General features: G+C 44.0%; 1 protein-coding gene and 1 long non-coding RNA gene across 4 annotated transcripts; both read left to right on the top strand.

Moving 5' to 3' along the window:
- The first annotated feature begins 1,144 nt into the window (after positions 1-1,144).
- Positions 1,145-236,368, top strand: HDAC8 (histone deacetylase 8). Of its 3 annotated transcripts, XM_030210243.1 has the most exons (11): positions 1,145-1,333; positions 18,645-18,697; positions 21,684-21,814; positions 41,458-41,599; positions 51,766-51,878; positions 64,728-64,805; positions 104,542-104,650; positions 149,290-149,462; positions 157,195-157,289; positions 199,921-200,026; positions 235,619-236,368. In XM_030210243.1, the coding sequence occupies exons 1-11, from the start codon at positions 1,235-1,237 to the stop codon at positions 235,639-235,641; spliced, it is 1,122 nt and encodes a 373-aa protein (XP_030066103.1). In that variant the 5' UTR covers positions 1,145-1,234; the 3' UTR covers positions 235,642-236,368. The 3 variants fall into 3 exon arrangements, 2 of the variants coding, with proteins under 2 accessions (XP_030066103.1, XP_030066104.1); XR_003942884.1 differs by lacking the exons at positions 199,921-200,026; positions 235,619-236,368 and adding an exon at positions 158,691-158,701 and having other exon boundaries at positions 157,191-157,289; XM_030210244.1 differs by lacking the exon at positions 64,728-64,805.
- Positions 66,296-87,026, top strand: LOC115474655. The gene is made up of 3 exons (XR_003942885.1): positions 66,296-66,616; positions 66,798-66,938; positions 86,767-87,026. It is a non-coding gene; the product is annotated as an uncharacterized LOC115474655 (long non-coding RNA).
- Positions 236,369-270,043: the final 33,675 nt, after the last annotated feature.

A 270,043-nucleotide genomic window follows, 5' to 3' on the forward strand; every position in this document is an offset into this window, starting at 1 on the left:
ATAGTGAGCCTAGTAACGAGTCTCAAGTGTGAAAATATTATGCCTGTTTGTCCTCAGAGAAAGCTAAGCTACTTACATATTGCAGATGTTCTCCAAGGACAGCAGCTGGAAGTTTTATAAGGCTGCCGCTTGAAGTCTTGGCAGCCATTTTGAAGTGGCGCCAGCAGTGAGAGGGAGTGGCGTTGCTGGGAAGGAAATAGTGGGGTCCTTTCCTGCCCCAAAGAGGCCACTAGACCACCAGGACACGATAAGGTAGGGAAGGGGAGGACACCTTGAGGCCCCCCAGCGCTAGCCAGCCTGCCCACTTGCCCACAAACCCAGACAAATGGGCAGGCTGGAAAAACCCACCTGGATGTCCTGTGGTGTCTCCAAAAAGAGGACATGTCTGGGTAAAACCGGACATATGGTAACCCTAGTACTGTTGGTCCTGCGCTCAAGATTTGGGCAGAAAGATAGCCGTGCATGTGTGTTGGGTGCATTGCCTAAGAAGTTTTAAAGAGACAGTGCACTGTCCACACTGGGCTCCGTGACTGACATCACCCACATGTGAAACTGTATGCCTGTTGTCTTCTGAGAGCACCTGCTAAGGGTAAGAAAATTAGCCTTACATCATTGCACAAAATTGAACTAACCCTTCTATATTTCTTCTGCGGTAGCGTTAAAACTCCTGCCTTGTCCACTCTTATTTGCAAAGTGGTGGGATAGCTAATAACTTAATTAAAAATCATTTAATATGCTATGTGCCAGTGCCCTACCTGTAGATTTGTGCAGAAATATCTTCTGCAGACAACAACTCTTTCCATTTGTGTGCTTATAGAGACATGCAGGCAGATGTCACACTAATATACCACGAAGTAAGACTCTGCCTTTTGAACTACACTTCCCATGATGCTCTGCAAGCGCACGGCCATCAATGAAATGGGCTATGACTGAAATCACCTTTTCTATTCTTTTCGGTTGATGAAAGAAGCGCTCCGTATACAATAAATCGTAATGCTTTGTATCAGTCATTTAATAAAGGTTCCTGCATACCAAGAAATGTTGGGAATAGGATAATGAGCATGGCTGGTGTAAATCCGAGGCCGGAAGCTTTGATGTGGTGCTGGCGTTGTGCGGGGGACTGTTGACAGACAGGCACCGTGCACGCCTGGCCGAACCCGGAAGCGGCGGGGGGAGCCGGTTTACCGTTTCTAGGCTTTGGGTGGCTGTGCTGTGGTCTGTAGGCGGGAGGAGCATGGAGTGCGAAGATAATCCGGCGCAGCCCCCAGTGTACGTTTACAGCCCGGAGTATGTCTCGCTGTGTGACTCCATCATGTCCAAAGTGTCTAAGAGGGTAAGACGAAGTGGAGGGAACGTTTTGGGCGAGTGTGTGAGAGTGGTGCTCGTCATCCTCCTGGGATGCTTTATTATAGTACAATCCTTACTCTTACTGCGTGATGTTCTAATGTATTCCTCTCACTGGGGTAAAAACGGACAGCTGGTGAAAAACGTGGGAGAGGGCTCTTAAACGTGAAGATCTGAAAATATTTGAAATCCAAATCTGATCCCCGCACCTTCGTTTCCCTTTTAAAACCAAGCTTGGGTGATTGGTTCTTTGTCTTTTTCTTTTTGGAGGTTGTTGTGTTTTAATACGTTGGCTCACATTTTTTTTACTTTTTTTTATTTTTTTTATTTTAGGATTTGCTATGTTGGTACTTTTTTTCTAGTTTCAAGGTGTGGTGGTGTTTTGCGTTGACAATATCCCCATTTAGGTTTCTTAGTTTAAATAAATGCACAAGAAAATGGAGTAATTGGAGCAGAAAATACAGTATAGGCCTGGTATGCAGAAGAACTGCCAAGGGGTCCCAATTTTTGAGAGGGAGATTTTAGTACACGTCCCCCCAGCCCGCATTTTGCATTGGCTCCACCCACTCTACATGGCCTGCCTCTTACTCCTCAAACCCACAGAAAATATTTTATTTAATAGTCTAATACCTTACCTTTTTTGTAGCTGTCAGAGGCGAAAACCTCAGGTCAGTATAATGCTGTTATGGTATCCTCTCCTGACCTGAGAAAGGAAGTGTTGGTCTCTGGAAGCTAATCAAAAATGTTTTAAAATCAGTGAAGGTATCACCTTATTTTATATTTTGTGTTTTACATGCATTTACTAAACATTATTAACACAGCTACCACATTACTTTATCTGTCTGGTAGCACTAAACAAATGTTAATAATAATAAAATTTTCTTTACCTTTGTTGTCTGGCCATTTACTTTTTCTAATTGTGTTGCTCCCAGTCTCTTGATTCTGCTTTCCTTCGTCTTCTCTTAATTCTCTTGCCAGGGTTTCTTTTCCATTTGCCATTTTTCTCTCCTTTTTCTTTGTTTTCTTCAATATTTTTCTGCCTCTCTCTCTCTCTCTCTCTCTGTCCAGATTTGATTCATTCTTGTTATCCATTCTTTAATTTCCTTCTTTTTACTTCATCTACCTTTGGCTTTTTATCTTTTCCTCACCCTGTTCAGAAGGAATGGATCCTCAGAAGCTTAGCCGAGATTGGGTGGCAGAGCCGGTGGTGGGAGGCGGGGCTGGTGGTTGGGAGACGGGGCTGGTGCTGGGCAAGACTTCTATGGTCTGTGCCCTGAAAATGGCAGATACAAATCAAGGTAAGTATACACAAAAAGTAGCACATATGAGTTTATCTTGTTGGGCAGACTAGATGGACTGTGCAGGTCTTTTTCTGCCGTCATCTACTATGTTACTATGAGGCTCATGTTCAAAGCACTTACCCTTACAAAGTTCCATTGCAACCTGTGGAACTTTGTAAGGCTAAGTGCTTTGAAAATACGCCTCTATGTATCCCACATTTCCCCACCTTTTTGTAGGCTGTGTGGCTTCCGGAGAGGAGGTTACAGACTCCGGTGTGAACAGTACAGGTTGGTTTGTACAAGTAAATTAGAATTGGGGTGATTCAGCCCATGCAGAATGCAAGGGTGGGAACCGCGGCAAGGGATAGGGTATTGTCTGTTTCCTAGTTTGATTATTGTGCTTCATATTCGATGTTTATATCTGTCCTGTGGTATATGCCTTTTTGAAAAGGTGAGTTTTTAGATTTTTTTGGAAGTTTAGATGGTTAATCGTAATTTTCAGATCTTTTGGTAATGTGTTCCAGAGCTGCGTGCATATGTAGGGAAAGCTGGACACGTATGTTGATTTATACTTCAAACCCTTGCAACTTGGGAAGTGAAGGTTTAGGTATGTTCTTGTTGATTCAATTGTGTTTCTGACTGGTAAGTCGATTAAATCAGTCATGTAGCCTGGAGCTAAGCCATGGATTATTTTGTGAACGAAAGTACAAATCTTGAAGACAATGAGGCATATTTTCAAAGCACTTTGGGAGGCTAAGTTCCATAGGTTTCTATGGAACTTTGGGAGGCTAAGTGCTTTGAAAATAAGCCTCAATGTGTTCTTTGATAGGTAGCCAGTGCAGTTTTTCGCGAAGGGGTCTTGCGCTTTCAAATCGTGTTTTTCCATAAATGAGCCTGGCCGCTGTGTTCTGAGCGGTTTGGAGTTTCCTTAAGATCTGTTCCTTGCATCCCGCGTAAATTCCATTGCAATAGTACATTAGTAGTAATATCTATCTACTATAATAAAACTCACCCTCAACGTTCTGAAGACAACATTCTGAAGTCACTCAGTCAGTCACTGAAGCGTTCATGGATTCATGGTGGTGAAGCCTCAACACTGACCATGTCTCACTGCCCCGCCCTCACATGACGACCAATCAGAAAAAACACCCTCAACATTCTGAAACACAAAGGACCATCACAACACCGTTCCCAGGCAACACTAGGCAACGTAAGACGGACCAATCAGAGGAAACTACGTGACAATAAGGGAGGAGCATTCCCCAGCAGAATGGCTCATTATCTGTGCAGCACGGAGAGCACAGAACCACCGCTGGAATGAGAGAAGAATATTCCTGCTGTGGGTATGTGCAAAAATTTACATTTACATTTCACCAACAGAAAGACCCCCCTCCACAAACTTCCTTGACAGACAAAACCACACACACACAATACAACAGAAACACACCCTCAAAGCCACACACCAATCCAACCCACTTTGCCAGCACAGCACAGCACATCCCCCAAGCAAAAAACAAAACAAAAAAAGAAACACATCAACAACCTGCACACACACCGCACCCTCACACACTCACACACACACACACACACACACACACAAAATAACTCTGTGACACATACACACACACACAAAAAAAACCACATGCTAGCACCCGTTTCATTGGTTTTGGAAACGGGCCTTTTTTACTAGTATATATATAAAACTCACCCTCAACATTCTATTTTGACTGACGTCACTGAAGCCAGGTTCGTAAGTTCGAAGCTCTGAAGCCACGAAAATCACAGTCTCTGAGCCCCGCCCTCGCGTCAAATGTTATGACGTTGAGGGCGGAGCACATTCTCACCTCCAACGTTCTACTGCACTGTAGCTCTGCTCCGCTCTCGCGTCAAAACGCGATGACGGCGAGGGCGGGGCAGACGTTACTCTATGGGTTCGTACTGCAGGGGCATTGACATCACGCTAAAATCTTCTGTTTATGTTTCGCCAGGTCAGTGGGGTGGGGGCCTTCGGAGAGGGGGGAGCACCGGCAGCGACGACATGGGTGGGGGTGGAAGGGGGTGCACTGGCAACAGAGACATCGGGGGGAAGGGAACGGTGACGGACGCTGGGGGGGCGTGGAAAAACGGGCAGGGTGAGAGGACATTCGCAGGGAAGCTGCAGGGGGACAGGGCCACAATATAATCGCTGGCTGGCTGCACGGGGGGGGGGGGGGGCAGGAGACACACCAAAATCGCAGGGGGGCAGGGGACACAGGAAAATCACTGGCTGGCAGAACGGGGGGGGGGGGCAGGGGAGACAGCACAATCGCTGGGTGCCTGGAGGGGGGCAGGGGACACAGGACAATCGCTGTGTGGCTGCAGGGGGGACAGGGGACACAGGACAATAGCAGGGTGGCTACAGGGAGGGCAGGGGAGATAGGATAATCACTGGGTGGCTGGAGGTGGGGCAGGAGACAGACAACAAATGCAGGGTGGCTGGAGGGGGGGGGCAGGGAATATAGAAGACTCACTGGGTGCCTGGAAGGGGGCGCAGGGAACACAGGAAACTGGCTGCGTGGCTGCAGGGGGGCAAGGGACAGAGGAGACTCGCAGGTTGGCTGGAGAGGGGGCAAGGGAGAGAACGCCATCGGTGGGTGGCTGCAGGGGGGCAAGGGAAAAAGTATAATCGCTGGGTGGCTGAAGGGGGAGCAGGGGAGAGAGGAGAATCGCACGGTGGCTGCAAGGGGGGCAAGAGGAGACACACTCGCACCCAGCACTCTCGCTCTCTCTCACATACACACACTCACACATTCACTCTCACTGTCTCACACACAGTCAATCTCACACATACTGTCTCAAACATACACGCTACAAGGAAAACCTTGCTAGCGCCCGTTTCATTTGTGCCAGAAACGGGCCTTTTTTTACTAGTATAGTAATAATATAATTACCAATTATAATGTTCTCGTACATGTGTTGTCATTGCAAGTAGTATACCATGCCATACTATGTATTGTTGTTTGAATATTTTTACTGCTCTAATTGCCTATTGCTCATGTTTGATCTATTCTTACTGTACACCGCCTTGAGTGAATTCCTTCAAAAAGGCAGTAAATAAATCCTAATAATAGTCAACGTGGGTTAGTACAATTGTTTGAATCATATTACAAAATGTTTCCCTTGGGAAGAATTGTTTTACCTGTTTGTTTCCACATTGTGTGGAACATTTTGTTTGTGGTGGCAGTTGCTTGTTTTGCTAGAGTTAATTTGCTATCTATGGTAATGCTGAGGATTTTCAGGTTATGTGCGATTGGGAGTGTGTAGTCCTGGGTGTGTGTGTATGGCTGTGGTTCTGGGGTGGATTGTGCCGTGTTGGGATGAAAGAATGAGACAGTGTGTCTTTTCATTGTTGAGTTTTAATTTGAAAGCCGATGCCCAGGAATCCATTATGCTTTTGCTGTTCTCTATGTTGATAATTTCTGAAAGGGTCAATTTGAAAGGTATGTACACGGAGTGGAGGAGTGGCCTAGTGGTTAGAGCACCGGTCTTGCAATCCAGAGGTGGCCACTCAAATCCCACTGCTGCTTCTTGTGATTTTGGGCAGGTCACTTAACCCTCTATTGCCTCAGGTACAAACTTAGATTGTGAGCCCTCCTGGGACGGAGAAATATCCAGTGTACCTGAATGTAACTCACCTTGAGCTACTACTGACAAAAACTGTGAGCAAAATCTAAATAAATAGATAAGTTGTGAAATCGTCTGCATACAGAAATGGGTTAAGGCCTTGGTTGGCAAGTGATTTGGCTAATGGGATCATCATTAAGTTGAACAGAATGGGAGAGAGGGGCAATCCCTGTGCTACTCCACAATCGGTTTTCCAGGGTGGTGAAATGCTTGAGTTTGACTTGACTTGATTTGACCTTGCAGTTAGGAATTCCTCGATCCATTTGAGTATCTTCCCTCCTCGTCCTATCTTGTCTAGTATTCTTAGCAGTATATATTGGTCTATCATATCAAATGCACTCGACATGTTGAATTGGAGTAGAAGGATGTTTTTACCTAATGCAATTTCCTGCTTGAATTTGGCCATAAGAGTAATTAGTACAGTTTCTGTACTATGGAGGGACCTGAAGCCCGATTGTGATTCATGTAGTTTTGAGAATTTGTCGATATATTCTGTGAGCTGTATGGTTATGATGCCTTCCATCAATTTGGTTGTTAATGGGATGGATGCTACAGATCGGTAGTTGGTGATGTCATTTGTTTTCTTCTTGGTGTCTTTCGGTAACGGTGTGAGTAAGATGTTCCCTTTGTCTTTGGGGAATAAACCTTGTTGGAACATGTAATTTAGGTGGGATGTGAGATCTGCATTAAATAGTTGGGTCAAACATCTAGTTGATAGTAGGCAGTAGACAGCTTGTTGGTCGTTTGTGCAACTATGTCATCCGTGATCTGGTTGGAGCTTGACCAGATTTGATCTGTCGGGTATTCTCCTGAGTGTGGATCTAGCTCATCGAGGAAGGTATCCAGGTTGGTGTTCTTCTGAGGCATGCTGTTGTGTAGGTTGACAATTTTTTCTTTGAAGTATTTGGCAAGTTCGTCTGCTGGTGGAATGTCTGTGTTTGATGCAGTAATTGGTTTGGTGTCTAATAGTTTGTTCAGTAGTTTGTATAGAGGCATATTTTCAAAGCACTTAGCCTTCCAAAGATCCATAGAAACCAATGGAACTTTGGAAGGTTAAGTGCTTTGAAAATATGCCTCATAGTCTCTTTATGTTGTAGTCTGTTCCTAATTGTGCTTTATAGTAGTTCCATTTGGATTTTTTTATTTCCTGTTTGTATTTTCTTTTGTGATTCTCTCCTTGTGTTTAGAGTTTGAGCGCTTTTGTTTTTCCTTCGTGCTCATTCGAGTCATCTGGACGTTGTTTTTAGTTTCTTCAGATTGTCGTTGAACCATGAGGTTTTATCGAGTTTGTGCGAGGTTTTTGTTTGTATGAGGGCTATTTTGTTTAGAATGGAAGTGCATCTTTTTTTCCCATTCTGTTAGGTAGTTTGTAGAATCAGTTGGAGCTGACCAATTGTTGTCATATATCAATTTCCAAAATGTTTCAGCGTCCACGTGACCTCTTGTAGCGTATGATGTGTTTTCATCTGCTTGGTGATATCCTTTCTTCGGTCATTGTAGGGTCAGATTTAGTTTGAAGTTGTCTGACCAAGGAGTTTCTGACCATTTATGTTCTGTTATTTTGAAGCTTCAGTCTGTTGTAAATTTATTTGTGAGCAAGTCTAGTGTGTGACCTTTTATGTGGGTAGCGTTCGATTGTGGCCATTTGAAGTCCCAGAGTTGAAAGAAATTCCTTGCATTCTTGTACACTGTTTGAGTTTGAGTCTTCTAAGTGAAGGTTAATATCTCCTATGACTAGTATGTTTGAGTTATATGTACAAGTGGCTGATATGAAGTCCATGAAATTTGTCTGGGCTTCATTCCAGTTACCTGGTGGTCTGTAGAATATGACACAATTCAGATGGTCAGTTAGGATTTTGTGTTGTATCCTGATTGATGCAATTTCGAGTTGAGGTGTTAGTGACTCGGCTGTAGTTTCGGTGGTGAAGTGAGATCTGTATATTAGTGCAGTGCCTCCTCCTCTTTTTCCCTTTCTTGCCAGTGTTTGATTTTGTATCCTGGGGGGCATAGGTCGAGGATTATGGGATCATTTTGGTTGTGAATCAGTGTTTCGCTGATGAACAGTAAGTCAAGGGCTTCTGTTGTGATCCAATCAGTTAGCATTTCTGTTTTGTTTACTTTGGATCTGGCGTTAATGTAGCCCACTTTAATTGTGTGATATGGTTCTTCTGTGTTCGAGCTTGTGAGGACTTTTATTAGTTGCCCTTTATTTATTGATTTGGATTTGTTTTGGCCTTTTTTTGCCTTTTGTACGGTTTGATCATAGAGTGATGATATTCCAGTATAGGCTCTGTTGTCAGTTTGGTGGTGGTTGGTGTGTCTGATTGATCGGAATTGGTTGTGTAGTAGGGGTATGATGTTATTTTCGTCACGTGGTGTGGCTATTATTGCTTGCATCAATGTTAGGGAGTAAATTCCTAAGAGTAGTTTTATGGTGTTCATTTTGAGTCCTTTAGAATTACGGTGAGTGTCTTTGGTTGAGTTTTTACCTGCGGACTCTGCAGAGATCGAGGGTGTGGATTTACTGCAGCCTGGTTCTGGCCAGGTTTGATGTAGAGTGCACTGAGGGAATTTTTTTTTTGAGTGTGTGTGACTGTAAGAATGTGTGGTTGTGTGCAAGAGTGGTACTGTGACTATCTTGCTTCGCTTTCACTAGGTGTAGTAGGGCCTTTTACAAGTTGTGCTGATAAATTTTCTTTCTGCACTTTCTTGTTTTGTCTGGTTAACAGCTTCCTGAACAATTTGTGCTGTGTTGGGGAGATTTTGTTTAATGTAGTTTTGTATGGTGTTTAGTCTGTGAGACCTTGTTCATTGATTTCAGATTCAAAAAGGTTTACTTACAGACTTGGGCTGAAGCACATGATGACCGGCTGCAGGCAGTGTTGTTTTAGAAGCGGTGCTGTTGTTGTGGTCCGATCTTTCCTGCTGTCTCCTGCTGTGAGTGACTGCCCTGGGTTCTTGTTCTTTTGCTGCCCTGCTATGTTATTGGGTGTGTCTTTTGGTTCTTGGAACAAGCTACTCCCGTTCAGGTGTTGTGTCCCGATGTAGTGCAGTTCTCTGCCTGAGTCCCGCAGAGTTGTTGTTCCATTCCCAATTGTTTTCTGGTGTGTTGCTCTGTTGGAGTGGCAATTCTCTTCCTCTCTCAGTCTAGTTGTTCGGACTGGGTTTCCGCCTCAGCCACGAGGGGAGATGTTAACGCTGCCGGGCCCAATCTTCCGAGAGTGCTTGGTAACGGCGCAGCGGCTCTCGGGTCGCCATCCGCCATGTCTTGCAGTCGCGTTGTGATCCCAGCCATTTCATTTAATCCGTCGCAGCAGTGGCGTCCGTCCCGCTCACCGGTCCGTCATTCCTGCCTCGTGAGAGTCGTTTTGCTTGCTCAGTTGCAGCAGTGGTGCCACACTCACCAGGTTCACCGGTCCGATGCGTCTGCCATGTGGAGGTGCGGGCTCGCTCGCCTGGTCTTCCCCGCTCCCAAAGCCTGACTTGTTCTCCCCATGCCCCTTCCTCTTATTCTCCAGTCTTTCACTACTCTGTCCTCCCCCCTTTCCATCCAGCAGCTCCCCTCTTTCTCTCCTTATCCTTAGTGTCTCCCCTCTTTCTTCCTGCATCCTTCCATCCAGCGTCTCCTCTCTTTCTTCCTGCATCCTTCCATCCAGCGTCTCCTCTCTTTTTCTCCCTACCCTTCCATCCAACGTCTTCCCTCTTTCTCGCCCTGTCCGTCCACCTATCTACCCTCTCTCCTGATCCTTCCATCTAGTGTCTCTCTCTCTCTCTCTGTCCCCCTCCTTCTATCCAGTGTCTCTCTAGCTCTTTACCCTTTTTTGTTTAGTGTCTCCTCTCTCTCTTTTTCACTTCACATCCTTCCAGTCTCTCCCCTTTCTCTCTGCATCCTTTCATCTATCTCCCCTCTTTCTCTCCCTATCCTTCTATCCAGCGTCTTCCCTCTTTCTCTCCCTATCCTTCCATCCAGCGTCTTTCTCTCCCCATCTTTCCATCCGTCTACCCCCTCTCCCGATCCTTCCATCCAGTGTCTCTCTCTCTCTCTACCCTTTTCCATTCATCATGTCCCCTTCCCTCTCCCCATCCTTCCAGCGTCTTTCCTCTTTCTGCTGTCAGCCAGGATCCCCCTCCTTTCTCCCCATCCTTATCTTCAGCAGCTTCTCTTTCTCCAGCCCTTCTCCATGTCCCCTCCTTCTCTCCCCATCTTCCCAGTCTCTCTATTCTACCTCCTGCCTCCCTCTCCCCCTTCCACCCGATATTCGTTTCCTGGCCACTACTGCTTCTCCTGTTGTCGATGTCAACTTCCTGCTCCTCCAGGGGCAGAGAGAGGAGCGGCTGCAGAGCCGACAGCCCCTGCCCGAAGGCTGCTGCAGCCCCATGCTTGCTTTGTTTTTTGTTTTTTTTTTGGTTGCAGCCGCTGCTGCTGAACAGGAGAAGCAGCAGTGGCCAGAAAAAGAATACTGGGTGGAAGGGGGAGCTGCCGACGGTGTCTCAGCAGGAGACTTTCCCACTTTGGCAGGAGTGCGGGAGATGACCCGCCAAAGTGGGAGTCTTCTGAATGCGGGAGACTTGGCAGGTCTGGGTATGTTGTACTAGATGTGACTTTCTTTGCTCTAGCTGACTCCATGTAGCTGTTTCCATCTCAACTCTGGGTAGGGGGGCTTTACTGCATTCAGCATTCTAATCTAGGGGATGTTCCACCTGTCCTGGGCCCCTTCTTTGCTGTTACCCTTGGTGCCCCTTTTAGTGGTGATATTTCATGGATAGTATATCATTGCTGACCAGAGAGAAGGGCATGTTCCCAGTAGCTTGTAGACCCCAGTGCAACTGCTGTAGATCCTGCCCTAACTGGGTATTCACCCCACTTGTAGAGGAGAGGGATTCTATCGGTGGTGCAAATCCACCTGACTATAAATCCACAAGAACTGCTTGTAAAAAGACTAGTCTTGTAGCTGAGGAACTCTATCAAGGCAAGGTTTACTTATGTCTGGTAGCAACATATCCCGCTGGTCCCAAGCTATTTTAGGTCTCGTGGTAAAATCCTGAGTGGTCCATGACAAAACGGACACCTGTGAAGGCAGAGGGGGTGATGGGCTTTACTGAAGTCACAGGGCCTGTTGCCCCTTCTTTTGAAATGACAATATTTTGAACCCTGACCCAAATGTTGGATCCAAGCAGCAGAATGGCAGTCAGTAATATGCAGGGCACAGTTGTATTTCCTTTTTAAATGCTGCCTACCACCCATGAGACATGAGTGATGTGAATAGTGGTGAAGAGCATTTTCTAGCAATTGGAGTTTCTTGAAGAACCAGTATGATACTATCAAATGTGCCAAACTTCTTCTTAAATAAGAAATAGATGCTCTACCTGAGCAGTCTAGAGGAGATGGGATCTCAAGGGAATAGTGGAGAAAACTAAGGTAGACCTCTAAAACAAGTAGAGAGTAACTTTATGTAGTAGTTTCCACATGAATTCTGCTCCCAGTTGGATTGAAGCTACTATTACTACTACCGCTTTCGCTATTTTCAGCTCCCCCTGTGTCCACTGCAGCTGCCAAAACTGAAATTAAAGGGTCATGGATTTGATATACCACCTTCTGTGGTACAACCAAAATGATTTGCATATTTATTTGTTACATTTGTATCCCACATTTTCCCACCTATTTGTAGGCTCAATGTGGCTTACATAGTACCGGAGAGGCCTTTGCAGGCTCCGGTGTGAACAAATACAGGGTGATGTTGTGGTAAGATCAAGTTCATGTGGCACAGTCACATTAGGGAATCGGAGAACGGAAGAGTTGTGTTATGTCCATTACGTGCTTTAGTTTGGTTGCGTTGCAGAGATTAGGCATTTAAGTTGGATCGGTAGGGTATGCCTTTTTAAACAGGTTGTTTTTTAGTGATTTCCGGACGTTTAGGTGGTCGTACGTCGTTTTCAAGGTTTTTGGTAATGCGTTCCACAGTTGTGTGCTTATGTAGGAAAAACTAGATGCTTAAGTTGTTTTGTATTTAAGTCCTATGCAGCTTGGGTAGTGCAGATTTAGATAAGATCGTGCTGATTTGGATATATTTCTAATTGGACCCCTTCTTTTTTCAATCTACACCTCTTCCCTGGGCTCACTGATCTCATCTCATGGTTTCCAGTATCATCTTTATGCAGATGACACCCAGCTATATCTCTCCACACCAGACATCACTGCGGAGACCCAGGCCAAGGTATCAGCCTGCTTATCTGACATTGCTGCATGGATGTCCAACCGCCACCTGAAACTGAACATGTCCAAGACCGAACTTATCGTCTTTCCACCAAAACCCACTTCTCCTCTTCCTCCACTCTCTATCTCAGTTGATGGCACCCTCATCCTCCCCGTTTCATCTGCCCGCAACCTTGGAGTCATCTTCGACTCCTCCCTCTCCTTCTCTGCGCATATCCAGCAGATAGCCAAGTCCTGTCGCTTCTTTCTCTTTAACATCAGCAAAATTTGCCCTTTCCTCTCTGAGCACACCACCCGTATTCTCGTCCACGCTCTCATTACCTCTCGCCTTGACTACTGCAACCTACTCCTTACTGGCCTCCCACTTAGCCATCTATCCCCCCTTCAATCTGTTCAGAACTCTGGTGCACGTCTTATATTCCGCCTGAACCGATATACTCATATCACCCCTCTTCTCAGGTCACTTCACTGGCTTCCAATCAGATACCGCATACAGTTCAAGCTTCTCCTTCTTACCTACAAATGCACTCAGTCTGCAGCCCCTCATTACCTCTCTGCCCTCATTTCCCCTTACGTTCCCGCCTATAACCTCCGCTCACAGGACAAATCCCTCCTCTCAGTACCCTTCTCCACCACCGCCAACTCCAGGCTCCGCTCATTCTGCCTCGCCTCAGCCTATGCTTGGAATCAACTTCCTGAGCCCTTACGTCAAGCCCCCTCCCTACCCATCTTCAAATTCTTGCTCAAAGCCCACCTCTTCAATGTTGCTTTCGGCACCTAACCTTTATACCTTTCAGGAAATCTAGACTGCCCCTATTTGACTGACTGTACATTTGACCTTTAGATTGTAAGCTCCTTTGAGCAGGGACTGTCCTTCTATGTTAAATTGTACAGCACTGCGTAACCCTAGTAGCGCTTTAGAAATGTCAAGTAGTAGTAGTAGTAGTAAGTCGATCAAGTCTGTCATGTAACTCGGGGCTTCTCCGTAGATGATTTTGTGAACCAGGGTGCAGATTTTGAAGGCGATGCGTTGTTTGATTGGGGACCGGTGTAGTTTTTCGCAGAGGGGTTTTGCGCTTTCTAATTGCGTTTAACCAAATATAAGCCTAGCTGCTGTGTTTTGAGCGGTCTGAAGTTTCTTTAAGGTTTGTTCTTTACATCCCACATAAATTCCATTGCGGTAATCTAAGTGGCTTAGTACCATTGATTTGTATCAGGTTGCGAAATGTTTCCCTCGGGAAGAATTGCTTCACGTGTTTGAGTTTCCACATTGGAACATTTTCTTTGTAGTGGATGCCACTTGGCTCTCTAGTGTTAAGTTACGGTCCATTGTAACGCCGAGGATTTTCAAGCTGTCTGAGATAGGAACGGTGTGATCTGGGGTGTTGATACTTGTGGGGATGTCCGCGCTGTGTTGGGATGAGACAAGGATGAGAGGATGAGACAATGAGTGTTTTCTTTATTGAGTTTTAGTTGAAATGCATTTGCCCATGAATCCATGATGTTCAGTCTGAGCTTGATTTAGTTGGTGATTTCTCTCAGTTTGGTTTTGTAAGGAATGTATATTGTGACATTGTCTGCATATATGAGCTAAACGTGCTGTGATTGGCTCAGAGACTTCCGGGTCTCTCAGCTGAGTGAACCTTTTTGGACGTCCTTCACTCAGCTGAGAGACCCAAGGACGTCCAAAAAGGAAGTTTTTATTATTGCGGGGGGGGGGGGGGGGGGGGGGGGGGCGTCCAAAAAGGACATCTTTTTGGGTGGATGTCTTCAACTGCACTCCTTGGATCGAGCGGCATTGAAGCCTTCCTGCAGCAGGCCGTGGAGGGGGTGAGCGGCGCGGTGCATTCGCTTGGCTGCTCTGCGCATGCTCAACCGGCCGACTGTTTAGCGATGGAATAGAGAATGCAAGTGAGTACAACGAGCAGCTCATTTGCATTCCCTTTCCTTGATGCATTCCCGTTGCTTACCGATTCGCAAAGGAATCGGTAAGCAACTGGCATTAACGATTGTTTTAGTGAATCTTGGCCTGAGTCCCAAATACATCTCACATGGCCCATTCACTGCCCTCCAAAACATTTGGACCCAAAAAGTGTGCTTAGTTTGCCAGTGGCTGCAGATATTAGTTGGCGTTGCACATAGCAACCAGTAAGAAAACTCTGATTCTTGAAGTAGTTTTCAGAGTAGAATTAATATTAACAAAGCAACTGACATATAGATTAGAATGAAAAAAAATTGCAACCCAAAAGAGAGAGGGAATTATTCACAATTCCTTTATGTGCTGATTTGCATATTTTGTGTTTCTGGAGGGAGACAACTGGGGGAGTTATGGGAAGTGAATGCAGTTTGGACCATGTGGGGTAGGTTTGGTGGATGGAGCACTCTATGTAGTGATGGGGAACATGCACTGGGGATAGTTTTTGGGATTGGGGCAGTTGCACAGGGAGTACTTTCTGGGATCAGGCAGATTACAGGAGTAGTGTTTTGGGGGGGATCCACTGGGGGGGTAGTGGGGCAATTGTACGGGGTGTAATTTTGGTAGTAGGGAGAAGTAGTTTGAAAGGAGAGTTTCCTATGTAATATTCTATAATGACACTCCTGTAGCTCCACATTGTGAACTATTCTCGGTGTTCCCGCCACTGATTGGTGTACGTGACGCTCGGAGATCTGGTGCCGTGCTTCCGCGCTCCACCTTTCTGCTACCTCAGTTACCTGCCTCTCCCGCTGACCCTTCTCTAACTCCCTACAGAACCAAGACACCGAGACTTGGCCTAGTGCATCCCCTTCCAGAAAGGCTTGAATCTTCCTTCCAAACTCAGGTGCCAAACTCTCTTTTGGGTGGCTATGCACATAGTGATCTAGTTGGTTGTAAGCTAGTATCTCAGCTGGCCCCCCTGAACATCGTTGCTGGAATTCAGCAGTGGGGAGCTATCATCTTCTTGGATGAAACTTTCTAGCAGTTCTACTCCTTGGTCCCGTAATTTACGAAATACTGCGTTATCGCTACCTGGCGTGAAGTCATCATTACCATCTAATGGCAATAATATGCTGCAGGTCGGGTCCTGATCCCACTTAGCTAATAATTCCCTCCACATGTACCACAGCGGCTCCAACAATATGCAATCTCTAATTCTTTCTGGTGTTTGTCTTTTTCTCTTAATATGCAATAGATAATTAACATGCCAGGGAGAGAAATACGTGCGTTCCAACTCCACATCTGTATATGTAGTTGTGCCTAAAATCCAATCTCGCAAGTGTCTTAAGAGGCAAGCCTGATTATATTCACGCATGTCTGGTAACCCCAGTCCCCGCCTTGTCCAGTTCCCAAGTAGGTATTGCCATTTCATTTTAGCTTTTTTCCCTGCCCAACAGAACTTAACCACCATTCTCCTCAACACCACTATTTCTTGTTTGGCCAACCTCAGTGGTATTGTTTGTAATACATAAAGCCACCGGGGGAAAACTATCATGCGAAATAACTGTATACGGCCCATGAGAGACACTAGCAACACCTCCCACCTTGCCAGCTGTTCCCTCGTGTCCCTTAATAGTTGGGTGGCATTTATGTCTTGAATCCGCCTAATGTCCATGGGGAGCTGTATTCCCAGATATCTAAAAGCTCCTTGTGCCCACTTTAATGGGAACCTATCCCCCCATCCCTGCTTGTTTTTCTGTGCTAGCCAAAGCCTCAGATTTCAAAAGGTTTAACCGAAACCCAGAAAAGTCCCCATATTCCTCTAAACTTTCCATAAGATGTGGAAATGATAGCTCAGGGTGTGTAAGAAGAACTAACAAGTCATCTGCGAACGCAGCTGTTTAAAGGTGAAGTCTCCAACCCTAACCCCTCTGTCTATGTTATGGATTTCCCTTAGGAGAGGATCTAGCGCCAAGATAAAAAGGAGTGGCGATAGTGGGCAGCCTTGCCTCGTGCCCCTCCATATCGGAAACCAAGCAGACTGGAGCCCATTTGCATATATCTGAGCCATAGGGCTCACATATAGGGCCCGAACAGACTGTGCGAAAAATCCCGTAATGCCATAGGCCGTCAGTGCTTCAAACAAATAGGTCCAGTCTACTTGGTCAAACGCCTTTTCCGCGTCGAAGCTTATTAACAAGGCCGGGGTCTGTTCAAGTCTTACCTTCTCTAAGGCCACCCATATCCGGCGCATATTCTTAGCGATCACTCTCCCACGTACAAATCCTACTTGGGAATCCATAACCAACTCCGGTAAAAACCTCGCCAGCCTGTTTGCTAAGATCTTAGCTATATATTTTAACTCGACATTCAGCAAGGAAATAGGCCTATATGAGTCTGGCTTATTAGCTGGTTTGCCCGGTTTCGGCAGTACACTGATTTGGGCTCTATTAAGATGTCTCGCCATCTGTCTCTGTTGTATGGCTACATTGAAGACCTTGGCTAGCAATGGGCTTATCCCTGTAGTTAAGATTTTATAAAATTCATTCCTAAGACCGTCCGGCCCTGGTGCCTTACCTAACTTACTCCATTTTATTACCAGCTCCACTTCCTCTTCTGCTATTGGCGCATTTAGTGCTTTCGCCTCCTCCATCGAGACCTGTGGTAAGTCCACACTATGTAAGTAGGCCTCACTAGGTCGCACCAGGTCTTCCTGTTGCATATATAAATTTCCAAAGAACTCTTGCAATATATTAAGTATACTTTCATCCTTATTTACTCTCCCACCTTTGCTATTCTCCATGGTAAGTATTTTCTTAACACTAAGCCTCTTGTGGGCTATCCTAGCCAAGAACCTCCCACTCTTATTGGCAAATTTATAAAGTTGATATTTATAATATACTAGACTTTGAGCCCGTAAAAACGGGCTATTATAGGAAGGGGGGGTTGAAAGGCCCGCCCCCACCGCCGAGTTCGCCGCTGCCCCTCCCCCTCCGAGTTCGTGCCCCCCCACCGAGCCGTCACCTTCCACCCGGCCGGGCCCTCGCTCCGCTATTGAAACAGCAAGGGTCCGGGAACGCAGCACTGAGCTCTGCTGAGCTGCCGACGTCGGCTTTCGTTCTTCTGTTTCAATAGCGGAGCGAGGGCCCGACCGGGTAGAAGGTGGGTGGCGGCGGCGACTCGGGTGGGGGGAGCGTTAGACGGTGGTGTCCCTCCCTCAGCATTAATGCGCAGTACAGACCCTCTGTGTTCCGCCCCCCCGTCATCACATATTGACGTGGGGGCGGGGCAGAGGTCTCTACTGCGCATTTGCGAGTGAGTACGGTCACTCGCCGTTTATATGTTTGATGGCCGATTTCTGAGTCCTTTCCTGTAATGTTTCATTTAAAGTCTGTTGGGTTTCTAACAACTGTCTGCGGATGCCTAGATCATGTTTTTTGCCCATATTTGCGTACAAAAGCACACCGATATGGAACGTATTAGCCATGACCCTGAAAACCATGGACAATCTAACCAACTTTCGCAAATCGTTGAAGATACATCTCTTCAATAAAGCCTACAAAAGACATCCTTAATGAAATAAATCATCCCTTAAACCATTCAGGTTCATCAAACAACACCTCTCACACGACCTTACCTAACACCTTCCCATCTAAATCCTCATCTACCTTCAGCCTACTATTGACTGTATTTAAGATCATGTAATGACTACATTATAATAACACTCTGTAAGCCACATTGAGCTTGCAAAAAGGTAGGAAAATGTGGGGTACAAATGCGATAATATAATAATAATTAACTATTGTGTTTCACTGTATAAGTTGCCATGCTGCAACAGCTAGAAATTCCCCTTTCATAGAAAAGCATTGGACCATGTGTTTTTTTTGTGGGGGGGGGAGGGTGGTGGGTGAGTATTTTTCTAGAATTCTTGGTCCAATCTGAACAAGTTTCATCCCATTCCATTAAATTTTCAGAGAATTATTTTGCCCCCAGACAGAAAGACATGTTTTGGACTTCTTTTGTATAATTCTTTCCAGCTTCCATAGGATTGGAAAGAATATAAAGAAGTACTTGGCCTTTTGCATATCTCATCCTTTAAGAAGTTGTGCTTAGTCTGTTTGGGCTGTATAAGATAACATGAAAATACTTTGTCCCAGTGTTTCTTGCAGTGGACATAGCAAGATGATTGCATTGTGGTAACGCACTAACCCTTTGCTTTCCTCTGCAGGCCAGCATGGTGCATTCATTAATTGAAGCCTATGGGTTACTGAGGGAAATGAGGTGAGTGCAGTGTTTAAACTATTTCCTGAGAGTTCTTTGCTTCTAAATGAAATAATAATGCTGTATCACTGGCTTAGTCCAGTGCCCTTTGCTCCTGCAGTTATTGCTGTGGGATGTGCAGACCGGTGGCTGCATTTGTTTTCCAGAGGTTTATGACTGGATCAATCTTATAGCCATGGTCCCATTCGGAATTGGTACATCGTGTGGGTCGACACCTTTTACCCTACTACTAGATAGGGGTGTAGTTACGTGGGGCCACGAGGGCATGGGCCCCCACAGATTGAGCCCTGGCCCCCTCTACATTTGACAACACTCCCCCCCCCCCCCCCGCCGCCGACCCCCCAGCCGCCGCATCAGGTACCTTGTTTGCTGGCGGGGGTCCCCAAACCTGGCCTGGATTCCCCCAGTTAGCACTGAAAATCATGTTCTCCTTATTTAGAAAAACAATTCTTCACAGTCAGGCAGGAGGTATGCAGGTGACATCATCCGATGGAGCCAACATGCTGAAGCCGTCCGCTAGCAGATTTCAGACTGTTGCAGATCCTGGTATACATGAAGATTCCCATATTAAGAAAGCCTACTGGCATGGAATGATGTCATTTTACCTCATCTGCGCTAACACATTGATGGAGCTTCACTCCCCCACTCTGGCACTCAATTTATGTATTTTTTAATTCCCCTAGGTACAATGCCTGCCTGCTTTCATCCTGACTATATTGCTCTGCCCTCCTCATCTGAACCTTTTAGAATCCCCCAAACTCACACTAACTGACCTAAAAAGCCAAGCCAGCAGGAGGACATGCATTTTACACTGTGATCCCCAAGCCCAGCCAGCAAGAGTACATGCCTTTCACACTAAGTGAACCCCAAGCCTAGCCAGCAGGAGGACATGCCTTTCACCCTAAGTGACCTCCAAGCCCAGCCATAGGAGGACATGCCTTTTTTTTTTTTTTTGCCCCATATTACTTAGGGTGACGATTAGGTGATGAAGAAGTAGTGCCAAAATTTTGAAGATAGTGAGCGGGGATAACACCTGGGGACTTTTTTTTTTTTTTAAATATCAGGATTGCAGGGAGAGTAGATTTAAACCTGCTTTGCTGCACTTCGTGCTAACCAGCTAAACAGACCAGACAAACCTAAGGTGATAATTCTATAGAATAGGTGCACTACTTACACACCAATTATAAGTTTAAATGATTAGAATAATAGCATATATGTGCATAAGTGCCCAAAGTCCACCTAAGTGCTATTCTGTTAATATGCACATATCTTCCATATCTTGTATTTCATAGGCAGAGTCTAAGTGGGACTCGCTTATGCATACAACTTATAGTTAACATTCAATATCTCTGGCATTTGGACATGAGTACTTACATCAGCTTTATGTATCACTGGCTTAGTCCAGTGCCCTTTGCTCCTGCAGTTATTGCTGTGGGATGTGCAGACCAATTCCACAACTATTATGGAAAGTAGGCACCTACCTTTCTTTACAGCAGGTGCTCTTCTGTTACAGAATTACCCTCTGAATGTCTTGTAAACAGATTAAATTGAAAATCTATACTTTGGCCCTTTTTCAGATAAATATTTGCACACAGACTGCGGAGGATGGTAGATTTTCAACCAGTTAGGTTTATTATGTGTAGGGTTTCTATTCGTAGGTATTTCTGAATCGTACATTTAGGTATTTAAGTAATTAGCGATTCTTTGAGGGTACAGCATTTCACTGTTTCCATACCACAGCTACTACTGGAAACCTTTTCCAATGGAATCAAGTGGTCCTTTGTTGGTAGTTCTGTTATTAGGTTTCATTCTACTTTTTTCAAGTTTACCTCATTTATTGTATTTATGTTTATTCTTGGTTATTTTACTATTATACTGTTAACAAATTTGTAAGTTTTATGTTAAACTGTACCTACTATACCTTCCTTGGGTAAATCTCTTCATAAAGGCGGTTAATAAATCCCAATAAATAAATACGTAGGAGCTGTCAGTGCAGCAAAGGCCCAAAATCTGAGTAATAGATACAAGACAAACCAGAGGAGGGGTGAGAGGGGATTAGGGCAAGTGGTCTTTTCCAGTTTTTATCCAGTCAATACCTATTCTAATGTTTTTGCATTAGGGGTTTTTAAATCGGTGTGTTATCAATTAAAACCTAAAATTGGAAGCCTTAATATGTTAAAAGCTAATTTACCTATATTTGACTCTCAATTATATAAAGTCCTTTTATGGTAGATTGGATGTAGGTTAAGCAGTGACTCTCCTTGGTTGCAATGTCAATGTTTTTGAGTGATTTGGGCTTGGATTGTCAGCTTATGGATGATAGTAGATGGTGTTACCAGGAAATGGAAGGCTGGATAGGAAATGTACTTATGAGGCCGAACCCTTTAGTGTCCCTGCCTGAACCCTGTTGCCAAGTGTGTTGTTTTTGGGTGAGCATGTCTTTTGCCACACAAGGAAAAAAAAAACGTAAAGAGTTTTTTTCTGTGTGAAAAATCCATTTTTCTGTATGCATGTTAATGTGGGAGAGGAGTTGTGTGATGGTGCAGCACAGTACTCGTGCAAAAGGATTAGGAACTAGTTTGGGCCCGGTATAAAGGGGTGTGGCGGTCAAGAGCAGTTAGTTTTGCAGCAGAAACTGGTTTTTAGTTGGATGAGGCTGGGTTATGACCTAGTGCTGTGCTATACTGGCTTCTCATTGGCAAGACTTCTGTATCAGTGTCAGTGGTTTGTAGAAGGGCATTCCTGTGGTATACAGATGTTAGTGTGATTTTTGAGTGAGGTCCTAGCTTTACAGATTGTTTTCATGCAAAACAGGTTTTATTCTAGACTAGGGCACCACTGTCACCTACAGGCAAGTAGCTATGTCTCTGCTGTCTTTGCATCTTCCTTCCCCATCATTGTTGCATCCTTCTCTACCATGGTAACTGCTACCATCACCACCTTCCTGCCCTGGCTCATTCTCATCCTTGGATCTCTCTTTTGTCAGGACAGTGAAGCCTAAAATGGCTTCTATGGAAGAAATGGCAAGCTTCCACACAGATGCCTACCTGCAGCACCTGCAGAAAGTCAGCCAGGAGGGAGACGACGATGACCCGGAATCCGTTGAGTTTGGCTTAGGTAAGGAACCTTTACTGAATAAATGCTCCTTTGCTTCCTGTTCACCTCTTTCTCGTTCCTTCTCCTGCCTTTATTTTATTCCCAAGACCTTAGTTTTTCCTTTTGCTGATTCCTCATCTCCCTCATCTCTATCCAAGGGCTGGCCCTGTTCTCCTCTTCTACCACATGCCCTTTGTAATTTTTTTTTTAAATACAACGTTTAACAAAACATAAGTGTTACGTTCTTCTACCGTACAGCAGTATATATTTAACATCCCATTATCTTCCATCAACAGCTTATGCAAACTAACCTCTGACATTCTTTTGTGTCTGTTTTTGCCCTTTTTTTCTACCATCCATCATTCAGCCTCCCTTTACCACACTCATTCACCCTTGTTCCTGCCGCTGCCCACCCATCCCAATCCCAAACTTACTTACTTGACACTGCCGCCCTTCCAGTGAATTGAAAAAAATGTGCCAAGCTTTATCATAGCCATCCAGGACTCTATGATGCTCCCATTGGAGACCTAGTGCCACCTGTATTTATACTCTGCTGTCAGCCCCCTTTATTGCCCGCTTGAGGGAGGTGCCTCTATCCTGTTCTTCAGTATACGTTTCCTTGCCACTAGCAGTGTAGGTCTTGCACCCCCCCTCCCCCTTGTCACTTCATTTTGATCTCCCATTAAGAGTACCTCTTCCCATTCAGGTATCTGTACCCCTGTGCACTCCTCTGCAACCCTTCTTATCCCCCTCCAGAATCCCTTTAACTGCCTGCATCTCTGGATCAATATGCCGACTTCCTTAATGTATTTATTGCAGTTACCTAGTTCTGAAAGCCCTCTTTTGAATCTTTTCTCCACATCCACATAACACTGATGGAGTATCTTAAACTGCATCTCTTAGACCACAGTCTATAACTTCATGATACACTGCTTGGAAGAAACTTATTTTTCAAAAACTCTTGCTCAAACACTCCCTCCCAACATTCTCCCAATCTATTCAGGAAAATTGTCTTTCATACACATCCCATGTACAGTGTACCAATATGCAACTGAATTACAACTCCACCTTTTTTTTTCTATTGCTCAATCCCTTTACAACTGTTTTTTATTCCAATGCTGAGTCCCTGACATAGTGCCTGACTTGCAAAAATGCATAGAACTGCTCAGTCCTTAAATTATACTCTATTGTTCAAATGACGCCATATAATTCCCCTCCCTGATGTACAGCTCTTACACCACCTTCCCTTTTCTGTTTTTGAAACATCCTGCCCTCCGACCTTAGGGCTAACCCCACATTTCCTACCATAGGCAGCTGAAGGGAGTTACACTACTCTGCCACACAAAGCCTTTCCAATACTTGCCATGCCTTCTAGGAGTGCATTCCTCTTCACCCCTCATTAAAAGTAGTTTGCAGTAAGTATAGTGGCAAGAAGGGGAAGACATTTTCTCCAGCAGTCCTTATAATCCTGAATAGTCCATTTCCGTAAATATCTCATTATGGTCTTCTTTTACAAAACCGCTCTACTGATTCTCGGTGGGCAAATTAGAGGAAGCCCATTCAATTCCTATGGGCTTCTCTCATTTGCCGAGTGGGAATCGCTAGTGCGGCTTTTGTTAAAGAAGCCCTATATAACTGTAGATTAGGCAATCCCAGTCTCCCTCGCTGTTTTGTTTGCATAGGCCTTTCCAAGCTTACCTGTGGCCTTTTCACCTGCCATACAAACCACAATATCACTGCCTTTACTCCTGCCAGTATTGCTCCACTTGACCCAACAGGGCAACATTCTGCAGCTTATAGGTCAGCTTCAGTTGGTGCCATCATTTTAATCAAATCCACTAAACTGGCAATACAGAATACATTTGAATGGGGCTAAAACCCCACTGCTACTCCTTGTGACCTTGGGCAAGTTACTTAACCCTCCATTGCCTCAGGTACAAACTTAAATTGTAAGCCCTCCTGGGACAGGGAAATACCCAGTGTACCTGAATGTAACTCACCTTGAGCTGCTATTGAAAAAGGTGTGAGCAAATCCAAATCAAACATATAAATTGCGAGTGACCGTACTCACCGCAAATGCGCAGTAGAGACCAACATTCAAGGAGCAACACTCCAAACCCCGCCTCCACCAGCAGCTCCTCTACCGAACGTAATGCAGCCAATAGGGAGGGAAGGAGGGGGCGTGGAAATTGGAGGAGGACATAATGCAGCCAATAGGGAGGGGAGGGGCGTGGAAAATGGAAGAGGACGTAATGCAGCCAATAGGGAGGGAAGGAGGGGGCGTGGAAATCGGAGGAGGACATAATGCAGCCAATAGGGAGGGGAGGGGGCGTGGAAAATGAAGGAGGATGTAATGCAGCCAATAGGGAGGGAAGGAGGGGGCGTGGAAATTGGAGGAGGACGTAATGCAGCCAATAGGGAGGGGAGGGGGCGTGGAAAACGGAGGAAGATGTAATGCAGCCAATAGGGAGGGGGCGTGGAAATCGGAGGAGGACGTAATGCAGCCAATAGGGAGGGGAGGGGGCGTGGAAATCGGAGGAGGACCTAATGCAGCCAATATGGAGGGGAGGGGGCGTGGAAATTGAAGGAGGACGTAATGCAGCCAATAGGGAGGGAAGGAGGGGGCGTGGACATCAATGGGGGAGGGAGGGAGGGAGGATGGAGAAGAGAACCACCATGTACAAGGGCACAGCAGGAACGACGAAGTGGCCGAGGCAACTAAAAAAACCCACAGCAGAAACCAAGCAGGGATCAAAAAACGTTCTGGGGCCAACAGAAAAAGGTAAACAGGTGTATTCACTCACAGCACACACACACACAAGTCCTGCTTTGCAGCATGAAGCAAAGACATAGCTGTCCCACCCCTTTGGCTCACTGAACAGCAGGAGTCAGCAGAAGGGGCGGAACAACAACATGTATGCGGGGAGGTGGGGAGGGAGACCGGCACACCACTGAAAAACGAGCCTGCGTTTCAAACTGCTCTAACAACTGCCTAAAAGGAGACACTGAACCTCCACTGCCACACAGCTCCAACAACTGACTACAAGGAGACACTGAACCTCCACTGACACAAAGCTCCAACAACTGACTACAAGGAGACACTGAACCTCCACTGCCACACAGCTCCAACAACTGACTACAAGGAGACACTGAACCTCCACTGACACACAGCTCCAACAACTGACTACAAGGAGACACTGAACCTCCACTGCCACAAAGCTCTAACAACTGACTACAAGGAGACACTGAACCTCCACTGCCACACAGCTCCAACAACTGACTACAAGGAGACACTGAACCTCCACTGCCACACAGCTCCAACAACTGACTACAAGGAGACACTGAACCTCCACTGCCACACAGCTCCAACAACTGACTACAAGGAGACACTGAACCTCCACTGCCACACAGCTCCAACAACTGACTACAAGGAGACACTGAACCTCCACTGACACACAGCTCCAACAACTGACTACAAGGAGACACTGAACCTCCACTGCCACAAAGCTCCAACAACTGACTACAAGGAGACACTGAACCTCCACTGCCACAAAGCTCCAACAACTGACTACAAGGAGACACTGAACCTCCACTGACACACAGCTCCAACAACTAACTACAAGGAGACACTGAACCTCCACTGACACACAGCTCCAACAACTGACTACAAGGAGACACTGAACCTCCACTGCCACAAAGCTCCAACAACTGACTACAAGGAGACACTGAACCTCCACTGCCACACAGCTCTAAGAACTGACTACAAGGAGACACTGAACCTCCACTGCCACACAGCTCCAACAACTGACTACAAGGAGACACTGAACCTCCACTGCCACACAGCTCCAACAACTGACTACAAGGAGACACTGAACCTCCACTGCCACACAGCTCCAACAACTGACTACAAGGAGACACTGAACCTCCACTGACACACAGCTCCAACAACTGACTACAAGGAGACACTGAACCTCCACTGACACACAGCTCCAACAACTGACTACAAGGAGACACTGAACCTCCACTCAGGGCCGTGCCTAGGGTCTCTGGCGCCCCCCTGCAGACTATCAGTTGGCGCCCCCCCCCCCCCCCCCGGTGAAAATGATCACGCCCCCCCCCCCCCCCCCCCCCGGTGAAAATGATCGCTCACCACTTGCCACACTGACAGGAACTGTCAGCAATATTCTTAGAAACAAATTGCTATACATTGCAAAATAAGATAGCAGATGTAAATTCTCAAAGTGGACATATTCCAAACGCTAAAATGAAAATAAAATGATTTTTTTTTACCTTTGTTGTCTGGTGACTTTCTTTTTCCGATCATGCTGGCCCAGTATCTGAGTCTGCTGCTATCTGTCCTCTTAACTCCATTTCCAGGGCTTCCTTTCCATTTATTTCTTTACTTTCCTCCTTTCTTCTTCATTTCTTGCTCTATATCCATTTCCAGCAATTTCTTCTCTCTCCCTGGGTCCTGCCCTCCCATCCATGTCCATTCTTGTCCCTCTCTGCCCTTCCCTCCTCCATCCATAACCAGCAATCCTCCTCTCTCCCCTCCCCTCCATTTCCAGCAATTTGTCCTCTCCCTGGGCCCCCATGTCCATCCTTGTCCCTCTCTGCCCTTCCCTCCTCCATCCATAGCCAGCAATCCTCCTCTCTCCCCTCCCCTCCATTTCCAGCAATTTGTCCTCTCCCTGGGCCCCCATGTCCATCCTTGTCCCTCTCTGCGCTTCCCTCCTCCTCCATCCATAGCCAGCAATCCTCCTCCCCTCCATTTCCAGCAATTTGTCCTCTCCCTGGGCCCCCATGTCCATCCTTGTCCCTCTCTGCCCTTCCCTCCTCCTCCATCCATAGCCAGCAATCCTCCTCCCCTCCATTTCCAGCAATTTGTCCTCTCCCTGGGCCCCCATGTCCATCCTTGTCCCTCTCTGCCCTTCCCTGCTGCATCCATAGCTAGCAATCCTCCTCTCTCCCCTCCCCTTTCAGCAATTTGTCCTCTCCCTGGGCCCTGCTGCTGCCCTCCCATCCATGCCCTCCCATCCATGCCTGTCAGCAATTCTCTCCCCTGCTCTGCCCTCTCCCCTCCTGTCCAATGATTTCTTCTCTCTCCCTGCCCTGCATCCATACATCGCCAACAATGCTGCTCTCCCCTACATGTGGCAGGCTGCAGCGTTTTTGCGAGGCAGCTCTGGCTCTCCCTCCTGCCTTCCTTGGTTCCCTCTCTGGCTCCCCGATCAGCAGCCCCCCCCCCCCCCCCCCGCGTGTTTTAACCTTTACGCGATGTCAATCAATGAAGAACGCACACCAGACTCGTTTCCAGCTTCTCTCTTCACACAGTATCCCGCCTTCAGCGTCAGCGATGATGCATTTCCTGTTCCCGCGAGGGCGGGATACTGTGTGAAGAGAGAAGCTGGAAACGAGTCTGGTGTGCGTTCTTCATTGATTGACATCGCGTAAAGGTTAAAACACGCGGGGGGAGGGGCTGCTGATCGGGGAGCCAGAGCGGGAACTAAGGAAGGAAGGAGGGAGAGCCCGAGCTGCCTCGCAAAAGCGCTACGCTTGTGAGGGCAGCAGGGACGTCCGAAGTCCACGATTGGGCTGGGGCGCCGGGGCGAGGGTAAGCACCGCGGCGGCGCCCTCCAGAGGTGGGCGCCCCCCTGCGGCGCTTACCTCGCTTACCGCATCGGCACGGCCCTGCCTCCACTGCCACAAAGCTCCAACAACTGACTACAAGGAGACACTGAACCTCCACTGCCACACAGCTCCAACAACTGACTACAAGGAGACACTGAACCTCCACTGCCACACAGCTCCAACAACTGACTACAAGGAGACACTGAACCTCCACTGCCACACAGCTCCAACAACTGACTACAAGGAGACACTGAACCTCCACTGCCACACAGCTCCAACAACTGACTACAAGGAGACACTGAACCTCCACTGCCACACAGCTCCAACAACTGACTACAAGGAGACACTGAACCTCCACTGCCACACAGCTCCAACAACTGACTACAAGGAGACACTGAACCTCCACTGCCACACAGCTCCAACAGCTGACTACAAGGAGACACTGAACCTCCACTGCCACACAGCTCCAACAGCTGACTACAAGGAGACACTGAACCTCCACTGCCACACAGCTCCAACAGCTGACTACAAGGAGACACTGAACCTCCACTGACACACAGCTCCAACAGCTGACTACAAGGAGACACTGAACCTCCACTGAGACAGGGAGTACTAACAGCTCACAAGCACTCTCTCTCACTCACTCACACACTCTCTCTCATTCACTCACTCACACACACACACACACACACACACACACACACACACACACACACAGAGACACCCAAGCACACACACACTAGCTGCTCACTCTCACACTCACTGTCTCTTTGGGAGGGCAGGGAACAGAGGACTGTGGCTTGACATGGGGTGAGGGAAGAGGACAGAGGAGGGTTGCTGGACATGGGGGGAGGACAGGGGACAGAGCAGACTTGCTACACATGGAGGTGAAATTTAAAAAACTCGCCCGTTTTAACGGGCTTAACGGCTAGTAAATAAATAAAACAGATTAATATGAAAACAGTGCCCCATTCAAACTTATTTGAAACTTCTTTACGTTGGACTGTCAGAACATGTGGAGGGGCATTTTTGATATGACGTCTAAATCTAAATTTGGACATTTTACACAAAACGTTCAAATTCTGAACAGGGAAGGTCATTTTCAAAAAAAGAAAAATGTCTGTCTTTTTTGTCGAAAATACTATGGACGTTTTTGTATTTTGAACGTTTTTGTTTTTTGCTCCATTTTGGGAAAAAAAAACTGTCCAAGTGCAAAACATCCAAAATCAAGCCATTGGGACATAGGCGGAGCCAGCATTTTTAGTAGACTGGTCCCCCTGACATCCCAGGACAGCAGTAGGGCACCCTAGGGGTCATTGCAGTGGACTTCATAAAATGCTCCCAGGTACACATCTGACCATTGCTCCCTTACTTTGTTTGCTGAGCCCACCCAAAACCCACTACCCCCAACTGTACACCACTACCATAGCCCTTACAGGTGAAGGGGGCACCTATATGTGGGTACAGTGGGTTTCTGGTGAGTTTTGGAGGGCCTGCAGGTTCCTCCACAATTGTAACGGATAGGGAGAGGTAGGAGGCTGGGTCCACCTGTCTGCAGTGCACTGCATCCGCCACTACTAGACTACTCCAGGGACCTGCATGCTATTCCGATGGACCTGGGTATAACATCTGAGGGTGGCACAGAGGCTGGCAAGTTATGCTTTTCATCACATTTTTGGGGGGTGGGAGGGGGTTAGTGACCACTGAGGGAATAAGGGGAGGTCATTCCTGATACCCTCCAGTGATCATCTGGTCATTTAGGGCACTTTTTTGTGCCTTATTCATAATGTAAACAGGTCTAGCTCAAAATGTCTAAGTTTTAGTCCTGGGCGTTTTTGTTTTGTTCCATTATGGCTGAAGTCTTAGGAACATATGTATGTAAGTGTTGCCATACTGGGACAGACCAAAGGTCCATCAAGCCCAGCATCCTGTTTCCAACAGTGGCCAATCCAGGTCACAAATACCTGGCAAGATCCCAAAAAAGTACAAAACATTTTATACTGCTTATCCCAGAAATAGTGGATTTTCCCCAAGTCCATTTAATAATGGTCTATGGACATAGGCACCCGGTATAAGAGGCTTGGGGAGGCTAAGCCTCCCCAGCCAGTCCGCTCTCTTTTTTTGCAGCGCCCCGCGGTGGTTTCTCCTTGCTCTCTCCCTCCCCTGCACGGGCTGTGTGACTCACTTCCGGGCTGGCAGGAGTTCCCTGCAGGGCGTCCCCCCCTCCCTTCCAAAATTTAAAAGTCACTCATCTTACCTCCTCGTCGGAGGAGTTACATCTGCCCTCATTTCCTGTTTACGCAAGGGTGGGACCAGAGCTCAGAGAGACCAAACGGAACAGCTCTGAGTTTCCTGCCTGCCCGCTTTTTCCTGGGCTGCTGCCGCAGATGTAACTCCTCCGACGAGGAGGTAAGATGAGTGACTTTTGAATTCGGAAGGAGGGAGATGGGGGGGCCGGCCTGGAACTGTGGGTGAGGGGGGGTCTGGAACTGGGAGGGGGAGGGGGGAGGGGCCTGGAACTCAGAGGCAGGGAGGGAGTCCTGGAACTCAGAGGGGGAGGGGAGGGGGCCTGGCCTGGAACTGGGAGAGTGAGAGGGGGGGCAGGAACTCAGAGGCAGGGAGGGAGGCCTGGAACTCAGAGGGGAGGGGAGGGGGCCTGGCCTGGAACTGGGAGAGTGAGAGGGGGGGCAGGAACTCAGAGGCAGGGAGGGAGGCCTGGAACTCGGAGGGAGGGACAGGGGAGACTGAGGGAGGGGGGTGCGGCAGGGGAATGCGCCACCTGTAAAAAAAAAAAGAAAAATTCAGCACCCCCAATCATTTTGAAAAGTTGGCTCCTAGGCCCTTGATCGGTAGTGATTGGAGAGGAGAGGGGTGGCAGAGAGATGATTAACAGACGGACTGTAGCTGAAGGTGCAGCAGTGCGGAGCTGAAGCTCCAGGCTCAGTTGTGCACTAAGAGATTGGATGAACGGTGGTCGGAGAAGGTGCCCATCGTTCTAGCAGGGCCGAAGGACACGGAGTAGCGCAGTCCGCCACCCGTGAGTACACAGTGCCTACTCCCACCAAAATCCCAAGCGGTCGTGGGACCTTATTTTGCGTCAGCTGCTTTTGAAGTGAAGCAAAAGTGCAACATGGGTGGCTCAGTTCACGCGAAGGATGAAATTTGTACAAAGTGAGGATAGCACACACATACACACACAAATAATTTATTCATGCACAGAAAGCGACCAGTTCAGTTTTCTTTCATGGGGGTTTGAGAGATGAAGGGACATTCATTTGATAATGGTGGAAAAAAGAATTGTTTCCTAGTTTGGGATCTACAGCTGGTTGACAGAACTTGAAACAAACATTAGTTTTGTTGCACCTATTTTGTACAGTTAAATATTTCTGTATTACAAAATGTAAAAATTCGTAATTGCCAAATGGAGGAGGGAAATCAATTTCTTGTGATTATAGAAATAATAGGCAAGTTTGATATAAGTTTGATTTAAGAAAATGGACACCTGAGTTACCCCAGACCAAGAAAATGTAGCAGAAAGGTACAGACGTTATTCTAAGGTGTATTAGGTTCTGCCCAGTGTAATATTTATGGTACAGTAAGGTTCTGAGTGTGTTTTTCCACAAAGTTGTGCATAGTGTTTTGCAGTTGAGCGATTGTGGTTAGTATATGCTTTGAGCAACCCCTTTATTCTTTGTCATATGATACATATCTAATATCTAAATTTAATAAATGGTATTAATTGTGACTTATTTGTACTTATTTTTTTTCTGTGTTAGGCAATTATGGATGTAAGCTCCACCCCTAACCCCGCCCCCTTTACCCTCCCCAAACAGTTGGGCCACCGACCGCCTATGTCTATGGACTTTTCCTTTAGGAAGCCGTCCAAACCTTTTTAAAACTCCGCTAAGCTAACCGCCTTTACCACATTCTCTGGCAACGAATTCCAGAGTTTAGTTACACATTGAGTGAAGAAAAATTTTTTGAAGCAAGAGTAATGTTTAAGGTGGCGGGTTTTGCAAGTAAAATAATTTTTGGTCAGGTACCTACATGCTTAATTGAGCTAATTATACTGCTGGATCCCAGGAAAGCATCTTGAATAATTGATCGTTATTTGTTTGGTTTTCCAAGCGTCAAAGGTGTATGCTTTTAAGAAACTTTTTGACAGTTCTCTTGTGTATCAGATTGCTTTGATATGGAAAAAACTTCCTGTATTTGTTAAACAGCACTACTCTTATTTTTCTTTTTGTAAAAGTTTGAAAAAGTATTTAGTTCAGAAATACTATTCTTATAAGGAGAGCTTGTTATGATGATGTATACTTATAGCCCGCTTCTCTCTCTAAATTTAGGTTCAGAGCGGGTTAACAATTACAACAAAAAGGACAACATTCAGTCCAGAACTGCAATGATAACTACTTACAACAAAAAAAAAGTTGCTATAATTTCATAACAAAAATTTTTTATCCAGGATTGCCTTACAACACTTGCTTGTTAAACTACCATCATGTTTTTTTAGATATCATGTTACTCAAAATCCTTGTATTACTAAATGTATATTTTCTTCTACATTTCCACTATTCACGATGTATTGTAAGCCACATTGAGCCTGCAAAGAGGTGGGAAAATGTGGGATACAAATGCAAATAAAATAAATAAATAAAAACAAATACGATTTCAACTGTTTATGAGAATGAGTATAGGAAGGACATAATCTAACTTCTACCGGAAGTATATTCCAAAGTTTTGATATTTGAAATTTAATAGACTTCTCCTGAAAACTTTTCAATTTAACACTTTTTTTAGGAGGGAAATTATAACATGATAGAGGTACAATTTCATTGATCACTAAAGTCACCCAACAAAGTGATTAATAATGTCAGATCAGTTGGACAGTGACCCTCTCAAATTTTAAAAGCAAGATAACATTTTGAAAGCTATTCATGCTTTCACCGGGAACCAGTGTAGATCAATCAACAACGGAGACACGTGATCAAATTTGGCTTTATAAAAAAATAAGCCTAGCTGCTGTGTTCTGAATCAACTGCAGTCTATGTAATTGCTTTTGATTGATTCCAATATACAAGGAATTACAGTAGTTCAGTTGTGATAAACTTAATAACTGCACTAGCAACTTAGTGTTTATGAATAAAATAAGAACAAACTAATCAAAGTTGTTGGAACTTGAAGAAACCACACTAGCAGAGTTGTGGTGTCTATATTAAGACGTCTATATTAGAAAAGGGGGAAAAGTCTCAACCAATGCGGCAACTATTATCCAAGAATTTTATTGCACACACAAAAAGTCATCAGCGACTAAAAAAACCCCTGTAAAAAAAAATCTGTTTACTTTTTTCATTTTTTTATTCTTAATTTTTTATTTTGTGCTTCACACAAATAGGCTCTAGTGATGTGTCCTTTCTTTCTGCCACATAATGATTTTTTATGAGATGCACACAACCACTTATCTTTGAAATGTCTGCTCCAGCTTGCGTGTTGATTCCAACGGTCCCGTTTCAATATTCTTCTTCAGGGAACCATACCGCAAGACCTTTGATATCAATGCTGGAGTCAAAAGCAAAAAATATTGTGTTACGAGTCCATATCGCACGTTGTAAAATGCACAAAGATCCCCCTGTACAAAAAATAGACATGTCCTCATGCTATTACCTTCATGCTGGAGATTACATCGACTGACATCAGCATTACTGGGCTGGGCTAGATTTAAATGTGCAGTGACCCAATCCCTGGCTGCCACGTCAATATTAGTCCCTCCCGGCCAACTGTTATTCGCCAATAGACTTTCCTCACCATCAGTACATACCTACCTTCTTTTAACCATCTCTTACAGAGCAATATAGTCACCCCCTCTGCTTTTTATTGTATGATGAATAACGCACTTACCCATCCACTCCTTTTTCAAATTTAGGTGCTCTGCATATGTGAGATGCATTTCCTTTCAGAATAATGTATCAATCGTCACACTTTATAATATTTTTCTCTTCATTGGAGAATGCAACCAGTCTACATTGAGTTGCTATTTAATTGTAATCCCCTTTCTTTTCCCTTGCTTCTCAATCATTATGACTATTTTCTCTGGAGATGAGCAGGGCAAAGGCAGGCACACTGTGTGGGGATGTCATCAGATGGATCTTGGGTGCCAGAGCTGCTCTCTAGCTGAAGAGAAGCTTTTGCTGCTTCTGAGCATGTGGAGACTCCTCTCCCTCTTCAATTTGTCATTTTCTGCACTCCAGACAAGTTGCACCTTTCTCCCTCTCCTCACAAAAAAAGAGCAAAACTGAAACCCAACAAAGAATAGATGAGAACTCATCCCCAGTCATATTCTTTTATTTATTTTTAAAAAGTTTGCATATGATTTCAGTGCTGCCTTCTCCCCGCCCAGATCAGATAACGCCAGGGGAGCTGACCACACATGCCAACACTTCCTCCAGTCTCTCTAGCCACCTGGAAGCAGACTCCATACCAGTGATAGCAGTGATTAAGAGAGTGCATGGCGAAAGTCTTTGGACCGTTGCTCCATTCTGATGCCACGAGCATTCACAGTAGAGCCAATGTTTTTAAAGCTGCCACATCTGAGCACAGAAACTTATCTTCCTGCCAGCAAAGGCTCCTCCTGTAAAGAAAAACACCTCTACTCAACCCCCTCAGGCTGTCCAGCTCCAGAGAGACTTTGGGGCCAAACCGGTGGAACAGCAAAAAGAACGCCAAAAAACACAAGCAAAAACATAAGTTAAAACTATATCCTTCTTTTCACCCAACATTGCCCTACAAATGGATGGCATACTCTCTAGATTAGGGACCTGATGCTCTTATGCTGAAAGTATCGCCACTTTGGCCCATGTCAATGCTGACTACTAAAAATTTGCACGGGTACATAATGTGGTCCCCATCCCCACCTGTCCCCTGTCAATTCTTTTCCGTTCCCATCCCATCCCCATTAAATTGCTAACATCCTGTCACCATCCCCAGTCAATTCTTTTCCATCCCACCCCCATTATATTGGTACCATCCCCTCTTGCATGGTTTTCTTTCCCATTCCTGTACTCAACCTGCATTTAAAAGATCTTTCAAATTTAAGCAAAACATAAAATGTTTTATAAATAAATTTAACACAAAACAGTAGGCATTATTTTGTTAAATATGCAGTAAAACCATATGTATTTATATTTATTTGTATTATTTTTTTGGATAATATGCTGTATGATCTAGCACGCTTGATGTAATCTACTTAGAACTATATCTGGTAATAGTGGAATATAAAAATTGTAACTGTATTAACATGGACTCCTCTTTCGATTTTTAGCTGAGGAGTTAGTGTTTCAAGTTTCTGAATCGAGGTGTTCATGGGGATGTAATCTGGTCCGCATCCCCTCCTGTCCCCATTCACTTTGGATCTGTCCCCCTCCCATCCCTGCAGTATTAATGACTGTTTTGTTACAAACATTCTGGATTCCCATTGACTTCCTATTGTCCCCATCCCTGTACAGACCTTTACTTACTACATAGTCCATGTTCATCTGTCATACCATCTGTAGATGATTTCAATGCTTTCCTCCTCCTCCTTACAGAAAGTTATAAAAACATGGAAACACAGAAAATAACGGCAGGTAAAGACCAAGAGGGCATATCTTCAAAATCTGTCCATTCATGGAAGCCCAATCCCAAGGGACAGTGCATCCTAATAAAGCTCAGCATTAGCCCAAGCCAGCAAAAAGATCAGGCCCCTCTGAAAAAGCATGGTCTAGATCTGATTCTGCTCAAGAGGAATAAAGGACACAAGCAATCTTTTCAGACATCCCCCAGGCATGCCCCATGCCTATCCTGCATCCACCGATCTCCTCACCTGCCCAGATTTCTACTTGGGACTCTTCATATATGGTTGTGCTTCATCTCTTCCTAATGTTTCTCCTACAAAACTCCACCGTAAGAACATAACATAAGCTGCCCTCATAGTTCACCAGGTCCTCCAAGATCTCTAGCTTAAGAACTGGCAGACCTTCTGTCGACCCAAGTGGCATCCGGACATGTAGATCTTAAATAAGAAAATATACTACACCTGGCCACATCCATTCTCAGCTTCCCCACCAACTGGTGGTCTCGGAGATGGCTCTCAAAAGATCCAAAACACTGAGGACGCAAGTTCTTTCCCAACAGGAAAGAATCAGTAGGCTCTCAACATCATAGGTCGGTAGATAAACCAAGGTGCCATGCTTACTTACAGCCTATGAGCTGCTGACCTCATTCATGCTCCTCTGGAGAATTGACAGAAGCAGCTATCTCATCTAGCACTTACAAGAATGTTTTCCATCAGCTTAGTTTCACTTATGACTTGTATGACACCACATCCTACACTTCAGCCATTTCTGCTGAGGTGTGTAGAATGGCATGGCTCTGAGCCTGCGGGCTCTGAAATGAGCTCTATGATCATCTTGCGGATGCTTCTTGCTTAGGTGACAACCTTTTTGGTGAAAGGTCATGCACTTTTCACATATCAAAGATCACGCTCCAGCAGTTCAGAAGCTCTTGACTTCAACCAATGAACAGCCTGCACTGTTCAAAGAAACCAATCCTCCAGCTACAAAACCCAACTCTTCCAACAGCCTTACTATCCCAGAAGGTGATTCCAGCCTTACCAATGGTTCACACAGCAAAATCAATCTGAGTTACCTTCAGCACCAGAGATATTGGAAACAGGAGCAACAGTTGTCCACCATGTCCACTGAGGGAAAAATGACCTCCAGTTTTTGACGCTTTACTGGTTAGAGGCAGAATCTGTTTTTTCAAAGAGGTTTGGCAATTCATCACAACAAGCAAATAGATGTTGGAAGATCATTGCCCAAGGGTACTGCATACATTTCCCCCACCCCCAACATAACCATCAGACTAGTCCTTCAGGATTTATTTTTTATTTTTGTATTTATTTTAAGATTTATATTCCACCTTGACCAAAGCAGGTTACAATTGCACATGCATAATTAAAAGTACACATACAGTCAATAACAATCCTTACAAAATCATGTTTCTTAAAGAGATTCTATCTGTCCAGCAAAACACCTACAAAACAGTGAGCATGTTAAAAATAATCTAAAGTTCTATACACCAACATCTTGCAGGTATTTGTGACCTGGATTGGCCACTGTTGGAAACAGGATGCTGGGCTTGATGGACATTTGGTCTGTCCCAGTATGGCAATTCTTATGTACTTATGCAATGCACAATGAACAATCTATCTGCAAGAGTATGATCCACATAAAGGGAATCTTTTTCTTCTAAAAAAGCTTTTACAAAGCAATGAGCCTTCAACAGTCTTTTAAATTGCTGCACATTCCCACAACATCTTAAATAGCCAGGAAGCTTGTTCCACAATAAAGGTGCTGCAGTACACAAGGCACAGTTCCGAGTCTCAGCATAATGACATGCTGTAGCAGACGTACCGCTCAATTGCTTCTACCATGCTAAGATTCTGGCCTCTGAACTGTAGTCCCTTTCAGTGCTCTGGAACTGGTTATCCCCCCCTCCTTGTACAAACAGGGTTTCTATTCCTGGTTCTTTCTTATCCCTGAAACATTAGGAGGCCTTCAGTACATTGTAGACCTAAGAGATCTAAACAAGTTTGTTTGAAAGGAAAAGTTCAAAATGAAATCTTTAGCCACCATCATACCACAACTCAACTCCAATGAATGACTCGCCTCTTTTCTACTTCAAGGGTGCGTGTATACGTGTACATGCTTTGTTCTTTCCTATCGAAAAATTGAGTTCTTTTCTTTCCTCCTATGTGTTTTGTAGATTGTACACCACTTTTTCCTGCCCAGTCAGTTAAAGAGATTTAGCAAGTTTCAATAAACTGTAAACAATAAACTACCCAGTCATCCTCAGAATTGGCATTTCCTGTGATTCACCTTCTAAACCATTGTTAACAATGTAGATTCTCTTCTCTTTTTTTTTTGCCTTCTTTCAGTACCTCGAATGTTCACCAACAGTCGTCTTGTGGTAGCCGCTAATCTTCTTAGACAAGGACACTTTGTCTTCCCTTATCTGGACAACTGGCTTGTAGACCATTCAACGTGTTCACAATACCACCCAAGCTGTAATAGAAACTCTCTGAAAGCTTGTCTTCCTCATTAACATGACAATATAAAGCCTGTCACTAAGCAGGCAGCCAGATTCTGTTTCCTGGAGGACAGGAAAAAGAAACTATAAACACTGTGTTCAAGCCTACAAAAATCATCCTGTACAACTGTGTGAAACATACTGCAAGTCCCTGGGACTCGTGATTGCAACTGTGCACATCATTCCAATTACATGACTGCACATATGTCCTCCTCAGTGGCATCTCAGTGCAACTAGGACCAGCATTGACAACCCCTATCCACAAGAGCCGTCCTCACCTCAACTGTCGAGAATCTCTGGACTGATGGCAGGGCAGGCTCAACCTCTCCCAATGACTGGTACAGCGAAGGGCGACTAAAATGATAGCGGGGATGGGACAACTTCCCTATGAAGAAAGACTAAGGAGGCTAGGGCTTTTCAGCTTGGAGAAGAGACGGCTGAGGGGAGACATGATAGAGGTATATAAAATAATGAGTGGAATGGAACAGGTGGAAGTGAAGCGTCTGTTCACGTTTTCCAAAAATACTAGGACTAGGGGGCATGCGATGAAACTACAGTGTAGTAAATTTAAAACAAATCGGAGAAAATATTTCTTCACCCAACGCATAAATAAACTCTGGAATTCGTTGCCAGAGAACGTGGTGAAGGCGGTTAGCTTAGCAGAGTTTAAAAAGTGGTTAGACTGTTTCCTAAAGGACAAGTCTATAAACCACTACTAAATGGACTTGGGAAAAATCCACAATTCCAGGAATAACATGTATAGAATGTTTGTACGTTTGGAAAGCTCGCCAGGTGCCCTTGGCCTGGATTGGCCGCTGTCGTGGACAGGATGCTGGGCTCGATGGACCCTTGGTCTTTTCCCAGTGTGGCATTACTTATGTCTGTTTCACATGCTGCCCTTCAACATAACTCACATCCGATGCCTCCACAACTGGATGGGGAGCGCATGTTCTCCACATATGCACCCAAGAACTATCTCTGCACATCAGTCATGTAGCGTTCAGGCCATTTATCTGGTCTTGTGAACCTGCCAGGAGTGTCTTTGCCATAAAAATACCCTCATAAGAACCAGCAACCACAGTGGCTCAGATTCCCTCTATTTTCCAAGAAGCAATCAGAGTCTGGAATCTCACACTTTCCTCCAAAGTGATCATCCAAGACACATACCTGCCATGGAAACAAAACCACATAGCAGATGCACTAAGTCACAAACAACCCACAGAGTCAGTGACTGTAGATCTTTGAATATTCAACACATGAAATGTCCCAGATATCGACCTGTTCACCATTGCAACAGAGACCACCATCTTTTATTCGCTTCAGCCAGCCAGCAACAGGTCTGTACGCAATGGCTCATCATCTCCTGGGAAAGAGATCTACTTTATGCTCTTCCATTCAGAAAGCATAGCAGAACAGAACCTCTCCGATCCTCATTGTACTTCACTAGCCTAGGCCAATCTGGTTCCCCAGGCTACTAACCCTGACCTCTAAACCACCAGTTCAATGGGACATCATCCTACTCCCACCTTAACTCAGCAAAGGTGACAACTGCTACAATCTGAAACTGCTTGCTCTGACAATCCGGATATTGAACTGCAGACACTTGCCAATCTCACATTTCCTCAGAAGACAAAATGGCCTTACCAATTAAAGTGGAAGTGGTTTCTGAATGGTGCACAGCTAATGCACTGACACTGTCACCTGTCCCCTGCTGGTAGTTTTGACATATCTTTTGTCCTCTCAAACATGGTTCTTCAGATCGCCTGAGTCTGGCTACATCTTTCAGCTATATTGTACCATATTATGATTATGTCAAGGGAAAACCCCTGTCCCTTCATTTTAATGTATCTTGCTTCATGAGAGACCTCGTTAACACAAGACCATCTCTCTGACCGCTTCACCCACAATGGGTTCTCATTCTAGTTCTTGTCAAACTGACTGAAACTCCATTTGAGCCTTCGTGTCAAGTATCCCTCAAGTATATCACTTAGAATGCTGTTTTCCCCATAGCCATTATGCCAGCGGGCTGAGTGAGTGAATTACAGGCCCTAGTACGCTAACACTCGTACACACAATTTTTCCCCATCGAGTAGTCCTTTGAATGCATGTCAAGTTTTTCCCAAACGTTGTATCGGATTTTCACATCAACCACTCCATTGTCTTCCCAGTCTTTTTTCTGAAGCCACAGTCCGTCCAGCAGAATATACCCTGGACTACAGAAGAGCCCGTCTTAATTACTTACAAGCCACAAAGGATTTGTAAAACTTTTGTCTCCTTTATATAGGGAACACCAGTGGCCTAGCAAACTATCTCCAACTGGATTTCTAACTGCATTAACTTCTGCTACTGTCAGGCTAACATGCCCTCCACTGACAGAATGACGGTCCACCACCTCAGGGCCAAGGCTGCCTCTAAAGCCAAGCTCCACTTTACTTGACCTTTGCAAAGCAGCAACTTGTTCTTCTGTCATGCTTTCACCAGACATTACTGTTTTGAATCCTCATTCCTCAGAGACAGTGCTTCTGGACAAGCAGTTCTTCATAACCAGTTTACATTTCAGAGTTGCTCTAATCACTGACCATCCTTCATCTAATCCGGGTTGTCTCCAAGGAGCAAAGCTGTGTGATCCTTAGCTATGCATTCACCTTTCAGTGTAGCTGCATTCCCCTACCGTGTCAGAGTTGCTTACATGTAATGGGGGTCCTCAGTAGACAGCAGGGTAACATAGACACACGTTCCCACCCTCCTTCCCTTCCATGCACTATGACAGTAAGAGACACTGAAAAGAGCAGAGGAGGGGAGCTGAGATTAGTGTTAGAATGCCCACGCATGCTCATGGGAGCCCATTCAAAGCCTTTCTTGGGCTTTGGGAGAGCATCACCACCTCTGGGAGCAGTTGGGATGACGTAACTCATTCCTATGCCATCTACGGAGATCCTCAATTACAGGTAAGCAACTCTGCCTTCTGAGTACTACAGTTTCTCTACTTTGCTTTTTTGCTTGCTCACATTCCTTACCATTAACCCTTGCTGAGTCTATCTAATCTCTTCAGAATGACTGTGCTCCTGCTCATAGTTCTTGCTCTGTATTTGCAGACTCCACACATCACCTTTACTCTGTATATGCTCATCTCACCTGTTATACCATTCTTATACTTTAGTTGCCAGTCTTCCTTGAAATGAATGCCAATATCAAAAAGGACAGAAGAAGTAACAGACCAGAAAGGAAAGATAATACTGGAAGAAGGGAGGGATACAGAGAACAACCAACTATCTACCAATACCTGTGACATAAACATGAGACCCATAGAGTTAAGGAAACGCCTGAGAAAACAAATGGGCTTTAAGAAGTCATCAAAAACAAGGGACAAGAGCTCCGACTTCAGAGAGGGGGGGGGGTAACGACAGATGGGAATCAAATGCAGAACAAAGCTCAAGTGCAGGGCAGTAAGGAATAATTAGGTTGGCCAAATATGGATACATGCACTTCACTCATTTTCATGCATTACCATCTCAGACATTGCTCTCACTTTCTGAGCAATCTCTTTGAATTCTGAGGTCCTGTCAGATCCCCTCAGAAACACCTGTCTTCTTTTCTCACCCACCGCTTTCTGCTGCCCTCACACAGACATGAATTCTCCAGTACTTGCTGGACTCTAACCCGTGTTGATGAAAAGACCCCCATCCCTTAAGCATTCCAAACTCGTGTAAGATTACATTTCTTGCCTACCCTTTTCTTCCTTTATCCCATCACAGTCAAGTATACAGATCGTTCCCTGCCCCCCCCCCCCCCCCACCAGCAACCCAATACTAGCTACAGTGACTTAGATGTGCCCCTCCTCAAGTTTAGATCTTTTTTTCATGTATTTTCCCAAGCGTGATTGCATTCCTTTTTTTCTAATTCCTCAGGTTATGACTGTCCCACGACTGAGGGGATCTTTGACTATGCAGCAGCAGTGGGAGGTGCCACTATTACAGCAGCACAGTGCCTGATGGATGGCAAGTGTAAAGTAGCCATTAATTGGCCTGGAGGCTGGCATCATGCAAAGAAGTAAGAACAAGCAATACTCTGTCACCTTTTGTGCATGCTATCCCAATAGTACATTTCAGGGGTGGAAAGATTTAGATACTACCACACATGAACCCCAAGAACTCAACAGGGTTAAGTTAGTGTCCAGAGTTAGGTTAGTGTTCACTCTGGATCCTATCTTCTCAGAGAGCAGAGATTTGGTTCTCCCTGGGTCATACCTGTTACTGAGTGTTTGTGTGTTAACTGTGCTATGGCAAGATGGTCCCCAGATTGGGACACCTAACAGTTCTATCATAGCATCACTTGAATCAGTCCTCTTCAGTTCTTCTGACTGCCAGTAGAGGGCAATGTAGATCAAGAGAAGGTTTTCCAAAGCAAGTTTCTAACTGAGGGCCAGATGCACTAAACTTAACGAGCCAGCAACCTGGTTTTTAAACCAGTTCTAGCCAGTCTAGCGAGCAAGTAGTAAAACAAGACATGCACAAAAGGGTTCTCCGAGCCATTGGTAGCAGCTAATGAAAACGTTGGGGCTACTGTGAGCAGGACCCATGCAGAGGAGGATGCCCATCGCAAAAATCGGAAGATAAAAAAAACATCCAAGTGCTTGTCAGGGACGTCCTTTCAAGTGCCTAACACTTGGACATCCTTCACTCAAAAAAAAAAAAAAAAAAGGACATCCCTGACGAGCACTTGGACATTTTTTTCTTCAGATTTTGTGGTTGGTGTCCTTCTCTTGGATGTGTTTTTCTTACGACTAAGGTGCCCAAAATGACCACCACCGGAGAGAATCTGGGATTGGGACATGCGTGGACGTCCAAATCAAAACTATTTGGACGTCCCTTTCAATTATGCCCCTCCAGGTCTCTCTCAGCCAATCCCAGCGCGTTTAGCTGTCACTGGTGTCAGCTAAGCGCGCTGTGATTGGCTGAGACAGACCTAGAGGGGCATAATCGAAAGGGACGTCCAAATAGTTTTGATTTGGGCGTCCCGATCCCCAATTCTCTCTTTTTAGGGTCTCGCTCTCTCCTTCTGCTGCACAAAATGCCCGGCAATTTATTGACAGCTATTATACACGCAGCTTGTCTGCGTGTATGAAGCCATCTTTGCCATCTTTGGTATGCTGGCTGCTCTGTGCATGCTCAGCTGGCCGACTGGCTTTCTCTCCTTAGGAAGGAAATCGCGTGCAAATGAGCTAACAGCAAGCAGCTCATTTGCATGCGATTTCCTTCATGCATGCCCGTTTTTTACCGATTCGCTAAGGGTAAGGGAAGGGCTCTTTCTGTGGAGTTAGTGTTTCTGGCTCTGAGGAACACAGCAGGAAACTGGACCAGCAATATCATACCTCAGAGTTTTGAAATGTAACATTGTGAAAATTAATTAGAGTTCTTTTTGTGGTTACATATTCAATACTACTACTACTATTTAGCATTTCTAAAGTGCTACAAGGCGTACGCAGCGCTGCACAAACAGAAGAAAGACAGTCCCTGCTCAAAGAGCTTACAATCTAATAGACAAAAAATAAAGTAATCAAATCAATTAATGTGTACAGGAAGGAGGAGAGGAGGGTAGGTGGAGGCGAGTGGTTACGAGTCAAAAGCAATGTTAAAGAGGTGGGCTTTCAGTCTAGATTTAAAGGTGGCCAAGGATGGGGCAAGACATAGGGGCTCAGGAAGTTTATTCCAGGCGTAGGGTGCAGCGAGACAGAAGGCGCGAAGTCTGGAGTTGACAGTAGTGGAGAAGGGAACAAATAAGAAGGATTTATCCATGGAGCGGAGTGCATGGGAAGGGGTGTAGGGAAGGACGAGTGTGGAGAGATACTGGGGAGCAGCAGAGTGAGTACATTTATAGGTTAGTAGAAGAAGTTTGAACAGGATGCAAAAACAGATAGGGAGCCAGTGAAGTGACTTGAGGAGAGGGGTAGTATGAGTAAAGCGACCCTGGCGGAAGACGAGACGGGCAGCAGAGTTTTGAACCGATTGGAGAGGGGAGAGGTGACTAAGTGGGAGGCCAGCAAGAAGCAGATTGCAGTAGTCTAAACGAGAGGTGACAAGGGTGTGGATGAGGGTTTTGGTAGTGTGTTCGGAAAGAAAGGGGCGGATTTTACAGATGTTGTAAAGAAAGAAACGACGGGTCTTGGCGATCTGCTGGATATGAGCAGAGAAGGAGAGAGAAGAGTCAAAGATGACCCCAAGGTTTCGAGCTGAGGAGACAGGGAGAATGAGAGAGCCATCAACAGAAATAGAAAACGGGGGGAGCGGGGAGGTGGGTTTGGGGGGAAAAATGAGAAGCTCGGTTTTGGTCATGTTTAATTTCAGGTGGCGTTGAGACATCCAGACAGCAATGTCAGACAAGCACGCTGAAACTTTGGTTTGGATGCAAGGTGAGATATCAGGGGTAGAAAGGTAGATTTGGGAGTCATCAGCATAGAGATGGTAGGAAAAGCTATGGGATGAGATTAATGAACCAAGGGAAGAAGTGTAGATAGAAAGAGGAGGGGACCAAGAACAGAACCCTGAGGTACGCCGACAGGCAGAAGGATAGAAGTAGAAGAGGATCCACCAGAGTGAACACTAAAGGTGCGGAGGGAGAGGTAGGAAGAGAACCAGGAAAGGACAGAGCCCTGGAATCCAAGTGAGGACAGGGTATCGAGAAGTATGCTGTGATCGACAGTGTCAAAAGCAGCGGAAAGATCAAGAAGAATGAGGATGGAATATTGACCTCTGGATTTAGCCAGTAATAGGTCATTGGAGACTTTAGTAAGCGCAGTGGCGGCCAAAAAATAAAACAGGATGCTAGGACTTATTAGGTAAGGGATACAAAATAAGACCAAGGATACTGTAATGCCTCTGTATTGCATTATGGAGCAACCTCACCTTGAGTATTGTGTTCAATTCCGTTACCATATCTCAAAAAAGATATAGTGAAATTAGAAAAGGGTCAACGAAGTGTGACCAAAATGTTAAAGGGGATGGAACTTCTCCCATATGAGGAAAGGCTAAATAGTTTAGGGCTCTTCAGCTTGGAAAAGAGATGGCTGTGGGGGCATATGATTGAGGTGTACAAAATCCTGAGTGGTGTAGAGTGAGTAAGTGAATGAATTTTTTTTTTTTACTCCTTCAAAAAGTGCAAAGAGTAGGGAACACTCAATGAAGTTATATGCAAATACTTTAAAAACAAACAGGAGGAAATATTTTTTCACTCAATGAATAGTTAAGATCTGGAACTTGTTGCCAGAGGATGTGGTGACAGTGGTTAGTGTATCTGGGTTTTAAAAAGGTTTGGAATAGTTCCTGGAGGAAAAGGTGCATAGTCTGCTATTGAGATAGACATGGGGATTCCACTGCTTGTCCTCGGATTGGTAGCATGGAATCTTACTACTATTTGGGTTTCTGCCAGGTGCTTGTGATCTGGATTAGCCACTGTTGGAAGCAGGATACTGGGCTAGACGGATCATTGGTCTGACCCAGTATGGCTGCTCTTATGTTCTTATCCATAACTGCTGTCAGCTTGTTGGGAAACACAGGTACCTATTCTCTTGACTTTACCCGTGAGCAATATGTAGGTTGTCTATGTAAGAAGACTCAAGATCAGGTTAGTGTTCTTAACACTGGTACTACACAGGCAGGGATAAGCTTTGATGGGGGTCCTCCTTTATTTAAACATTCACTATCTTTGGGTCCTGTTCCAGTCCCTTTGAGTAAATTGACCTCTTTTATGCCACCGTAAAGTCTTGACAGGTATGTATCCTCTTCTAATTCCACATCCTTGTCAGTTAATACAAACCCAGCCTCAGTTTCTGAGAAGTTAGTTCCCTTCTTATCGGCTGTTGTTCTACATTTGATTAATTAAAGTTTATTATAAAGCATAATGCCCTCATTCTGTAAGGAGTCTGCAATGTGCCCTTTACTTAAAAACAAAAAAAAAAAATCCAACCTTAATCCAAATGCCATATCCCATTTCTAGTCTTCCTTTCCTGGCTAAACATACAAATATTGTTTCCTCCCAGGCAGGAGCATAGCACTAAATCGGTCCTTGTAGCCAAGTTGAACAAAGTCTATATGAACCTGGAAAGTAAGAAGGATGTCCTTCTAGTCCAATTAGACTTAAGTTCCACTTTTGATATTGTCAAACATAACAATCTTCTTACAAGATGTGAAGAGTTGTGAGTGACAGGCATACAGCCAGTGCCATTGAGAGACAGAGCCGGGCCTGGAGCAGGGCCGCAGCCCCCCCCCCCCCCCCCCCCCCCCCCCCGCTGCAATTCCACATACCTTGGCTGGCGGGGGTCCCCAGGCCCTGCCAGCAAAATTAGCCTTCCTCGAGCGCAGTTCTTTACTCCACCACATTGACTACCCTGCACCTGCCGCTGCTTTTTCCTTCATGTCACACATGCTTCATTTCATCAAAACCGAGCATGTGCGGTGTGAGGGGAAAAGCAGCTGCAGGGCAGGCAATGTGGCGGAGTGAAGAAAGCGCTGGAGGAAGGCGGCTTCTGCTGGTGGGGCCTGGGGACTCCCACCAGGCTAAAAAGAGGCCCCAAAGCCCTGTGTCTGCTCCTTCCCAGCCTCTAAGAGGGGCCCAGTGCCGGAGTTTTCTCTCTCCTGCTCCTGTCAGGAGCAGGAGAGAGGGAAAGAGAGACCCCGGCACCGGGGCCCCCCTTGGAGGCTGGGAAGGAGCAGACACAGGGCTTCAGGGCCTCTTTTTTAGCTGGCGGGGGTCTTGCCCCCCCTCTCGGCAGCCCTACCCTACTGCTTTTGAATGGTTTAAATCCTATTTCATCTATGTACGTTTAGAGACAGATTTTATAAAGGACAAAAAGGGAATTCACATTTCCAAGACAGGACATGTGGGATTCTCACACTTTTTTTACAAGAGAGTCTAAAAACATAGAGCTTCTTGTGAAATAGGAGCAGGGCACATGTTACAGCCCCTCCACATCCAGAGGGAGCAGCAATTTCAGAATTCTGCATATGGGGGGAAGGAGGGAAATGTAATCCCTCCTCCCGCCCATATAGACATGGGAGCAGCATTCTAAAATTACTGCTCTCTCACCAAATGGTGCTGTCCCCTATGTCCCCCATACCAAGAATGTTCCACGCTTCCCTCGGCACGCTTGATGCACATGACCGCTGACGTCTCTGCCACTGACTCGGGGAGCACTAGGGGATCCTCAAACATTCATGGCGTGCACAACTTCCTTCTGGCTGCGGGCGGATTCCCTGACGTTAGATGCCTTCCCCATTTAGAGACTGAGTGGCCAGCGTTCCAGTGCCTCAGCTATTTTTTGCTACAGCTCTCTGCTGCGTGTCTGACTCGCCTTCTGTCTGTCTGAATCCTGCCTGAACCTGACTCTGACCTCTGCTAGTCACCTGCCTGAACCTGACTCTGACCTCTGCTAGTCACCTGCCTGAACCTGACTCTGACCTCTGCTAGCCACCTGCCTGAACCTGACTCTGACCTCTGCTAGTCACCTGCCTGACTCTGACCTCTGCTAGTCACCTGCCTGAACCTGACCTCTGCTAGTCACCTGCCTGAACCTGACCTCTGCTAGTCACCTGCCTGAACCTGACTCTGACCTCTGCTAACCATCTTCCTGAACCTGACTCTGACCTCTGCTAGCCGCCTGCCTGAACCTGTAAGCCTGAACCAGAGTCTGACCTCTGGGAGTCGCCTGCCTGAACCTGTAAGCCTGAACCAGACTCTGAACTGACTGACTTCTGGGAGTCGCCTGCCTGAACCTGTAAGCCTGAACCAGACTCTGACTTCTGGGAGTCACCCATCTTAGACCGTTAGCTTGAACCTGACATTTTCCATCGTTGCTGCCCACCTGTACTGTACAGCCAGTCCTGGACCCTACTCTTTGGCTGCTGTCATAATTCAGTCTTTTGCCTCTGCCGTTTGACCTGCAACCTGCTTCTGGTGCCATTCCCAGTAGTCTCTTCCTGCCCTGGGTGCTGTCGGCTGCCAGCACCCCAGGGGCTCGACCGCTGGGGAACAGTGGTCACAGGTGAAGCACTGGGCTTCAAGACTGCTGTTTCTGGAACTAAACTCACGCTCACTGGCTTGTTACTTCTGGTCCCGGAACAACCCAATGGCTCAGAACTGCTGGTAGTCACACGATTGTCGTGACCCCATGACAAGCTTTGTGTGAGGATTCGTTGTCGGGTGTACAGGCTTTTTGGTAAGCCAGATGAATTTAAAAGAATGGATGTCAGACCTTAAATCCACTATAGTGAGCCTTAGACAAGAGCTCCAGACAGATGTGGCTGGTTTACATTAAAAAATTGATGACATGGGACATCAACGTAATGATTTTGAGGCGCGGGTTATTCAACACAACCAAGATGTGATCGATTTGCATAAGCGGGCAGATAATTTGGATAGTAAATATGAGGATCTCCTGGCCAAGGACTGACTGGACTGGACTGGACTGGACTGACTGACTGGAGGATGGTGAAAATCGAGCACATAGAGATAATATGTGTGCATGTGGAGTCCCAGAAGTGCTGCAGGAGCAGGATATGGTGGACATCATGGTGCAAATTTGCCACCAGTTTCTCCTTGCAGTGGATCAATCTGCAGATTTGCCACCTATTGATTTTGAAAGAGTTCATCAGGCTTTGGGACCTAAGCCAGTAGGTCAGCTGCTCGACATCATTGTGTGCTTTCTTCATTTTCCTATCAAGGAATGTGTCTTCCAAGCAGCCCGTAAAGTGGGCCACATACTTATGGATGGAGTTAAAGTTGAGCTTTTTGCAGACATTTCAGCTATCACCCTGCGCAGACACAGGGAATTTTGCTGTGTCACAAGATGCCTGGCAGATCATAAAGTGAAGTACCACTGGCTATATCCCTTTAGCCTTTCCTTTGGCTTAAACAATTAGCTGGTTAAGTGTCCTCAAAATCTGAGGCAGTGGCCTTTTTAAAGGAGGCCAAATTGTGGTGTGAGTACTTTGAAGATACCTCAGGGACTAGTGTTTCTGAGCGACCCCTAGTCAGCCAGCGATGGAGGAGGGATGACTAGAGGAGCTGATTGCAGTGTAGCTCCATGGCCACTAATCAGCTGAATTGATCCTACTGTTGGAGGGCGTATATCCATCTGAGTAAACTGGTAAGCTCCGTCGAGCAAGGATTGTCTCTTCATGTTCAAGTGTACAGCGCTACGTACGTCTAGTAGTGCTATAGAAATGATAAGTAGTAGTTGTAGTATCTTTGGAAAGGAGCTTCTGACATCCTCATGTCTGTTCCTGTTTTGGAGTGACTGGGTCTCATTTAATGCAAAGTTTACTTGTCTTTTGAGAACTGGTTTAGTTTTTATTTTACTGCTGTTCTGCATTTCTTCTACAGCAGTGGCTGATCGCTCATCCTGTGCTTTTTATTTTTTAATGATGATCTGAGCAGTTTATATGGGGGTGGGGTCAGGGGATGACTACTGCTTTCTTCATCAGGCCTGTTTATTGGGAGGCTATATTTTCAGGGGATATGGGGATTGGAAGGGGGTGGGAGGGCAGGGGGAGGCGTGGTTTCTGCAGAACAAATGGGGGTAGTAGGTTTGGGAATGTGGGGAAGGCGTTTGGTAGTATGATTGTATATGGAGGGTTGCTTGATGTGTTTGGAGTGAAAGCAATATGGGCCATGCGTTTGGTGCAGCCTGTCATGGGCTCTAAACACCCTGAATAAGCAACAACGTTTCTTTAAAGAAGCTGAGAGAGTGCATATGGATAAGGGGTTTGTGCAGGAAATGCATCTTTTACCAAAGTATGAGGCTTTGTTTTGCCATCAGGGGTACTCTAAGATTTTCTTTGCCAGTAATAGACAAGTCCAAAACTAATGGAGTGTATATAGTGTTTGCTAATTCTGTTCCCCCAGTGATATTGCCAGAGATAAAGAGGGGAGGTACCTTCTCCTTAAGGTGGAGATTGACCATCAGTTTCATAAGCTGCTTAATGTCTATGCCCCTAATGTGGAACAGGGCCTATTTTATTTTATTTATTTATTTTAGCCCTGGGTAGACTTATTACTGAAAAGGCTCTTTTATGTGATTTGGATTTGGTTGATTTTTGGTAATTTTATCATCCTACCGAGCAGGATTAAACGTTGCACTCACGGGTTCTTGATACCTATTCTAGAGTTAATTAATACTGTTAGTATGGTATTGTTGATCTCATCGGACCATGCTCCGGTTGTGTTGGAACTGCGGTTAGGAGCCCCAACCGCAGGAAAGGAGGTTTTGGAGGTTACCTGATGCTTTACTGCAGGATCCCAAGAATGTACAGAAGGTTGAGAAGGACTTCAAAGAATATTTTGAATTTAATGACACGGCAGAGGTCTCACACTGTGATTTTTGGGAGTGTTTGAAAGCTGTTGTGAGGGGGAAGCTTATCGCCTTGTCAGTCTGTTGCAAGAGAGGACACACCCAGAGGCCTTCAGAGCTGCACCAGCAACTTTACTATTTGGAGCATGATCATAAACAGGGTAGCTGCTCATAGGCTCTGTTGCCCCAGATAGACAAGCTTCAGACAGAGCTACAGGATTTAGATTTAGCTGATATTAATGAGAAATTGCTTACTTTGAGGCAGACGTTTTTTGAGGGGGCCAGTAGGGCTTGGAGATTGTTGGCCCAATAGCCAATGCAGTGGGCACAAAGGAGTATGGTACTAAAGATTTGGGGTGAGGGAGGTGCCCAGTTATAGAATTACACCATATTGTGTAGAATCTAGGAAAATGAGAATAGGTATAAAAAGCAAAGCCGGAAGTCCTACTAGAAACTGATTTATTTATTTAAAAATACTTTTCTCTGGAGGTGAGTTTTGTTTTTCATGCGAAAGCTAGTGTTCCGATTCGGATCAAGTCTAATGCATTGAGGAATAGCTGGAGGTAGGTGTGTAAATGTTTAGGTTGTAATCTGGAGGGGACAGCTTTGCTAATCTTAAACGGGAACTCAGATTTTCTGCCAGCCCTAGATAGACTTTACAAGTGCTTAGATAGGAAAGGGCTTCAGAAAATAGCAGATTTTGTGGATGAGGAGGAGAAGGTGTAGCCATTCTGGAATTTGATGATAGTTATAATTTGTTTAATAAAGACTTTTATGCATACCTGCAGGTTTCACTATGGTGCTCATTTTCAAAAGTGAAAAAGTCTCAAAAGCAGCACAAAGTAGCAGATGGATTTTTCTCGCCAAAACATCTAAATTGCAATTTTCAACAAGGCATAATTGGGACGATTTTCGCTGAGTTTGTCTAAATAGCAAGAGGGTTTGTTGGAGGTGTGTTTTGGGCAGGACTTGGGTGGGCTTACAGTATGGATGTTTTTCTTCAATAATGGAATTGAAATAGTGGTCCAGGGCAGAAAAGAAGTACCTTTTTATCTAGACCAGTTTCGGTCACTACTAAGTCAGAAAAAGGTGCCCTAACTGACCACTGGAGGGATGAAGGCAAGCCCCCCTTAATCCCCCAGTGGTCACTGGCCCCCTTCCCTCAAGGTGTGACTGACAAGTAGATACCAGGCTCTATGACAGCTCCAGATATTATGGCCATTCCTAAGAAAGCAGCAAGCAAGTGGTCAGGGCAGTGGACAATGAACAATGGGACCCAAGTTCAATTCCCACCTTAACTCTTTAATTTCAGTACAAGTATGAGCCTTCCTGGAACATAGAAATACCTCCTGTACCTAAATATATGTGACCTCCAAGCCTGGGGACTGTTATAGTGGTGGTGAACCTTTAGGTACAATAGATCTTCTCTGTTCCTGAAGGGCTTACCATACAATATGAATGGGTTTAATTGGGATTTGTACCTGGGTCTCTTTATGTGAAGTGTGCAGCACTGACCACTAGGCTGTCTCTCTGCACTGCTGGGATGTCTGCATGGCCAGTTCACTAGGAATGCTGCCAATCAGATGTCCCTATGGCTTGTTTTTTTACATTTTTCCCTGGGACATCAATTCGAACTTAGACTTTCATATAAAAAATGCCCCTCTATGGGAGCAGTTTTGAACTGGGTGACTAGCTGCAGTGTGCTGAGCACTGATTCTGTAACAGCATTTGGGTGCCAAGATTCCGTTATAGAATACTAGTGTAAATAGGTATCAGTGCACCTAAATGCAACACTTTAGCGTGTAACTTTCAGTATATAGTCAACTCATTTGTCGTTTAATTCCTTAAATAAAAAAACCAATTTGTCTTTCAGAGATGAGGCATCAGGCTTTTGTTATTTAAATGATGCTGTCCTGGGAATTCTGCGATTGCGACAGAAATATGATCGTGTTCTATATATTGATTTGGACCTGCACCATGGTGATGGTAAGAGACCTTTAGCAGCTGTAAAAGAGCATGTGCTCTAAAAACATCAATCTAATCTAATCTGGATTTTTATGAACTGCTTATTCCCAAATAGTCCTGGGTGGTACACAACAAAGGTGGAGCAAATATAACCTTTGGATATCACAATTAAATATAAATTACAGTAAATAATTTACAATGTGTGAAGAGTCCAGGAGTATGGATTGGGAAACAGTTGAGGAAGGCGGGAGAAAGTCCCTTTTGCACCCTAAAACCTCACAGGAGAACAGGACACGAAGAACCAGGTCCACAAGGTTCAAACATGTCCAAGAGAGCAGCTTATCACCTTCCCCAGGGAGATCATTGAGATCCAAAGACTACAATTCCCACCTTGAGGGAGACACAGGGTAGAACCAGGAAGAATTTGCCACACTACCAGTCCCAGAATTCCAAGGAGCGGGAGGAGGATCTGGGGAGGATTAATCAGGAGGATGAGGGACAACTGGTGGAGAGTGCTGTAGAGGAGCCTACGGATTGGCAAACGGGGGAGAGTGGAGGATTGTTGGAGGGAGAGGAGACCTTAGAAGAGGAGCCTATGGACATTTCTGCTCAAAGGTGTAAACAATTGAAAGGGCTTATGGCAGCTTGGTTCTCTGACCTGATGAGGGGTGGGGAAAGGTGGCTACGACAGCAGTGAACTAATAAATGAAGGTTTCAACCTGGGATCCAGTGGGATGTTGTCAGGAGAGAGTGCTGACAAAGAAAGGGTGGGCCCATTCATTCCCCAGTCTGGTAATAGGAGGGGAGTGAAGAAAGGGTTGAAGCCGAACAAGCTGCATTGTATATACCTGGACTGTGTTGAAGAAAAGGAAAGAAAAGCAAGAAAACTGATTACTTTATATTTATGGACAAGCGTGGTCTTTGACAGCATTAAGGGAAATGGGACTTGATATACCGCCTTCCTGAGGTTTTTGCAAGTACATTCAAAGCGGTTTTACATATATTCAGGTACTTATTTTTTATGCCAGGGGCAATGGAGGGTTAAGTGGCTTGCCCAGAGTCACAAGGAGCTGCCGTAGGAATCGAACTCAGTTCCCCAGGATCAAAGTCCAGTGCACTAACCACTAGGCTACTCAAAGGACCTGGTGGTGGGAAGCACAAACACCCCCGTTGCCCTTACAGGGGAAGGGGAAGAAAGAGAGACTGGAGGGAAATGGACTGCCTCAGTCTGGGATTTAATATGGTTTGGAATTTATTGTGGACCCTTTGAAACATTGAGAGGCTTATCCTACTGAGGAACTTTTATCACCTGCAGGGGGAAAAGACTGGTAGGGGCCAGCTGGAGAAGCCCAGTGAAAGCCCAATGTCTTAGCAGCAGCTCTAGTCGGCCGCCTAGGTCTGAGCTGAGTGTTTAAGTTGGAGTTAAAGTCGAGAAGGGAGAGAAGGCATATTTAACCACCCCGGTTTTGCCTTGTAAGATGACTGCCAAGCGCAGGGATTTGGGGCGAAGTACAGTATACTGTGGATTACAAACTTCACCGTATTCCGTGGATTACAAATGTCAAAAATTTAGGTAAGAGAAAATTTTCACAATTTACTTTAAAGAACTTTCTAACATCATTAAATTGTAACCTGTGATCCAAATGTTCTGTACATTGTGATATGGGAAAGTGCGAATCACAGTAAATATTAGTCCACTGGCTCCATTTACGATGATAGCATAAGGCAAGTTACATTCAGATACAATAGGTATTTCACATTCCTCAGGGGCTCACATCTAAGTTTTGTACCTGAGGCAACAGAGATTGAAGTGATTGAAGGCCATAAGGAGAGTCAGTGGAAAAAGCAGGATTTGAACCCTGACTTCACTGTTTTGCAGCCCACTGCTTTCATTATTAGGCTATGTCTTCTCCACTCCACATGCTTGATTTAAAGTTTGGCTGTTATGACACAGCCAGCTTCTAGCTTGATCTGCTTTCTCGGGATTCTGGACCTTGGAAAATTTATTTAAAACTTGACTACGGTCTCTAGGAGAGAACCGTTATAAATATGTCCCCATACTGCAAGAAACCTCTTTTGCTGCTTTGGGGATAGATGGGCCCTATACGAACACTTATGAACACTAGTCAATTGTAAGCTTGTCAAGACATAAGTATTGCCATTCTGGGAAAGACCAAAGGTCCATCGAGCCCAGCATCCTGTTTCCAACAGTGGCCAATCCAAGTCACAAATACCCGGCAAGATCCCAAAAATGTACAAAACATTTTATACTGCTTATCCCAGAAATAGTGGATTTTCCCCAAGTCCATTTAATAACGGACTATGAACTTTTCATGGTGTTTTACTTTTGCAAGGAGAAAACCCTCAGAAACCTATTGGATTTACACAAATCCTAGGTTTACAATGGCAAAGTTTTTTTATGCCTTTGTTAAGTTTCTATCATTGGGGAAAACTCCTTGTGTTGACTTTACTGCTTTTTAACATATTAAGCTCAATCATCTTTCAAAATATCACTTCAGACCATCTATATGTACGTGTTAAGCAATAAGTTAAACTCCGTACATCAACACCAGGAAAAAACAACAACAGCACTTAGCTTAAAGTCTGATGGGGCCGCCATTTCACTTGTGTGGCTTCCTGAGGAACGTGCGCTGTTTTATGTTGCTTGTAAAGGTTTTCAGTTGTTGAACTTCTCTCAAGGTCTGGAAAGAACAGAGTTTGTTTAATTAGAAAACACATTTTAGATTAAGCTTTCTCTCTCTTGCATTGGTTCACTTACTTTCAGTTGTTGAACTTCTCTCAAAATGGCGCCTGCGCATCGCATTCTGGCTTCTCCCTTTAAATAGGCTACTCTGAACAACTGATTTTAAAGAGACATACCTGTATGGTGTCAACTCTGTGATCTTGTAATATATTAATAGAATACATTCCAGTCTGTTTTGCTGTTTAAACCCTCTGGTTCTAGCTTGTTCAGTTTGAAGGTCCATTTTGCCTCCCTTCTTTTTAACAGCAACTTTTTATTGCCTCCTCTCTGGTTTCTGCCCTCCACCTTGTCTATAATACAACACGTAAGATCCTCAAACCAGTGTTTCATACTGATACAATGCTCTACTAACGGTTCCTTCATGTTTTTCCTATTGATATTAGATTTGTGTTCGAGCATCCTGGTTTTAAGTGCTCTAGTTGTCATGCCCACATAAAGCTTATAACATGGACACTGGACAACATATACAACGTGCTCACTTCCCACACGGAATGCCTGTGTTTGAGAAAAATAGGCTCTATGCTCAGTTCAAAAATGACATTCCTGCAACTCTATGAATTAGATTAGGAATCCCTGAATGGCAACCAAAATAATCACAGCCCAGAAAGGTGGACCCAGATCCCATTCCCACTTCTCTACCACACCACCAAAATCCAATGCAGAAGAATATTTAGTGAGCTCCTTATGAACCCTTGAAATGGAAACCTGACCCAAGGTGTTCCTTTCCAAGAACTCCCTAAACAAGACACCAGATCTCGGTGTCAAATTTTGTTTAGACATAGAGGATGGATAATGGGATAATTGAACGTAGGGAAAAGTGTCCAAGCGACCAAAGCCACACCATTGCTGCAAATCCTGAAATGTGAAAAAAGTCCCATCCTCCTTCATTTGTTCCACTAAAGAAATACCCCTAGCCTCCCAGCACCTAAATGCCCCATTGTCCATCCAGGAGAAAATTCCGCATTACCACCAAGCGGCAGCAAAACACTACATGAAGGCTTCTGGTACCACATCAGGAGAAGTTCTTTCCACAAAATCCACAGGTGCCGAAACAATACACTCCTCTAGATTGCAGCCGGTAACTTTGCCAACTCGGCATGAAGGAGGTAATTGAGATGCCAAGGGTGAAAATAAGCTTTCTTCAAAACTGCATTGGTAAAGGTACAGGTGCCCAAAAGCCAATCCCATAAATGACATAGGAGACCAGCTTGGTTGTATCTTTTTAGATAGGGAACCCTCATTTTTTCATGACCCCAAGAGCCCAAAAGATAGTGCCATTGAACCTTAGGCTTCTTCCCTCCCCAAGAACTTTTGTAAGGCTTGAAGCAAATTAGCAGAGACTGGAGGATATATAACCATCGCAGAAAAAGCATCAAGCGATATAATTTGATCCTACTTAGAAATGATAGAGGCAAGGTGCTCCAGTGATCTAATTGTGTTTTTTCTTCGTGGAGAAACTTGTCCATATTTAGTTTATAGAGAAGCCGGATCTATAGGTAACCGGATACCGAGAAAGCGAAAGAACTCTGCGCCCATTGCAAAGGGAAATCAGCTCCCCAAGCCTGACGCAACAAACCTGAGCTCGCGAAAACTTCATATTAGTTAGATTTAATTGGAATCCTGAGAATTCACCATACTCACAAAGACTTTCCTTAAGAATAGGGAAAGTGGAAAAAGGCTCTGTAATGAGTACTAACAAATAATCAGAAAATTCTGCAGTTTTAATAACAGCATTCCAACCCACACTCTGCATATCTCTTTATTGCTCTGGAGCTTTCAAAGCAACAAATCAAGCATCAAAACAAAAAAAAAAAAAAAGAGGGGTAAGGGTCAACTCTGATGTGTGCCTCGACCAATTTGAAAAGGTTCAGAGAGGATACCATTGGCACAGACTCATGCTTTTTCAGGATATTGGGAATTATAAAGCCAGTATTGTGTAGTCTAAGTGGGAGTATTACAGTTAATTGATTCTGTAGAATCCAATATTAGGCAATTGTTTTCTATTGTAAACTCTTTAGTAAAGCCTGAACAAACATCGGTTCTGGGGTAGGACCCTTTATTGGAACCTTCAGCAAGCAAATTTGCAAATTTTTTTCAAGATAAAATCAAGACTTTGAGGAATAAATTACCTCTAGGTTTGGTAGAAGTACCAGAACGGGCTCCCTCTGACCCAAAAGAGTTAGCAGTCCCAGTGAATCATTTATGGTCAAGGTTTTTAGTTCCAAGTATGGAAGCGTTTTTGACTCTCTTTAAAACCTGCTGTCAATTGGATATTTTTCATAGGGCAACTTTAATGATGGCTCCCCCATGGTTCAAGGTATGGTTGTACACAGAAATTGTTGACCATCTGATGATGGGTCAGTTTCCTCAAAATTTGGGTGATATCAAGGGGCATAAAAGAAAGGGGCGCCCAAGTTTTCCTAAGGACGTCCTCGCAGGACATCCCGGCGAAGGGGCGGGGAAACCCATATTATCGAAACAAGATAGGCATCCATCTTTCGTTTTGATAGTACGGTCGGGGACGCCCAAATCTTGAAATTTATGTCATCCTTAGAGATGGTCGTCCCTAGACTTGGTCGTTTCTGATTTTGGCGATAATGGAAACCGAGGACGCCCATCTCAAAAACTACCAAATCCAAGCCATTTGGTCGTGGGAGGAGCCAGCATTCGTAGTGCACTGGTCCCCCTGACATGCCAGGACACCAACCGGGCACCCTAGGGGGCACTGCAGTGGACTTCAGAAATTGCTCCCAGGTGCATAGCTCCCTTACTTTGTGTGCTGAGCCCTTAGGGGTGAAGGGGGGCACCTAGATGTGAGTACAGTGGGTTTGTGGTGGGTTTTGAAGGGCTCACATTTACCACCACAAGTGTAACAGGGGGGGATGGGCCTGGGTCCGCCTGCCTAAAGTGCCCTGCACCCACTAAAACTGCTCCAGGGACCTGCATACTGCTGTCATGGAGCTGGGTATGACATTTGAGGCTGGCAAAAAATATTTTTAAAAGTTTATTTATTTTATTTATTTTTTTTTGAGGGTGGGAGGGGGTTAGTGACCACTTTGGGAGTAAGGGGAGGTCATCCCCAATGCCCTCCGGTGGTCTTCTGGTCAGTTCGGGCACCATTTCACAGCTTGGTCGTAACAAAAAAAGGACCAAGTAAAGTCGCCCAAATGCTTGTCAAGGGCGTCCTTTTTTTTTCGATTATGAGTCGAGGACGCCCATGTGTTAGGCACACTCAAGTTCCGCCTTCACTAAGCCTCCGACATGCCCCCGGGAACTTTGGTTGTCCCTGCGACAGAAAGCAGTTGGGGACGCCCAAAATTAGCTTTCAATTATGCCGATTTGGGTGACTCTGGGAGAAAGACGCCCATCTTCCGATTTGTGTCGAAGGATGGGCGTCCTTCTCTTTCGAAAATAAGCCTGATCTTATTAAGACCACTTTTAAAGGCCCCTGGTTTGGACCCTGGAAAAGTATGTAATTATCATCCTGTAGCAAATATCCCAATGTTTGCTAAATTCATGGAATTTTTAGTGGCCAATCAGTTGGTAAAGTATTTAGAGCACCATAATTTACTTTCGAAAACTCAGTCAGGCTTCAGATAAGGTTTCAGTACTGAAACCTTACTTAATTCTTTACTGGCTCAAATAGACTAGCAATGTCACAGGGACACAAAGTCATTTTAATGCTGTTCTATCTTTGGCTTTTGATCTGATGAACCATTCTGTTTTGCTGAATATATTAGATAATTTTGATTTAATTTTTTTCAGAGTACCTACTACACAACAACACCAAGAACGTAATGGACTCACCCCAATTCTCCCTATTCCTATCTAATGTTCCCCAATCTATCTATCATATACAGTGGGGGAAATAAGTATTTGATCCCTTGCTGATTTTGTAAGTTTGCCCACTGACAAAGACATGAGCAGCCCATAATTGAAGGGTAGGTTATTGGTAACAGTGAGAGATAGCACATCACAAATTAAATCCGGAAAATCACATTGTGGAAAGTATATGAATTTATTTGCATTCTGCAGAGGGAAATAAGTATTTGATCCCCCACCAACCAGTAAGAGATCTGGCCCCTACAGACCAGGTAGATGCTCCAAATCAACTCGTTACCTGCATGACAGACAGCTGTCGGCAATGGTCACCTGTATGAAAGACACCTGTCCACAGACTCAGTGAATCAGTCAGACTCTAACCTCTACAAAATGGCCAAGAGCAAGGAGCTGTCTAAGGATGTCAGGGACAAGATCATACACCTGCACAAGGCTGGAATGGGCTACAAAACCATCAGTAAGACGCTGGGCGAGAAGGAGACAACTGTTGGTGCCATAGTAAGAAAATGGAAGAAGTACAAAATGACTGTCAATCGACAAAGATCTGGGGCTCCACGCAAAATCTCACCTCGTGGGGTATCCTTGATCATGAGGAAGGTTAGAAATCAGCCTACAACTACAAGGGGGGAACTTGTCAATGATCTCAAGGCAGCTGGGACCACTGTCACCACGAAAACCATTGGTAACACATTACGACATAACGGATTGCAATCCTGCAGTGCCCGCAAGGTCCCCCTGCTCCGGAAGGCACATGTGACGGCCCGTCTGAAGTTTGCCAGTGAACACCTGGATGATGCCGAGAGTGATTGGGAGAAGGTGCTGTGGTCAGATGAGACAAAAATTGAGCTCTTTGGCATGAACTCAACTCGCCGTGTTTGGAGGAAGAGAAATGCTGCCTATGACCCAAAGAACACCGTCCCCACTGTCAAGCATGGAGGTGGAAATGTTATGTTTTGGGGGTGTTTCTCTGCTAAGGGCACAGGACTACTTCACCGCATCAATGGGAGAATGGATGGGGCCATGTACCGTACAATTCTGAGTGACAACCTCCTTCCCTCCGCCAGGGCCTTAAAAATGGGTCGTGGCTGGGTCTTCCAGCACGACAATGACCCAAAACATACAGCCAAGGCAACAAAGGAGTGGCTCAGGAAGAAGCACATTAGGGTCATGGAGTGGCCTAGCCAGTCACCAGACCTTAATCCCATTGAAAACTTATGGAGGGAGCTGAAGCTGCGAGTTGCCAAGCGACAGCCCAGAACTCTTAATGATTTAGAGATGATCTGCAAAGAGGAGTGGACCAAAATTCCTCCTGACATGTGTGCAAACCTCATCATCAACTACAGAAGACGTCTGACCGCTGTGCTTGCCAACAAGGGTTTTGCCACCAAGTATTAGGTCTTGTTTGCCAGAGGGATCAAATACTTATTTCCCTCTGCAGAATGCAAATAAATTCATATACTTTCCACAATGTGATTTTCCGGATTTAATTTGTGATGTGCTATCTCTCACTGTTACCAATAACCTACCCTTCAATTATGGGCTGCTCATGTCTTTGTCAGTGGGCAAACTTACAAAATCAGCAAGGGATCAAATACTTATTTCCCCCACTGTATGAACCCTATTCTACCACAACCACACCTTGTACTTTTTCACATTTTGTATTTGTTGAGACCGGAACTGGCGAACGCTGCTATGGTACTATGTAAGCCACATTGAGCCTGCAAATAGGTTGGAAAATGTGTGATAGAAATGTAATAAATAAAATAAATATATTGTAATCTGCACTGATCCAGTAGCGGTTTGTAGCAGTATGTAAATTTTATTGTAATTATCATTATTTTCTCTCAGAAACGTCCAGGTTGTGTTTTTTGACACCCTGATTTTAGATGTTTTGCTCCATAGTTCATCCAAATTTCAAGGGAGCATGATGGGGCATGTTTTGGGTGGGACATGAGCGGCCCCAAAAGATAAACATTTTTCTGCAATAATGGAACAAAATGAAAATGTCTAGGGCCAAAATTAAGACTTTTTGGCTAGACCTGTTTCAGTCATGTCTAAGTGACCAAATTACCACTGGAGGGATTAAGGTATAACCCCTTTTGCTCCCCCAGTGGTCACTGACCCCCTCCCAGCCCCCTAAGATGTGACAGTACATACCAGGCTCTATGACAACTTCACATATGATTGCCATTCTTGTTAGAGCAGCAAGTAGCCTAGCGGTCAGTACAGTGGACTGTGGAGAAGGGGACCCAGGCCTCGTACACTTGTGGAATGTGTGAGCCCTTCAAAATAACACTAAATACCTACTGTACCTACAGGTAAGCGACACCTGTAATCTTCAGAGCTATTGTAGTGGTGCACAATGAGGTACAGTAGGTATTTTTCTGCTCCTAGAGGGCTCACCATACAATATAATGGTTATGGTGAGACTTGTACCTGGGACCTTTTATATGAAGTCCATTGCACTGCTGAGATGTCTGTATGGCCAGTCTACTAAGAATAATGGCCCAGACATCCCAATGGCTGATTTTTGGGCATTTTTCTTTTGGACATTTTATTTTCTGAAATGGTTCCAAAAGAAAAACACAGCGCAAAATGTGTAGGAAAAAAGCAATTTACAAACCGAAAAGATAGATGTTTTTCAGTTTCCAAAATGACCATGTTCACCAATCAGGTTTTGGACATTTCTAGCAAAATGTTCAAAGTCTGACCTAGATGTTTTATGAAAAATGCTCCTCCACATGTTCTCCAATCTTTACTGTTTTGTATGAAGTTTCAAGATTATAGAAGCTACAAAGAGCTCTTTGAAAAATTTTGTGGATGGGAAAACACCCTAGAATTCCTTTACAAATATTGATGCTACAGCACAATAAAGGTAGATGGGAACTATTGGATTTAAAGCTGTACAATCTAGCATGTGATCTTCGTTCAGTGAGAGATTGGTTCTGTAATGCTTCACATTTTCTCCCTACCTAATTGGAATCTCTTATCCTGCATCCAATAACTGGTCCATTTGTTTTGCATGCAAAGGTAATTCAGTGTAATGTTTTTTCACTCTACATGTGATAAGGTCTTATATGAAAGGGAGCTGGCGGAGGCTATGCCATCGCCTGTGAAGCAACTCATCTGTATCACCTTTGCTCCCTTTAGTTGGCAACAAGGATTCTAGACCTGGTCTTGACTCTGCAGTTTTTCACGAATGGTATTTCAAACGTTTGAAATGGGTGGGAGACATGTTGGATGAACATGGGAAAACTCGTACATTTGCAGAGCTGCAATCGTTATTTGATCTCTCTCCTACCTCTTTATTTTTGTAATTTCAGGCACATCACTATCTTGCTGGTTTGAGGGGGCCGGGATTGACTGCATATATTGCACAAACTCTCAATCAGTATCTAACTTCGAGAAGAGCAGAAAATGTCTTTTGACATATTTTCAAAAATTCTTATTGGATTTTTCTCCCTGAGTGTTGTTTTGAGGGGTTGGAGGCAGCCTAGAGTGAGGACTTAGGATGTCCTGTTGCGATAGTCACTAAAACGGAATTTGGTTCATATCCCAAGTTTATCTATTCACATGTTACTCATAGAACCTGAATATAAATTTATACTTAGAACCTATGTTTCGCCATGGAGGGTCTTCAGGGACGTGTCTGAACACAGATGGGAGCTGCCCTAAGTGTAATGTGACGGAGGCCACCTTGGGTCATATGTTCTGGCACTGTACCTTAGTGGTGGGACAATGGAAACAGATCTGGACCCTGTCAATCTCTATATTCCCTTCCTCCTATATGCTTTTTCAAGGAGGAGCAGACTTTGCCTTACTTTTGGAGAGAAAAATGCCTCCCGGGATTCACCAATTGGAAAAATCCTTGTTTGATTTATGGAGTGCAGAGATGCGGGAAATGGGGAGGATAGCAGATGGACACGTTTTCAAAACATTTTGGAACCCTGTTGGATGGCACTCCCACTTAGAGATTGCAGTATACTGCTGAATAGATAACTTTATTGTTTTATTTTATTTATTTTATGATATTTTTGCATATTTCATATTTCGAGATATGTTACAGCTTTTTGATGTATTCTTAACAGACCATTACTTGGGTGGGAGGGAGGGAGTTGTCATCATTAGTTTGTTGCTTGTTATTTGCTATCTGTTATTATCTGGGGGAATATAAAGGAAAATTATTTTGGCATATTATCCAAATAATTCTGACATTCTCTTGCTTATATCCCATATTTAGATAAGAGTACACTGCATGTGGCATTAGTATTTTTATTTTGTTTTGTATATTGTATATGAATTCCTGTTATACCTGTTTGTACTTTTACTGGATGTATGCCAATAAAGATGATTTATTAAAAAAAAAAAATCAGTGGAGGCAATTCGCCAACTTGCATGGCTAAGTGCCAGCATTTGTATGTAAAAGGTAATTTCTGAACATACACATTTAAGTGTCAACAATATCTAAGCACTTCTAATTAAATACAGAGGCCACAATCTTTTTGTACTGTCAGTTTGGGGCAAGAGAGAAGGACACAGGGCTTGAAGAGGAGACTTCCCTTAATCCCCCCTGTGAAGCACTGCCCAAAATGAGCACTACCTATACAAAACCCGGAGCAGCTCAAGCTCCCAGTATTGATATCTTTAATCATAGATGTGCATTCCCTTTCCAAGATGGGAATACGTGTGTAGATTTTGATTCTGGCCTACTGTAGCTGAAACACTGCGTCCTTGCCATATGCACATAGTGAAGATTTACATTTGTAAATTGGGTTTTCTATGTTTGTTTAGTATATACATTTAAATGCCGATTTATTATTGCTTTACTTTTGAAAGAATTCACTCAAGGCAGTGTACAGTAAGAATAAATCAAACATAAGCAATAGACAATTACAGCAGTAAAAGTGCTAACAATATCAACACAATATATAATAGAACATTTTAATAGTGTGTAAGTTGCAGATAGTTCTTCTAAAATAAAGGAACTGTTCAATGATGTGTTTTTACAGGCTTGTTCTGGGAAGGCTGGTGGTGGGGTTATCATGACTGTTGAGTTCAAGTATCAAAATCTCATGGTAGGTGGTGGGCTGGGGCTTTGAAATCTAATTAAGGGAGTGATGGCCAAAACTGAAGGTTTACCTGGGGCCCCTGTTAGCCTGGCACTGGCCTTGGGTGCAGTAAATATTGGAAGGAAGCTGTGCCAAAGCCATTATACTCCCTTCTGCTCATTCTTTTTCTCTGCAGTGCTAGAAAACTAAGAGACTCTAGGAAACTTTACATAATGTTTTCCATTTTATGAATAAAATGTCTTGCCCTTTTCAGTTTTTTTTTTTGAGGACTAATATGGGTGTTGATACCATTTCTTGGGGACCACACAGGCAGCTCTGGTTTTTAGGATATTCACAATCAAGGTCTATTAGATGTATTTGTCCTAGATCTACTGTAGATAAATTGATCTGAAAACTAGACCTTTTTGTGGCTCTTGATGTTCAGCATTTGACATGCCTCTTCTAAACTGAAGACTGGCATAGATACATCCAGTTCAGATCACCTGTCGAGAAGAGCTTGTCACATGTGACAGCTAGCTGTCTCCCTTCTGTCACCTCTGGGCTTTTGTCCTCCAAACTCACTTCCATCAGAAGTTGCACCTTAGTGTGTGGTCATTGCAGATGTGCCAATCTGACTGTGCTTTAAGACTGCACTAGAAAACTTTTTTTTTCAACACATCAGTTCTGAATTAGTTATTGCATCTAGGTGGCGCTTTCATCTTTTCAAGTCGTAATACTTCTCTAGTCTTCCGCATGTTACGCCAGTAGTGCATGAACCTTTGCAGTGAAAAAGGAAATGCCTGTATCTCCTCATTGGTTTGAGATGCAGTGTATCTTGTGGGGTGGAAAGCTAAATTCAGTCTTTTTAAAGACAGATTTATCCAAGTTTGGTCTTTGAGGGCTACAAACAGGCATGGTTTTAAGGATATTTCTAATGAATATGCATATGAGAGATTTGCATAGTGGTTGCATACAGTGGAGGTAGTGGGCAAAATCTCAGTAGGAATATCCTGAAAAGCTGGGCTGTTTGTGGCCCTCAGAGTAAACTTATACATAACCTGTTTTAAGAGATCAGCATCACTGCTACTCCATAGTGGAAGTTGAGCTGTGCCTTACAGAAGAGAGTAGCAGTATTGAGAAGGGGGTGTAGTAGGGTGTTCAGGATCAGGGCTCAGTGTGCAGCACATGATATTTGCCTCTCATACTTCTTCCTCACAGGTGTCGAAGATGCCTTCAGTTTCACATCCAAAGTCATGACCGTTTCTCTGCACAAGTTCTCACCCGGATTTTTCCCAGGCAGGTGATCTTATCAACTAGAGTATTACTTACATAGGCAGGCCTACACCGGTCTCAGCAGATTCCTTCTCTTTTAAATGGTTAACACAAGTTCAGCAGTTTATTCACACTGTACCTTTCTGTATTTCTCATGCTTGACGTGTTATTTCTTTGCAAAATTTATTTTCTGCTTAAGGTAATAAATAGAAATAAAAACACAACACCCTTTTTCATTGGATTAACTTAGTACAAATTTTGATTAACATTCAGCATAAGGGGGATCCTTCACATGCTCATCTTCAAATGTGGTATATATCATTCAGAGCAAAAAGTATGAAGAAGAATGCTATATTGGAAAGATAAGCCAGATTCTAAAGACAAGAATCAATTTACATAGACATCATATTAAATATCATAATGCCAACCAGGATGTCACCTCTGTAGGACAGCACTTTATAAAACCAGAACACTGCATCAGTGATCTTATGTGAGAATGCTAAAAGGAAATTTTAAGACAATCCAGGATCATAAGACCTTTGGAGTTAAAATGATGAACTATTAAGACACCCACCAGATAGGACTTAATAAAAATCTGAGTTTTCTATCCCACTATAAACCATAACATTATACTGCTTTGTCACCCTCTTATCAAACATTCATTTCTCCCTGTTTCTCACCTAACCTACCCCACCTTCTTCCTGTGAGACTGTCATTAGAATGCTTTTGTATTTCACTTATATATTCTGATATTTGTCAACATTTGCTCATTTCTGAACTGAAGAAGAAGAAGAAGGGTTACCTTCAAAAGCTAATCCAAAAATGTACTGTTAGTCTAATAAGAAAGATATCCTATTTTCTTTTCTATGTTTTGTTTTATCTCTATTTATTACCTTTAACAGTGGGCTAATGCGGCTACCACACCACTTTTGTGCTTAAAATGCTGTCATATCTTCCTTTGAGTTCTTAAGAGATGACATCAGTTTATCTTTGGGAAGTTTGTTATAGGTTCTGCAACTGCACAGTACTGAGTGTTTTATTTCTCATAGTAAAATAACTTTTATATTAATTAAAAAAATTATATGAGATCATGGAACTTTGGAAGACATACTTTCATGTGCCTTGAAGTAAACCAAGGTCTGCCTTAAACATTGTGCTGGAAGTTCATAGTGAACTGTCAAAAAGGGTAAGGTAATGATAAGGTTTGGGAATTGAAAAATAGCAGCCATATGAGTAGGACACCTGAGTCGTAGATTAGTGAGATGTAGAAGCAAATTACAGCCTCTTAATAAGCCACCCCTATATGTCTCTCACCGATGCAGTACAAACGTGTCGGAATAGACAAATCTGCACACGTGCAAATGATTCTCATGGTGCCCTTAGGTAGGAGGCACCAGGAATACATTATTTATTAAAGAAAAAAAAGCTAAATGTGGAATAGCAGAAAAAGTTGTCTGATTAAGGCTAGTTATATGCAACATGGTCACAAAGAAAGAGAGTGAGTAGGTCAACCACTCATATGTACATAAACCACAACTCCAGCTTTCACAGGCTGGGTGAGTAGTCATTCAGGTCACTCGTTCTACCCTTCTAACATTAGCAACCCTTTATTAATATTTTCTGGGTGGAGTTAAAGCATTGTTTATATACTTTTGCAGTATTTCATGCAGCACTCTACATGTGATTTTCCTTATTTTCTGATTGATGTCATTGATGGCTGCAAGGGTAGACTTGCTCAGTTCATTTTCTAAGGGCCATGGCTGCCCTATCTTCTCCAGCTACTGTTCTGGATTTGGTACGTAGAGGTATCCTGGAGGATTCTTCTGATTACACTAGTAAGTATATTCCTTTATTTTCATATTTAATCTTAGGTTATAGTAATTGTCGACTTTTATAAAGTTGATATGTCCTGTCTCTGCATGCTTGTGTTCATTGTCTAGAATTACCAGGTAAAGTGCTATGAGATATGTATCTTTATTATATTTCTGATTTTTTTTTTGTATTTTTATCTTGCAGTATGAGGCTGGAGAAGCACAGACTCTCTCCTTTTTTGGTAGGGGGATGTGGAGTAGAGTAATTGGAACATCCTGCCTCCAGGCTGCAAAGACCCAGATTGTTAAGACACTTCTGCGCCTGTGGGACAGAACAGCATCAGTGGTAAGTAATGTTCGGCTGGGCAGGGAATGTGATTTTCTGCACTTGTGCACTGATGCATATTAGTATCTGGCTGTACATGTGATACTTCTTAATATCTGCCCATGATGGTGGGCATTTTCATCTCTTACACATTAATCCAGCCAAGTTGTCACATGTCACTTTATGTGTCATCTATGTTTGATGCACACGGGAGTTTATACATTTCATTTATTTGCAAAACATTTTGTTGCAAATGAAACGTTTTGGTTGGCTCTATACTGTCTGTTGCGCTGATACTGCACCACAGCAATATTGTTACCAGATATTCTTCTTTACTTCCACACCCACATACTGTGATTTTCATCACAAGTGTCTGACCCCTGAAACAGACGGTAGATCTGTCAAAACACGGCCCCATGTCGGGTTATATACACTCTTGGTGCTGAATAAAGTTACTTCAACTCACCATCAGCTGATGAGATTTTTTGGTCCACCCAAACAGAAGGTTGACATGTTTTAAACATTGGAACTCTGCTGCATTACAGATCCAGTTTACTTGTATTCCATCATGAAGCTTCATCCACAATTGCTGCCTTTGGACTCGTATAGCTCTTTAGAAAACATCAATAAGAAGGAATATAGAGAGAGGCCCATAAGGCTTAGCCTAAAGAAACCTCAAAATATCTAAATAATGGGGTTGTTTTTTATTAAATTAAAAACTTGACCCAACTCAATACCAACTAAATATGTCAAGTTTCTCTTTAATTTTACAAATAAATGAAAAAAAATATATTTAAACATTTTTATAATGTGTTCAGAACCCGGTGACCTACTATCCCATCATCACATATTAAAATCCTTAAGGGAAGATCTTTTCTTATATTGCAAATGTCCAACACTTAATCTTTTCAATATTTCACAGTTCAAACACTCATAATATTTGCAGTGATAATATTGGACTTATCTGGCAAGTTTAATCTTGAAGGATGATAGAACTTCTTCCTGTTAAGGTTGTCCACTTTCACCCCAACTTAATTGTGATCTATAAAATGTCTGATAAATACATTAATTTCTTTTTAATTATTTTTGCATTTTTATTTTTAATATTTTTTTGTTTGTGTATATGGTTTTATACAGTGTTATATCTGACCAGATGGGCATACCTGCCGAAACACAGCCCTGTGTTTGTACACATCCCTCAACCACTTTTCTGCAGTCCCTTCCCCATGGCACATACTCCATACACCTTGTTTCAGCCCCGCCCCCCCCAAGGCATACACAATCCCATCCACTTTGCTTCAGCCCCCTATTCCAAGGCATAAACAACTCCATGCACTTTCCTGCAGCCTTCCATCCCCTTCCCATGGCGCGCACACACACCTTGTCCACTTTTTTTATCAGGCCAACCCCCATACTCCATTCATCTTTTTTCCAGGCACCTCCCCTTCTTGCCTCCCTCCCTGCATACATACCACTCCAGCGTACTAAGAAAGAGGAGCTGCCTGCTGCAAAGCAAGCTGCTTCCACTTTCTCTACTGTCATAGGCCCGACTGTACAGCCATGCAGCTTAAAGGAACTGCTGGGGGCCAAGGCAGCAGAGAAAGTGGAAGCAGCCTGATGTGCGGCTGGGCAGCTCCTCCTCTTGCACTGGAGTAGTGCGTGTGCATGTGGGTAGAGAGGAAGGGAGGCAGCTGGAAACGCAGTGCAGCGTGGCAAAGATGCTCCAACATCAAACTGCACAGAACTCTACACAGTCTGTAGAAATGGGGAATTCTGCACCAGTTTTGCATTAGCATTGCAGAATTCCCCCCGGAGTAGCATTTCTACTTAATTGAACGCCATCTTCCACCATGACTGTGATATTAAGGACCTTTGATAGAAACGGAGAGACTTTAGGGAAGAAAACCAGGACAAAACAGAGTTCAAGGCCGAACTTCCAGCCAGGTTACTCTATTTCTGATTGCTCACCAGTCCTGTCTGTGCCATGAACCCTGGAGTCAGTAACTTGGATACCTTCTGCTTTGCAGTAAGGGAACATAAGTATTATTGGTCCATGGCTTAATCTGTTAGAGAGGTTCTCTAAACCATGTGTTGTTTTTCTAGAAAGCCAAGCAGCCTATGACAGCACATTTCTCGCTCTTTTCCTCCCCCCCCCACCCCCCCCCCCCCCCCACCCAACTGTCTCAGAGCACCAGCCCCTCAAGGGTGCCAGTGTTTTGGTAGCCTGAGGCTGGAGTCTAAAGACCTCTCTAACACCTGACTGCATGGATGTTATAGTAAACAAGAGCTGTTATCCCACCCATGATGGAAGGATGTGTCTGGTGAAGACCATGGCCTGAAGACTTTGGGGGGGGGGGGGGGGGGGGGGGGGGAATAGCATAAGTGAGGCCAAGGGATGTGCTGTGTATACAGAACTACTCAGAGCACTTTCAGCAGGCTGCTGTTTTGCTGACATCCTAGCTTTCAGTTCAGGGATGCCATCCATGAACATGCCTTGGGTATTATGTATTTTTTTGTGTTTCCTACTGTCAGGTGGAGAAAGCACTAGACAGATACAGAAAGATAGATACAGAAAGGATGGGGAAACAGACCAGGTGGACATAGACAAAGAAGAAGTGAACTGACATGGGGACCAGAGAACAGACAAGATAGTAAAAAAAAAAAAAAGAATCAGAGGGAAAGGAGGGAGGAAGAGGTAGATGACATAAATGTAGTACATCCAGTACATGCCCACTCCTACAATCACAAAAACATCAGGAGGAAGAGAAAAGGCCCTCCAGTAGGAAACACATTGTCCAGTATCACAATATGAAAGTTGAGACCTGTTTTTTTTCTGTTTTTGCAAAGTGATATGAAGTTTGACATAACAATAGCTACTCTGTAACATTTGTTGTTCTGCCAACACCATGTACTTAGCACATTTCAGAGCTGTGCAGTCACCCCAGGAAAGAGGCGTTAAGGTATGTACTGTGAAGCAGGAATCGCTGTCCTTAGACTCGTAGGAACAAACCTATTGTGTTAATGAAATTTGGGAGGGAAGGGAAGAAAGTAGAAAGGAAGGTGGGCAGGTAAGAGAGATTAAAAAGAAGAGGTGTATAAAGGAGTTGTAACAGAAGAGAATGAAAGGTGAAGTTGTGGAAGTAGAGCTTGAAAAAGGAAGGCCAAACAAGATTGTGGTAGAAGGATATCTTGGAGAAGGCAACAAGGAAGCAAAGAGAGCGTGGACAGTGGGAATAAATGATAGAAAGGAAAGATAGACAAAAAGGGGAAAAAAATATATATGTAGTCAGTCTGTCCTTTCAGATTTGCAGTGTCATGGTTGAGTCTAGCCCCAGTTCGTGTGGATCTACCCCCTGAAGAAGCCATTTATGGCAAAACTGGGATTGCTGTTGGGGTGAATGAGGTTCCACCATGCCAAGTATCTCCCCTCTCTCTCACTTCTTTACACCCTTGTAGCCCAGCATCTCCTTGTCCCCCCTCCCCTCCACCCCTACAGTCCAGCAATTCCCTGTCCCCTCCACCTCTATAGTCCAGCAATTCCCTATTCCCTCTCTCTCCCCTTCCCTTTTATGGTCCATTAATTTCCTCTCTCCCCCTTCCCCTTTATGGTCCAGTAATTTCCTCTCTCCCCCTTTTTATGGTCCAGCAATTTCCTCTCTCCCCCTTCCCTTTTATGGTCCAGCAATTTCCTATCCCCTCTCCTCCACCTTATAGTCCAGCAATTCCCTGTTCCCTCTCTTCCCCCTTTCCCTTTGTGAGCCAACAATTCCCTGTCTCCCCTGTTCTTCCTTCCTCCTTATGGTCCAGCAACCTCTTGTCCCCTCTCCTTTCCCCTCTCTGTTATGGTCCAACAACCTCTTGTCTCCTCTCCTTTCCCCTCTCTGTTATGGTCCAACAATTCCCTGGCTCCTCTCCCTCCCCCCCCCCCCAAAAAAAAAAAGTTCAGCTTCAGTATTCAGCAGGGCAGCAACACACTGCAGCACAAAACTTTCGTGCACTTAATGAGAAAAATTCTCACTGCAAATCTGAAAGGACAGATTGACTACATATTTTTTTTTCCTTTTTGTCAATCTTTTTTTTCTACAGAAACACCTATTTTCATTTTTTCCCACTCCACTGTCCACGCTCTCTTTGCTTCCTTGTTGCCTTCTCCAAGATATCCTTTCCCCTCTCTCTTATGGTCCAACAATTCCATGGCTCCTCTCCCCCCCCCCCCCCCCCCCCCAAAAAAAAAAAAAAAGTTCAGCTTCAGTATTCAGCAGGGCAGTAGCTTGGAGAGGAGAGCCTTCTCAGGAAACCCAGCCTGGTGTCAGAAGATGCAGCTACACAAACCCCAGTTCCATGTGCCTTCCCAGGTTGTGTAGGCAGCAAACTGCACCAGAAGTGAAAGCCTACTAAGTTTGGTTTACCACTTTCACAACTCGGGAAGAAACATGGCATCAGGATTTGTGTAGCTCCATCTCCTGTGGGTCCAGCATCTTTCTCCTTATCTTACTCTGGCCCCCTCTCCCTGTGGTCTGACATCTCCCCTCCCTCTAGCCCCCCAATGGTCTGCCATCTTCTGCTCTCCCCACTTCCCTCACCCATAGACTGGCATCTCTCCCATCCCCCTACCCCTTCAGTTCCAGCACTTGTCCCCCTCCCTCTCCCCCCCCCCCCATGGGTTCAGCATATATCCCTTCTTCCCCACAAGTGCAGGACCTTTCTCTCTTCTTCCCTAAGCCTCCCCCATGAGTCCAGGACCTCTCCCTTTCCTTCCCTAAATCTCCCCTAAGAGTCCAGAGCCTCTCCTTTCCTCACCCCCCCCCCCCCCCCCAATGAGTCTAGCAACTTTCCCTCTTTTTCCCTCGGACACCGTTCCTAAATCCATCATCAATTTCTCTTTCAGCCTGTGAGTCCAATACCACTCCCTCTTTTTCCCTCCACCCTCATCAAGAGTCCAGCATCTCCTCAACCCCCCACCCCCCCACCTCGAGTCCAGTACCACTTTCTCTTCTCCCTCCCTCCTTGGACTTTAAACTTGCTTTGTTTACCAGTCCCTGCACCAATAGCACTTCCTGAGCCAGCTCCAGATCCTTCCCTCTGCCACATCCCACCCTCACGTCATAGCAGAAGGATTTAAATATAGAATATGAATCATATCTACAAAGATGAGGCCAAAGCCAAACTGTTTCAGAGTTTCAAATCCATTCAACTATGTCAAAAGTTTTCTCCAAGTGTAGAGACAAGGTGATAAACTAATCTGGAAATTTCTTCTTAAAGGATAGCAAATTGCAGAACAGTTTGGCATTGTCAGTGGTAGATCGTTTTGACATGAAGTCATTTTGATCATGATGTGTGATATTGCATGGTGGCCAGCCTGTTAGCTATTATGTTTGCATATATTTTACTATCCCGGTTGATTAATGAAATGGGTCTATAGTTGGTTACAAAAAGAGGTCCCTGCCTGGTTTAGGGAGCACAAGATTTGTGCTAGAAGGAAGGCATCTTTGACTTTTTGGGAAGTGACTAAATGGGAGAAAAATGTATGTAAGAGAAGAGTCAATTCTTGGGAAAAACATTTAAAGTATTCATTACTAAGGCTGTCAGGACCAGGTGCTTTATTCAGAGGAAAAGGCTTAATGGCCTTTTGTATTTCTACTGTGGAATGTGGCTTATCTAGCTGGTGTGTTTGCATTGTGGAAATTGTAGGGTGGCTTAGTATATTTAGACATTTATGGATATCAGAGATAGTGACTGAAGAATCAAAAGAACAGATTGCAAAATTGTTTATAATTATTTAAGATGATATCATTACTGGTAATAGGTATAGAATGGATGGAGTGTTCAAGGGAAGTGACTCTTGCTTTCAATCGTTTACCCTTAAGATGGTTGGCTAGAAGATGACCCATTTTGTTTTGCTGGGAGTAGTATCTGGCACCTAAACTGGCAAGTTGTTGAGTTGCCAGTTTACTATAAATAGAATTATATTCATTCTGTAATTTACAGAGATCTAAGAAGCAGGTATATTGTAGAGTCTTATCATACACAGTTTCTTTGTCTAATGTCAGTTTCTAATTCAAGAAGTCTAACATTTTGCTTTTTGTACCAGGAAGAGATAAAACTGATTCTGGAGCCACGAACATAAGCTTTTAAGGTATCCCACAAAGCTGACAAAGATGTGTCTTCAAGCCTATTGAATTGACAGTAATTTTGAATAGCAGTTCCATATCATCAAGCTGATCAATCCATAGACTGGTGGGTTGTGTCCATCTACCAGCAGGTGGAGATAGAGAGCAAACTTTTGCCTCCCTATATGTGGTCATGTGCTGCCGGAAACTCCCCAGTATGTTCTCTATCTCAGCAGGTGGTGGTCACACACAGCAGCAGCTCTGGCTAGGCCTCCAAGCCTAATTTTTAGGTTTTGTTGAGTGCCTGGGGTTGAGGGCTCTTTTGAGCAAGTGCAAACCTGGTGGTGCCAGGTCCCTCCTTTTCTCCCCCCTCCCGCTGGCTCCGTTAAAAAAAAAAAAAAAATTTTAAACGTCCTTAAAGGCGTTTATTTCGACGTTTATTTAAACGTTCATTGCAGCTACTCACTGGGACACCAGTTCGTTACAGCTCGGAGCGGACAGCAGGTAATTTTTACCTTTTTATAGCGGGCAGGGGGTTCCCCGATTCTTCTCCTCGTGGCATATGGCGTCGGAGGGCGAGGGCGCAAAGGGTCGCTCCCCGGATCGCTTGAGCGCTTCTAGAGGGGATGCGGGGGTCTTACAGCCTGATTCGCCCTTGTTGGGTGACAGTTTCGTGACGATGAATGTCCCGGTCCTTCCTCCGGCGTGGCGGTTTTTCCCGCCATAAACGCCCATCCCCCGCTCCTCGCCTCCGCCATCTTGGCCGGCCACGCGGCTCGGACGGCTTCTTCGTGGGCCGCCCTTGAGGTTGGAGACATTAATGCCATGAACGCCCTTAATTTGGGCGACGGCACAAAAGCGGCTAAAGTTAAGTGCCGTTCTTCCCGCGCGGCTCCTTCGCGGAGTGTTGCGCCGGACGCCATTTTGGATGCGCAGCATGTCTCTCCCCCGCTCTTGCGAGCGCCGGTTGAGGGTGCGTCTAGGGCTGTTGCCCAGGCTGCGGAAGTGCACAGTCTGGGGGGTTTCTCCCCCGAGTTTGTTTTGCTGCTGCATCAGGCTTTCCTCAGGCAAAACGCTGCCCCTGCTCCCTCGTCTGGTAAAGAGGTTGAGGTTCCCAGAGGTAAACGCCCTCGGGTTGATTCCCAGGCCTTGGAGGAATTTGTCTCCTCCGATGTAGATGAGGGCAGCGTGTCTGAGATCTCCCAACGGTCCTTTGCGGATTCCTTGGAGGAGACGGATCCCCGCTCGGATGGAGCGGATGACCCCTCTGCAGCGCGGCTTTTTAGCCCAGAGGATTTGCCCAACCTGTTGTTACAGGCCATGGACACTTTGAAGATTTCCTCTCCGGAGGACGTCTCTCCCTCAGCCCCTGTTGGCTCTGCCTTTATGCTGGGGACGAAGCGCCCGCCTAGAACCTTCCACGTGCATGATGCCATGCACACCCTAATTTCGGCTCAATGGGATGTCCCAGAAGCGAGCCTTAAAGTGGCTAGGGCTATGTCCCGCCTCTATCCTTTGCCTGAAAGTGAACGTGAGGCCTATCTGTGGCCTACCGTGGATTCTTTAATCACTGCGGTGACTAAGAAAACGGCGTTGCCGGTGGAAGGTGGCACGGCCCTAAAGGACGCCCAAGACAGAAGATTGGAGGCGGCCTTAAGGTCGTCCTTTGAGGCGGCTGCTTTAAGTTTGCAGGCCTCCGTTTGCGGCTCCTTTGTGGCCAGGGCGTGCCTGACTATGGTGCAGCGGGCTTCCCCCTCGGATCATTCCTTGAGGGCTGATTGGCCGGCCCTGGAACGGGCTTAGCCTATTTGGCAGACTTGCTGTATGATGTCTTGAGGGCCTCAGCGAAAGGCATGGCTCAGACAATCTCTGCGCGGCGGTGGCTTTGGCTGAAACATTGGTCTGCTGACCACGCCTCTAAATCCCGCCTGGCTAGGTTGCCTTTTAAAGGCAAGCTGCTCTTTGGGGTCGAGCTGGACAAAATCGTGACCGATCTCGGCACGTCTAAGGGCAAGAAAATTACCAGAGGTCAGGGCTCGGGCTAGTACTCGTCCCGGTACCTCCAGAGGACGGTTGCAGGAAGCCCGTCGGTACCGCCCGGGCAAGTCGGGTTCCTCTGCCCCCTCTTCCTTCAAGAGGAATTTCTCCCCCAAGCAGCATCCCTTTCGCAGAGACCGCCGTCCCGGAGGTGCTCCCTCCGGTCCTCCCCCAGGGTCTCGTACCCAATGACGGGGTCTTGGTCCACGCCCCAGTGCAGATTGGAGGACGGCTGTCCTCGTTTCTGGGCGAGTGGACCACAATAACTTCAGACGCGTGGGTGCTGGAAGTCATCAGAGACGGCTACAAACTAGAGTTCTGCCGACCCTTAAAAGACGGGTTTGTACTCTCTCCCTGCAAGTCTCCGGTCAAGCTGTGGCAGTGCAGCAGACCTTGGACAATCTGATCCGCCTGGGCGCGGTCGTTCCGGTGCCAGAAAGTCAGCTTGGCAAGGGACGTTACTCCATTTACTTTGTGGTACCAAAGAAAGGAGGTTCTGTCCGGCCTATCCTCGACCTCAAAGGGGTCAATCGGGCCTTGAAAGTCGGCACTTTCGCATGGAGACTCTCCGCTCTGTTATAGCGGCAGTGAAGGCAGGAGAGTTCCTGGCATCCTTGGACATCAAGGAAGCGTACCTGCATATTCCCATCTGGCCTCCTCATCAACGCTTTCTGCGTTTTGCAGTCCTGGGACGACACTTCCAGTTCAGAGCCCTCCCTTTCGGGTTGGCTACTGCTCCGCGGACCTTTTCCAAAGTAATGGTGGTCTTCGCGGCCTTCCTACGAAAGGAAGGGGTACAAGTCCATCCTTATCTGGACGACTGGTTGATCCAAGCCCCCTCTTATGCAGAGTGCGGCAAAGCTGTGGACCGGGTAGTTGCTCTTTTGAGCTCCCTGGGATGGATCATCAACTGGGAGAAGAGCCAGCTGCGCCCGACTCAGTCCCTGGAGTACCTGGGAGTTCGATTCGACACCCAAGTGGGCAGAGTGTTCCTGCCAGACAATCGGATTGTCAAACTTCAGGCTCAGGTGGACCAGTTCCTAGTAGCCTCTCCCCTTCGGGCTTGGGACTATGTGCAGCTGTTGGGCTCTATGACGGCCACGATGGAAGTTGTGCCCTGGGCCAGGGCTCATATGAAACCACTTCAACACTCTTTGCTGCAGCGCTGGACTCCGTTGTCGGAGGATTATGCTGTGCGCCTTCCCTTGGACCCAGCAGTGCGCAAGGCGCTGAGCTGGGGGATGCAGACAGACAAGTTGTCTGCGGGAATGCCTCTGGTGACCCCAGAGTGGATTGTCGTCACGACGGATGCCTCGTTGTCGGGCTGGGGAGCCCACTGCTTGGGAAGGACAGCGCAGGGGCTCTGGTCTCCTGCAGAGGCAAAGTGGTCTATCAACCTCCTGGAACTCAGAGCCATTCGGTTGGCGCTTTTGGAGTTCATCCCGGTACTGGTGTTGAAGCCTGTACGGGTCCTGTCGGACAATGCCACGGCTGTGGCCTATGTCAACCGCCAGGGAGGTACCAAGAGCGCCCCTCTAGCCAAGGAGGCTATGAATCTTTGCCAGTGGGCGGAAGCGAACCTGGAGCAGCTTTCAGCGGCCCACATTGCCGGAGTCATGAATGTCAAGGCGGACTTTCTCAGTCGCCATACCTTGGAGCCCGGAGAGTGGCAGCTATCTGCTCAGGCATTCTTGGACATCACGAAGCGCTGGGGCCAGCCGAGCCTAGATCTGATGGCGTCATCGGCCAATTGCCAAGTGCCGCGCTTTTTCAGCAGAGGACGGGACCCTCGATCCCTGGGAGTAGATGATCTTCTCCAACAGTGGCCGACACAAGAGCTTCTCTATGTGTTCCCGCCCTGGCCCATGTTGGGCAGGGTGCTAGACCGGGTGGCAAAGCATCCCGGCAGGGTAATCCTGGTGAGTCCGGATTGGCCCAGGCGTCCCTGGTATGCGGACTTGATCAGGCTCTCAGTCGACGATCCTCTGCGGCTGCCAGTGGAGCAGGGCCTGTTACATCAGGGTCCCGTGGTGATGGAGGATCCCTCCTCCTTTGGTCTTACGGCCTGGCTATTGAGCGGCAGCGTCTGAGGAAGAAGGGCTTCTCAGACAAGGTCATCGCCACTATGCTGAGAGCGAGGAAGCGCTCTACTTCTACTGCTTACGCCAGGGTTTGGCGTATCTTTGCAGCGTGGTGTGAAGCAGGCTCACTTTCTCCCTTCACTGCTCCAATTTCTTCAGTGTTGGCGTTCCTGCAAGAAGGTCTGGAGAAAGGTCTGTCGCTCAGTTCCCTTAAAGTCCAGGTAGCGGCTCTGACTTGTTTCAGGGGCCGCCTGAAGGGTGTTTCCCTGGCTTCACAGCCAGATGTGGTGCGCTTTCTCAAGGGAGTTAATCACCTGCGCCCTCCTCTGCACTCGGTGGTGCCTGCGTGGAATCTCAACCTGGTACTAAGAGCATTGCAGAAGCCGCCTTTTGAACCCTTGTCGAGGGCATCCCTGAAAGACCTGACATTGAAAGCAGTCTTTTTGGTGGCTATCACTTCAGCCAGAAGAGTTTCCGAGCTCCAGGCGCTCTCATGTCGAGAGCCTTTTCTGCAGTTCACTGAGGCAGGAGTGACTATTCGCACAGTGCCTCCCTTCCTGCCCAAGATTGTTTCTCGCTTCCATGTGAATCAGCAGCTCTGTCTCCCTTCCTTTCGTAGGGAGGACTACCCAGAGGAGTACTCTGCTCTTAAATATCTGGATGTGAGACGAGTCATCATCAGATACTTGGAAGTGACCAATGATTTCCGGAAATCGGATCATCTGTTTGTCCTGTTTGCAGGTCCTCGTAAGGGTCTGCAGGCTGCTAAGCCTACAGTGGCAAGATGGGTCAAGGAAGCCATTGCAGCGGCTTATGTGGCCGCGGGGAAGGTGCCGCCTATCCAGCTGAAGGCTCACTCCACGAGAGCTCAGGCGGCCTCGATGGCAGAGGCCGGATCCGTCTCCTTGGAAGAGATATGCAAGGCGGCAACTTGGGCTTCGGCTCATACATTCTCCAAGCATTACCGTTTGACTGTGGCTGCACGGGCGGAGGCCCGGTTTGGAGCTTCAGTGTTGAGGTCAGGGATTTCAATGTCCCGCCCTGGGTGAGTACTGCTTCGGTACATCCCACCAGTCTATGGATTGATCAGCTTGATGATATGGAAGGTAAAATTATGTATAATCATACCTGATAATTTTCTTTCCATTAATCATAGCTGATCAATCCATAGCCCCTCCCAGATATCTGTACTGTTTTTATTCTGGTTGCATTTCAGGTTCAAGTTTAGTCTTCAGTTACTTCAGAAAGACTTCGTGTTCAAGTTTTTTCACTTGGATTCTTCAAGAGTTAAGACGAGTTTGTGTTACAGTGAGCTGCTGCATTCCTCTCCCCTCCATTTTACGGGGCTGGATTGAGACTTAAAATTCTGCCGGCACTCCCTCCCGCTTCGTGCGGCTGTAGGGCAGCTTTGTACCCCTCCCGCTTCGGCGGTGTTAGGGTCAGTCAGCTCCTCCCGCGGTTGCGGTTGCAGGATAAGCCAGATCCCCCCGCATCGGCGGGTGTGGTGTCCCTCCCCCGCTCCGCGGAGATGAGCTGGACGGATTCCCCTCCCCCACTTGTGTGGGGATGAGCTGGGTTAATTCCCCTCCCCCGTTTCGGCGGTGGTGAGCTGGGCAGAGTGTCCCTTCGTGGGTGTAATTCTCTAAGTGCTGAGTCCTGCGGATGGAGCTTTGATATCGACATACTGAGGAGTTTCCGGCAGCACATGACCACATATAGGGAGGCAAAAGTTTGCTCTCTATCTCCACCTGCTGGTAGATGGACACAACCCACCAGTCTATGGATTGATCAGCTATGATTAATGGAAAGAAAATTATCAGGTATGATTATACATAATTTTACCTTTTATCTGTGATTTGAAATCGGGCTCATTTTTGAATTTAGGATTAAAGCGCTATTGAGGGATAGTGTTGGTTAATTTAAGCTGTACTTGTATTTCAATAGGAGCATGATCAGAAATGTAAGTTTCTAAAATATTGGAGCAAATGGTTAAAGGAACTGAATCTTTAGAAATAAGAAAGTAGCCTATACAATTGAGTGAGAAGAAAGTAAAATCAAGAGTGTTGGAATGAAGTAGTCTCTAAATATCAATTAAGTTGAGTTCTGATATTAAGCTATGTAGAATGGTTCTACTTTTAGGAAATCAACAAGCCCAGCTCCCACTTCTATCTAGTATCATATTAAGAACCAGGTTAAAGTCTCCACTTAAAATTATTGGAATTGTGTTAAAATGAACCAAAACATTTGCTAATTCTATAAAAAAAAATACAGAGGAATCAGAATTAGAATATACAGTTTCTCCGAGGACAAGCAGGCTGCTTGTTCTCACGACTGGGTGACGTCCGCGGCAGCCCCCACCAACCGGAAATAAGCTTCGCGGGACGGTCGACACGCAGGGCACGCCCACCGCGCATGCGCGGCCGTCTTCCCGCCCGTGCGCGACCGCTCCCGCCAGTTACTTTTTTTCCGCGACTGAGAGAGTTGTGTTTTCCCCTCTCTCTCGTTTCAGCCGCCGGATTTTTTCGACCGCGTTTACGCGGATCGTCGCTTTTGGCCTGTTCGGCCTCTTCTTCTTCTTCTTTCTCTTTTATTAAAAAAAAAAAAAAAAAAAAAAGAATTTTGCGCGTGTGGAGCACGCGCTCCTTCTTTCCCTCGCTTTCTAGCGGGGACGCCTCGTTGCGGCCTAGTGGCCGCTCGGTCGGTTTCAGTTTTCGTGGTGTGATTTTAGCCACCATTGCCGACTTTGACTTCGCCGACGCGATTTTTCCGTCGATGTCCTCGAAGGTCCCGAGTGGATTTAAAAAGTGTGGTCGCTGCGGCCGGCCGATCTCGCAGACCGACACCCACGCTTGGTGCCTCCAGTGCCTCGGGCCGGAGCACAATCTCAAGTCGTGCGTTTTGTGTCTCGGTCTCCGGAAACGGACTCAGGTTGCGAGGCAAGTTCTGCGGGACCGTCTTTTTGGAACTTGCGCCGGCCCCTCGACGTCGACCTCGACAGCATCGGTATCGAAGACCGGTTCTTCGGTACTGGTATCGATGCCCGAGACATCGGCACCGATGGCAGCGACCCCAGGAGAACAGGTCCCGTCGGCCCGCCGGTCCGCCGGCGAGAGTGGGGTAGAGAGACCGCGTGGGCAGTCGGCCCCGGTCACTCCCTCAACTCGTGAGCCACGGGACCGAACCCTGTCGGACCCGGTACCCCTAGACCGAGGGGGATCGACCTCCTCCTCCTCCATGCCCTCCGGCACCGGTGACGTGCACCGGAAAAAAGACAAGAAGCGCCGTCACCGGGAGCCCTCGGTGCACCCTGAGAGGAGTCGACGCCGAAGCGTCATCGCAGAGAGGAGAGATCTCCGTCGGTGGTGGAGGTACCGACGCGGCGGGGTTCCGGCACCTCGGTGCCGTCTCCTGGCCCCCAGCAGCTTCCGGCACCGACACCCTTACCGGCCCCACCGCCTTTCCCGGCAGCGGGCCTGGACGAGTGCCTCAGAGCCATCCTTCCGGGGATCCTGGAAGGGCTGATGCGCCAGGCTGTGCCGGCGCCGGGGGTGCTTGCGCCCTCGGCGCCGATGACTGTGGCGCCGGCGAGCTCTAGCCCGGCGCCGGGGCAGTCGACACCGCCGCCGCTTGCGGTGCCGGTCTCGACAGCCACGCAGGTGGAGTCCCCGTCGACGTCGATGGAGGGAGCTCCGTCCCCGCCGGCGCGGGAGTCCACCGCTCGACGACACCGAGACCTCGGTGCCTCGACGTCGAGCCGGGCCCGGTACCGGACGCAGCTACATGAGCTAATGTCCGATACCGAGGATGAGGACTCGTGGGGGGAAGAGGAGGACCCGAGATATTTCTCCTCAGAGGAGTCTACGGGCCTTCCCTCGGACCCCACGCCGTCACCGGAGAGGAAGCTCTCACCTCCTGAGAGTCTCTCCTTTGCCTCCTTTGTGCGGGATATGTCTATAAGCATTCCCTTTCCCGTGGTCTCTGTGGAAGAGCCGAGGGCCGAGATGCTCGAGGTCCTCGACTATCCATCACCACCTAGAGAGTCCTCCACGGTACCGCTGCACAATGTCCTGAAGGAGACGCTGCTCCGGAACTGGGTGCGACCACTAACTAATCCCACCATTCCCAAGAAAGCAGAGTCCCAGTACAGGATCCACTCTGACCCAGAGCTCATGCGGCCCCAGTTGCCCCATGACTCAGCGGTCGTGGATTCTGCTCTCAAGAGGGCACGGAGTTCGAGGGATACCGCCTCGGCGCCCCCGGGGCGGGAGTCTCGCACTCTGGACTCATTTGGGAGGAAGGCCTACCAATCCTCCATGCTCGTGACCCGCATCCAATCTTACCTGCTCTATATGAGCATCCACATGCGGACCAATGTGCAACAGCTGGCGGACCTGGTCGATAAGCTCCCGCCGGAGCAGTCCAGGCCTTATCAGGAGGTGGTCAGGCAGCTGAAGGCGTGCAGAAAGTTCCTGTCCAGGGGGATTTTTGACACCTGTGACGTGGCATCTCGTGCTGCGGCCCAAGGTATAGTGATGCGCAGGCTCTCATGGCTGCGTGCCTCTGACCTGGACAACCGCACCCAGCAGAGACTGGCTGACGTCCCTTGCCGGGGGGATAACATTTTCGGTGAGAAGGTCGAGCAGATGGTGGACCAACTGCATCAGCGGGAAACCGCTCTCGACAAGCTCTCCCACCGGGCGCCTTCAGCACCCGCCCCCACGGGTGGGCGTTTTTCCCGGGCACGGCAGGCTGCACCCTATTCTTTTGCAAAGCGTAGGTGCAACCAGCCGGCCCGAAGGCCTCGCCAGGCACAGGGACAGCCCCAGCGCGCTCGTTCTCGTCAACAGCGTGCGCCTAAGCAGCCCCCTGCGCCTCCACAGCAAAAGCCGGGGACGGGCTTTTGACTGGATCCACGGGACCATAGCCGCCCTACAAGTGTCCGTACCGGACGATCTGCCGGTCGGAGGGAGGTTAAAATTTTTTCACCAAAGGTGGCCTCTCATAACCTCCGACCAGTGGGTTCTCCAAATAGTGCGGTGCGGATACGCCCTGAATTTGGCCTCCCTGCCTCCAAATTGTCCTTCGGGAGCTCAGTCTTTCAGCTCCCTTCACAAGCAGGTACTTGCAGAGGAACTCTCCGCCCTTCTCAGCGCCAATGCGGTCGAGCCCGTACCACCCGGGCAGGAAGGGCAGGGATTCTATTCCAGGTACTTCCTTGTGGAAAAGAAAACAGGGGGGATGCGTCCCATCCTAGACCTGAGAGGCCTGAACAAATTCCTGGTCAAAGAAAAGTTCAGGATGCTTTCCTTGGGCACCCTTCTGCCAATGATTCAGAAAAACGATTGGCTATGTTCCCTGGATTTAAAGGACGCATACACTCACATCCCGATACTGCCAGCTCACAGACAGTATCTCAGATTCCGCCTGGGCGCACGGCACTTTCAGTATTGTGTGCTGCCCTTTGGGCTCGCCTCTGCCCCACGAGTGTTTACAAAGTGCCTCGTGGTGGTGGCGGCGTATCTCCGCAAGCTGGGAGTGCACGTGTTCCCATATCTCGACGATTGGCTGGTCAAGAGCACCTCGGAGGCAGGAGCCCTCCGGTCCATGCAGTGCACTATTCAACTTCTGGAGCTGCTGGGGTTTGTGATAAATTACCCAAAGTCCCATCTCCAGCCTACTCAGTCTCTGGAATTCATAGGAGCGCTGCTGAATACCCAGACGGCTCAGGCCTACCTTCCCGAAGCGAGGGCTACCAATCTCTTGGCCCTGGCTTCGCAGACCAGAGCGTCTCAGCAGATCACAGCTCGGCAGATGTTGAGACTTCTGGGTCATATGGCCTCCACAGTTCATGTGACTCCCATGGCTCGTCTTCACATGAGATCTGCTCAATGGACCCTAGCTTCCCAGTGGTTTCAAGCCACCGGGAATCTAGAAGATGTCATCCGACTCTCCACCAGTTGCCGCACTTCACTGCTCTGGTGGACCATCCGGACCAATTTGACCCTGGGACGTCCATTCCAAATTCCGCAGCCCACGAAAGTGCTGACGACGGATGCATCTCGCCTGGGGTGGGGAGCCCATGTCGATGGGCTCCACACTCAGGGTCTGTGGTCCCTCCAGGAAAAGGATCTGCAGATCAACCTCCTGGAGCTCCGAGCGATCTGGAACGCACTGAAGGCTTTCAGAGATCGGCTGTCCTGTCAAATTATCCAAATTCGGACAGACAATCAGGTTGCAATGTATTACGTCAACAAGCAGGGGGGCACCGGATCTCGCCCCCTGTGCCAGGAGGCCGTCGGGATGTGGCGTTGGGCGTGTCGGTTCGGCATGCTCCTCCAAGCCACGTACCTGGCAGGCGTAAACAACAGTCTGGCCGACAGACTGAGCAGAGTCATGCAACCGCACGAGTGGTCGCTCCATGCCAGAGTGGTACGCAAGATCTTCCGAGCGTGGGGCACCCCCTCGGTGGACCTTTTCGCCTCTCAGACCAACCACAAGCTGCCTCTGTTCTGTTCCAGACTTCAGGCACGCGGCAGGCTAGCGTCGGATGCCTTTCTCCTCCATTGGGGGACCGGCCTCCTGTATGCTTATCCTCCCATACCTTTGGTGGGGAAGACCTTACTGAAGCTCAAGCAAGACCGCGGCACCATGATTCTGATCGCGCCCTTTTGGCCCCGTCAGATCTGGTTCCCTCTTCTTCTGGAGTTGTCCTCCGAAGAACCGTGGAGATTGGAGTGTTTTCCGACTCTCATTTCGCAGAACGACGGAGCGTTGCTGCACCCCAACCTCCAGTCTCTGGCTCTCACGGCCTGGATGTTGAGGGCGTAGACTTCACTGCGTTGGGTCTGTCTGAGGGTGTCTCCCGGGTCTTGCTTGCCTCTAGGAGGGATTCCACTAAAAAGAGTTACTTTTTCAAGTGGAGGAGGTTTGTCGTGTGGTGTGAGAGCATGGCCCTAGAACCTCGTTCTTGCCCTGCACAGAACCTGCTTGAATACCTTCTGCACTTATCAGAGTCTGGCCTCAAGACCAACTCAGTAAGGAATCACCTTAGTGCGATTAGTGCTTACCATTATCGTGTGGAAGGAAAAGCCATCTCTGGAGAGCCTTTAGTCGTTCGATTCATGAGAGGCTTGCTTTTGTCAAAGCCCCCTATCAAGCCTCCTGTTGTGTCATGGGATCTCAACGTCGTCCTCACCCAGCTGATGAAACCTCCTTTTGAGCCACTGAATACCTGCCATCTGAAGTACTTGACCTGGAAGGTCATTTTCTTGGTGGCAGTTACTTCAGCTCGTAGGGTCAGTGAGCTTCAAGCCCTAGTAGCTCATGCTCCATATACCAAATTTCATCACAACAGAGTAGTGCTCCGCACCCACCCAAAGTTCCTGCCGAAGGTGGTGTCGGAGTTCCATCTTAACCAGTCAATTGTCTTGCCAACATTCTTCCCCAGGCCGCATACCCGCCCTGCTGAACGTCAGTTGCACACATTGGACTGCAAGAGAGCATTGGCCTTCTACTTGGAGCGGACACAGCCCCACAGACAGTCCGCCCAATTGTTTGTTTCTTTCGACCCTAACAGGCTAGGGGTCGCTGTCGGGAAACGCACCATCTCCAATTGGCTAGCAGATTGCATTTCCTTCACTTACGCCCAGGCTGGGCTGACTCTTGAGGGTCATGTCACGGCTCATAGTGTTAGAGCCATGGCAGCGTCAGTGGCCCACTTGAAGTCAGCCACTATTGAAGAGATTTGCAAGGCTGCGACGTGGTCATCTGTCCACACATTCACATCACATTACTGCCTCCAGCAGGATACCCGACGCGACAGTCGGTTCGGGCAGTCGGTGCTGCAGAATCTGTTTGGGGTGTAAATCCAACTCCACCCTCCAGGACCCGAATTTATTCTGGTCAGGCTGCACTCTCAGTTAGTTGTTCTTCGTAGGTCAATTTCTGTTGTTTCCTCGCCGTTGCGAGGTTCAATTGACCTGGGTTCTTGTTTGAGTGAGCCTGAGAGCTAGGGATACCCCAGTCGTGAGAACAAGCAGCCTGCTTGTCCTCGGAGAAAGGGTATGATACATACCTGTAGCAGTTGTTCTCCGAGGACAGCAGGCTGATTGTTCTCACCTTCCCTCCCTCCTCCCCTTTGGAGTTGTGTATTTCATATTTTTTGCTAGTCATTCAACTGGCGGGAGCGGTCGCGCACGGGCGGGAAGACGGCCGCGCATGCGCGGTGGGCGTGCCCTGCGTGTCGACCGTCCCGCGAAGCTTATTTCCGGTTGGTGGGGGCTGCCGCGGACGTCACCCAGTCGTGAGAACAATCAGCCTGCTGTCCTCGGAGAACAACTGCTACAGGTATGTATCATACCCTTTATCTGAGCATGAATGCAAACCCATGATAGACATGGTGCCTTTAGTCTTGCAGACATGTTTGGCATATTTTTGTTTTCTGAGCACATTCTCATTTTTTTTTTAGTGTTTTTGAATGTGTTTATATTTTTAATATATAGTCAATATATGGTGAATTGCACTAAAACTGAGTATAATATAAATAATAAAAAAATATATTACTTTTTTACATGTTGAGGAGGAGTGTCAGTTTTTATATTATATATACAGTACACTCTCAACTATCCAACCTTCGTTAATCCGCCCATCCAGCATATGACAGACCACCAGTGACATCATCGTGTTGCTGTTAAGAAGCATGCAGCTTCTCTTCCTATTTTCTGGATTCAAATGCTGCAAAGAAGCCATGTTTGAACTGAGACCATGCTTCTCTGCAAGGGAACAATTTATTTATTTATTTGTTAGGATTTACTTTTTGAAGGAATTTACTCAAGGCGGTTTACAGAGTGAATAAGTCAAACATGAGCAATAGGCAATTACAGCAGTAAAATATTCCAATAACAATACAAAGTATGGCATAGTATACTACTTACAATGTTAACACAATATATAATAGAACATTTTAATTGACAGTATAGGGTATAAGCAAAGATGGAACATATAGGTAAGAGAGTAAGAAGAGTTAGAGAGTAAGGTGACTAATTTAAAGAAAGATGCTCATGAAGTCAGAGAGATGGTTAAATATTATATCAGCTAGGGTAGGAGTGGATAAACAATGCTTTGCAACTAATACTGCTTCATGCACCCCTCATCACCATTGAGAAGCGCGTGGCTTCTCTCCCAGTTTTGAGCTGAGACCTTGCTTTTACAGCATGGCAGCAATTTTTGTACCCAGGAGCCCACTTTTGCAGTTAGGAAATCATTAAAGAAATTTTGAGTTGAGACCTTGCTTTTCCTGCCAGGGAACCAACCGTTTTTGATCGGAGATCGTGCTTTAGCAGAAATGTTTTATCTGAGATCCTGCTTCTAACAATGCTTGTTTGAGCATTGGATGATGATAAAGGAGGTGTTAGAGAATGTGAACACTAAAGATGTTTTGAGCTGAGACCATGCTTTTCCTGCCAGGAAACCATTTTTGATCTGAGACTGTGCTTTTGCAGAAACAGAACCATGGTAAGATTCTTGTACTCAATGAGACTGATGCAAAACAGTACTGTATGTACACCTATTCCTATTTGTTCATTTCATTTACATCACTTTATTCTTACTCTAATTCCTTAGATCTGTTTTGCCTGTGAACTTGGAGTGTGGAGAGTTTCCAGTTTCAGTTCTGCTGTCTTGATGTCCGCTTCATACTGTTATTGATTGGAGAAGACAAAGCAGTGATATTGAGAAATGGAGCTCTTCTCGGTTCTGTATTTCTGTTCAGGTTGCCTGCCCTACAATTGCTGTGTTGTGAAATACAATACTGTATACTTCTCTGTATGTTCAAATTGCCTGCTGTAAAAGTCATGCCTTATATGTACTGTACAATTTTTTTTCCGTTGCTGATTAGTGTTAATAAACAGTATATTAAAGATACCCTATGCCTGTTCTTTATGCATAAAGTAGGTTTTCCGTGCATTTTTTTAACGGGTTACTATTGTTTTCCGTATTGTCTGACTTTTCACTTATCCGACAACAGGTCAGTCCTGTTTATTTCAAGTTTCAAGTTTATTATTTCAGGATTTACTATCTTGCCCATCAAGAGGATATCTGGGCGTGTTACAGACTAAAAAATAAATCAGAGTAAGAAAGGGAGTACATAAGTGTTGCCATACTGGGAAAGACCAAAGGTCCATCAAGCCCAACATCCTGTTTCCAACAGTGGCCAATCCAGGTCACAGATACCCGGCAAGATCCAAAAAATGTACAAAACATTTTATATTGCTTATCCCAGAAATAGTGGATTTTCCCCAAGTCCATTTAATAACGGTCTATGGACTTTTCCTTTAGGAAGCCATCCAAACCTTTTTTAAACTCCACTAAACTAACCACCTTTACCATATTCTCTGGCAACGAATTCCAGAGTTTAATTACACGTTGAGTGAAGAAAAAGTTTCTCAGATTCGTTTTAAATTTACTACATTGTAGCTTCATCGCATGCCCCCTAGTCCTAGTATTTTTGGAAAGCGTGAACAGATGCTTCACATCTACCCGTTCAACTCCACTCATTATTTTATAGACCTCTATCATATCTCCCCTCAGCTGCCTTTTCTCCAAGCTGAAGAGCCCTAGCCGCTTTAGCCTTTCCTCATAGGGAAGTCGTCCCATCCCCTTTATCATTTTTGTTGCCCTTCTCTGCACCTTTTCTAATTCCACTGTATCTTTTTTGAGATGCAGCAACCAGAATTGAACACAATATTCGAGTTGGAGTTAAGGAAAGGAGGGATTGAAACTGGTCTGATGGGTCCTGCAGGCTTTATCTCCATGTACTACCCCAGCAGAATTGGGAGTATGCATCAGAGAAAAAGAACGTTTTAAGATTGATTTTATAGTTTTGAAGGGATGTTCATTGGCAAAGGGACTGTGGTAACCTGTTCCAGTGTTCAGGCCCCTGAACTGAAAAGATAGCCTTCCTGGTGTGTTGATGGATTACCTCCTGAAAAGATGAGATTACAAATACATTTTGAGAAGATGAGCGCAATGTTTTCGTTTTTGCATATGGGTTTAGCATACGGGAGAGATCAGGTGGTTCACGGACTGGTGGATTTTGAAGAGTTTATAGATGAAACGATGGAGTAGAGGGAGCCAGTGGGCTGTTTTCAATAGTGGAGTGGCGTGGTCGAATTACTTTTTACCATTTGTATGTTTAATGGCAGTGTTATGAACTACTTGTAGACGCCTAATGTCAATGTTCTAAGACCCATATAGAGTGAATTACAATAGTCTAATTTACTGATCATCAAGACTGTACTGTATATATACACATCTGCTAAATTGGTTGGATTGTAATTTTATAATAATTGCTTAAGGTTTTTTGTACACCTTCAGGAATGGATATGAATTGGCAATATATGCATTTGAAAAAATGAATAAGCACTTGTATGCAAGCTTTGATTTTATATAGAACTGCTTTGTGTGGTCAGTATGGGTGAATGTTCACTAGCGTAGCAGTGCAATATACCTATACTTTGCATATATTTTATTGTTCATGCAGTTTTTAGAGATCCATAGTCCTGCAAATATGTACTTTCTTTAAAGGAAGGTAAAGTTCAATTCAAATCAGTTCTTGTATGCCGTTAAAATCCCCTTTCCAGGGTTCACTGCAGTTTACATAATAATTGTTACAAAGCAGATATTGTTAAAGTGTATTCATGAGACCAAATAAACTAATAGGAAAATCTGATGGAAGTTATGAGGAGGTAGACATCGTAATGGATTGTTATGAGACCATCTTTGGGAAGAGAGAAGTTTTTAGTCTCTTCCCGAAGCTAATGTAGGTATTATCTGTTCTGATGGCAGTAGGTAAAGAATTCCGTGTTGTACCTCCAAGTGCAGGGAATAGAAATCCAAAGATCTGATGATATTGGAATGCCTTATGAAATGGTGTCGCAAGCATCATTTGTTCTTTTAGTCTGTTGGACTGGGCCAAACATAGTGAAATGACTCTAGTTAGCAATTCTGATGTAAAACCCTGTAAGATTTGAAAAACTAAACAGGCAGCTTTAAATCTGATTCTTTCTGATATGGGAAAGCAGTGAAGTTTGATAAGATGAAACACGTCCATTCAATTTGAATATTAGTCTGGCAGCTGTGTTCTGTATGATCTACAAATTTTTCTGAACTTAATAAGAAAACATTAAACATTACAATAATCCAGGTGTGGTAGGATTAACATTTACTAACAGTGCAAAGACGTTTTGGTCAAAGAAAGATCTGACTAGACGTAGCTGTCTCATTTTGAATAGAGATTTCTTTCATAGCTGGTTAATGTGTGAGGAGAACGTGAGTGAGGAGTCATGCTTGACCCCTAAAGCTTTGGTTTCTGACTCAATTGCAAAGTTTTGCCCATTAGACAAAGATATTGAGATGGAACCATAACTTCCTGATTCCGGAACCATAGTACCTTTGTTGTCTGCTCATTCAATTTTAATTTATTGGTCAGGGCCCAAGTACTGACAGCATTCATGGTGGCTGTTACTGAGTGAATTGGGTCTTTGTTTGAAGAGGCCACTGGTAGGAGTAGGATGTCATCAATGTATGATAAAAGTTCATTGAGTCTGAGATATAGTAACATAGTAGATGACGGCAGAAAAAGACCTGCTCGGTCCATCCAGTCTGCCCAACAAGATTACTCATATTTGCTGCTTTTTGTGTATACCCTACTTTGATTTGTACCTATGCTCTTCAGGGCACAGACCGTATAAGTCTGCCCCGCACTATCCCCGCCTCCCAACCACCAGCCCCACCTCCCAACCACCGGCTCTGGCACAGGCACAGACTGTGTAAGTCTGCCCAGCACTATCCTCACCTCCCCAGCCCTGCCTCCCAACCCCAGCTCTGGCACAGACCGTACAAGTCTGTCCAGCACTATCCCCGCCTCCCAACCACCAGAGACGAGGGATGACAAAGAAATTGAACAGGATGGGAGAGAGCGGGGAACCCTGAGGGACCGCACAGTTGGGCGACCAGTAGTTGGAAAGTTGATTATTTTACTTAACAGAGTAGCTTCCGTTTGAAAGGAATTCGCTGAACCATTTGAGAACAGTACCTGATATTCCTATCTGATCCAAGCATTCCAGAAACAATGCATGATCCACCGCATCAAACGCCACTGAGATATCGAATTGGAGAAGTATTACTTGATCTCCTTTACATAGATGTTGTTTAACATATGTTGTTAGAACTAGTAGCAAAGTTTCCGTGCTGTCTGCCGGTCTGAAGCCAAATTGTGACCGAAGTAGAATAGAAAATCTTTCCAGATATAAGGAGAATTGTTTGCTGGACAGTAGTTTGCAGCCACTGTTACGTCTACTCCAGAGCCCTTCAATAGAGGAGTGAGAACAATTTTGCCCATGTCTCAAGGAAGAGAGCCAGATTTTAACAGTCCATTGAGCCTGTCTAGTAACCAGTAAACCTGCCTCAACAAGGATGGATGAGAGCAAGGATTTTGGGCAATGGTCCAGGGAGCAGTGGGCTTGTGAACATTTAAACAACAGCGATCTTACGTCTTCAAATGTCAGTGGTTGAAAAAATTCTCAGTTCTGGTCAGTCTTGTGACCCTGGATTGTAGAGTCGTCAGTACTTGAGGCTGAACCTTGGATTGGACTATTTTCTTACTTTGGAGTGGCTTTAGATAGCTCAAACCTAATTTGAATGATCTTATTGGTGAAATGATCAACTAGTTCTTGGGCGGATGGACCTGCTTGATGAGTATAGTCACCTGGATTAGGGGAAGTTAGGCTTTTAACTAAGGAGAAGAGTTTTTTTTTTATTGTCAAGGACTTCTTGACCTATTAAGCTGCTGTAGTACTGTCATTTGAACTCGGTAATCTTCTTTTTATAGTACCAGAAGGCCAACTTTCATTTAAGTTTCTTAGTGGTGGTTTTGTTCCTTCCCCAAGGCTAAATGTGTTGGAAGAATGTGTAGAAAGTGTATGTAGTGTGAGTGTTCAGAGATATCTTGGTTTTAAAAATGTATGAGGTGAAAATGATAGGTAGATTTATTTTACAGATATTTGTTATCAAGTAATATAGGGTGCAAATAGGTTTTTCAAAGGTAAGCACTGCAAATGCTCCTATAGAATACAGCACTGGTGTTTTTAAAGTCACCTATATATGCAAAATTGCATCTAATGCTTAAAATAAGATATTAACATTTTTTTGGCAGCGTTCTCCAATACAATGGCTCTCAACCAGTCTTTAAGCTCCCCCTAGCCAGTCTAGTTTTTTGATACAGTCAGTTAATATGCATTGGAGAGATTTGCATGCACTGAATTTCTGATATGCAGATCTGTCTCAAACATATTCGTTGTAGATATTCTGCAAAGATTCTCTAGGGGGGTACTGAAGGGTCAGTTTGAGAAACACTGATCTGAAAGAGGAAGGAAAATAAAAAAATCAGGCTGCAAATAAACCTTTTACAACTGTGTATACAAGTTTCAAGTTTGTTTACTAAAACGTGATAGAGCTAAATACAAAACAAATGATAGAACCAGTACATTAGCAACCATTGCTGAATGATCAGTACATAGCTACCCTCATCACACAAAACAAGTGTATATAAATAAGTCAAACTAAACAGTATAAAAATAAACCCAATTCTGCAGACTCAACCAGCCCTGCCCAACTGTTATTTAAATGTCTGTTTTAACAGCCCAGTGTTATAATAAAACTCACCCTCAACGTTCTGAGGACGCTGACATCACTGCAGCCAAGCCACTGAAGTCACTTCCATCATGAAGGGTTCGTGGTGGTGAAGCCACCGAAAGCACCAAGTCTCTGGGTCCCGCCCTCGCATCAAACGTGATGACAAGGGCGGAGCAATGGTGTCACGCATCGAGGATGGAGCAATGGCGTCAGTGGCTTCAGAACCAAGAAGCTCATGAAGGTGCGTTCACGAGGTCCAGAGCAATGGCGTCAGAACGACGAACAGGTGGGTAGGTGGGGGGAGGGGTGTTGGGGAGGAAAACCTTGCTAGCGCCCGTTTCATTTGCTCCAGAAACGGGCCTTTCTTACTAGTCTTCTATAAAGAGAGTTTGACACCAGGTTTGCCTCTAGTGGAATCATATTATACAAAGCTGGGGGAGGGGGGGGAAGGGGAGCCAAAATCTGCATCAACTGTAAACCAATCTACTGTAGCTGCTGAATGTGTCAAAATTGTTTTCACAGGAAGTAATAGGACATGTACAGTAAGTGGACATAAAAACTGGGGTACCGCAGGGCTCATTTTTGTCTGCTGTGTTGTTTAACATCTTTTTGTTGCCCTTATGTCATTCGTTAAATTGCTTGAATGTCCATTTTCGGATATATGCGGATGACATTCAGTTCTTGTTCCCTCTGGAGAGTTCAGTTAGCATTGCTTTTGGTAAATTGTGATGATATATACAATCTGTTCAAACGTGGATGAAGGCAAACCATGTTAAATTAAATGTACCTAAAACTCAGATTCTTTTATTGTCAAATTTTCTGAGTGATAATGTGCCTTCTGAATTTGCTTTTGGGTCCGTCTCAATTCCTATTTTGGATAAGATTCAAAACATAGGCATGATGATGTACTCTGCTTTAATCTTAAAGTGGCATGGGCAAAAAGCGAACAAAGATATTTTTTTGAAGTTACGTGTACTGAGAAGGTTGAAAAACCTTTTTAGCTCTAATAATTTTAGAAAGGTCACTCAGAGCACCATCATGCCATGTTTTGATTATTGTAATGGGTTAATGCTTGGAGTAAAAAAGAACTAATTGCGAGCACTACAGGTAGTACAAAACACTAGCAAGAGTTCTAACTGGTAAATCAAGATTTAATCATATTTCATCTGTGTTAAGAGAACTGCATCAGCTCCCAGTTGCTCATAGAATTAAATTTAAGATTCTTTGCTTGAGACTGGGCTAGATGGACTATTGGTCTGACTCAGTATGGCTACTCTTATGTTATATTTTTATGTACTGTTGAGGCCTTTAATCAGTTTCAGACATGTTAAATTGTTGTATGGCATCCAGTTTGAGTATTTATGACCATTATTAATGCATTAATGTTTGTAATTGCTAGTCTATCTTTTTTAGAATGTGTGAGAATTGTTTGTTGAATATATGAAGAACAATTTTATTATTAGGTATGTAATTCTGTAAAGCGCCTAGAACGTTTTGCAATAGAGCAGAATATGTTTAAAAAAAAATAAAGGTAATAGAAATAAAACAAAAACATAGAAAAGAAAATAAGATGCCTTTTTTTATTGGACTAACAATACATTTTTTTATTAGCTTTTGAAGGTAATTCTTCAAATCAGAAATAAGCAAATGTTGATAAATATCAGTATATATCAGTGAAGCACAAAAGTATTCCAATAACAACCTCACAGGAAGAGGGTAGGGTGGGTTAAGTGTGAAATAGGGGGAGCTGGGTGGATGAGAGACAGGACTTGGAATGCTTTTGTGCTTCACTTTTGTTCTTCACTTATATATACTGATATTTATCAATATTTACTTATTTCTGATCTGAAGAAGAAGGGTTACCTTCGAAAGCTAATCAAAAAATGTATTGTTAGTCCAATAAAAAAAGGTATCATTTTCTTTTCTGTGTTTTTGTTTTATTTCTATTTATCACCTTTAAAAGTGGACTAACGTGGCTACCATATTACTTTTAATAAATAAATAAACCCATTCAGGTTTGAGATCTGCCAGAGACCAAAGGTGCACATATATATTGTAGACCCCATGCTTATAACATGGTCAAGGGTTAGACCCCTTTTATTTTTTATTTTTTTTGTGATTACAGTACATATTACATTGTAGAGTTGATACAATGAATTCACCAAACACATAGACCCCAAAGTCTGTATTAAATGGGATAATTTGGGAAACTTGAGTGTTTGTGGGGTTAGAATGTAGATTGTTAATGAACCATAAGTAGTAGCATCTTTGCTTGCACGCCCAGTATCGCTTCACAGACCATTATGTACACTTGCTCATTTTTGATGATTATCTCTAGAGTATTTGCTTTTACAACTGTTGCTGTATGGATTTATTTTGCCTCCAGAGGCCAAATTTTAGCTGAATCAAGCTCAATATGAGGAGCATGCAGTGCCAAATCAACTCTTTTGTGAACATTCATTAGTCATAACCTGCTTTGTACCATTGCATATGTCCTCCTCTGCATTTTCGCTGCTGACTGTGCTGAAGCGAGAGTATTTTTGTGTTACTTCTTACCATTTCATGCCTGTCATACAAACAGACCTCTGATGAGAGCAGATTCTCACATGTTTAATCATCCACGGTGTTGAGCTCATTGAACATTGAACAGTTGAGGCATGTATCCACCTTATTTTAGAAAGAGAAAGACGCCCATATTTCGACCCAAATCGGGAGATGGGCGTCTTTCTCCCATGGGTGCCCAAATCGGTATAATTGAAAGCCGATTTTGGGCATCTTCAACTGCAATCTGTCGCAGAAACGGCCAAAGTTGATGGGGGCGTGTCGGAGGCGTGGTGAAGGCGGGTCTGGGGTGTGTTTATCAGCTGAGGAGAGATGGGCGCCTTCGGCCAATAATCAAAAAAAAGGAAGGCATTTTTAGCGCGAATTTAGGTCACTTTTTTTGGACCCTTTTTTTTTTTCCACGAACAAGTCCCAAAAAATTGCCCTAAATGACCAGATGACCACCGGAGGGAATCGGGGATGACCACCCCTGACTCCCCCAGTGGTCACTAACCCCCTCCCACCAAAAACCCCCAACTTTAACAACTTTGTTTTCCAGCCTGTATGCCAGCCTCAAATGCCATACCCAGCTCCATCACAGCAGTATGCAGGTCCCTGGAGCAGTTGTTAGTGGGTGCAGTGGACTTCAGGCAGGTGGACCCAGGCCCATCCCCCCTACCTATTACACTTGTGGTGGTAAATGGGAGCCCTCCAAACCGCCCCCAAAACTCACTGTACCCACATGTAGGTGCCCCCCTTCAGCCATAAGTGCTATGGTAATGGTGTAGAGTTGTGGGGAGTGGGTTTTCGGGGGGATTTGGGGGGCTCAGCACCCAATGGAAGGGAGCTGTGGACTTCAGAGATAGTTAACGTTTTTTTTTACTGTTACAAGTGCCCCCTAGGGTGCCCGGTTGGTGTCCTGGCATGTGAGGGGGACCAGTGCACTACAAATCCTGGCCCCTCCCACGACCCAATGCCTTGGATTTGTTAGTTTTTGAGCTGGGCACCTTCGGTTTCCATTATCGCTGAAAAACGATACCGCCCAGCTCAAATCCGATGCATTTGGCTGGCACAAACTGTATTATCAGAAAAAAGCTGGACACCCATTTTTTTCGAAAATACGGTTTGTCCTGCCCCTTTACGTACCTGTTCTCGGAGATAGACGCCCATGGAGATGGGAGTCGGCGTTCGATTATGCCCCTCCACGTCACCTAGCCTTTTGTCCTGTGTGGGGGTGGGATTTGCACTGCCCAGGTTAAAAAGTAAAAAGGTTTTGTATTTAATATTGGTGGTCTTCTCTTCTAGGTGGGAGTGGTCTCTGCATTGCCCAGATTTTTAAAAAGTTTTATGTTTAATGCTGGTGTGCGTGGGGGGGAGGGGGGAGATTGGGAAGGGCAAGATAGATGCCAAACCTTTCTTGTTATCATATTTTATTCCATAATCATTGCAAAACTACTCTATGGGTTCTGACTGTTTATTTTTATTGAAGGGAACATTTTGTTGTTGTTGCCTGGATGTGTGTAGAAAAAATATTTTGTTTTGAATTTATTAATTGGAATATGCCATTATTTGGAAATGTGTATCTCCCCTACCCTTATTCAACATCTCTTTTCTTTAATTTCTATTTCTCTATTATTGCTGTGCGTGCACAGTTTGACTGCTCAAGTTTTCTAATTGTGTTTTGCATTATCTCTATGCATCTCTGTTTGAATCCTTCCTCCCCCATCTATCTATTGTTCCCAAACCAGAGCTTCAAAAATCGTGTCTTAAGTTTGTGGGAGTCCAAATAGAAAAGGCACTATGTATCCGTAAGTTAGCCACAACCAAAAAAATAGAACAGATTCCAAGATGGGGGTCATACAACAAATGCATTATTAAGAGAAATCTGATGCTTTTTTGTGGCGTGTAGATTCTGTTGCTCTACTTTCCTGTGCCCTTTTTATTTGGCCAATAAGGAAGAGTTGTCTTTCAATCCCTACTTTGCTGTGCTTTTCTTAGTTGGCTAATAGGGGAGCGTTGCCTTTCAGTCCCTATTGGCGTTACTCCTGGCGCAGCCTTTGGGCAAAACATGGCCACGTCAGGTTTCCCTTATTAAAGCATTTGCTGTGTGACCTCCATCTTGGGATCAGTTCTATTTTTAGCTTACATTTGTGAGAGCCATGAGCCTCCCTTGCCTCCCAACTAAGTAGCTGATGTAATTGATTCCTCCATTGCCAAAATGCAGGAGACTGCTCTGAACTCCAGGACTGTAATATGCTTTTTCGGCACAAAAGGCACATTTTGCGAAATATTAAGGTTCCCTCTTTATCCTTTCCCCTAAAAGTTGGTGGACACTTTAAATAAGTAAGTGTGTGTCCAGATAGACAATCAATTGTCTTTTTCAAAAGTTTCAACTGTTGTCAAAACATGTTCTTGATTAGCCAGTTTTTACTTTAGTTAAGTGATTGATTTTAATTTTAATTGATGTTAATCTACTGTGTTCACTTCTGTGATACAACTGCCATTAGCAGTATATCAAATTTAATAAACACAAACATAAATATTTGTAGTTTCAGTACTTTTTACTCAAAGTATTATATTAGGCACTTTTTTACTTGAGTAAATTTTTTATATTTCAACGTTTTTATTGAAGACATAACAGAAACTTTCTTACAATCAATGAAACCACATTTGTCAAATAAAAATTTTTTTACAACAACTTGTTGATATTGTCTCCAAAAGTTTTTCTTTCCCCCCCCTCCCACCTCCCTCAACCCCCCTTCCCCCCCCTATTTTTTATTAATGATACTTATGCTTTGTTAACATCTTAATGTGTTGAGGACCAAACTTCTTCCCCTATGAGACAAAGAATCTATATAAGCACCCCAAATTTTCATAAATGTTTTCTTTCTTTTCAATGAACGTTTGGCTTCTTTAGCTTCCCACATCATTAGCTGGTGGGTAAGGTTCCTCCAATGCCAATAATCTGGCCCTATGTCATTTGTCCAGTTTTTCAAGATACATTTCTTTGCCAACAAAGTTGTTTTACGTAAAAATATATTGTGTTCCGGTATTTGACCTTTAAATGATCCCGGTAAATTTAACAGCATCTGCACTGATGTACCTGCCAGCTTTTGGCCTAAAAGTTGTGATATGTAATGAGTTATTTTTCCCCAAAATCTTCTAACCTTTACTTGAGTAAATTTTAAAAATGTTTTTCATTGTACTTTTTACCTAAGTATAAAAATATGCCTTTACCTTTACTTTTACTTAAGTACTTTGACCTAGTACTTTAAACAACACTGCTCTTTGGACAATGCTAAAAGCATGTCCAAACAAATTCTTCTTAAATGACTCAACAGTAGGAGCCATTCTCGGCATAGGAATGTGAGCAAGGACATAAGAACATAAGAGTAGCCATACTGGGTCAGACCAAATGGTCCATCTAGCCCAGTATCCTGTTTTCCAAACAGTGGCCAAGACAGGTCACGAACACCTGGCAGAAACCCAGGAGCACACGTGTGTGAAAAAGAGTGCATATCAGGGGTGGACTGACCATTCGGGCAACCGAGCAGTGCCCGAAGGCCTAGAAGCTCCAGGGGGCCCAGAGGCTCTGCCCAGTTGCCCTTGCCCGCTGCTGCCTCTGCACACTGCCACTGCTTATGTCCTGTGCCAGCTCTGCGGTTTAAAATGGTGGCCGCGAACTCTTGGAGTGGAGTAGAGGAGTGGCCTAGTGGTTAGGGTGGTGGACTTTGGTCCTGGGGAATTGAGGAACTGAGTTTGATTCCCACTTCAGGCACAGGCAGCTCCTTGTGACTCTGGGCAAGTCACTTAACCCTCCATTGCCCCATGTAAGCCGCATTGAGCCTGCCATGAGTGGGAAAGCGCGGGGTACAAATGTAACAAAAATAAATACCATGAGAGGTCGCAGACGCCATTTTAAACTGTGGAGCCGCTGCTGGCAGCAGCAGGGATGGAAAAAGGTGGGAAAGGGGAGATCGGAGGACATGCTGCTGGACACGGAGGAAGGTAAGGCCTGCGGGGACGGTGGTAGCATGTGGGAGGAGGCGGGGTGACAGGGGCGGTGGCGCTGTGGGGGCCCAGAGTACTCTCAGTGCCCAGGGGCTCAGAGTACTATGTCCACCCCTGGTGCGTATTTTCCTGTCCTTTTGATCTCTTCTCCCCACTCCCTTCCCTTTTCCTATCCTCTGTGCTCTCAGATCTTTTTCTCTCCTCCACATGTTCAGTCCTTCCCTTATATCTAATCCCCCATTCAATTGTTAGTCCCCTAATCCTTCGATGCCAGAGGTTAGAAAGATCCCTTTTCTCCACACTCAAAAAAGAACACATTTAAATCTAGACACATAAGAACAGGGGTAGCCTGGGTGGGTTGCCAAGGGTATTTGCGGCCTTGTGGGATACAAATGCAATAAATAAATAAATGCGTGGAGCTTCGCTGGTAGAAGTCAGTGGAGACTGTTATGGGGCTGAAAAGTATGACCATGTGCAAAAACAAAAAACCAGTCATTCAGTGGTGGGGCCAGCCCTGCGAAGAAGGCTCAGAAGATGACTTATTTTTATAAGAAAAAATGCAAAATATTTAATATGTAAATTTTCCACAGAATTTTCTGTTTACTTGTAAAATCTACTCCTGTTCTACAGCAGGAAATAAGTTGTGTGGGTCTGTGTTCTTTCTTCTCTGCAAGATGAAAGAGGAGAGCTTCAGGGCATTCATTAGAACAGTGTTGTACATAAGAAAAACAATTTTAGCTGGAAAACTCAAAATACAAAGCCGGTTTCCTAATGAGTCATACATGTAGGCCTAAAGGTAAGGTGTTGCTGACATGCCTGACTCATTCGGAAAGGGGCTTTGTATTTAAGGAAGGGCCAGGGCCAGGCTGAGTGTCATCCTTTCATTGTCCTTTTTGCTTATGTTTTCCCTTTCTTTTGTTCTTTTCTGGGTTTTATGAGATGAACTGTTTTGTTTTACACATTTCCTTTCCAACTGCTGTTCTTTTCAGCAATCTCTCTGCACGCTTTCTCTCTGTTTCTTACTGTTTAAGAAAGTCTGTTTGCACAGTCTGTCTATTGCATATCAGTTCTGGCCACATATACTTATTTTGTAGTGTTACTTATTAGAATTTCTCCTCCCTGATGTTTATTTTCCAGTGGTTCTTGGCAGGGCCGCTGAGAGACACAGCTGGGCCCAGGGCAGGACCGCCCCCCCCCCCCCCACCTGTGCCGCTTCCGTGCCCCTCCCACACTTGAGCTGCCCCCCCCCCCCCACCCCCTTATCTTCCTTTGTCTGACTGCTCCTCCCTTGGTCTGTGGTCTCCTGCTCCTGTGTGCCAGGAGATGATTGCATTAATGCGATAACATGGGTCATCTGGGTTATTGCATTAATGTAATCATTCGAGTCCTGGCATGATAGAACAGGGAGAGAGACAGACCTGGAAGCAGGCAAGCAGGAAGAAGCTTCTAGTGCTTCCTTGAAACCTTGCCTGCGCTGCCCCCCCCCCCCCCACCTTGGAGGCCGGTCCTGGGGAGTTTTCCCCTGCCCCCCCCCCCTCTCAGCAGCCCTGGTTCTTGTAGGGGACAAAAAATTAGGATTTATTGGTGTATTTGCAGCTCAGGCATTTGCTGTACTCCTTTTCTGGTTAAATCAAATGTAAACGTTTATGCAGCTGAGGAATTAACAGAAAAGGGAAGAGTGAGGGGCCAATGCAAAAAGCTACCACAGGCTGCAGCACACCCTTGACCCATACCTGGACTAGCTTGCTACACATATTGTCACTTAGAAAAGTTCCTTATCTCTTGCTTAACTATACAAAGAACGTGCCTTGAGTTTAGTTAACCATCTATTTATCCTGACTCTGTATCGGGCATCTTGTTCCCATCATATACCTGTTTTGGTCCCTCTGCTATATGATAAGCCGTATTGTAGAAAATCTTTAGTATCATATCTATGTTGGTTGAATGATCTAATACATGCTTATTAGGTGTATCATTAGTATTATGCTACATTGTATTCTTTCTCTGGTATTTGAATTCCAGTGCTGTTAAATGTGTATATTTTTGATACTGTTTCACATAGTTCTATTATTAGGTTTCAATTTACTGTTTTCAAGTTTACCTCATTTATTATATTTGTTTATTTTTGGTTATTTTATTATTGTGCTGTTAACAAAATTATAAGTTTTATGTTGCTGCTTGAAGTCTTGGTGGCCATTTTGAAGAATTTCTTCATTAAGGCGGTTAATAAATCCCAATAAATAAATAAAATGAGCAGTTTACCTGCTTGTTAATAGCCTCTGAATGTGGAAAAGGTTTCTGCATGAAGGTTTACTCTTGTGGTAGACAGCGCACAACATATTAAAATGCAGACTAAAGAGCCTATTAACTAACCTGCAGCAATGCAAAGTTGTGCGCTGTCTACCACAGGAGCTCAACAGCAGAAACGTGCTACTAGGTCTGAGGCTGGCATAGAGCCCTCAAGGTCAGCATCAGCCCCATTTCTGTACCCCTTTTGCTCTATTCTGGCACCTTCCAAACCTCTGACATAACTGCCATACCCCCCCCCCCCCCCCCCACATGACTGACCCCACCTAAAAGTTAAATAAAAGGAATTCGCCTCTGGTGTCTAGCTGGCACGCACCCCCCTCACCAAGGTCTCCATACCCCCATACTTCAAGAGGCAGGAGCCCCACTTGCTCTCCTGCCTCTGGTGCTGCCCTCTACAAAATGGTGACACACTGCCCCACGTGGTGCATCCTCAGATACACCGGGCAGGGCCAGGATGCCACAAGAGAAGAATTTCCCTTATATGATATCCTGGTCCCATGTGGAGCATCGTGCCACCATTTTGCTGATGATGGCACCCACAGGAAGGTGCGAATGGGCTTTGCTCTGCCTCATCATGTAAGGTATGAGGTGGGGGGGGGGGGGAGCTTGGCAACCCAGTAGCCACCAGGACTTTTTTTTTATTGAGTTGGTAAGGAGGAAGGAAGGGATGCCACTATTTGGTTTGGGACTTGGGATGGGGGGGATGGTTGCCACTATACACCAGGGATTGTTGGGGGTTGAGGCTGGATGGGAAGGGCAAAAATGCTACTGTCAGTGCTTGAGCCAGTCACCTCTCAGGCACTGACAGGAAAGGTGACATTTATCAATGAGCTGTGGATTACTGCTGTGATTTTAACACTACAGTAATTTATATGCAAAGAGGTGGGAAAATGTGGGATACAAATGCAATAAATAAATAAATATGCACATTGTTTACAGCATGCCTCAGTACCCTTTTTTTTTTTTTTTTTTTGGTGGTATTTTACAGTAGAGTTGCGGCTCTACTGTGAGGCTTGCTGTACTGCCCTTGAGAGAGTACTAGGGAACGTGGCGATTTTGAGGTGTTTATTCAGTAAATATCTATTTTATTGTTTTTGCATTAGGAGGGATTATTGATGTTTATTGGTGATATCAGAAGTCTTAAAAAAATAAAATCTAAAAGAGAGTTTTCAAGCACTCTTGGGACCTTGTTTCCTAAGCCACACCGGAAGCACGCTAGCATTTTTAGTGCGTGCTAACCTTGTAGAAGCCCAAAATATTCCTATGTGCATCTACACGGTTAGTGCATGCTAAAAACGCTAGCGCACCTTAGTAAACAGGGTCCTTAGTGACACATCAACTGTTAAAGTAACAGCACCATGGTCAAGAGTTACTTTCAGAGCTTGCATGCATGCAGATTTGCAGACTGATGCAAAAAGACGGCTTGCTGGTCAATATTAAAAATGATTTAGCCGACCAGAAATGGCTGCTGACCAGTTAAACCAGTTGTTCGTGGCTATCGGATATTTAATGCCGAAACCCGGACATAGCCCAGCATTGAATATCCAGGAATAATGCTGACGACAGCAAAATGCTCTCCACTGCCAGCTGAATATTTACCTCTCTGTGTCCAGTGGAGTTGCCCTTCTTACCCACCACTTGTGATAGCCAAGTATGTATCTTTGATGCAGTTACTTTGATTAAATCCCATTAAATTCTATGACACCCCCTAAACATACAGAGCTGTTTTCTTATTCTTACTGAACCTGCTGCGTGAGCTGCAAATCAAACAAATGTTTAGTAGCCACAGATTTTTGTGATTGCATGTCCCACACTGGGATGGATTCTGAAATTCTGCTTGGGGCTATCTTGTATCTTCCTAATCATTCTCCCCAAACACTTTTTTAGGGTCTCACAACTTTGCTCCACCAACCTAAATTTTGTATTGCCTTAAAAGTGTCCTGAATCATGCCAGAGACCTCAAGAGCTGGAAGTTGAAACTGATCCCAGACGGTGTGTTTACCATCCTGCCTGGCACTTAAAAGCATTCAATTCTGACAAAGACATCTGTGAAGCTATGAATATCTTCACGGGGTGTCACGTGTAGCTGGCAAAAGAAACGTTCTCAGGGTGGTAGAACTTCTTAACAATTTAGTGATCTTGTTTTCTTAAAAATTACAAATCCCTTTCTAGAAGAAATCTATGCTTGTTGCAGTGATATGGTTGTCAAGGATGGTGCAGTCATCCATTCCCATATGCTGCTGCTGCTGCAGTCACATCAGTACTGGTGGAATTCCCTGCTGTTTTGCACCAAGCTCCTGGCCCTGCTTCTCTCTAATAAAGCCCTGACCCCTCCACTGGCTCTCATACACTGTGCTGCTATCTGCTTTCACTGTCTCACTTTTAATAGACTTTATTTATTCTAGAAATCAGTATAGTGTATGCAGCCTGCTTTCTTTTGATTTTGTTTTCTTTGCTCTGACTTACACCTCTGTCTGATAATATAAGACCTCTTTCCCTTGATTGATAATGGTTGTTCAGGCTCTCTCATAAAGGTTGTTCAGGCTGTCTCTCTCACACTCTGTATATTTGTGAGGTGCATTTTAGATCTTATAAACTTAAAGCTTGGTGATTGAATTTTTATGTTTTTGTCCTTTTGTTTTTGATATTCTTGTCCCAGTGAGTGTTCCTCACCAGGTCTGACTATACCACTTCTGTAGGGTTTCCATGTCCAACTGGCTCTGACAGATGCTGGAATTTGTAGTAATCACATTGTTAGAAGCTTGGCATGCCTTTTTATTGAAATAAAATTGAACTGGTGAACTGTAAAGAAAATTACACATTGCTGCATTAACAGGCATCTTGTATGTTATTTGGGTGAACATAGAGAGACAGTGAGGACTACAGATCTGTGTTCTTGTTCCAAAATGCTGCTCATGCTGATTCTGCCCTAAAATAATAATTTAATGCTGGGTCAAAGTAAGCCATTAAACCCCTGTCTTCCCATCCTAGCATGTTCCACATGGTTAGATTAACAACAGCAGCATGTCATCCAGGGCCGCCGAGAGACTGAGCCAGGCCTGGGGCAGGGCCACCGCTGCTCCCACTCCCACCCCCAGGATCGCTGCCACCCACTGCAACTGCAGTCTGTAACTACCATGGCTGGTGGGGATCCCAAGGCCCCGCCAGCAAAAGAGGTCTTCCTCCAGCGCTGCTCTTCTTCACTCTGCCACGTGGCCTTCCCCTGCGGCTGGTTTTTCTCTCATGTCACGCCACGCTTGCTTGGTTTCAAAACCGAGCATGTGCAGCCTGAGGAGAAAAGCTGCTGCTTGGCAGGCAAGGCGGCAGAGTGAAGAAGAGCAGCGCTGGAGGAAGATCTCTTCTGCTGGGGGGAGCCCCCGCCAGCCAACCAGAGGCCCTGGCCCGAAGTCCAGCCTCCAAAGGGGGCCTGGTGCTGGAGTTTTCTCTCTCCTGCTCCTGTCGGGACGCAATTACTTGGGTCCCCTCAGGAGCAGGAGAGAGAGAGACCCTGGCACCAGGGCCCCCTTAAAGGCCCGGGTCTAGGGAATTTTGCCCCCCCCCCCCCCCCACACACACACTCTCCACCTCTCGGTGGCCCTGATGTCATCAATTGTATTTAGAGTTTAGGGGAAATGCAAAGTCTAATATCGACTCTGCGACTCTGCCATTATAATGGGACAGGTGAAATGAGGTATGATGTAAATATATACGCCCTCCCCATAAAATCCCTTTGAGGGCAGCAACATAACATGCCAAGCATTCCTGAGTATGTCTCCCCCTCCCTCACCATTTCCCTTTCTTGCTTTGGAATCCTGGCACACTTTCTCTTTTCCTGTTCCACAGGAACAGGTGATGTATCGGATGTCGGCCTGGGAAAGGGACGATATTACAGTGTTAACGTGCCTCTCCAGGACGGAATTCAGGATGAGAAATATTACCAAGTCTGCGAGGGGTAAGGAGGAAGAGTTTCTATGTTTATACTCCCATTACACACCAAATCAGCTATTTGTGTTTAGGAGGAAGTGATATTTGTCAAGTTTTTCAGCAATGTAGGTTCTGACCATTGTTTTCTAGCTTGAATGGTCCTACATAAAGCATTAGTGTTTGTTGGTTCGTTCTTCAGAAGTTTCCAGCCAAGACAGCTCCTGACTTTTTTCTCTATGTGGGGCAAAGCTGGAAGTGTTGGGTGCTTTAGTAATAGTGACATTCATTGGTAGGTTTACAATAGCAGTGAATTAACTTAATCATGGTGCAGCATTTTCCCCTTTTGTCATTGTGAATCCTTTTAACTAGAGAATAAGAGAAGATGAACTGCCAGGAAAAATGGTCCAGGCAGTGCCTCAGAAAGCCCCTGCTATGAAATTAATGGCTGGAATAAGGAAACTGCAATTTTTAAGCGAGTAATGATGGCTAATCAGAAATAGCAGATTGTGCTCATTTTCAAAGCATATAGACTTACAAAGTTACATAACAACCTGTGCAGCTTTGTAAATCAGTGTGCTTTGAAAATGAGCATCTATAGGTTCTAATTCCAAATATAAGAGAAATAAAATCCCTAAGTTCTAAATTTCTTATTATTTACAAAACAAATATGGAAACTTTTCATAATTAAAAACAGTAACTCTTAAGTGACTCCTCTTTGTGAAAGTCAGTGACTTTTGATTAAAGGACTGACCAGAGATGTGATGTCTCATGTGATTCAGGTCAGTTTTCAGTGGCAGTTACTGCATAAAGGTAAGCATATATCTTGGCCCTTGATTGATGCTTAGTTGGCAATAGCTATCAATAATAGGTCTTAACCTGCACTAATTGTCACTGATGTGTAGTTGAGTTACAGCCCCTATTCTATAAAGTGCGTACACAACTTGCCCAGCATGTAACTGCATAGCGGGCATTCATGTGGGCCAGAGCATAGGCATTCTGATTATTGCAGCATGCACTTTATGGGAACACTCAGTTATATTCAAGGGATCCTTTTCAGGTCTCAGGGGCAGATGCACAAAGGTTGCTGTTAAATATGGCTCCGTGGACGAACTTACTGATTCTCAAACGGTGACTGATGAACGAAAATTCTGCGAGGGAAAGCAGCTAGCACATGTGCAGAACAGGATGCTAAGTTGTTTCCAGGATCGGTAGGTGGGGGGGAGAGCCCCTGTTCTCACAAAACAAATTCACCTTCATCTTTGGGACAAACTCAAACCACAAGCTGAGTATAAAATTAGCGGGGCTCTGGGGTTCGCTCTACCCTGCAGTTGCCTGTGACAGGTGAAATAAAGGTCATCAGAACACCGGAAGGAAGGGAGGCAGAGGCTGAAGGGAGAAGGGAACTGGACAAAGGGGGTCTGCCCCGGAGTTGTCAGCGTGGATGAAGGTAGGCGTTTCTTTCTGTGTATTGCATGGAATGCTCATTTTAATACTGATGAGCTTGTTGTAATACATTTGCATAGGGTTATTGGTAGCTGCTATTGCAAATGGTAAAAAGGGATGCAGAACCCCTTTGTGTATTAGATGCTAAATAACATTTGCTTTAGACCAGCTACAACCAGTCTAAAGTAAGTGTTACAAACACTGTAAGCTTTGTGCATCTGCTCCTCAGTTTGGGGATTTTACCGATCTGTGCTCAACTTCCCACACTTATTTGTGATTTAATGTGACTGCCTTTTCTATTTTGACTATGGCATTCTTTTCCAAATTTTAATTTGTACACCGATCAGATCTGATTATCAAATTGGGTGGTAAAAGGCACAAGGCATTTATACCTGCCATAGATATGACTTAAATGGTCACGCCTAAATGTCTCATAAATGTCAGCTTACACTACTATAATGTCAGTTACGCACTTAATTACCATGTTAGAATTTGCGTTTAGCGCACTAAATTTTGGCTCCTAACTTTAGGTAACTAAGGACTTTTTCTGCAGAGGAATTTTAGCCAAATTATTCATCTGAGTTTAGCCATGACAGGAAATTTAGCTTCTACATTCTTGCAACAATTGGCCGTAAATTTAACAGGTCCTCAATTTAATGTCATTGCCTCAAATAGCATGACTCAGTGATGTAATTCAGAGGGAGGCATGCCTCTTCTATTTAGGCAGGAGGAGTTCCGTCCCCCCCCCAGTGTGTTGGGCACTGGTTTAGGAGAAGCTCAGAGGACGTGTGATCTTTAACATCATGTTGTGACATTGGATCTGTACTAGTTTGGTGAGAAGAGTTGGTTCTAACGGAGCCATTAACAGTTTCTTCTTCCACTCATATATAGACCAGACCAAGCCTGTTTACACTCTTGTTTTCATAGGATTAGAGCCCAAAGTATTCTCACACCAGAGCTATATAACACTTTCATAAGCCTAGCCCAAATCTGCTAGGCTTATGAAAGTGTTATATAGCTCTGGTGTGAGAATTACAAGTTTGGGGGATTCTGTATCTTTCTTTTTTTTTGTATGATTTTTTGCCAAAACAAAAGTAGATTAGGGGATAAAAGCCATTGCAGATCAACATACTGTGACCGAAACATTCTGATAGGGGTGCAGACTGTTGTGAAATGGAAGTGAAGGTTGATTTCCTACAGCAGTAGGGCTCAAATTTTCCATAGGTCTTCTGTGAACAATCACCCAGTAATGCCCATTAGTGAGGTGATGTTTCCACCCCATAGAGGTGTAGCCTAAACAAATGCACTGTTCATGGTATGACAGCCCAGAGAGAGCTCATTAAAAATCAGGCACCTCTGTCCCCTACCCTTCCTTGTGTCTCATTTCTTAAAGGAAAAGAACTAGTTTATGTGAGAGAGTTAATATTTTAGGAGTTAATTTTATAAGACAGTCTGCATGGGAAAACAGTTCTACATGCAAAAATGACCATCAGTTACTTAAGTGCATGCACTCAGTATACACATGTTTCTCTAAAGTGAATGGAGGTGTTTCCATGTTTGCATAAGGGCATAAAATGTTTACTTCTGAAGAGGTATAAATATGCACATGTTCTTCCTGTGGGATTCATATATTGTCCTTGAAAAATTGATGTAATCATATTAGGCAGCCTATTAAAACATTATTCTTTTCTATGATTTTATCCATGGAAAGGACACATTCTAAGCTGCATGTTCTGTTGTATTGTACAATAAAAGAAGTGATGTGAACCACTATCATAGTCAGGATTCAATCTAGAATTGTCAGGCAGTCCAAGGGCCTCATCTCTCCTGGTCACATTACTAAAATTTCTCTTTACACCTACCCAACAAGATTTTTACTGGCTAGTGAGCTTATATGTGTGATGATATGTTAAAGGAGAATTTGAAGAATCTAAGAATGATAGGTTCTAATTAGTTCTTAAAATATAATCATCACAAAACAAAGTGTTAAGATTAGTTTTGGGATAATAGCAAACCGTTCATTTCATTCTGTTCAATCTCTATTGGGTATAAGGAGACTGAGATGGTAAAATACCTGAAAACAGAGTTGGTTATTAAAAAAAACTCTGTGGTGATATGAAAAGTATTCCCCCCGCCTGATTTCCCCTATTATTGCATATGTGTCACACTGAGTGGCTTCTGATCTTTAAACAAAATGTAATATTAGACAAAGGGAACCTGAATAAACATATAACACAGCTTTTAAATTATTACTTCATTTATTTAAGGAACAACGGTATCCTACACCTATATCTCCTATGTGAAAAATCAACCTTAACTGTTTTCACACCTTTAGCAGCAATAATTACAACCAAATGTTTCCTGTTATTTGATATTACTGTTGAGAAATCTTCTTCCACTCTTCTTTGCTGAACTGCTTTAATTCAGAAGTATTCATAGGTTTTCATGTGTGGACTGCTCGTTTCAGGTCCTGCCACAGCATCTCTAATGGGTTCAAGTTATGACTTTGAGTAGGCCAGTCCAAAACTTTGTTTCTCCTCAGTCATTCAGATGTAGAATTCCTTTTGTGTTTTAGATCGTCTTGCTGTACAGCCCAATTACACTTCAGCTTTAGCTCATGGACAGGTGCCCAGATGCTATATTTAAGAATGTTCTGATATAATGCAGAATTCATGGTTCCTTTAATAATGCCAAGTTTTTCAGTTCTTGAAACAGCAAAGCATCCCCACACCATCGCACTACCACCATCATGTTTGCCTGCTGGTATGTTCTTCTTCCTGTGAAATGCTATGTTTTCTTTATGCCAGTCATAATGGGACCTGTGTTATCCAAATAATTCCACTTTAACTCATCTTTCCACAAAACATTATCCCAAAGGGCTTGGGGATCATCCAGGTGAGTTTTTGCAAATTTCTATTTACTACTATTTAACATTTCTAAAGCGCTACTAGGGTTACGCAGCGCTGTACAATTTAACATAAAGGACAGTCCCTGCTCAAAGAGCTTACAATCTAAAGACAGTCAGTCCGATAGGGGTAGTCAAATTGGGGCAGTCTGGATTTCCTGAGACGTGAGAGTTAGGTGCCGAAGGCAGCATTGAAGTGGTGGGCTTTGAGCAAAGACTTGAAGATGGGCAGGGAGGGGGCTTGGCGTAAGGGCTCAGGAAGGTTGTTCCAGGCATAGGGTGAGGCGAGGCAGAATGAGCGGAGCCTGGAGTTGGCGGTGGTGGAGAAGGGTACCGAGAGGAGGGATTTGTCCTGTGAACGGAGGTTTCGGGCTGGAACATAAGGTGAGATGAGGGTAGAGAGGTAGTGAGGTGCAGCAGACTGAGTGCATTTGTAGGTAAGGAGGAGAAGCTTGAACTGTATGCGGTATCTGATTGGAAGCCGGTAAAGTGACCTGAGGAGAGGGGTGATATGAGTATATCGGTTCTGGCGGAATATAAGACGTGCAGCAGAGTTCTGGACAGATTGAAGGGGGGATAGATGGCTATGTGGGAGGCCGGTGAGGAGTAGGTTGCAGTAGTCAAGGCGCGAGGTAATGAGAGCGTGGACTAGGGTTCGGGTGGTGTGTTCAGAGAGGAAAGGAATTTTGCTGATGTTGAAGAGGAAGAAACGACAGGTCTTGGCTATCTGCTGGATATGCGTGGAGAAGGAGAGGGAGGAGTCGAAGATGACTCCGAGGTTGCGGGCAGATGAGACGGGGAGGATGAGGGTGTTATCAACTGAGATGGAAAGTGGAGGAAGAGGAGAAGTGGGTTTTGGTGGAAAGACGATGAGCTCGGTCTTGGACATATTCAGTTTCAGGTGGCGGTTGGACATCCAGGCAGCAATGTCGGATAGGCAGGCCGATATCTTTGCCTGGGTCTCCGTGGTGATGTTTGGTGTGGAGAGATACAGCTGGGTGTCATCAGCATAGAGATGATACTGGAAGCCATGAGATGAGATCAGGGGTCCAAGGACAGATCCTTGGGGAACACCAACAGATAGCGGAATGGGGGTGGAGGAAGATCCATGAGAGTGAACTCTGAAGGTGCGGTGGGAGAGATAGGAGGAGAACCGGGAGAGGACAGAGCCTCGGAACCCAATTGAAGACAGTGTGGCAAGGAGTAAATCATGATTGACAGTGTCAAAAGTAGCGGATAGATCGAGGAGGATGAGGATGGAGTAGTGGCCTCTGGATTTGGCAAGGAACAGGTCGTTATAGACTTTAGAGAGTGCTGTTTCTGTCGAGTGAAGGGGGCGAAAACCGGATTGAAGTGGATCGAGGATGGCATGAGAGGAGAGAAAATCAAGGCAGCGGCTGTGAACGGCACGCTCAAGTATTTTGGAGAGGAAGGGTAGGAGGGAGATTGGGTGATAGTTGGAGGGACAGGTAGGGTCAAGTGATGGTTGTTTGAGGAGGGGTGTGACTACGGCATGCTTGAAGGTGTCAGGGACAGTTGCCATTGAGAGAGGTTGAGGATATGACAGATGGAGGGGGTGACAGTATGAGAGATGGTGGTAAGGAAGTTGGTGGGGACGGGATCAGAGGAACAGGTGGTGCATTTTGAGGAGGAAAGAAGGCGAGCGGTTTCCTCCTCGGTGATGTCAGGAAAGGAGGAGAAAGAGGTCTGGGATGGTTGGTTGAGGGAGAGGGTTGAAGGGTGAAGAGGCGGAGATGGCTTGCTAGTGAACTCAAGGTTGATCTTTTGCACCTTGTCATGGAAGTAATCGGCCAGTGATTGAGGAGAGAGCGAGGGGGGGGGCACTTTGAGGAGGGAGTTAAGGGTGGCGAAGAGACGACGGGGGTTGGAGCTGAGGTGAGCCACTGATACTATTCTTGATAGCAGTGGTTTCTAACTTGCTGCTCTCCCATGAATCCCATTTTTGCCCAGTCTCTCTCTTATTGTGGAGTCAGAAACACTGACCTTAATCTAAGGCTAGAGCGGCCTTCAGTTCTTTGATGTTGTTCTGGAATGTTTGTGTCTTCCCAGATGAGCTGTCACTGTGCCCTTGGAGTAATTATGACAGGCCAGCCACTTCTGGTAAGATTCACCACTGTTCCAGGATGGCTGTCACTATGGTTTGGTGGAGTCTCAGAGCTTTAGAAATAACTTTCATACCCTTTCCAGAGTGATATATTTCTACAACCTTTTTTCTCTTCTAGAATATCCTTTGATCGTGGCATAGTGTTCTTGTAGAAACTTTGAGGTGACTACTTCACTCTCATGGTAAGGTTCAATATAAAATAAGGTTTAGATTTAACAGGGCTGGCTGCAGTCAGTCAGCTGAATCTTTATCAATTAAATTTGGTCCACATGAATGATGTTGGTGTTGAATAAGCTTGTTTCATAAAATAAATGAATGAAGTAACTGTGTTATATGTTTACAAAGATTTCCTTGGTCTAATGTTATATTTTGTTTAAAGATCGGCCACCATTCAGCATGACACATAAGCAATACTAGGAGAAAAAAATGTTCATATCACTGTATGGAAGTCAACTGTCACCTGCTGATCAAAAGTGGCCACTTTTGGGGCTTTGCAAAGTTTTCTATTTGTGTTTTAATTAGGGATATACCTTGTGTGTTTTTTTTTTTATTAGTGTATCTGTTGAAGCAATAATTGTCTAGTAGTTATTTTATGGTTGAGTCTATTTGTGTGTTGTTTCACTGTGGCTTAAACGGCATTTTGTTTGTATATTGCCTTGTACAGCCTGAGGTTGAAAATGCAATTAATATTAAATATATTTATGTATTTATTTTATTTATTTATTGGGGTTTATTAACTGCCTTTATGAAGAGGTTCACCCAAGGTGGTGAATTTAAAATTTGTAGCACTTCCTCATGAGGAACTATCTTTCAAACCTTGTTTTTCTTGACATTTTTAACAAATCTTACACAGTATATGAACATTATATACATTTTGTTGCACTACCCTTGTGAGAATCCTGGTTTTCAATTATTTTAGCTCTACGTTCTTTGTAGTGTATGCCGTCAGGTAGAGAAGTCCTTACCAAACTATTCCATTGTCCAACTCTCAGAAAGAAGTGCTTTCCCAGACTTCATGGAACTAGACCATGGCAGTACTGATATGAAGATGGAGACAGTATGAGAAAGGAGACTTGCCACACACATTTTTTTTAAACATGCGCACTTTAAACTTATCTTCCATTAATAATCTACTTGTTTTGGAGAGCAATTTTTGTCAGCTCTGATAACCTGCTTATGGGTGGGATTCCATGTGTATAATTGCCTATTGTTTCTGGAAATTGAATAGCTCAGACATCTATTAAACCTCATTGTTCAGAGGGTCCTTGGGGCAACTAAGGCCAAAGAGGGGCATATATTATATATTTTCTCAAACTTGACATATTATCTCTCTCTCTCTCTCTCTCTCTCTCTCTATATATATATATACAGTGGTGGAAATAAGTATTTGATCCCTTGCTGATTTTGTAAGTTTGCCCACTGACAAAGACATGAGCAGCCCATAATTGAAGGGTAGGTTATTGGTAACAGTGAGAGATAGCACATCACAAATTAAATCCGGAAAATCACATTGTGGAAAGTATATGAATTTATTTGCATTCTGCAGAGGGAAATAAGTATTTAATCCCTCTGGCAAACAAGACCTAATACTTGGTGGCAAAACCCTTGTTGGCAAGCACAGCGGTCAGACGTCTTCTGTAGTTGATGATGAGGTTTGCACACATGTCAGGAGGAATTTTGGTCCACTCCTCTTTGCAGATCATCTCTAAATCATTAAGAGTTCTGGGCTGTCGCTTGGCAACTCGCAGCTTCAGCTCCCTCCATAAGTTTTCAATGGGATTAAGGTCTGGTGACTGGCTAGGCCACTCCATGACCCTAATGTGCTTCTTCCTGAGCCACTCCTTTGTTGCCTTGGCTGTATGTTTTGGGTCATTGTCGTGCTGGAAGACCCAGCCACGACCCATTTTTAAGGCCCTGGCGGAGGGAAGGAGGTTGTCACTCAGAATTGTACGGTACATGGCCCCATCCATTCTCCCATTGATGCGGTGAAGTAGTCCTGTGCCCTTAGCAGAGAAACACCCCCAAAACATAACATTTCCACCTCCATGCTTGACAGTGGGGACGGTGTTCTTTGGGTCATAGGCAGCATTTCTCTTCCTCCAAACACGGCGAGTTGAGTTCATGCCAAAGAGCTCAATTTTTGTCTCATCTGACCACAGCACCTTCTCCCAATCACTCTCGGCATCATCCAGGTGTTCACTGGCAAACTTCAGACGGGCCGTCACATGTGCCTTCTGGAGCAGGGGGACCTTGCGGGCACTGCAGGATTGCAATCCGTTATGTCGTAATGTGTTACCAATGGTTTTCGTGGTGACAGTGGTCCCAGCTGCCTTGAGATCATTGACAGGTTCCCCCCTTGTAGTTGTAGGCTGATTTCTAACCTTCCTCATGATCAAGGATACCCCACGAGGTGAGATTTTGCGTGGAGCCCCAGATCTTTGTCGATTGACAGTCATTTTGTACTTCTTCCATTTTCTTACTATGGCACCAACAGTTGTCTCCTTCTCGCCCAGCGTCTTACTGATGGTTTTGTAGCCCATTCCAGCCTTGTGCAGGTGTATGATCTTGTCCCTGACATCCTTAGACAGCTCCTTGCTCTTGGCCATTTTGTAGAGGTTAGAGTCTGACTGATTCACTGAGTCTGTGGACAGGTGTCTTTCATACAGGTGACCATTGCCGACAGCTGTCTGTCATGCAGGTAACGAGTTGATTTGGAGCATCTACCTGGTCTGTAGGGGCCAGATCTCTTACTGGTTGGTGGGGGATCAAATACTTATTTCCCTCTGCAGAATGCAAATAAATTCATATACTTTCCACAATGTGATTTTCCGGATTTAATTTGTGATGTGCTATCTCTCACTGTTACCAATAACCTACCCTTCAATTATGGGCTGCTCATGTCTTTGTCAGTGGGCAAACTTACAAAATCAGCAAGGGATCAAATACTTATTTCCACCACTGTATATATATATATCTGTTGATAAGAAAATACCACAACACTTATTAGAGTACATTTTATTTACTTTTTATTTAAAACAAATACATTTCACATAACATATGCTCTGAAATCTCTTTTCCTTCAAACCATAAAATCACTTGTGATCATAGCCGTCCTTATTACAGCATACTACAACCTGCCCCCCTGCCCATAACTTTCATTCCTCTTCCCCCAGTGGCATGAGCATAATAAACATCCAGACATAACCACTATGTGTAAATTCAATATAGGTCACTAAAGGTTAGGCACCAAAAAACTGGGCAGTAAGCTAGTATGCGTTAATGGCATAGTTGTGCACCAAGTCTGTTATTGAATACTAGCATAAGTCCACAGTTACATGCCAAACTTTAGGTGCAACCATTTATGCCATTCCATGCATATGGCTGGTTTAAATAGTGGTACCTAAATGCTGCTTTTGGGTGAGTGAAAGCAAATATTGTATAAAGTGCCTGCAAGAATCGTCCGAACACCCTTGACACACCCATGCCCCTCCCATGTTTTATTTATTTATTTTATTTATGCACTCTTGTATCCCACTGTTATCCAAAAACAAGTTTAGGTTCAAAGTGGCTTACAGTTTACATTTTAGGTGAGAATTATAGTAGTATTTTTCCGCTTCCATAGAGGACATTGATAGTCTGTGTGTTTATTCATCGGATCTTCGAGGTAGTCTGTGTGTTTATCTGCAGAGTTTTCAGAGAGTTAGTTTTGAAGCGGTAGGAGCTTAATTATGTTGGTGTCTGTCAGGTTTTGGTGAGGTAGATATAGAGGGGCATAATCGAACGAAAACGTCTATCTCCATGGGCGTTTATCTCCGAGAATGGGTCCGTGAAGGGGCGGACCGAACCGTATTTTGGGAAAAAATAGACGTCCATGTTTTATTCAACAATTTGTGAGCTGGGCGTTTTTGTTTTTCAGCGATAATGGAAAATGAAAGCGCCCAGCTCAAAAATGAATAAATCCAAGGCATTTGTTCGTGGGAGGGGCCAGGAGTCATAGTGCACTGGTCCCCCTCACATGCCAGGACACCAACCGGGCACCCTAGGGGGCACTTTGACAAAAACAAAAAAAGGTAAAAGAGCTCCCAGGTGCATAGCACCCTTCCCTTGGGTGTTGAGCCCCCCAAATCCCCCTCAAAACCCACCACCCACAAGTCTACACCATTACTATAGCCCTAAGGGGTGAAGGGGGGCACCTACATTTGGGTACAGTGGGTTTGGGGGGCGGTGTGGAGGGCTCCCATTTACCAGCACAAGTGTAACAGGTGGGGGGGGGGGTGGCCTGGGTCTACCTGCCTGACGTCCACTGCACCCCCTAATAACTGCTCCAGTGACCTGCATACTGCTGTCAGGGAGGTGGGTATGACATTTGAGGGTGAAAATAAAAAGTTGTGAAACGGCATATTTTGTGGTGGGAGGGGGTTTGTGACCACTGGGGGAGTCAGGGGAGGTCATCCCCAACTCCCTCCAGTGGTCATCTGGTCATTTAGGGCACTTTTTGGGGCCCTATTCGTGGAAAAAGAGGGTCCAGGAAAAGTGCCCTAAATTCTCGCTAAAAACGCATATTTTTTTTCCATTATCGGCGAAAGGCGCCTATCTCTGATCGGCCGATAACCACGCCCCAGTTCCGCCTTCACCACGCCTTTGACACGCCCCCATCAACTTTGTCCACATCCGCGACGGAGTGCAGTTGAAAACGTCCAAATTTGGCTTTCGATTATACCGCTTTTTTCGTTTTTGTGAGATAAACGTCTATCTCCCGATTTGGGTCGCAATATAGGCGCTTTTCTTTTTCAATTATAAGCTGGCTAGTGAGTTAAGACGTTGATGGCAGTGAGGTAGTTTTGTATGGTTTTCTGAAGAGTTTTAATGAGGTAGATTTGTACAGGTGGTGTGTTGATGTTTAGTGTTAGTTACACATTTTTTTTTTTAAAGTAGGTTTTCATTTCTTTCCTGAATTGAAGATAGTTAATGATGCATCTTTTGGCCTTTGGTATAGAATTCCACCATTTGGAGCCCAGGTAGTTAAATCCTACTGTGTCGATGGTTTTGTAGGTTAAGTTTCTACAGTTGGGTAGGTGCATGGGTAGGTAGATTCTGGATTTGCATTTCTCGGGGATAGGTCAGTCTTGTCTAGTATATATTCAGGTGCCATTCCAAATAGTATTTTGAAAATAAGGCTACTCATTTTGAAAATTAGTCTTCCCTTGATTGGTAGCTAGTGCAGTGTTTTGAATAGTGGAGTTGCTCTTTCGTATTTTGATTTCTTGAATATTAGTGTTGCTGCAGTATTTTGGATGGTTTGCAATGATTTTAGTGTAGTTTTCTTGCACCCTACATATGCTGCGTTGTAGTCTAGTTGTGATAGTATTGTTGATTGTACCAATATTCGGAATGACTGTCTGGGAAAATGATCTCTTATCCTCCTTAGTTTCCTTAGTGTTTTGAAGCATTTTGATGTTACTGCTGATGTTTGACTGTGCAGTGATAGATGTTTATTGAGAATAATTCCTAGTATTTTTTCTTTTATTTTTATTGTCTCAATACACAAAATTACCACAATTTATGCCACAGAGTCAAACCTTCAACATGTAACCTAAACGTACAAAAGTTGCATTTATCTTTAGAGCTAAGCTTACATTTTCTGCACTGAGTTTTATTTTACCCATCCCTCCTGTCGCTCTCTCACACAGCTTCCCATTTATAACACACCAGTCCTCAACTCTCACACTCCATTCAACCCACACATCCCCTCCCCATCCCCACTCTCCCACCCTCAACCCTTCCCTCTCCCCCCTTCTCTAGTTGCTTAAGGTAACCCCATTAGGTGAGGATATCTATGCACGTGTCCCACAGCTGAGCATAGTGCCGATTATGGGGCCTAGGAGAGTTAGCGTAGGACCAAATTTCGTATTTGCCTACTTCCCTCATTTTTGCCCTCCACACCTCCCCTGATACCACATCAGAAGAAACCCAGGAATGCAATATAGCCTTACAGACCAAAAGCAAAGAGACATACAGAAATCGTCTGCATGGCAATGTCAGCCCTTGGGTCAGTAACAGGGACTGATCCCCCAAAAGAAGGGTGACATAGTCCCATTCCAAGGTCCTCTTCAAGACAGTCGTAAACACTTGAAAAGCTTCTGTCCACAACCTGAGGGCTGGACATTCCAAAAAGGAGTGTAGGAATGTACCCCTCTGAGTCCTATATTTATTACATCGATCATCTGCCCACAATCCCATACGTGCCCCTCTAACCTTAGAGATGTATGCCCTATGCAGTATCTTATATTGTGTTTCTTGCAGTTCAGCGGAGCGCACCATCCTGAACACTGTATCAAATAAGGCCCCTATCGTTTGCGCTGTATACTCAGTGCCCAGCTCTTCATTCCACCAGCCTGCCAATGTCTCCATATCTTTCAGAGGCCTATTCCTGGTTAGAAGTTTATACCAAGCCGATAGGCTATTCAATTGGTTAGAAATATTAAGAAGATTCTGATCAAGGGGGCCCCAGGACCACTTGTCGCTGTGTCTCGCTCTTAAAGAAGCCCAGTAGTGCCTAACCTGTAAATATTGCAATAAATTGGTGTTTGGGATATCCCATTGGTCCTTCACCTCGTTAAATGTAAGGAAGGAGTCCTGCCCCGCACTGCACAGCTGCCCCAAGATCCTACAGCCCCTGTCCTCCCATCTAGAAAATACAGAGTGCCCCATGCCCGCTGGAAACGCTTCATTCCCTACCATGCTCAAGTACGGAGAGGCATCCGGGGTCCACCTTTGAAACTCTCTCCACCATACCCATGCCCTCCTCAAAGGCTTTAAGAAGCCCAATTTACTAGCAATACTAGGATTGGTACTGGAACTCAAATGCAACAAGTTCAAAAAAGACCAAGGAGCACACCAATCTACCAATCCTGTCCTAGGCAGAAATCGACAGCAGCCTCCCACCCCTTCATATACAAAGCGCATCAGCGCGGCCACATTATACAGGCGCAGGTCTGGGAGGCCTAATCCCCCTATCTTCTTATTCAAGGACAATTTATGGCACCCAATCCGCACCCCCTCCCACGCCAAATAAAAGCGCGCATAATAGAACGGAAAAGCCGCTCTTCCCTCCGTAACACCCAGTTGTGCTTTGATTTGGTATGTTCGATGATTTATTGTGAAGTTTTGGTAAGATGTTGGGGCTGTGTGTGCTGGTTAGAACCAGGAATTTGGTTTTGTCTCTGTTTAGTTTTAGTTTGAAAGTTGTTGCCCAGTTTTCCATAAGGTCCATGCCTTTTTTTAAATTTTTTCCATTATTTCTGTGATACTGTTGTGAAAAGGTATGTAGATGGTGAAGTCGTCTGAGTGTATGAATGGATTGAAGCCCATTGATTCCAGTTTTTTTCCAAATGGCGCCATCATTATATTGAACAGTATTGGTGAAATTGGAAATCCCTATGTTACCCCACACTCCAAAATCCATTCGGTTGATATCTGATTGGACATTTTTACTATGTAGAATCTCGTCCTTAGGAATCCATTGAACCATGCTGCTGCTGCACCATTGATTCCCATTTTGTCAAGTAGGGTCATTAGTGTTGTGTGATCTAATGACCCTAGGTCGAACGCACTTGACATGTCAAATTGTAATAATAATATGTTTTGTCCTTGGCATATTAAGTTTCTGAATTTCGTTATCAGGGTAGTTTTGACCGTTTTGGTGCTGTGTTGTGGTCTGAAGTCTGATTGGGAGTTGTGAAGGGTTGAAATTTGTGTCATGTATTCCATTAGTTGCTGTTCTACAAGACCTTCCATTGTTTTTGTCAGTAATGTTATTGAGGCCACCAGTTGCTTTTTGTGTTTTTGGGAATTGGTGTTTAGTATGTCGCCTTTGTCTGTTAGGAATTGTCCTTTTGCAAACATGTATGTGATGTGTTTAGTGAAGTGTTCGATGAGCCATTCCGGTGGGTCTTTTATCTTGTAGTTAGGGCAGTTGTCTAGCATGCAGTATGCTTATGCGTATTTGTTTCTTTACTGTGGTTAGTTCGGGGGATTTAAATGTGGACGAGGTTCTGTCTGCTATGGTGTGGATGTCATTGTTTCACAATCTTGTAGGAAGTCGGTGATGGATATTTGAGAATTTGCTAGGTTTGATCTTCTGTTTGCTATTTTGTTTTTAAAGTGCTGTGCAAGCTCATCTGCAGTTGATGGCGTTTCAGTTGATGCCAATAAGTCTTGGGTTTTCAGTAGTTCATGAGTTTGAATATTTTTTTTCATATTTGTTCAAGGTTTGCATATGCGCTGTAGTGTTCTGCTTTCACCTTTTTTTTGTTATTCGTATACTTTCTTATAGCTTTTCTCCATATGGTTTTATTTGTGTCTGTTTTGTTGTTGGCCCAAGTTCTTTCAAGTTTCCTGCATAGTTTTTTCATGAATATTAACTTGTCATTTAACCTGGGGAGTGGTTGCTTTTTATTTCTTGTTTTCGTTGTGAGTGGTGCGGTTATGTTTAGTATGTTTTTCTGGCTTTTTCTCAGTTTCTCATGAAGTGTATATCCTTGGGTGTTACATTGTTGTGTTCATTTATTGTTGTTGTCCAGATGGTGTGTGTCTACTTTTCCTCTAGTTCTGAATGTGTGTGGTGGTGTTGGTTCTCTTTTCTTGCCATTTTCTTTCCATTTTAGTGTGAAAGTTAATTTGCTGTGGTCTAACCATATTACCTTTTCCCATTTGTGATTTTCTAGTAAGTAATTGTTGTTTGCTGAGAATCTATGAGCTAGTATGTCTAGTAGGTGTCCTTTCGTGTGAGATGAGGCACCTTGTACCATTTTAAAGTTCCATTGGTTTAAGAAGTTCATTAGGGTTCTTGTGTTGGTGTCGTTTTGTTTTTCAAGTTATAGATTGATATCTCCTAGTAGTAGGACATTTTGCTGATTGGTGCAACTGTTTGATACGAAGTCCATGAAATCATTTTGAGCGTTTGACCAGCGTGATAGAACAGTGTGATATATAGTTGGTTGGCTAGTGGTGTGTCAGTGATTTTGCACGCCAAGATTTCAATTGCTGAGGATATGTGTTTGGCAACAGGTTCTACTGTGAAAGAGAATTTATATATCATTGCAACTTCTCCCTTTTTTTTTGTTCTATTGATATTTTATATATCCTGATGGGCATAGGTCTAGTAGTCCAGGGTCATCGTCGAGGTGTAGCCATGTTTCCGTTATGGGCAGTAATCCGAGTTGTTCTGTCTCTATCCAGTCTCTTAGTAGTGCTAATTTATTAACTACTGATTTTGCATTTATATATCCTATGGGTATCTGGACGTATGTTTCATGTTTGATGATGGTAAATGTTATAGTTTGTAGTTGTCTGTGTGGCTTGTTTGTTTTCAGATTGTGGTCTTGTTGGTTGTTTTTCAGGTTTGATTTTATAATGTTGGTTGTTGATTTGGTCTCTTTTGTTGTTGGAGTTGTGATAGGTCACTTCCAGTTGTTGGTGTGGGCGTCGTCTCCCTGTGATGCGTACCAGAATTTTGTTCCAGTCTTTGGGTGCTGCAGCTGGTATTTCCATTTTCTCTATTATCCATATTGCTATTATGTAGTAGAGGACCCATGTTCTTAGGTTGGCCATTTTGGGGGATGTTTATGGTTCGGAAGAGAGACTCTATTTTTGGTCTTTCTCTCTATTTTCTCTTTATTTTGTGTGTGTGTGTGAGAGTTATGGAGTGTTTATGTTTGTGTGTGGGATTGGATGGTCTTTGTTGTTCTACCTGTGCTACAGGTTTATGTTTTCTCTGTCTCCTCAGTTTCCTGCACTGTAGGAATTCGCTGGGTGTTGGGTTGAGCATCGCCTTCGGTTTTCGTTCTGTGGCTTTGGCCTCAAGAGACTCTTCTGCCTGCTGTCGTCATCCTAGCTATGCCAGTCATGTGTCTTGTGTTTTCTCTGGCTGAGGTTGACTTTTATCTCCTTCACCGCTGGTGGGGAGCTGGTTGTCACGCCTGCTACCATTTTACCCCTAAGGGTCGTCTTCCTTGGCTGTGCCTCTGCTCCAGCTATTTCCCAGGTAGTGATTCCCCTTCAGGGGAGTAGATGATTGAATATGAGCCATGCTGTGCTGGAGACCTGGTCCTCCAGTTTGAATCTTAGTGGTCTGGTCCAGATTCTGGTGTTGGGGCTCTGGGGTGCAGCAAGGTGGTGTTGTGCAACTTTGGGGAGCAGCGAGATGGAGTCTTCGTCTACGTGGGAACTCTTCCCTGATGGGACCCAGCTCCCTCTTCAAGGTCTCTCTTTCCTGTGTATCAGTGCTCCGATGCGGGAAGTGCCACAGAGATGCAGGATGTATTTGAATGGGCCCCGCTGTTGTCTTGGGCACTGACTTTTGCCCACGTGGTTCTCCCTCGGCTTAGAGCGGTCTCGGCATTCACTCTCACTGGGCTGACAGGGCGTCTCGTCTTTGAAGCTTTGGCGCTAGCTATAACCCGACGTTGCTATCCTGTTTCTTCACCATCTGCACTGCTAGCTCTCCGGGCCAGCAAGCGAGCCAGATGGGGTAATGGAGTGGTGCGGGGCTGGGAACGTCCCTGCTCAATTGCCCTTTTCTGAGGTGAGGCTCCAACAGTAGCCCCTATGCCATGTTATATTTGATTCTTACTTACTGGGTTCCCTTTTTGGGTTCGGGTCCTCCAGCCTCCCTTATGGGGCTCGGGTGTCCGATTGTGGCTCGTGAGTGGCGGTCCTGCTTGCAGCTGCCAGTGAGTGGTGGTCCTGCATCCTCCAGCCTCCCTTGTGGGCTCGGGTATCTGGTCCCAGCTCATGAGCGGAGGTCCCGCATGCACTCTCGGCTTCTTCACTTACCCTTTTGGGCCTCCGGTTCACATGGGCCTGCCGCAGCTTGTGTTGAAGTGCACCACCACCTCCAACACTTTTCTCTGAATCAGCTGCCCTTGTCTCCTCGTGGGTGTCTCGTGGATGATGGTTAATACCTCCTTTACATTTTTGCAATATAGAAGTTAGGCGCCCTATTTATAGAATATGGATGTATGTCTGTTACATGTGCAACAGCATATTAGCACCAATTAGTGCTTTTTAATGCCAATTATTGGTAATTATTGCCAATTTAGTGCTAATTATGTTAAGTGCATAACTGGCCCTATTCTAAAACTGTACCCAATTGCGTGCGTGCCTACCTTTAGGCGCTAGTTATAAAATTTGGGGATATGTCCGTAACACCCAGTGGTATACTCTCAATCAGTTGCTTATAAAAACCCTCTTTATTGGTGCTTTCATTTCCAAAATTCATCTGGACCCATTCTTCATGTATAATCTACATGGATTCAGAAGTTCTTGAGACACCTCTCTCTCACTGTCAATTTGCCAAGGATATAAAGGTTCCCCCCTAACTCTTAAGCCTAACCAGTTAGGCAATCTCTCACTCCTCCATGCAGACACAATTTCACGTCATACTGCTCAATACAATAATTAATTACAATAATTAACCCCTACACACTCTCTTTTATCCTGGGAGGCTTAAAGTGTAAAACATTCTATTTAAAAATTTATATGCCTCACAGGCTACCATTCTTCGCAGCTTACAGTATAACAGACATAAAATACACAATCGACATGTAAACAAATCCCTTTAGATCATGACACCTGTAAGTGATTCCATGAATACTGTACACTCTCCTCAATCTAGAATACATAGAAGCAGATTTGGTTGTCAGATAAGAAACTTATATTGTAGAAATCTAGTTAAGAGCACCTGGCACTGCCAAGTTTCACCCCCTCCCTGCCCATCTTCAAATCCTTGCTCAAGGCCCACCTCTTCAATGTCGCCTTCGGCACCTAACCACTATACCTCTATTCAGGAAATCTAGACTGCCCCAACTTGACATTTTGTCCTTTAGATTGTAAGCTCCTTTGAGCAGGGACCGTCCTTCTTTGTTAAGCTGTACAGCGCTGCGTAACCCTAGTAGCGCTCTAGAAATGTTAAGTAGTAGTAGTAGCATGTGCTATTTCAGGGCAAAATGTATACTTTTAAAATAAATAAAACTTGAGTCAACATAATGGAAAATTAATCTAAAAATCATGAATAAATAGAAGTAAAAATCATAAGAACATCAACATCTCAAACCATAATAAATAATAGCTTCATTAGATCCACATACGCCAGTTAAAATCATCAGTTGAACATACTACGGTTAAAAACATCAAAGTGTATATGGGGACCAGGCAAGGGTCATTACATACCCTTGTGATGCAGACTATTCACTTCACCCAAGCTAATACTGCAACAGTTAAGAAGCGACATAAATCAGTGCTTTCACACAGTGAACCAAAAACATATTTCCATTACCTAGCTTCCCACCAGGGACGGATTGACCATTCAGGCCCAGAGGCTCTGCTCTGTTGCCCCCCCCCCCCTCCACCTCCCCCCCCCCCCCCCCCCCCCCCCCCCCCCCCCCCGGGGTCGCCATCATTCTTGGACACAGCAGTGTTTTTAAAATGGCTGCCGAGACTCCTAAGAACCACGAGACTACCGCGGAAAGTCTCAGCAGCCATTTTGAAAAGACGGCACCTGGCAGAGTAGTGGCAGCAGGTGGGCAGGAAAGAGTGGATTTCTTTCCTGCCTATGACGAAGCCAGTAGACTACCAGGGCCCTTCAATGTAGGGGGGTGGTAGTGTGTGGGGGCAGTAGCACTGTTGGTGTGGGGAGGGGCCCAGAGTACTCTCACTGCCTCAGGGCCCAGAATACTCTCGGTCCGGCCCTGCTTCCCACTGTTCTAGAACAGGTGGATTACTTGTGTCCCTCAACCAGCAGGTGGAGATGGAGAACTGAAAACTGAACTGAGACATATCTCTGTTGGCATCCATTCCAACTCCTCAATATTTTCTATCTCCAGCAGGTGGATGGTCATACTTTTCAGCATCTGGTTCTGAGTGCTTTGCTCCTGGTCCGGTTGGTCAGCTGGTCTCCAGTTGAGCTTTGCATGTGGCTTGTGCCCCTCCAGCTACTGTTTAGACCTCCAGGAGTGGACAGATGAGGCTATCTCTGCTTCTCCCTGCTTATCTGATGTGGCCTCTGTCTTTTCAGAGGTGCCATCATTGGAGGAGCTGTTAGAGGAGGGAGAGCTCCCTTCTGAAGGAGGGAGATGAAAGGACTGAGGTTGTTTCATAATGTCACGAAATGCCTAGCCACCCACCTGGTGTTACCCCACGGCCACCCAGAGGCCATGGCCACTTAGAGGGTCTATTCCCAGCTCAGGTCTGCCTGCACCTGCCGCTTATGCTCTTTATTAGTACCCTCCTCCCACTGACTGGTCACAACCGCCTCTGGGTGAGTCTCCCGCTCTCAAAATATCCCCAGTGATTTCTAGGTTACTGGGGCCACACTCCCAGTGGTCCCACAGTTCCTAGAAAGCACTCACAGACTCAACACACAAATGACCAGCATTCTTTATCAGTCCAGACAGGCAGAGGCAATAAACTGAAAATTGTTTATTGTCTTAAAAATATTGAATGATGAACAGAAAAAGTGCAGTGAGCAAATAATAACAGTTTTATAATTGATCCTTATTTCAGTTATCTAAACATTTGTTTGCTTTCTGAAAAGTACCTGGGAAGATCAGGATATATAACTGTTCACAGAGCCTCAACAAAGAAATCCTACTGTCTTTTCTTCCTGGCTAAGACTGGGGTAAATGCCAGTACATTCCAAATGAAAATGAGCTCTCTGGGCCAATCAGAGTCGAGAATAACAATCTTTGAAAGTATACTGCAGACTGCCTTTCCAAAAGGCTTAAACAAAGAAAGCAGCCTTGGTTCTGCAGCAGCTTCAAAACATAAACATACACTAACTGCTGACCAAACTAGAAAAATACACTTCAAGAATTAAGGCAGTTTTACAGGCCTAAAATACACTGTTCTGTCACACATAAAGAGAACAAATCTCTCTTGTCGTCCCCCTTCTTCTCCACCGCCAACTCCAGACTTCGTTCCTTTTATCTTGAGGCACCTTATGCCTGAAACCGTCTTCCCGAACCCATACGTCTAGCTCCATCTCTACCTGTTTTTAAATCTATGCTGAAAGCTCACCTTTTCACTACTGCCTTTGGCTCTTAACCGCTACTCATTTGTCCTCCTCCTCCCCTGTTCCTCTTTACCCTGTAATTCCCTTGCCTGTAGTGTCTTGTCTGTCTGTTTTACCTAGATTGTAAGCTCTTTGAGCAGGGACTGTCTTTCTATGTCAAATGTACAGCACTGCGTGCGTCTGGTAGTGCTATATAAATGCTATTAGTAGTAGTAGTAGAATCTCTGTACTCTTATTTTCTGAGGCACTGACAGTGCTTTCCATTGATATGGCAAGGCACAGAGGAAGATTTACAAAAATTGCGTACATGGCTTAATACTCTAGATAATAGTGTACATTTTTAAGGTTTAATGGTTTTTATTCAAGATCAAAAGAACCATACTTCAAACTGCTGAACAATAATGTAAGGCAAAATCAGCAGTCAGGAACATGATAACAAAGAAACAATGATATAACGGTGAACAAAGCACCAGAAAGTATAAGACAAAAGAAACTTATGATCCCAGTTTTGTGAACAGCCTGCTACTACCCATCCCTATGATCCTTAGCCTTTGAAATAAAAATGTGACAGCTCGTTGTCTGGATTTTTATGACTGTAGGTCATCTTATTGAGATGAACATGCTCAAGATTTAGTAGTGTACATTTTAAAATGATGTATAATAAGAATATAATCTGTGAAGGAAAATTTGAGATATGTATCATAAACCAACAGATATGAATATATTTTTAGACTATAGGAGTTGCCACAGCAATTTGCTGAAGGATAATCTGTCATATAGTCAATGTTTAAGGAGCAAGAAACTGTATTCAGATATATCCACTTTTGAAAAGAGATCATTGGAATTGTGCAAATGTTTCTGTGATAAGGGATATCCAGCTAACTGTGTGGACAACTGTTATGCAAAAGCCAAACACATGGACAGACACAAGATACTCACATGATCTCAAGAGAGAGAGAGAACAACATAGTGTGTATATTACCCTTTACTCATTTGTTAAGAGATGTGCTTATTTTCAAAGCACATAGACTTACAAAGTTACGTAGTAACTTAGTTTGCCTGGTTAACCTACAAAGTAAGGAGTTCGTGGATCCAAAGTCTGAGATGAGGACTGAACTAAAGCATTTTTCTAACTGTAAAAGTACGAGTTGTGCTTGCTGGCATTTGTCCATGCAGTTTAGTATACATTGGGGAAATGAGGAGAGAATAGAAAGTGTTCCCTGTTCCTACACATTCTGTGATTTTTGTCAGCTGCTTGCCGTGCAGAAATAAAGACTGGTCAGGTCTTCATGAATGAGGCGACTGATCACCTCATTCAGCCTATCTTCAAGTATCTTAGCCAGTATCTTTGTGTCTCTATTGGTAAGTGGTATCAGGCAGTAAGATCTGCAATCTATTGAGTCTCTGCCCTCCTTAGGAATTAATGTAATACTTGCCCATCACATAGCATCTGTCAGTTTTCATCCATGCATAACTGAGTTATAGATACTAAAGATCCTTCGCAAACAACTTTAAAAAGTTTGCTGTGTACCCATCTAATCCTCTGCCTTATCAGTTTTTAACAGCTTTATATAGTTAGAGCACTTCCTTGTTTCTAATCTCCCAATCTAGTCTTTGTGCCTTGTACACAGTTATATCAGTTCCTCTGACTTATTTAAAATACCTGTCTGTGAGAGCAGTTCTATAATTGGCGCCTCCACTTAGGTGCACCAATTCTATAATGGCACCTATGCGCCAAGATACAATTATAGAATATTAGCATAAACCCAAAGAGGTGTACCAGTATGTAAGTACATTGAAAACACATTAGAGAGAGAATTTTTATTCGGTATATAGTTAAGCTCTAGAACTTGTTGCCAGAGGAAGTGGTAATAGCAGTTAGCATAGCTGGATTAAAAAAAAAATGTTTGCACAAATTCCTGGAGGTAAAGTCCATAAACCATTATTAAGATAGATCTGGAGAAAGCCACTTCTTATCCCTGAAGGATAAGTAGAATAGAATCTTGCTACGTTTTGGGATCCTTCCAGGTACTTATTTCCTGGATTGCCCACTGATGTGAACAGGAGAGTTGGTTAGATGGACTGTGGTCTGACCCAGTATGGCAGTTCTTAGGGGGTGGCAGTGGCATAGCCAAAGGTGGGCCTGGGTGGGCCGGGGCCCGCCCAATTAGGGTTCAGGCCCACCCAACAGCAGCACACGTATTAGCAGTAGCAGGTGGGGATCCCAAGCTCCGCCAGCAGAAGACTTCCCCCTGATGGTAATGAAAACGCTATTCTCCAGGATACCAGCGCCTGCGCATACTCAGTTTTCAGCGCGTGCCTGCTGCAGACTGCTAAGGTGGAAAGAAGCGTTTTCCCGCCAGCTGAGATTTTTTTTTTGGTGGTGGGCGAAGGGGAGAACACTTGGTGCCCACCCACTTCTTGCCTAGGCCCACCCAAAATCTGTTGTCTGGCTACGCCCCTGGGGGGTGGGGGGCTGATATTCAGTGGGAGATAACCAGATAGGAGAGGCTCTTATCTGCTTATCTCCTACTGAACAGGTGCTTCCTAGCTTTTCAGAGGCACATCAGTGACACTATCCAGTTAACATCCAAAGTGACTTCTGCTTAATGCTGCAGCAGTCCAGGGGTACAGCTGAAAGTTACCTGCACATCTCTAATAGTCAGCGGCAGTACATGAATAACTGTCTAGTTAGTTTAGGACAGCAAAAGGTTGTCCTAAGTTAACCAGGTAGCTATCCGGGTACCATTGCTGAATATGAGCAGTACCCAGGTAACCCCCGGCAGACCGCCAGCTACCCAGATATTCAGTGCTAGCACACAGGTAGTTGCCGGCACTGAATATCCAAGTACATTTCAGCCAGAGAATGCAAGTGTATATAAAAACGCTGACCGCTGCCAGATGAATATTAACCCCGTGCACCCCCATATGTTCTTAACTGTGTAAGAGTGAGTTAAAAAGATTAATTTTAAGGAATCTGGTTAGAGCCCAACTGAACCCAGGATTTTTCGTTTATACCGAAACCGGATCTGCGACTGAAATTGGCCACTCAGTTTTAGCAGAAACCGAAACGATAAATGAAAATTACCCCCTCCCCACACCCAACCATAAAAGTCCCCCTCCTCAGCCCCCACCCCTGATCACTTCCTCACCCCCCCACCCCCATTCCACCTGTAAGTCCACCTTGGGCTTGCCTTAGGAAAACCTGGTGGTCTAGTGGTGTCTTTGGGCGCAGGAATGAACCCAACTTGTTCCTGCCCTGTGCCACTGCTTCATCACAATGGCCGTTGAGACTTCCCATGGCAACCTTGTGAGATTGCCACAGGGGGTCCTGGCAGCCATTTTGCGATTGGAACCAGCATGCACAGTATACTCGCTTTACAGTCATAACGCTCACCAAACAGGCCTCCCATGGGAAACATTGCCTCTACTGATTCGGGTAATAAATGTCAATAGAAGGCCCCTGACAAAGATTTAGTTACAGTTGTCACAATCAAACTCATGGTTGTTTCCATAAGGAGGCTGTAACTTTTTATCTTATACTATACCCCAATTCCTCGGCCACCTTAGGATTACCCCGTCTACATACATATAACCTTTCATAGACCAGAGATCAGGGGATATTCGTGCCTGGAGCTTGGAGTGTTATAAAACGGATATTACCAGTCTTGTTAAAATAGCTACCACTTGGTTTATAAGCTTTCCAGATGCATACTCAGAATTCGCATGCGTATTCTGAGAAAAAGAGGTGGATGAATTGCCTAATCATAGGCCTTACAGTTGTCCCATTGATCTTTTAACTGGTACAGTAGTCCTGTGACAAAACAGTAGGTTTCTAAGCCTATGAACTGTATTATTTCATGAAGTGTATTTCTCCTAATCAGCCAGCAGATGGTGTTTGTTTTCAGTTTTAAAACTGTCGCAGAGAAGATTAGTTTCTTTTTCAATTTAGCCTTGTGAAAAAAGGGAACTTGCAGTACCATTGGCCAGATTCTTTCAGAGTTGGTGCCCTGGGTTCTGATTGGCCCTGGAGTTCAAATCTAGGCAGGAGGTACTGAATTTTCTTTAGTCTCAGCTTGGGGATACAGAGGAGAAACATCTCTGTCGTGAGACCCTGTTCAAGACTTGTGAGCAGTTATTTCCTGAAACTCCCCAGATGCTACCCAGGTAGTAACAAGTGTTAGATAGTTTTAATATTGATCCTTGTTTTGGTTATCAGTTATTGCTTGCTGTACCTTTTCACCTGGTTTTTCAAACGTTATACTGTAACAATACACCTATTAGTTGATTGGCTGTGCTGTCCTGGACTGACTGAGATTCTGAACGTGCCCAAACCATCAGATACCCCTGCCGTCCATCAGGCGCCATGGAAATCCAAAATGTCTGGGCTCAGGTACGACATCAGCGGGTGACCACCGCCTACAAACCTGGACAAAAGGTCTGGCTCAGTACTAAGCGCCTACGACTTCAGCTTCTGTCACGAAACGCCTAGCACCCACCTGGGGCTAACCCCGTGGCCACTTAGAGGGTCTGTCCCTAGCACAGCTCAGGTTCGCCTGCACATGCCACTTGTGCTCTACACTAGCACCTTCCTCCCACTGACTGGGTCCCAACCGCCTCTGGGCAAGTCTCCCATTCTCAAATTATCCCCAGTGATTTCTAGGTTACTAAGGGCCACACTCCCAGTAGTCCCACAGTTCCTAGGAAGCATTCACAGACCCAACACACAAACCACCAGGATTCTTAGTCAATCCAGACAAGCAGAACCAATAAACAATTATGTTTATTTTCATAAAAATATTGAACAGTGAACTATAAACACAGATGGAAAATAGCAGGCAAATAACAGGTAACTGAATAAGGATCAATTATAAAACTATCTAAACATTTTGTCACTACCTGGACAGTCGTAGTGAGTGCAGGAAATATAGCTGCTCACAGGTTACAGAACATAACTGCACACAGGGTCTCAGTGAAGAGGTCTTTCTCTCTCCTTTCCCTGGCTGAGACTGGGGGAAAATCCAGTATTTCCAGACTGGATTTGAACTCCTGGGACAATCAGAGTCCAGAACAGCACATTTTAAAAGTATACTGCACATACTTCCTCTCTGTGCTGAACCAAAAGTTTTAGGCATAATGTTTTGATGTATTTATATTCATATGTTTCTGATGTATTTATTTTATACCTTACAGTGGGGGAAATAAGTATTTGATCCCTTGCTGATTTTGTAAGTTTGCCCACTGACAAAGACATGAGCAGCCCATAATTGAAGGGTAGGTTATTGGTAACAGTGAGAGATAGCACATCACAAATTAAATCCGGAAAATCACATTGTGGAAAGTATATGAATTTATTTGCATTCTGCAGAGGGAAATAAGTATTTAATCCCTCTGGCAAACAAGACCTAATACTTGGTGGCAAAACCCTTGTTGGCAAGCACAGCGGTCAGACGTCTTCTGTAGTTGATGATGAGGTTTGCACACATGTCAGGAGGAATTTTGGTCCACTCCTCTTTGCAGATCATCTCTAAATCATTAAGAGTTCTGGGCTGTCGCTTGGCAACTCGCAGCTTCAGCTCCCTCCATAAGTTTTCAATGGGATTAAGGTCTGGTGACTGGCTAGGCCACTCCATGACCCTAATGTGCTTCTTCCTGAGCCACTCCTTTGTTGCCTTGGCTGTATGTTTTGGGTCATTGTCGTGCTGGAAGACCCAGCCACGACCCATTTTTAAGGCCCTGGCGGAGGGAAGGAGGTTGTCACTCAGAATTGTACGGTACATGGCCCCATCCATTCTCCCATTGATGCGGTGAAGTAGTCCTGTGCCCTTAGCAGAGAAACACCCCCAAAACATAACATTTCCACCTCCATGCTTGACAGTGGGGACGGTGTTCTTTGGGTCATAGGCAGCATTTCTCTTCCTCCAAACACGGCGAGTTGAGTTCATGCCAAAGAGCTCAATTTTTGTCTCATCTGACCACAGCACCTTCTCCCAATCACTCTCGGCATCATCCAGGTGTTCACTGGCAAACTTCAGACGGGCCGTCACATGTGCCTTCCGGAGCAGGGGGACCTTGCGGGCACTGCAGGATTGCAATCCGTTATGTCGTAATGTGTTACCAATGGTTTTCGTGGTGACAGTGGTCCCAGCTGCCTTGAGATCATTGACAAGTTCCCCCCTTGTAGTTGTAGGCTGATTTCTAACCTTCCTCATGATCAAGGATACCCCACGAGGTGAGATTTTGCGTGGAGCCCCAGATCTTTGTCGATTGACAGTCATTTTGTACTTCTTCCATTTTCTTACTATGGCACCAACAGTTGTCTCCTTCTCGCCCAGCGTCTTACTGATGGTTTTGTAGCCCATTCCAGCCTTGTGCAGGTGTATGATCTTGTCCCTGACATCCTTAGACAGCTCCTTGCTCTTGGCCATTTTGTAGAGGTTAGAGTCTGACTGATTCACTGAGTCTGTGGACAGGTGTCTTTCATACAGGTGACCATTGCCGACAGCTGTCTGTCATGCAGGTAACGAGTTGATTTGGAGCATCTACCTGGTCTGTAGGGGCCAGATCTCTTACTGGTTGGTGGGGGATCAAATACTTATTTCCCTCTGCAGAATGCAAATAAATTCATATACTTTCCACAATGTGATTTTCCGGATTTAATTTGTGATGTGCTATCTCTCACTGTTACCAATAACCTACCCTTCAATTATGGGCTGCTCATGTCTTTGTCAGTGGGCAAACTTACAAAATCAGCAAGGGATCAAATACTTATTTCCCCCACTGTATATATTTTATATATTCTTCAGGCATATTTTCTTTTAATGATATTTGTAGTTGTATATTCTTATTTGATGCGCATATTTATTTGACATGTTTTTTCATTTATTATGTTTTTATTACTCATTTGTGTATTTATATTCATATTTTAGATACATTTTTTATGTATATGAATGTCTGTGGTTGATGTATTTTTTATTTGATGCTTATACACGTTTACGGCCCTGTTTACTAAGCAGCGTTATAGGTGCGTTAACATTTTTAATGCACGTTAACCATGTACGTGCCTACAATATCCCTGTAGGCACCTACATGGTTAGCGTGCGCTCTTAAGTGTAGTCATGCTAAAAACAGTAACGCACCTTAGTAAACAGGGCCCTTAGACATTTATGTTTTATTGTTATTTTATCTTTGCTTTTATTGTAGACTCCTGAGGCAGGTATGTTATATGCCGAAATATGGTACCGTGTCAAGTCTTGAGCATTGACATTACATTCATTGTATACTGTTGAGTTTTTTGTACAAATTTCATTGTGTACAGTTTTATACATATTGAAGTTTTGACCACTGATTTTAAGTTCCTTTTGTAGCCTTCCTCCATTCCCACTTGCTTGTGTATTATTGTTTGTCCCATGGGACTATTTTGTATGGTTACCTTCTGGTTTCTAAAGAAAGAACAGTCACTGTCTGCCACAGCTTTACAAGAAAACACCACCTGCTGGCCAATAGGAGAAATACACTTGAAGATATAATACAGTTTACAGCTTAAAACCCCGCTGTTTTGTCACAGCTTCCTTCTCAGAAGTTTGCTCCCTGATTCATTGGACCCTTCAGTATCCAGGAATGTATCGGGGCATAACCTACCACCTCCATCTTCCATCCTCCATGAACATTCATAATGCTTTTCTTGTTTCCCTCCTCAATCCTCTTGTAAGCGTCTACTTCCGGCTCAGCACCTCAGCTGCCACTGACGTCAGGTCAGCTCCGCGGTGGTGGACACTCTCCTGACCTTATCTTCGGGCTTCTGTGCTCATTCGGTGCCTCAGCAACAGATTCTGTCTGCCTGTTCTGCTGCTGTGCATTGCCTTCCTGGATCCCACTCCTGCCCTGTGTTTGACCAGTCCTAACCTAACCTCTGCCCGGTAACTGATTACATCCTGCCTGCTGCCTGACCTTTGCCTGGAACCTTTTTTCATCGTGCTCGAAACCTGACTTGACCTCTGCCTGGTAACCGACTTCTTTCTGTTTGCAGCCTGGCCTAACTTTCCACGCTTAGCCCCTTCTGAAGTTCTAAGTCCTGCCGGCCACCCGCACCCGAAAGCTTAACTTTCAAGGAGCAGTGGTTGGATCCAGTTGAAGGCTTGGAGCTTTGTTGGCTGTGAAGCCAGTAGTTCCTGGTAACAGCACAAGGGCTCACTACTTCTCCACGTTTCCCAGACATGACAGATTGATATCTAGTACTGAAGGTTATGAAGATTTTTCATTTTTCCCTGAGCCTGATAATTTCTGTGACTGTATTTGCAAAGATTTTTCATTTCCAACAGTTACTGAAATATGTTCCTTATTTCATTTTTCAAAGACTCATTGTATTCTGGATCATTGCCCTTCCCACTTATATGCCTCGGCTCCCCAGATTTTATTAATTGGTTAGTTTCTATGTTACCGGGCTTACTTAGATCAGGACAGTTTCCTAATATTCTGGGGGATGTTGTATTTATACCCATACCTAAAAATTCTTCATTATCAACATCTGGTCCTTCAAACTATAGGCCGATTGCAGGAGTTCCTCTTTTTACAAAGATTACAAAAAGTATTGTTGCAGATCAATTGATAAATTATTTGGAAACTCATGATCTTCTCTCTGATACACAATCTACCTTTCACAAGGGTTTCAGTACAGAAACCTTTTTGTGAAGTTTGGTTCATGAAATAAAATTATAATTATCTCAAGGTCATCAGGTTGCAGTATTACAATTTAATCTTTCAGCGGCCTTTGACCTGAGTTTTTGCTCAACTTGTTAAGCTCTATCGGGTTTTACCCTATGTGGGTAGGGTTTTCACTTGGTTCAAGGGGTTTAAAAAAAAAAAGAGCTTATAAGGTTAAATGGAAAAATGAATTCTCTGAACCATGGAGGATAGAGTGTGGTGTATCAGAGGGACCTCCTCTCTCCCCAATTCTTTTTAATCTTATGGCAACCTTTGGTCTCAATGTTTAAGCACCTGGGCATACATTTTTATACCTATGCTGATGATATTTCTGTCATCATTCCATTTGATCTTTCTTTACCAGATGTCTGTCCTCTTATTATGGAGTGTTTCATTATTGTTGAAAATTGGGCTTCTTTAGTTCATCTTAAGTTAAATATAGAAAAGTTGCAGTTTATTTGGTTTGGACCTCTGTCTAGCTCCTGTCCAGATGAGTATATAAAGACTAGAGATGTGGATTTTAAGATCTTATTCTCCTCATATGTCTTAGGGATGGTTTTGGATTTCCATTTAACAATGAAAGAACATATTAAAAAGGTATCCCAAGGAGTCTTTTATAAATTAAAATTGTTAAGACGAATCGGGAAGTATTTTTTTTGTCTGGACATCTTAATATAGTAGCTTGAGTTAATATATCTGTTCTGGATTATTGTAATCTTTTGTATGTAGGATGCACTGAAACATCCCAAACTTGTTTACAAGTTCTTCAAAATACATCAGCAAAACTGATTTTTAATGTTCATCATGCTAAAAGTGCTACTCCATATCTAGTCAGATTTCACTGACTGCCATTACAGGCATGTTGCTTTTTTAAAATATGTACTATGGTATTTAGAGGTTTCCATGGACTAGGTCCCAGTTACAGGTCTAAACCTCTTCTCCCTCTCATCTTCCCCCCCCCCCCCCCAAAAAAAAAAAATTCTCGTATAAAGACAGTTTTGGGCCTCTCTTATCAAGCTGTGCTAGCGGTTCCCATGTGGCAATGCTGACGTAGCCCATTCAAAATGAATGGGCTTTGTCAGCATTACCGCACCGGGATAGCCTCAAAAAGGATTCATTAGGATCTCTGTCACCAGCTTGAGCAGGATTTCCCCCCTAAGAATTGTCATATTGGGTCAAACTATAGTCTGTCTAGCTCAGTATCCCTTTTACAGCAATGGCCAATCCAAGTCACAAATACCTGGCTGGATCCCAGAAAGTAGCAAGATTCCATACTACTTAACCCCAAGGATAAGATGCTTCCTATGTTCATATCAGCTGACTTCTTTGCGAATTCCATAGGTGCCATTCCTCCAAGCTCAGTTTGAATTCCTCCCCCCCCCCCCCCATACTGTCATGCATTTACATCTCAGAATGCTGGTCCCACACGGGAAGTGAGCCCAGGTCTCTTCCCTACCAACCAACAAGACAAGAGGAGAAAGGAGTCCCGATGCACATAGCGGTGAGAGTCATCACTGAGGTGGAGAGTTGCCCTCTTTACAGAGCATGCCAAATGTGATCCCAGCAGAGTCTAATCGAGGATTTAGTTATGGAGGTGAGGTGCCCCAGATAGGGGCAGTGAGTAATTTTGCCAATGATTCATAAGAGTTCAACAACAGTGTCTAGTCTTCTGGACGATATTAAATCATGCAAGACAAAGTACCTCACAGAAGACTGCAGAGGAAATTGGAAAGTCGTGGGATGGAAGGTAGTGTTCTATTGTGGATTAAAAACTGGTTAAAGGATAGAAAACAGAGAGTAGGGTTAAATGGTCAGTATTCTCAATGGAGAAGAGTAGATAGTGGGGATCCGCATGGGTCTGTGTTGGGACCGCTGCTTTTTAACATATTTATAAATGATCTAGATATGGGAGTAACTAGTAAGATAATTAAATTTGCTGACGACACAAAGTTATTCAAAGTTGTTAAATCACAAGAGGATTGTGAAAAATTGCAAGATGACCTTACAAGACTGGGAGACAGGGCATCCAAATGGCAGATGATGTTTAATGTGAGCAAGTGCAAAGTAATGCATATGGGAAAGGGGAACCCGAACTATAGCTACATGATGCAAGGTTCCACGTTAGGAGTCACCGATCAGGAAAAGGATCTAGGAGTCATCGTTGATAATACTTTGAAACCCTCTGCTCATTGTGCTTCATCAGCAAAGAAAGCAAATAGAATGTTAGGTATTATTAGGAAAGGAATGGAAAATAAAAATGAGGATTTTATAATTCCTTTGTATTGCTCCATGGTGCAATCACACCTTGAATACTGTGTGCAATTCTGATCACCGCATCTGAAAAAAAGATACAGTGGAATTAGAAAAGGTACAGAGAAGGGCGACGAAAATGATAAAGGGGATGGGACGAATTCTCTATGAGGAAAGGCTGAAGCGCCTAGGGCTCCTCAGCTTGGAGAAAATACAGCTGAGGGGAGATATGATAGAGGTATATAAAATACTGAGTGGAGTGGAATGGGTAGACGTGAATCGCTTGTTTACTCTTTCTAAAAAATACTAGGACTAGGGGGCATTCAATTAAGCTACAAAGTAGTAAATTTAAAACGAATCAGAGAAAAGATTTCTTCACTCAACATGTAATTAAATTCTGGAATTCATTGCCAGAGAAAGTGGTAAAACCGGTTAGCTTAGCAGAGTTTTAAAAAGGTTTGGATAGCTTCCTAAAAGAAAAGTCTATAAGACATTATTAAAATGGACTTGGGGAAAATCCACTGCTTATTTCTGTGATAAGCAGCATAAAATGTATTGTACTGTTTTGGGATCTTGCCAGGTACTTGTGACCTGGATTGTCCACTGTTGGAAACAGGATACTGGGCTTGATGGACCTTCGGTCTGTCCCAGTATGGCAACACTTACGTACTTATGTACTTAAGCCAACTGTTGTGACCTTGAACACAATGTGGGTTGCTGTTTCAAATATGTAATCTTCTTTAAGTTCAAAAGTGATGTCCTGAGACCCTTGCTTTGGCGACAAGCATATAGCCAAAGAGAAGCAGCAATGTGGAATACTGGAGACCAGGAACCATAGAGGCTCAGAAAACTGAAAGTAAATAAATGTGAAGCAGTATAAAGACCTTTTGCAACTGCAGTTTTTGAAAATGTTATATTTAAAGTGCCTCTGGAATCTGTCCCTCTGGTTACCAGGGCATTTTATATTTCATCTTGGCCCTCTTGTGAAGGAGAGAGAGGCGACGTGTCCAGAGAAGTTGAAACTTCAGGTGAAAGTCTGGATGTATCCACCCTTTTGGGAAGACTCTTAGTTGGATACAAGGGATAGAGAAACCCTTTTAGTTGTATGTGTCCTGAAACCTGACAAGATTTGGCCATTAAAACTTTTCTTTGAGTTTAGATCTGTGGATTTTCTGGATGCTAATGTCTTGTTATTTCTAGGACCTCTCAAGAGAGATGTCTTTCCTAAGTAGGCAGAAAGTGGAGGAGTGGCCTAGTGGTTAGGGTGGTGCACTTTGGTCCTGGGGAACTGAGGAACTGAGTTCGATTCCCACCAGGCACAGGCAGCTTGTGACTCTGGGCAAGTCACTTAACCCTCCATTGCCCTATGTAAGCCGCATTGAGCCTGCCATGAGTGGGAAAGCGCGGGGTACAAATGTAACAAAAATAAATAAAATTATTTCTTTGGTTGCCACCTTAGTGTAGCGATATACTTGTCTTTGTGTAGTGAAGCTTCAGGGTATGAAGTATCTATTTTATGTCTCAGTTCAACTATAGAATTTCTTGGTACTAGAAATGTTTTGGAATTATTGTGCTCTTGATCTATGGTGGGTTTGTTGTCAAGGAGTGGGATTGGCTTGAGACTGGGTTTCTTTGTGACCTTTTGTATTACCTTGTTCTTTACATCTTTTGGAATAAGTTTGTCAACATTCTGCCCTATTTCCCTTGACCCAGTTTGCTTGGGGGGTTGTCTTGGCAACATGGAATACAGGTCTGTTATATTCCTTTCTAAAGAAACATATCTACAGTATATTGGAATGTGTGAAGTATTGGTAATTCCTGAGCAGAAAGTAGTTGTAAATTTATTTTATAATTCAGTGAAGTAAAAAAATAAAGAAGGGGAGGCAAAAAGGAAAACAAATGGAGAAAAGAAAGCAGATGAATATATGAGGGTTTGAAATTTTGTACTCAGCAAGAGAATAAAGTTGTCGTTCAAGAGCTTTAACATGTTCGTTTGAGATCATTTTTTGTGGTATTTTGTTTGCATTATCTATACAAAACCCCTTTCCAGAAATAAATCTGCTTTCTCTTTTACAGGCTTTCCCACTCTTAGAGGTCCTCACAGTTTGAGAAGTGTATGGGTGGGGTCTAGATTTTGGTTATAGTACAATTCAGGAATAGTTTGTGCTTCTGTTTTGGTCCTTAATCCTGACTATTTTTGCAGTCAGAAACCTTGTGCTTTTAGTTTCTTCTGTTTTATCTTTGGCCAAATAAACGGACAGACCACTGATGGGAATGTTCCTTTTGGACCCACAGTTGTAGTAATAAGAAAAAAACCCTCCTGTATTTTCTAGACCCAAGAGCAGAAATAGAAGTGGTCAGAAAGTGAAGTTTTCCTTGGACTGCTGCTGTTGTTTTCCGACCTGTGTGCGCCCTGGAACATTTTTTCATCCAAACAGGAAGGCCTACTCACTGATAGAGGTTCTGGACCAATCTGGCAGTGCAGTAGAGCATACAGAGCCAGGAGCCTGAAGACCCTGGGTCATTTTCCCAGTTCACCACTTCATGTTTGACCTTGAAAAATGATTTGAATGAATACTCTTCTACCAGTAGTGCCACATGCATTCTGAATGTAATGCTTGTAAGTTCAGGCTCTATTTGATTTACATGACCTGTTTTGCTTTAGGAAGTTCTGTGTTCTAAGATATGCGATTATTTCTCTTTTCTATTTCCCTCCTCCTGAATACTACATTGTGCAAACCGAACTCTTCTCATGGTTATGAGCTCAAAGGAGAAGAGTGAGTGATCGCTGCTTTTAGGTGTTGCGGCAGTTGTCATTCTCCTCTCAGTTCACATGCACACACAGGCATAGTTCTGAAATGAGAAATTGTAGCACAATTTTCTGAGCATCCCATGATCCAAAATTTGCAGAGTAAGAAGTTCAGAAGGGCATACCATACATGGCGCCAAGATTTCATTGCCGAAAAAAATCGGCACAGAGCACTATTTATAGAATAATGCTTAATGCCCAATTCCGTGCCAAACAGGTGCTGGTATTTATGCCAGCTGAAACCTGGTGCAGATTCTGATGCCCAACGTTGAGCATTTTGACATAGAAATGGGGCTATTCTATAACCCACGTGCAACTTTTAGGGAATGCCTGTGCCACTCCCCTGGCCATGTCCCCTTTTGAGTTGTGCGCTAAGGGATTTTAGGTGCACAAAGTTATAGAATAGGGTGCGGGGAGATGCATGCATAAATTTCAATTATTGCCAATTAACTGCAATACTTGATAACATCAGTTAATTGCAGTTAATTGGCTTGTAAGCTAATTAATCTGTGCACACATATTTGATCCGTGCACAAATTTTGGTGCCAAAATCCTGGCAGCATTTATAGAATTCAGGGGTCAGTGTTTAGAGCACTAGAGTCTGGTCAAAGTTCCAGGCTAGTGATTCTTACGTCAGGTAAGCTACTTTACCTCCCTGTTATCTCTAAGGCCCAGTTGCAAACAAAGCAGTTGACTTATAATTTGGCTTTCCAGCCCAACAGATTAAATTATGGAATAGGGGAATAGTATGGATTTTTTTTTAAGTGGGAAATGTAATCCTTTTGCTTTTGCAATGGCCATTACATCATATCCTCAGTAGGGTTGGAAGCAGGTTTTCAATCTCAGGTGAAAGGTCAAAAGGGGTCCCTTCTCCACTCAGAGTTGAGACCCTGTGCTTGGATCTTAGCCAAAATGTGACTGAGAATACTTTTGGGGGGATTATTTCTTGAATGAAATTAGTGAGATGGTAGGGAGTGAAGATGATAGCCCATGAGCAATAGACTGATGATTGTTTTCTGCTGAAGTGTTTGGACAGTGAAACCGTTGCTTTAGCCCAGTGCCTGAGTTGATAGTTCAGAACCTAGGGACTTCATACTCAGTTTACCAGAGAAACAAATCTGTAGTGTTGGTGGTGGCAAAAGTAAATCTTGATTCCTCTATCTAGCATCCCTCCCTACCCTCACAGTATCATGCTTGTCTCGCTGTGTTCCACTTTGATTTTATTTATTGACTGACTGGCTGCCCTCCCTCCCACCCCTCACCAGTACACCAGACACATGCTGGTGTTAGCTGGAGCCAGCTCTCCTTATCTGCTGGCAGTTCCCCCAGCTCAGTGAAAGCAGCTAAAGCAGACTGAGCCTGCTTTTAAGGATTGCATTTCAGTGTTAAGATGCCTTATTTCAAATTGATGCCTTGTGTGTTACAGAGGAAGTCACTGATATGCTGCAGTTTAATTTGTCTGTACCCTCCCCACAGCTTCAGTTACAAGTTTATCTACTGTCTTCAGAATAAGAAGTTAATGAAGTTGCTGCATGACAGGTAGTGCTTTTGGCAGAAGCTGGCTACCAAACTCCATGCCAATAATAGACTTGAGTGAACAGTAGTATATTATTGTAGCTGATAGCTTCATATGCTAGTTTCCAAACAAGGAAGCTTATAAATTAGCTTTATTTTTTCTTAAATAAGTATTTCAGGATATGAAATATTTTGCTGTGGTTGAATAGTTACTTCCATAGCCTAACTTTTTTTGCACTAATCCTCTGTAACTCTTGGTGCCCATCCCCAAAGGGATGAAGAAAAATGGATCATGCATCAACAGTGGCTAGTTGCTGTCAGGCAAGAAACCTTTCAGTCCCTTAATTAGAATTGAGCAGTGTTACATTATCAAAAGATGTTGGAAATGCAAACCACAATATCTTGCAGAACATGTTTAAACATGTATGGTTTGATTATGTAGCGCTATCACCCATGTTTATTGTATCATTGGTTCTTTTCTGAGCATTAGATTGTTGCTATTGTGAGTTGCTAGCATCAGTAGAACTCATTAACACAGCCATAAATGGTTACTGGGTAGCATCCCTTCTGTTCTCTTTCTTGTCCTGTTGCCCTTTGCTGCTTTCTGTCTGGCCTTTGATTAACAGTAAAGCCTACCAGTGCTTTTTTTTGTTTTAGGAAAAAAGGTGCGGGTACTCATACAGAGCCAGCCTTAGGAGGTGAGGTGACTGTCCATGGCTCCACCCCCACAGTAGCCACACCCCCTCAGTAACCACACCCCTTGTTACCAGCACAGAGCATAGAAAAGGGATTATACAAAAGAAGAGAACATTTTGCAAATGCTGGATATTCCTAAAAAATTGATAGTTAAATTGTATAGTCTGTAAAGTAATGACCTCTGACCTGGTTCACTGACCCATCAAGGTGTTAAATGTAAGCCAACAGTGTAACCATGGGGATGGGGGACCTGGGCCCTCCCCAAAATTGAGGCACTGTCTACTGCTTAGGCTGGCAGGGGTTCCCAATCCCCGCCAGCAGAAGCCCGTTTCCACCTGAAGCCTGGAAGTTGGCAGTACATTTCCTGAATTGCTGCCATGTTGCGTGCTTCCCCCCCTCCAGTACATGCGTGAAAACCAAGCATGCACAGGGGGCAGGTCTCTCCCATGTATGCTCTGTTTTGTGAAAACCGAGCACATGCAGGTATGGAGGACATTGCTTGGCGGTGGTCCAGGAAAAGTGCCTCCAACTTCCAGTCTTCAAGTGGAGAAGGGCTTCCGCGAGCAGAGCTTGAAGACCTCTGCCAGTTCTGGTATGTGGGGTCATGGGGGAGAGGATAACTTTGTGCCCTCCCCAAAACCCAAGGTCTGGCTATGCACCTCATGTAAACACACATTCAACCTCCACAGAAGTCTACCTCACACAATAGTGGGTACAAAGCACAATTGGGACATTTCCTCCTAGAACTCGCCCTCCAAATTAGGGTTGCTCCTGCCTCTTTCTGTTCCTCCCCATCCAACATTTCCCCTCTCTATCTCTGGCCCCCCCCCCACATGCATTATTTCCCCCAACTGCTGTCTCTCACTCCAACTCATCCATCATTGCCCGTCTCTCTCTGCCCCTTCCCTTTGTGTTGTCCTGTCTCCCCCCTGTTTAGCATAGCCTCTCTATCCCCTCATCTAGTATTGCCCATTTCTCTCTCCCCCTCTCCCATCCTGTTCTCCCCCTCTCCCCTCTACCCAACCGCCACCATTCAGCCTCTCGCTATCTCCCATTGCCACAACCACTGGGCCCACGTCCCCTCCTCTAATGAAACTTCCGGGAACGGCAGAGGAAGTAGTAACAGTGTGTAGAGAGCTGCAGTCCCACACATCGGTACTGTTTGTTTACTAGTATGGGCTCGGCAGTTGTAGCAGCAGGAGGGAAGGAGCAAAAAGAGGCTGCACAGTGGTGGCAGGGTAGAGGAGAGAGAGAGGGAGAACAGGATAGGAGAGGGGAGAGAGAGAGAGAATCGGGTAATAGCGGGAAGGCAGCAGGTCCCAGTTGCGACTGGGGAGAAGCAGCTGAAACTTCAGGTGGGGAAAAGGTGCTTGTACTGTGCATTGGCCCAAAAACAAATCTCTGGAGCCTACCAAAAGAAATATACATAGTAAGTTGTTGTTCACATTCCAGTATAAGGTTCAGAGTTTCTAGCTTGGATATGGATCTATCTTAGATTTAATTACTCACCTTTCCAAACCCAAGATCTAGTCAAGTTACAATAGAGGGGTTAAAGTGACTAAAACCACAAAATAGGGGTATAACAGTGGTCATCCAAAATAGGAAGAGTCCAGTCAGACGATGGCAGTCTCGAAGTTTATTTGAGACAAATAGAATAAAAGGACCTGCCACCTACAGGTTTACAATATCAGGGGCCATATTGGCCCCCATGGTCGTACCTTTCACCTTTTGATAAAAGACAACTTGAAACTTGAAATAATTCTAAGTTAAGGCAATTGTAGTAAAAGTCAAAATGAAATGATTAGGAATTCTGTGGTTCTCAGTACGGCCTCTTAATGTGCTTTTAATGACTAAAAGAGCATCAATATTGTTGTATAAAGATTTAGTATCTAATGTAACCAGATATCTAATGTAGCCAGATGAAATTTAATGTGAACAAATATAGAGTGATGCACATTGGAAAGAATAATCCAAATCATAGTTACCCAATGCTGGGATCCACCTTGGGGGTCAGCACTCAAGAAAAAGATCTAGGTGTCGTCCTAGATAATATGTTGAAATCTTCTGTGTAGTGTGTGGCGGCGGTGGCCAAAAAAGCATACAGGATGCTAGGAATTATTAGGAAAGAGATGGTGAATAAGATCGAAAATATTGTAATGCCTCTCTATCGCTTCATGGTACAACCGCACTTTGAGTACTGTGTTCAGTTCTGGTTGCCGTATCTCAAAAAAGATATAGCGGAATTAGAAAAGGTTCAAAGAAGAGTGACCAAAATGATAAAGGGGATGGAATTCCTCCTGTTTGAGGAATGGCTAAAGAGGTTAGGGCTCTTCAGCTTGGAAAAGAGTTGGATAAGGGGAGATATGATTGAGGTCTACAAAATCCTGAGTGGTATAGAACGAGTAGGAATAAATTGATTTTTGACTTGTTCCAAAAGTAGAAAGACTAGGGGACACGCAAGGAAGTTACATGGAAATAGTTTTAAAACAAATAAGAGGAAATACGTTTTCATTCAACAAATATTTAAGCTCTGGAACTCTTTGCTGGAGGATGTGGTAACAGCGGTTAGCATATCTGGGTTTAAAAAAGAATTGGGGGCTTTGTGGGGGAGGGGACGGATCCAAGCTGGCGCCGTCACGCTGAGCACAGCAAGTTGCTCTGAGAGTTTGCTTGATTTAATTTTACTTTTCCCCATAAAATTATGCCACATACCAAGAGAAAGGGGATTGTTAGAGCCTTACCCTCCCCAGCACGTACATCTTCCCCGAGGCAGCGAAAACTCGATGGCTTTGCGGTTCGGCGTCCACCTGGAGAAACCGGAGTCGAGGACCCGCTAGATGCTGGGGCAGGGAGCCCAGCGTCGTTGGGACATGAGATCTCTTTATCTCCTCCGGAAGCTGGAAATCCACCTTGTCCTGCCGTTTTATGAGAAGAGAAGGCTGATCCACAAGACCTGGAAGGTGTGGAAATTGAGATCAGCGGAGGGGGTTCTCCCTCGGAGCGAAAATCGGCAGTTGGTATGGACTCGAGAGGGGAAACTTTGTTTGGCCCTCCCAAGGCGATAACGCTTGATACTCTTTGGCAGGCTATGGAAAAAATGCAAGCCTTGATAATTGAATCAACTCAAGAAACAAAAAATTTGGCTTCTACAGTAGGCCAACTCTCTAAGTCGGTTGAAAAACTGGAACAAGATTTTAAAGATCAAGTAAAGAGTTCCCAAGATGAGACTGTAAGAATTAAGGAAAATGTATCAGTGTTGATGAAAGACAATACAAATATTCGTTAAAAATCAAGCAAATCGAAAATTATAACAAACGTTTGAATATGAGGATTTTGAATTTCCCAAAGCCGATAGGAATGTCACCCTTGGATTTATTAAAAAAAATGTTGGTAGAGAATTTGAAATATTCCTTTCAACATATTCCTCCAACAAAAAGAAGTCAAGGGGACAATCCGGAAGTTTTGGAACAAGAAAACCTGAAGAATTTCTTTAATCTTGGAGGACTCATTGACTGAGGTAACAAATAGAGCTACTCTGCTGATTTCATTTGTTTTTGAACAAGACTATAATGCAGTTCTAAAGTTATTCTTTAAAAATATTCATCATAAATTTTGTGGTCAAAAACTATGGATCTTCCCTGATATTACAAAAGTAACGCAAGAAAGAAAAAATAAATTTCTTGAAATGAGAGAAGAGATGAGGTCTTTGGGTGCAACATTTTTGCTTGCGTAGCCTTGTAAATGTATTATAAAATATCTGGGCATTAAGTATGTTTTCTTTGTACCGAATCAGTTAAGAGAGTTCGTAGACCTGAAAAGGATAGTCAAGTAATAACATCAGTACAGCAGAAAGATGTATAAGGTGGTTTTTAAAGGGCATTAGGTCTATTCCTTTATTATTTCCTTATAATTCCCTGAATTTTCTTTGACGACCCCCCCCCAATATTGTGGTCTAAGGAAGATACATAGTGATATAATCTGTATACCTTAATTTCTCAATAAGAGATTATATTTGTTAATATACCATTCACTAATGTATCTTGTATTGCCTGTAACAAGATTAATGCTTGTGTAAAGTTCAAATTGCATAAATAAAAAAGAATCGGACAGGTTGCTGGAGGAAAAATCCATAGTTAGCTATTGAGACAGACATGGGGAAACAACTTCTTGCCCCGGGATTGGTAGCATGAAATGTTGCTACTAATTGGGTTTCTGCCGGGTACTTGTGACATGGCTTAGCCACTGTTTGGTAACAGGATACTGGGCTAGATGGACCATTGGTCTGATCCAGTATGGCTACTCTTATGCTCTTATTTACCGCCTTTTTTGAAGGAATTCACTCCAGGCAGTGTACAGTAAGAATAAATCAAACATGAGCAATAGACGATTACAGCAGTAAAAATATTCAATGACAATACAAAGTATGGCATAGTATACTACTTACAATGTCAACATAATATGTAGTAGAACATTTTAATTGACAGTATAGAGTATAAGGAAAGGTAGGTAAGAGGAGTTAGAAAATAAGGTGACTAATTTAAAGAAAATTGCACATGAGGTCAGAGAGATGGTTAACATATAGGTAGGTAAGAGAGTAAGAAGAGTTAGAGAATAAGGTGACTAAAGAAAGGTGCACATGAGGTCAGAGAGATGTTTAAATATTATCTCAGCTAGGGTAAGCGTGGATATCAGATATCATATGATATCAGATAGATCAACCTGAAACTCCTCAAGATGACTGATCAAATGTAGTGAGTCCCTAATGTATGGTTTAATCAAAGGAACATATAGCCGTAGGAAGAAGTCAACAAAAATAGAAAGAGTCTCAAGGACAGAGCCATTGCCGGATACAATGGGTTGACCTGGTGGATTGGACACAGACTTGTGAATTTTGCGTAACATGTATACAATTTGGACTTACCAGATTTTTTTAAATCAGAAAGTCATGCTCTTTGGCACTCAAATATCCAGCCCTTATAGCTGGGTTTCTACCAGGTACTTGTGACCTGGCTTGGCCACTGTTTGGAAAGCAGGATACTGGGCTAGATGGACCATTGGTCTGGCCCAGTATGGCTACTCTTATGTATGTTATGTTCTATGTTGACCACATCCATGATCTCTGTAATTCTATGGTAGGGTCAGAGTCCAAAGGGACATAATATTCCCTGTCATAAAGTCATCTGATAACCTCATCAATATAAGATGTCCTACTAACCACTTTGTAGTTTTGGTTTGTTTCTCGTAGGGGTATTCATTTTGCCCTTTGGGGTTAAAGTGACTGACATCAATGGGAGAACTGAATTTAAATCCTGGTTTTTCAGGCCTAAGTTTACTGATCCACTTCAGAAATTATGAGGTATACCTCTTGCCTTTTTAGTTTAACATTGTCAGAAATAGTGACAATCCAAACGTCTTTTTCTTTTTTTATACTTATTTTTATTGAAGAATTTTTTTTAGTTTTTTAAAATAAGTATCAACAATAAGTAAGAAACAGTTAAGAAATAAATCGTGACACTAAGAAAGGAACAACTTTTACTGCTGGGAATGTATGCTTTTGTTTATACAGTACTTGTTAATCAATTTGTTTCATTTTCTTCTTTAACTGCTAAGGGTCCTGTTTACTAAGCCGTGTTTTAGTGCACGCTAACACTAGAGACACGCATAGGAATATATGGGTGTCTTTAGTGTTTAGCATGCGCTAAAAACGCTAGTGCACCTTAGAAAACAGGGCCCTAAGTTTCACCACTCAATAAAAGGGCCTTGAGGTTACTGTGGACAGTAAATTAAAATCCTTGGCTCAATGTCAAGAAGCCAAAATAGAATGTTCAAAATTATTCAGTTTGCTGATATACAAAGTTATTTTTGTTATATTTTTATATTATTTATTTATTTATTACAAAATACTTGCTATACTGCCTTCACTAACTGGTAGACTAGGGTGGTGTACAAATTTAAAATTACAATTATAAAAAAAGAAAAGGTATGAAAAACTACAGTATATTGATAGAAAAGAAAGAATTATCATTCATACTAGAGGATGGTACTAATGGGGGTAGTGAGAGACATAACGGGGGTATGGAAACAATGAGAAAGGGAAGGGAGACAGGGGACTTTGGAGAGGGGTGGGAGAAGTGCGAAAACAAGAGTAGCATCTTATAACTTGGGACCACATCCCCCTTCTAACCAGTGTTAAATCAAGGGTGAAAAGCCAGGTCTCCAAAGCACTTTTAAATTGATTAATAGAAGATTCCACACAGATTAGTGGTAGTGAATTCCAGAGAAATGGGGCGGTAAAGAAAAAAGCCCGATGCCTTGTCAACTCCAAAGTTGCCCGTTTGGGGCCAGGCAGGACCAAGCGGTGCTCGTTTAGGGAGCAAAGGGCGCAAGAGGGAGAATAGGAAATTGTAAGGGAGGATAAATATTCAGGAAGACCAGTCCATAAGCCTTAAAAGTAAGCAATACTATCATGTTTATGAGAGCTTTATCACAGCACTAGATGCTCTCTGTAGGGTTACCTTTGCTTTGCTCTTGTTAACATTTCCAGCTAGCTGTCTTACCCGTCCTTTAACTCAACAGCTGCCTGCATCCTTGCTGTTTGAACATAAGAGCATTAATTTAGCACAGGGAGGTTGTGCCCTCCTGATCTATTAGAATTATTTGATGGTATGAACAAGCATGTGGGCAAAAGTAAACCAGTTGATAATAGTATATCTGAATTTTTAGAAAGCATTTCATAAAGTCCCTCACAAGAGACTTCTCGAAGTTAAAGGACATGGAATCGTATGGACTGGTAACTGATTAAAAGAGAAGAAACAAATAAATGGGACTAAATGATCAGTTTTCCCAAAAGAGAGGTAAATGATGTGTCTCTGGGATCCATAGCGGGACTGATATAGTTCAGCTGATTTATTACCAAATAGGAAAACAGAGCAGCATGTTATGTGATATATTTTCAGATGATGTGAAATTAGTCAATGTAGTTAAAACATAGACTGTAAGGAACTGCAAAAGGACCTTGCCACACTGGGAGATGGAGCATCTAAATGGCACATGAGCTTTAGTATGGACAAGTTTATTGTGATTCCTTTAGGGAATATAATCCTAACTATGCCAAGTTCCATATTAGGAGTCACCATGCAATAAAAGGACCTTGGTATTATTGTGGACATTGCACTAAAATCCTTACTTCAGTGGCAAGATGGCAAAATAGAAAGTTAAAAATTATTCATAAAGGAATAGAGGAAAAAAAACATCTATATAGATCCCTGATGTGACCACTCCTTGAATATTATGGGCATTCTGGTCACCCTCATCTAAAAAAAAAATGTACTGGAACTAGAAAAGGTTTGGAGAAGAGCAACAAAAGGGGATGGAATGGCTAATCCTGGGAGGAAAGGCTCCTTAGCTTCAAGAGAGAGGACTAAAAGAAGAGATTTATAATAGCATGAATGGAGATAATTAGGGAACACTTACTTACTTGATAAGTAGAAGACAGCTAATGAAATCAGCTGGCAGCAAGTTTAAAACAAATTGGAGGAGGTATGTTTTTTTTTTTCATTCCACAATCAAGCTATGAAATTTATTGCCAGATGTATCAAGCCAGTTAGTATAGCTGGGTTTGAGACGGGGTTCGAAAGGTTCCTGGAACAAAAGACCATAAACAATTATTAGTCAGGTTGACTTGAGAGAAGCCACAGATCGCTGAGTGTGGGCAACAAAATCTGGATCTGTTCTTTTGGATCTGACTGGGTACTGACTTACCACCGTCAGAGATGGGAGACTGGGTTTAATGGGCATTTGTTCTAACTCCGCATGGCATTTATTAGGTTCTAAGGCCTCAGAGGAATTACAACAGGGATGGTGAAACTTTATTCAAGTGCTTTGTAAAAATGTTCGAAATACAGAGAACCTCCTCCCTGGGAGGAGGTTCTCTGTATTTCTACTCTTATTGCTCCTCCAAGGAGTTTACAAGAATTTGTAAAAATGTTCAGCACAGACCCTAGGGGAACATCATTGGGTGCCATAGCTTCTGTAGCTAATGTAAGGAGACACCAAGAGTCATACAGAAAGGGAAAAGAGCACTGACTATTATTTTAATTTGTATATGTACCATTTAAGTGGGATTCACATTTGATGGTGCTTTTTCACAGTGTTCTGAAGGAGGTGTACAGGGCATTCAATCCTGAAGCGGTGGTCCTTCAACTGGGAGCAGATACCATAGCCGGAGACCCCATGTGCTCGTTCAATATGACCCCCGAGGGTATTAGCAAGTGCCTGAAATATGTGTTGCAGTGGCAGCTGGCCACGCTCATTCTCGGAGGAGGTGAGTACATAGAGGAGGTCACACAGGTGGTGTGCATTAAGTAGGATTGTCCCACAGTTTAACAGGGCTATGCCTCTTTAACAAGAAAGACCTGGGATTGGGAATGGCCAGTGTGCTATAACTTGATTTAAACAATTTCCTTAGCTGGTTTGCCCCTCTTAGAGGAACTTTTGCAGCATTAATTAACATTTATTTGTAACTTTTGCAAATTAAGGACCCTGTTTACTAAGGCACGTTAGCATTTTAACATGCCTACAATTAGTGGGCAGGATAACCGTATAGGCGCCTATAGGGATATTGTAGGCACGTACACGGTTAATGCACGTACATAGTTAACGTGCGTTAAAAATGATAACGCACCTATAACACGGCTTATTAAACAGGGCCCTAAAAGAACAAAGCTCTAAAATCAGCTCAGAAGGACAATCCAGTCTTGAAAATTTGATTTGTCTGTGTTTGCTGTTTCATAAGTGTTATATATTCACATTTCCATGTAGCAACCCTGATGGTATCTCTTCAAACCCAGGAGTCGTCAACAGTTTTTGGCAAACCAGCGCGTACTGGCATAAAAAGCACTGCATACACCCAAGTGTCTCCCCTTATCCCTGACACACATTTCTCTCCTCTCCTGCTGCTGACTCCCCCCCCCCCCCCCCAGCACACAGATCCAGCATCTCTTCCCCCCCCCCCCCCCTTCATTTATCAACATTTATCTGGCTCTTCATAGGGTCTCTAGCAGTGATTCCCACATGCTACTTGCAACTGACACCGATGCCTTCCCTCTGCTATGTTATGCTAAGGTAAAACAGAAGTGCTGGACAACAGAAGGGAGTTTAAAATTTTGATCATGATTAAAAAATGCACTCCTAGTTAAAAATTTTTATAAAATTACTTGAATTAATAGTGCATTAATATATATACACTCTCTGTCTCTCTCTTTGATTCTATAACTAGGTGCCTGCTTTATCCATCAATTTTTAACAGCACTATCTGGATAGTGTTAGGACAGAACATGGGTGTTTTACCTAACTCTACGATTAGTCAGCAGTATTAGTGTTAGGACAGAACATGGGTGTTTTACCTAACTCTACGATTAGTCAGCAATATTCAGCTGCTATCCACATAGCTATACAGGTTAATTTAGGTTAGCAAAAAGACAGTCCTAACTTCAAACCGCTTAACTATAAAAATAGCCAGCGATATTCAGCCGCTATCTGTAGAGTCAGTGGTATCACCACTATCCATGTGCATTCAGAGCTGCTCACTAGCCAGATAGCGGCACTTAATATATGGAATAGATTTAAATGCCTGAGCATGGGTTTTTGTGGGGTTTTTTTATGAAGAGATTTTCCATCTACCAATAGATGTTAATGGTATGCCCATCTCTTATTTTACTGTTTTATGCTGTTAACAAAATTGTAAGTTTTATGTTAAACTGTACCTGCTGTACACCGCCTTGGGTGAATCTCTTCATAAAGGCAGTTAATAAACCCAATTAATAAATAAAATAAATAATAGCAATTTGAACAATTTATATTCCAAAACAGCAAAAAAAAATTGCTGCAAGGACCAAGTAGCCTACATGGTGTTAGATGCATGGGCATTGAAAAGAAGTAAAACAAAGAAAGGAAAATCACAATGAAGAAAAGAAAAACCATCCCACACCAAGTTAAGCATACCTATATTCCTATTTTCTATTTTGCCAGCCAAGATGTCCCACATCAAGCTGTGCAGTATCAGGAAGTATATATTCCTTACCAGACAATGCAACTAAATGCTCGCAAGAAAACTTAAGGGGTCTTTTACTAAAGCTTAGCTCAAATTATCTGCAGCAGGGCCCATAGGAGTAAAATGGACCCTGCTGCAGATAACTCAAACTAATCTTTAGTAAAAGACCCCCTTAGGGAAAAACGTAGGCTTCAAAGGGAGCTATTTAGGGTTTTAAAAGTACAAAAAACCCCCAACAATATTTTCTTGTGCAGCTGAGTGTCTGTTGAGACATCTGCGGAAATTTGAACTTTAGCTGAATTGTCATTTCTTTGTTCCAAATGTACTACTGGGGAGTACAATAAAGTAATTTTTATGGGTTGTGGGTAAAACGGTGTTTTACATGCAAAGATGGGCATTTGAAAATTGCCCAATTTTCATATGGGTAAAATTACATGGGCTGTTCTTCAGACCATGCAAGTAGTTCTTCCTGAGGGCATGTCTGGGTCAAGGAAAGGAAATAACACATTTATGGAACATTTTCAAATGTACACAATTAAAGAAGTTAGTTCCAAAACCTGTTGAGTACAAAAAGCTGGTCTGTGAATACTTGCAAGTTTTTATTTTCAAGAATTCTAGCCAATGTAAAATTATTTTCACTGAATATCATATACTTTACAAATAAATGCCTTTTAGTGAAATTTTCACACATCCTTTGTCTATCTATAAAGGTAGTCTGTTTCCACTGTGAACTCATTTTTGAAAAAAAATGTACATAGGTTTTGGAATAGAGAGTTGCACAGGGACAGAAATTTCACTCATCCCCGGCTGTTCCTACTGGAATCTCCTCCATCCCCACCCATTTCCTTTGCTAAAATAACTCAACGTGTTGTAAAATAACCAAACTTAACAGTAGCCCATGTTGATAACTTCCCCTCTCGGTGCTTATGGGGATTTCAGTGCTATCAACCATATTCATTAATGTGTTTAGTGCTATTATAATTGCCGTGGCACAAGGAGAGGATAGGTAAGCTGGCCTTACACTGCATTTCTGCAGGAATCCCGCAGGACCTGAAGGGGATCCCCGCGAGAATCCCGCAGACCAGGAGGGGATCCCTGTAGGAGTCTCGTGGTCCTGGAGGGGATCCTCATGGGAGTCCTGCAGAAACCGCGGTCTCCCACTAATCCTGTTTCCGTTCAGCTCTCTGTTTTGGAACTTAACCTCTTTGATTCCCCTACTGCCTAATGATTGGAAGGGGTGCACTTTCTTGTTTATTAGGAGGGATCATTTCTGTACCTTGTGGCTGTCAACCCTTCCCCAAGACTCAGTGCATCAACACTGCATGTACCTCATCCCACTGAGAAGGAGATTTGAACCTTGGTTTCCTGTTTGTCAAGCAAAGAACCAACCTGAAATAACCTACAGTTAACCTCAACCCCTGCAAATCACATGGGGTTCTTTGAGATTCTTAGTCTTACTCTTTAACATATTTACATTTTAAAACAGGATAAAACAAAATGATGTGAAAAAGAGATGAAATGGAAACCATTCTGTTCCTTTGGTTGTGGACTTGTTACTGAAATGGCTGTTGAAATGATAAAGGTTGCACAGCACTTCTTTATCTAGTGGACAGTTCTGTGTATTCCATATTAACACACATGTTGCCTACAAAGTGAAATTAGTTCATGAACTCATAAGACAGCAGATGAAGGTCTGCATGGTCCATCCAGTCTACCCAACAAGGCGGCCAGAGCCTCATCCGCCACTCTGTGTGGTTGTGCTCCTTCATGATTGAACACTGGCATCACAATTAGGGCAGCTGGCACTTTGTTACCATGCCTATATAAGCAGTTCTGTATGAAGCCACAATATCACAACACCATGCCACTAGTCTGAAGAATTGTTTTAGTATTATGGCCTCAGCATAGTCACATTCATTGTGATAACAATTAAACCAACAATCTAACCATATTGCTAACTAACAACAATTTATACAACCTTAAGATGTCTTCCCCTCCCCCACAGAGATACATAACACCCACATACATAACATATGATATCAGAACTGGCTTCATAGGAAAACTGATGTACACTGTCAACTCAATAAAGTGCCTATACTTTCCTCTGATACAAAGTAGGAAGTCCATTTTTTTAAAAGTCTTTTTTATTGGATCAGCAATTACAATATTCAGTGCAAAACTCATACCGCACAACCGTCAAACATATAATGGTATTTTCATTACCAAATTGAGATCCAAAACAATTGTAAAAGCAACCCTCTCCCTTCAAATCAGGGGTGGGAAACTATGGTCCTCGAGGGCCACTGCCCAGTCAGTTTATCAAGGTTTCCACAATGAATATGCATAAGATTGATTTGCTTGCACTTTTTCCATTGTGTGCAAATAGATCTCATGTATATTCATTGGAAATCTTGAAAACTGGCTGTAGCTCTCAAGGACTATGGTTGCCCACCCCTGCTTTTTAAACCCTACCCCCAAAATTAAGGCTAATTTTAAGCAAAATTTGGAACTGAAACAAATCTCTGTGATCCTGGAAGATGGTATAAATCCTAGAATGTTGAAAGAACTCAGAAGTGAAAGTGCAGATCTATTATTAGTAATCTTTACCCTATTATTAAAATTGGCTACAGTTCCTGAGATTGGAGGGTGGTCAGTGTAATACCAGCATTTTAAAAGGGTTCCTTGGTGATCTGGGAAATTACAGACTGATGAATCTGATGACAGTGCCAGGCAAAATGATAGAAGCTATTTTAAAGAAGAAAATTACTGAACTCATAGGTAGACATGATTTTAACAGGACAAAGTCAACATGGATTTAACCAAGGGAAGTCTTGCCTCACCAATCTGTTACATTTTTTTAAAGGCGTGAATAAACATGAACCAGTAGATTTTCAGAAAACATTTTAGAAAGTCTCTCTCTTTTGGGAGGAAGGTCTACCAGTCCTCTATGCTCGTGTCAAAAATTCAGTCCTACCCGCTCTACATGACCATTCACATGCAGAACAATGTTAAGCAACTGGCGGACTTGGTGGACAAGCTCACTCCGGAGCACTTTTCAGGAGGTGGTCAGGCAGCTGAAGGCGTGTCGTAAATTCCTGTCCAGGGGTGCTTATGACACTTTTGATGTTGCATCCAGATCCGCTGCTCAAGGTATAGTGATGCGCAGACTCTCCTGGCTGCGTGCCTCTGACCTGGATAATCGAACCCAACAGCGGCTTGCGGATGTTCCTTGCCGGGTGGGATAATATTTTTGATGAGAAGGTCGAGCAGGTGGTAGAGCAGCTCCACCAGTGGGAAACCGCCCTCGACAAACTCTCCCACTGGGCTCCTTCAGCATCTATCTCAACTGGTAGGCAGTTTTTCAGGGGAAGGAGGAGTGCTCACTATGCTTACAATAAGTGTAGGTACAATCCACCTTCCCGACAGCCTTCTCAGGCTCAGCCCCAGCATGCTCGTTCGCATCAATAGCGTGCGCCCAGACAGGCCCCTGCAGCTCCCCAGCAAAAGCAAGGGACAGGCTTTTGACTGGCTCCAGTTGAGCAGAGCCGCCATAAAAGTACCCATGCCGGATGATCTGCCGGTCGGGTGGAGGTTAAAATTTTTTCACCAAAGGTGGCCTCTCATAACCTCCGACCGGTGGGTTCTTCAAATAGTCCGGTTAGGGTACTCCAAATTGTCCACCGGGAACTCAGTCCTTCAGCTTCCAGCACAGGCAGGTACTTGCAGAGGAAGTCTCTACCCTTCTCAGCGCCAATGCGGTCGAACCCGTTCCACCAGGGCAAGAAGGGCTGGGATTCTATTCCAGGTACTTTCTTGTGCAAAAGAAAACAGGGGGGATGCATCCCATCCTAGACCTAAGGGCCCTGAACAAATATTTTATTTATTTATTTATTGCATTTGTATCCCACATTATCCCACCTCTTTGCAGGCTCAGTGTGGCTTACAATTCATCATGGATACTGGAAATAGAAGAGAATATACATTTGGTTTTACAGAGGGTTTTGGGTTACATGGTGGTGGAAATACATGATAGTGTTAAAGCAAAGACGTTATAAGAGTATGATAGTATTAAAGCAAAAGACATTATAATACCTGGTCCAAGAAAAGTTCAGGATGGTTTCCCTGGGCACCCTTCTTCCCATGATTCAGAAAAATTATTGGCTATGCTTTCTGGACTTAAAGGATGCTTATACACACATCCCGATACTTCCAGCTCACAGCACTTCCAGTATTGTGTGCTACCCTTTGGTCTCGCATCTGCGCCCAGGGTTTTTACAAAATGCCTGGCAGTAGTTGCAGCATCGCTATGCAGACTGGGAGTACATGTGTTTCCTTATCTCGACGATTGACTGGTGAAGAACACCTCAGAGGCAGGAGCTCTATAGTCCATTCAGATGACTATTCGACTCTTGGAGCTATTAGGGTTTGTCATCAATTACCCAAAGTCCCACCTTCTTCCAGTTCTGTAAAATGTGTCCTTTCCCCCTAAAAGCAAGGTTTGTTTATTGTTTTGTTCTGTTTTAACACAGGCTGACTCCAAAGTCAGCTGAGTTGAAACTCATCCTCCAGGATATCAAGGGCTAATAGTGTAGCACTTATAACTTGGAATGTTTTCAAACACTGCAGTCGGTGTTTAAAAGATACGTCAACCACAGAATTTAAAATATTGTCCTGGATGTTTTAAAATTTTTATTTAGGAAATTTGATAACGGCATCAAGAAAAGTAAAATAGTTTTTCAATTAAAATTCAATCATTTTCTCTAAAACGAGAAGGTGGCTACAGGTGCTAATTCTTTGCTGGGGAAGGAGGGAGAGAATCAAGAGATTCTCAGGTAGCAGCTGTCTAAGCAGGGAGAAAATAAGGATATTCAGTGCTGACCACTATCCAGATAATGACAGCATTTAGCATAACTATCTGGATAATTTTCTGCTTCACACCCATACCTTATTGACCTATAAGTGCATTCACTCTGCAGCTCCTCAGTACCTCTCCACTCTCATCTCTCCCTACATTCCTCCCCGGGAACTCCGTTCACTGGGTAAATCTCTCTTATCTGCACGCTTCTCCTCCACCGCTAACTCCAGACTCCATTCCTTTTATCTTATTGCACCATATGCCTGGAATAGACTTCCTGAGCCGGTATGTCAAGCTCCATCTCTGGCTGTCTTCAAATCTAAGCTAAAAGCTCACCTTTTTGATGCTGCTTTTAACTCCTAACCCTTATTCACTTGTTCAGAACCCTTATTTTATCATCCTCACCTTAATATTCCCTTATCTTTTGTTTGTCCTGTTTGTCCTAATTAGATTGTAAGCTCTGTCAAGCAGGGACTGTCTCTTCATGTTCAAGTGTACAGCGCTGCGTACGTCTAGTAGCGCTATAGAAATGATAAGTAGTACCGGGGCAGTCTTTAGTGCAATGCTGCGCAGTCTACTTGAGGCTGTGACCCTGCCGAGGGGTGTCATAATGAGACAGTAGTCATGCCCAGGTCGCAATCCCAGTGTGACAACCCTGTTTGGGGTTGCGACCCATAGTTTGGGAAGTGCTGCTGAAATGATTTTCAGCGGCATTGTCCAGATAATGTCGCTGAAAATCAATGGATGTCCCCAGTCAGCGCCACTTATCAAGGTAGTAGGTGCTTTATCTGGATAAATGATTTTGAATATCGAGCTGGTTATTTTTTACTACAGATTTGTTTGTGCATTTCTGGAAATATTGAAGCATGCGGCAACCAATATTCAAGTGTCTCTAGGATTGTTTCAGACTTACCTTTCCCAGGTGACCAGTGCTCCAGCCAGACCCAATAGAGGCCTATCAGAAACAGAAATAGTCGTATTCATATGGTTTGTTTATTTAAAGTGTGCTCGTTTAAAGTGTGCAAGCTTCATCTCAATATGTTCCTTTCATTAAAACTTGTTCTTTCATTCTCTTCCCCCCCCCCCACCCCCCCGCATCCCTATAATGGTTCCTTCCCTCCCATCTTCCTGATTCTTGCTTGGAGACAGGAGGGTATCACCTTGCTAATACAGCCCGCTGCTGGACATACCTGACCGGGGTCATCCTGGGGAGAATGCTTCCCTCTGAGATCCCAGATCATGAGGTAAGACTCCCAATGAAAGGACCTCTTCCCCCTGCTGAGTCATTCTGCCTAATCAAACGAGTGGCAAGAGCAGTCAATGCAGTGTTGTTGAGAGACACTCAGGTAACAATAGCACACTGTCCCCGAAGCATAGTGGACCCTTGTTCCAAAAACTCGAGACCGTCTGCCTCCTCTTTTTTTTTTTTTTTTTACATTTCCACAGATTTTTGAGTTAATCACTCTGAATTCTCAAATAATTGCTCTGAGACTGTAAAGAGAAAAAAAAAAAAAGGTTCACCTGTTCACACAAAGAGCTCTTTGCAGGTTTTATGTATAATATTTTTTTTCCTCACATAAAAAGACTTTGTTTAAAAGATAAGCTGCAAAGCTTTTGTATAGCTACTAGAAAGGACACGTGTCTTACTAATTACAGTTTGCAATGAAAGTTATATAATGAAGGAATTGATGCAGTATTTTGATTGATTTATTTAAATGTCTTTACCACCTTTGATGCAAAAACTGAAAGCAGTTTTCATAAGTAAAGATACATTAATCACAATATTAACAAACATCACAGAACAGTCAGTAATAAATATAAATATATAATTTCAATAAAGCAATTCATGAAACACCTGTTTTGAAAGTAAAACATTGGGGAAATAGCTTTAAATTTAGGACTACAACAATCAGCCTATACCTCTCTCAAGGGTAAATCTAGCTCAGATATACAGAGAGTAATCATATGTAGGTTCCATTTGTAATTTATTTATGTAAAATATTTATAGCCTACATTAGCCATCATTCTAAATGGGTAACAATACAGTCTACATAATGAGCCAAATCAGACAATACTAGACAATGATAAACATTTTTATAAAATATAGTCTTATACTCCGATCATGTCATCTTAAATTCAATCTACAAGTAAGTGCTTAGTCATCTAATTAATTCTTACCATTCAAAATCAATGTACAGGTGGTTAATTGACTATTTGTCTACCATTAAAAAGCTTCAAAACATTGAAAACCTTTCAACAATTTATGGAACTGGAGAAAATTCCCTATACATCGTAGTTCCCATGAAATAGAATGCCACAAACTTGCAACATAAATATGCTTGACTGGTAGTAATCCTATCTAATATGCTGAAAGGAAGGCATGTTCAGCAGTAACCTATTTGATGAGCGCAGTGTGCGGTTTGGAAAATACATAAGGTTGTGGCCAGTGACAAAGGAACATAATTATTAATCGTTTTAAATACTAGCTAGTGCAATTCGCGCAAAATAAGTGTGATATGCTTGAATCTTGTAAGTTCCCATAGTAATCTAGAAGTTGCATTTTGCAGTTTGTAAAGGTTTCATGGTACAGGTTAGTAAGACTAGATATAGCGAATTACAATAATCAAAATGTGGCATAATAATAGTTTGTCACAGATCTAAACTTTTGGGGTATTAATAGATCTTTCAGTTTCCTGAGCACTTTCAGCTTAAAGAAAAATGTTTTCACTACTGCTTTAAGATGGGAATGAAAAGATAGAGACCCCTTTATTACAGACGGTTGACATACATCCAGCATATTCATGGGTGTAATAAGGGGATGAGTGGAGTGGGGTCTTCTGTTTAGAGCACTGCTACTTAATATTTGTTGCTCTGATCTAGAGGGAGGATTAACTTTCTGTTTTGCAGATAACACCAAATTCTGTTGAATTGTAAATAGACTGCTGGACTCATTGATCCTGCAGAGGTCAAGTTTAATCAGGGATGTTTGTCTCTTGGATGAAGGGACAGAGACCCTAGTACAAGATGATGAAACAGGTCATTCATTCATTACCTGCAATAATAACCAAGACAATCTCCTAAGTAAAATAACAGTTGTTAATAAATTGGCAGCAACAACCAAGGCCAGGTCTGGCGTGGTGATGAAGCAGTCTTAGCAATGGATGAAGATACAATACTCTTGCTGTTGAAAAATTGGCGCCGCGACATGTTTGAAGTTTGGTGGTTGTTTTTGGAAGTGGTGGATAGTGTCAAAAAAAGAGAGACTTAGGGCCAGTGTACTCACTTGCATTAACAGTGGGACATTAAGACATCTACTAACAGCCAGTGTTAACAGCATACAGTTGAAGTAGATGGTAAAGTATGCACACATATATGGATGGTATTGTAAAAACTTAATAGTACCTTACTGAGGTATAATGGTATGGTGTATGGTGTGCAGCGCTGCGTATGCCTTGTAGCGCTATAGAAATGATAAGTAGTAGTAGTAGTAATAATGGTGTTTATAGCATTTATAATGTATTTGCAAGGTAGTTTATGTACTTGTTTACTGCATTCATGAGTGCTGAGCCATTTTGCATAGCTTTGTATCATTACCACAGTGTAGACTTTGCATTCAAACTACCATTAAAGTAAGGGAAAGGAGGCTAGCCTTCATACGTTATAAGACGATTCAGAAAGAAGAGGTCGGCAAGAATACCTGACTAACCTAAGAGAAGCTGGAAAAGCTGTCAGGAAAGCGAAGAGGCAAATTGAAGACAAGATAACTAATACGATAAAATTGGGGGATAAAACGTTTTCAGATATGTAAGCGACAGGAGGAAGTGCCATAATAGCATTGTGAGTCTCAAAGCTGAGGGGGAGGAATATGTGGAAGCTGATAAGGATAAAACTGAACATCTTAACAACTATTTCTGTTCTGTGTTCATGGATGAAAGGCTGGGGGTGGGACTGCAGAAAACAAATGCAAATGGGGATGGATGTATGGTAGACCAAGACTTTTTCTCAGAGGACTGTGTTTGTGAGGAGCTAGTCAAACTAAAAGTGGACAAAGCGATGGAGCCTGATGGGATACATCTGAGGGTGCTCAAAGAACTCTGAGAAGTTCTGGCTGCTCCACTGACAGAGACCTCTTCAGTGCTTCCTTAGAGTCCGGAGTGGTCCCGGAAGACTAGAGAAAGGCTGATGTGGTTCCTTTGCTCAAGAGTGGAAGTAAGGAGGAGGTTGGGAATTACAGACCTGCCAGTCTGACCTCGGTGGTGAGTAAACTAATGGAAACGCTTTAAAGCGGAGGATTGTGATGTTTCTCGAATTGAATGTAATGTAGGACCCGAGGCAGCATGGCTTCACTAGAGGCAGGTCATGTCAGACTAATCTGATTGATTTCTTTGACTAGGGTGACCAAACAGTTGAACATGGGAGGGGCGCTAGATGTGGTGTACTTAGAGTTTAGCAAAGCCTTTGACACTGTTCCGCACAGGCGACTCATAAATAAACTAAGTACCCTTGGTATGGGACCTAGAATAACTGACTGGGATAAAAATTGGTTGAACGGAAGGAGACACAGGTGGTGGTAAATGGAACTTGTTCTGCAGATAGGGGTTATCAGTGGAGTACTGCAGGGATCGGTCCTAGGGCCGGCTGTTTTTAACATCTTTGTGAGTGATATTGCAGAAGGGCTGTCTGGTAAGGTTTGTCTGTTTGCGGATGATACCAAACTCTGCAAAAGAGTGGACACCCTGGAAGGTGGGGATGACATAAGGAAGGACCTAGTGAAACTTGAGGAATGGTCCAATATTTTGCAACTGAGATTTAATGCTAAAAAAATGCAGGGTCATGCACTTAGGTCACAAGAATCTGAGGGAACAGTACAATATAGGGGGTGAAGTGCTTCTGTTTACAAAGGAAGAGTGGGACTTTGGGGTGATTGTGTCTGATGACCTTAAAGTTTCCAAACAAGTGGAAAAAGCGATGGTCATAGCCAGAAGGATACTTGGATGCATAAGGATAGGGATGACGAGCAGGAACAAAAAGGTGAGGACCCATTTGGAGTACTGTCTGCAATTCTGGAGACCGCACCTATAGAAGGATATAAAGAGGATGGAGTCGGTCCAGAGGGTGGCTACAAAATTGGTAAGAGATCTTGGAAATAAAACATATAGGGACAGGCTCAGAAACCTCAACATGTATATCCTGGGAGAGAGGAGATATGATGTACATGAAGTGAGCCTTTTTCAAATGAAGAAAACTCTGGAATGAAAGGTCATTCGATGAAGTTAAGAGGAAAATAGGCTTAGAAGGAATCTAAGAATGTATTCGGTCATGGAAAGGGTGGTGGAAGCGTGGAATGGCCTCACGGTAGAGACGAGGACTGTAGAATTTAAGAAAATGTGGGACAAGCATGTGGGATCCTTTAGGAAAATGAAGAGTTAGTGGTTACAGAGGATGGGAGTACTGAATGGGCCATTTGGCCTTTATCTTTTGTCATGTTTCTATGTTTTTATTAACTCACGTACACTATCTTAGATAGAAAAGGCTGTTAACTAGGGATGCTCATTGGAAATAAAAATTTTGATTTCTTTTTTGGAAAACTTGACTTTTTTTTTGTTTCACACCTTTGTGTTAACCAAAAAATTTTAACTTGTTACAACTTAATGTTTAGAAATTGACTGTACGGGGGTCACGTGATGCCTGCTTCCTAGGAAGACGCAGACCTGTGCAGCTCCCCCTGACACCAGCCGAAATCTGCTGAAATATCAAAGATCCCGAAATTCTTGAAGTCGGAAAGGCAGTGCGGGGGCGAGAAGAACATCACCGGCTACTGTGGGGCTGAATTCGGGAAGGCGGAACGTCTGAGTTATGCCCACAAGGGCGCAACGAAAATCTAAAACACCACGAACTCAGGCCCTGAACAAAATGGCGGCGCTACAGTGTGATCAAAATCCAGATCCAAGCGTGCCCCCGAACCCGACGCTCATGCAGACAACGGAGTGGGTCCAGGAAATCACCCGTTCGGTATCGGCGGCATTAGCTGATCGCCTGAATAAATTACAATCAGCTGTAGAGGAAATACATGAGAAATTCGATGCGCACTCCCACAGGCTGCAGGAGATGGAACAGCGGATCTCGACAGGCGAAGAGGAGGCGAGGGCCACAGCGACTTTGGTCGCCGCACTGCAGAAGGAGACGGGAGAACTGCGAGAAAGAATTGAAGATCAAGAAAACCGGAACCGCAGGAACAATCTGCGGGTGATCGGGCTGCCGGAGACGGTGACAGGCAATGAATTGTACCGGTTTTTTGACTCCTGGCTACCCCATGCGCTGGGCCTGGAAGAATCCCTGAGTACTTTTTGCTGTGATAGAGCCCATCGGGTGGGAGCGAAGGGAGATGTCAACGCCAAGCCACGTACAGCTATAGCCCATTATACTAACTGGCTCTCCAAGGAAAAGCTGATGAAAGCATTCCGGGCACGTGGGAGTGTGGATTATGAAAATCACCGCATCCTTTTGTTCAATGATTACTCCGCCAGGATTGCAGCGCAGAGGAGGGCAATGGCCCCCACATGCTCCGAGCTCCATAAGAAGGGAGTGCGCTTCGCGCTCCTGTATCCCGCGAAACTGCGAATATGGCATGAAGGGAAGACATTACTCATGCAGGAGACTGGGGAGGCCCAAGCATTTCTGCGCACGTTAAATGCCAATGCGCAAGAGGGCTGAATCAGCTGGAACTGTGAGAGCTGGAATTAAGTCTGTTCACAGTGGTGGTAGACCGGTGATACCTTTGCAGTTTTATAGTTCAAGGAGATCCCTGCAATAGTTAATGGCGAGCCTGCTGCCTTTGAGGTTTGGAGTGGGAACATTGCTAAGAGTCTATTGGGAGAGAGGGCAGCGGGAGTTGACTTGGTTGTTATCTAGTTGAGAAAGTTTATTAATGATTTCAGTGCTTCTGGGACTTGGGCCAGCTACCATTAAGTGGACGGGAAGGGATCCGATCATATAGGGCCAAATGAGCTGGGAAGGGGGAGGGGCTAAGGGTGGTTCTGGGAAGGTGAAGGATGGGGAAAGTGAAGGGGATTACAGAGGGGAAAGGGAAGGGAGGAGATATGACAGTGTGGGGACAGGGGAGGGAAAGGAAGGGGGATGTGTGTGTGTGTGTTTGGTGTATGGAAGTGTGGGGGAAAGGGGTGGGGTGGGGAGTAAAAGGAACACGAAAGCGAATTGAAACCCAGATGGGGATTCAGAGGGGAGGAGAAGAGAGAGGAATGCGCAATAGATCTGGAAGGACTTTTGAGGGGCAACAAGAGGGATTTCGCTGGTCCAGCTGGGAGACCAGTGAACGGGATGCTGGCAAAACCATAATGAGCACTCTTATTGGGGGTGAAGATGGCTAACCTAAAAGTAGTTACTCTTAATGTTGATGGACTTCACTCCCCGGTTAAGAGAACCAAAGTGCTTTCCTGGTTGAAAAAAGAGAAGGCTGATATAGCTTTCATTCAGGAGACACACTTAACCGCGATAGAACACCAAAAACTTAAGAGGGATTGGGTGGGAGAGGTAGAATATGCTTCTTATAACTCTAGGCAAAGGGGGGTGGCTATTTTAATCCATAAGCAACTGCCTTTCACCATGCATAAGGTGATCTCAGATACGGAAGGAAGATATGTACTGGCACTGGGAGACCTTTGGGGTCAGAGTATTCTATTGTGTAATGTTTATGGACCCAACATCTACTCCCACAAGTTTTTTTCAGAACTGGTAGCTAAAGTAGTACCATTCCCGGACTGTCACATAGTAATGGGGGGAGATTTTAACTTTTTGGCCGACCAGACAGTGGATTGTAAACCAAGGAAGTTAAGGGGAGGGAATTGGGGGAGTAGGGGGGTTAATTTCTTACTATCTCAGCTAGGATTGGTGGATATCTGGAGGCTTTTGCACCCACATGACAGGGAATTTACCTTTTATTCTCACCCCCACAACACCTACTCTCGGATTGATTATCTGCTCACTACACCATCCTTGCTTTCTAGGTCCTCTCATGTTCACATAGTGGACTGCACCCTTAGTGATCACTCAGCTGTCACCATGACGATATCTTTTGCAGGAGGCCAGGGAGAGAGAGTGTGGAAACTTCATCCCCTTCTGTACCATGACAAGGAGTTCCGAGAATATTTACGGAACAAGTGGATAGATTACCAGACGTATAATCACACAGCGGACGTAGATGCGGGTACATACTGGGAGGCATCGAAGGCAGTGATGAGAGGTTACATAATAGCTTACACAGCGGGGAAAAAGAAGGAGAGAGAGGCAGACCTGATGAGACTGTCTAATGAGTACCATACTTTGAGGAGAACACATCTGACCACTATGTTAAAGCAGGACAGTGCACGCATATTAGAGGTTAGACATCAGATAGATGAAATCTTGAATCAGAGAGCGCAACGAGATATATACTTTCAGCGCTTTAGATTATTCAAGTGGGGAAACAAAGCTGGGAAACTACTGGCAGCATTGGTTAGGCCATATTGTAAGCGGCAACTTATTACCACTATTAGGGATACGGCAGGTAGGGAATGCACCACAGAGAAAAACATCACACAGCAATTTGTTAATTTTTATAGTTCTTTATACGGGGTAAGAGAGTTTGATCAAGAGGCATGTGAGGTTTTTTTTTCAAGATATTCACCTTCCTACCCTGGCACCAGACCAGTTAAGTACTCTTAACAGCCCTATAGTGGAGCAGGAGATTAAACAAGCCATCAAATCTCTAAAGCTGACTAAGGCGCCAGGACCAGATGGCTACGGCCCAGAGTACTATAAAATTCTGGCGGACCTGGTGGCGGCCCCCTTGGGAGATTGGTTCAATGGGATGGGGAATAATGGGTTAACTATACAGAACAATATGGCCCATATAGTGTTAATTCCAAAACCCGGTAAGGACTCAACCCAGGTGGGTTCTTATCGTCCCATCTCATTGTTAAACCAGGATATTAAAATCCTGGCCGCTATCATGGCCCGGCGGATGAATGGGGTGGTTTCTTGCTTAGTTCATGAAGACCAAGTGGGATTTGTCCCGGGGAGGCATGCCTCCATGAACATTATGAGAGCTCTTTTGGCCATACAGGAATGCAGGGGTAGAGGGGGGCTGGAAGTCATCGCGGGCCTTGATATGGAGAAAGCGTTTGACAGCATTTCGTGGCAATATCTGTTTTGGACCCTAAATCGCTATGGCATAACAGGGACCTATATCTCTTGGATTAAAACGTTGTATACCCTCCCAGTGGCCAGATTGTTAATTAACGGTAAACTCACAGAGAGCTTTCCCTTACAAAGGGGAACCCGTCAAGGATGCCCCCTGTCACCGCTCCTTTTTTTATTGGCCATAGAGCCGTTAGCTATAAAAATTAGGGGACATAGGGCTATAAGGGGGATAAGGGTGGGTACACAGGACTTCCGGGTGAATCTGTTTGCAGATGACATCCTAGTATACTTGGCCAATGGGCCTAGAGATCTCCCCCGGGTGTTAGAAATAGTAGGGGATTATGGGGAATTATCTGGTCTGCGGGTCAACTGTTTAAAATCAGAAGTACTTCCATTGTCAGGATGTTCTGTGGACCCAGGCCTGTCGGGGATGCCAATACCGCTTGCCCGAGGGGCCATGAGATATTTGGGAATTTTCCTCAGTGTAAATACCTTGATATTCTACAAAAAATATATAGCGGATACACTGGATAACATCAGAAAGCTATGTGATAGATGGAAACATTTGCCGCTTTCTCTGATGGGCAGAATAGCCTTAGTTAAAATGGTCTTATTGCCAAAGATCCTATACCCACTACAAGCGGCCCCCTTATGGGTGTTGAGGAGGGATGAGCGCCTCTATCGGTCTATTATACGCGCCTTTATCTGGCGGGGGAAGGGAGCAAGGATCGGACATCAAAAGCTCTCTTTGAGTAGGGCCATGGGAGGTCTGGCATTGCCTGAATTACGTTTGTACAATGTGGCTGCACTTATGCGACTTATTTTTGAGGGATTGACGGGTAGCTACCGGTTTTTGCCGGGTGGAGGATTAGAGGACTGGAGTGCCCCGTGGTCTTTCACAAATTTACTGCATATGAGGCCTAGTAACATATATGACACTGCAGGGAGATTGACCTTTCTGCAGCCTCTGCGCAAGGCATGGGCTTGGTGGAGAGGGCAACAAAATAGAGCGTCGGAGGCTTCCCCTTTCTTAGGCATGGTGGGCAATGCAGACTTTCCGGCAGGTCTGGGATATTCTATCTTTGATAAATGGAGAGAGAAGGGATGTGTGATGTTAGTCCACCTTATGGAGCAGGGACAGGAGCAAATAGACTCTTTTGACCAGCTGAAGGAAAGGTGGGATATCCCTAATAATCATTTATTGCAATACCTGCAAGTAAGGCATTATTACTTTTCATTGCAACAGGCACACAGGGACAAATGGTTGTGGGGACCTATGGACAAGATTTTACTGTGTACACCGTACAAGATGAACAGCCTAACTACATGGTACAAAGTCCTGCAAATGCATAGACCCCTGGGGGGGATGGAAAGATTAATGGATCAGTGGAATAGAGAGTTGAACAGGAGTTATACTATTAAGGAGTTTGATAAACTCTTTTCTAATATATATGACATGGTTAAGGTAGCGGACCTCCAAGAAACCCAATACAAAATATTGCATAGAGCATACATTACAAAGGCCAAGGGGGCAGCTATAGGACTGTGGGAAGAGGGACAGTGCACCAAATGCCAGAATGGGCGGGGGACTTTTCTTCACTCCTTTTTGGAGTGTCCTTCCCTTTCCCTGTGGAACCGAGCATTTCAGTTGCTTACTGAAGTCACAAATAGGCAGATAGAGTGGGACTATGCCACCTTATTATTGGGAGACCAAGATCTTTTGATTGCCCAGGGACTTACTAAGCCGTGCAGAAGATTCATATATACCTCTCTTCTACTGATTAAAAAGACCATCTTACAATATTGGATCCAATCGGAGAGCCCTCCGGTAGAAGTGTGGTACAATAAAATGAGATTGGTTGGTGAGAATGAGTGCCGAATTTATTCTGATTCCGCAAAACTTGCTAACAGGCAATATCGTGATCTGTGGACAGCATGCTTAAAAGTGTTACCTTTACAGGGTACTGAGGGAAGGGGGGAAGGGTAAGTGGGGTGTGCATGAGATGCGGTTGATGAGTTAAGGAGTGGGTTAGCGTGGTGCGCATGATGTATGAGTGTAAAGGAGGGGAATAAAATGGAAAATGCAGTATGCAGCATACGCCATGTTGGCGATTTATGGACAAATCCTTTTGATAGCTAACATTTCTTTGTGATGTTGTATAACTATAATTGGAAGTTGTGGAATTTGTATAAACACTGTTGTATTAACACTGTTGCACTGTGTTAATAAAAATAATAAAAAAATAAAAAAAAAAGAAATTGACTGTACATACGTTAATTTGTAGGTTAGTGGACAGTAAATAGATGTAGTGCGAACCTTCTTATTTAAGGTACCTTAACCAACCAAATACAGTGAAACCTCGGTTTTCGTTGGTTTCGGATTTTGTTGATTTTTTCGACTAGAAATTTGTCTCGGTTTTCGTCTAGAAATTTGTCTCGGTTTTCGTCGGTTGCCTCGGATTTCGGCGAAAAAGAAGGACGTCCATCTCCCAATTTGTATCGGAAGATGGACGTCCTCCTGATTTTGGGCGTCCTCGTTAATTGCCTCGGTTTTTGTCGGTTTCGGATTTCACCGATTGTTTTCGGATGGATTATCGACGAAAACCGAGGTTTCACTGTATATGCTAATTGATGCTCATCTCTACTGTTGATGCTTGCACTAGTGTTTAATACACCTTAATATTCTGGCTGTTGAAGTGAATAAAGAGGTGAGGGAGCTTCTTTTGCAGAAAGATAGTCTAAACTGGAACAATTTTCATTACATGACAAGGATATTAGTGGGGGGGGGGGGGGGATCATTTACTACCAGTGTACACTAATATTGTTAATGGGAATGTACTTGTGGTAAGTAACACGCATTAATATTGTTAGCAAGATCTGTTAGTAAATTACTCCCTTAATGATTTATGTTGGATGTCTGTGACTGTTGTGTTTGTAATAATTTATAAGCCAAGTATTTTGGAATAGTAGAAAATAAATATGCTACATAGAGTAAGTATAATAAACATTTGTAAGACAGAGACATGTTCTATCAGACTTGTAAGAAAACAAATGTTATTCAAAGGAGGGCTATAATAGAAGCTAAACATGGCTTGAAAACTGTTTCCTTCTGCAATACATGGATAAATGCACAAAGATTGTTTCTCAGCACATGTACATTTACCTGCATGAAGGTCAGGGGAGGGAAAAGATGTTAAATTATTGCATTTTCAAATCATCTTCTAGAGGAGAAACCTAGTGGTTAGAGCTGCAGGGTGGGAACCAGAGAGACCAGATTTTCAATCCTATTGACACACCTTGTTGTGGCCTTGGGCAAAGCACTTAACCCTCCATTGGCTCAGGTACATACTGTACCTAAATCATAAGCTTTATAGGGTCAGGGAAATACCTACTGTACCTTGATGTATCTTGCTTGGAACTACTGAGAAAGGCTTCAGTTAAATCCAAATCCTCCAATGCCTTAGGTACTACACTTAGGGCCAGATTCTATAAACTGGTGCCGAAAATTCGGAGTGCAATGCTTTTCTGTAAAGGGCACTTTGAGATGAGCACTCTTTATAGAATAGCATTGAGCACCAAAAATGGCACTTTGGGCGCAAGAACTTACAACAGCTGAAACTTGGTGTAAATCATGATGCACAAATTGGGCGCAGTTCCCACTATCCTGTAACACTGTGTGCATCTTTTGTGAATGTCCTGACCTGCCCATGCCCCTCCCATAGCCACACTTCCTTCTGAGGTAAGTGCTATCCAATTTAGTTGCCCATTGTTACAGAATAGTTTGTAGCCAGATCGGTGCCCAAATCATAATTAGTGTCAAATAAGTGCTTGTTAGCTCTGGTAATTAAATCATTTGAGCCCATTAACTTAATTATTTTGGGCAGCCAAATTTGGGCAACCTTTATAGAATTTAGGGGTTAGATTGTAAGTCTCTACTACTACTACTTATTCCTATAGCACTACTAGACAAATGCAGCGCTGTACACTGAATATATAAGAGAGAATCCCTACTCGATAGAGTTTATAATCTAATCAAGGCAGACAAACTAGGGATAAGGGAATTACTTACCAACATGGGTACTGAACAGGAGAATAGGAGTTAAGAGTTAAAAGCAGCCTCAAAAAGGTGGCCTTTTAGCCTAGATTTGAATATGACCAGAGGTGGAGCTTAACGTATTGACTCAGGAAGTCTATTCCAGGCGTACGATGCAGCAAGATAAAAGGAACGGAGTCTGGAGTTGGCAGTGGAGGAGAAGGGTACAGATAAAAGAGGCTTACCCAATGAACGGAGTTTCCGGGGAGGATTGTAGGGAGAGAGAAGAGTGGAGAGGTTGTGAGGAACTGCAAAGTGAATGCAACAAGGAACTAACTATCTATTGTACCTGAATATAACTCACCTTGAACTACAACTTGAAAGGCATGAACTAAATCTAAATAATAAAATATTTACCAGCACGCATTTTGTTCTGGCTGCCATTCATAAGACATGTAATTTTTATGTACTGTCAAATACCTAGGGCTCAAGACAGTTCACTAGTTTAAAAATATAGCCAGAGCTCAAAGCTTTATAGACCCAGACTAAACAAAAGTTAACAGCTTGTAAAATAACTAGCTTTTTCTGACATTTCAAACCCTAAAATAATTTTGTACAACTGTGAGTTCAAAGGGAATTCCAACGGCCAGGAGTCACAACAGCAAAACGAGACCATGCCAAACGTACAAGTGAAACTGAAGGAAGATCTAATTTATTAATCTAGGTCTTCAATTTACTAAATAAATTAAATAACTTGGACTCATCCCAGATAAGATTTTGAAAGAGAATTTTAACTCTACATGTGCAGTAGTAGGCAATCAGTGTAGAGATATCAGTAGAGGCATCACCCTATCAAATCTAGATTTGCTGAGTAAAATCCTGGCTACCATGTTTTGTATTAGCCGAAAACTAGTTAACTTTTCGTAATGCCCATATATAATACATTATTAGAGTAATCTTTGTTCCTTTTTCTAGTTCTGCATTTGACCTTCTTTGTGTGGATATCCAAAGAAAAACAGAAGTGTCAGCACACATCGACATTTGTTCTTTTGCACCTCAGTGAACTTTGCAAAGGTTTCTTGCACATAAAATTTTTGTGAGGCTCATATTTAGGTGCAGAAAGAACAGACGCCAATCTGTGCTTTCATTTTTGGTTTTGTTCAGAGACACGCACGTCTGTTTGAACCTTGCAGGGACTTCCTTTTGGTTGCAAAAGGAGACAAAACTGGCAGTTAAATCTGAAAAACTCATATAAAATCCTCTGTGAACCCTTGTACACTGCCTCAGACCTGGCAAAAAAAATTATTGCAGTAAGCATGCATGAAAAGCACCCCCCCCCCCCTGTTTACCTGTCTGCGTTGCTATGGAATACTCATTGGGCCCTTAATGCAATGTGGACCATATATTCTGCATGAGTTAATACCCATACTCATTCCCTCTCTACCTTGCTCAGCATGTGTAACCCACATTCAATCCATGGTAGCTTTGTGCATCATCCCCCAGGGAGTCACCTATATGTAGCTGACTCATCCTGCTTGTCCAAGGACAAAGCAAGGTTATTTACCTGTAATGCAGCTTCTCCATGGACAGCAGGATTAGTCAGCCACACAAACCTGCCTGCTATCCCCTCTCAGATGAATCAGCCAAAGCTTGGGACTTGCTAAGGAAGAAAGTGGCTGACTTTTTGATGGAGTCTGCACATGTATGCTCAGAAGGACCTCTAAAGCTTAGCGCACAGTTTCCTAATGCAAGCCTATTACAAAATATTTGCTTCACAATGCTGTAAACAAATAGCATGCAAATAGACAGAAGGCAACAAATGTGCACTAGTATGGGAGAATACACTGGACACATGCACACAGTGGTCTGCACTATTGGCAATTGTATCTTGAGCACAAAAATATATTGGTTGGATTGCATGCATGTATATTTGCGCATATGATGGAATGCTATTCTGTGTATATTTATGCATTCCATCATAGATGCATGCAATCCGACCAGTGTCAATACTCATTTTTCAACAGTCCAGCACTTTACTGTTTTGGTGTGCCTCACCTCACCAGTTTGGGTTTTTTAAAAATTGTTTTGTTTTACCTATGTTCTTCAAGAAAGCAAGGAAAAAAGTTGAGGCCCAGTGCTTTGCAGTAAAGGAGGAAATGGGCATGAAATCCTCCCTAAAACTACTGCAAAAGAATGAACTATCCTCCTTAGACCTTGCGTTAAAGCCCCAGCGTTGTGTTTAGCCTTCTTGTCTTCTGCAACCTTTCTGTATCTGCATAGAACAACTAAAAGTGTCACTACCATGGATTTAAATGTGCCATGCAGTAATGTCTACCTAAGGTGTGGCACACAATTAGCTAATGCGCAAAACTCATTTCTACATAGGGAGCACACAAAATTAGGAGCAACAGCCAAGTTAACCTGTATGCAAAGCCTAGCGCACTCTGTCAGCCCAACATATTCTCAGCAGTGTGTTCTTGCACATTGCAGGACTTTGTTATAATTTTAAACACGAAAAGCCAGCACTAATATTGAGTAACTCAAGTTGAATTAAACGGGACGTACTGTAAACACAATCTTTTCATTAAAATGCCAATGTGGCTTAGCAAATCAGCTGCTGTAAAACAGCTTGGCTTCATAAAGCCGCTTTCTGGCTAATTCTGCTGCTATAATGTGTGCCTGTTGTGGAACCTGAGATGGGAAAGAGGCAGGTATGTGCCAGAGTGTAACATTTACAGGTTTAAGCTGCTAAGCCTCTAAAAGTAAACTAGCTAATGATTGGAAGACAGCTGGAGAAAAGGTTTTCCAAATCCAGAGTATGTCTTTAATGGTTGGTGTGATCTTAGTCTTTTTTTTTTTTACTTTAATAAGTCACTTGGCATAAGAAGCCCCGAGGAGGCACGGGGTGGGGCATCCTGTACCTCCACACCATCAATATTAATATACAGGCAGAGAATTTATTGTACAGAATGTCATAGTTTCAGATATTTGCATGCAATAATATGAAGTCAAATAAATCTGAGTAACTGTTCAAACTGCTCAGTCCCAGAGAAACAAAGCAGCTTAAACTTGTTAAGAGTGGAGAGGAGGGGGAAACCTGCTGGTTTAGTGACAAGGGCTGATAGTCAAGGACCACTGCAGGAGGGGAGGTGTGGTATTAAGGCAGCAGACTGCTTTTGCAAGACAAAGTTCTCCCAGAACCAGTGGCTAGGGATTGTCATTCTTTAATTTAGTCTTTTGTATCCCTAGCAAGACTGGGGATCAAAGAGGCACTGCTGCAGTTCTGTAAAGAAACCCGAAATAGTAGATAGCAATTTTGCTGAGATGCCTCCCCCCCCCCCTCCTCCATTGGGGTTAGAATGGAGAGGGGTGGGAAGGGATAGAGAGAGTGAGACAGAGACCCAACACTGTCTCCAGAACAAAAAGTACTTTGTACCCAGTTGAATAAACTCCACTCTACTCCTACTCGACCAGCTGCTGCCGATGGACACACAAGTGAGCAAACAGGAGGCCTTTGCATTTGAAGGCAAAATTGCTTGGGAGGGGGGCAGCACTGAGAATTTGCCATTGGAATGAAACAGTAAAACAATGAAATGATTGTAAATTAAGTCTTTTGTTGTTTCTTTTTTTTCCATTTTGTTAGGGTGGGCTAGGGGAGTAGCTGTGGTGGTGATCTTGATATGACTGGAGCCTTATACACACAATAAACCGGATGGTAAAATTGGTTCTTAGGCTCTGTGCCCTGATTTTTGTGATAGTAATGTGCTTTGAAAAGTAGTTTTGAACAGGTTTGCTTTGTGATAGATCATTAAAATTACTTATCTATCAGTACTTACGAGCAATCAAACCAAATCTGCCAAATTTTTAACCAGAAGAGTATTCTGATGGAGGGCAGGGGAACTATAAACAGTTGGGCAAAGTTAATCTAAAGGTGTTAAAAGTATACGTTGGAAATTATCTGGCTGAATATTTGCAATTATATTTGTATGTTTGATTTCCATTTAATAAAATTTCTAAAAAAAAAAAAAAAAAAAAAAAGAAGAGTATTCTGATGTAAGTATTGGTGCCAGAAATTTTCCAGCAGACTGGTATCTAGTCTGTGCACCAACTGTAAAACAGTCCTGTACACCTGCAAATAAGTAGCTCAGCAGAGCCAAGTTTGAAACAAAGTGTGCTGTAATGTTGTTTAGGAATGAGTACACACTGGTGTTGTGGTAGGAATGGGAGGTGTTACGGGGAAAGAAGTGAAGAAACCTGTAGTAGACCTCAACAATTTGACATTTTGGCATTACTTTCTGCAAATCTGGTTTATAGGATAGAAAGCTATGGAAGCACTGCCGCTGAAAAACTTATCGCAGGAACGGTGGCCCTGAAGAAAGCACCAGCTGTTTTAAAACTGCACAGCTTTAGGATGCTGCTGTAGAGGTGGCATTCACAGACCCTGAAGGGAAAGAGATTTAGTAATTGAGGAGTGCCAACTAGTGTTGGCACTTGAGGAGTAATTTTATAAGTGACTTGGAACGTGTAGAACAAGAGTTTTACTTGCTCAAGTAGTCACTTATAAAACTACCTGGGCTGGGGATACATGTTCATTAAAGTAGGCAGTCAGAAAACATAGCATAAATGTAACCTAGAACAGTGGTCTCCAACATGCAGCCCCCACAGGCCATTTTTGCGGCCCTCATATCCAGCACACACATTATATATTTCATACAAACATGATCTAGCGGAAATCACCAACCAAATCAAACTAAGTTTAAACTTCATGAACTCATGGGCAAATGCATTCCAACTAAAACTCAATACAGAACAAACACACTGTTTTATTATCTCATCCCAATACAATACATACAAACCCACAAACATTAACACCCCAGGATACACCCTCCCTGTCTCAGACAGCTTGAAAATTCTCGTAGTAAGTCGACCGTAACCTATCACTAGAGACCCAAGCAAAGTCCACCATAAAGAAAATGTTTTTCTCAATGTGGAAACTCAAGCGCGTAAAACCATTCTTCCAGAGGGAAATATTTCGTAACCCGGTACAGTCCATGGTATTAAGCCACGCAGATTACTGTAATGGAATCTATGCGGGATGCAAGGATCAAATCATAAAGAAACTTCAGACCGCCCAAAATACAGCAGCCAGGCTTATATTTGGAAAAACATGTTTCAACAGCGCCAAACCACTCAGAGAAAAATTGCACTGGCTACCAATCTAGGAACGTATCACTTTCAAAATCTGCACGACTGTTCACAAAATTATATACGGCGAGGCACCAGGTTATGTGACAGACCTCATCAACCTGCCAACCAGAAACTCCACAAAATCTGCACGATTCTTATCTAAACCTCCACTACCCAAGCAGCAAAGGACTCAAATACAAATCCACCTATGCAACCAGCTTTTCCTACCAAAGCGCACAACTATGGAACTCATTGCCAAAAGCAGTAAAAACTATGCTCGACCACCTAAATTTTCGGAAAGCACTAAAGACAGACCTGTTCAGAAGAGCATACCCCACTGACCCAACATAAAAATACCGGTCACTTGCGACACAACATAACCAAAGACTGCAACGGACATTACCTGACTTTTCTTTCCCCTTTCCCTCTCTAAGTTCCCCCCCAGCTGTTTCCTACCATACATATACCTCATTATACCACAATATCACTTTGTATTCATTCATACTATGTATTTGTTCAAACCGTAATCGACTAACACCGTTAACGGTTATATGTAAGCCACATTGAGCCTGCAAACGGTGGGAAAATGTGGGATACAAATGTAACAAATAATAATAATTTATATTCAATTTTCAACTGCTATGCTATTTTATTGATTTTATAGTATGAATTTAGTTAGCTGCTCTGAAACCTGCATTGAACTCTTTTGATTAAGCTGGAAAGAAGTACTCAAAAGGACTTAACGTTGACGGTGCTCATCACTGTCACTGGGCTAATCTCAGAAAAGCACTATGGGCCAGATTCTATATATGTCACCTAAAAAACAATCCACGCTGTAAACATTTCCACCAGTTTATTCTATAAGCAGCACCTAGATTTAGGCGCGGAGTATAGAATATGCTTAGCTGATATCCCAGCTCCATTCACACCAATGTGGCATATATCCCTGCATGTAGATTTACGCACACTGGGCCATATTCCGTACACACATAAATTTTGAAATACCCATGATTCGCCCATTTCCCTGCACATAGCCATGCCCGTCTTGAACTACACACATTAAAATTTAGGCGCAGTTCATTATGGAATATGCTTAGCGAATTGTGCGTGTAAATTCTAGTTAATATCAATTAGTGCTTATTATGTCTTGTTAAGTGCTGTTATCGACACTGATAAGCTTGTTAAGCCAAGTTATGTACGCACACTATTATAGAATGCGCCTGGATTTCAGCACGGATCTTTAGGTGCACTATATATTTATTTATTTTGTAGCATTTGTATCCCACATTTTCCCACCTATTTGCAGGCTCAATGTGGCTTACATTTGCCGTTATGGCGATTGCCATTTCCGGACTTTAGATATGCACATGATTTTGCAATCAAGTGCGTACATACATGGTAGAAGAATCTGGGGGTATGTGTTTTGAATCAAGTAGTCATTAACAGATCTGCAAATTTCTTAGAGCATACTCAATGCAGAATGCAAACAGAAGAATGAAATACATCAATCAAAAATTAAGCATAAACAATCGTAAACAGAAGAGAAGTTTGTGAGACAAACATAGGTCTATAGGAAATTGTGTCTATTTCACCAAGCCTCATATGCGCTTTGAAATTTTGCTTATTAAAATTCCTTTTCATCTGTTATCCTAGAAGCATACTCCAGGGAAGTATTGACTCCGTGTCCTTCAGTTTACAAAGTATGAATGACTTAAGAAATAGCTTTAATTTATCTAGCAAAACCTTCCAGAGCAACAGAGAGCTCCAGTGCAGAAGAATGACTATGCACAGCCCTCCCTTGCAGCCAAGATAAACAGGCTGCTGATCTGAGAGTCTCCATTCTTTTCATGCCATTTCAGAGGACGCTGTTTGCAAAAGGAAATGTGATTTTTTTTCCCAGCAATTGTTTTGCTAATGTTGGAACTGGCGCTTCCTCCAGTCAGTCAAGGGCAAAAATATAGCAACAGGCTAATTTGACTGAGTTGCTTTCCTGTTACCAGTTATCTGACAGGCTGAACATCTGTCAAAATCACTGAAGAAGCAAAGATTCAAATAGTCTCATTATTTGATTGGTAGACTATTCCACTACATCTCATTTACCTTTGAAAGCTTATGCTTTGGATTGGATCATCCAAAAGATAAAATTAAAAGAAAACAGTCTTGATGTAAGAAATATTGTATTCCATTGTATTAACAAATAGGTTCTCATTTGTTGAACTAGATTAAGCTTCCTAAAAGTTGAAGTGTTCTGTACATTGCACTCTTGGAGGCTGAAATTCCAGTCAAACCTTTTAGGCTGACCCAGTAATTATTTACCAACAGTTTCTCCATGCTGAAAAATTTCTACCATTAGTGTATGTGAAAGGAATTAACAGCATTAGAAACTGGAATTTTCCATTTATTCACAGCATCAGTAGAAGCAAATCAAGTTTTCCATCCGCAGTTGAACCATAATCCTGCCATATTGGCATCTTGGGTGTTGAAAAACTTTTTTTCTCCATCATCATTCCTTCCATGCCTTCTCTGTAGAGGTCCATCAATGCTGTTGCATGTTGGAGTGGAGGAGTAGCCTAATGGTTAGCACAGTGATTTGAGAACCTGGGGAACTGGGTTTGATTCCCTCTGCAGCTCCTTGCAACTATGGGCAAGTCACTTAATTCTCCATTGGCCCAGGTACAAAAACTAGGAACAGAGAAAGTATCTGCATACAGTATAATAAATGTAAACTGCTTTGGTTGTACCATAGAAAGGTGGTATATCAAATCCTTGACCCTTTACTTGCTGCTGGTATGATGGTTTTACTGATACAGACATTGTTACTGGGTGCTAAACTGAGACTCGTCATCATTATGTAAAGGCCATTGTATTTCTTTGTTTTACAGTTTGAGCAGCTACACCTTGAACAATAAATTATTTGGAAAGTTATCCAGTTAGAGTGCTACCTCTGTGCTACAAGAGACAGGGCCAGCTTAACCATTGGACTAGGCGAGGCTCTAGCCCAGGGCACCAGTAATTGAGGGTAGCTAAATACCCAGTCTCTGACCTCACATGATTTACAGGTTAAGCTTTATTCCCCCCACCCCTGGTCCACTCTCTCCTAGAGAGTTGCATGGGGAGAGAAATTTCACTTGTCCCTGACCGTCCACTCTGGAATCTCCTCCATCCCTACCCATCCCTGCAGGTAATGTCCTCCATCTCCGCGAGTAATCCCTGTCCATCCCGTGTTCTAAAATAACCCGACTTCTGGTAACATAACCCAACAACAGCAGCCCATGTTAATAACTTCCCCTCTTGGTGCTTATGGGGATTTCAATGCTATCAACCATATCCCATTAATTTTTTTAGTGCTATTATAATTGCTATGATAGCTTAGAAACATAAGTAAATTATAGGTAGGCTGGCCTGGCACTACACTTCCGCGGAAATTCTGCAGGACCTGCATCCATCCCCGTTAGGATTCCTACAAAGCTGTGGAGGAGTAGCCTAGTGGTTAGTGCAGCGGACTCTGATCCTGGGGAACTGGGTTCGATTCCCACTGCAGCTCCTTGTGACTCTGGGCAAGTCACTTAACCCTCCATTGCCCCAGGTACAAATAAGTACCTGTATATAATATGTAAACCGCTTTGAATGTAGTTGGAAAGACCACAGAAAGGCGGTATATGCCCTATTCCCTTCCCTTCCCTTCCCTTCCCATAATAATGTGCTTCAGGTGTTTGAGACACTGCAGTCTATAGGCTTTATAATCACAAATTGTGGTTGCACAAGTAAAAATTAAGGTTTGGGATGTGAGGTATGTGCCCCTAGATTAGCTTAGTGTTTCTAGAGTTCACTGAAAGTTGAAATGCAGCAGAAACCTTAGCTGCAAAAAGAGAATCTTAAATGAACTAATTTCCTGTGGACCAGTCCAAAAAAATTATCCTGCAAGGGAACAGAACTGATGAAAGGTGATGTTTTTAATAGTTCCCTTCTGCACTCTAGAGAATTTGCACAGATTTCCACAGATGCAAGCAATAAAGTCTTTTTAATGCAGATTTTTTTGAAACTCTCCCAGGGTACCTTTCCAGTGTTTCATTCCTGGTTTAATTGACACATTCTGGGAAGATGTTATACACCTCTGCTGTCCTGAGGCACAAAATCAAACCTTCAACAGCTGATAGGTGACTTTATTATGAGTCTTTTGTCTGCAAGTCACCAATAGCTAATCACATTTCCTGAAAGTATGAATTAGCACTATTCATTGCTGGACATATGTAGCTGATCAAGTGTAGCATATTCTGATATGCTTGCATTTCCTTTTCTTAATGGGGCTGCACGTACAAGAATCTAGTGTGACATATAAAAATGATGATGAGATGGTACCACACTGAGCTGCCTGGTCATCTTATTTCCTTATGGTTCTTCTACATGAAAGACAATGTGTGTCCATTGCATGTTGTATGGCTATATGTCACCATGTAGAACTCTGTCCTTGTTGTAATCCATTGTATCTATGATTATTTAGTCCTGCTTTTTGAGCCTCTGGGTCTTGAATATAAAGTACACCAGGGTTCCAAACACCTGTTCTGACATCCAGTTTTTCTCCTTTATTGTTTTTGTTTTCACTGTTGAAGTAAGCATAAAATTATCCCCCAAGTGAGCTGTACAATGTCATCTTTTTGTTAGCTTCATCTCTATTCCCCTGCCTGCTGCAAAATTATCTAAAAAGTTCTCAGTTGTTAACAATATTCCCCAAGATAAGTGACTGCTTATTGTTGACTACCTGAATCCTAAACTACAGCTGTATAAGTTGGAGGATGAGCAGGACTGGTGCAGCAGTATTAGGTACTGTAGGCAAACATTTAACCTAAACTTTACTCCCCCTCCCCCCACTAACTTCCACATTTCCAGGCCCCTTTTGCTGAGTTTTTGATAAGCTTGACAGCCATGATCATCTCAACACCTCCCTCCCAAACATATCCCTCCCAGAGTGATCCTGTGAAAAGGCATAATTGGACACATTCTTTTCAGTATTAAACTTTGCTTTGTATATGTATACAAAATGTAGGTAGATTCCAAAAGGTATTTGGATTTGTCATCCATCTTTGATCAACTTGAACCACTGGTCCAGTTTTATCTTGTTTTTCAGCTTTCTTAGGAATCAAAGACATGTTTATTGATAATTGTCCAAAGAAACATCTGCAGTATGGAAGCCAGATTGTGGAACACCACATGGGTCACCATGTGCCCCCATTTTGTTTAATATTTTTTTTAGTTCCCTGGGGGTTGAATTGGTCTGTGAGGTTGATTTGCTGTATGCTGTGTGCTGTATGTACTCTTTCCTGTGGTTACATCATTTGAAGAAACTTTCATACGTACTGCTGATACTTTAGAACATATTGCAGGTTGGATGTCTATTCATCGACTCGAGCAGAGATAAAAACGGTGCCGCTCTGGGTGGGAGGGAAAATGTATCCTGAACCTATAGTTATCCTAGCTTAGATGAGAAATACTATCCCTCTTCAAACAACAGTTCTTAGTTTGAGTCTGGATTGATTTTATTTTAGAAGGAAATGCTCGAGTTTAATCATGTTTAAAAAAAAAATACACATACAACTTCCCATCAAATTCTGTCTTTATTTTCGCTAGATGATCTTCAGAAGTTGGTTCGTGTGATTATCTTTTCATGATAGAATTACTGTAATACCTTCTGTTTAGGGATCTCTTTTTAAAAACAAATTGTCGAGACAATAGTTATTACAAAGTACTGCAGTGCATCTGTTATCGTTCACATCTAAATTTGATAGAGTAACTCCATGATTAAGAGGACTGCATGGCTGCTACTGGCAGCACGCATCAAATTCAAAATGCTTTTGCTTTTAAATTGATATATGGGAATTGCCCTTCCTATCTTATGATCCTTTTGAGAGTTAGAGGGTATCCATGTTAACAAATTTGAACTTCCATCAGCTTCCTATGTTCATTTAGCTTTAGTATACAAGAAACTTGTGAATACAGCAACATCCAGTTTGTAGAATTACCTGTAGACATCAGATGTGAAATGGATTGCTTGAGATTTAGGAAACTCTCGAAATCCTGTTTGTTTGTCAACTATCTTGGGTAGATAATCAAAGTTTTATGCTATAAATCAGACAATATGTCTGATACATTTGTAAGTCTTAACATATGCTCTTGGAAGAATCTGTACTCTTGGTTAGTTGTTTTTTTTGTTTTTTTTATCTGATTTTTTTTGTTTATGGAGAAGGGTAGATAGTGGCATCCCCAGGGGTCTGTGCGAGGACTGCTGCTTTTTAACATATTTATAAATGATCTAGAGATGGGAATAACTAGTGAGGTAATTAAATTTGCTGATCACATAAAGAGGTATATTTTCATCAAATTGCTTAGACTTATAAAGTTACATATCAACCTATGAAACTTTGTAAGTCTAAGCTCTTTGAAAATGAGCCCCATGGAGGGGCATTTTCGAACGGGGACTACCATCTCTAAGGGCGCCCATCTCTGAGGACGTCCCTGCGAAGGGGCGGGGCATCCCTTATTATCGAAACAAGATGGGCGTCCATATTTCATTTTGATAATACGGCCAGGGACGCCCAAATCTCAAAATTTAGGTCGACCTAAATGTTGAGATGGTCGACCTTAGAGATGGGCGACCTCGGATTTCGGCGATAATGGAAACCGAGGATGCCCTTCTCAAAAATGACCAAATCCAAGGCATTTATTCGTGGGAGGAGCCAGAATTCGTAGTGCACTGGTCCCCTGACATGCCAGGACACCAACCGGGCACCATAGGGGGCACTGCAGTGGCAGTAGCGTTCCTAGGGGGGCTGACACCTGGGGCGGATCGCCGATGCGATCTGCCCCCCTTCTGCATGTTGAACTGTCTCTGCAGCCGCCCGTGCAAGCCCCGTCCACGAGCCTCCCCCAGCACCTCTGCAGCTTGCACTCCCTGCTCCCGCCGCTGCGGCTGTGCTCAATGAAAAGCAGGTGGAGGGCGGGAAAGGGCTGAAACCGGCCAATCCCCACAGCCCGGAAGCTACCACCAGCCTCCTCGCAGGGAGAGGTTCAGCTCACCGTCCACCTGCTGCTGTTCCGGGGCAGAGGAAGCATGGAACGAACAACGGACAGGCGCGCTCGGCACCCCCCCCCCCCCCAGCGGCATGCACCCGGGGTGGACCGCCCCCACCGCCCCCCCCCTTTGTACGCCACTGTGCAGTGGACTTCACAAATTGCTCCCAGGTGCATAGCTCCCTTACCTGGTTGCTCAACCCCCCAAAACCCACTCCCCACAACTGCACACCACTACCATAGTCCTTAGGGATGAAGGGGGGCACCTACATGTGGGTACAGTGGGTTTCGGCTGGGTTTTAGAGGGCTCACATTTACCACCACAAGTGTAACAGGTGGGGGGGGGGGAGGGCTGGTCCGCTTGCCTGAAGTGCACTACACCCACTAAAAACTGCTCCTGGGACCATACTGCTGTGATGGAGCTGTGTATGACATTTGAGGCTGGCACAGAGGCTGGAAAAAAATGTTTTTTGGAGGGGTGGGATGGGGTTGGTGACCACTGGGGGAGTAAGGGGAGGTCATCCCTGATTCCCTCCGGTGGTCATCTGGTCAGTTCGGGTACCTTTTTGAGACGGTCGGCCAAATGCTCGTCAAGGACGCCCTTCTTTTTTCCATTATCGGCCGAACACGCCCATCTGTTAAGCACGCCCCCGTCCCGCCTTCGGTACACTGCCGACACGCCCCCGGAACTTTGGTCATCCCCGCGATGGAAAGCCGTTGAGGACGCCCAAAATCGGCTTTCGATTATGCCGATTTGGGCGACCCTGAGAGATGGACACCCATCTCCCGATTTGTGTCGGAAGATGGGCGCCCTTCTCTTTATTATTATTATTATTACATTTGTATCCCACATTATCCCACCTTTTTGCAGGCTCAATGTGGCTTACAATTCATCGTGGATACTGGAAATAGAAAAGAATGTACATTTGGTTTTACAGCAAGTTTTGGGTACATGATGGGGAAATACATAATATTGGAAATAGAAAAGAGTATACATTTGTTTTAGCAGAAGATTTGGCTACATGATGGTAAAATACATGATAGTGTTAAAGCCATAGACATTAGGTGCATGATAGTGTGAAAGCAAAAGACATTAAAGAACATTCCTGGATATCTTAAAGAAAGTAGAGTTACGCTTGTTATTCTTTATGATATATTTTGTCGAAGAGATAAGTTTTCAGGAGTTTGCGGAAATTGGTCATTTCGTAGACCGATTTCAGGTTACGTGGCAGTGAGTTCCAGAGCTGTGTGCTTGTATAGGAAAAGGTTGATGCATGCATTGATTTGTATTTCAAGCCTTTACATTTGGGAGGATGAAGATTGAGGAATGTACGGGAGGATTTTTTTGCATTTCTGGGTGGTAGTTCTATTAGGTCCGACATGTAGGCTGGGGTGTCACCATGGATGATTTTATGGACCAAGGTACAGAGTTTGAACATGATCACAAGAGGATTGTGAAAAATTGCAAGAGGACCTTACGAAACTGGAAGACCAGGCATCCCAAATGGCAAATAATGTTTAATGTAAGAAAGTGTAAAGTGGTGTGGGAAAGAGGAACCCAAACCATAGCTATGTGATGCAAAGTTCCACACTAAAAGTCACTGCCCAGGGAAAGAATCTAGGTGTCATCATTGATGATATATTGAAACCCAGTACTCAGTGTGCAGCACTGTCTAAGAAAGCAACTAGAATGTTAGGAATTATTAGGAAAGGAATGGAAAGCAAAAATAAGAATGTTCTAATGCCTTTGTATTGGTCCATGGTGTGACCACACCTCGAATACTGTGTGCAGCTCTAGTCATCGCACCTAAAAAAAAAATAGATATAGCGGAATTAGAAAAGATAGAGAGAAGGGCGATGAAAATGATAAAGGGGATGGGACGACTTCCCTATGACGAAAGGCTAAAGCGGCTAGGGCTCTTCAGCTTGGAGAAGAGACAGCTGAGAGGCGATATGTAGAGGTATGTAAAATACTGAGTGGAGTGGAACAGGTAGACCTAAATCACTTGTTTACTTTTTCCAAAAATACTAGGACTAGGGCGCATGCGATGAAGCTACTAAGTAGTAATTTTAAAACAAACTGGAGAAAATATTTCTTACTCAGTGTGTAATTAAACTCTGGAATTCGTTGCCAGAGAATGTGGTAAAAGCAGTTAGCGTAGCAGGGTTTAAAAAAGGTTTGGCTAATTTCCTAAAAGAAACGTCCATAAGCCATTATTAAGATGGACTTGGAAAAATCCACTGCTTATTTCTAGGATAAGCAACATAAAATCTGTTTTACTGTTCTGGGATCTTGCCAGGTACTTGTGACCTGGATTGGCCACTGTTGAAAACAGGATACTGGGCTTATAAGTTCATAAGTAATGCCACACTGGGAAAAGACCAAGGGTCCATCGAGCCCAGCGTCCTGTCCACGACAGCGGCCAATCCAGGCCAAGGGCACCTGGCAAGCTTCCCAAACGTACAAACATTCTATACATGCTATTCCCGGAATTGTGGATTTTTCCCAAGTCCATTTAGTAGCGGTTTATGGACTTGTCCTTTAGAAACCGTCCTAACCCCCTTTTAAACTCTGCCAAGCTAACCGCCTTCACCACATTCTCTGGCAACGAATTCGAGTTTAATTACGCGTTGGGTGAAGAAAAATTTTAGATTTGTTTTAAATTTACTACACTTGATGGACATTCGGTCAACGCTTATGTTATATTTTTATAACAGTACAAGGGAAAATATTTTTGTTTTTCTGGTGTTGTCCTGCATGCAAGAGTCTGGGTTATTTTTGGCGTTTTAGCTTAATATTTGTCTACATTTTTCTATTAGTTTATGGTCACTTAATTTCTATTTGGTCAGGGTCCATCTGTGTTCTCTGTAAGTGACCGAGGCCAAATAGCATTGAGTTTCTTTGTAAGGATCTGTAGTAATGTAGCCTGTTCAGTTTTCCCAATAGCTGTACTGATGATCTAGGGTCCAGGGTCCTAGGGTCCATACATGTTTATGGCTGCCCTAGGGTCCATACATGTTTATGGCTGCCTTTCCCTAGGCATGTTTCTTGTTATGTGAGTTTTGGAAGTATGCCAGAATGGTAGAGTTGCTCCAAGCTCTGAATGAATTTTTGTACAGTTATGTATTCAAAATATGTCTGGTTCAGAGAGGGTTTATGTTGCTGTTACCGACCGTTATGTATTCAAAATATGTCTGGTTCAGAGAGGGTTTATGTTGCTGTTACCGAGATTGTATTAGAAACAAAGGGGCCCTTTTACTAAGCCGCGTACCCAACACACGTCAGTTGTGAGTTACTGTCCAGCTACCATGTGGCCCTTGTGTTAATTTCATTTTTGACGCACGGCCGCTATGCATGCCGGAAAATATTTTTATTTTCTGGCGCGCGGGCGGTAATCGGCATTTTACGCATGTAGACCATTATCACCTGGTTACTGCATGAGACCTTACCACTAGGTCAATGGCTGGCAGTAAAGTCTCAGACCTAAAATGGACACACAGCAATTTTCATTTAGCCGCAAGTCCATTTTTGGCAAAAAAGCTTTTAAAAGGTATTTTTACAGGTGCATTGTAAAATGATTCTGCACGCGCCCAAAACACGCATCTACACTACCGCAGGCCATTTTCAGCACGCCAAAAAGAGCCCCAAAATATTTTTGGACACCATGTTATATGGAGAAATGTCCTAGCTCTGCCCTACACCACTTGTTGGGGAGAGGCCAAGCGGCTCTGTGAATTCAGAATATATGTTTGGATTTAATACTATATGGAGGAAGTAATAAGAGTATGAGGAAAGAACTATCAATGTCCAAAAAATGGAATTCTGAGAAAAATGACTCCAAAGTTCTAAAGATTCTATTATGTATTCTTTGACAATCCTCAATCTAATAAGTTTCAGTAATCTAAACAACTAAAATATGGACAATTTTAACCAAGTTGGATTAATTTCATGAGGGGAAAAAAAAGATTTTACTACAGCGCTGATCTTTGAAGTAAAACTTAGATTTATCACATTGAAAGCCCAAAGTTTTTATGTCGTCTAAAATCAAAGACAAAATTCCCTGAATTTTAGGTGGAAACTCTACGGGCTTTTGCAGTTGTGAAAGCCACATAGCTGAAGATTTGTTAATATTTAACAGCAAATTGTGTGTGCAAAGTCAATCATGTAAATTAGCCATTTTGGTATTCAAATCACCTAATGCTTTTGCTTGATTATCTTTTATTTAAAAAAAATCAGTTGTATTTCATCTGCAAAAAAGATGACATTCAACATTCCTACCATCAATCATCTTTGCCAATGGTGCAAGGTACAAATTGAATAACAATGGAGAGAGCAGCAATCCTTGCTGAACTCCTCTCACCAGAGTTGAGAAGAAATGTTACCATAGGCTGAACCATAAATAAAGAATAACCAGACAATGCATCTACAGTTAAAATTACACAAAATTAGTTCATGTTACATGATTTGTAACCTACCTACCCAGTGCCTTTACAGTGCGGCATACAAAACAGACATGTGAAATGCATAAATAATAAAACCTAACATAAGCCATCATAACAGTATCTTAAAACAATATAAAAGAATGTTATTGCTTCATTATTAATTTTCCTGAGATTACTGGAGTGGCAGAGGAAGGCCAAGATGTTTTAAAGCGAGAAGGCCAAGATGGTCATAATAACAATTGATGACTGCATAACAGTACAGATCTGCCCGTCTGCGCTGCCCAGTTATTCTGTCCACATTGATAAAGACACATCTCAGCTGCCAATCACAGACTGAGACCACATGCACTTTTGCTGAGGGCCCCAATTATGATGAGGTTGGTGGTTCTAAGAGGGCCATTCTTCTTCTCAACCTGTGCCTGGCATCCACCTACCACCCCTCAGCTTCTCAAAATTTAGGGGAGCATCTGTGTTTCTTCTAGGACTTCTTGGTATTATTATGTTTGCAACCTGCCAGAAAGACCTAGCTGCTAATTAATTCTACCTTTGCATCTGCTGGGCAAACCTGACTTAGGCAGAAAATGAAATTCAATTATGAAATCAACAGACATTCTGGAATTTCGTTACACTATGACCCTAGAATGGAATCCTTTCTGAAAACGTTTTAAAAAGGCCTTCAGATATTCTACTTTTAATATATTATTGCTCTGCTAAGAATCACCTTCCCATCTTTGGGTTTTAACCCTTATGCCTTTTTATAAATGTAACATTGCTTTTTTTTTATTTTAAATCAGTAGATAACTGATTATTATGTAATATTTCAAGACAAACATAAACAAGTACATAAGTACATAAGTAGTGCCATACTGGGAAAGACCAAAGGTCCATCTAGCCCAGCATCCTGTCACCGACAGTGGCCAATCCAGGTCAAGGGCACCTGGCACGCTCCCCAAACGTAAAAACATTCCATTCAAGTTATACCTTAAAATTCGGAATTTTTCCAAGTCCATTTAATAGCGGTCTATGGACTTGTCCTTTAGGAATCTATCTAACCCCTTTTTAAACTCCGTCAAGCTAACCGCCCGTACCACGTTCTCCGGCAACGAATTCCAGAGTCTAATTACACGTTGGGTGAAGAAAAATTTTCTCCGATTCGTTTTAAATTTACCACACTGTAGCTTCAACTCATGCCCTCTAGTCCTAGTATTTTTGGATAGCGTGAACAGTCGCTTCACATCCACCCGATCCATTCCACTCATTATTTTATACACTTCTATCATATCTCCCCTCAGCCGTCTCTTCTCCAAGCTGAAAAGCCCTAGCCTTCTCAGCCTCTCTTCATAGGAAAGTCGTCCCATCCCCACTATCATTTTCGTCGCCCTTCGCTGTACCTTTTCCAATTCTACTATATCTTTTTTGAGATACGGAGACCAGTACTGAACACAATACTCCAGGTGCGGTCGCACCATGGAGCGATACAACGGCATTATAACATCCGCACACCTGGACTCCATACCCTTCCTAATAACACCCAACATTCTATTCGCTTTCCTAGCCGCAGCAGCACACTGAGCAGAAGGTTTCAGCGTATCATCGACGACGACACCCAGATCCCTTTCTTGATCCGTAACTCCTAACGCGGAACCTTGCAAGACGTAGCTATAATTCGGGTTCCTCTTACCCACATGCATCACTTTGCACTTGTCAACATTGAACTTCATCTGCCACTTGCACGCCCATTCTCCCAGTCTCGCAAGGTCCTCCTGTAATCGTTCACATTCCTCCTGCGACTTGACGACCCTGAATAATTTTGTGTCATCAGCGAATTTAATTACCTCACTAGTTATTCCCATCTCTAGGTCATTTATAAATACATTAAAAAGCAACGGACCCAGCACAGACCCCTGCGGGACCCCACTAACTACCCTCCTCCACTGAGAATACTGGCCACGCAATCCTACTCTCTGCTTCCTATCTTTCAACCAGTTCTTAATCCATAATAATACCCTACCTCCGATTCCATGGCTCTGCAATTTCTTCAGGAGTCTTTCGTGCGGCACTTTGTCAAACGCCTTCTGAAAATCCAGATATACAATATCAACCGGCTCCCCATTGTCCACATGTTTGCTTACCCCCTCAAAAAAATGCATTAGATTGGTGAGGCAAGACTTCCCTTCACTAAATCCGTGCTGACTTTGTCTCATCAGTCCATGTTTTTGTATATGCTCTGCAATTTTATTCTTAATAATAGCCTCCACCATCTTGCCCGGCACCGACGTCAGACTCACCGGTCTATAATTTCCCGGATCTCCTCTGGAACCCTTCTTAAAAATCGGAGTAACATTGGCTACCCTCCAGTCTTCCGGTACTACACTCGATTTTAGGGACAGATTGCATATTTCTAACAGTAGCTCCGCAAGTTCATTTTTTAGTTCTATTAATACTCTGGGATGAATACCATCAGGTCCCGGTGATTTACTACTCTTCAGCTTGCTGAACTGACCCATTACATCCTCCAAGGTTACAGAGAATTTGTTTAGTTTCTCCGACTCCCCCGCTTCAAATATTCTTTCCGGCACCGGTGTCCCCCCCAAATTCTCCTCGGTGAAGACCGAAGCAAAGAATTCATTTAATTTCTCCGCTACGGCTTTGTCCTCCTTGATCGCCCCTTTAACACCATTTTCGTCCAGCGGCCCAACCGACTCTTTGGCCGGTTTCCTGCTTTTAATGTATCTAAAAAAATTTTTACTATGTATTTTTGCTTCCAACGCTAATTTCTTCTCAAAGTCCTTTTTTGCCCTCCTTATCTCCGCTTTGCATTTGGCTTGGCATTCCTTATGATCTATCCTGTTACTTTCAGTTGGTTCTCTTCTCCACTTTCTGAAGGATTGTTTTTTGGCTCTAATGATTTCCTTTATCTTACTGTTTAGCCACGCCGGCTGACGTTTAGTCTTTTTTCCCTTTTTTCTAATACGTGGAATATATTTGTCCTGAACCTCCAGGATGGTGTTTTTAAACAGCATCCACGCCTGATGCAAGTTTTTTACTCTGCGAGCTGCTCCTTTCAGTCTTCTTTTCACCATTTTTCTCATTTTGTCGTAATCACCTTTTCTATAGTTAAACGCTAGCGTACTTGATTTCCTAGTTTCACTTCCTTCAATGCCAATATCAAAACCGATCATATTATGATCACTGTTATCAAGCGGCCCTCGTATCGTTACCCCCTGCACTAGATCATGAGCACCACTAAGGACTAAGTCTAGTATTTTTCCTTCTCTTGTCGGCTCCTGAACTAGCTGTTCCATGAAGCTGTCCTTGATTTCATCAAGAAATCTTATGTCCCTTGCGTGTACAGATGTTACATTAACCCAGTCTATATGCGGGTAATTGAAATCCCCCATTATTATTGTGTTGCCCAGTTTGTTTGCGTCCCTGATTTCCTTTAACATTTCCGCATCCGTCTGTTCGTCCTGGCCAGGCGGACGGTAGTACACTCCTATCACTATCCTTTTCCCCTTTGCACATGGAATTTCAATCCACAGTGATTCCAAGGAGTGTTTTGTTTCCTGCAGAATTTTCAATCTATTTGTTGGATAGTTGTATAGAATCCCAAATCTATCTAGTTGTATAGAATCCCAAACAAACAGGGAAAGCATACAGAGGCATGATTTTGGCAGCGTTTTCCAACATAGATTTGTAGAAGTTATGCATTTAGAGGGATTTGTGCTGGGGTTGTCTTGGGGAGAAATGGAGAATGTGGCTCTATATTGAAGGAATAGGTGGAGTATTTGTGGGGGGTGGGAGTGAGAGAATGTATGTATGCATATATGTGGGTGAGATGTGTTTGGGTGAGTGCTGTGTGTGTATGTGTGGTAGGTATAGGTTATGTGTGTAATGTGGGGGGGGGGGTTGGGAGGCGAAGGATATGTTTTGAATAGATGGAGATGTGTTAATGGGACAGGTTTGAGTAGCAGTAGTGAATGTATGGGGAATATGGGAGATGTTTTGGGAGAGTCTGTGTGTTAGTGGAGGAAGAATGTGTCTGTAGGAGAGTTTTGTGTGTGTGTTGGATGTATGTGGGCCTGAGTGATTTTATGTGGTAAGATAGAGGTATGTGAAATGGTTGGTTAAGATTATGTGGGGTTAGTTTGGGATATGGCAAGTGTATGAGTGGGTGTGAGGATATGTGTTGCAAAGCACAGGTACATTTGTGAATAGGTGTCTGAGTTTAAAAAAGGTTGGGACAAGTTCCTGGAGGAAAAGTCCATAGACTGCTATTGAGATAGACATGGGAGAAGTCATTGCTTGCCCTGGGATTGGAAGCATGAAATGTTGCTACTATTTGTGTTTCTGCCAAGTATTGTGGCCTGGATTGTTCACTGTTGAAAGCAGGATACTGGGCTAGATGGACCATTGGTTACCCAGTAAGGCTATTCTTATGTTCTTATGAAGGTGAATGGGTATGTGAGGCTGTGTGTATGGGGAACAGATGGTGATTATTGTGAGGATATGCATATGTTTGGAAGGAATGGTTTTATTTATTTTATTTGTTATTTACCTCCTAAAAGCTGCCACAGTGTTCATTCAGGTATGATAGGTATTTTCCTCTCCCTCATCCCTCATCCATCCAACATACTCACAATCTAGGTTTGTAGCTGAGGCAGTGGAGGGTTAAGTTTGTAACTGTATATGAAAGGGGGTTGGGATGGTGGGATTGTGTATGCAATTGTGTATGGATATCAGGACTGTGTATGAGGAATGGGTGGGGGGAGAGGTGGAAGTAGGCTTTGAAGGTGTTTTGTGCCATTCTTCCAACAGCTGCTTCAGTTATTTTTCTCTATTTCTGTCTGCCTGAGTTGCTGAGGAGGCTTTTGGAATGGAGAGAAAGTGAGCATTCTATAGTTTCCAATAAAAAGCAATGGAGATAATTTTTGGAGGCCCAGTTCTCTGAAACACTGAGCCAATGTTCCTGGTTTTTAGGTTTGTTTGAGAGATTCACGTTTTCTTCCTGCTTGCTGAGTGTGGTGAATTTTCTTCCCTTATCTGGAGTGAGATTGTGATTATAAACAAATAGATCCCTTTTACATAATTCTTTCCAACATTCCATTCATTGAAAAACAGATATCCTTAACTTGCATCATTCTTTATACGTCAGCACACAGCTGGATTCTGGAGGCCATTGAAGAGCTTGGAAATGTGTCTGAAGAATAATTTCATAATCCACTCCTTGTCTGGGTCCATCACAAAACTAAGGAATAAGGTTCCAGTAGTCAGAAACAGTTTCTAACACATGGGTCAAAAAGAGAATTTGTTCTGAGGCACAATAAATAAGGCCTTTCTTATTAGAAGGAGCTTATCAAATGGCATTTTTGAAGTAAAGAGAAATTCAGATACATTCAGGTTTCTAGCATTAATTAAGTTGGCCTTTCCCACCACAGTTTTAAATGTGTCTTTAAGGTCTGAATTTAAGGGGCATTGCTGGAAACAGTCTTTACATACCCCCTTGCTGAGACTCCACTGCCACTTCCAAGATATCTGCTCTACTCTTAAAGGCAACAAAAATTTGTTGTGTTGATTTTTTTTTTTTAATGGTAGATACCATACCATAAAGTCTCCAGGATAATCTTAGGAGTTGATTTGCAAACTTCAATGTCTGTCCTTCCTAATACACTTGACTTTGCTTAGTTGAATTTCCACTTCGCTCCTAGCAGATTGAATTTCAGATCCACACCTGTCTGCGTTCCTTCACCTACCATAGGCCTCTTGTGTTTTAGCTTGGAGATATGGAAAGACTTTGCAGAGGTAGACACACCAGAGCTGATGCACCCGTGCAAGATTTCTTTACCTTCAGTACAAACATTTCCTCTGATTCCAGTGGTAATGGGATGAAAACCTGAATTCCACTGGCACACATCTCTGGCATTTCACATTATTTATGTGTTTAGCTCACACCTTTTTCCAAGGTGAGTTACATTCAGGTATAATAGGTATTTTCTCTGTCAGACATGGCTTACAATCTAAGTTTGTATATAAGGTAGTGGAGGGTTAAGCGACTTGCCCAAGATCACAAGGCGCCACAGTGGGATTTGAACCAGCAGTGCCTGCTGTAGTTGAGATATCTTCAGACCTATCTGTTATTACAGTGCAAATTAGTTGGTCCATCTAGTTTGCACAGCATCTTCAGAGGGAAAATATCAAGGAACCTGCTCAGATATGTGTCAGACTTGTTTTGGAGTGTTTAGGCTTTTGTAAAAAGCTAGACCATTTTACATTGTCCCACCTGAAAACACTGGTACTGGCACTGATTTTGGCACACATAGATTATTGTAATAGTTTGCTATTAGGTATTACAAAGGAATGTGTTCACCTGGTGCAGGATTATCACAGATATGAGCCATGATGTTAAAACCAGCCTTTCCATTCAACTGGCATGATAAAATAGATACCTAGGAATAACAGTTACCCCAAACTTAAAAGATTTATATCAACTACATTATCCACCTATGTTAGACATAATATGCCAAGGTTTAGAGAGATGGGATTTTTTAGCAGCATCGTTACTTACTAGAATAAATGTGATCAAAATGGGGAAAAAATCATGCCGATGTGGTCTCATCTATATTAGTTGCGAATTATTCAGTGGGTAAGTTTAGAAATTGTTTGCCTGGTATTTAAGTGTCAAGAGTTCTGCCCCCCTGCCCCCCCCCCCCTCCCCCCCGATTCCTGTAGATCTGGTTGTTTCTCTGTGTACTAAGGCACTCTTTGAAGTCCTCTCAGTCTTATTTGGTTCCATTCTTGTCAACTTGATTACTGTTGACTTCAAAGGGAGTCTTTTCTTATACTAGCCTGGTGATCTGGAATTCTTCGCTATTAGAAACACATTCTTGTAGTAAGACTGACATTTTGGAAGACAGTGAAGAGATAATTTAAGAGAGCTTTCTGGGGGAAAAAGGGAGAGTTTGTGGTTATTTTCTAATTTAGGTTGCTTAAGGATATCTGTTATATACAGGCTGGTATTAGATGCATGCAGTCTGGACAATTGTCCTGATCCTCCATTGGACAGGAAGCCTCAAGCCCGCAGGAAGCTGAAAAAGGCACAGTCTACTAGTGAACTTTAGGTCCCTTTTCTAAGTATCTGTTCCAGGCCCCAGCCCCCAGCAATTCTAACATCAACCCTATTGTAATGTTTTGATTTGATGGTGATATTTCTTGTGGGGATGCAACTTGTGGTTCAACTGTATATAAAGTTATATAAATAAAATAGAAGAAGAAATTACAAAAATAAAAACAGCAAAAAGAAATAGAACCCTCCATTGGGAAGTAAGACCTATGTGTGCCCAGCAGCTAGAGCCAAATTAAACTATAGCCAGACTAGGTTGTGAGGATATGTAAAGGCTGCAAGTCCTCCACAGCACCTGGAAGGCAGCCGGTGGGAGCGCTGAGCACCGCTCAGCCAAGAAAAGGCTTACTAGGGGTAGGCCAGCATTCCTCCCCCTGAGGGTCACCTGATCTTGTATAGTATCATGCCCTAGTGGTCTAGTGGCCTCTTCAGGGCAGGAAAGAGCCCCCTCTTTCCTGCCCAGCACAACTGCTGACCTGTCTTGCTCATGGCACCGCTTCAAAATGGTTGCTGAGAGTTCAAGCAGTGACCTTACAAGACTTCTACAGAAAACCGGATTGAAGTGGATCGAGGATGGCATGAGAGGAGAGAAAATCAAGGCAACGGCTGTGAACGGCACGCTCAAGTATTTTGGAGAGGAAGGGTAGGAGGGAGATGGGGCGGTAGTTGGAGTGACAGGTAGGGTCAAGTGATGGTTTTTTGAGGAGAGGTGTGACTACAGCGTGCTGGAAGGTGTCAGGGACAGTTGCAGTGGAGAGAGAGAGAGGTTGAGGATATGACAGATTGAGGGGTGACAGTATGAGAGATGATGTTAAGTAAGTTGGTGGGGATGGGATCAGAAGAGCAGGTGGTGCATTTCGAGGAGGAAAGAAGGCGAGCGGTTTCCTCCTCGGTGATGTCAGGAAAGGAGGAGAAAGAGGCCTGGGTTGGTTGGTTGAGGGAGAGGGTTGAAGGGTGAAGAGGAGGAGATGGCTTGGTAGTGAACTCAAGGTTGATCTTTTGCACCTTGTCACGGAAGTAATCGGCCAGTGATTGAGGAGAGAGCGAGGGGGGGTGGGAGCGGAGGGCACTTTGAGGAGGGAGTTAAGGGTGGCGAAGAGACGACGGGGGTTGGAGCTGAGAGAATTGGTCAATTGGGTGTAATAGTCCTGTTTGGCAAGGAATAGGGAGGAGTGGAAGGAGGATAGCATGAATTTGTAGTGAAGGAAGTCAGAAAGGGTGCGAGATTTCCTCCAGAGGCGTTCAGCAGATCGGGCGCAGGAGCGAAGGTAACGGATGCAAGGGGTCAGCCAAGGCTGGGGATTAGTACGCTTTGTGGGACGGGAGATGGATGGTGCGAGGGTGTCCACAGCAGAGGAGAGAGTGGCATTGTAAACGGAGACAGCCTTGTCGACAGACTCGGAGGACATGATGGAGGGGAGGAGATTAGAAATACTAGAGGATATTAGAGGAGGGTCAATAGCCTGGAGATTCCTGGACGTAGTGGTTAAAGTTGGACGGGGCTGAGGGGGGGGGGGTGAAGAAGTGTGAATTATGTACGGCGAAGCCCCAGGATACATGACAGACCTCATAGACCTACCAACTAGAAACACAACAGGATCAACACGAACATACCTAAATCTCCACTACCCAAGCTGCAAAGGGCTCAAATACAAATCAACCTATGCATCCAGCTTTTCCTACATAAGCACACAACTATGGAACGCATTGCCAAAAGCCGTAAAAACAACTTACGATCACCTAAACTTCCGGAAATCATTAAAAACTAACCTGTTCAAAAAGGCATACCCTACTGACCCAACTTAAATGCCTGTACCCTGCAACACAACGAAACCAAAGCTCGTAATGGACATATAATAACTCTTCCTCTCTATAACTCCATAATGTGTCTGTACACACGAACCTTATTCTCCCACAACATTACTGTATTTGTTCATACTGGAATTGGCGAACGCCTTTACGGTACTATGTAAGCCACATTTAGCCTGCAAATAGGTGGGAAATTTTGGGTACAAATGTAACAAATAAAATAAAATTTGGGCTGAAATGGAGAAGCCCATGCTTACAAATGTACCTGTGCACATACTAAGTGAAGGGAAGTTTTCAACATGGGGAATTTACCAACTAGCTTTTAAGTTATTGGGGAAAATTGTTTTGAAAACTGGCCTAATGCTGCTTCCACTCTGTCTATATCTTTTCAGAAGCACCAAAGAAAACTTTTTTTTTTAAATTCTGCTTCTTCCATTTCTGAAGCTTTTGCACACAAAAAACTTTTTATATTTATACCTCAGACATATTCCCCCAGATTCCATATAGCGCACTTAGAGATCCGTGCAATAATTCAAGCAGATTCTATAATACTGCACGTAACTTAATTGGCTTAAGCTGCTTAGCGTTGATAACAGCATGAATTGGCAATAATTAGAATTTACATGCCCAACTCTCTGACCGTATTCTGTAACGCAGTTCACCTAATTTCTAATGTGCACAGGTAAAATGGGTGTGGCTATGGGCGGGGAAATGGGCTTTTTATGGGCGTTCCAAAATTTATGTAACGTGGAGGGGCATAATCGAAAGGGACACCCAAGTTTTGCTGAGGTGGAGGGGCGGGGAAACCCGTATTCTCCGAGGACAAGCAGGCTGCTTGTTCTCACTGATGGGTGACGTCCACGGCAGCCCCCCTCCAACCGGAAACTTCACTAGCAAAGGCCTTTGCTAGTCCTCGCGCGCCGATGCGCACCGCACATGCGCGGCCGTCTTCCCGCCCGAACCGGCTCGTGTTCGTCAGTCTTCTTTTGTCCGCGCTCGGGGACGGTCGTGTTTTACCGCCGTTTCGTGCCCCTCAAGTTGACCTCGCGCGTCTTCGCAATTTTCGCTAAAAAAAAGGGACCTTTCGGTCTTTTCCCCTTTTCCCGTGTTTCCAGCTTTTTCCCCGCGTAAGTTTCCTTTCGCTTTCGGGACCAGCCTATTTGGCCTCGATTCGGGTTTTTCTCCCTTCTTTTTGGTGCCCTTCGTCATCATCGCGAATTTTGATTTTGCCGGCGTGATTTTTCCGCCCATGTCATCAAAGTCTTCCAGCGGCTTCAAGAAGTGCACCCAGAGCGCCCGGGTAATCTCGCTCACTGATAGGCACGCTTCGTGTCTTCAGTGTCTGGGGGCTGGGCACCGCCCGCATGCCTGTAGTCTTTGTGCTCTTTTAAAAAAGAGGACTCAGGTAGCGAGATTGGCCCAGTGGAACACGTTCTCGGGCTCTTCGACGACAACAGCACGGGCATCGAGTGCATCGACGTCGATAGCATCGAAGTTTTCAACCTCGGCATCGACTGCATCGAGGCCTCTACCTCCGGCATCGTCGGTACCGAGGTATCGAAAGGCTGCGTGGACGTCCTTTCGTTTCAATAATTCGGTCGTGGATGCCCAAATCTTGAAATTTAGGTCGTCCTTAGAGATGGTCGTCCCTAGACTTGGTTGTTTCTGATTTTCGGCGATAATGGAAACCAAGGACTAACATCTCAGAAACGACCAAATTCAAGCCCTTTTGTCATGGGAGGAGCCAGCATTCGTAGTGCACTGGTCCCCCTCACATGCCAGGACACCAACCGGGCACCCTAGGGGGCACTGCAGTGGACTTCATAAATTGCTCCCTGGTACATAGCTCCCTTACCTTGTGTGCTGAGCCCCCCAAAACCCACTACCCACAACTGTACCACCACTACCATAGCCCTTACGGGTGAAGGGGGGCACCTAGATGTGGGTACAGTGGGTTTGTGGTGGGTTTTGGAGGACTCACATTTACCACCACAAGTGTAACAGGTAGGGGGGAGATGGGCCTGGGTCCGCCTGCCTGAAGTGCACTTTACCCACTAAAACTGTACCAGGGATCTGCATACAGCTGTGATGGCATTTGAGGCTGGCATAGAGGCTGGCACAAAAGATTTTTAAAGATGTTCTTTGAGGGTGGGAGGGGGTTAATGACCACTGGGGGAGTAAGGGGAGGTCATCCCAGATTCTCTCCGGTGGTCATCTGGTCAGTTCGGGTACCTTTTTGTGCCTTGGTCGTAAGAAAAACAGGACCAGGTAAAGTCATCCAACTACTCATCAGGGACGCCCTTTTTTTTCCATTATGGGTCGAGGACGTCCGTATGTTAGGCAAGCCCAAGTCCCGCCTTCGCTACGCCTCTGACGCCCCCTTGAACTTTGGTCGTCCCCGCGATGGAAAGCAGGTGGGGACGACCAAAATTGGCTTTCGATTATACCGATTTGGGTAACCATGTGAGAAGGATGCCTATCTTCCGATTTGTGTGGAAAGATGGGTATCCTTCTCTTTCAAAAATGAGCCTGATAGTAACATAGTAGATGACGGCAGATAAAGACCTGTATGGTCCATCCAGTCTGCCCAACAAGATAAACTGATATGTGCTACTTTATATGTATACCTGACCTTGATTTATCCTTGCCATTTTCGGGGCATAGACTGTAGACATCTTCCCAGTACTTGCCCCCGCCTCCCAACCACTGGTGCTGCCACCCAATCTCCGCTAAGCTCCTGAGGATCCATTCCTTCTGAACAGGATTCCTTTATGTTTATCCCACGCATTTTTGAATTCCGTTACCGTTTTCATCACCACCTCCCGCAGGAGAGCATTCCAAGTATCCACCACTCTCTCTCTGAAAAAAATACTTCCTGACATTTTTCTTGAGTCTGCCCCCCTTCAACCTCATTTCATGTCATCTAGTTCTACCACCTTCCCATCTCCAGAAAAGATTTGTTTGCAGATTAATACCTTTCAAATATTTGAACGTCTGTATCATATCACCCCTGTTTCTCCTTTCTATAAGTCTCAGTAAGTAAGAAACGTGCTGTATCAAAAAAAAAGTTCTCTGGGTGTGGCCAGCAATGATACAGTCTGATAACAACAGATTCAATCGGATTCCACTAGAATATAATTTTCTTTTAGTAAATCTAAATATTCCCACTAATTACAGTAGTTTCATCAATGTAAAATGCAAATTTAACCAGTTGGGAGACTGTGCATACCCAGTGGGCATAAATCTACGCACATGGAATTTGTCATGTTTTCGTTGGTGTAAATGGAGGCATGTAGTTTAGGCACTGAAATATCAACTAAGCGTATTCTGTATACTGTGCCAAAATCACCGCTTATAGAATACACTTGGCATTGATTTCCACGCTGATTTTTTTTTAGGTGCCATATATAGAATCTCCCCCGTTGCCTGTAAATCTTACTCTTTGGCACTGCCCACCCTTGGCATCTCTGGTTTGTACCAGAGGCAGTGGAGGAAGAAGATTACTTACCGAACTAAAATGGCTCCCAGCCCACTGCTGCAGAGCTGCCAAGTTACCAGTTCCAGGAGGGAGACGTTTTGGCCAGTGCTGTTGAAATTGCTTCCCACTTCATAGGCCGATGCAGAAAGTTACCATGGGCTACAGCATGCCCTCAACGAGCAGTTTACCCATAGTAATTATCAGCATATAAAAATACATGCTAAAAGCTGATCAGCTACCCTGCAGCATGTAGGGCTGTGCACTGATGCTTACCATGGGGACTCAAAGCCAAAACTATAGAACCCCCACAGTCAGCATTGGCCCCATGTGCTTCCCCTCTGCCCCACTGTCATTGTCCCATCCCCCCCCCCAAAAAAAAAAATCACCCAACCCAGTTCCCTATCTCCTCACCCATGATATATATAAAAAAATATTCCCTGTGGCACCCCCCCCCCCCCCCCCCCCGGACATGACTGGCCGCCTCCTGCCAAAATGTTTTCCTGGTGTCTAGTGGCACCCCAACCCCCTTTCCCTCCCCAGACCTTAAATGAGACAAGGGCGATGCCACTTGCTCCTGCCTCCGGGCCATGATTTCCAAAAAGCTACCATGGGCTACAGCATGCCCTTAACAAGCAGTTTACCCATGGTAATTATCAGCACACAGCATATAAAAACACATGCTAAGAGCTGATCAGCTGCCCTGCAGCATGTAGGGCCGTGCACTGATACTTACCACAGGGATTCAAAGCCAGAACTACCGCCAGGTCTGGCATAGAACCCCCACAGTCAGCATTGGCCCCATGTGCTTCCCCTCTGCCCCACTCTGTCATTGTCCCATCTCCCCCCCCCCCCCCCCCAAAAAAAAAAAATCACCCAACCCAGTTCCCTATCCCCCCACCCATGATATATTTAAAAAAATATTCACTGTGGCACCCCCCCCCCCCCCAGACATGACTGGCCGCCTCCCGCCAAAATGTTTTCCTGGTTTGTAGTGGCACCCCAACCCCCCATTCCCTCCCCAGACCTTAAATAAGACAAGGGCGATGCCACTTGCTCCTGCCTCCGGGCCATTACTTCCAAAATTGTGATTCCTGTCGGGTGGGGGCCGGTCTGCTATGTATTGTGATCTGATTGCTGTGTTTCAAACTGGTTTATTGATATCTGTTAATCTGAGAACTAAATTTAAAAACTGCCAAGAAGTATTAGATCTCTTTATCTTTTCCTTAAAGTGTGCTGGGCTCTCCCCCTCCCCACCTGGGTTTTCTGTAGACAATTGTAAGCTAAGGTGTGTCTAAAGCTTCTGCTGAGAGAGCTGGGCAATTTAACCAGGAGGTCTCTGCTTGTCTTCTGCATGAAGGAAACTCACAATAAACACAAAATGGGAAAAATCATGAATGTATCAGGCCTGAAATGAAGCATGTAATATCGGTGTCTTTATGACGTTCACATCCTGAAACTTTAGTTGATTGTGAGATTATGAGACTGCATAGCCATGCTTCTCAGTTTGATGACGTGATTCATCTGTCCTTTCACTTTCCCCAGTTTTTCACAGAGTATGGTCCTGATTATGTGCTGGAAATTACCCCGAGCTGTCGACTAGACCGTAATGAGCCTCAAAAAATCCAGGAAATACTTGATGCCATTAAAGGTGAGTAACAAACTGCTCTCCAAAATAGCCGTTTTTGAGTTTGGTGCATTCCAGTTATTTTCAGCAGTGCTAACTGGTTAAGTGCCGCTGGAAGTGACCTGTTAGCCCCGATCAGGCTTTTTAACCGGCCAGTACCCATTTTTGGCTGGTTAAATCGTTTTGAATGATACTAAGGGAAACACTCTTAGGATTGAAAACAGCGATATTGGAAGGGGAAGCTACCCTTGGTATCATGCATTATAATCCAATAGTCTCTAATGTTTCTCAACCCTCACACTAACACTATTTGCTTTTGTCTCGCCTAGAATGTAAAGTGCACTGAACCCTGGAAAGGGGATATTAGCGGAATACAAGAATTGATTTGAATTGAATTGAATTTGAATTGAAAACAATAGTAGCATGATATTATGCTCCAGGATTGCATCATATGCCTGCTTTTAGGAGGTTGGAAAGATGTAAAGTTGCCAACTTCCCTGTTTATATGATGCCAGTGTTTAATCATGAAGACATATAACCTGTACACAGTGCCAGATACATCTCTTGGCCACCTTTTTGGGCAGACTTAGATGGACCATACAGTTACTATGTTACTATATAGCGTGGGCAATGTGCATATTAATGAGGCCATTCTAGGCTACATGAAATAACTAACATGTAGGATTAAAGCTAAAACTTTTATTCAGCATCACACACCAGGTTCGACAGAGGTAACAGGTCACAGCTCGGCAAATATTGAAGTGTTAGGCCACATGACCTCCACAGTGCATGTCATGCCCATGGCACACATCCGTTTAAGAGTGGGCAAATGGACCCTAACTTCCCAGTGGTGTCAGGCCTTGGGGATCCTAGCAGATGTCATCTTTGTCAACCTGGAGCTTGGATAGTCGCTCTTGTGGTGGACCATTTGGCCCAATTTGGTCCTAGGATTTTCATTCCAAATTTCCCCTCCACACCAGATACTGAGGACAGATGTGTCTAGCCTGGGCTGGGAAGCTCACATGGACAGGCTTCACACTCGGGGTCATTGGTTTGCTTAGGAGACCCACTTTCATATTCTAGAGCTGAAGGCCATTGGGAACGCTCCAAAGGCTCAGAGATCAGTTATGCACCAGTTTATTCTCATTCAAACAGACAATCGGTTTGTGATGTACTATGTCAACAAGCAGGGAGGCACGGGCTCATACCTAGTGTCAGGAAGCAGTCAGGATGTGGCAGTGAGCCTCCAGTTATGTTTGTTTATTAAAACCTTGATATACCCCTTGGGCTGACTCTCGGATCACACTTTACATCACAAACATTTGAAAACAAATAATAAAAGAATAGAAACTCCAATTAAAATAGGACAGAAACACTCAAACCACAAAAAGAGTACATAACTGTATGCACTAAATGCCAGGAATACCCAACGCGTCAGGAGAGCAGCAAACCTTCATAAGCCATGGTAAAGAAATGTGTTTTTAGCAATGACTTAAAGTTACACAAAGAATGCTCAGAATGTGTAAAGGGTGATGCTAAATAAAATTTTTCAAAAAAAAGCCAAATGATGAGTACTTGATGAGTGCTTTCCTAGCGGGCCTGTTTTGGATTTGGTAACACTAGACAGTGTGGATCCATGGATCTCAAAACAGAGGTGGGTATGTAAGGGATTGTTAAATTAGCCAAATAAGATGGTAAACCACAATAGTACGCCATGAGGGGCATAATCGAACGGGGCGCCCAAGTTTTCCTGAAGGCATCCTTGCAGGACGTCCCCACGAAGGGGCGGGGAAACCCGTATTATCGAAACAAGATGGGCGTCCATCTTTCATTTTGATAATACGGTCGGGGACGCCCAAATCTCAACATTTAGGTCGACCTTAGAGATGGTCAACATAAATGTTGAGATGGTCTACCTTAGAGATGGTTGTCCCCGGTTTTCGGTGATCATGGAAACAGATGACGCCCATCTCAAAAACGACCAAATCCAACTCATTTGGTCGTGGGAGGAGCCAGCATTCGTAGTGCACTGGTCCCCCTGACATGAAGGAACTGGCATGCATGAAGGAAATCGCATGCAAATGAGCTGCTCACTGTTAGCTCATTTGCACATGATTTCCTTCCAAATGAGGGGAAGCCAGTGCAGAGCAGCCAAGCATTATACGTGGCTGCTCTGCGCATGCCAAAGACGGCTTCATACATGCAGACAAGCTGCGTGTATAATAGCCGTCTACAACCTTAGAAAAATACAAGTCCAAGTGCTTGTCAGGGACGTCTTTTTTTTTTTTTTTTTGGAGTATGGGTGAAGGACGTCCTTTGCTATGCCTCCGTCCCTGCGATGGCAGACGAGGACGTCCAAAATGTGGATGTTTCTGTGAGAAGGAAGTCCATGCCTTTGCTATACCTTTGACACCCCCTTTATTTATTTGGATTTTGGATCACAAGTAGCAGCAGTGGGATTTGAAACGGCCACCTCTGGATTGCAAGACCAGTGCTCTAACCACTAGGCCACTCCTCCACTCCACTCCCTTGAAATTTGGCCGTTCCTGTGGGGGAGCAGTTCAGGATGTCCAAAATGTTTGAAAGAAGGATGTCCACACCTTCGCTATGCCTCCGCTGACACACACACACGTCCCCCCACCCCAGGGACCTGCATACTGCTGCGATGGACCTGAGTATGATATTTGAGGATGGCAAAAAAAAGTTTTAAAAGTTGTTTTTTTCAGGGTGGGAGGGGGTTAGTCACCACTGGGTGAGTCAGGGGAGGTCATTCCCGATTCCCTCCGGTGGTCATCCAGTCAATTCGGGCACCTTTTTGAGGCTTGGTCGTAACAAAAAATGGACCAAGTAAAGTCGGCCAAGTGCTCGTCAGGGACTCCTTTCTTTTTTCCATTATCGCTCGAGGACGCCCATTCTGTTAGGCACGCCCCCCAGTCCCGCCTTTGCTATGCCCCCAGGAACTTTGTTCATTCCCATGACAGGAAGCAGTTGGGGACGCCCAAAATCGGCTTTCGATTATGCCGATTTGGGCAACCCTAAAAGAAGGACGCCCATCTCCCGATTTGTGTCGAAAGATGGGCGTCCTTCTCTTTCTAAAATAAATGATATTGGCAGCCAGTGTAACTGGGCTAATAGTGGTCTGACTTGATCTGAACTGTGTGCTTTTAGAAGAACATGAGCTGCGGTATTTTGCAGCACCTGTAATCTTTTGAGCTCTATTTTTGGTAGTCCAGCATAAATGATATTGCAGTAATGAATTCTAGAAAAAAACAATGCATGAGTGAGAGTGTGTAGAGAAGAAAGGTACATTTCAACAATCAAGTGCACAGGGTAGCTTCAACAATTCACATGAAAAATTTGGAGGAAAAGACCTCAGCTACCAAATAGACCTTATACAAAGCCCAAAATGTAACGGGTTAAAAGGTGTTGTGCTGTTGTTTCAGGTGACAGTTGTGCAGATGAAATGGGAGCAGATTTCCTGAAACATAACTTCAATACAAAGCTAAAAAGATTTGTATAATTGTGCAAAGCTGCATTGATTTGGGAAGAAAAATAAGACTTTTTTGTTTGCTTAAGACAAAAGTTGTAGTAGTAAAGCTCATACTTACAGTGTAAAAGTAACTCCAGAGTCTTGTTTTTACATCAAAGGCTCTCTTTGCACCTAACCCTCTGCTTGGCTAAGTAAAGGCTTAAATTGTATCAAGGTGCAAAATAACATTTACAAGATGAAAGGTACATAACGGTGCAACCAAGTCCAGGCCAGAACTAATAGCACTATTCCAGCATTTTGCCTGGTTCTCCAAAGTTATGGATGCAGTGTCTGCCCGAAAAAAATTTTCAGAAATGAAGGACAAGAATCAGGATTGATTTTATGTAACTGGTGAGACTGATAGGTAGTCTGTACCATTGGCAAAAAGTTTGGAGGAGAGCACTTACTAGGGAAAATAAGATGACATTAAATCAGCAAATGGTCTGACCAAGATAGAGAGAAGGTAGATATATCAGTGAGCTGAGAGGTAGAGAGAAAATTGGAATAAATTAATTAAATCAGTGGTATGGCCAGTCACATGAGTAGGTTGTGAAATTGTTGTAGACCTAAGTCATGTATAAAGGAACTTAAAAAAGAAGGATTTGGAATGATATGGATCATCCAAAATAATTAAATCGGTCATGAAATGGTACTCAGAGCCACATACCTAGTAGGGAAAGACAACAGCCTGGCTGACAGACTAAGCAGAGTGATGCAACCACATGAGTGGTCTCTCAGCATGGGCATTGCCTGGGATGTCTTCCAAGAGTGGGCACCCTCTTGGTCGATCTCGTTGCCACTCATCTCAACAACACGGTTTCTCAGGTCTGCTCCAGGTTGAGATCACATGGCAAGCTAGTGTCAGACACCTTTCTCCTCAGTTGATGGAAAGTCCTTCTGTACGCATATCCTCCCATACTTCTTGTGGGGAAGACTTCCTGAGAACCATGATCCTCATTGCATCTTACTGGCTGAGACACATATTGTTCCTTCTACTTCTGGAGTTGTCCTCTGAAGATCCATGGAGGCTAGAATGTTTTCCAGTTCTCATCATCTAGAACAAAGAGTCTCTTCTACACCTTTAAATGCCACAGTTTGTCTTCTGACTGGTTGCCTTCGGTCTCAGCATATCAGTCTTTTCCTTAAAGAATTATATCAGTTACTAATTAGAGAAGGGATTCATTTTTAAATCCTCCTTTTGATACATAAGTCTTTTAAAAAGGAGTCAGCATATTACCTTTCAAGTTTGCTTAAATTTTATACACCTAATTGAATTTTAAAATCTGAAGGAACATATCATTTGACCATTCCCAAGAAAAATACTCTTTTTGAAGAAACAGAAAGGGCAATTTCTCTATCTTAGGCCAAGTGCATAAAATTGGATTCCATTACATATCAGACTGACGTTGGATATAGCAGCCTTAAAAAATTTTTTAACTCGTGTAGGTTTTTTTTAACTAACTAAAGCATTTGAAAATCAAGTGTAGGTATTTGCATCATTATTTTAGCTAAGATGTGGATTTGAAACAGTATATACAAACATCTATATACAGGAAACCTACAAACAAATGCAGTTACTTCCACAACTTCAGCTTCCACCCTTCACATACCAAAAAATCCATTATACACAGCCAAACCACAAGATACCACCGTATCTGCTCTGACCCAGGAGACGGAGGTAAACACCTCAAAATCCTGACTGAATCCTTCAAACAAATAGGTTACAACCCCACTACTACTACTACTTATCATTTCTATAGTGCTACTAGACATACGCAGCGCTCTACACATTTCTTTACAACCCCAAAATAATCTCCAAGAATGTTGCCTCCTCCCTTAAAATACCCAGGGAAAACCTATTGCAGTACATAAAAGATCTAGGGCCACAACTCCAGGAGGTAGAACTGCTGAAAGAGATATTCCCATCCCCACCAGTGCTGGCCATCCAACCTAAAACAAACTAATGAAAAGCAAGCTCCCGATAGGAACTCAAAAAAGAGAATGGCACATATCCTTGCAATATATCTAACTGCAAACTGAGCTAACACATTTCACAGGATCCCACAGTCATTCATAAAGGAAAAATATTCAATATAAAGGAATCCTTCACATGCTCATCTTCAAATGTAAAAAGTTTAAAGAAGGGTGCTATATTGGAGAAACAAGCCAGATGCTAAAGACGAGATTTAATTTACAAAGACATCATATGAAAAATGCCAGTGCCAACCAGGATGTCACTTCTGTGGGACAGCACTTTAGAAAACCAGAAAATCAGAACACTGTATCAATGATTTTTTGGTGAGAATACTAAAAGGAAACTTTAAGACAATCCAGGAAAGTGAAACGATGATTAAATATTTTGACAGCCACCAGACAGGACTTAACAAAGATCTGGGTTTTCTAACCCATTATAAACCATAAAATTCTACTGCTTTGTCACCCTCTTTTCACTATGCATCTCTCCCTGTCTCATCCATCCAGCTCTCCCTGTTTTTCACCTTACCAACCCCACCCTTTTCCTCTGAAACTGTCATTGGAATGCTTTGATATTTCACTTATATATACTTTTATTTATCAACATTTGCTTAATTCTGATCCGAAGAAGGATTACCTTCGAAAACTAATCAAAAAATGTATTTAGTCCAAAAAAAATGTATCTTATTTTCTTTTCTATATTTTGTTTTATTTCTATTTATTACCTTTTTTCAGGATAATGCTAGTCAGTTGTGGTTGAACATTATGTATAAGAAATGGTAAAGTATTCTGTCATTTAGGGCTTCTTTTGCAAAACTGCGCTAGTGATTCCCACATGGCAAATTAGAGGAAGCCCATTCAATTCCTATAGGCTTCTCATTTGCTGTGCCAGAATTGTTAGTGCGACTTTGTAAAAAAAAAAAAAAGCCTTTAGATAGGAGGCACCATTAGCTCTTTGGTCTGTGCTACTGCTGATATGTATGTTTTACTTTTATTGTTTTACTGTTTCTATGATTATCCTATATAATAATTCTCACCGCCAACGTTCTAATGTGCCTGGTACTGTGGCTCCGTCGGAGGTGGTCTGCTAAGCAGTTTAGAATGCACTGTCGTCAGTGATATCACTGACAGCTGATTCCAAGGCAAGGGGAGGAGTATTCCCTACTCCTCCCCCTGCCTACCAATCAGCTCTCAGTGCCCCCCCTCGGCGCAACACCCAAGCCCCTCCACCCCGGCGCAGCACCCAAGCCCCTACCCCCCCCCCTCGACGCATCACCCAAGACCCTCCCCCCGGCGCATCACCAAAGCCCCTACCCCCCCTCTCGGGCACATCAACTCCCTCGCCACCCGCAGCCGCCAATACTAACGCTGTCCGGCCGCTGCTGCTTCTCCTGTGGAGCAGCAGCGGCCGGTACAAAAAGAAAAGCCAAAAAAAGATTTTTAACCTGAAACGCGGCTCCGTAGACAGCCATCTGGCATTGGCTGTCGTCACTGTAGCCGTTCCTCCTCTCCCCTCCACATCACTGCCCCTGCAGGAAGACCCCGGAGGAGCGCAGCGACGTCAGAGGGGAGAGGAGGAGCGGCTGCAGAGATGACAGCCAATGCCAGATGGCTGTCTACGGAGCCGTGTTTCAGGTTTTAAATCTTTTTTTGGCTTTTTTCTTTTTGTACCAGCCGCTGCTGCTCAACAGGAGATGCAGCAGCGGCCGGACAGCGTTAGTATTGGCGGCTGCGGGTGGCGAGGGGGTTGATGTGCCCGAAGGGGGGGTAGGGGCTTGGGTGATGCACTGGGGGGGGGGTTGGGTGATGTGCCGAGAGGGGAGGGTCGCTGGACATGGGTGGGTGGAGGGGGGCAGAGGGAGGGGAGGGTCGCTGGACATGGGTGGCTGCAGGGGAGGGCAGGGGATACAGGGGGGGCAGGGGGAGAGGAGGGTCACTGGACATGGGTGGCTACAGGGGGGGGCAAGGGGAAAGGAGAGGAGGGTCGTTGGACATGGGTGACTGCAGGGGGGCAGGGGAGAGGAGGGTCACTGGACATGGGTAGCTGCAGGGGGAGAGAAGGGTTGCTGGACATGGGTGACTGCAGGGGGGGAGGAGAGTTGCTGGATATGGGTGGCTGCAGGGGCAGAGGAGGGTTGGTGGGGAGGGGGTCCTGAGACCAGATGGGTGGCTGCAAGGGGGGGCAGGGGAGACAGGAAGGACACTGCAGGGGGGGGATTACCTTGCTAGCGCCCGTTTCATTGCCTACCGAAACGGGCCTTTTATACTAGTATAGATATAAAGTGTATTCTGCCTTGGTCCAGACATAGTACAAATTAATAAACTGTAATTGTTTACCTGCAATATCAAAGTAGGCATATATAAAGCAGAATAGAATTTCTGATCCTTAACTACACAATCTCCTGGAGCACCCTTTCTTTTTTTCTCTGGATTTTAGGTTCCCTTTGGACTGTTGCTAGACTTCATGACTTACCAAGGATTTGTTTCTCCAAATGCATGAATTTGTTCCCTCTATTCATTTTTTACTTTTCCTCCTCTGGACTTCAAGATAAAGCACCAGTTGGATAGCGCCCTTGTCCTTTTCACTTTCCACACTGATGGGTACCTGACACATGTGTCTCCCAGTTCCTTTGTAGATCTTTGTTTACTCCTGGAACTGAGATCAAGGTCTTATCTTCCCTAAGAGATGGACCTAGAGTGAGAGATTTATACTTTCAGAGCAGGATTACTCTCCAATCCGTGGCTGTATCACTCAAGAACAGCTACTTACAATGAAATGACAGAAGCACTACCAGAGAGTCTGTACTGTGTGGCTCTTGGCATCCACTACAGGAACTCAGAGGAGACAGACTTCTTCCCTCTCCAGTTCTTTCTCACCCTCAAAGACAAGAGACTAACCTTCTCCTTGTAGCTCTACAGCCTTCTTGATAAGAAAACTGGAGCAAGTTTGCAAGCTGCTGAATCTCCTTTCCACCAGTTCTATCCCACTGACCCAGAGTCTTCTCAGGCTGCACTGACCAGCAGTCTAGACTATGCCATTATGGCCACTTCTTGGGGGTGGAGGTTCAGGTAGAAAGAGCCAAAACCTAGTAAAAGGATCCAATCGTGTTTCAGTTGCTTTTATTTATTTTTTTTAGGTATGTTTTCCGCTCTTGTATGACTGATCTCTTTCCATTTAGCACTTTTTAGTTCTTTTCTTACCAATTAATGTTTATTTTTTTTTTTTTACACCTTCTGCTGTAAAGGCGGTATATCAGATAATGAATAAACAAACATTTATGTAGAGTAGCATGTAATGTTGATGCAGGATAGGACCAGAATTAGGCCAGTGCCTCCATAATGGACTGTATTACCCTTTTATCACCATCCCTCCTTATTTCGCTGTTGCTTCATACTTCTGTTACTTTATGCTCCTACTTTATATTGTATTTGTGTAAGCCACATTGAGCCTGCAACTATGTGGGAAAATGTGGGGTATAAATGTGTTAAATAAAAAAATAAGGCAGAGCAGCTGGAAACCTGTTGAATCAAGAACTGACAGCACTGGAGCTGGGATATCTTCCCTGAATTTATGGAAGCCCTGTGTCTAACGAGCCCGGCATTGTGACACTTGAAAATTATTAGAGCAGTACAGCCTAACCAGTTCTCTGTCCTTGATACTCCAGTTAAGAAACTGTATGGAAAAAAAAATTATTCAGCTAAGCCATAGGCCACCTGGCAGTTATAATGAGATCCATGTGGCCATGGAAGAGCTTGACGAAACTGAGTTCATGTCTCTGTCAGATATGCAAAGTCTAAATTAAACCCTGTTTTCATGAAAATCCAACAGGAGGAATGGATGGATTGCTTACAGTTTGACCTGCAAAGGATTTTGCTTATTGCTAATACTGAAATATCCTGCTAAACACATGAATGCTTTCCAGAAAATAGTGTTTTATGAGGTATTAATCTAAAGGAGCAATAGTGTATATTTTTCCTAAAATACCAACTGGTTCTTGTCATTTCTTGATGGATCTCAGTCCTATCAATATGGCTCTTGGCTACTTCTTGAAACATACTGTTAGTATGTGGACTAGGTGTTAAAGTGAATAATGTACTGGGTTCTTACACTGTTTGTCTCCTCAGTACACTTACCTCAGGCACTCCAGGTCCCTTTACTAGGCAGAGAGGCCCTTGGGTTCCAGCACCTGTTTTCTGCAGCAGTAGGAAGTGGATTTCTCATGAACCCCATCAGTCTCCTGTACAGAAAGAGGAGTGTGGTAGCCTTGTTAGTCCACTCTTAAGATTATCAATAGAAATCAAACAAAATAAAACATGGAAAAGAAAATAAGATGATACCTTTTTTATTGGACATAACTTAATACATTTCTTGATGCTTTCGAAGGTCGCCCTTCTTCCTCAGATCGGAAATAAGCAAATGTGCTAGCTGATAGTGTATATAAGTGAAAACATTCAAGCATTACTATGACAGTCTGACAGGGTGGGAGGATGGGGGTGGGTAGGAGCTATGCATGGGGACATCAAAGCATATCATTGATATTCTAACAGGATGGGTGTGGATAGGTGAGGGGAGGGTGATCAACAGAGACATACAGCTTTATGGTTTATAATGGGCTAGGAACCCCAGATCCTTGTTAAGTCCTTTCTGTTGGGTGTTAAAATATTCAATCATTCTGACTTCAAAGGTCTTACGTTCTTGTATGGTTTTAAAGTTACCTTTCAGGATTCTCACTGTGAAGTAGAGAGTTGCACGGGGACAGAAATCTTACCCATCCCCGCCCGTCCCTGCTGGAATCTTACCCGTCCCCACCCATCCCCACTGGAATCTTACCCATCCCTGCAAAAATTTAAACCATCCCAACCCATCCCCATAAGAATTTAACCCATCCCCACCCATCCCCGTAAGAATTTAATAGTACATAAAAGAAAGTTCCAGTCAGCTCCCTCAGTCTCTTTCTGGATTTGAGCCACAGCACTGTAGGCAAGGAAGGAATGGAAGTTGGAACTTGGAACTCTGGTGCGCACATGTAAGATTTGTCTCTGATTCACTGGCAGTGTGTGCTGAGAGGCCGCCACATGTACGCGCCAGTAGGTCAGGTGACATCTGATTCTCGTGCCTGTGTCAGAGCTGAGGTCTTTGCACCAGCCTGGGAGCAAAGAGGATTAATAGTAACTTAGTAAGTGACAGCAAATAAACCTGAACGGTCCATCCACTCTGCCCAATAGTCACACTCATGATCAATTCATCATTAAATCAACGAGTGTGATATTATATACTTGATTATGGTCTTTCTTTCGTGTTTCTGGAACAAAGACCACAGAAGTCTATCTGGCCCCATCCTTATGTTCCAACTGCTGGAGTTGCCATCGAAGCCCACTCCAGCCTATTCATGTTCTCATTTGTGGGACACAGACCGTAAAAGTCTGTCCAGCACTGTCCTCAAGTTCCAGCCACTGAAGTTGCTGTCTAAGCCCTTTCCAGCCCATCCTACACCAGATTGCCATGTATGAGACACAGACCATACAAGTCTGCCAGGTATCAGCTCTAGTTCATCACAGCCAGCGTTGCCATCTAAGTGTCACTTGACATATCCACACACATGCAGCCATTTAAGGTTAGCTTTTATATAACTTCCATTTTCTAATTAGAGATCCTCTGTGTTCATCCCATACCTTTTTGAATTCTGTCATCATTTGTGAATCTACCACCTCCTTAATGGAAGACTTTCCACATTTATGCTGTTAAAGCAAGGAAGAAAAGGAGGAGGAGGAGTAGACAGCACTCAAATAAATTGGTATTTGGTAGATGAGAGGCTTACACTTCCACGGGAAGCCCACAGAACTGGTTCCATCCCCGCGGGAACCCCGCAGGGCTGGTTCCATCCCCGCAGGAACCCCGCAGGAACTGCCTTCGTCCCTGCGGGATTCCCGCGGGGACGGAAGCCGTGCAGCTCTCTACTGTGAAGTCACTGGTACAGTGTCCTGGTCCTGTAAAATGTTGACCAACAGGTGTGGGAACCCTACTGGCACCAGTATTGTTCATGTGATGTCTATTGTGAAGATGAGGCTATTATGAAGATGAAGCTCCCACCTCAGGATCCCAGGTCCCTCTTTCACTCAGGGTGAGCTGGTTCTCAGTATGCATATTTTATGCAAATTAGTCTATTGCCCCTTTCTGCTCAGGGTGACCTGCTTCTCAAAAGGCAAACATAGTCAGGTCTCACCCACAAGATATTTCTCATACAAATCTTTTATTCCCGCTTCCTGGGGCACACCTCTTCCAGCTTAAAACACTTTTACAAGCTTAAACAGTTCTTCCAGCTTAAACAGTTCTTCCTACTCAGTTCAATCTTCCAGCTTAAGCGCCTGGACACCCAGTCCTTCCTTGTAACATACAGTTCTTATACCTGACACTCTAGGGCCTTCTTACCCCAGCCAGCTTCCTTGCTTTGCACACAGTTCACCACCAGTCCAAAGGGCTCAGCCAGTACTTCTCATGGGGCTCACTGTTGCCAGGTGGAAAAATTTTTTCCCACCAAATCCAGCCTAAAAACAGCCCAAAACCCGGCCAAACTCAAACCCCGCCCCTGACACCCCCACCCCCGCGTCATCACCCCCGCCCCCGCCGTCATCGGCCCCGCCCCCCCGTCATCGGCCCCGCCTCCCCGTCATCAGCCCCGCCTCCCCGTCATCGGCCCCGCCCAAAACGTCACTAACCCCGCCCCCCTACGGCCGAAAAAGCCGCCCAAAAAATCGCCCTGAAGCCCAAAAAGCAGCCCAAAAAACCGCAACCCGCCGCGGGCAAAAATTTCCCGTGGCGGGTCGCGGAAAACCGCCCAATTGGGCGGTAAAACCGCCCACCTGGCAACACTGATGGGGCTCCTCCTGCTTCAGCTACCAGCTCTCTTCTTTAGCTGCTAGCTCTCCCCTCCCCCTCACAACTCAGGTGGGGTATTAAGTGCTTAATGGCCAAACAGGACCCAGCCCATAACCTGCTGCACCTGTTTCCTCCTCCAGGACTGTTCTCGGTGCTAGCAACCTCCTGCTATACCTCCCCTTACTGACTCACCCAGCCCTTCTCCCTGGATATTTTAGGGGAACAGCGCCCTCTAGGGGCCTAACCAGGGTAGGACAGCCTCTTCCTTCTCACACTATGTAAATTGAATCTTGTCTTAAGCATCTGGCTTGTTTCTCCAATATAGCATCCTTCGTTACATTTTTTACACTGAATGATATATACCACATTGGAAGATGAGCAAGTGAAATATCCCTTTATGTTGAATATCTTTCCTTTGTGGATGACTTTGGGGTCCTGTGAAATATTTTGGCATAGTTTGCAACTGGATAAATTACAGGGAAGTGTGCCCTTCTGTTCCTTTTCAGTCTGTGATGGAAGTTTACTTCTGATTAGCTTGTGTTTTAAGTTGGGTGGCTGTCGGAAGGCCAGTACTGGTGGGGATGGGAATATCTCTTTCAGTAATTCATCCTCCTGGAGTATAGGTTGTAGATCTCTTATGATTTTCCTCAGTTTTTCCAGCTCTGGATTGTATGTCACTACAAGGGGGATTCTGTCTGTGGATTTTTTCTCCTTGTACTGTAGCAGATCCCTGGGTGTTTTGAGGGAGGAGGCAATATTCTTGGAGATTATTTTGGGGTTGTAGCCTTTCTGTTTGAAGGATGCAGTCAGGCTTTTAAGGTGTCTGTCTCTGTCCCCTGGGTCAGAGCAGATACAGTGGTATCTTGTGGCTTGGCTGTAAATGATGGATCTTTTTGTAAGTGAAGGATGGAAGCTGGAGTTGTGGAGGTAGCTGCATCTGTCTGTGGGTTTCTTGTATATAGATGTTTGTATACAGCCATCACTGATTGAGACCGTGGTGTCCAAAAAATTGACTTTTTCTAGGGAGTAGTCAATTTTGAATCTGATTGTAGGATGGTATGTATTGAAGGCAGAATAAAATTGTTTCAGAGTTTCTTCACCCTCCGTCCAAATCATAAAAATGTCATCAATGTACCGATAGTATTTTAGAGATTTGGTCTGGTGTGAATTCACTTCCAAGCCTTCTCCTCCCTGTGACTTCTTAACCCACTCCCTCAACCAACCTAACCCGGCCTCCTTTTCCTTCTTCCCTGAGATCACCGAAGAGGAAACTGATCGCCTTCTTTCTTCCTCTAAGTGCACCACCTGTTCCTCGGATCCCATTCCCACCAATCTGCTTACCAACATCTCTCCTACAGTTAACCCCTCAATCTGTCACATCCTCAACCTCTCTCTCTCCACTGCTACTGTCCCTGACACCTTCAAGCACGCTGTAGTCACACCACTTCTCAAAATCCCATCACTTGACCCCACCTGTCCCTCCAACTACTGCCCCATCTGTCTTCTACCCTTCCTCTCCAAATTACTTGAACGTGCTGTCCACAGCCGTTGCCTTGACTTCCTCTCCTCTCAGGCTGTCCTCGACCCGCTTCAATCTGGCTTTCGCCCACTACACTCGACAGAAACAGCACTCTCTAAAGTCTGCAATGACCTGTTCCTCGCCAAGTCCAAAGGCCATTATTCCATCCTCATCCTCCTCGACCTATCCGCTGCCTTTGATACCGTCAATCATAATTTACTTCTTGACACACTGTCCTCATTTGGGTTCCAGGGCTCTGTCCTCTCCTGGTTCTCCTCGTATCTTTCCCAACGCACCTTCAGAGTATTTTCTAATGGCTCCTCTTCCACCCCCGTCCCGCTCTCTGTTGGGGTTCCTCAAGGATCTGTCCTTGGACCGCTTCTCTTCTCGATATACACCTCTTCCCTAGGCTCGTTGATCTCATCACATGGTTTCCAGTACCATCTCTATGCCAATGACACCCAGCTTTACCTCTCCACTCCCGACATCACAGTCGAAACCCAGGCCAAAGTTTCAGCCTGCCTTTCCGACATCGCTGCCTGGATGTCCAACCGGCATCTGAAATTGAACATGGCAAAGACTGAGCTCCTTATCTTTCCCCCCAAACCCTCTTCTCCTCTTCCCCCACTTTCCATCTCTGTTGACAACGCCCTCATCCTCCCCGTCTCTTCAGCACGCAATCTCGGAGTCATTTTCGACTCCTCCCTCTCCTTCTCTGCCCATATCCAGCAGACAGCTAAGACCTGTCGCTTCTTCCTCTATAATATTAGCAAAATTCGCCCATTCCTCTCTGAACAGACCACCCGAACCCTCGTCCACTCGCTCGTTACCTCTCGTCTTGACTATTGCAACCTTCTTCTCGCTGGCCTCCCGCTTAGCCACCTATCCCCCCTTCAATCTATCCAAAATTCCGCCGCACGTCTTATCTACCGCGTGAACCGATACTCTCATATCACCCCTCTCCTCAAGTCGCTTCACTGGCTCCCAATCCGCTACCGTATACAGTTCAAGCTTCTCCTCTTGACCTTCAAGTGCACTCAATCTGCTGCCCCCCATTACCTCTCTACCCTCCTCTCCCCGTATGTTCCCACCCGTAACCTCCGCTCTCAGGACAAATCACTCCTATCTGTACCCTTCTCCACCACTGCTAACTCCAGACTCCGCCCCTTCTGCCTCGCAGCACCTTATGCCTGGAACAGACTTCCTGAGCCCATACGCCATGGTCCCTCCCTGCCCATTTTCAAGTCCTTACTCAAGGCCCATCTCTTCTCCCTTGCTTTTGGCGCCTAACCACCTTCCCCATTCCTGTTACCTACACTGACTACGTAGTCTGCTACCGTTAGATTGTAAGCTCTCTTGAGCAGGGACTGTCCCTCCCCGTGTTTAAACTTGTACAGCGCTGCGTAACCCTGGCAGCGCTATAGAAATGCTAAGTAGTAGTAGTAGTAAATGTCTCTTCCAGCTCAGCCATAAAAAGGTTGGCATATTGGGGTGCTGTCCTGGTGCCCATCGCAGTGGCAATTATTTGCAGATAGATATCATTGTTAAAGCGGAAGTAGTTGTGAGTTAAAATGAATTTGATTAATTTTGTAATAGTTTCTGGTGAGTATTGATGGTCCAGTGTGGATTTTTTTAGGAGTCTTCCACATGCAGCTATGCCATCCGCATGTGGAATGTTGCTGTATAGTGATTCTACATCCATCTTGACCAGAAGGGTGTTAGGTGGTAGTTGCTTGATATTTTTCAATTTATTCAGAAAGTCTGTAGTGTCTTGTATGAAGCTGTTAGTTTTGTGTACGAGAGGTTTCAGAATTCCCTCTATGAATCCAGATATTTCTTCCGTGAGTGTGCCAATACCTGATATGATTGGTCTGCCAGGGTTTCCCGGTTTGTGGATCTTGGGTAGCATGTAGAATGTGCCCACAGCAGGTTGGTTTGGTATGAGTTTCTTCAGGCGAGGTTGCGCTTGTGTAGGAAATGTTTTGATAAGGTCTTTCAGCTGTTTTGTGTAATCCTGTGTGGGGTCCTCAGTTAGTTTCCTGTAGTATTTATTGTCTGAGAGCTGTCTGTGCCCCTCTTCAATGTATTTTTGTATGTCCATAATTACCACTGCGCCTCCTTTGTCTGCGGGTTTGATGATAATGCTTTCGTTAGTTTGTAGGGTTCTTATGGCCGCTCTTTCTGGTGGGGTAAGATTGTACAGGATTCTCTTTTGTTTGTTGGAAAGTTGGGATTTCACCCTATGTCTGAAACTTTCTATGTAATTATCCAGCTTGTAGTTTTGTCCCTCCGGTGGGGTGAAATAAGTGTTCTTTTGTTTAAGACTGTATTCCGGTCTGTTTGGTGTCCCTTTATTATAGAAATGTGTTTTAAGGCGCATTTTTCTAAAGAATTCTTCTAGGTCTGAGTATAGTTGGATTTCATCTAGTTCCCTAGATGGGCAGAATGAGAGCCCTTTGGATAGCACTGAGACCTCATGCTGTGATAATTGATGGTTCGAGAGGTTTATTATCCCCATTTGGTTTGCATCTGTAAAGGTGTGATCAGTATTCCCTGGTTTGTTTGGGCTCTGATTTTCACATGCCTCAGATGTGTATCCAAGTGTCTCCAAAGTGTCTGGAGCTGTTGGTTCTGCAGAGCTGTAGCTATTCAAGGATAAGCAGTTTCTCTCTCTTTGATTTTGAAGAAGAGAATATAGCTTTATTTCCTTTTTGCGGATAGCACTGTATTGTTTTTCTCCTTGGATGTTATGTAGGTCCTCTTTAAGTTGGTTCACAAGGTGTGGATGTAATTCCTCCATGTTCCTCATGATTACATCCCTTTGGGTTTGTATTATTCTTTTTTTCTTGTAGAGTTGATGTATAAGTTCATTTCTTAGTTTCTGACTAGTGCGTTTGCAGAGTTTCTCTGCATAGTCAGAATTGTAAGTAGTAGCCAAAGGATTTTTGATCCTCAGTCCTTTGGGAATGATGTCATTCTTCTTGCAGATTGTCAGAAAGTAAAGATGACTGTTCACTTTTGTTTCTTTTTCCAAAAGTTTGTTCATTTGCTTTTTATGCGGCTGTATGCGGTATCTTCCATCTTAAGTAGAGGAGTGTGGTAGCCGTGTTAGTCCACTCTTAAGGTTATCAATAGAAATCAAACAAAATAAAACATGGAAAAGAAAATAAGATGATACCTTTTTTATCAAGAAATGTATTAAGTTATGTCCAATAAAAAAGGTATCATCTTATTTTCTTTTCCATGTTTTATTTTGTTTGATTTCTATTAATAACCTGTACAGAAAGACAAATCCAGTGTCTTAGGCAAAGCAGTTTTTTGTGCTGTGCCACCCAAGCCTTTGGGCTGATCAGTTTCCTTCCTTCAGGGAAAGAGGTCGCTCTTCACCAGACCTGATTAAGTTAAAGAGCTTCAGCTACAGTACAGCAGGATCCCTGCTGCTGCCAGAAAAACTGTTCCTACTAGTCAACACCGTATGGCTCTTGGTGTGTTTTGAGCTGTTCAAAATTACATCACCGGTCTTCCGGAGGGATTTTTTTTGCATTGCAGAGCAGCAGTGGCTGATTTTAACACGGATAAAGCAATTTAAAAGGCAAAATGATTTACACAGCAAAGGATTCTGTAATCTTTGGATTCAAGTTTCCTTTTTATCAGCTTTGACTTGACAGCCATGTTGACCCCCTGAGACACACACGCCGAAACACAGCCGTGTCGGGTCCTACTATATGATTGCTACAATAAAGGTCCTTGAATATTGGATATCCTCTTGGTATTCGCTGCACTCTTTTGTTTGGTGTTTACTCTTCTGTGAGGATTTTGTTTCCTTCCGCCTCCTTTTTTTCTCCTTGAGCTGCTCAATGCCTGAACTTCCATGTTGGTCTTTCAGTCTCATGAAGTTTGAGAGTGCACACCAGGTACCCTGTTGCTCAGACTCGCACAGCTGCATGGTGATAACTGATACGGAATAGCTGTTACAGGAGAACCATTAGGGGAGAGACAGGAGTCATTAGTTGGAGTTTAAGGATGATGCTTCATGCAGAATGGGTGACTAATTGGAGCTGACTGATTAGGAGGATGGGGTGGCTGCCTGGATGGTGAAGGGTGACTGGGGGAGGGAGTGGTGGCTGGGTAGTTATGGGATAACTGCCTCGCTGGGTGGGAGAAGGACAAGAATAGTTGGTTAGGTGGGAAAGGGTGGTATCTGGCTAGAGGGAAGGGGGGCTGGCTGACTGATGGGAGGATAGTAATAGGAGATAGGAGGTTGTAATTACTAGGGATGAGGTGGGATTGAGAAAGAGAGACCACTGGTGCCAGGGTAGAGGGATTGAAGTAGAAGGATATGGCTGGAGACAGAGTTGAGGACATTGCGAAAGAGAGAGAGAGACACTGAAACTGCTGGGATGAGAAGAGTTAAGGGAGAGGAAGACAGGGTGGGAATCTGAACTAAATTGAAATTAGGGGCCTGATTTACTTAAGTTTTGTTCTACAATCATAGAATGGGCAAACAGTGTTTGTAAATCAGGTCAAGAAGGGATTGCAGGAGGCCTAGTCTTTCCATTACCCCCTCTTATGGGCTGGTTCTTAGATCCAATGAAAATTTGTCAAAGTCTGCCATATAGAGTCCAGCATCTGGAGTCAACAGGTTAGAAGTTGATAGACTATCATTATTATTCGGATATATGAAGACTTGCAGTCATTGTTATATAGGAGATGTGTCCCTTAAGCTCCAATACAATAGGTCACAAGTGTTACAGGCTCACAGCCCGTGCTGTGAGTAATGCTTCTGACAGAGATTTCAGAGCATAGATTGCATTCAGTGCAGATTTCTTAGGACGTTAGAAGTTCTGTGAAATTGCTGCAACATAATTTCTCCCACTGCTTTGGATCTGAACATATTTGGGATGTTGCCTCACTGAATTTTTTGGGGGGTTTAGCTCATGCTTAATATTCAGGTGTAGTACCCTGTCCCCAAAGGGTTTACAGTGAAAATTGGTACCTGAGGCAATGAAGGGTTAAAGCCAAGGAGCATTGATGAGATTTGAACCTGACTTCCCTGGTTCTCAGCCACTGCTGTAACCATTAGACTGCTCCTCCTTTCTACTAGCTTTTTCTAGTGCCATCCTCAGCTTAGCAAATGGTTAAGCTGGACAGTGATCTCTATGCTTGAGCTTTTCAAAAACAGGTGTGGACTTTCTATAATGCGTATACATTTTTGTTCAAAGCAGATAAATAGTATAGATGTGATAAGGTACAGGAAATAAAGGGAGGATGATTAGATGCAAAGTGCAGAAAGGGTTGATGGTCTAAGCAAAATAGCTGGAACTATTGCATACATTTCTGAAGAATTTTAGTGCTAAAATAATTCACTTGGCTAAAGCCCAGCTGAACGCGGGTACACCAGTGATTTTGTGCCATCTGTTCAAAACACTATTGTCCTTCAGCCCAGTCTTGCTGTGAACATATTTTAGTCAAAATGTTCCACAGTGGGCTGCTCTGCTTTTCCAAGATAAAACTGATCAAAGGAATGTTGTTTTGCGCCTTACAAAAAACAAATTCACAGAGAGCATAGCACTACTTCGGTTTATGCCTGAAAGATAAGTCTAGGCCCTTTGTGTGCACTTCACCTACCTACATCTGTCTTTTGTACCCTGTGATTGCTATCTTTGGTGTTCTTGCATATGTAATCTGAGGATACAACAGATGTTACGAGTTTAAGTTTAAACCGTGATGAGTTTATTAAAACAAGCTCTCACTGCCAAATGATTTCAGTCTGGGAGAGAAGAGCTGTTCCCTGCTATAACACACTCAGCTCTGTTTACTAAAGACTTTTCCCATGGGCACAACATGAGAAAAAAAAACATATGACCAAGTCTGTTCCATCAGAAAATAAAAACTCATGAAATACTGACTTATGTCGGCTATCCAGCAAAGTAAACACTGCTGAACAGACACCCAAGTATGTACATCACTGTACTTACAGTATAGACTTTCTCCATGAACATGGAGGCTTAAATCAGTTCCACATGTGGGTAGTGTCATCCAATGGCTCCAAGAAGGGAATGTATATTAGCTAGAGCTGGAAAAACCTAGAAGGCTTTTCTGCTCCTTAACAGCTGGTTCTGCAAAACTGCATACCATGAAGGTCCCTCAATCGGACTTTTTCCATGGAACAAATTGGATGTATTCATGTGTTGGGAAAGCAAAATTTCTTCCCTGTACCTGATGATCTTAGATGATAACAGGATGAAACAGTCACACATGTTGGGAACATCTGATGATGCCAAGGACAGAATGTATAGTAGCTAGAGACAGATAAGACTAGAAGGCATTTCTGACCATGTGCTCCTGGTACTACACAACCACACATCGTGAGTCCTGCTAAATTTTATATCATTGCTTAAGGAAAACACGTTTAACTTCAGGAGAAGATAGAGAAGTTTGATTTATCCTGCTGTCCAAAGAGAGCATTGATTAAAGGTAAGCTAAGGGTTTTCTTGAAGTCCCTTTAGTACACTCTTCTTAAGACAGTTCGCATAAAATGGGTGTTTGGCAAGAAAGAGTTGTACATAATCTTAAATTTCCTAGAACTGTCTGGCCAATGAGTCATCTTGTAGACAGTAGTGAGAGGTAAATCTATGTGCTAAGCTCTATATTTCTTCAGTAGAGACAGAGCCAGGGTGAGCTTTTAATTTATGAGCTTTTATTTGACCCTCTGAAGAGGTTTCTGTATCTATTTGCTATGACAAAGCATTTGTAAATCCAGTTTGCAATTGTTCTTTGTAACTGCAAGTCCAGGTCTATTAGCATCATCAGAGAGACAAAGAACTGGGGAGATTTTCTCATATCCTGAGTTCAATTTAAGTAAAAGAGTGTGTAGGGTAGATTATGTTATGTTAGAATGAAGCCTGGGAAAGAATTTTGGAAATACAGTACACTGATAAGATGGAAATCAGTCTATTTTGGAAGACTTTTTGAATGTGTACACAAAACTACTATTTAAGAGTTTTGTGTACAAAAGTCACTAGTGTTAAGAGTTCACTGACCTTTCTGGCACAAGTAACTGCAATTGGAAAGACTATTATTAAGGTTATGTACTTTAAATGGCAGATATTTATTGGGTCAAAGGGAGAGGGTTATCTCATCCCAGGATAGGGCAGGTGGTTTTATATGAGGCTAGAATTGAAGCATGCCTTTCATAACACGTTTATTAGAAAATGCAATTTTTCTTCATGATTGTGGTAAGTGGCTATGGCATTTAGCTCTGACTGAAATTATTTTTAAGGTAGAGTCATATAGATGGAAAAAATAACTTAAATCTGGTGCCAGACAGGCCTATTTGTATGCCATGTGGAGAAACGTACTCTTTTACGTGTAGGAGTTCTAATTGACAGTTTTCTTGAAGGTAAAAGAACCTTTCAAATGTTGTTTGAACATGTGGGTAAGGAAGCCACTGTGCCTTCCCATCTGCCACAAGAGCACGGTTTCCTCAGTTCTTTTTCTAACACGGTGAGGAGAGGGTGTGTCATTTTTACTGTCTCCTCACTTCGCTTGATCCAGAGAGCTTTTTTGTGCCTTTTGATGATTTTTTTCATCCGTGTTCCTGTTTGTGGACCCCACCCCTTTTTTTGTGCCTTTTCCTTTATATTCTAGTTTATTTTGCCCCGTTTTAAGTTTCCTTTGTTTTTTCTTCGTCATTCAGCCATTTTTAGGCCTTGACTTCGGCCGGGATTTTTCCCTTCCTTTTTGCTGTGCCTTGCCCCTTTTTCAGGCACCATCACTTCATTTAATTTAGCCAAGGAAGTTTTTCCTTCCATGTCTATGAAGTTTCCCAGTGACTTTAAGCGCTGTACCTGGTGCAGTCGGACGATCTCTGGGAAAGACTCCCATTCTTGCTGTCTTCAGAGTCTCGGGCCTGACCATAGCCCAACTAACTCCATTCTCTGCCTTCGTGTGAAGAAGAGGACCCGGGTTTCCAGAGAGAGGATTTTTGGAGCCAAGTCTGGTTCCTCAACGTCGGCATTGAGGTTGGAGGCATTGGTGTCGACATCGAGCATCACACAGGCATCAGGAGCGTCAGTAAGCATGGCTGCTGCTAGACCCTTGGACACTGGGAGCAATGAAGAATCGAGTGGGTCTTCACCTGCCTCAAGACCTGTACATTGTCAGACCCAACCCTGAGACGACATGTGGATTTGATATCATCCTCGGTGGCACCAAGGAGCCTCGATGACAAGCTTCAGGTGAAGGCCAAGAAGCATCAGTATTGATCGCCCTCAACACATGGTGCTGGGAACTCTGGGGCATTGAAGGATTCAGTACCAAGCATCGACGCCCGGAGGACTGCTCCCTTTCCATACAGGATGTGCCAATGCGTCTTCTCCCAGCAGCCAAGACCCAGCTCCCACTCATGGGATTCAGAGGAAGATCCAAGGTACTTTTCCTCAAATGAGGACTATGGAATTCCCTCTGAGCCCTCCCCTCCACCTGAAAGGAGAAAGCCGTCTCCGGAGAGCCATTCATTCCCTTCTTTTGTCAAGGAAATGCCTGATGCCATTCCATTTCCTTTGGAAGTAGAGCCCAGAGCTAAGATGCTTGAGGTCTTGGACTACTCATCTCCTCCTAGGGAGGCTGTGACTGTCCCTCCCCATGAGGTACTCCAGGATGTCCTCGTTAGGAACTGGGAGTCCCCTTTGTCGGTCCCGGCCATGCCCAAGAAGATCAATACCATATACTGGATCCACAGTACTCCTGGTTTTAATAAGCTTTGGTTGCCTCACAATTCCATGGTGGTGGAATCCACTCTCAAGAGAGCCAATAGTACTGCCTTGAGCAGGATACCCAATGCAATAGTTGGTTCAAGCAGACAGTGTTGCAGAATCTGTTTGGGGTCTAGCTTCCAACTCCGCCCCCTAGGCCCGTTTTATTCTGTTCTATGCTGCACTCTCACTCAATTGTATATAGTTTCAGGTTAATCTGAGTTATGTCCTCACCGTTGTGAGGCCCAATTGACCAAAGTTTGTTGTTTTTGGTGAGCTTGGATGCTAGGGATATCCCACTTGTGAGCATTAATGGCCTGCTTGTCCTCGGAGAAACCAAATACCTGTAGTAGGTATTCTCCGAGGACAGCAGGCCTTATATTGTCACAAACCCTCCCACCTAGGGGAGTTATCTCCCAGTTTTATTTTTGCATGCTGTAGCTTTTAACTTCAGTAATTGCACCCTCACATGCTCAGTGGAGCGTGTCTCGCACTCCACAAGGCTCTTAAAGCTTGTTATAATGTCCAGACCGGGCAATGCAGCGCCGTGTTACCCACTTGTGAGAATATAAGGCCTGCTGTCCTCGGAGAATACCTGCTACAGGTAAGTATCTTTGCTGCATACATTCATCTTTGAGGTCAATAACGGCCAAATAAAACCCACTTCTCTACTCTTGAGATGGAACATAGTCCGCTCTCATTTTGAATGGTGGTGAGGGGATTTCTTTCTCTAATAAATTCTGATTTAGGATTTAAAGAGAGATTTTTAGTGGAAAATGGTCTGGAGGAATTCTTAGGAATTATAGTTTGTATGCATCTCCAATTATATAAAGGATCCATGTTTTGGGCCACCAGTTATGTGTTTTTGCTCTGAAACTGGGCCATTGGAATTGATCTCTGTAAGGTGTCAGAAAATGGACTTTGATGTTTGCCACATTCATTTCCCACAGATAAGAGCGTAAGAAAATCCTCTTATTTTTATATTTATTTATTTATTGCATTTGTATCCCACATTTTCCCACCTATTTGCAGGCTCAATGTGGCTTATATGAAGGAAGAAAGTTTGAGTATTCTTATTTCTTCTTTATATAATAAATATATTGAAGTAAAGTTAACTTCCATTTCTGTGCCTAGCACAGTCCTCACACTTGGGAATCCTGGGTCCAGTAGCCCACACCAGACTCAAAAAAAGACCCAAGTTCACAATGCCCACACCCAAGAACTCTAGGTCCAGGACTATATTGGCACAGCACCACAGACTAACAACAACCGCAGAAATGAGAGTTAAATTCATTCCATGTCTGAAAAAAATAAACCAATGAGTAAAGCTTCCAGGGCCACAGCACATCTCCTTGTGTATTGGAAAGAAATATCCAAGCCCTTCTTTTAAATGTGATTTGTATAGAGGTGCAGTAATTTTATCACACATCTTAAATCACATTTTTTGCATTATAAACCTTAATTTGTGAGTAGAGTAACTCACAAAAAGTGCACTAAAATGCACTTTATTATATTGGCTTGTGTATGAATATGGAGGAAGTAGGAAAAGGGTGTTTACATTGTCCCAGTGGCTGCAGCAGGGATTGATAAGTCTGGTATGCAGAAGGAAGTTCTTGCCCTATTTATCGGCTGAATGGAAAAGATTGTCTATTTTTTGCGTTCCTTTTCTTGGACAGTCACCTCGTGAGCCACTGAGAACAGTGCTTTTAGCTATCTACTTTCACACTACTACTTTTTTTTAACATTGTGATAGAATAACCCCTGTGTTTGCCATTATTTGAGACCTCAGTATTACCAGTTTCCATTTTAATAACTTGTTTTTTCCAACTGATCCACCATTAGTTTTGCTGTGACGACCCAAACCTTACACATCCTGTTTCCCCACAGATACATCTCCCATCTGTGCTCAAAATATGAGTGATAAGCACAGCTAGATAATGATGGCGTTTATAGACTGAGGAGGAAGGGTTGAAATAGAAAACAGTCATTCCTCCAACCCGTGGTGCCAACCACACCTTGAATGTTGTTGCAGTTGTGGTCACCCCATGTCATGAAAGATATACCAGAACTAGAAAAAGTTCAGAGATGGGTGGGGGGCAAAATGATCAAGGGGATATGGCTCCCTTATGAAGAAAGGTTGTAGAGATTAGGACTCCTCAGCTTGGAGAAGCGATGACCGAGAGGAGATATGATAAAGGTTTATAAAACCATAAGTGGGATGGAATGGACAAATAGGGAAAGATTATTTACTCTAGGACTAATGTGAGAGCATATTCTATGAAACTAATTGCGCATTTAAAACAAATTGGAGAATGTACTTTTCCCATCTGTCCTTTCTGTGTGCAGAGCTGAAATTCCACCCCGATGCAGGCAACTGCCGAAACATGGCTATGTCAGATCTTCTGTTGACAAGTAAACACTATTTTGCTATACTGGTTCTTCACTTTTTTTCAGTGTGCTCCTACTCAATTATCTTAATAAGGAACAATAGTAGTAGTATGAAAGAAGCTGTAGAATTAAGAGAACATTAACAGATAAAAAACAAAAATACAAAGCCCTAGCACAAGAAGGCAAGCAAAGTACTACACCAAATTTAACGGCAGTTATTAACAGCTGGAGTTGGAGTAGAAGCCCCAGGATCAATCAATTTCTTAGCATCCAGAAAAAAATCTTAATTGCTCTGGGACAAAGAAAGCATAATTGGCATCCATATATTTTACTAAGCATCTGCAGGGATATCTCAAAAAGAAAGAAGCACCAAGTTCACATGTCTCCTTATGCATAGCCAGAACTACATCATTCCTGCATTACCAAGCCAGCATAAATCCAAATCCTATATCCCAAAAAATAATGTGTGGAGCTTCTGGAAATATAAGCGCATAATCATATTTAGATCTTGTCCGAAAACCGGGGTAGCCAACAATCTGGACTTCTTATAGACCACAGGGTCCAAGGATTCTAAAACAGCAATCAAATTAGTAGCCACAGAAGCTGACTCCTCAGTTGACCTCTCTGCATGCTGTTCTAACTAGCGAGTTGTAGCAATACAATAAGCTTTTGTAACAGGTGGTAAAGAAGTAGATGGAATCTTCAAACTTTTACCATATATATTTTAAACATCAGTGTAGGAATTTTTGATGATAAAATAATTTTTGCTTCTGGTTTAACTACTTTCTCTGTTTCTGATTCAAGAGTAATCTTGTATTCATATATGGAAAAACATTTTTAAACCATCAGTATAGGAATAACCCTGTGCATCTTTAAAAAATTCAGTAGGTTAAGATTGTTACCTAATTACATTCTCTAAATGTTCCAGCTTCCTAGAGCAAACCAACTGGTTTTTAATTATCATTGAATAAGAGGGGTTTTTTTTGTTACATTTGTACCCCGCGCTTTCCCACTCATGGCAGGCTCAATGCGGCTTACATGGGGCAATGGAGAGTTAAGTGAGTTGCCCAGAGTCACAAGGAGCTGCCTGTGCCTGAAGTGGGAATCGAACTCAGTTCCTCAGTTCCCCAGGACCAAAGTCCATCACCCTAACCACTAGGCCACTCCTCTACTAAGAGTTTTAATTTGTTCTGCTTTCTCCATATCCTCAATCTTCTCCTTCTGCTCTACTTTGGCTTCTATATTATATGCCTTCCCTTCAGCTTCAAGGAGTGAGCCTTAAGTTCAAGAAAGCAAGCATGAACAGAAGTATCCTGTCTTACCAGAACTGCTCACAATGACTCCAGTGTTACAACAGACCTCACAGTCCAACCCAGACACCACTGCTACTGCTGGGTCCTTTCTAGGGCTGATGATATCATAGTAACACAGTAAATGTTGGCATGGTTCATCCAGATCCCACAGGTCCAGCCAATCTCAAAGCCAGCAGAAGGTGCTGATGCAGGCCGAGGGACAACTGGTGTCTGGGAATTAGGCTTGCCCTCCACTGAAACTCCAGTGGGAGAAGCTGGCACCACAAATGCTTCGATCCTGCACTGGGATGTTCAGTGAGAAAAAGTTTTCTTCTGATTTCCCGTTATTATGTATATGTCACACTGAATGGTTTCTGATTTTTAAGCAAAATGTATTATTATACAAAGGGAACCTGAGTAAACACATTACACAGTTTATAAATGATTACTTCATTTATACAAAGTTATCCAAAACCCATGTCTCCATGTGAAAAAGTAACTGGTCCCTTGTCGCATTGTTTCTTCACCTTCAGATCCTCCGACACCAACACCCCAAGTTCTCTCTTCTGAGTCGAGTTTACTAATCTCTCCCCTCCTATCTGGTATCTCTCGTTTGGGTTTCTGCACCCCAAGTGCATCACTCTACACTTCTTGGCATTAAATGTAACAACACATGCTTGGAATGATGGACTTTAATCCCGTTTTTAGGGAGTAGTATGCACTACGGTTACGCTTTTAAAAGTCACTATATGGATGGGGATCCCCATAGGACATCGGATCCATCCGTGAACTCCTGAATGAGCTATCTTTTATGGAATTTTAGAATATTGCTAACATAACGACTAGCTCTGAAGATATTGCGGTAGGCAGGCAGGAGTGCTATGATGGCTTAAGGGGTGTTAGCAGTAACATACTGTAAGACGATCCTGTGACCCCTCCTACTGAGCACTATCAGCATAAAAAAAAGAAAAAATAATTTGTATTGCACGACATACACTAGTTTGTTTATGATTCATTACATTAAAAAAGGATTGAGTGGTTTCTGTGTATGATATTTATTAAATTTTAATTGCAAGACCCTTGACCATTCTTCTAACGTTCGACGATCCCTTCTTATCGTTTCTACTCCCTCCAGGGTATCCACTCTGTTGGCTATTTTCGTGTCATCCGCAAAAAGGCACACCTTTCCTTCCAACTCTTCAGCAATATCTCCCACAAATATATTAAACAGAATAGGCCCTAGCACCAACCCCTGAGGAACTCCATTGCTCACCTTCCTTTCCTCCAAGCGGATTCCACACCCTCTGCCACCTGTCAGTCAACCAGTATCTTATCCAATTCACCACTTTCGGTCCTAAGTTCAACCCTTTCAGCTTATTCACGAGTCTTCTGTGGGGGACTTCGCTGAAGTCCAAGTAGATTACATCTAGCACACGTCCCTCATCCAGTTCTTTGGTCACCCAGTCAAAAAAGTCAATAAGATTCGTTTGGCAGGATTTTCCTTTGGTAAAGCCATATTGCCTCGGTCCTGTAACCCGTCGGTTTCTAGAAAGTTAACTATCCTTTCTTTCAGCAGCGACTCCACTATTTTTCCTACCACCAACGTGAGACTTACCAGTTGTCATGTCCCTTACCTTTGAGCTAGTGGGGACTCCAGCGGCACAGGAACGCTCCGCCATCTTGATGGCATCTGGCGTGCCGCTGCGATAGGTCGGCACGCCACCTCATGACGTCAGGGGTACTTTGCTGTGCTTGGGTGCTCCGCCGTACGAGCCATGGATCCCACCTCCCCGCGGGCGGGCTCCTGCGCTCCTCCCCCCTCAGCCTTTCAGCCTATGGCAGCGCTCCTTCCCCAGCTGTTCTCCCTCTGCCGCTACGACTGGCCCTATTTCAGGAACGCTGACTGCCTGCATCGTATTGTGTTCAGTTTTGGAGGCCGTGTCTTGCTAAAGATGTAAAAAGCCTGGAAGCGGTTCAAAGAAAAGCTACAAAAATGGTATGGGATTTGCGTGAATGTTAAAGAGCTAAGTAGACTTTTTATTCATATTCTTATTCACGGGTAGGTAAATCCTGAGGTTATTACAGAGCACTTAGGCCCAGCACCAAAGAGGTACAAAGGGGCGGATGTTCAGAAGATAGTGTGTACATGGAGTGGATTAATTAGCCGCTCAAAGTTAGATTCAGTGGATTGGATGCAATAGAGCTCTGTGATATTCCAAGGATTTGAGAGCAGGGCCAAGAGAGCACGACATTGCCTATGGAGTGGAAGAGCAGCCTAAATGGTTACAGCAGTGGGCTGAGAACCAGGGAAGCTCAATTCAAATCCCATTGTGGCGCCTTGTGATCCCTGAGCAAGTAGCTTAACCTTCCATTGTTTCAATCACAAATTTAGATTGTGAGCCCTCCAGCTCCAAGAAAATACCTATGGTACCTGAATGTAACTTGTTTTGAGCTACAACCGAAAAAAGCTTGAGCTAAATCCAAAAATTCCTTCCCATCCCAAAAGCCTCAGGAGAACTGGTTATAGATAGAAATATTACATAAAGAAGTAGATGTTAGCAATTAAATCAGTTAAAAAGAGTTTGGGGACTATGGAAATTGATCACAGAAACTTTTTATTTTAGTATTTAGCTCATACCTTTCCAGTGATATTTTTTATACAAGGGGCTATCACGTCCTTATTCTGGTCTAAAGCAAACATTGCATGCACGGTAAGCTTTATGCATCGTGTTATTTTGTTTGTTGATAGTTCTTTGTACGTTTCACTGGATAGGAAGTCAGTTGGAAACAAACAGCATCTGCACCGAACATTTTGTTTCCCGGTTGTTTCCTGCTGATTGTTTTTTATAAGCACTTCTGTAGCATTATTGCCTCTGCTGTTATGGATTTAAGAAACTGAAACTGACACTGGGCTGTTCACGGTCTAGGTATGTATTGCATAAACCTGATGCAGTCACAATATAAATGCAAGCAGAAAGAACAGATGAAGAACTGTACATAAGTAATGCCATACTGGGAAAAGATCAAGGGTCCATCGAGCCCAGCATCTTGTCCACGACAGCGGCCAATCCAGGCCAAGGGCACCTGGCAAGCTTCCCAAACGTACAAACATTCTATACATGTTATTCCTGGAATTTTGGATTTTTCCAAGTCCGTTTAGTAGTGGTTTATGGACTTGTCCTTTAGGAAACCGTCCAACCCCTTTTTAAACTCTGCTAAGCTAACCGCCTTCACCACATTTTCCGGCAATGAATTCCAGAGTTTAATTACACGTTGGGTGAAGAAAAGTTTTCTCCGATTTGTTTTAAATTTACTACACTGTAGTTTAATCGCATGCCCCCTAGTCCTAGTATTTTTGGAAAGCGTGAACAGACGCTTCACATCCACCTGTTCCACTCCACTCATTATTTTATATACCTCTATCATGTCTCCCCTCAGCCGTCTCTTCTCCAAGCTGAATAGCCCTAGCCTCCTTAATCTTTCTTCATAGGGAAGTCGTCCCATCCCCGCTATCATTTTAGTCTCCCTTCGCTGCACCTTTTCCAATTCCACTATATCTTTCTTGAGATGCGGCGACCAGAATTGAACACAATACTCAAAGTGCGGTCGCACCATGGAGCGATATAACGGCATTATAACATCCTCACACCTGTTTTCCATACCTTTCCTAATAATACCCAACATTCTATTCGCTTTCCTAGCCGCAGCAGCACACTGAGCAGAAGGTTTCAGTGTGTTATCGACGACGACACCCAGATCCCTTTCTTGGTCCGTAACTCCTAACGTGGAACCTTGCATGACGTAATACACTGGTTAAAAGTGCTCATGGCTTATTCTTTAAGACATAATATAGTTAATTAGTAACTTGGAATGAGAAGGCAGACTAGCAGCAAGTCATATGCATGTTCATCTTTTAACAAAAATCTCACACCTATGGTATCTACTGTTCTGCTGGCTTCCCTTAAATGTATTGTTGGTTTACTTTCTGGCCATTTCTACTGTAAGTCATATATTTTTTTTAAATTCAGAAGTACTACAAAATAACCCCCCCCTGCCTGTGTAACAGTTTCTTCTACTGTTTGTGGTCCTTGATCTGTCTTGCTAATTATCATGTGGTCTCTTGGCACTTAAGCAGAGCACTGTCCTTCTAGTGTGCTCCTAAGTGGAAAACTTCACACACACACACACACTTCATAGTCAAGGCAAAGCCCAGCTAGATGGATTTGCGTGTGTAAGGTTGTTGGCAGAGCACAGGAATCAGACAGGTATGGATGGAAAACAGAACAGTATTCATGTACTGATTTACTTAATGGTGTTCAGAGTCCAACAAATCTGGTAAGGTTCTGAATATCACTTTAGAAAGGAATCTTGATTTCAGTTCACACATTTCTACCAGTGGCGTAGCCAGACCTGACATTTAGGCTTGGCCCAGAGATAATATAGGTGGGCATTATATATTACAAATATATAAAGACCTTCCCTACCCTACCCCATCCATCCCAGCAGCCTGGCATCAGCTTTTCCCTTCAATACTCTCTATCCATCCCCTAGCTCAGCATCAGCCCTTCCCTTCTCTACCTTACCCCCCATCCATCCCTGTATCAATCCTTCCCTTCCCCACCATCCATCCCATAGCTAAGCATCAGCTGTATCCTACCATCCCACTCCTCCCTGTAGCCTAGCATCAGCCCTGTCCTACTCCCTACCCACCCCCTATGGAATTAAATAAAAAAGAATTTTTCATGGCCACCTCTGCACGCACCGGTCCACCCAGAGAAAACCACGGGGCTCAGGCGCGTACACTTAAAAAAAAAAATTTATATGTAGGCACTGCAGAGACCATCCCCACCCAAAAACCCACCAAAAAGAGACAACTTTTTAAAAATTAAGCTAGCTGGGCACTATTAAAATTTATTGTTGGGGAATTTCTGGGTGGGGATGGGCTCCTCATTGCCCTAGGCAGTGAAACGTCTACCCCCCATCCAGAAGCCCACCACCAGACCAGAGCCATCATTTTGATTACAAGAGTAATCAAAACGCTGGCTGGTCATGGTGGTGGGCTCTTCACTGCCTAAGGCAAAAAAAAGGTATATTTTAATCATTAAATATATACATTTTTGCCCTAGGCAGTGAAGTTCTTACCCCACCCAGAAATCCCCCAACAATAAATTTTAATAGTGCCCAGCTAGCTTAATTTAAAAAAATTACACGATGTTAAAAATTATGTTAAAAAAATAAGTATTTACAATTTTATTACCTTCAGTGCTGGGGGCTCAGCTGGCAGCTGCTTGCAGTAAAGCATGTTTGTTTTGAAGAAGAACCTTTCCTCGTCACACTAGCTCAATGCAGCTCAACCCCTGTGGCCTGGCAGTAAGCGTGCGTGCGCAACGAGCAGAGCGAGAACTAGGCTGAGGCTGAGCTCACTGCTGCGCACAGCCGCAGCATACCGCGTAGGATGGAATATCATCGTCAGCAGCAGCATGCAGCGGCCTCCCAGCGCAGAAGAGGACGTCACAGGTCAAGAGCGCTGCGACCTGCTGCATTGAAATTCAGTCATAGTGCCGACTGCGACTGTGTGCCGCCGAGTCAGTCTGCCCTGTGCCCCAAGACCGAAAGCCAGTAGGTGGTGGGACGGGAGGAGTAGATCAGCTGAGCGGGTGCCGGGCAGTATGCAATAGAAACGCATGTTGCAGTCAGTGTGCGCTTTTCAACCACGCTTGGGTGGGCGGGCCTGGGCCCATCCAGGCCCACCCGTAGCTACGCCCCTGATTTCTACTCTTGTGAAAAAATCTATCTTAACAACTATTCACTTCTGGACCACGGAACCTTGCACCTTCTCCTCCATGCCTTGGTGCAATCATGCTTAAATTATTGTAACTTGCGCTTCAGGGTTTAAAACTCTCCCTCGTCAGAAGACTTCAGCTGATTCAGAACACTAAACTGCTCTTTGGAGCTATGAAATATGGTCACATCACTCCCTTCTTGGTTGTAGAACAATGGCTTCTAATGCTCATTCAGAATCCATGTTTTTGCCCATCAAGTTTTATTTATTTGTTCTGTATTCCAGGCAGCCTTCCTTCTTATTTGATTTCATCTCGCTCTGAGATATGTGTAAATATCACTAGGGGTTCCTGCTTCAAGGTAGTAGCCCCTACTCTTTGGAACAACTTGCCCTCATCTCTGAAAACCTTCTTTGTGGCTTTAGCAACAGGTCTTGTCTGGTATTATCTATATACCATCCCTCCTATTGTCTATTTTTATTAATGCCATTGTTACAACTATTTATGATTTATTTATTTAAAAAATTTCTATTCCGCACAATCCTACAACTCTTGGCGGATCACAACACAATACGCATAATATAATTTTAAAAGAAGACAAGCACGTACACAAGCAATAAAAGCAGGATATCAAATAAAGTTGAAATGTGAATATCAGGCCTTTGTTTATTACACTATTACTTGTTTTTGGTACTTGTAGTACTTGTTTTCCAGGCTGACTAAAATTTTTCTGCTTGTTCCTATCAAGAAACAACCTGATAGGGCCCTATGGGTCAGAGAGCAGGAAAATTAGTTTATAACATAGTAACATAGTGAATGACGGCAGAAAAAGACCTGCATGGTCCATCCAGTCTGCCCAACAAGATAAACTCATATGTGCTACTTTTTGTGTATACCCTACCTTGATTTGTACCTGTCCTTTTCAGGGCAAGTCTTTAAGTCTGCCCAGCACTATCCCCGCCTCCCAACCACCAACCCCGCCTTCCACCACCGGCTCTGGCACAAACCATATAAGTCTGCCCAGCACTATCCCCGCCTCCCGCCAACGGCTCTGCCACCCAATCTCGGCTATTGGCAATAGGAAGGAAAGTTTTATTCCTCACTGTCATACAAACTTACAAAGGCCATAGAACAGAGAGGAAGAAAGAATCTTGTTGGACAGACTGGATGGACCATTCAGGTCTTTATCTGCCGTCATTTACTATGTTACACATGCAGGCACCAATGGGACAGATACTGAGTAAGGCAGAAGAGGTGGTTGGCATTTACTAACTGTAAACAGTCAAGGAAATAACTTATTTTTATCGTTTATTGGTTTAATATACTGCTGTATTAGGCTGCGCGTTTGGTTGTGCTATTCTTATTAAAAAAAACTCAGGCTAAGTTAGAAGAAGAAATGGAATCTTTATTTCTCACTAGCAACAGCACAAGAAACATTATTGGCTCTTGGCATTAGTAGTCTAACAATAGGAAGGAAAGTTTTATTCCTCACTGTCATACAGACTTACAAAGGTCATAGAACAGAGAGAAAGAAAGAATCTTAGCTATAGATAGGATTACCATATTTTGTCCCCAAAAAAGGAGGACACATACCCCCTCCCCCCTACCCGTCACCCCCCTCCCCTTACCTTACTACTGCCCTGGTGGTCTAGTGACCTCTTCAGGGCAGGAAACAGCCCCCTCTTTCCTACCCAGAGCGCTGCCCTGCATGCAGCCTTCCTGTTGCTAATCCTTGGCACCGAGTCAAAATGGCCACCGAGAGTTGAAGTCTCGCGAGGTCACTTCAACTCTTGGCGGCCATTTTGAATCGGCTCCAAGGATCAGCAACAGGAAGGATGCATGCAGGGTAGGAAAGAGGGGGCTCTTTCCTGTCCCGAAGGCGGAAGAGGTCACTAGACCACCAGGGCACTAGTAAGTAAGGGGAGGGGAGGCTATCAATTTGCCCGTTTGTCCGGATTTCTGGACAAACGGGCAGATTGGCAAAACCCGTCCAGTTGCCCGGACATGCCCTCAAAAAGAGGACATGTCCGGGTAAATCCGGACATATGGTAACCCTAGCTATAGAGCATTAGTTTGTATGGGGGGGAGGGTACCCCCTGGAAATAGGCTGTGACAAGGATATGAAACTCTCCTGCCATCCGGACTATTTCAGAGTCTCTTTAGATGAGCAGTTACTTACACACCCTTCCCATCACAAAGGACCACCTCATATATCACCCAATCAGCAATCCTTCAAGTACATAGGAGACCTGTGATAGGGCCTTAGTGTCCTTGCCACACCTCTGCTCAGTAACAAACAGTTGGGATGTCTTGACAACGGTGGGGGGGGTGGGGTCTGGTCAGTTTGTTTGTAACAAAACAGTTGGTTGGGATGTCATGGCAATGGTCTTTGTCAGTTTGTGGTCAGCCAGAAAGCCACTATCAGTGGAAACTCACAGGAACACAAACAGAAATAACTGACCCAAAAGAAAATGCCAGAAAATTCCAGAACACTGCCTCTTTCGTACACGAGTCAAGGCGGTTTACATAAATTATAAATTTAAAAAATGCAATACAAGCTTTTGGAAAGGAACACCATATTTTGGTAGGAAAGAACAACACACACGTTAAGTATTATCAGGAGATCATCCACTCAGATTGCCACTAACTGTTCCCAACATGTGCGTCCCAGCCGCAGGATCACCGGTTGTCAAATGCCATATGGAATAAGTGTGTTTTCAGGGCAGTCCTGAAAGAGGTATATGATTTTTCTATTCTAAGGTATTGTGGCAGAGTGTTCCATAGTGCAGGGGCTAAGAAATAAAATGCCCTAGATCTAGTTGACTTCCATTTCACTTTGGATGGATGAGGTAATACAAGTATATTGTTTATAAGAGATCGGAGAGCCCTACTACAAATCATTTCTATAGCGCTACCAGTTGTACGCAGCGCTTCACAATTGAACATGAAGAAAAGACAGTCCCTGCTCAAAAGAGCTTACAATCTAAATCAGGACAGACAGGACAATAAGGGATAAGGGTTGGACAGACAGATAGGACACATAGGGAAAAGGGACTATTGAAAAGAGGAAGACAAGATAAAGGATACGAGCAAGTGACAGGGGATAACCAGTGACAATAAGTAACTGGGTTTATTACTGTAAAATATTTTGTGTGTAAGAGTATTTTAAATTTGATTCTAAAATCTATTGGGAGCCAATGTAATTGCTTCAGAAGAGGTATGACATGGCCATGCTGCTTTGCCCAGCACAGGACCCTGGCTGTGGTTTTCTGAAGAGTCTGTAAACGTTTTAGGTTTGCTGTAGTGATACCTGCATACACAACATTGCAGTAATCATAACGCAAGTCGATATAGTACAGATCAACAGATGAACAAGAGGTATAATTATTGCAACCTTAACAGATATGTGATATTATGCAGTTGCATTTGCACACCAAGTCCTCCGTACATTGCTGCTCTAAAGCCAAGCTTTGACCTCTTCCTCCCTTCACTTGTTTACAGGGAACCTGAAGCATGTGGTATAGCCGTGAAGGAGAGAAGAGAGATCCTGTTTCCAGTATGGAACACTTTCCTGTACGAGAAGCCACCTGTGCATGAACTGCCTGCAGACTTCTGGCCAAAGGGGGAATATTTGGAAGGAATTACTGAAGAGCATTTCTAAGTGGCAGCAGCCAGATTTCAGCAAACATGACAGGGATGGTGAGGGATGGAGGGGCTGGTTTTAACTTATGCAACATTCCTGTTATATGGGGTCTTGGGAGAGGGGGAATGGCTTTTTGCCTTTTCAAAGAAAATATATTTCCTGTTTGAGAATGTGGGTGGCAAGGAGGAGATGCAGTTTTGGTAAACTGACTACATGAGATTGCCCCCCATCATATTGCAGTTTGATATATATATATTTTTTTTAACTTCCCGCCAAGTGTCTACAAGACAAACCCTAGACTAAGGGCAAGGTTTACTAACATATGTTATTAGCATGTTAATGTATATACTTTACTTAACACAAGCTCCATTATTGTCAATGGGGCCTATATCCTAACAAAGGGCATCTTTTACAAAACGTTGGTAAGCCCAACGTGGGCTTACCGAACACGTGCCATTTCCAGGGGAAACAGAAAACCCCCGGAAATAGCTTGCATGGCGGTAATCGGGTATCGCTGCACGCTACCGTGTTACCACAGGAGCCTTTATCGCCACCTCAGTGGGTGGCGGTAAGGGCTCCCTGCCGCATGGTCACGTGGTAAGAGTTCTCTTACCGCATGGCCACGTTTGGGGGCTTTTTTACCCACTGTGGTAAAAAGGGCCCTGGCATGCGGGAAAAATGGCCCCCACCACTAGCGCAGGGCCATTTTTCCCGCAGCTTGGTAAAAGGACCCCTTAGCGCTGAACTGACTTTAATGTGCATTAATGCATGTTAATAAATCTAGCCCTGGAAGATGAAAAGGCCGTCCTAGACCAGACTCTTGTGCTGAAAGGAGTTAGGCTGGCTGCCAGACCTGACACCATAGCAGTGTGTTGTCCCATCTGAGAGGGGTAAGAGGAGAGAGACATGTTATGCTATGTTTTAAGAATTAATGGATATTTTAATGTTGTGGTGCTATTTTTTTCTAAACAATAAAAATATTTCTAATACACATAGCCTGATTTTCCGTGGATACCTGCTTTGCTTGGTAAATTGGGTACTGCTGAATTCAGTGTCTACCAGACAAGCCCCAACTGTCTCTTGCACTGACAGAAAAACAGAAGCTGAAAAGAAAAAAAAGGCTCGTTAGACTTCTGCCCCCCCCTCCCCCCCCATTCACAGCCTATAAAAATGCCCTGGTAGCCCCCCAGTTCCTCCCTCCAGACATCCAAAAATCCCCCCACACAGACTTCCCACCCCCTATTCGATGCATGGCACCCTCCACCTCTACATGCTGGGAAACTGGAATGATGCCCATTAGCTCCTGCCTCCAGCACCAACATCCTCCAGAGTAGCAATGGCAGTCCCCTAACAGTGCATGGGATCCAGTGCTAAGCGGTAGTCTGCCATATGAATGGCAATCCTCTCAAAAAATGGTTGCATTAGCACAGGTTTGATATTTGGAAACAATAGTTACAGTCATTAAGGGTTCAATATTTTTATTATAGTACTCATCTTTTAATTTGTTACATCAGTTTTGCTATACTAGGACAGATCAAAGGTCCATCAAGCCCAGCATCTGTTTCCAACAGTGGCCAATCCAGGTCACAAATACCTGGCAAGATCCCAAAAAAGTACAAAACATTTTATGATGCTTATCCCAGAAATAAGCAGTGGATTTTCCCCAAGGCCAATGATCTATGGACTTTTCCTTTAAGAAGCCATCCAGACCATTTTTAAACCCCGCTAAGCTAACTGCCTTTACCACATTCTCAGGTTCATGCACTCAGATGCATAGGCAAAAATATAGTTTTACTCCTCATGTAGTAAACTAATAGCTTGCAAATTAGTACTGTGTTAAAGAGTGTGTGCTGTTAAAAAAAAAAAAAAACCCAGCACACACACCACTTCAGTGCTATATAGAGAATAACGTGAATTACTTTCACTAGGATGCTGTTAGTCATCTGTTGTTATCTTTTGTTCACCACTTCCCACAGTCAGTTTCGCCTCCAATGTGCCCTGTCCTCCCCTGCAGCTGAGCTGCACAGCTAGAAAGTCCAAGTGAGCTTTCCTAGGGCACAGGACAGGAGATCAGGAAATTAAACACAAGTGCAAAATACTAAAAACAGAACATCTTTTGTTACAGAGAAACGGATGTCCTGAGTTATGACTTTTTTTTTTTTTTAAGTCAGATGACACGTCACAAAACCCTCTGTCTGAATCTGACCTTTTCTCACAAGAACAGTTTTGTTGCCTCTTTTTCTGTCTCTTTAAGAATGTATAGTGTTTGCTGTGTCTCTTGAATATCTGTGTGTTTATTTTCATAAGTTTATTTTTTATGCATTTGGATATTTTGAGTAAAGGCAACTAAACTTGGCAGGCAGCATCTTCAAAGTTTCCAAGTTTTCTGACCACCTCAACCTGCTGCATTTTGGGACTAGCAGCACTGCTTTGGGATGTAAGTTCAAAACCCAGAATTGGCCATAAAGTCTTTAACCTGGAAATAGATATCTTGGAAGGCCATGGGCTACTCTTTGGCCTGAAATGTCCTATCTTCTCTGAGCTAGATACTTCAAATGGAGACTTCAAATGGAGCCAAACACTCTCTCTCTCTGACTCCTTCTCTGATGTGCTGATGCTCAGAACTCTGGTACTGTAGAGAATATGGGGAAATACCGTGGGAACAGTACAGAAAAAAAAAAAACCTCCCAATGCCAACACTAAGAGCATGGAAATCATATGTGCACTGTTAGTGTTGAGTTTTGGGAAGTTATTTTCTGACCCCTTTCTCCCTCTACAGCTCCCTGGCACTGATTGGTGGGGTGAAAGGAGGCACCTTACAAAAGAAGTCTGGGTAAGAATCTATCCTGTTGCAGCCCGTTGGCTTCTTTCCCCACCTGTGCGCCAACTTGTGGGCTGCCAGCTATGACTGGCTCTCATGCTATTTGCTGTCCCTCTGCCTCCTCGAGATATGTTAAGCCGCTACCTTTGGAGTTAGTGACCAGGACAGCCACGAACCTGTAGTACCTTTGAATCTAATGAGAAGTCTCTCTTCATCCACCCTAATGCCAGCTCGGAGCTGGCTTTAGGTTTTCAGCAGTAAGGGTAGGGTTTGGTTTGTGATCTGTTTCTGAGCATTGGGAGGGAATAGCTAAGGACCTCATTTACATAGGATTGACTACATTTTAATGCTATTTGTGGCCATCTTTGGCATGCACTTTGTCCCTGGTGTTAGTGCCCTCTGAACATTATGCGCATCCTAATGCCTTTAGCGCCAGCTTTAGGTTCTAAGCATCGGCCTGTGAGAAATGCATACGTTAAGTTTTTCTCTGATTCTCTTTTTCTGAGGGGCTGATACTCGGAACCCCCAGGCTGTTACAAACAGCAGACTTGTCAAACCTAAGCCTTGATGGTCTGGTGGACCTCCAGACTTCCTACCCTCCAACTACATAAGCCCCCCCCCCCCCAACTGATAATGCTAAAAAAACCCTGCTGGTCCTAGACCCCCCCCCCCCCCACCCACCCACAGGCTAGCCTAGTGGTCCCTTATATGGTAGTCAAGCTCCACCCAGTGCATTCCAGGATGCATTGGGCAGGGCACCACCATTTTTAGGCGATGCCCACAGGAGGAGGGAGGGAGTGTTTGTCCCTTCTCCTGTTTTGATGTTTGGGGGGGGTGGGATCCCCACTAGACCACCAGGCTAGCCCTGGAATGGGTGGGGGAGGGTCTAGTAAGGGTCCCATTGGACCGCCAGATTTTTTGCTGTTGGGGGGATGGGGGCCCTGAAAGCATGCAAATGTATGCTGAACAGGGTCTCCTCATTCTTCCCCAATGCCCTGGCAAACCCTAACACCAGCTCCAAGCTGGTGTAGGGTTTTCCATGGGAGCAGCACCCTTGCTTGGCACACTGTCCGCTGAGCATTGGGGGGGAATACTAATAACCCTGTTTAGCATGTATTTGCATGCTTATTGTGTTCAGAGCGAGCTCATTATTTCATGCGCTTACCAGCTCTGAACATTTTGCGGTAGCACATGTGAGCACTAATTGCCTCTAGTGCCCAGATTTGCTTCTGAGCGTTGGGGCCTTAGAGATACACATCTTTTCTCTTTGTTAGCAAAGCTGAAGGGCACTCATTTAAGGTAGCAGATACTAACTTAAGCACCCCTTGCTTTTCTCATCACCAGCTTTATTCAGCATGCTGAAGATGTGGGGAAAAAATATTATATGTATGAATAGTTTGAGTAAAAATCCAACCTAATATGTATTTTACATAGTTTATTTCACCTTGACCATTTTCTAAGATGTTGGCCATTAGATATTGCATTTTCCATGTAACTTGGCTAATATGGAAATAAAGGTCAACATTTTATTGGACTTAATTCCAGATGTGTTGAATTGCAGTGCGATACAAAGCTATTGCCTGTAGCTTGCTTGTTGATCCTTATTTCTGCTTTCTCTTACAATCCCTTGTTTCGGTGCATTTCACGAGGACGTTGACAAATCTCCCTTTCTTCCTCCAAATTCCCCTCCGAAGATATCTTCTCCAGGCAATGAAACGTAGCACTCCTGCTGATTCTCTCAGGATGAGAACCGAAAGAGATCACAGTGCTGGCCAGAGCAAGTTTCCTCACAGTTTGTGTAAAGTAACTGAGGGAGGTGTAGGGAGGACTGGTTTATCAGACAGTCTGCATTGGACACTTCTTACCTGCAGCTAGAGACATGCACAGGGAAAATGTTTTTAGTTTGGTTTGGCCATTTTTCCCAATTTTCAGAATTTTTTTTTCTGTCTCATACATTTGTGTTCATAAAACATTTTTTTAATATCTTTATTGGAGAATGGCACACATAATAAACAGTACTAACATGTTCACCAATTCTCAAACCATATTACAAAAAGACAATAGTACAATAGTGCAATAACATGAACAAACATTCATTTTTCTGCTATAACCCTCACCCCTCCGTGCTCATTGGGGTGGCCACTGCCTGCCCTTGTAAGTAATTTTGTGCCAGTTTCAAGATATCTATATACCATGAAAGAGAACGACCCATGGGGTAATGTGTGCTGTGGATCTTCCATGTTGCCATCTGGATCATATTAGTCTTCCACTCAGCCGATGACGGGGGAGTCTTTCCCAACCCAATGGTGAAAGATTGTCTTTCGCGCCAGCATCAATGCTACTGGTACAAATCTCTGTTGGTGTTCCATCAGTCCCTGAGCATCCAGCGCCTTGCCTAACCCCAAGACTAGGGTTGCATGTGACCATTCACACTGAGTGCTCACTATCATTTCAATTACATCCAAAACATCAGCCCAAAAAGGTAGCAATTTATTACACTCAAAGAAATGATGCACCATTGTGCCCCTTCCCAACACACATTTATCACATATATCTGTATCTCAAAGTGCCATAGCCTTCCCCTTGCTTTCTGAGATGTAAGTATCATGCAGGATCCTGAATTGCATCTCCTGCAATCTCGCATTTGGTGTGGCTTGAAAAACTGAGCTAAAACAAGTTGACAAATCTTTCCCACTCAAAGTTTCTCCCAGGCTATCACTCCATTTTTTTGCTAATTGCTCATTGGGGCTAAGTCCCCGACATTGCTTCCCCAGCCTATACCACACTGAAAGTTTGTTTGCTGTAGTCAGAAGCTGCATAAACATTTCATCTGGCTGAGTGAAAGTCAGGAAACTGCCCCTCTGCCTCCGCAGAGATGTCGAGACATAATGTCGAATTTGGAGGTATGAGAAGAGAAAATGGGCAGGCAGCCCCCACTTCTTCTGACAATCCCCAAAAGTTGGTATCGCCTCTGCACCCACTTCCAAAAATTGTCTCACATATCTGCACCCTCCTCAATGCCATTGCTCCCATATACTAAAACCCTGGCCTGCAGGGAAATCAGGATTCTTTACTAATTCCAAGAAAGGCGAGGGTCCCACAGCACCTCCCTGTTTCAATTGCCACCATTCCCACGCTCTGCGCAACAGTTTTAATAAGGGTGATATAGTGGACCCCCCCCCCCCCCACCCCGCATATGGAGTGCATTGAAGACAGTGTGCGATGAGGCTTCATGTTCCCATAGGCCTACTGGAGCATACCTTGATTCCCCTGTATGCAACTCATGCAGCCAACAAAGCGCGGCTGCTACATTATATAGACGCAAATCTGGTAGATTAACTCCTCTCCTCTCTCTGGGGCTTGTCAGCTTAGTATATCCTATGTGCGCCCTACGATTGGACCAGATGAAGGAAGTCACTGTTCCCCTATACACCGCCTCATCTTTCCTAGTAACCCAAAGGGACATCATCTGGAGGGAGTACAGTACTTTAGGTAATATTACCATCTTCACCAAAGCAACCCTATCCAGCAAAGACAGGGGGAGGTCTCTCCAGCTATTACACAGGGATCTAATACTAGTTATCCGATCCCACACATCCTTTTGGTACCTAATCCCAGCATCTAAATGAAGAAGCATTCCCAAATATTTCAATGGGCCTTGATTCCAACTGCGAATCATGCGAGGGGGAAATTGGGCAGGCGTCTGCAGGGACAACTTAAAGAAAGCGCCATCGCCTCTGATTTGTCAAAATTAAACTGGAGCCCTGAAAAAGCACAGAATTCTTGTATAAGCCTCACTAGGGCGACTATATCCTGGGAAGCGTGCCCTAAGAATATCAGCATATCATCTGCGAACAAGTTGATCTTATACTCCTGAGCCCCTATCTTTATACCTCTAAAGGCAGCGGACTACCGAATTTTACACACCAGGGGCTCAAGAGACAAGACAAACAACATGGGAGACAGCGGGCATCCCTGTCTCGTCCTGCGCTCTAATGTGAAAGAGGGGGTGAGCTGTCCATTAACCAAAATCTGCGCCGTGGGATTAGAATAAAGTGCACGCCCGCGAGGAAGTTCCCCATAATTCCAAACTGAGGTAAAACCCAAAATAAATAATCCCACAGAATTTTATCAAACGCCTTTTCGGCATCTAAGCTAGCAATAACAGCATCTCCTGGCCTTCCACCCTTTGCCTGCAGGGCACTTAGTGCTCTCAGTATATTTGTAGATGCATACCTACCAGGCACAAACTCAGTTTGGTCTGTATGTACCAGTATAGGCAGGACCTTCCCCAACCTGGCAGCCAATATACTAGCAAAATGCTTGAGGTCCTGGTTTAAAAGGGAAATAGGTCGATACGACCCCACCAGCTCTCTACCTCTGCCCGGCTTGGGTAGAACCACAATAGTGGCATGCGCCAGCCTCTCCATTTCCTGCCCCGGCTGAAATAGAGTGTGATATAGTGCCTGGAAAAGGCCCAGAATATGATGACCCAGTATTTTATAAAACTCAGGACCCAGCCCATCCAGTCCCAGTGCTTTAGCTAATTTGAGAGGTTTCAGCACGAGTTGCATCTCTGCACCTGATATCGAGCCATTGAGGATCTCCAACTGGGCCGGGGTCAGAATGGGAAGATTTAGTCCACTAAAAAAAAAACTGTCCCTTTTCCCTGTATCACTACAACCTTTATCATACAGAGTGGTATAAAACTCAACAAAGGCTTTTTGGGTGGCCTCTTCACTACTTGTTAGCATCCCAGAACTATCTCGTATCTTGGTGATTATCCACTTTGGAGCTCTATTCCGAATTAGACTGGCTAAGAGTTTGCCCGCCTTATGGAGCTGATATTTGTACATCTGTATGTCCCGCTTAGCTCTGTTAGTCAAAAGGATATCAACCCTATGTCTAGTATCCAAATACTCCTGGCGCGCTTTACCAGACCCTCCTCTCACCAGCTGTGCACTAATTAACTAATTAACTCTTGATCATGCAACTTCCATGTACGGGCGCTATACTCCATTATTTTTCCCTGGATGGTGGCTTTCCCCACTTCCCAATAGGTGTCTGGATCGACATCTAATGGATCGTTATCCCCCAAGAAGTATCCCCACTTCTGTACTAAGAATTGTTTGAACTCCTTGTCCAAATAAAGAGAGGGTGCATTCGCCAGCCGCTTCTTCGACCCAGAGAGGAAGAACCCATGTCCACCCATGCCATGCCATGGTCAGATACTACTCCATCTTCTAAAGCAGCCTTTCTAACTATTGAAAATAGGGAAGAGTTAAGAAGTATGTAGTCTAGACGGGCATAGACCTTATGTACCTGGGAGAAAAAAGTGAAGTCACGCTCTTCCGGGGTCAGTACTCTCCAAATATCCAACAAATTTGACTCTTGTTGGAGGAAATTCACTCCATGAGCTTCAAACTGTTTTGGTCTTTTCTTGGGAGGACTGCGGTCCACTAAGGGGTCTGCTGTTATATTAAAGTCTCCCTCTAGAACGAGTGCATATTCAGAAAGTGAAGCCAGCGTGACCAGTAAGTTAGAGAAGAATTTGTGGGAGTATACATTTGGGGCATATATAGAACAAAGAGCTGTTTTCTTTCCTTGTATTACCCCCAACCACACTACAAACCTCCCCTCTGGGTCAGTAATGGTTTTGTGACATAGAGAGTCTAACTGCTTGTTGATAAGGATCACCCCCCCCCCCCCCTCGTTGCCTGCCATTGTAAGAAGCATATACCAGTTCTCCAACCCACTTTCCTTAATTTCTCATGCTCTGTACTGGTTAAATGGGTCTCCTGGAGCAGCAATATGTCAACCTTCAGGTGTTTGGCATAGTTCAAGATCTTTTTACTCTTTATGGGTGAGTGAACTCCATCTACATTCAAAGTGGCCACCCGCACATCACCCATCCCACAATAATAACACAAGAATAAATCCACCAATGAACTCATAACTGTATAGGACTGAGAACGGCATCCCAACCATATCGCTCCAGCCCAGCATCAACCATCCCCTCCAGCAAGCCACACCCCATTCATTCATCTCCCATACGCATAACCCAAACATCCATCCCCAAATTACTCCAGTCCATCCAGCCAGCACCAACCCCACCCAGCACCAAATGCTCCACACTCCCCAATTAAACCCTCTATCCCTAACCTGTACCCTGATCCCTCCCATCCAACCCATTTTTAGCTCTCTCCACTCCCTCCTCATTCCCATACAAACAAACAAGCACATACCCCCCCAACCCCCTTCCCCCGGATATCTTTTAGGAACTTCGTCCCTTAATATAACCTGTAAAAACACCAGTAAATAATGCGTGGCTATAACATAGCAGTATTTCAAACAGGAGAACTCTTGATCCTCAGGAGCTTAGCTGAGATCCTCAGGAGCTTAGCCGAGATTGGGTGGCAGAGTCAGTGGTGGGAGGCAGGGCTGGTGGTTGGGAGGCGGGGATAGTGCTGGGCAGACTTATACGGTCTGTGCCGGGGCTGGTGGTTGGGAGGCGGGGATAATGCTGGGCAGACTTATACGGTCTGTGCCAGAGCTGGTGGTGAGAGGCGGGGCTGGTGGTTGGGAGGCGGGGATAGTGCTGGGCAGACTTATACGGTCTGTGCCCTGAAGAGGACAGGTACAAATCAAGGTAGGGTATACACAAAAAGTAGCACATATGAGTTTATCTTGTTGGGCAGGCTGGATGGACCGTGCAGGTCTTTTTCTGCTGTCATCTACTATGTTACTAAGTTACTATGTCACATATCTTATGCAAGCATGGCTCCAGTACCTCGGTCCAAAGAGTTAACATGTCTTTACTTCGTGACTCCTTCCCATGATAGCGCTCACTAAGAGCACCAGGAAGCACCACCACCCCACTTTACTTCCTCTCTGCTGTTGCCTTCACAAAATCAAGAAAGTGGCAGTTGCTAGATGAAGGCCCGGAGCTCCCCGGCAGATGTGAGAACCATAGTGCGGTTATTGTGGATCAGCCCCACCTTAGCCGGATACTGAAATGCAAACTTGATTCCTCTGTTGAACAACTGCGTGCAAAATGGCTCGAGGACTCTCCATTGTTCAGAAACCTTAAGGGAGTAATCTTGAAATAGCAGCACCTTGGAACCCTTGTAATCCAGAAAATGCACTCGTTTAAACAGTTCCAGGATCTGAGCTTTAACAGCATAATTCAAATAGCGGGCAAAGACAAGTTGCGGCCTGGCACCTTCTTCTGCTCCCAATTCGGTGTGCTCTTTTCACTTGCACAGGGCCCCCCATAAAACATTTTTAACATGCATTAGAACTGTTTAACATATGCCAACTGACTTCTCACAAATTATTCATAGGTGAACGTGATGAATTGATTTTGCGTGCACTACATTTTAAAATATGTGTTAATAAACCAAATGTGTACTTCATGAACGCACATTCCTACCTGCTGGCTTTGCTTCCGTTCTCAAAATGAAAATACATGCATACTTTCACTTTGAATCCTGCCATGGGTGCAGAGAGTGCTTGTGTTATACTTTATCTAAGCTACACCTATTCTGAGGTTCCGTCAGTCAATAAGATAATGTACAACCAGGGCTTACTTTCTGGGGGATTGTCCTGGAATGCAGTTCTGCCACTTCTTTTCAGACTCCAGAGGTATTCTGCTTCTGCTCCTTCCTCTGCTCCTGCTTTCCAGGAAGAGGAGGGAAGGGAGTGAACCTGGGGTGGAGATGAGAACAGTTGGTCTACTCCCTAATCCAACCCCTCTTTTGATGCTCCTACCCAAAGGGTCCCTACCCTGGTTCCACAGTTCCACTTCCTTGTTTACAAATTAAGTCTAGTGTACAAATATATTGAATATTTTTTAAAAATATGTTATTGTTAGTGCAATCAAAAGAGAAAATACAGGAGTTAGTTTAAGTACATTGCAGTTCAGTTTGAGTGCATCTTGTTGAAAGTACAGCCATAAGCATTGCCAATACATTTATAATAATAACAGTCAATATTCAAAACCATGGATATGGAGCTGACCATATAAGTGGTTTTGTTTGAGTTTCACTCCCCCAAAACCGTGAGAGGCAAGGCAACCAACCAACGAAAATAGTTTTCAGCGCGCCTGCACACCGCCTACCCTCTGCGGTTGGCGGCCGAGCGAATGAAGAACTAAGCAAACAGCATATGTGTGAAAAAACTGGGAGCCGAACTTTAACATGCTGAGTGCCCGTGGCTGCATCAGCCCCGCCGTTGCATCTCGATGTCTGTGAGTGACACAGTATGAGGGAGCTCCTGCTGGCTGTGGGTCAGGCCAGGACTTAGCTGGTGGACAGGAGAAGCACTGTGGTAAGGTGGGAGGGAGGGAGGGAAGGGAGGGACCCTGGAACTGGGTGGGTGGGACCCTGGAACTTGGAGGGAGGGAGGGGACCCTGAAACTCGGAAGGAGAGACCCTGAAACTCGGAGGGAGGGAGGGAGAGAGGGGGGACCCTGAAACTCGGAGGGAGGGAGGGGACCCTGAAACTCGGAGGGAGGGGGGCATGGACTCAGAAAATCAGAGGGAGGGGGTGATGGACCCTGAAACTTGGAGGGAGAGGGGTGGGGACCCCTGGCACACACACTCATTCTCACACACTCTCTCTCTCACAGACACACTCATACCCAGTCTCACTCACCCAGTCTCACTCTCTCTCTGTCACACACTCGCACATTCACTCTCTCTCTCTCTCTCTCTCTCTCTCTCACACAGTCACTCTCACACACACTCTCTCAAACATACACTCTGGGCAAGTCACTTAACCCTCCATTGCCCCAGGTACAAATAAGTACCTAAGCCGCATTGAGCCTGCCATGAGTGGGAAAGCGCAGGGTACAAATAAAAAAAAAAGTACACACTCCGAAGAAAACCTTGCTAGCGCCCGTTTCATTCGTGTCAGAAACAGGCCTTTTCACTAGTAATTGATATATGAGCCAATTAGCACTGATTGTGTGCTAATAATTATTGGTGCTAATTAGCATTAATTTAAATTTGTGTGCACATCTGGAGGTACCAGAATACGTGCATAAATTTTACCTGCAGATCCAAAAAGTGGGCATAGCTACGGGAGGGGCACGGGTGGATCAGGGGCATTTCTGGAATTTGCACACAGTTTTACTGAATAAGGGAGATCTGTGCCAAATTCACACCAGGTTTTAGTTGGTGTAAATCCTCGTGCCCTAAATTGGGTGCGGATCCCATGCCAAATTCTATAAACGGGAACCAACTCTGCGTGTCATTTTTTAGAATAGCGCTAATTTTTACCAGCATCCAAATTTGAGTGCTATTTATAGAATTGAGACCATAATGTATGTTACAAATAATTTATACATAAGTGGTTGAGAATGTATTTCGGGGGGGGGGGGGGGCGGGGAGCAAAGTAACTCTGAAAATTTAACTGAATGGAACCAAATTTGGCATGGGGGAAAATTGGTCAAAAGACGCATTAAGTTTGAAAATGGGCCAGATCAGCTTGGGGGCTCCAGAGAAATAAGTTTTCCAAATAAATGTCTGATTGCAGTTCTAGCTCTATGGGAGAAGCACTTCCATATTCTGCAGCATAGAAACTTTAGAACAGTGAAACAGAATTGCCCCTTTCAAATTGTCTGTCCCCTCTTCTTTACTCTCCTCATGGAAACACACCACACACATATTGGAGAGAAATCCATAAGCCATGTTTGGTATACCTTAAGCACTGTGCTGAAAACTTGCTTTTTTAGCTGTTGTTTTGTAACCTGCTGGCAGGTGACAGCTTCCAGAGTGCAAAGGGGAAAACCGAATCAGTAAGCAGGCTCACTTTGAACTTGCAGCCCAGTGCTTTTACCTCTTACTGGCAGAGCATACCTTTCCTCACTGATTGATACAAAAATGTTGCATTTTCAAACCCTTGGCTATAACAAAGTCATTCCGTGCGTTATTTGTTCCAGATTCACATTATGGCAAGCTGTCTTTACTACAAACAGATCTCTTGGCCCTCAGCCTGTCAGGATGATTCTAAATAAGGAAAAAATGTTTCTGAACTAGCATCAGTCACTCCTTGGAGTTCCTGCAGGACCACTACAATGAGATCCCTGTGTATTTATGAGCGTCACTAGCTTCATCTGTTAACTACAAATACCCTTAACTTGTGCCTCTCGCTACTGCCAGAGCTAAGCGGATGGTGCCCTCCCTTCCTCTTCTCTCTCCCCTTCCCCCACTGCTCCCTGATCTTTCTCAGGCCATAGTGCAAAGAAGAGTCACAGGGCCTAGAACAAAATAGCTTGTTTTCCCAGGCACGTCTTGTCCTTGTGCTGATCTCTTTACAGTACTTGTCTCATGGGGTACAGATATTCCACAGTGGAGTGCTTTCTGCTGGCCTCCCTGACAGGAACAGCTTTGGTAAGGTTACCATACATCTGGTTTTACCTGGACATGTCCTCTTTTTGAGGACACGGCCGGGCATCTGGATGGATTTTGCCATCCTGCCCATTTGTCCGGATTTGCGGAAGAACGGGCAGGCGGGTCTTAGGGTGTCCTATCCTTCTCTTCCCTCTTTTACCTTATTGTAGTGCCCTGGTGGTCTAGTGACCTCTTCGGGGCAGAAAAGAACCCCCTCTTTCCTGCCTGGCATGGTTGCAGAATGCCTTGCTCCCAGCGCCACTTCAAAATAGCTAGCGAGAGTTCGAGCAGCGGCCTCACTAGACTTCCGCAGAAGTCTTTTAAGGTCACTGCTTCAACTCTCGGCTGCCATTTTGAATTAGCAGCAGGACAGGTCTACAGCCGCCCGGGCAGGAAAGAGGGGGCTCCTTCCTGCCCGAATGAGGCCACTAGACCACCAGGGCACTACAATAAGGTACAGGAAGGGAAGGAAGGGGTAGTGAATAAATGGAGTCATGTGGGTGGAGGGAGGCTGGAAAATTGGGGAGGGGATATACATGGGGGGAGAGAGAGGGAATCTGGCTTTCTTTGGGGGGATCAAAGAGACATAGTGTGGGGGTGTGACAGGGGGCGAGGCATGTGTCCTCTTTTTCCTTAGGGCAAATATGGTAATCCTAAGCTTTGGAGATCAGAAGCTGCCATTCTCATTCATGGGGTTTTCACAATGCCAAATCTTCTAGCATCTGAGGCCCACCCAGAGGGACAGTTTTGGCTCCACTGGACCTGTTCCAGGAAGTTTCATCACAGGCAGCAATGGCCTTCAGGACAGTGCATGGGGAAACTCATTTAAACAAAACAATGTGGGAATCACTACTCTTATTTTGTTTTTTTTAAAAGGGTAATGAGTTTAGTTATGTCCAGTATGTTAATTCCATTCAATGAAAAAAATGAAACAGGATGCTACCATGAATGACTGGTACATCGAAAGTGCACTCATTAGGCTATAACAAAAATTCAATATTTTCATTTGTGTTAATTTTGACTCTCCTGTAACTGAGTGTCATTCTTCATGTTGCCTTGCAAGCACTGGCTGATCTGTAGTCTCCTATTAGGGGGAAAAAAATAATAAATAGGATTAATTTGGGTCTTTTTCAGTGGTGTGCTGGAGCAGGCTCTCACCGGCTCGCAAGAGCTGGTTGTTACGTTTTTAAGAATTTTGGGAGCCGGTTGTTAAAGTAGGGCCCTCCAAGGCTACTTTAACAACTGCCTCCCAAAATGTGGGCTTGGGCCCCCTGCTGAATTCTCTTTTACTTTGCTGGTGGGGATGCTGAGCCCTGCCAGCCAAGTAAATAGACTACTGCTGCTCCCCGCTCCTTGTTTCCAGCTCTGGGCAGCAGGCTGGGACTTCTCGAGCATGTGAGAGAAGTTCCAGCATGCTGCTCAGAGCAAGACGTTGGGAGTGGTGGCAGTCCAGTTATTGGCTGCCAGCAAAGGTATGCCTAGCGTGCCCGCACGAAGGGAGGGAGGAGAGAGAGGCAAGTGTTGCTCCCCCCCCCCCCCCCGGGCCACCCCTGGCCCTTCCAACTGAAGCTGGCTAAGTCTGGAGAAAGAGCCTGTTGTTAAAAATTTACCAGCACACCCCTGGTCCTTTTAGAAAATTCCCAGTGAGTTTTCTCCAGGATTGCTCACTGCAGTATCCTGCATACTGATTACTTTCTGCAGGATAATCCTGGAGGGTTCACAGCCCCACAAATGACTTGAGCAAGTGTCTCAAATGGAGACCGTCAGCTTTGGATAAAACGAGACAAGTCCAAAAGCTTGTCTTGAAGGGCCCAATTAACCTTGGGCTGAGCTACTTACTGGAGGCTGTGGGCTCGGGTCACCTGGAAAGGCTCTGGGTGTACTGTGATCACGGTTGGAGGTTGGCTTAATTCTAGAAAGGGCTGGGGGATTGGCCATTCCAAATCTAAACAATTTTCCCGCAGAACTCGTGAGCCCCTTTTGGGCAGGTGACAGTGAGGGGTGATCTGGTTGCTGAGAATTTAATGTAGCTCCTCTGAAGAGCAGAGCTTTTCCTGCTTCTTGGAGGCGGTTTAATATGGCATCAGGAAACACTCCAGAGGCAGCAGTTGAGGATGTGGCTAACACACACAAACACACCCTTCCCTGCAGTGGGGGTCAGCTGCAGTTAGGACTGAGGAGGTTCCGACTTCTGTGTCTAAGCCCGCCTTTATGTCAGCTGAGCTGATCCTAATGGGATTTCCCAGCTTGTTAGTGGGCTGGCCCTAGGGGCGAGTGGCAACGGTACTGTTGGCCTTCTTGGGCTGGCTTACATCCCATGGGCCTATTTGGACCTTGGGCAAGGTTTATTGTGCTCCAGCCTTCAGAATTGCAGCAGCCCAGGCCTATACATGTGGGTGGGGCATTCACTGTGGCAGGGGATCCTGGGGTCGATTCTGCTAGTGTCTCTCTTATGTCTGGTGCCTCTGGCTGATGGCCAGGGATGAGTGGTCCCCAGAAGAACCTTCTATGAGCAGATTAGTGGCTATACAGAGCCTGGGGGCAGGCCAACAGCCTGAAGCAGCCCATACAAGTGGCTTTCTGGGGCATGATCTTACTAGACCTGAGGGGGCCATTTCATCATCATCAAGGGACCCTCCTCAGGGATTAGTTAATGATGGCTCTGCCGCAACCTCTGGGACAACTATGGCAGGAGCTAGTACATCTGGACATGGTAAAAGACCTGCAAAATCTGCTAAGCTTGATCAGGGTAGTAAGAAGGGAAGGGGAAAAGACATAGGTTTTCTTCATCCTCCTGAGTTGGCTCTTCTTCATCCTCATCTGCTTCCTCTTCCTTTGTAGGTGTAGCCCTCTGTCATCTGAGATGGCACAGGGGGCAGTGAATAGGCTAGAGGGACACCAGCTCTACTGGCATTATTGGAATTGTGGGAACAGGTCTGTTGTGCCCTGCATAGGAAAATAAGGAAGCAGGTGCATACAGATGTTTTTAAATTAATGGAGGGCAGAATTTGTAGGAAGAAAAAGACGAAGTCAAAGGTGCAGGGTGATATTGGGAAAGAGAAGAGGGTGGCCAGGAATATTGTTAACTGGATGTGTTCTTTCCTATGATTAGCGAGTGAGTAGGGGGGTCAATATGGCCTGTTGTTGGCTTATGCCAACATTGTGCTTGATGCTTTCCGGCGGTATGGTGAATGGTCGTGGTTGAACTACGATGAAGTCTTCGTCACATGTCATGGGGCACACAGGACATCAACCTGTGGCTCACAGACATGGCCCCTCGGTTAGGCATGACTAGTGCAACCAGTGTGAACAAGGCAGGGCCATCCACCTTCAGGGCCAACTACTCATTTTGTTCCTCTGGGATGGGATGAAGTGCCTATGAGTCAGGAACCATCTCTAACATCTGTTGGAGATTCAACAGAGTATCACAGAGTATCCTATCCATTCCCAGATTGCAAGTTTCTCCACTCCTGTTCTCAATGTGGTTAGGGACATTTGGCCACCAAATGCTGTTAAGAAAGGAGCTGGTGGACCTATCCCCTCAGGAAAGCAGTAATCCCTTTCATAGAGAGTCTACCCCAATACATAGGGTTACCATACATCCGGTTTTACCCGGACATGTCCTCTTTTAGAGAACATGGCTGGGCAACCAGGCAGGTTTTGCGAGCCTGCCTGTTTGTCCGGATTTGCGGATGAGCAGGCAGGCTGGAGGGCGGACGTGCAGATGGGCCTCAGGTTGTCCTATCCTCCCCTCCTCCTTTACCTTAATGTAGTGCCCTGGTGATCTAATGACCTATTTGGGGCAGGAAAGAGCCCTCTCTTTTCTGCCTGGTGCAGCTGCAGACTGTCTTGCGCCTGGCGCCGCTTCAAAATGGCTACCGAGAGTGCAAGCGGCAGCCTCACGAGAATTCCGCAGAAGTCTTGCAAGGTCACTGCTTCAACTCTCGGCATTGAATCAGCGCCAGGAACAAGACAGGCCTACAGCCACCCGGACAGGAAAGAGGGGACTCTTTCCTGCCACGAAAAGGCCACTAGACCACCAGGGCAGTAAAATAAGATACAGGAGAGGAGAGGAAGAGTAGTGAATGAATGGAGTCATGTGGGTGGAGGGAGGCTGGAAAATTGGTGAGAGGATATACATGGGGGAAGAGAGTGGGAAACTGGCTTTCTTTGGGGGGTCAAAGTGATAGGGGGTGGGGCCAGGTGTGATAGGGGCATGTGTCCTCTTTTTCCTTAGGGGAAATATGGTAACCCTACCAATACAGGTTGCCCTTGATTACAGCATTACACTGATAGGGAGTCATCAGAGATTTAGGAAAAGGATGAACTGTGATTGCAGTTGGAGGTTGGCTTAATTCCAGGAAGGGCTGCAGGATTGGCCACTCCAAATCTAAACAATTTTCCCGCTGAACTCGTGGGCCCCTATTGGCCAGGTGACAGTGAGGGGTGAGCTGGTTGCCGAGTATTTAATGTAGCCCCTGAGAAGCAGGACTTTTCCTACTCTTTGGAGGTAGCTTACCCACTCTATGTGTAGTTGTGATGGGCCAGATCCTATGAGTGGGTTGTGGGGGGAGGGGAGGAGGGGGGCTAGGGTTGTCACAGCGGTGGATGAGTTATAACAATAAGCAAAGGCCAAGATGTGATTATCACGGTGGGTCACAAGACCTGGTTAAGATGCATGGAGGCCCATGCCTATACCAGGGCTCTTGCTGTCAAGGTGGAGCTGTGAAAACTGAGATCTGTGGCGATGGAATGGCGATGGACGTGCTACTTAGCTGACAAGGTGAGTAGCCAGGAAGAAGGGGTATGTTCTATAACATTTTTAAGTATAGCTTAATTTGTTTGCTGTTGAATTATTCAGAGCAGTGCTAAGGTTTAAAGCATGTACACCTGAGAAGGGGAAATATGTTTAAGTAAGGAATGTAAAGGGCAAAGATATTGGGGGAGGGGGGGGGGTAGAGGGCAATGACATTGCAGGTAAGGCAGTCCCAGCTCCAAATGAAATCCTAACTATATAGATTAGAAGCACACTTAAGCATTGGAAGTTGCTGTGAGGAAGACAATAGAGAAATAAAAAGGATATGACAGGAAAAGAGAAGTGAAAGAGGAGAAAGATGGAGATAGGAGAACAAAGACAGAGAGGAGGAAAAGGAAGGTGATAAGAGAACAGAACTAATTGACAAGGGAGTGACAGGAAAACAAGCAAAAGAAGTGTGATAAAATAGCAACAGGGTGGTGATAGGAGAACTGTGATGAAGAGAAAGAGGAAGTGATGCAAAACAGGAGATGATGATAGAGGCAAAAAGGATGGTGATAGGAAAGAGAAGATGATAATGGAAGAGCAAGGCAACGTTGAATAGAAAAGGGAAGAATGTTATAAAGGAGCAAGACAAGGATGATAGAATAGGTGAAATGTGATGGAGCAGTAAAACAGATGCTGAAAAATTAGGCTTGCCAGTAATGCCAGGGATCATCCACAGATCAGATAGCAAAATGTTTGTGATCAGAACGAGGTGTAGGAACCGTAGATTAAGCATGGTATTGATTTCTTAAGGTCTGCCACTGTATATTGGAATAATTACCAATTTTGTCATGGGATTGATCCAGTCATGCCTGTACAATCTTTAATAAGATTAGCAATAGGCTTGAATTCAGGCTAATGGTCAGATTTACTAAGGTCTTTCATCCATTCTGTGTCTGTAGGGGCAAAAATGGCTTAGTAATCAAGCTTCAAAAGGGGGGGGGGGGGGGGGGGTAAAAGGGTTTGCAGGGTTGGTGTAAGGGTAGTGGGCCCCCTAGGCAAACATTCAGTCTTGCACCTGTCACGTGCCAACAGGTTAGAAAACATCAGGAACTGACCAGGGTTGTCTGACAGGTTGGAGGTGAACTTGCAACAGCTAAAAAGCAAATTTTCAGCATGGTGCTTAAGTTATATCCCTCCACATACACATACACACCTGAATCCTGATAAACACCACACTTCCCACTGCAATCCTGTAAAAATACACAAGGAGGGAAATTTCCCAAAAATGTTTACCTATGTATATGAGCTATTAGAAAACTGCCCACCCTCCCTGCAGGAAAAAGTACCTACTATTGGTTCTTTGACTCTCAGGACTTATTATTTTGCTTTCACTGCTGCTCCAGGCAACCACTTAGTCTGCCTACCAGTTAAGCTGGCCCTGGGGATTTGGAGGTAGCTATCCCAGAAGAAATGCATTCAGCATACATGCAAGGTGCAACGTGCACTCTTCTTGCACATTCACCACATATATGTGACACACTTCTTTTTCCTTAGGGGAATAATCCCCCCCCCCCCCTTTTATAACAATGATTAGTTCAGTGGCCTGAGAACCAAGGGTTCAACTCCCACTGCAGCTGCTTGTGACCCTAGAGAAGTCACTTAACCCTCCACTGCCCCAGGTACAAACACTTGGGGAACAGAAAAAGTGCCTATATATAATAAGTAAACCACTTTGACTGTAACCACTCTTCTCTGAGTTTGTATATGAGCTCAGTTATTATTACCATATTTTTTAAAGGTACGAAATGAATGTGTCACTTTGTTTTGTTTGTTCTTGGAGTAAGGGATGGAAAGTGGAAAGACTTCCAAAGTTCTAATTTTCCCCAAAGAAAAACAATAAGGCTGTAGATAGAATGTATTTGGATACAGGCAGCAGATGATGTTTTGTATATTCCTGAGAATCTAGCATGTGATGTTTTTGTTCTTTCCTGAGAAAGTAGCAGAATAGCAGGTGATGTTTGTACATTCCTGAGCAGGTTCACGAGCTGTTCATGTAGAGTTGTTCTTGTAAGCAATGCATGATCATGGTTGTGTAAGCAAAATGTAACCAATAGTAATGATAATACATGTAATATCCATGAATATTCATAGAGTATATAAGAAGGGGATTGACTCCCAAATAAAGAGTTTTTTGCCCAGACACACGAGAGGAGAGTTATTTTGCAACATAAGGCTCTGGAATAATTTCTTCCTTTTTCTTTCTGGAGGGTCTTTAGTTAGGCCAAAGTCCTTCAGAATAAAGTCAGCTGAAGCCCTGCTTGTGAAAACCCTCATTTTCCTCCCCCGTGCCTCCAACTCTATCATTCTTTCCTCCATCCTCCTCCCCATCCCCCATATGGCATACCCACCACCCAAATGCTCCATCACAGTAAATACAGCCTGACCATGTAAATATATTCACCAGTTCCCTTCCTGAGCCCAAACTAAAGCTCTTTTGCACTAAAGAGGTGAGGAACGCTCTGTGTGCCCTCTCTAGAGTGAGAGCAGCTGGAAGGAGGAGTAACTTTTGTGCTCAGCCCCTGAATAGTGGCTGGCTCTTTATTTTCTCCTTGGTTCTCAATGTGTTGCTTTTGTGCAACCAAGCAATGTAGTAATACAAGGAGCTTGCTGGGCTGTGTCAGGGAACAGAGGAGGAAGGGGCGGTGTCTTCTAGGCCACTGAATGAGCTGAGCAGGGAGATCCTCTTTAAACTGGAAAGGAACATATGCCCTTTCTTGACGTATCTCCCTTGGAAGATGTGGAAAAAGGAGCAGCCTTCTCACTGACCTGTATTCCCGAGATCTCCTAAGACTGCTTGCCCTTGTAAGGAGTAAAACCTTATGTTTTGGATGTGCAATAAATCACAGGCATGAAACCATGCAGGACTAGCAAAGATGTTCAGGAGGCTTGTCTGTCCCTCTGCTTTGTTTGGTCTTGTTCCTAAGCTTCTTTTCTCGCTCTTGTTAGCCGTGGTTTGATAGAATAGAAATATTTATAGTGTGTGCCTGTGTGTGTGTGAGTTTCCCCTTATAATTTTGCAATAGGTAGGACTTGTGGGTGAGGAGTGGCCTAGTGTTTAGGGTGATGGACTTTGGTCCTGAGGAACTGAGTTCAATTCCCACTTCAGGCACAGGCAGCTCCTTGTGACTCTGGGCAAGTCACTTAACCCTCCATTGCCCCATGTAAGCCACATTGAGCCTGCCATGAGTGGGAAAGCACAGGGTACAAATGTAACAAAATAAAATCAAACTTTGTTTGAAAATATGTTCTTGGGAGGACATTAGACTTTTCCACTTTCCAGAACTGTTGAATGATTCAGAGAGGGGACACAGAAGCGGGCGGGCCAATGTTGGCACTTTCCTTATGGGAAATGCACAAGGTGGGGGTGAGGATGGAGGTGTAGTCTGAACTGAGGCTATCAAAATATCATACTTTCTCCTGGTCAGGTAGGGCTTCTGTTTTTACAGTATGCCCAGGGCCGTGCCGATGCGGTAAGCGGGGTAAGCGCCGCAGGGGGGCGCCCACCTCTGGAGGGTGCCACCACGGTGCTTACCCTCCCCCTGCGCCGCCGAGGCCTTTAAATCTTTTACTTGGTCGCAGCAGCGTCAGTGAAAGCGCTGCCGACGTCTCCCTTCCCTTGCACTCATTGGTTCCCTCAGTGTCCCGCCTTCTTCTGACGTCAGAAGAAGGCGGACACTGAGGGAACCAAGAGCGCGAAGGGAAGGGAGACGTCGGCAGCGCTCCGCTTTCACTGACGCTGCTGCGACCGGAAGTAAAAGATTTAAAGGCCCCAGGGCGCGGAGGAAAGAGCAGAGAGGCATGGATGGGAGGGCAGAGAGACAGGCATGGATGGGAGGGCAGCAGCAGGGCCCAGGGAGAGGACAAATTGCTGGAAGGGGAGGGGAGAGAGGAGGATTGCTAGCTATGGATGCAGCAGGGAAGGGCAGAGAGGGACAAGGATGGACATGGGGGCCCAGGGAGAGGACAATTTGCTGGAAATGGAGGGGAGGGGAGAGAGGAGGATTGCTGGCTATGGATGGAGGAGGGAATGGCAGAGAGGGACAAGGATGGATGTGGATGGGAGGACAGGACCCGGGGAGAGAGAAGAAATTGCTGGAAATGGATATAGAGCAAGAAATGAAGAAGAAATGAGGAAAGTAAAGAAATAAATGGAAAGGAAGCCCTGGAAAAGGAGTTAAGAGGACAGATAGCAGCAGACTCAGATACTGGGCCAGCATGATCGGAAAAAGAAAGTCACCAGACAACAAAGGTAGAAAAAAATCATTTTATTTTCATTTTAGCGTTTGGAATATGTCCACTTTGAGAATTTACATCTGCTATCTTATTTTGCAATGTATAGCTATTTGTTTCTAAGAATATTGCTGACAATTCCTGTCAGTGTAGCAAGTGGTGAGTGATCATTTTCACCGGGGGGGGGGGGGGGGGGGGGCAACTGATAGTCTGCAGGGGGGCGCCAGAGACCCTAGGCACAGCCCTGAGTATGCCTTTTGAGAATAGATAGTTGCCGATCTTCTGTTATAACCCAATGCCCAGTATTTGAAAATCTCATTTTCCAAGGCATTTCTTCAGCACTTTGTACTTAGATGTCTCCATGTAATACCAGATTCGGATCCTGATGATTAGCAATATAAAAGAATCATAGAAATAGTTTAATGAGAAGCTGTCAAAAATATAAGCCCTAAAATCGCCCCAGAAATTAAATACAGACCAAGAGAGCTCTGAGAACATCTCTCCCCTCAGTGTGGACCTCCTCTTCACCCCCTCACTTTCAAAAAGAAAAGACCAACAGGTGTCCCTGGAGAATGCACAAAAGATGCAGTATTTGAACAAAAGCTGCTTTTTACTTTTGGTTTTTAAGCCATACTACTACTACTACTACTACTATTTAGCATTTCTATAGCCATATGTGATACCATCAGAGCACAGCACTGTAGGGACCTTTTTATGTCCTGTAGCATCACGAGCCAATGTCCCTATGCAATCCTGAGCTATACCAGCATCACTGATGCTACAGAAATGTACATTGGAAGGTCCAGCAGTAGTGCAACAGCCCTCTGAACTAGAGACCTGCCTGGGAATGGGGTTTGCGGGATTCCCACGGGGATGGAAGCAGTTCTGCAAGGTTCCTGCAGGGATGGAAGCAGTTCTGTGGGGTTCCCGTGGGGACGGAATCAGTTCCTGCGGGATTTCCATGGGGATAGAAACAATTCCTGCGGGGGTTCCCATGGAAGTGTAAGCTGCACCTGCACCAGCCTCTCATTTACAGAGTACCAAGTTCTTTGAATGCTGTCTCCTCCTCCTCCTCCTCCTCCTTGCTTTAACAGCACAAATGCGGAAAGTCTTCCATTAAGGAGGTGGTAGAGAAACAAATGAAGGTGGAATTCAAAAAGGCATGGGATGAACACAGAGGATCTCTAATTAGAAAATGGAAGTTATACAAAATCTAAACTTAAATGGCTACATGTATGTGCATGTGTCAAATGACAGTTAGATGATGGAGGCCTGGGGGTTGGGGGCCCCCAGGCCTCCGTAGCCCCATTTAGCTACACCACTGCTTTTACCACCACTTCTTCTGGGAGGACAATTTCTGTTGCAGGAAGGACTGTGGAAGACAAGAAAACTAGACAATCCTGAGATTGTTGATGACGTATTACTCATCCACAGATTTAAAAATCATAGTGCTTCATAGAACATACAGAGCAGGGTTGTATTTTGTCCTCCTGGACATTGTAACAGGGTAGATTAGGGGTAGGAGAAGCCAGATATTGTTGGGGGTGGGGGCTATTTCAGTTGCTCATTATATTTTCTATTTGTGGTTCATAAACAGTTCAAAATATTGATTCTTTTTGTACTTTAATAGAAAGATTTAAGTATAAAATCTTAAGTGTTCGAGGCTTGTGCAGATGAGGGCGGGGATGGGAAGTTTGCCCCCCTGTCATTCTCTACTTTCTGCGCACTGTAGCTGTATTTTGCTGAGATTTTGAAAAGAACATTCTCTTTACCATTTGACTCGTAACCACTCGCCTCCACCTACCCTCCTCTCTTCCTTCCCGTTCACATAAATTGATTTGATTTGCTTACTTTATTTATTTTTTGTCTATTAGATTGTAAGCTCTTTGAGCAGGGACTGTCTTTCTTCTATGTTTGTGCAGCGCTGCGTACGCCTTGTAGCGCTATAGAAATGCTAAATAGTAGTAGTAGTAGTAGTAGTAGTAGACTCTGGCTGTGATGAACTAGGGCTGATACCAGGCAGACTTGTATTGTCTGTGTCTCATATATGGCAATCTGGTTTAGGATGGGCTGGAAAGGGCTTAGCAGCTTCAGTGGCTGGAACATGAGGACAGTGCTGCACAGACTTTTACGGTCTGTGTCCCACAAATGAGAAGACAAATAGACTGGAGTGGCAACTCCAGCAGTTGGAACATAAGGATAGGGCCTGATAGACATCTATGGTCTATGTCCCAGAAACACCAAAGAAAGACCATAATCAAGTATATAATATCACACTCGTTGATTTAATCATGAATTGATAGTGAGTATGACTATTGGGCAGACTGGATGTACCGTTCAGGCCTTTATTTGCCGTCACTTACTATGTTGCTATTAATCCTCTTTGCTCCCGGGCTGACACAGACATGAGCATCAGAAGTCACCTGACCTACTGGCGCATGCATGTGGTGACCTCTCAGCATAGAGTGCCAGTGAATCAGAGACAAGTCTTACATGTGCGCACCAGAGTGTTCCAGGTTCCAAAGTCCATTCCTTCCTTGCCTGCAGTGCTGTGGCTCAAATCCAGAGAGAGACAGAGAGCTGACCAGAACTTTTTTTTTTATGTACTTTTAAATTCTTACAGGGATGGGTGGGAACGAGTTAAATTCTTGCGGGGACAGGTGGGGATGGGCTGGGATGGGTTAAATTCTTGTGGGGATGGGTGGTGATGGGTAAGATTCTGGTGGGGATGGGTAAGAGTCTGGTGGGGACGGGTAAAATTCCAGCAGGGACGGGTGGGGGATAGGTAAGCTTTCTGTTCCTGTGCAACTCTCTACTCTGAACTAACCACAGCACACACAGGAAGGAAAGATAATCACTCATTGGGTATAGAGTCCGAAGTCTGGAAAATGCATGCTTCCTCTAGGATGCTGGGCTTTTTCATCCGTGTTTTCACATTATTCAGTACAATGATGTTTGTTTAGAAATAGCTCATCCTTTTTCATTGGTAGATCAATGTGTTTTACATTCAGGTGAGCAACTTCTGTTCTTTCTTTACTTTTCTTAAACCAACAAAAATCATGAGGTATCGGGGTGCTGATGTGCGGTTAATCATCAGTAGGGCATGTTGGTATTAGACTGCTACCAGCTCAGTAAAGAGGAAGGGCAGTTTTCAAAGCCATTTACTTGAGGGGGGGGGGGGGAAGTGATTCACCCATGTAAATCAAATATTTATTGTTGATTGTTCTTTATTTGGAGTGTTTCATCATGAACAAGCAGGTTAAAATTTAATAAGTGAAAAGAAAAATCTAAGAAATGATGCTTGCATTATTAGTCACATTGAGAGGAGGCATTCCCATGGGTGTCTTTAAATCAAAGGAAGAAAATTATGCCTAAACATTAATAAAGTTATATGGTTCAGTCACTAGGTTTCACAGTAAAATTTACAACAAAGGATATAAAATACACATCTGAAACATTAAGAGTCAGCCCAGCAGGGTGCAAGTGTGTGTGGGTACTTTGGATCTCTTTCCAGCTGCAAAGTGAATACAGGAGTAGACTTTTGCTGTGAATCTTTGGGCAAAGCTGTAAAAAATACCTGTTATTACGGACACTGTGAAGATTGTCCCCACAGTGGTTCTATCAAGTGTGAACAAAACATGAACTTGGGGACAAAGCAAGTAAAATGAAAGGGTCAGAAGGGATTGTGATGATAGCAAGTGTGAAAACATTTGATTTTAGAAAAAAAAAAAAGAAGCAAAAATATAGAAGAAAATGTTATATCGTAAAACAAATGTCATTATACCTCTCCTCAATTGTTGGTAACATTCCAGATATATAAATGGCATCAGAGTATGATTACTGTGGGGGAAATAGCGGCAGAACCTCACCTTCACTTTTTTTTATAGTGATAAGATTTCAAGGGTGGTCACTTGCTTGGCATAAAATCCCTCCAACTTGAATCATTAAGACAGTGCAATGCTAACTTCCTGGTGAACCCACAATAACTGTGATTCATAAATAAATCAGCAACTTAACTTTCAATCAAAATGTGCTATGCTGTAGACCCCACCGACTGTGGCCAAAGTTTCACTTATGGCTGTTTCAAGGTGTCTTGGATCAAATCAACTTGCATGCATTGTTGCCTTTGCAGTGTCACCGGGTAAAACAAAAACAGAAAAGAGACCTAAGAATAAGACACAGGAAGGAATCAACAGAGTGCAGGAAATGGGTCAGTTTTTGTTTACATTTGTACCCTGCGCTTTCCCACTCATAGCAGGCTCAATGTGGCTTACATGGGGCAATGGAGGGTTAGGTGACTTGCCCAGAGTCACAAGGAGCTGCCTGTGTCTGAAGTGGGAATTGCACTCAGTTCCTCAGGACCAAAGTCCACCACCCTAACCACTAGGCCACTCCTCCACACCAGTTGATGTTAAGGAATGTAGTAGATGGCATGGATGGGCAGACTGACTAGGCCATATGCATATTTTTCTTTTATAGCACGTGATATACCGCAATTGATCCCTCAGGCGACTACGCGGTTTACCATTTCTATTACAGGTACTTTGCACTATCCCTAATGGGCTCACAATCTAAGTTATATATTGTACCTGGGCTTTATCTGCCTTCATTTTTCTGTTTTCTCTGTTTTGATATAAGTAATATTTAAACTTTAAACAGAACACATAGGGGCCAATGCAGAAAGCCATGTGTTAGGGATCTGCACTAAAGGTCAGAACAAGGGAGCCCTTTTACTAAGCCGTGTAAGCGTCTACATGCGCCCAACGCGTAGCCAAAATGGAGTTACCGCCCGACTACCGCATGGCTCTTGCGGTAATTTCATTTTTGGTGTGCATCTGATACCCGTGTCTGAAAAATATTTTTTATTTTTGGACGCATGTCATGGACGTGCGCAAGTCATTACCACCCAGATTCTTTACCACTAGGTCGATGGCTGGCGGTAAGGTCTCAGACCCAAAATGGACGCGCAGCAATTTTGATTTTGCCACACATCCATTTTTGGCACAAAATAAAAAGGCTTTTTTCACAGGTGCGCTGAAAAATGGATTGGCACGTGCCCAAAACCCACGCCTACACTACCGCAAGCCATTTTTCATCGCACCTTTGTAAAAGGACCCCAAGGTTTCCTAACACACATGTAAAAAGTAAAAAAAAAAAAAAGCTTCCCGTTGTATCATTCCATGGTGCGACTGCACCTCGAGTATTGTGTCCAATTCTGGTCGCCGCATCTCAAAAAAGATAAAGGAATTAGAAAAGGTGCAGAGAAGGGCAACGAAAATGATAAAGGGAATGGAACGACTTCCCTATGAGGAAAGGCTGAGAAGGTTAGGGCTCTTCAGCTTGGAGAAAAGGCGGCTGAGGGGTGATATGATAGAAGTCTACAAGATAATGAGCGGACAGATGTGAAGCGTTTGTTAACACTTTCAAACAACAACAAAACCAGGGGACACAAGATGAAGCTAGAATATGGTAGATTTAAAACAAATAGGAGAAAGTTTTTCTTTGCTCAGCGTGTAGTTAGACCCTGGAACTCGTTGCTGGAGAATGTAGTGACAGCAGCTGGTCTTACGGAATTTAAAGGGGGTTTGGACAGATTCCTGAGAGAAAAGTCCATTGAACATTATTAATTTTTTTTTTTTTTTTTTTTGGGGGGGGGGGGGGGGTTGCCGGGTTCTTGAAGCCTGGATTGGTCGCTGTCGGAGACAGGATGCTGGGCTTGATGGGCCCTTGGTCTTTTCCCAGTATGGCGGTGCTTATGTACTTATGTACTTATGTAACCAGTAAGCAAATTGAATACAAACAATCAGTGCACGAAAAGGGTGCTCTAGTGTGGGAAAGCATGCTGGATGGATGCATATACAGGTTTGGGCCAATGGCAGCTATAATTTGGTGCACAGGAAAATTGTTTCAGTGCTCGGAGTTATTTATTTATTTATTTTATTGCATTTGTATTCCCACATTTTCCCACCTATTTGCGGGCTCAGTATGGCTTACAATACATTATGAAAAATGGAAATACAATTTGTTACAATTCAGGTTATGGATTACATTATGAGGGTAAGCAAGATAAGGTCAAAATCGTAAGGACTAACTTAATTGAAAAGAAGAATGAGACATTGGAAGGAGAGAACGGGATATTGAGGGGTGCTGTGTGAAGCCTATGTTATGCATTTTTCTGAGAGTAAATGTATGAGTGTGGTGAGATTAGGGTTTGAATTCATAAGTGGATGTATTGATGTATTGCTGAGCAGTACGTGTGAGCTTTATGTGTTTTGGTTCTTTCCATAAATTTTATCAAAAAGATGTGTCTTCAATGACTTACGGAAGTTGGTTTGTTCATGTATCGTGTGTCTGCGCATGTACTGGAATTCTGATCTGCATATACATTTTTGCAACACCATAGCATTCCAGCACATGCACAGATGCATATTGTCACTTTGACTTTCATCGGCATATAATTTTTGCAAATACCAATTTTTGTCAACAGTCCAGCATTTTAGTGCACAAGAGGACTTGACTGCATGTGACCGCACTTGTGCTGGAATGCTATTCTGCACATATAGTTTTTTTGCAATATTATTGTTTACATGCAGAAAGGCATTCCATCATGTTCATGGATGTGTGCAGTGCACATTCAACTCCACGTGCTGACACAAAGCAATCCAGGACTTCTTTGTTCCAGCACCCCTTTCCCTCTCAGCACAAAGCCAGAAAAAGTTGTAAGACCTGTGTGCTTGCAATAAAGAGAGAAAATGGGCATTAAATTCTCATTAGGGCTGACCACAGAAGAGCGAGTTAACCTTTCACTCCTCCTCCAGGCCTTTTGGGTCTTCTGCATGCTTCTTTAGATCCAAGTGTAATGGTTAATACACAGAGCACATTGCCAAGCTGTTATAATAAGCAGAGATCTGTTGTCTGCACAGACTCGTGTGCACGGATTAGGCTCAGGCTAAATCCTTTTCTGTATTGTGCACTCGTGATTGCACAGTACATTATGCATTACAACTAGTGTGTCATGATCACAGCCAAAAAAAAAATCATGTGACTCTAATAATAATACACTTATGGAGAGCCTGCCCAGGTCACAATCCCAAATACCTAATTTGGAGTCCCCACCCACAGTTTGGGAAGGTAAGCCCTCTGCGTTAGGAACCTGTCATCCTTGGTACCCGTTTGTTGGTTGCCTCTCCTATAATATGATGTGTCCTATATGTATTTATTTCCCCAACTGTACAATACAGTCAGGGGTGTGCTGGTAAATTGTTAACAGGGGGCTCTCTCTCGCGCCAGCAAAGTAAAAGAGAATTCAGGAGGGGCCCAAGCCCACATTTTGGGATCCATTTGTTAAAGTAGCCATGGAGAACCGGCTCCCAAAATTCTTAAAAACTTAACAAACGGCTCTCGAGAGCCTGTGAGAGCCTGCTCCAGCACACCACTGATACAGTTAACACTGATAATACTCTAGGCATACTGGGAGTGAATGAAGATCCATATGAACCTTGACAGGACAAGTTGTGTGTATGGGCAGGAAACCTCAGTTATGTTTGGAAGAGACATTTCTGTAGAAAACTGAGGGTGGGGGAGGAGCTGATCTGATTAGGGCTTAAAAAAAAAAGAACTAATGGTGACAAGCATTGATGACTCAAATGTGATGGTAAGTGTGTCAATAGAGGTCATGGATAAAGGCCAGAAGTCACAGCATATGGAAAGAGAAATCTTAGTTGAAGGCCTTATAAGCCACAAAACATGAGCAGTAATGAGAAAGAATTAGCCATGGAAGACGGGATTGATGAAAGGCAGCATCATAGACCAAACGTGCAATGGAAAAAGAAGCAGAGAGTAAATGGGAGAATGTATCGGGAGAAAGTCTTAATTAGACAATGCAATTAAAAGATGAATGAGAACAAGAGAATTAAAGCAAGCTGGATAAAAAATTCTAATACTAAAGGCGATAGATAGATAGATAGATAGATAGATAGATTTAAAGTAAGGGAGAAATACTGTAGCATTTCAAAAGTGGAAAACTGGAGATTCTGCCATAAACATATCTTTGTCTAGAACCTGCAATCAGAGGTGTTAGATTCTATGCATAAGCTCTTCTAGCAGAAAGCATCAAAGGTACTGCAAAAGCCTTTTACTGATACATAAGCAATATGAGAAAATGCAAGGCAGAGACCGACCCAGGCGGGGCTAAAGAAGGATCTGTGGGGACACAAGGGAGGTCATCACTACTTATCAGAAATAGGGCCGCTAAGGAGGTTCCGTGACAACACCAGCAACATAATTCTGCTTCTAACAATTCCATCTTTGTTTTGTACAGAGAAATCCAACAGGTGCTGCTTTTACAAATGATCTTGTCAAGTCTCGTGGAGCTTTGCATTCCTCGTGGTGCAGAACGCGGTGGTCATAAGAAATAGAAATAAACATTATTCAAACACCAATAAAACAAGATACATCAGGTAACTAATACAAAGTATTTTTGACAAAGGAGACTTTCAGGTTGTTAACCTGAGGATTGTAGGCTCTCACCATACAGATTAAAAAACTTTGGTTTCTCTATATCACCAGTTATTGCACTATAAAACTGTATGAGGACACACAGAAGGAGTCTTTCAGGAGCTGTGACATCATTATTCAGTGACTCTCCTCTTGACTGATGACATCCATTTAGGACTTGAGTGTCCCCCTTCGGGTACAGCACACTTATGGATCCATAGAATTACCTGTTGTCAGCAGTTATTTGTTTTCACAAATGATGGGAGTTTAATTTTATTAGTGAAAATAAAGGTATATTGATTTAGAGAGCAGACCAGAGGGCATGACCCAGTTTCATTGTTCCTTCTTCATAGATGGTTCTGGATCTCTGGATTTCTGAATGCTTGACTCACTCACCATGTCCAGAGCTGTCAGGTTACCCAGTTCCAGAAGGGAGACTTTTTGGCCAGAAAGGGGTTTAAAATTACATCCCAAAGCAATGTGAGATTTGTAGTCCCTGTTTTACCCATTGAAATCAGTTATGCCAATCCTATAATGTGTCAGGATGAGTTAGCAGAATCCAGGCCTGGCTTATTAAAATCTCCCTCCTGGAACTGGGTAACTTTGAAGCTCTGTTGGACAGATAGGTCTAAAGGTTGAGATAAGTGGATTTTACATTTATGTTGGTCAAAATCATGCAACTTTGGTCTGTGTTATTCAGTTCACATGGAGGTGTATTTTCAAAGCACTTAAGGCCTCTTACTAAATCATGCTAGCGATTCCTGGTGTGGAAAATGAGAAGAAGCCCACAGGAATTGAATGGCACAGGAATTGCTAGTGCGGTTTAGTAAAAGAGGCAGTTAGACTTGCAAAGTTACATAGGGGCTCATTTTCGAAAGAGAAAAACGTCCAAAAAGTGTCATAAAGCACCATTTGGATGTTTTTTTCTTTTCAAAATGTCCAAATTGGTATTTCTGAAACCTATTTTGCAGATGTTTATCTATACTCCAAAAATTCAAAACTGCATCAGCAAATATAAAAATAGAAACTCAACATATAGTATTTGCTCAATTTGTTAGAAATATTTTGCTCAGCACTAAAAAATTTTTAACAATTTTTATCAATTTTTAACAACTGGCCTCATAAACCAAGGCTACCAATATACAGTAGGACACCCCTTATAGCGGCTATCATCATTGGCCTCACCACCAGCCAAACAAACCACAGAGAAAAACTCTCATAACATAACGAGAGAAAAGTCTGCGGTGAAAGGTCAGTAGGGATTACAACATTTATTTTTAATTTTAGTGCGAAAACAAAATCTAACAAGAAACTATTTAAAATTCTTCAGTTGAAAAAGAATGATAAGAAGTCAAAAATTATAACAGTGCAAAAGTTCCGGGAATAAAAAAGTACTTAACTTGACTGAACCTCTTAATATCATATCAAGTGTCCTTTATTCACTTCCTCCGGTAACGCTGTTGCAATCTGTTAAAGTCGGACATAATAAATCACTCCAACTTCATGAACTCAATATTCCTAGTTCTTCATTTTCCTCATTCCTCGACAGAAATAGAGCTCATACTGTTTCGCCACTTCATCAGGAGAAAGAGCAAGAATAACCAAAATTCATCCTTCTTATCAATGTGAACTTATTCCCGGAACTTTTGCACTGTTATAATTTTTGACTTCTTATCATTCTTTTTCAACTGAAGAATTTTAAATAGTTTCTTGTTAGATTTTGTTTTCGCACTAAAATTAAAAATAAATGTTGTAATCCCTACTGACCTTTCACCGCAGACTTTTCTCTCGTTATGTTATGAGAGTTTTTCTCTGTGGTTTGTTTGGCTGGTGGTGAGGCCAATGATGATAGCCGCTATAAGGGGTGTCCTACTGTATATTGGTAGCCTTGGTTTATGAGGCCAGTTGTTAAAAATTGTTAAAAAATTTTTTAGTGCTGAGCAAAATATTTCTAACAAATTGAGCAAATATTAGATGTTTATCTATGCAATTGGTCTGCAGTGCATCCAAATCACAAGGGGTGTGTCAAGGGCGTTTCAAAGGCGGGATTAGAGCATGCCTAACACTTGGACATTTTACAGCCATAATGGAATAAAAAAAAACTTCCAGGACTAAAACTAAGACATTTTAGTTTAGACCTGTTCACAGAACGAATAAGGTACAAAAAGGTGCCCTAAATGACCAGATGACCACTGGAGGGAATCAGGGGTGACCCCTCCCATGCCAAAATGTGAAACAAATATGACTTACCAGCCTCTATAACAGCCTCAGATGTTAAAGTAAGGTCTATTAGAGCAGCATGCAGGTCGCTGGAGTAGTGTAGTGGTCAGTGCAGTGCACTATGGAGTAGGGGGACCCAGATTCCTATCTCCCTCTTCCTCTCCCTGTCACACTTGTGGTGGAAACTGTGACCCCTCCCAAAGTCACCAAAACCCTACTGTACTTGTTCATTTGCACTTTTCCCCCATCTCATAATTCTACAAATTCTGTTTCAGTAGCTACAGATCAGAAGAAATATATCACCCCTTGTTTTTTAATCTAAGCACCTTCCCAGACATCCAATTCTCAGTTGTCATAATGCAATCTAGTAATTTGCATTAAGCGGCTGGGCGAATATCTCTTCATGGTAGGTACAGCTGGATATTGTCAGCAAGAATAAGTACTGGACACCAAAACTAGGAATCAATCTCCCCAGAAGACATAACTAAATATTAAAGAGTGTTGGTGAGAGATATGATCCCGGAGGAACTTGTGATGTAACTGGCTTGGAATGTGAGGTCTTATCCCTCATCATTACCATCTGATGCCTGTTTTTGAAATAAGCAGAGAATGGCCTCAGAGCAGCCCTCTCAGTGTCCATTGAGGCCATTCAGTCCAGCGAGATATCATAAGCCATTGTGCTGAATGCAAAACTGAAGGAACACCAACAGAGAATTATTTCCTTTACCCAAGTTGCAGTGCAAGTCATTAACAAAGTCAATGACTCTCCAACCCAACTGAAATCTGAGAAGTCTCCTCCTCTAGTAAGGTCAACTTTCTCCAACAATTTACTTAAATCTGGCAAGTTGGAAAGAGGCCTAAAGTTGCTCAAATCACCTGGATCAATATTACCTTTTTAATAGGGGACAAACAAATGTCAGCTTCTATGACTCAGAGACAATTCCCTCCTGAAAGCATGATAGGGCCTAGGGTGGACACTGGGGAGGGGGCCCCAAAGTCTGTTTACAGGCTGTTCCAGTCCTCCTTCAAATTCAGGCAGGCTCGGGGCCCCCTGTGACATGGAGCCCAATGCAATTGTCCTGGTTGCTCCCCCTTAACACCGGCCCTGCCTGAAGGGAAGCTTTCAGACTAGCTTTGACCACAGACCCTAATTTTTCCATTCACATGTCAGAAAGCCATGCAGGACAGTGATTATTGAAACTGGACTTGACTTTTAAAGTCAAGGTCTTCACAGTTTTTCTGTAGCTCCTCCTCACTGATATAATGGAAAGATCTAACAGCTGACAGACTATCTACTGACATCTGTCTTGACATAATT

This window comes from Microcaecilia unicolor, chromosome 7 (genome assembly GCF_901765095.1).
Source record: "Microcaecilia unicolor chromosome 7, aMicUni1.1, whole genome shotgun sequence".
Classification (NCBI taxonomy): Eukaryota; Metazoa; Chordata; class Amphibia; order Gymnophiona; family Siphonopidae; genus Microcaecilia; species Microcaecilia unicolor.

Bases quoted from the DNA above. Each gene is read 5' to 3' on its own strand.
- HDAC8 (XM_030210243.1), top strand. From the start codon at position 1,235: ATGGAGTGCGAAGATAATCCGGCGCAGCCCCCAGTGTACGTTTACAGC. The intron at 64,806-104,541 runs GCAGGTGATCTT...CCTGTTCCACAG, and splicing joins CTCACCCGGATTTTTCCCAG to GAACAGGTGATGTATCGGAT. The intron at 149,463-157,194 runs GTGAGTACATAG...GCTTGGAGACAG, and splicing joins CACGCTCATTCTCGGAGGAG to GAGGGTATCACCTTGCTAAT.